The sequence below is a fragment of the Ascaphus truei genome, chromosome 4 (assembly GCF_040206685.1).
Source record: "Ascaphus truei isolate aAscTru1 chromosome 4, aAscTru1.hap1, whole genome shotgun sequence".
Lineage (NCBI taxonomy): Eukaryota > Metazoa > Chordata > Amphibia > Anura > Ascaphidae > Ascaphus > Ascaphus truei.
Window position 1 is genome coordinate 373,316,119 of NC_134486.1, and position 288,358 is coordinate 373,604,476.

A 288,358-nucleotide genomic window follows, 5' to 3' on the forward strand; every position below is an offset into this window, starting at 1 on the left:
AGGAAGCAAAGCAAAGCGATTGAGGCAAAATAGACCGACTGATTACAGTATGTCATGACATTTGCAAGGGGCAGCATTCTTAAAGTTTGTCCTGGGCCCCAAACATTGCCGTTGGCCTTGATCACACTGATGTTTCAGGACTTTACGGCTAACATTAGTCTTCCACTACTTTGCAGTAACGGTCAGTGACTTAATTGACTTTTTTTAACCAGTGAAGAATCCCTACTAACCAACTATCAACATGAACTTTGAGAGTTTTAGATCTGCCAGACTATGTGAGCTGGCACCAACATTTAAAAAATAAATAAATAAAAGTTTCCAACTAAAGCAATGCAAGTGCTAGGACTCAACCTTTAGCTTCAGAATGCTACAAGACTTTTTTGCATCATTAGTTTTATTAACAGTGTGACATTTTCAATAAAATACATCTGGAAGTCAATGCAAATCAAGAAAGCGACGCGCCGTCTGGAAAGAATGAAAAGAGTTGTTAGAAAGCATTATTACTGTACAAACAATGCAATCCTCCACCCAAGGGAGGCAAATCTTGGCAGATTATGCAGTCAGATCACAACTACTGGCATTTTGAATACAGGTTCAACCACCATCTTTACATATTACATATAGGCCTTTTACAAGATATTCCATGATTGTTCCCCTTCCCATGAAGGATTAAGAGATGGATATGGGAATTTACAATGAATTAGTAGGTTCATAAATTCCCATTTTGAAGAGCTTCCATGTCTTTAACATGCATAAACTGTCATGTTCTGCCTGGATTTGAATATTTAACCTATTGTCTATGCAAGACAGGATACATTGTACAAATTGTGCTTTGTCCATAGATATCCCATAACGGTTTTAGATCTAACTGCAAACACTCAATCTGAAGTTACAGTTCACTATATCCTCTGTTTGTAATTGGCAAAACAAAAAAAGAAAACCCACACCACACAAATGTGCTCGTATGCCTCTGTTCAGTTTGTGCGTCTCCATAGTCATTAAATCTTACATTGTTTGAGGTTTGTGCCAGCTTCAGATTCCAGTAGCAGAGCTCCAGAAGATACATATCCATGCATATTATGGTTCGTGTCCACACTCCGTCCTGATGTGCAGAATTAACAAGGTGAATTTTCAGCAGAAATGTATGGGGAACTCTAAATTTGCACAATACCCTATAGCAATTTTTATATTACCGCCCTTTAAATTGCCCTCACTTCTAGGAAGATAAAGCTGCCTGCAAATCAAAGTTAGCTGTTTTAGAGCCTTCAGCTTTGACCATCTTTGATCCTGGGATAAATGTTATAAGGCATAGTGGGTCCTGCTACATGAGGAATTACAGGAAAAATAAACACTTACCAAATCTCTGTCTGTCAGGTATACAAGCTCTTGTGCAAAGTGGATCAGAAGAGAGTTGGTCAGCATTGCAAATAACCACACTACAGTGAAAATAAATCTGTAAAAAAAAAAAAAAAAAAAAAAAAAAAAAAAAAGAAAGAGACAACTATATTGCATTATAACATCAAAACACATTTGTAGTCTCCACAGCATATGCCCAAGTGTGTATGTTTTACATTAGCACTTTGGAAATCTTTAAGCCAGTAGACACATGCATCATAGATTTGAAAGGGTTCTCAGCACAGTTTGTATTAGCCAAGTTTGGTAGACATTGTAAGTCCAATGTTTACATTTAGTAAGGAAATGGAGAATTAGAGGTTTCAAAAATCAGATCACCTCCTTTGAACCCAATACTGTACATACAACAGCTCCCTCACATATTCAAGTCTGCCATCTCCCCCACACCGTTCTGCAATAGCTGTATTAGAAGCAGTTTACTGTACTTGGACAGGAAGTTATGTTACTTTGTATTGCTGCCTAAAAATACTTTAGGAAGTTCTATTTTCTAAGCAGTCACCAAGTTGTATGGCATCTTAGGCCCACGCTAGTAAATGGTAAGTAGGGATGTCTTACAGATCAACAGCCTACAGGATAGGCCTTACTGTCCATATAGTGCCATGAAGTTACAGCACTGACTCCATCTAGTGTCCAGACTCTGCCCTCCTTAAGCTGATCTGCAATTGCCATTATAGAAGAAAAAAAAAAAAAAAAAAAAAAAAAAAAAAAAAAAACACACATCACAGGCCAGGCCTCTGATCACACTGCAAGGCAGGTAATCAAGGCATGGTGCCAAGTGAGTACAGGAAAACCACCAGGAGCCATAGAAGGCCCATGCAAGATTGAGGGTCTGCAGGCTATAACCAGAAAATGTAGAGTTTAGCAAGTCTGCATGCGGACTTATTTTACAGTACCATCTTTCCCTGAAAGTCTTGGTGGCCCATGAGCTTTTAGAGTCACCTAATACTGGTTAAGAGGAATACAATAATTCATAACTAAAATCAGATGCACTCAATTGTTAATTTCTACAGGGGGAGAGGGAAAAAAAAAACCCCACCACCAAAAGTCTTCTGCATTCAATTAATTATATGGGATACGAATGCCACGCTGTCAGTGTTAAGGTCAGCAGAAGTTCTATTAAAATAAAAATAAAAAAAACTCAGAATAGGGTTACTGCAGTGTATATGTAAAGTTATGATCCTCATGCCACCAAAAAAAAAAAAAAAAAAAAAAAACAGATTGAAGCCATTAGCAAAGGTTTTTGGAACCTGGCATAGTAAATAAACTCAAAATTGGTCTTTTGTCTCCAACCTGCTCACTGCTAGTGGGGCCAGCAACTCATTATGGGTGGTGATCTGCCAGTTTATGGGTTAATGTAGAACTGCAGTTAACATTTTACCAATTGCAGCATAAATGTAAAGGGATAGCATGCAAGGCATTTAATGAAACCATTTCAAACACTTACTGTACAAACATACTCACCTCTCCTAAGTAAGCCCTCTCTTCTTGCACAAATGTAAACATTTTCACTTCAAATCTTTTTAGGTGGCTAGGGAACTTTACTCTGGTGTCTGCATTTACTGGGTGAAATATGGTTTTGTAGTCCTCACTATATTCACAGCTGCGAAACAAGAGGTTGATGATAAACCAGACAATACAGTAGATTAAAGTTCTGCCCATTCCATTGCACAAAATAGTACTTCAGTACGTCAAAGTTCAGTTGAATTTAACGATCTAGTTCCAAGAGTAATGAAGTTACAATAAGGGCTAGTAAACAGTATATATAAAATATAGAAGTGCTGCATACAGTACCTGTTCACAACAACATCCCACTTTGGAAAGCTTCCCCTGTCAGAAGAGGCTGTAGCCCAGCAGGTTTCTAAGAAGAGCTCAAGCCGAGGATCTACACTGTACAGGAGTTCCACTTCAAAATACAAGGACTCCCTCAAGTATCTCACAACTGGATACTCTACAACCTCATAGAAGTCTGTGTATGGCATGTCTGAAAATAGATTGAAGCAAACATTGTAGGCCAACCATTAGTGATGTCCCATTGTTTACCAAGACAGCTGCATGGCTATAAAAATGGTACTACAACCTAACATTAAGAAACACAGGAAGCACCCAATAATCTGCCATATTGATTAAAGCCATCTTTGCAAATAGAGTCAAGTAGACCAACTCATTTTCTACATGAATTCGGTAAAATATTTGGGATTTTATATGAGAAGCAAGTACCAAGTTTAAGCCTTACCTTTGCTTAGTCTCATAACTAAAGCAAGAGATCCATATGCTGTCTGAGCACTAGGTGTTGGGTTGTCATCAAAACCATACTGAAGAAGCAGAGTCTCATTTATGGTGTATTCACATGCAACTTTAACCCTGTGAATGACACAGCGGTTAGACTGAGCCTCAGCCAACTCTCACACTCCAGAAACAAGCACTTACTTGTAAGCGGCATCTGACATTCCAGGACTGAAGTAGGATATTTCATTTTCATAGGTCATTGTGGTTTGCTTGAACTACAAAAGAGAACAGAAAATAAATAGGATATTGGACCGCCCAACCCACCCCATATTACAACTTACCCTTCTAGTAGTGCCACACTTGCTGGCAGCAAATATAAATGTTGCACTTCGTTCTGTTACTGAAGCAGGTTTGCATCTTTTATCTCTTAAAACCAGTTGTGATGGATCCATGTTTGGCACAGCAGTTATTTTTGTTACAGTAACGGCCATGGTCCCGTTTGGAAGACAATCTGTAAAAATGTGCTCCAATGAGAAATGTTCAAAAGCCATTCCAGCCGTTTAAAGATTAGAGGCAGTTGTGCAGAAACTTGTGTAATCTTTGAGGTTGTACTATTACTGGACAAATAATGGAACATAATTGATCATGTTAAGTGAGCATATCCATAGTTCTATTTATGGGCGAATTTCAGCATGTGGTAGAATCAAATCTGCCATGGCATTAAATAATTACTATAAGACCTGCAAGCAAATGGTCCCAGCAACCAGATGTAATGGACCTTCGGATTAACACAGAGGGGGTCCCTGTGTTTTAATGGGACTCGCGCTTTGTGAATCCTACTGGACTTCACCTGTCTGTAAGAGACACGCACCAGTCACTCTACCTGCACGCCTCCAACAGGCGATCGTGGGGCTTTTATTTTAACATAGTAGCTGGGGGTTTCAGGAGCGGAATTGCATTAATTTCAGCCTCAAGGACCCCCTGCTTCCCAAGTTACAGGCCCTGTTATGTACCTGGAGATTTAAATAAAGCAGGGGTATACCAGCACCTGTAACTTGGGAAACAGGGGGTTCCCGAGGCTAAAAATAATGTAATTCAGCTCCTGAACCCCCCTTTCCCCCCCACTACAATGGTAAAATAAAAGCCCTGCGATAGCCTGTTGGAGGCACGCAGGTAGAGTGACTGATTCAGTCTCACCCTTTGTGCACATCTTAGACAGGTGCAGCCTGGCAGGATTCACAAAGCACGAGTCCCATTCAAATGCAGACACCCCTGCTGTGTTAATCTGATGGGCCATTACAGCCCACTAGGGACTGTCCTGCAGTGTGGCCCTGATGTGCTCTAGAAATTCCCATGGAGGCTGGGCCATAAGGAAAGGTTCCAGTTGGACAAACCTCCATACTAAATGGGGCAATTATCAAATTAAATGTAAGCATTCGCAGATTTGATATGCCCTTTTGATCCCTTGCAGCAAGTATTTCCTAAAGGAGTGCTCTTGGCACTTAAGCTGCGTTTATAGTGCCTTGCGACGGTGCTCCAAAATAAAGCAGTTGACTCCGTCGCAAGCTCTTATAGTAAGCGTGACGGAGCAATTGACAATTTGGAAGCCGGGTAATTTTTTTTTTTTTTTTTTAGAGACAGTTGCCACGTGACTTTAAACCAATCAAATTGCACAGCTCGCCCCTTTAGTGACGTCACTGGCCTTGGTCGCCAGCGCTAAAAATCAAATTGCAACTTTCGCTAGTGGCGACGTCATCGGTCGCGTCACCAGCACTATAAGCGCATCTTAGCGTAAACAGTGTTAAGAATGACAGTAGAGCAAGATCACGGAGAGTTACCAATAGGTTGCTTGGGATCCATGCATGAAATAGAGAAGTCATGCATGGGAAGTCCAGTAGATCCATCTTTTAGTGTTAAAGGAAGAGTGCCCATCAGCATTTTGTTACTGACCTAAATTGGAGGAGGAAAGTAAAATTAGATTGTCTCCCTACGGGGTAAAACTGAAACCATTTTTATAAACCACACAATGTTTGAACTAGGTAAACCCCAGAGCTATTAGTAAACCATGTAATTTTAGTGGCAAGAAAGGGATATTACTATGAAGTGAATAAGCAGTTTATTCCTTACCTCATACAAGATAGAGGTTGAATATCGAGGAACTACAAGCATAAAGTGTGTTCTGTTTGCATTGAACACAAACCCTTGGCGCTGTGCGGTTTCTGGAGTCAAAGGTAGGTTTTTAACATAAGGAAGCCAGTTGGTATCCACATTCCCACGGATGACCACCAAGTTCAGGTTATTTTGATCACAATATCCCGAAGCAACAGGCAGCACTAATAATGTAAAGACCAACAATTATTTCCGTAGGAGACAAAGCTACAGTACATCAGTGCTTGTAAAAGGTTACTTACCAGCATCTGGGAGCGGGCAGGTTATTATAGTAGAGTATGTGAAGGTCTCATTACTTGGAAACACCTTGAACCCAAAGGTAACGTTTAGGATATAATCTCTGATGTCATCTGTGACATACTGAAATAGATTGGGGAAGGAGGTGAGCCATGCAAATGATTTTACACAAGCATTATACAAGTTAATTAGTATATACATACTGTACCTCTTTCTTTACATTTGGAGCACCAAAAGGGACTTTTAATACAAAAGTAACACTCCCATTTGGATGCGTTACCGAAAATATGGTGTAGCCCAACTTAACAGACTCTTGTACTGGTAGAGTTACAGGACCAATTGTCAAGTTCACCAGTTCAACATCAGGGAGGAACGTTCCGATTGTGACATTAAATATTTTGGTGAGGGGGATTGTATCTAAAAAAGGAAACAAAAAATTACCAAAGAGCATTTAAATTTTTTCACCTTTGCACATGTATTTCATACCATTTTTTATAATTGGTGGCCGACGTTCAAAGGGTGTTTTTATTTCCTTAATGATTGTGTGCTTTGTTAAGCCCCATCTGTTGTCTTCCCATACATTTTCAAGGAGCAAGTTGATACTGTAAGTGATGCCATGCTCTCCATTGACTACATGAGTCTGAAAACATAACATAAATGTAAAAAGTAAGGTGTAGTACACATTGGTACTGTTCTAATCATATTATTGAAGATACTTTAAGTTGACTGCTTCAAAATGTTAACTAATTTCTAGTCGGGCAATACATTGCAGTTTGCATCATTAGCAAATTGGTCAAAGGGGAGAAAAAAAAAAAAACTAACAAGTTGTAGCTATTGGTATCAATATCTAGCACATATGCCATCAAGGAAACTATACACAAGACATTAAGGCCAAGAGGCCAAAGACGATTTACTAACCCCTTCTGTGTTTGGACACATGGCAGAGAAAGTCTAATTTTTTTTAATCAATTTTAAAGCCAGCATTATGTACAGTGCATGAAATTATAATCTGTTCTGTACATTTAGCATTTTACATTAGTACAGAATGCATGTAGCATTAGTCATACCCATATTAATGTATTCTCAAAATAAGTACGGCTCCCATTGAAACCGCTCATGTTCGTTTATATAACTGAAATCAACCCAGTGTCACCAAAACAAGACATTTTTCTATACGTTCTGGGTTATAAAGTGGAAGACTGACCAAGTTGATGCTTGGCAGCAAGTTGTATACAGACTGATTCTTGAAAAGCTTTTTTTTTTAAATTGTATTTTTTTTAAAGTCGGGTATAAAGTATAATTAAACCCACTGAAGCCATTACCACAGCTAGTGATGTGGGTCACTTGTGTCATGTACAGTGTCACGCCACAAGTTTGTTTGTTCTTTGCAAAGCTTCATTGGTCTGCTGATGTCTTCCCCATGGTCATTTAACTATGCTACAATTGAAGAGAAAACATCGCCCTGCAGACTATTAAGAGTTTTAGCACTCACCTTGTAATAGCCACCATAAGCACCTAAAGGAACAGTGACTATAGTGGCCTGGTTGCTGTCTGCCACCACATACTTTCTATTACGAATTTCACTGTCAGTCAGTGGGGAAAGGTTGACACCAAACTTAACACGGCTATTCTTTATATTACTGGCACCAACGAGTAGTGGAGAAATATTTTTTGGAACACCCCATGTGATGACTCCTTCTGTATACTTTACGTCATCTAAAAATTAAAAAAAAAAAAAAAAAAAAAAAAAAGCCATTATGCCAAAATCTTTACCCAAACTTCTACTCTGAACTTCTGCTTTATAGGCACCTCCGGTAGGGGCTTCACTGTACAGGCAGTGTTTTGTATCAAGCATAGAAGTTTGCAGTGGTGTCATGGTTAAACTATGTGAAAGTAAACTCACATCTGTAATAGTCATGCCAATTTGTTAAGTTACAGGTAAAAATAAATAAATGTTAAATTCATAAAAAGTTGAGCAAGAAAGGTGTTCCAATTCACATTAGTCAAGCACAGACTTGAGTCAATGCATTACACCATATGAAATAGGGTCCCAAGATTGTTTGGCAAACTAGCCAGTTGCAAATGCCCAAGAAACATTTGTATGTCTAACTATACATGCTGCCCCTTCTGTTCCTAGAAAGAAGTCCGGACCAAGAACCAACATTGCATCTGGTCATCTTTATTGGAGACAATTTGTGCCGCTTATGCAGTAGTTACGACCTGGTTTATGAACCGACATGGTTACCATTAAGGCGTTTATCAATACATGTTCAGTAAATTGCCATTTGGAAATCTGGTGGTGGCTCGAGTATAAAGTAGTGAACACTGGCCATTTTGTGGCTTCTTTGTACTTCAAAATAATCTATTCGTGTTCAACGCGGTTTCTCTTAACTGAAAGATTAAGGCCTGCGAGGTCAACATGGAGCTCTTCCCAGAGCAGTCTGAAGGTTAAACATAGGCACTAGAGATACATTATGATTAACAAAACCATGACATGCTCAGCAGGCAAGATAGCAAACAAACTAAGTGTCTAGGCTTAGAAATTATTCTTGCTGCTTAATGGCCTAGTTTAGTGCAAGTGAAAATATAACCAGAGCAGTGTCCTTTACTGTTACTTGAAGAGGAATTTGGGGGAAATCTCCCAATATATTAGCTCAGCTTTTGAAAGAGGCTAATATTTGAATTTATAACACCCAACCTTCAAATTTGACCACTTACAGATGTAGCAGACATTTCACCTGTTAACAGGCATGTTAACATTAATGCCATTGAAAGACAGGGGATTAGGAGATAAAATAAGTTATGCAGTTGAGCATAAGCATCTGCTACATCTGTATACCAGGTTATGCAAAATGCTTGAGACCATTGGAGGTACTCACCAATAGGGCAAGCCACTGCAGTATCAACCAGAAGGATTACCCAGCGCTGTTTGTAGAATATTGTTGATCTTACAGTTGAGAACACTACTCCTTGGACCTACGGATCAATACACAAGCTACTGAGGTGGAAATGAAACAAAAACACATGATTTTAGATACCATGCATGTATATCTTAATTTATATAGCACCATTAATGCACATAGTGCTTCACAGCAGTAATATACGTGACAATCATAACAAATATAAACAAGGGGAGAAGTGCTTCAGACAAAACATTTAGGAAGAGTCCCTGCTCTGAAGAGCTTACACTAATTGTTAGCTAGAACGTACAGAGACAGTAGGAGTGCATTCTGGTAAGTGCATCTGCAAGGGGCCAAGGTTAATATGTGTTTATCATCCATGAAGTTACTCATGCTTCCTTAAGCAGGTGTTTTAAGATGGGTCTTAAGTGTGAGAGAGGGTGCTAGTCTGGCATTGAAGGGAAGGGCATTCCAGAGGTGTGGGGCAGTCAGTGATAAAGGTTTAAGGTGGGAGAGGGCTTTAGATACAAAAGGGGTAGAGAGAAGACATCCTCGAGCAGAACACAAGAGTCAGGATGGTGCATAGTGAGAAATTAGGGCTGAGCGTTTACAGGCATTAAAACCAGGATTATAGTCTCCAAGTGTGTACCCTGCCACCAACAGATATGACAGCATATTATCTGTGAAGCTGCTACTTACATTTTGACGTTGTGCTTCGCTGGCATTGTAAGGAGCTCTGAACAAGATTCTTGATTCTGTGGTGTTGATGCCATATCCAGCATTTTGAGCATCACTGACCAACATTGCTTTCCGGGTTGATGGAAGATGGAAAACCACTTGCCAGATTGACAAGAGCCCCGATACAGCCTTAAAAAAAAAAAAAAAAAAAAAACAAGCACCACATTTGGTTATTAAATATTTTTGTTGACAAGACAATCAACATGTGACTAGCAAACTCCTGCTACTTGGCAATACCAATTAAGAGTAAAAAATAAATAAAGTCTTCAGCATGTGGATCTCCTTTCACATACAGTACAGTAGCATCTTAAATCCATTTACTGCCAGGAAACAATCAGCAAAAGATTAGAGGCAAGCTACTGTAAGCAGTTTTAATTTTTATATACAGGTTTTAAGCAGGAGTCTCCAGAGCTGATGCCCATTAATTCCAGCTCATCGGACCTCTTTGCTTCCAGTAGCTACTCCAGGCATCACATTATGGCTGCTTTTGAAAGCACCCAAACCCTGCAGGTAACTAGAACGCCGGGACATCTGGTGCTAATCCTACTGGCCCATGTGATGAGGGAGCTTTAGACTGCAGAGATACCAGCACCCCGTTTGGGAGGCAAGAATCTCCAAACATGGGGTCCCCGTAACTGGAATTAATGGGGACACTATTTGCTTTTTTAATTTATAGAAAACAGAGCATATGCAGAAATGTTAATGCCATTTTTAATTCAACCGTGCACTTTACGTAGCCACGTACCTGTGGAAAGGCAGCAGACCAGTCCTCTGGTTCATCTTGCAATATTCCTTCAGGAATCAGCGGAATCTTCTTCCGGACCGATACCTTAAAAACAAAGATATATATTATATATTTGTAAAGGGTAGCAGGGTTGATAACTGTAAAGTGCAATCAAATCTGTTAATGTATAGTCCTGGTTAGAATATATATATATATATATATATATATATATATATATATATATATATATATATATATATATATATATATATATATATATATATATATATATATATATATAATGTGTCACACTCACTTTAAGTACACTCGCGAGTAAGTACATATCGCCCAATAGGCAAACTGCAGCTCACGCATGCGCCTGTCATCACGTCCTGAACAGCAATACCGGTTCCCTACCTGTACCAAAGCTGTGCGCAAGCAGGGAGACTATAGAGCCTGTTACAAATGCGTTATTTACATCAGTTATGCATGTATATGACGATTGCAGTACAGTACATGCATCGATAAGTGGGAAAAAAGGTAGTGCTTCACTTTAAGTACATTTTCGCTTTACATACATGCTCCGGTCCCATTGCGTACGTTAATGCGGGGTATGCCTGTATATAGTGTCAGAACTATTTAGATCATTACCTTACTGACCACCCCTCCTCACGGCAAGAACGGTTATCAACAGAAGCTCATTGGGCAACAAAGGATTAATCACTGATTATAAGAGGTATCAGGTTATTACACCATAAACTATAAATATACAATCCAATACTGGACACTTTAGAAGACCTGTAAAAAAGATTGCAGCCTTTCTTTCAATAGACACTAGATAGATAGAATAGATAAACAGATGAAAATGAAAAATTCTGACATTACGGTGTTGAACAGGGCAAAGTATTTTACCTCCATGTAGTTTGTTTCACACAGAATCTCACGGGGACTCCAGTCATAGGGGCAGGTGACCGCTTTCACATATCTCACCGATCCACTCATATCAGGGGTAGGAGCTATATCAATTTGCACTGTTACAGTGAAGTGACCATCATCCTAAAGAAGATTAAGTCAAATGTATCATTTGCATAGTTTGGTACTGAGGTCAGCCACTGTATGATCAAATTTGAGAAAACAGTACAACTTACCACAATCACTGTATAACAGCTAAGAAGAGAGGCCCTAAAATCAATGTTACCCCAAAAGTCATGAGAGATGGTATAACCACATTGTGTAGCCAGTGCATCATTGATCTCAAAGGCTCTTCCAAATTGGTCTGTAGGAGAGAAAATTACATTGCATGTATCGCATATATATGAATGGGGAAATCCTAGGCTCCTGTACCAAGTGGCATAAACCAAACATGCAGCGTAGACTTACAGATTTGGCATTGTATTATACTGAGCTATAAAGTGCTCTGCCCTGTGTGCCAGAAAATAACCAATTTAGTGGAGTTTTTATGCAATGTATCAATGACTTGTACCCCCTTCAGTACTGAAGGAGTTAAAAAGACGTTACAATTCTCTGTATAGAATAGCTTCAATTGGTTAGTTGACAGATATTATAATGTCAATTTCACTAAACTTCAGGGGGAAAAACAAAAAAGGGTATATGAGCACTTGTACAGTATTCACACAATCATGTGTCACTAATCTACTACCCTGCTTTGCAGGACATGATTGAGCTTTTTTAAAGTTGGCACAACACATCAAGGCATTACAGTAAAAGACAAGCACTTAATGGAAACCTTTACCATCTTAAATATTCATTTGTAGTTTTAGGGAGTTCAATTATGGTATCAAAGTTACTAAACTAATACTATTCAACCCATACAAATGCTCATTAAATTACTTCAACCTTCCCCCCCCCCCCCTCTCCAACTGTTGCCATTTTATAGCAATGTATCACTTAAACAGGTTGCATTGTGAACCTTACAGCAGCAATGTAGGTAGAAAACATTACTGGACAACATTCAATCATACAAGACATTTATACAAATACTGCATATGTACTGAGGGGGATGGTTTTGACTAGGTTAGTTAAATGTGATGACAAAGTCACACCACTTAGATGAGGAGATGCCAGAGGAGGCAAGAGGCCCCGCTATATTTTGAGCAGGCTACGACTCATGCTCCCTGCCTGGGTATGCTACAGTCCCACGGCTTCCTACATCTATAGGACAAAAGCCATTATGTAGAAGGCTAGCAGAAATCTAAACAATTAGTGGATTTGCCATCACACACTTAAAGCATGCCAAAGCACTGCACTGCTAAGGAAGCATCTGGCAGAGGTGTGTGGTAACCCCAAAACATTGCACAGTACATGAGTGCAGTGTTATTTGTTAGTCACCTGTACATGAATATACTCAACTACAAATTAAAGCCACTATAAGAGGAGCACAAGACAATTCACTGAATTATAAGATTCTACAGGCCATATAGCACCAAATTTGTCTTGGGAAGTTAATTTCCTACCATTGATTTGGCAGATTGAAAATTATGCATAGGGTGAAAAATTGGGACTGGCACTTTATAATGTGGAGCTAGGCAATAAATACTCTGCTTACACCTCAAATAGCTGCAACTACTGTATCATGTCAGTGTTACCAATTCTCACAGAAAAACAAAACAAAAAAAAAAAAAAAACTTATTTTTGATGGTACTTAAAATATGAGGTTTTACTTGTACAATGCAGTTGCACAAAACAGCTGATTGCATGCTTACCAATAGCAGAAAACATCACATGTTTATTGAGAACATTCTCAGCTGTCAAATAGATCTGTGACAGAGACCTTCTGCAGTTGAACACTATGAAGTCTGGAAAGAGAAAATGTGTCATTAATATCAGGTCAACCTGTGATTCTTGTCCTGCTTTCAGTTAGTAAATATTCACCTGCGGAAGGCCTTTGCTGTGTCCAGACCTCTGAGGCCAAAGCCCCTACAAGCAATGTTAATCTGGAACAGATTAACAGAATCAATTCTATGATACTTTATCTCCCAGCCACTTGACAGAAACAAGATAAATATATTTTTACACTAATAACATGAACTTTAAATTAAAAGTTGGAATAGCCTGGAACTTAAAATGCCATTCCAGCTCAAAGCATTACTAAGGTGTATTTGTTTAAGGCTGCATTAAACCCAGCCTCTCTTACCGAAGCAAAAGATGAATCGCCATAATCCAGTTATTTGGCAGCAGCAGCAGCTACTAGATAATACCAAAATGACAAAGCAAACAAACACACTACAGAGGACCTCCAATTATATTTAAAAACAGACCAGCATCAAACTCATTCTCAGCCACCCCTCCCTGCCTTCTACAGAGAACACATGCTGCTACCATAAACCTATTGATTAGACTATATATAGTCACAGCCACTTATCTGATTGGTCTGATTACAAAGTGCTGCTACACATTGTCATAGTGAATTGAACTTACTCTATATTGCCAGCACATGGTAGTGTTAACTTGTTCCCCTTTGCTTTAATAACAATAAGGACACTTTTTACTCTCAGTCTTGTATAAAATGATACATTTTGAAGTACTGTGTTAATACTTGGTTTACAATGCTGATGGACTGAGCAATAAAGGAGGTTTTTTTTTCATCTGACAGTAACATTTAAATGTATACCTTAATATGCTCATTAAATAGCAATTTATTTACTACTCATATATCTTAATTTCAATTGCAGCATTTAGTGAGTGTCTCAAAATCTGCAGCTACAAATGCAAACAAAATCCTTAATGTCTTCATTTTGCGCTTTGTTGAAGACCCTTATATATGACAACTAAAAACAGATACGTGCAATAATGTATTCGCTGTATATACTCATATATATTGCTTCAATGCAGAAAAATCTAGATTAATGTGCAAATTGTGTCCTGATTTTTTAACCCTTTGACTGCTAAAGCAGCCGCATACACCAATTGAAGTGAACTGTATTTATAGTGGTTTTCGTCTTGTATTCCTTGATGCTGTTGGTTTTTTAGAATGTTACCAGGAATTCCCTAAGAATAAATTGGTAATTGATATTTTATTCTTCAGGGCCCAATCGTTTTTGCCACTTTGTTTTAAATTGAATTAATAAAAAGGTTATAAAATGTTATACTGTAATGTGATAAATGATAACAAATATATAAAGCTGTTAGATTTTTTTTTAAATAATAGATGTCTTTCCACTGCATTCATATGATTATCTACAGGGGATAATTGGGCAAGGGTTCTGTTGAGTCACAATACATTTTTTAAGGGTTCCACAAAGTATCAATGCTTTTATTTAAAGGCTTCCATAGTTAGTAGATATCCAAAGGAACCGTCTGTCCACTCAAGGTTGACCCCCACAGCTAGTGGCCAAATAAGATATAAGTGCGGAGCAGTAAAAAAGACCTTTTGAAGATGCGGGGTAAGGGCCACTTGCAGACCCGCTTCCCATGTGGGGCCAGCGGCTGCAATTGCAGCAACCCACGGATGGAGCTCACACAGCTCACGAGAGTCCGTCCCCTGTGTGTCTCCTGGTCTTGTGATACCTGAAAGGGTAATGACGCACTTCCTGCGCGACCACGATCCGAAGTAACAAAGAAAAAATGATCGATATCAGCGCTGCTCCTTGGGATGACAGACTCATCAGGTAGGTAATAAAATCAATTTATTAAATTTACATAAAACAGATACTAGAACATAACAAAAAAGACCTCCTCCCACATGTTTCGGGCGAGTTCGTAAAAGTTACCATAGTTAGTAAAAGGTTGATAACCCCTGGTACTGTATCTGGGGACCAGAATGCATTGCTTCTGAAAAGTAGCCTCAAACTCCTGGTACATTGATTTTACAACACCTAAAAATGACAAACGACCTCCTTAACTGAGAAAACAAGTGCTGCTTTGTATATTTCAATAGCTAAAAGCCACAGCTATCTGGATCCTCAATAACATAATTCTCAGACAACATAGAGGTAACTCTCCCTTCCCAGCTTCTAGGGAGACTACATTGGGGTGTTATGTATGGCTACTCCACATGGGTTGCCTTGACTCAGGGTGTGGTTTCAGGCGGCTGGGCAATGTCGTATCAAGGTTGTAGAATAATGTGCGCCAGGAACTTTTATAGTGCAACTGACATTTATTCTTGTCCCCAAGCACAGGGACCGCTCATACATTTTGACAATGTTGCACTGTATTTTATATCAGACATAAATGAATATGGTTGTTCTATTAGTGCCCACTTAACACTCAAATGGAAGTACATTTACTTAAGTACCCTACGTAGATGTGAGAAAGGGCCACCCTCTTGTTTCTTCGGAATATCATCGGTATTAAGCCGATATTAAGGATTTAATGCTTCCTTTTGAAATGTATGAGTAAAAAGTAGTGTAACCCCCTGTGTGATGCAATCCACCCACTCGCACTGCCTCCTTGCGGGTTCCTCTCCAACGTACTATGGACATGTAACTGTTAATGGACATGATAGCAGCCAATGATAACGTCTGCAGAAGAGGTGGGACTAAGAGGGAGATCAGCTTTTTAAAAGGGAGACGGCTATGATGAGATCAGATCTGCGCGAACCTGAGTGCTATCAGGTTTGTCCGAACATTGTGGAGTGTGCACAAGTACACGTGGCAGTAGGATCAGCGGATTCCAGTAAGGACGTGACCAGTTGTTAACGTGCCATCCGAGGGGACCCTCAATAGCTACAAAGCGCAGCGGGAACCAAAGCACCCTTTTCAAAGTACAGGCCTGCTACAGTTATTATAAAGCGAGCTCCCATGGTGTGCCGGCACCAGCACAAAGCCAACATACCCAGGATTGGGTGGCTCAGTAAATACTGATACTGACATACACCAGCGCAACGTTACAATTTAATGTGATTGTATCATTACTGTACATGTAGGGGTCCTCTGCTGAGGACCACCGGTTGTTAAGGTTGACCCAGGGGATAGATAAAGCTGTTGGTACACTCATACTCTGTGCTTTCATTTGTCGCTGTCTGATTTTAGGCCCTGTGTGACACCTTAAGTATTCATAGGGACTCAGGACCCACCTCAGCAATAGTTGTAGGACTGAGTGCAGGAAAGAGGGGTTACATTGGAGGCACAGCTGAAATTTAGTTTTGTGGTTTCCACATTTTCCACATTTGTACGGTCAGATACAGGTGCGGTTACAGAAGTTGCTAGAACATTTGCCCTATAGTGCACCCTGCTGCAAGCCATAAGTACAGAAATTTTAAGTGAATGATGCACGGGACAGCCTGGATTGTAATAAAGCGTTAATCGTAATGGTGCCAGATACCACTGATGATTTGAGTATCCGTGCATACTCAGGGCAGGCCCGCCGTGGGGACAGGCCAGACTGCAGAGAAAAATGTTGGACTGCAATATTAAGGGCCTTATTCTGTAAGGTGTGATGAGCGCAGATGACTTGCTATTGCATGAAAGCCCCATTGACTTTAATGGGGCTTTTATTGCAATAGCACGCCATCAAAATGTATCACACCTTACAGAATAAGCCCCTAAGACTGCATACATACTGTATTTTCTATATGTGAGGAGTATATTGACTTTGCTAAATTACCTGATGAGGGTACTGTACACACCTAGCACTGGCCCTAGCAATATTGCTAAGCACACTATAATACATAAGGTCCGAGAATTCCCCGCTAGAGAGGGGCTACCTTGGAAGGATTCCGTAGTGAGACGTATTCTGAATTACCTACTTCCACTGCGGAACATGCTCCATTTTACCCAGAGGCTCTTATCATGGCTATGGGACAGTTAGTGGAGAAATCCATGCAATCTAGAGGAGGGAATAATTACTATAGGAGTTTATAAATCTTCTCAGGTGTAAGTCCAACTCCCAAAAGTGAGGACGATTTTAAAAGTTGAATAGAGCAGGCCACGCAGATGGTGCAGGAATGGGGCAGTCTATCTCTTACTGTGTATCTCTTACAGAAAGGTAGACCCAGGTAGGATTCACACAGACCACAGGCCGGAAGTTTTGCTTGGCGTCTTGCTGTGTCCCTGACACTATACAACTACAGGAACAATGTCCTTATCTGAGGGTCCAGTCCCTGAAGCAACCACAATCTTATGGTGTCTCAGGGCCTACCTAGGGTCTAAGGGGGCAAGCTTGGCCTAGTCCAGGGAAGCACAGCTCCCTGGACACTACCTGTTCTTGTGCAACTAACCTTCCGACTGAGCGCGAGGTGCCAGTGCGCCAAATGTATCTCTTCTGTCCAGGGGGATTGTTGCAGCCCTATTGGCTGTTACGCGCCATGTGGCTGCAGTCCCAGTGGCCGATGGGGCTTGTGGTTCCCCTTGTGGAGCCTATCTGTAATGCCGCCGCACTCGGCTGTACTGCGCATGCGCGAATGGTCCATTGCGCATGCGTGACAATAATAATGGCAACGCCCTGCTACTCGGGCTGCCGTGGAGCTCCAGCGATGCGCTCGCCACTCCGACCCCTATCGCAACACTCCCCATGCCCGACGGGTCTAACCGCAACCCCGGCAGCACCTACGCATCTCCACAGAGGTAAGAGGAACCCAGGAGAACCCAAAGGGAGACCTGCCCACATGTATATAGAGGAGGCTGTGTGTATGTACAATTTCATTTTAATAAACACGTGCAATAAAAGCAAAAGAATGTAGACAATCATGCTGATAAAAATCAATAATACTACTAAAGTGTCTATCTTTTTTATGAAAAATGTAAAAGAAAAAACAACCTACATTTAGCTTATAATAGTAATAATCCTACTAAATTATATAGTTACCACATATAGTGCAGGTGCAGAGTGTGACGTCACTAGAACTCACGGCTACTTGAACTGTGTGTATATAACACCTCACACCAGGATAACAACAGAGGTGTATATGGATATCGTTAGAGACTGTCAGAAGACCAGCTGAATATTATTAGCCCATATGAGTGTGAGATACTCTGAATTCTCAACCGTTTTATGAGACTCACAAAGTGTGAGTTTTTTACCTACTGTTATTGTATTATTCTTTTTATTAAAACTGTGTTACACTATTTGTATGTCTTTTACCTTCCTCTCTATATGTAACGCTACGTATGAGATAATACCTGGTTGTGGAATACATGCTGCTGGAAGCTCCAGATTATCTACACTGTTCCAGATCCCAGAGTGGATACAAGGCTCGAATTAATTCAAACGCTGTGAGTGCATATCGTACCATTTATGGGTTAAATTGTCAGAACATACTACCCTATGTTTTTCTTCCTTGTCTCCACTTGCGCCTAGGTCAATTTTTTGGAATATATATATGTGTGTGTGTGTGTGTGTGTGTGTGTGTGTATGTGTGTGTGTGTGTGTGTGTGTGTGTGTGTGTAACCCTCTGTAAAATGAACACTCTGCCCCCTGATAGGCTCCTCTCCAAGTGCGCTCAGCATGTAACTCCTGAGGCACATGGCAACGGCCAATGACAATGCACACTAGAGAAAGAGAGACTTAGGGAGAGTGGAGTCTTTAAGAGAGGCTGGCAGAACACAGGGGGGCAGGATTGCGAGAGTTTGAGGGATCTGAGGACTGACTGTTGGGGGCCTGGAGATATTATACTTATTTCCTGAGTTAGCAGATGCTGGCAGGAAGGAGTGAGTAATCCCGCAAGGGTGCCCGGTGGAACACCCATCTGGCAGGAGGAATGCGAACCGTCAGAAGCGATCGGCAATGGAAGCCAGATAAAGGGGTTTTGAAGTGTTTTGCAAAGTAACCGGCATGCTACACCACCATAGTAGATAAGAGCTCCAATAGTGTTCCAGCACCATTACACGGGCCTTGATACCCAGGATTGGGTGGCCACACTAACAGCCACTGACATCCTCCTGCACAGCACTTAGTTGTGAGTGTTATGGTATTATGTAATGTGACTGCATTTAATGATCCCTCTGTTGAGGATCATGAGCTACCTGTATATCCTTTCTAACTGCTTTATAAATATAGTGGTCTTATAAATATTCCTCTAGTCTGATTTATGGCCATGAGTGGGAAATGTATAGAGAAGGAGGCCTCAGGCCCCCGCCTCAGCAATAGGTGTTAGTCTGAGGTAAATTACAGGGCTTATATATATATATACAATGGCGAGAAAAAGTTTGTGAACCCTTTAGGATTTTCACATATTTCACATAATTCAAACCTAGTTCCACCGCTCAGTTCCGCCAGATCCCCAGTTGCCTCTGCTCCTACCTCAATACCATATATATGGTGGTATATATACCACCCATGATACATCAGAGAGCCACTCCTGAGGAAGCTGCCATCTGTGCAGTGAAACATGTAGAATGTGTCTAATACGTAGTCTCAAGAGAGGAGAGAGGATAATCTGTGGGCGGGCACCGACGGACGAACTGACGCGACCGAAAGTGACGTCACGCGGTGACGCGAGGAGCAGAGGCAACTGGGGATCTGGGGGAACTGAGCAGCGGTGAGATCGCAACTGATTGCAAGCTAGTTCAGCCTATTGTACCCTGTGTTTTTACTACTGAGAAAGTGTAAGCCAGAAGCCAGATAAAGGGGTTTTGAAGTGTTTTGCAAAGTAACCAGCATGCTACACCACCATAGTAGATAAGAGCTCCAATAGTGTTCCAGCACCATTACACGGGCCTTGATACCCAGGATTGGGTGGCCACACTAACAGCCACTGACATCCTCCTGCACAGCACTTAGTTGTGAGTGTTATGGTATTATGTAATGTGACTGCATTTAATGATCCCTCTGTTGAGGATCATGAGCTACCTGTATATCCTTTCTAACTGCTTTATAAATATAGTGGTCTTATAAATATTCCTCTAGTCTGATTTATGGCCATGAGTGGGAAATGTATAGAGAAGGAGGCCTCAGGCCCCCGCCTCAGCAATAGGTGTTAGTCTGAGGTAAATTACAGGGCTTATATATATATATACAATGGCGAGAAAAAGTTTGTGAACCCTTTAGGATTTTCACATATTTCACATAATTCAAACCTAGTTCCACCGCTCAGTTCCGCCAGATCCCCAGTTGCCTCTGCTCTACCTCAATACCATATATATGGTGGTATATATACCACCCATGATACATCAGAGAGCCACTCCTGAGGAAGCTGCCATCTATGCAGTGAAACATGTAGAATGTGTCTAATACGTGGTCTCAAGAGAGGAGAGAGGATCATCTGTGGGCGGGCACCGACGGACGAACTGACGCGACCGAAAGTGACGTCACGCGGTGACGCGAGGAGCAGAGGCAACTGGGGATCTGGGGGAACTGAGCAGCGGTGAGATCGCAACTGATTGCAAGCTAGTTCAGCCTATTGTACCCTGTGTTTTTACTACTGAGAAAGTGTAAGCCTTCATTTGTTATTTGTTCTGTTGCGAATATATTTTAAAGTTGACCTGCACCATGAATCTGCCTTTCTGTTTCTGAGATCATAGGACTGCATGCATCATACCATCCAGGGATCATTGTGCCACTGTTTGGATTCGTGCCTATAACTCCTGCTCCATTGTGAGTAGGAAATGTAGAGACCCCCTGATCACATATTTTTTATCACTGAATTAGCATTATTGCACTATGTGATTTTTTTCTTTTTTATATGGCTTTATCATTGCTCCTATGAGGTTTGGAGAGTATACGTTGGGCAGGATTCTGGAAACAGTCTTTTTCAAGGGTTGAGTGGAGATTTTTGCCCTTATTATCACTATACACCAATGCACTTTATTTTGGTGGTGGTATATATATCACGTTAAATATATTATATTAATTATATTTATTATCCCTGTATTATTTTGTGATACGTTTTATTCTATACACTATTTATTATTTACACATTATTGGTGAAGGGAGTGTTTGAGCGCCATCCAGTGTCTTTTCCAGTGTATGTTTAGGATCATTGCCTTGCTGCATGACCCATGTTCGCATCAGCTTCACCTCAAGGACGGATGGCCTGACATTCTCCTCTAGAATCTTCTGGTACAATGCAAAATAAATGGTTGTGTCAATGATGGCAAGCCATCCAGGTCCTCAGGCAGCAAAGCAGCCCCAAACCATCACACTCCCACATCCATTCTTGACAGTTGGGATGTGGTTCTTCTGTTCGAATGCAGTTTTTGGTTTTCGCCAAACATAATGTTTCTCATTGAGGCCAACAAGTTATATCTTTGACTCGTCTGTCCAGAGAACATTGTTCCAGAAGTCTTGTGGATCATCTAAGTGCTCTTTGGTGGACTTCAGACAGGCAGCAATGTTCTTTTTTTAGTGGGTTCTTCCTGGCTATCCTTCCATGAGCACCATCTTGTTCAGTCTTTTTCTGATAGTTGAGTCATGAACACTAACATTAGCATCAATAACTGCTTTCCTGAGGTCTTCAGAGATTTCTTTTGATCAAAGCATGACGTGTTTCCACACACACGTATGGTGAAGGTCAAACACAAAGTTTCTGATCTTTAAATAGGGTGGGGCCTCCCAAACTCACACCTGAAGATCTCCTAATTATTTAAACAACTAATTCTCTTTATCCACTTTAATTTAGCTAATAAAACCAGGGATCCACTTACTTTTTCATATACCCTGACAAAGGTTATCATGGAAAAACTATGGGATTTCCGTAATTATCGTTGGGGTCCACAAACTTTTTCTCACCACTGTGTACGTGTATACATATATGTGTGGACTTGAACATCTTGGAATATACTATTCTTCTTATCTGTCAATGGGAAGTTCAACATGATGATCATACTCTGAAGCAGCAGCATATCCTTAGACATTTGCCAATGCAACATGACGATTGTACATTGAAGCAGCAGATGGCGCTTTGATTTTTTCTAGGCCTAGGGAGGGAAGAACAACTTTAAACTCCAGGATTTTTAAATACTTGAATGGGAAATTCAGTATATTTTAGCAGCAGTTAATGTTATTCTTTTCTACTCCTGTTCATTAAAAAAAATATTTTTATTGATTTTCAGTAATTTTATAAACATTGAGAGATACAAGTTATTATACTGTATGACGAAGTCAAAATGCATTCAATTATGTTCAATATATAAGGTAAGTCGAATACAAATGGTAAAATACCTTTTGGAAGAAGAAGAGAAAGAAAAGGAAAAACAAAACAAAGAAAATATAACCATGTATCAAAGGAGAAGAACATTATAATGTTCCAGAGGGATTCAATTGTAATTAATGAATAATTATTGTGGTTTCTTATTGCTTATTAGCTAAGGAATTTGATTATTCTTATGAAAATCTATCCAGGGGGCCCAAATCAAGAGAACCTCTCTATTGAATATTTACTGAATGAGTAAGTTTTCCCATCAGCATCTGCTCCCATATACATTGGATGAGGCTATCTAAAGGAGGAGTGCTGTTTTTTCCCCCCAAAAATCCACAACCGTGCATCTGGCAGCAGTTAAGAAATGTGAAGTGAAAATTTAGTGTATAAAAAGCGCTAGTTAATTAGTGTTAAATGATATGTGAATACTTCAAATACAGTAAGTGTAATAAACAGTGCAATAAACAACACCATACAATGTAATAATAACAGAAAATCACACAAGTCCATGAGCAGCCTAAAAAGTCTAGCTGGTTTTCTTTGGAAACCAGAACATGTGATAGAAAGCAAAAAGACTTCTATGGCGCTAGGACAAAATAAGATCAAACATGAATGAGATCAAACCCTTTTCTTGTATCTCCAAAAGTTAATTTTGCTTGAGAGTCCGGTTCTGATCTGCTCCATTGTGGATGACTTTACAAACCTGCAAGTGTAGCTGGCAGGAAATATAAACGGAGACAAGAAAGGCCTCAATAGTGTATTACCTTTGATAAGTACCCTTAAAGAACCTAGGTGGATTAACCTCAGAGGCCAATGTTTATATCAAAGATTATTTTAATAATGGATGATACCATAAAACAATTTAAAAACAGTAATAAACAACATTAGGTGGATCCATGTAAATACTGTAGGACTCTGCCTTCTCCTCGACCGAACCAAGTGGGGATTATCCAAGCAAAGATTGCATTATACCAGGCACATGTCCTAGCAACATCTAGTAAGTAGGGTTTCAATTTTAGCCAAACAAGGAGAAGGCATAGTCCTATTTACATGGATGTTTAAATAAGCTTGTTTAAGAAGCTTAAATTATTGGAAGTTATCATCCCCTGAACAGGTCTGCAAAGCAAAAAGTGACAAAGGTCTAAGTGGACATCTGAAAAGAGTGTTTGGGCTTCAATCTAATATTTTGTAATAATAGGGCATGACCACCATATGTGCATTACGGTGCCAGAATGTTCACAATTCCCCCAAACAGGGACAGAAGCCATAGGACATATGTTTCTCCTTGGAGGGGGTTAAACACCATCTCATTAATATTTTTTATGTTGTCTCTTTAATATATTTGTACATGGAGCCTTTTTTGGCTTGTGTCCATATCTTCACTCCTAGATCCCTTTCCCAGTTAATACAGTAGCATAACCTGAATTAATAGCGTCTTCAATTGATAATAGGATTTAATAGATCAATGAGACCCCATTACCCATTTTGACATGATTCAGATAAAAGGTCTTAAATTGAGTTTTCCTCAATCTCACACTGTGTTTTTCAAAATTAATAAAGTCTATTTTGTGTTGCTTTAGAATCATTTGCTTGTCAGCTTAATAATGGAGGCATAGTATAATGTCCCTTGGTGGGTTATCATCACAAGGTCACGGGTGAAGGGCGCGATGTGCCCTGGCAATCATCAGCTCTTCAGAATGTGTATCAGTCTGGAGGTGTGCAAAGAGCCTCTGAAGGAAAGATTGCAGGCTTCCGTCTGAAATGTCCTCCAACACTCCCTTAAGCCTTATATTCTGCAGCCTCTGTTGTCGAGATCTTGAATTTGATCTTTCAAGTGTAAAAATGATCTTTTCTTGGTGTAGCCCCCTGTAAACAGCACAGGCTATACCTATCTTCCTTCTACTGTGGTAAGTCCTGTTAAGAGCAGGCGCCAGTAATCATTATGGGTTTTCCCCCGTCATAGCCCTAACCTGAATGGTAGATGCCGGCCTGGACTCTGCTGCAGGCGTGAGCAAGAGGGAGGTTCTGCTGACACCAGGAGGGGAGGGGCTAGCTCTATATTTAGCAGCCCACTTCGGCGAGTGAGAGTTGTTCTTCACGATTGCTGTGTGCCATGTTCGTTCTTATTGAGGGTCCGCTAAGGAAGAGTTCGAGCGAGCAGAGAGACCAAGGGTCTAAAGCTGCTGAGTATTAGGCCGTAAGCCACGAGTCCTGCGGAACGGTCCGAGGAGTATCGGGAGGCTACGGGCTCCCCGGCGCAGCATGCCGGTTGAGAGCGAGAGGAACCAAACCGATCAGCGTGTGTAAGTAGAGCTGATAGAACCATAGACTGGTGGACCAATGCCCTCACCGAGCTGCCAGGGGTGATGGGAATCGAAATCCCGACCCACCCCGAGAATAACCTCAGGGGTGGGCCACGGGGTATTGCCGCCCTAGCTCAGACCATCCTGTCGGCCGAGTGACTTGGAGGGAAGGAGAGGAGGAGGTCGTGGAGAGTTGAGCAGGTTGTACTGGGCTCTGGCGATTGTTTTGCGGCTGCTGGAAGCCTTATCGTTGGGATATCGTTGCCCTGTCAAATAAAAAGACTGTTCTGCACCCGTAAAGACTGTGTGTGATTTGGAGAGTATAACCCTGGGACCCGAGGGGTTCTTCTATACCGGTCCTATCCCATTACCCTGGGAGTATAGAAGATGGAGGCGCTGCACCACTGAGATAATATGGAGGCTACCACCCCAGAAGCCCGATCCTGGCTCCCCCACAACATCGCGGGAAGCTCAGGCCCTCCTGTTCCTCACAGGTACGCACCACTACACCTGTAACCAGCCCCCATGCATCCCTCACACTCCCGTAGAGATTGGGGGGGGGGAAACAGGGTTACATTGGTCTATCACCTTTTCTAATTGCCGCCGAGCCCGGCTGTCCCCCAACTGTGGGCCATCTTCACTGAATGTCACACGCCGAGCTTCTGATGCTGGCTTGCGTCGGACTTCTCTGACGTCGGCATGCGCTGGAAACATGCTGGGTTCGGCTTCCAGCTTGCACCAGCATGAGAGAGAGTCATGGCCTGTGCCGGTGTCAGAAGCTCGGCATGGAACAGTCAGTGAGTGAGGGCCCTCAGCTGGGGGAGAGCCGGGCCCGACAGCAATGAGAGGACTGGCAGCCAGACAAAGAAGTTGGGGGGTGATCCAGCGCAGCAGAGGCCTGAAACCATCCCCAAGGTATGTAAGTCTGTATTTATTTGGTGATTTTTTAAATATATGTATTTGGGGGTGCGTTTTCTTAAAATATGTATTTGGGGATGGGGTCATTTTTATACGGGGATGAGAGGATTTGGTGTGTATTTTGGGGGGTTTGGTGTGTGTTTGAGGGGGTTGGTTTGTATTTGTGGGGAGTTTGGTGTGTATTTGGGGGGGTTAGTGTGTATTTGGGGCGAATTTGTGAGTATTTGGGGTTTGGTGATTTTTTTTGTATGCATTTGGGGGGTGAGGGTAGTTTTGGGGTATTTGGGGGGTGGGGTTTTTTGGTATGTATTTTGTGTGACATTGTGTGTGTTGGGGGAGGGGGGGGAATGAGTGTGAGAGGGGGGATTGAGTGAGAGTGGGGTACTTGAAAGTGGGAAGGGGGAGTGAGAGGAGAAAGGGCGTGAGGGAGGGAGTGAGTGATGAAAGAGAGAGTAAGAGTGTGATGGAGGGGAGAGAAATACATGCGAGACTTGGGGTGAAGGGATTGAGTAAAAGTGGGGTAATTGATGGAGTGAGGACAAGGTTGGGGGCATGGACATCCCTGAATTTGATCCATGAATTCGACACAGGTCCATAACCTTTCCGATGGACCAAGTACTGTAGCCCGCCACGGGATCTACGGAAATCCAGTATCCGGCGTACATCAAATTCCTCCTGGCCATCTATCAAGAATGGTCTAGGAGGAGGAAGAATAGGAGAATAGAAAGTGTTCTGGATGAACAGTTTGAGGAGGGACACATAGAACACTGGAGGTATCCTTAAGATAGCCGGAAGTTCCAATTTGAAAGCCACCGGGTTGACCTGTTCCAGGATTTTGTAAGATCCAATGAACTTGGGCCCAAGTTTGGAGGAAGGCAGTTTCAGCCGAATATTTTTTTGTAGCCAGCCAAATCTGATCTCCCACTTGAAATAGGGGAGTTGGTCGTCGACGTTTATCCATCTGGGTCTTTTGCTGGAGGGCGGCTTTGGCCAGATTGGCCTGGATCTTCTTCCAGAGTAATTGGAGTTCTTGGATCTTATCATCCACGGTAGGAACTCCGGAGAGAGGACTGGAAGGAGGAAGGGCAGCAGGGTGGTACCGTAGGCACAGAAGGATGGAGATTCCAGTGTGGAATCATGTTTAATGGAATTGCGGGAAAACTCGGCCCATGGAAGCAGATCAACCACGTCATCTTGTAGTTCACATACAAAACATTGCAGGAATTGTTCTAAGGACTGATTGGCCCTTTCCGTGAGTCCATTGGACTGGGGATGGTACGAAGAAAAAAAATGAAGGGAAATGCCCATTCTTTGACAGAAGGACTTCCAAAATCTTGAGACAAATTGGGATCCGTGGCCTGAGACTTTATCCGTCGAGATTCCATGAAGGCGAATTATCCCCTTAATTAAAATCTCAGATAGTTCCGAAGCTGTGGGTAGCTTCCTGAGAGGAACAAAATGGTCTTGACGTGTAAAGCGGTCGACTACTACCAGTATGGTAGTCCTACCCCTGGAGGGATGCAGTTCCACAATAAAATCATGGATAAAGTGGGTCCACGGATGGGTGGGAATCGGTAAGGGCCGGGGAAATCCACAGGGTAACGTCCTCAGCACCTTAGTCTGGGCACATGTAACGCAAGCTGCCAAAATCTCATTTACGTCTTTGCGGATCTCTGGCTACCACAATATTCGTTCGAGGAAATCACATTTCTTCCTAACCCCCAGGTGACCAACTGTTTTGGAGTTATGATCCCATTGCAACACTTCACTTCAAAATTGAGGGGAACAAATAGTTTAGATGAACATGTGGACGTTCACCTAGGGTCCTCTGCCTGAGCCTACAAAATCTGTTGTAGAAGTGATGATGATACAGCAGAGATGATCTGTGAAGATGGAATGATGGGCCCCTTCTCTACCTCTTCGGAACTGTCGGGAGAGAATTGCCTGGATTGAGCATCTGCTTTGATGTTCTTGGATCCTGGATGATAAGAGATCACACAGTTGAACCGAGTGAAGGAGAGCCCACCTCGCCTGACACGTCCCAAGTCTCTTTGCTCCTTCAATTTATTCGAGGTTCTTGTGATCTGTAAGGATTGTGATCGGACAAGTTGTCCCTCCAAGCGAATGTCTCCATTCTTCTAGGGCTATTATCATGGCCAGAAATTCCTGATTTCCAACATCATAATTCCTTTCTGCGGCAGAATTATTTTTTAGAAAAGAAGGCACAGGGGTGGAGTTTCCTATGAAAATCCTTCCTTTGAAAAAGAACGACTCCTGCTGCCAGATCAGATGCGTCCACTTCAAGCACAAAGGGTTTTGTAGGATCTGATGGATCAGCACAGGTGCGGAAGAAAAGGCAGATTTGAGCTTCTCGAAAACCAGAAGATCCTCAGAAGGCCATATCTTAGGATTTGCCCTTTTCTTAATAAGAGCCGTAATGGGTGCAACCACCTTGGAGAAGTTTCTGATAAATAATCGGTAGTAGTTGGCAAACCCAAGGCTGTCTTCCACTCATCACCCTCTCTGATCCAAATTAAATTGTAAGATCCTCGAAGATCCAGTTTGGTGAAGATCGTAGCCTTGCGTAAGCCGTCAAAAAGTTCAGGAATGAGGGGTAGAGGATATCATTTTTTTAAGGTGATTTTATTTAGGCCTCTGTAATCGATACATAGCCTGAGGGAACCATCATTTTTGGAAACAAAGAAGAAACCCGCACAAGCGGGGGAACTTGATTTGTGAATAAACCCTCGCTGAAGGTTCTCTGAAATGTATTCCCGCATTGCCTTGATTTCTGGGTCCGAATGGGGGTAAGTGTGACCTCGAGGAGGGATGGCCCCTGGGAGCAGGTCGATGGCACAATGATAAGGTCAGTGTGGCCGTAACTCCTCTGCCTGTTTTTTGTCGAATACGTCGGCAAAGTCTTGGTTAAATACTGGAAGGCATGATGAGGAAGTCTCTAGGTAAAATTATTGGAGTTTTTGAGGAACGGTCTCGCTCGGTCTGTTATTCTCATATCCGGATACAGAGAGCACTCAAATCCTCCAGATCTTTAGGATGTCTCAGCAAGTCCATTCGTCTTTAAACACTCAGAAAGCCCCTGCTAAAATGCTGCAACCAGAGCTTCATTGTTCCAGCCTGTCTCCGCAGCAAGGGTTCGGAACTCAATGGCATTCTGGCCCACAGTACGGGTTCTTTGCTGGATTCGAAGGAGCGAAGCAGAAGTGAAGGACCCGTGACCGGGAGCGTCAAAAACATTTGAATGCCTGAAGAAATGCAACGGTGTTGTTAACCAGTGGGAATACCTTCACCCACAAAGGGGAAGCCCAGGCCAAAACCTCATCCGTTAGTAGGGAAATGACGTAGGCTACCCGGGAGCGATGGGTGCAGAACATGGAGGGCTGGAGTTCGAACTGATACAAACACTGGTTCAAAAACCCTCTACAAGTCATAGGGTCCTCTCCATAACATAGAGGCGTTGGGATCCATGGTTCCCTGGCATAGGGATGACGGGGCTGGCGCCGGAGATGATTCCAGTAATGGCGGTGCAGGGTTAGAACCCACCTGGAGTGTGTCCAGCAGGGTAATAATGTCATGAAATCAGCTTGATATGAGTGCCACCTGTTGGTTTTGCTGGGCGAGGCGTCTCTCATGATCTCCGAGCAGTTCCCCTTGGATAGATACGGCTCGTGCTACCTCAGTGGGGTCCATGTTTGGCCGAGCAAAATGTGATGGTGCTCATCTCGAATCAGGAAGCGAACCCACAGGGCTGAGGTAGGGATGCAGAATAAACAACAAGAGCCCAGGGACAGATGCCTGTTAGAGTAGCCATAGTCGGTAAGCAGGCAGAGGTCATGGCTAGCGGCAGTGGTGCAGAGTCTAGGTGACAGGCAAAAGGTCAGGGCAGGCAGAAAGCAGCGATGTCGGGGCACAGTCTGGGGTCAGCAACAAGGGAATCCAAACAGCAAAAGCGAAATGCGTGACAGCGACGACCAACAGGAGCTGCAAAACGTAGAACATTGCTCGGCGACTCCCACTAGGAACTGCAGCGTTCTATAGCACGCTGCCAGTGAACAAAATGGCCGAACTGAGCAATAAGGGCAGGCAACATGTAAAACCCGAACTGCAGCAAAACCCGGCACGGATCGGGCAGAATCCTTACAATTCCTAGCCCCCGGGAAATCTGTCTGCAGCCCTGCTTTAAGGTCAGCTTTGTAGGCAGCGAGAGTAAAGTATGTTTTTCCTCGTTAGTGAGCTTTCTGGAGCCATTGAGCCCTTCTCCCGCCTCAGATTCCACTCATGGGGGACATGAGGTCACACTTTGAGCTGGGGAGATACAGAGGTTAGATCACCCAGAGCTTTCAAAGTCCAAAGTTTTTTTTATTACGTAGAAGGCATTCTGGAAGTTTAGTTGACTTTGTCCACTACACTTCGCATGCTTCACAGGGAGGAAATATCACGTAATCTTGCAAATGAAAAGATCGTCCTGCGACGTCCAGCCACGTCCCCTCCTGTTAATTTTTTTAAATGAATTCGGTATCTTATAAATGAATCAGTCGTGTTGCAACTTGTTAATTTTTCTATTGATTAAAAAATCACAACACCATTTTTTTTCTCACTTAATTTTTTTATTTAGATCTTTGTAGATGTACAGAAAAAAGAAAAGGATAATTGTGTGTGGGGGGGGGGGGGGTGAGGGAAGGGTTGGAGAACGGTCACCATCAATCATCAGATAAAAGTCATTTCTTACAAATACTTGACATTTCATTTTTTTAAAATCAATAAACCTTTACTCACAAACATTTGTTATTCACAGTTGGACACACACACACACACACACACACACACACACACACACACATACACACACACACACACACACACACACACACACACACACACACACACACACACACACACTGCAGCCAGGGAGAGGAGCCTCGCATAGCCACCTAATGACCGGAGGAATCAGTGAGTTGCTCACAGCCCCTGCTCCCTCACCCTCCACCCCCCTTTCCTCTGCCACTGGACCAAAGTTTTGAATTCTAAATGGCTCTTTGGGCAATTGCTCCCCTGTCCCAAGGGCTATTCCCGCCTCCCTCTCCTGGGAAGAGCACCAAACCTGGCTCAACCGTCGGCTCCATCGCCAAAGATCATGGGGAGGTATCAGCTGTCTCCTGTCACTAAGAGGAAACTGCCCTGCTGCAGAAGTGCCACATATCTCTGGTCCCCTGAGCTGCCTGTTGTCCCCGCAGCACCAGGGAGGGAACACTCCACAAGTAAGGAACAGACAAAGCAAGCTATATTACACTAACAACTGGCAAACAGGTTAATAAGACATGAGGGGGAAGGGTTTCTGAACGAGAAGGGGTACAGGACATATGACACTCGGCACTCACAGGACTAACGGACAACGGATCAGACATCATGGCAGGGAGAGACATGGCTGGGATGGGAGACACGGGACAGGGATTATCCGTTTATTTTTATGGATTTAAATTCAGAGCGTTGTTCAGAGGATTCACGCAGGTCAGTTCCCTCTGGGGTGCACCTAGTTCCACTCTGCTTGAGACCTCTGGGGTTTAGGGGAAGATCCATTTGCCACAGTTGCAGACAGTAGGCCCCACACTGATAGCATGCATCTCCCCTCCTCTGTGTTCCGGATGGTGGTCTGAGCCCCATTCCTGGAGACCAGCAGGATAAAAGGGAATCCCCACCGGTAGATAACATGATGTTCTCTCAGGACTCCTGTTACAGCTCGCAGGCTTCTCCACTTTGCTAAGTAACTGGGGAGAGTTTAGGTTAGACCTGCAGGTGTTTGTACTCTTCTGGAAGATAATATACAAGTCTGAGAGTGTTTACAATTGTCTCCTTAGTTTTGTAATTGTGCATCCTAACCAGAGCATCTCTGGGTGAGTCCTTGATCAGGCCTCTGAATTGCTGCACACGATGTGCACGATCCATTAGGAATTCCTCTTGTGCTGTCAGTGTAACGGGTGCTCACCACAAACAGGACAGAACCGCGAGGCTGAGGTGGGGATTTAGAAAAAAACAACCTGCAGCCGCGAGACTGCGTCGGGTGTGAAAATACATCATGTGGCCGGGTAAGGGTACGAGAAGTAGGATAGTGTTGATACTCGCCGTGGTCTAGGGTAGGAGATGTAGAATAGTCGATGTGCGTAGCCAAGGTCGATGTGTAAAGAAGGTGGTAGTCCAGGTACAAGCCGATGTCGAGGATACTAGGCGACAAGACAAGGTTAGCAGAATTGCACAAGGCAAAGCAGGTCACGGCAAGCTGGGTGCTTGTGGGTAGCACTTTGTCGCAGGTTAAGGACTACTATGCTCAGCCGATTTGGAGCAGGGATCAGTGAGCATATAAAGGACTGTTAGCCAATCAGAAGAAAGGCACAAGGCTGAATGTACTGATTGCCTCTAGATTGCAGAACCAATCCTCGCTGAGTTGCATGGCTGTAAATGCTGATTGCCATCAGCTCATTCAATTGTCAGGGGGTGGAGTAAGCACCACAGGTGAAATAGATGAGGCAGTTATCCTGCTATCAGTGTTAACTCATGGTTGAGTCCTTCGCCTGACAGCAATTGTACGGCGCTTGTGGGAAATCTTCTCAGCGTGAGGCCCGGTACCAGGGACGTCACGAGACACTTCACGGAGGTGGGGCCTAAGACCGATCTTCACAGTCAGAGAGCAATGTCTGAAAACATTTCAAGAGAAACTTGGATATGTCTGCATGTTCTGCACCCTCTGGAATATTTTGAATATGGAGATTATTGTGCCTGGATCTGTTTGGATCTGTTTGCTTTTCTTGAATATTCTCCAGAGTTTCTTCAACTTTGTGCACTCTTTTTTTTCCAGCGCTGAGTGAGCATTTGTTACCTCCATTTTAGTTTCCAGGGTCTCTGTTCTAGCTCCCATTACATGAATATTATGTTGCAACTCCTGCACCACTTTCTGACTCTGTTTTGTAGCAAAGGGTAATTTGGAACTCACCAAAGAGTTTTTCGTATTTTCCTGCTTTTTATTGTATTGTATTGTATGTCTTTATTTATATAGCGCCATAAATGTACATAGCGCTTCACAGTAGTAATACATATCATAAAAATAACAAATAATATAAATAACAGATCATGGGAATTAGTGCTTCAGACATACTGTAAAAGTAACATTAAGGAAGGAGTCCCTGCTCCGAGGAGCTTACAATCTAATTGGTAGGTAGGTAGAACGTACAGAGACAGTAGGAGGGAATACTAGTAAGTGCGTCTGCAGGGGGCCAAGCTTTATGTGTCATGTGTCCATGATTATCCAGTGCTACTCATATGCTTCTTTAAGCAGATGTGTCTTAAGGTGAGTCTTAAAGGTGGATAGCGAGGGGGCTGGTCGAGGGTAGAGTTATTGGGGTAGAGTCCTCTGATTCAGTAGCTGATGAATGATGGCTCCTTTGTGATGTTAGTAAGCTCTACACCGATTCTGATTATTTTCTTTTGTCTTCATCCTGGTTAATTTACTGGTCAGTAGGTGTTGTCCGTTGAGTGTTTACAGCGCTGTTCAGTTTTTTGGCTTGGTTTGCCGTCCTGCTTGATCAGAGCTCTCACTCTAAGCAGCCAGCTCTTCTTTTAAAAGACCTTACTAAACATAAAAGAAAATGGTTTACATCAACATAACATAAATAACTAATGACCTCCATGCTGCCAAAGACAGAGGTCATTACACTCTGCTCATATTACTCGACCTCTCTGCAGCATTTGACACCGTGGACCACCCTCTTCTCCTCCACATTCTCCATACTCCTGGTATGCGTAACAAAGCTCTATCCTGGATCTCCTCTTACCTCTCCCATCGTACTTTCAGTGTCTCTTCTGTTAACACCTCCTCCTCCATAGATCTCTTTGTGGGGGTGCCGCAGGGTTCTGTCCTGGGACCTCTTCTCTTTTCTCTGTACATACTTTCTCTAGGTGACCTAATCACATCCCTTGGGTTTAAATATCACCTCTATGCTGACGACACACAAATTTACTTTTCAACCCCTGACCTTACACCTGCTGTACAGACCAAAGTTTCGGAATGTCTCTCTGCGATATCATCTTGGATGGCCCTCCGCCAACTTAAACTTAACATAACAAAAACAGAGCTCCTCATACTTCCACCCAAATCTAGCCCTACTACCTCCTTCCACATTACTGTTGGAAGTACCATCATTCACCCAGTAGCCCAAGCACGCTGCCTAGGGGTCACACTTGACTACTCTCTCACATTCTCCTCTCACATTCAAAATGTCTCTAAAACCTGTCGCTTTTTCCTCCGCAATATTACAAAGATTCGCCCTTTCCTCTGTTGCTCGATTGCTAAAACTCTGACTCAGGCCCTCATTCTCTCCTGTCTTGACTACTGTTGCCTCCTGCTGTCCAGCTTCCTGTCTCTCACCTGTCTCCCCTACAATCTATCCTCAACGCTGCTGCCAGAATCACTCTACTCTTTCCTAAATCTGTCTCAGCGTCTCCCCTGCTGAAATCGCTCTCCTGGCTTCCTATAAAATCCCGTATCACACATGCAATTCTCCTCCTCACTTTTAAAGCTTTACACTCTTCTGCCCCTCCTTACTTCTCATCCCTAATTTCTCGCTATGCACCCTCCCGATTCTTGCGTTCTGCTCTAGGATGTCTTCTCTCTAACCCCTTTATATCTAAAGCCCTCTCCCGCCTTAACCCTTTCTCACCGACTGCCTCACACCTCTGGATTGAACTTCCCCTCGATACCCGACTAGCACCCACTCTATCCACCTTTAAGACCAACCTTAAAACACACTTGCTTAAAGAAGCATAGGAGTAGCACTGTAGATATTACTAGACACATGATACATAAAACTTGACCCCCTCCAGAAGCACTTACCAAAATGCCCTCCTACTGTTTCTGTACGTTCCTCCTACATACCAATTAGATTGTAAGCTCCTCGGAGCAGGGACGCCTCTTCCTAAATGTTACGTTTGTCTGAAGCACTTATTCCCATGACCTGTTATTTATATTATTTGTTATTTATATGATTACCATGTGTATTAGTACTGTGAAGCGCTATGTACATTAATGGCGCTATACAAATAAAGATATACAATACAATACAACATTTTTCCAAAGCAATTCATTTCTGGACAATTAGCTACTAAAAAACAGAATGAAATCAGAAAAAAATAAAGTATCGAAGGCTACCAACTCCTTTTGTCTGCATTCCACGTAAAGGTATAGATTGTAAGCTCTTCGGGGCAGGGATTTCCTTTCCTATTGTCTGATTTTGCTGCACTTATTGTATAATTATAATTCCTGTACTGTATTCTTTGTGAAGCGCTGAGTACACTTTTGGCGCTATATAAATAAAGACATACAATACAACCAAAATTAATGCAGGTCCTACACTACACTGTGAACCCTTCCCTTTACCTCTGTATGAGGGGAAGCAACCATAGTAGATTCTGTACTTTGCAGCAAAGTGAAACCCAAGTTAAAAAGGTGAGGAGGAGTGAGCTCTGGGGGGAGGTGCCACCTTCCTCCATTACAACTCTTACCAGTCAGAAATTGATTAACACACATTCCCAGCTAGCTCAAACTCCCACACCCACCACATCATGAATATATATTTATGTAAAAAAAAAGTGCTACTGGGCGTGGCAAATGAATACAACAAAAGACAGGGATGCCCAATGCTACATCCAATTGACAAAACATATAAAGTAATAAGTATTAAGTTTAAATACTTCAATAATAATAATATTAATATTAATATTAGTAAGCCTAAAGAGTTCAAGGTGGATCTGTATATAGTCCAAATGGATAGAATACCAAGAGGTTGCAACTCCAATCTTGTGCAAGAGGTTGCAAATCCAATCTCACGCTTCCAAAGTCCACAGCAAGTAGTTAAGTGGCATATGAAAAGCAAACAGAGAAAATCATCATAGTGCAACAATGCTACTAAAATACATAGACAAAACAAACAAGACAAGACAAACAATAAACAGACAAAAGCAAGGCTAAAAAATTAATATAAAGAGTTAATTTAATACATAAAATTAAAATAACAATCAGGAACGCTGGTAGATGACGATTCCGGTTTGGAAAAACCGGAATCCTACTCACAAGATGTTCGTATAAAATGCGCAGTGTTAAGAAGGTACGGTGGTGACTCCCACGGCATCAGATTAGTATCGGCTGTCTCGGGGCTGCTCCACACGCTGTCTCTCACTCCTTGGCCGGAAATGCATCATTGGGGGGGGGGGGTTAAGAAAAAAACGCCTCTTCCTGCTGCTTGTACACGAACATACACTCGTGAGAGGTCTGCCTTCGTTCAAGAATAAACTCCAAATGACTGCCCAACGCGTTTCGTGCGCGTGCACACTTCTTCAGGGACTTTGGAAGCTTAAGATTGGATTTGCAACCTCCTGCACAAGATTGGAGTTGCAACCTCTTGGTATTCTTTCCATTTGGACTATATACAGATCCACCTTGAACTCTTTTGGCGCCGGTTTGTATTGTTTGTGTTCTGTTTTTCACTGACTGTGTTTTGGGTCAGTTTTTCCTGGCAGCCTTGCCTTATTATTTGTAAGGTATATTGCATATTGTTGCACAATTGTTTATTACTGTATATTTTGTTTCACCTAATTTTAGCTTTGAGCGCTAATCACACCTCACTTTTTTTTCTCTGGCAATATGGAATGCTCCTTAGTCACCCTCCATACTGTAGTGACTGCTTTCAGCATGTAAATAGCAATTGCAGTCAACTTCCTTGATGGAGAGTGAGTGGCTCAGTGAGTAAAGACACTGACTGGCAGTGCCTTGTTCAATTCCTGGTGTCGGCTTCTTGTGACCTCGGGCAAGTCACTTTATCTCACTGTGCCTCAGGCACCAAAAACATAGATTGTAAGCTCCACAGGGCAGGGACTGTGCCTGCAAAATGTCTCTCTAAAGCGCTACGTGAAAACTAACAGCGCTATACAAGAACATGCTATTATTATTATTATATATGTTTTTGTGGTTATCTCCAGGGTAGGTCTAATTTCAAGTTGTACATCCCAAAACTGTATTCTCATGTTGTCACAAACATGACTACATTTAATATTAAAGTCATTTGTATTGATATATGTTGTAAATCTATATAAAGTGGCATGGTCACCCTTCCAGATCAGGAGCACGTCATCTATGAAACGTTTACAAAAGGTGACGTGCTCTGTGAAAGGATTTGGGGTCCAGATATATTTTTGCTCCCAGCTACTCATGAAGGGCCCCTCACATCTTTATACTGCATCTTTATTAATACCAATACAACAGTGATCAGAAAGCTGGTACATTCCCGTTCCGGCGTTACAACTTACGCAGTAAAGCTGGTATGGAAATATACAGAATACCTCTACCTAGTTATTCCCAAACCAACATTTTGACGACCTTTTCAATTACATTTATATTAAATAAGGTCTGTCTCAGTCTAATGCATTAATATCGCATGCACCTTTAAAAAAATGTGGTCCAGTGGAGATTGGTGGTCTGTTCCAACCCTTTGAGTGCCCCATAACGTAACAACCACGTCATGTGGTCTGGCACTCCATGGGTCCCCTGATGTAGTGGCTCCGTCGTTTTCTAGGGAAGATCACGCTCTGTGGTCCTGTGACCAGACGAGGAAGGGAAGAGAGACTCCTCCTTTTCCTTTTGTGTCATCATTAACGGCGCGATCATGTGAGTTTAACGCATATTATGTTAGTATCTTGCCCCCTGAGCAAGTCCTGCTCTTAAAAATAAATCAATGTTTCTTTAGTGTTCAAAATCTGGATTTTATTTTTAATCTACAGCGTCTGTGGTGGCCATGGTAATTTTTAGATGGCAATGGGCTCTAGGGAGAGCTTCATTTTAACCTCCCTGACACATAATATTATAAACCTTAAGACACACTTGCTTAAAGAAGCATATGAATAGCACTGTGGCTATTCTGAACACATGGCACATAAAGCTTGGCCCCCTGCAGATGCACTTACCATCAACCCCTCCTACTGTCTCTGTACGTTCTCCCTACCTACCAATTAGACTGTAAGCTCCTCGGAGCAGGGACTCCTCTTCCTTAATGTCAAAAGCACTTATTCCCATGATCTGTTATTTATATTATCTGTTATTTATTGGATTACCACATGTATTACTGCTGTGAAGCGCTATGTACATTAATGGCGCTATATAAATAAAGACATACAATACAATACAACGCTATTTGAAACACGTATATCTCGTAAATGAAGAATCAGATTTTAAAAAAAAGCTTGGGAAAGGACAATCAGAGATCTAGCTAAAGAAAAATGGTGATGTGCGCAGACTGCTGCTTTAATAATAATATTTTTTTATTATATTTCACTTACAGGGTAAGATGTAATATTTATCTTCCACAGAGAGCTTACAATCTAATTTTGGAGCCTGAAGCATTAGAACATAAAGTTACTTGCCAGAGGTCATATGTTGCTCAGACCTCGACCTCTGCTCACAGCTCTTCTAACTTCTTGTACAGTGAAGATGCTAATGTACCTGGCTCTTGAGATCCCAGCTGCTGCCACTATATGGCAGCATGTGCCTTATTGCAAAAATGCAGTATTCATACTGCATAGAATTCTTTTAGGTTTCTGATTGCCCGGTATAAAGGTGTAATGCAATATTTGCATTCAAAGGAGCATTTCAACAATAATAGTTTAAAAAAATAGGTATGAACCAGGGAGTCCGCATAGCTGATGCATGTAAATTTCAGCCCCGGGGACACTCTGCGTCCTGTGATACATACTTCCCTAGGTTCTGCTGGTTCCTTATGCAGGTGTAAAGCTCACTGCTGTACTTGGGCCAATAGGAAGCTGAGGCAGACTACCCTGTGACTTCCTTTTGGCTAACGTGCTGCGGAAGATTGAAAGCTTTATATTCATCCCAGCTGGGGATGCTACCCGCTGCAATTACAGAGGTAGGCTGAGTCCATAGAGACTGCAGCCGTGCGGAGGTACGCGGAGGCTGAGCGAAAGCGGGTGCTTTCCCTGACCTAAGTGCGCGCGCCATCCGGGGGCATGTCTGGGGGTGGGCCAGTGTCTGGGGGTGGGCCGCCTCCTTGGCGAACCACTCACGTGACCGGCCCTCCGCTCCCCTCAGCGCCAAAACTTAAATTGATCTGTCTCCTCTGCCTCCGCACACCTGCAGAAGTGTGCAGAAGCGCCTCCTAAAGCCGCCCTCATAAAGGGTGCCGGGGGTAAGTCCACTGCCTCAGCGCGGCTCAGCGCCATCTGCCTGACCATGTCAAAAGCCGTATGCATCATGTAAGCAGATGGTCCATGAAACTGAAATTAATGTGGTTCTGTTCTGGAGACCTCTGCTTCATACCTAGATGAAAGGAACTGCTCTTCTAAAAGATCTATGAAGCTAACCTGCCCTCTTTCATTGTGGGCAGCAGCCAGATTGTGGGACCCTCATTGAGCTACACAGACAGCAAAAGCAAACTTTGAATGGACGTAGAGCTAAGAAATACTTTGTACAGCAGGGAGAACCTGTACAAGCAGTGTACACTTCAACTGCTTTTAAATCTGGAAGGGTTAACTTTTACATTAATGTATATATACGGTATATATATATATATATATATATATATATATATATATATATATATATATATATATATATAGCCGCGGCCGCTTTTATTTTAACACATCTTGGTTATTTTCCGGTGACTTTTTCAGAATGCCACGCGCTTGACCGTGTTCATGCCGTATTCATGCCGCATTCATGCCCGCCGTCACCTGCGCTCAGCCGCGCTTGATCTATTTAATGATAATGGTTCGATTTTATTGGTTGCAATTCTTTGCGTATCCGCCAGGTGGCAGATATTCATGAATTGTAATGAATTCTAACGTACAGTACATGCGCTTCAGTAATGTGTCGACTTGCAGGTGTTTAAAAAATACCACAGTGGTCCATTGTGAATTGACCTTGGTACTGAAGAAGTTACAACACTGTGGGCCTCATGCAGTAAGCGACGATTATGTGAAATCGGCAAGCTTATCGATTAGTCATGTTATTGGCATTTTTCCCTCTCCGTATGCAGTAAGTGCCGAATACATTCAAAATCAACCAGAAAACAAATCCGCCCACTCTCACGATGATGAGCCGATCACACACAGGTGTATCGGCGTGCGTGGCGGGGTGCTGTTAGGTTGCACAATCACAAATCTTGCTGAATCAGGCGAAACAAGCATGTTTTTGATTGCGCGCCATATTTAAAGGCAACGTGTACTGCTAATCATTCTCTGTGTTGTTGGGAGTGAGAGAGAGAGAGAGACGCACAGAGCTGGACGATTGAAGATTTGCATATTGACTGAGAGACTTGTTGTGTATTGGGTGAGCTTTGTCCTTTGTTGTTTTGTTTACATCTTTGTCTTGTTTTATATGTGGAAGTGGGTCGTGTGATTGCCTGTACATTTCTTGTCTGTTTTTTGTGAGTGCTGGAAGTATGCCCGCAAAGCGTGGGAAGAGTGATGCTGGTGGGAGTGGGAGTGCTACTCGTGCGAGTACGCGTCGGAGTGAACGTTCTGTTCAGGGGAGTGATGTTGCTGGTGCACCGAGTGGTGTTGCTGGGAGTGGGAGTGCTGTTGTTGGGAGTGGGAGTGCTGGTGCTGCGAGTGGTGTTGCTGGGAGTGGGAGTGCTGTTGTTGGGAGTGGGAGTGCTGTTGTTGGGAGTGGGAGTGCTGTTGCTGTGAGTGGGAGTGCTGGTGCTGGGAGTGGGAGTGCTGTTGCTGTGAGTGGGAGTGCTGGTGCTGGGAGTGCTGGTGCTAGGAGTGTGAGTGCTGGTGCTAGGAGTGTGAGTGCTGGTGCTAGGAGTGTGAGTGCTGGTGCTAGGAGTGGGAGTGCTGGTGCTGGGAGTGCTGCTGGTGGCGCAGTTGCTGATGGGGTGTCTGGTGGTGGCGTGCTTGCTGGTGGCCAGCTTTTGGAGGCTCTTCCATTGGAAGAAGGAGAGTCCAGTCAGCACCAGCCAAGCTCTGACCCTAAACCTGCTCGGAAAAAACGTGTGGAGAAGCCACGTAATCCTCGCTTCAATGACCAGGAAAATAGGGCTCTTGTCACTGGCATTCTGGAGCACTATGACAGTCTCTATGGACATTTAGTAGGTAAGTGTAACTTTACATTTATTATTCAAATACATGTGATCCTAGGTCATCTGAGTTTTGTTCATATGCAAATATGGGTACACAATATCTTTCTATGTTCATTAGTGTGGAAACACAGCTTTTTATCATGCCTTACAAGGACAAATAAACACAGGCGGTCAATTTGCCAGAACTGCATACAATATGAATGCAACCTTGCTTACATGTATAGGTTTAGTAGTGAATGCTCATGTGCTGCACATATTACACATAAAACAGCATGTTTGCTATCTCTTGGAACAGCTAGCAGTGTAGGAAACTGGTGCTTATATTATTATTAATTTACCTCATATCTTTTATATGTTTTTCAAGGGCGGACAAGTGCAGCAAGCAAAAAAGAAATGTGGGACACAATAGTCATTGGTGTCAATGCCTGTGGGAATAGTGTCAGGGACAAGTATCATTGTCGGAAAAGATTTGATGATATTAGGTCCAAATTGAAAAAGAAAATACAAGACCAACGCGTGCATGCTACTGGCACTGGAGGTGGGCCCACACCACAACGTCTCATATTGACTCCATTGGAGGAGCTGCTTCGGCCAAAATTACTTACCGTCGTCGTGGAAGGCTTGGCTGGTGACCGTGACATTGGAATTTATCCGTCACAATTTCCAGCAGGTGATAAATATTACTGTACTAGGCGTGTCGTTGCTTACAGTTATTTTGCATATTTACACTGCTTTTTATACTGTCTTCACAATATAAGCATACCTGCATCTATATATGTATATGTCTGATTCTGTATATATATATCTCAAAATAGACATATATGTAGTAGTCCTACTAAAAGCAGTAACTAATATAGCACGTGCCATTGCGTGCTCATTTACATGTGAATTCCCAAAATGCATAGCTGCAGTGGAAGCAATTGATGGTGGGCGAAGATGGGGAACAACAGGGTAGTACACATGTGTAACACATGTTCATGAGAAATTATTAGTAGCTACAGGTACAGAACAGAAATATGTATCATATTATTGTGTATTTTATTGATTTTACTCCGACAAACATGACATTACTGCCTATTTTAAGCATGCATCAAAGAAATTGCATGTAACGGCCTACAAACATCACTGGCACTAACACATCTATAGTTGCTTATGAAAAGGTCCATTTTTGCTTTATGTCATATACAGACAGCATAATGAGGCACACGTATCATATGTTATGTCATTGTTTTCATAACTTAAACACTGCAGATGACTACTTAGCTCATCTACCATTGTGTTAAAGCAGCTGCAATTAATATCTCATCACAGCATACACTTCAACAGAGGGGGTGGGGTTCAGCACACACACTAATTACAGCCTCATTTCACGGTCAACTTAGTTCACACCATTTGCACCTGTTTCAAGTCATTGAAAGGTGTGGCTGATTAGGCTTTTTGGGGAAGGGAATACCTTTCTTACAACCTGAATAGCACAACTGAAGTTAATCACACTCATTTGAAAGCTTAACTCTAGCTACTAAATGCCCCAACAACTCATTACTTATCAATGCGTACGTCACACATTAGTTCACTCATATCTATAGTTGAACTACTATGAAAGACACATTATCACACACTGCATGTGTTGTCTTGTTGAGTCACAGCCACATTCAGGTGTGCCACATCTTCGATTAATGTACCACACATATCCTCTACCAAAAACAACACTTTTTGCAATATGACCACCTTCATGATAACCATTGTGAATGGTCATCTCATGATAGTTATGTACATTATGATACTGATATCACTACACAACATATGATTTTTATGTACTCATTTAATCTATTTATCCTCACGCATTACTGCAGAAACATAGTATGTTGTATGTTAGGGAACTCAAAAATTCTAAGTACACAGGCATGTACAGTGTTATTACAACTATTTATGTTCACTTTCACACACATTTTCGGTTAAGGAACTGATGTTGTTAGTTAATCATAAATACAGAACATACAATAAGTGTTTGTTCAATATTTACACATGTAAATGTAAAACTTATGTTATTGTTATATATAGTTGCCCCTGGAGGACATGTGTCACCTGAGATGGAACAAGTGTCTTCACCTGGGTCAGCCAGCTCAACACTACTAGAAGGTGAGTGTATCATTTGCTGGCCATATAATATGTGCTCTTCTATATGTTATGTTGTCATGTGCATTATTTGTTTTGCACATCTTCTTTAAATAGGATTACTTAGTGTCAGTGAAAATTAAGTGTAAGGCAACATGTATTGTGTTAGTGATGTTAATTATCATGTAGGACTTCTGAGTTTAGAGCAACTTTTCATTCATTCATATTTCATACTGAGTCCAAACATTATTCGTAAGTCAAGGTAGTTTTTAATGAGGTTATAAAACGTATGCTAACATGTTAGGTGTTACTTAGGACACAGTACAATTACATAGTAACACAGCATACATTAACATGCCATTTAATAATGTGTACATTTCTTTTTAGAACATCATGGTGATGAGGATGATGAGTATGATGAGGATGACGCCACAGAAGAGACTGAAATACAATCATGTGACCATGAAGAGGTGCCAATAGAAACTGTTGTACCGCCAAATCGTCCATCAACTTCCACATACGATGCAATTGTAGCTTCAGAGGGAAAAATAGTGGACGCAGAAAATCGTCGCCATTCAGACATGATGACAGTGCTGGAAAGGATGATTGGACTGCAGGAAGAAACAGTATCACAATTGGCACATCTCCACAGAGTCTTCATTGAAGTGCCTAAACAGTTGCAAAAAATCAACACCTCATTCGAAGCATTAGTTGTTCAGCAAACACAAGCTAATTACTGGAGAATGACTAATGTACCACAATTCAACACCTCCCAGCCAGGATCTGTTCATGCAGGTCAGTTTTCACCACATTCATCTGATATTCATTCACCAGGCCCAAATGTTACCGGTCAAGTAGCAGACATTGCTGTGCAGGTTCCTGATGACATCCTACCGCTGCCATCTGTACAAATTCAGCAGCAGACACCTACAAAGGAGGCGACAAAAACAAAACAAGACACACATGAAACAGACCAACCATCACTTGTGCAGTGTCTACCAACATGCTCACATGTGTCACTGGGCACAAGCCCTGTCCGTGAACAGTCACTACCCAAAAGCCCTGTAGGTGAGTCGCTGCCCAAAAGCCCTGTAGGTGAATCGCTGCCCAAAAGCCCTGTAGGTGAGTCGCTGCCCAAAAGCCCTGTAGGTGAATCGCTGCCCAAAAGCCCTGTAGGTGAATCGCTGCCCAAAAGCCCTGTAGGTGAATCACTGCCCAAAAGCCCTGTAGGTGAGTCACTGGCCACAAGCCCTGTAGGTGAGTCACTGGCCACAAGCCCCGTAGGTGAACAGTCACTGGCCACAAGCCCTGCCCGTGAAGTGCCAGAGGCCACTCAAAGTGGCTCTGTTGTGCCTAAAGTTGGTGGCAAAAGAAAAAGGAAAATTCAAGAGACAACAAGCAGGCCTGTTACTCGCTCGCAAAAGGAACAAAAAAAATAAATGTTATAATTCAGAAAATATGTGTTTGGCCTTGTTTTGTTGACTTCAGATTATCTAATTACTATTGTATGTATGCTGAAGACTGTGTTGTTTCCAAACTTTCAACTATGTTCTTGTACACGTGAAGTTTTGGAAATGTTAACACTCATAATTAATTGTGTTATAAATATTTATGTTGTAATCGTCTGTTCAGTAATGGTCCACCAGGAGCCAGTTGCTAAGTTTAGAGAAGCTGCCATTGACTTTGCAGCAAAACATTGCATTTGGGTGTGTTAATTGATGTAAGAATTGCATATGCATATTAGTCACATGCAATTATTAAAACACCTAAGTAAGTGCAAACATCTTTCTTGTACGTGTACAGCAGGATTATGTGTAAATTATTACTTACCTTTGCCTTGCTTGGCCATTGTAATTTTGTCCTTTAATCAGTTGTGTGTTCGTTTCTATAACATCTCAGAATGTATAATAATATATATACACACACACACACACACACACACACACACACACTGAGTGAGTGTGAGTGTGAGTGTGTGAGTGTGAATATATATATGTATATGTGTATATATATATATATATATATATATATATATATATATATATATATATATATATATATAGTACTATATAAACTGGTATACACAAACTAATACACTTCATGCTTCCTTGTGAAAACACTATTTTAATAATACAGGCCTAATGTTTGAGAAATATCCTAAGTATGAGACTCTAACAGTATTGTGCTTAAACAAATGTTTATTACTTAATTCAATCATGTTTCTCACCATTTAAATAGGTTTCATACAAGGTATACTTAATGCCATCAATGTTGTGTGTACTCCTGCAATATAAAAAAAAATAAAATATAATATATAAATATATATATATTTTTATAAGAGATATATTTATATATATATATATATATATATATATACACACGTATTTAAACTCATGCAGACAGGGAGTTAACCAGACTTTCACATACACACAGAAATGTAAGCGGGGAAAAAACATTTCTTTTTGCAGGTGTGTTTTTACTGATATGCCTGGCTAAGAAATATTTTCACACACTGGTCTTTGTTAGTTTTCAAAAAAACACTATGTGAACGCATTCAAAGTCTAGGGATGTTTTTCACAAACGAGATAAAAGAAGGAGAAATGTTTCTCCCACAGTCCCATATCACGAACCACAACTGTTAACCAAATTAGACAAACAAATCCAATTGGCGTTTGAAATAAGGAGTCAAAGTAGTTAGTTTTGTTGACAAGGAAAAACAGGAGTTTGTTAGCCATTCAGCACATTCATTTTGATGAGCAAATAACACAGACCTGCACACAGCTTTTGTGCTACTCAGACATGGCTGATGAATTCGTTAACAATATTAATCCCCTTTTAGGGTATAAGTACATGATCTGTGAAGCCATCTTGAACAGTCGCGGACAGAAAGCAAGCACACGCCAAATCGATGATTTCATTCGAGCAAAATATCCTTATTACCAAGACCGTAAGCATGCACGGAATTTTAATTCCTCAATAAGATTCACTTTATCAAGTAATGACTTTTTTGAACGTGACCAGGATAAGCTACAACACACCTATGGTTTCTGGAAGATTGCCCCGGAAAAACAATTTCTCCTGAAAGACGGCACTTATATTGTCGTGAAAGGCATATTTATTCCTAATGGCAATAGCAATGTATCCGCTACTACTGATCCGTTTGAATCGATACGTGCTGCAATATCTGCAGCCTCCATTCCTGAAACCCACATTGTACAAGAACAAAAGTACTATGATTATGTACCAAGCCTTTCAGCTGAAAATGCATTGGAATGGGAACCGGAAGAAATGAACCTACCTCCCGACCAATTATTTGAAGAAAGCAGTGGCGATTCCTATGAGCGCATCCTGGAGGAGATATGTGCCATACTGGATTCAGCGGTTGGGTTAAGCGTGGATGAAAATGCCTTGCATTTCTGGAGCGACCAGTTGCAGCCAGGCGAAGAGTTAATTCTAGAAGAATGGTAAATATAACAATCGTTATGCGTTGACTCTGCGTTTAAATTTTTTTTTTTTTTGTAACCACCATTTTCACTTTCAATGCGTGGATACAGCGTAACATTGCAGACTGCATAACATGTAGCGATCACAAACAAATTGTTTCCTAATACAATATAGTAGGACCTGAAAGAGTAGTACACATTGCTGACGGAATAAATATACGTACTTTCCTATCCCTTTAAACATATTAGCAACATTTTACCATTACTCTAACACATACCTGTTTTGTTATCATGCAACATCTACAACATTGAAAACCGGGTCCACCACGTATGACGTGGGACCCTTGTCATGGGCCAAGGCGTCCTTAAAAAGGATTAGTGATGTAAGTCCCGCCCCCAAGCGACGTGCGCGCCTCAAAGCCTATTGGCTGTCATGTTTTGTTATAGTAACGGTAACTGCAGTGTGTGATGCGTGCGGCTCAGTGTTTGTAGGCGTACCCTGGGCGTTAGCCGAATGTTAATTGAGTGGGAGGAGTGTTAGCGTGCGTTTCACGCTGGCTTAACATGACGTCACACGTATTGCATTTGCGCATTGTGTTATCGGCCGTGCTTTCTGTTCAAACACGTCTGTTTAAAAAGAATACAGATGTACTCGTTTAGAACGAATGTAGTTTCGTCTTCATTGTATTTGAAATAAAGATGTTATGTTTACTGGTATTTTCAACATGTATTGAACGCACAACGTACGCTTTGTTTTGCGCATGCGCTAACAGTTAGTGGAGCCAAGCGTGAAGTGCGTGCGCACACAAAGATGTGCGCGCACATCTTTCAGTATACAGGCAACGTTCACTTCTTATACATAGTTATGCCTGCTACAAATTTAAAGAAACATTACATACTGATGAACAGTTTTACTTCTAACATATAAGTGAGTGACGTGTGTATCTACACAATCATATAGAGCTGCGTAACGCGTTGTCACGGATGCATATCTAGTAAGGTGCCATCTTTGACCATCATGTGTTTGCTGTATTTCAGAGATGTCGGGGAAGATACAATCGGATCAATGTATGATTTCAGAAGAGTCTACCTTTATATGAGATGATTGTGAGGAGGAGCCACCGACTACTATACTACATATGGAACTAATTTTATATTGCTTGCAGCGCTTATTAACAAACAATTAAAAATGTGATACCCTTATGCCTATATTGCATAAGCACTTAATTAACATAATGATGTTGCAAAAGAGTGCCTCATGAATTTTTATTGAGTGTTCTTTAATGACTACTAACATTTTATGACATGGTGTGTTTTATATATAACAACCATTCCCACTCTGCTAACACATTTGTGTATTCTAATATGTAATGGAACGTATGACTGTCGAAACTATGTAACAATAATAATAATAATATGAGCATGTTCATGTATAGGGCTGCTAGTTGTACGCAGCGATTTACAGACACATGTTTCAGCCTGAGGTCCCTGGCCCGTGGAACGTACAAATGTTTTTTTGCCGCATGAGGCACAGGGAGATAAAGTGACTTGGCCAAGGTCACAAGGAGCCCACACCGGGAATTGAACCAGACTCCCCTGCTTCAAACTATCAGTGCCAGTGTGTGTCTTTACTCAGTGAGCCACTCCTTCTCCCAATGTAAAGGACACTTACAACCAAGTAGCCATTTATTTTTTAAATCTCTTGTTACATGGGTATGTAGATAAAATGGTTTGGGACTGTAGCAAATAATGTTACTGGCCAGATGTTATGGTCCCCTCCAATGCATGATGTTCTGAATATGACATCACCATCATGTTATGAAGTACGTTTCTGTGTATATTTCATTAACCTAACTAACTATAGTTTACTGTGTTTATTAATCGTTTAGAAATACATAGTATAGTCAATATGATGATATAAGCTACCATAATAAAGCTGGTGTTATCATTTGTCGGTGTTATACATGGATCCTACACCAATTGATAGAGACACAAACAGTTGTCTTAAAAAGTGTGTCTATGCTAGTGATGAATGTGCTCCCGTAAGTAAACAAATAAGTACAGTTATCCCCTTTTCTCCAACCACCTCTATATTACATTAATGGAAATTATAAGGAAACATACATAAAATGTGATGAAATGTGAGTAATCATTTTGTAATACAATGCACATGAAAGCTCAAGAGTAGCTAAATGCATATACATGATACAGAAAGTACATATATGTAACATTTGTGTTTAAACCAATATGTTGGGTTTTTAGTTCCAATAATTATAGGAAGATTGAGGTAGCCACATCTTATGAGAGATGTCAGCAAATATACATACCATGATCAGTCATACTGGAGATATACCTATAATGCAAAGGAACAATATATAAATTGCAAACATTGACATGCCATCTTCAGTACCGTAAACAACACAGCAAAGTGTGTATTTGGTGTTAAATGTACAACACCATGTATATTTCATGACATTCAAAATGTAAATCAGCCTGGTGTACACATCATCTGGATGTACATGTTACACTGCACCAATAACATTGTATGTAAGCATACTAGAAGCATGAATGATTATGGGCATAATATGTGTTTTGTCTTAGCATAAGGAATAACACAATGCTAAAATATTATTGCTTTGTTACCCAAGTTGTATTCACATACACACAACTAAAGTACAATTGAAGAGGGATTATATAACCTGTGCAACAATAACATACCGGTGCCACATCCCTTTGTGCACACAGCAGAGAAAAGAAAGGTGTGCAACCCATATTCATCTGTGTCCTAACAGAAGGTTATATAAAGAAACATTATTGTTAATATAACATAATTAAACTATAAAAGTAGTACTAGGAACATATGAGTTTGTACTTACAAGAAAAAAATGAATTGATGAGATTCTGTCGTGTCTGGCCACCACTGGCTGTTTGTTCATTTTCAGCAGCTACATGGGTGGGATGCTCGTCTACCAAAGCCTCAGCTAGGTCTGACTGTACATTGTGCCTGAGTGCAACATTGTGCAAAATGCAACAGGCAAGGATAATATCAGACACTTTTTGAGGCTTGTATAGAAGAGCCCCACCAGTTCTGTCCAGACACCTAAACCTGGTCTTGAGTAGGCCAAATGTCCTCTCTATAACAGATCTTGTAGATATATGGGCTGCATTGTACCTGTCCTCTGCTTCAGTTTGAGGGTTTAGCACCGGAGTCAAGAGCCACGGCCTAATTCCGTATCCTGAGTCACCTATAATGAATGGAGCACACATAAGCTGACATTAGTGATCAAATTGTACAATGCCAACATTCCTAAATCAACATGTGTTTTGTGTTAGAACATGTAAATATGTACTCACCCAGCAGCCAACCAGGTTCAAAATGTCCCTCTTCGAACGCATGGAAGACTGAAGAGTTCCTCAGGATAGAGGAATCGTGACTGGAACCAGGGAACTTGGGTACCACATGCATTATCCTCATCGTGGCATCACATACCACCTGTACATTGAGTGAATGGTAGTGCTTCCGATTGCGGTACACATGCTCACTCTGACTAGGTGCAATCAAAGCAACATGTGTGCAATCGATTGCACCCAGCACACATGGTATCCCTGCTATATTATAAAAGCCAGTCCTGACTTCCAGCCACTCTGTCGCCTCTGTAGGAAAATGAATATAATTCCTAGCGCGTCTATTGAGTGCATAGAGAAACTGGGTCAAGGCCCGCGAGAATGTAGATTGCGAGACCCCGCCCACTATGCCCACAGTTGTCTGGTATGACGCGGAAGCAAGATAATGTAATGAGCACAGCATTTTAACAAGCCCAGGGACTGCACGACCTCTGGCTGTGAAAAAATCTAAATCCCCCCTTATCTCCTCATAAAGAGCTAAGATTGCTGCTGAACTCAAACGATAGCGACTTACAATCTCCTCCTCACTCATCCCATCTAACAGGGTTCTCTCCCTGTACAGACGCGGACGAGGCACAAGTTGTCTCCTCTGTCTTCTCCTCTGATCTCCTGTCCCTCTACCTGTCCCTCGGCCTGTCCCTCTCCCTGTCCCTGTCGTATCCGCGTCACTGTCACTGTCCCTCGGTGTGTCCCTCCCTTGCCCTATATGATTGTCTTCATCATCAAGCATGTCATAGAAAAGAATGTTCCTCCGTCTCCTAAACATTCGCAACATTTTGAAATGAGTAGCTGTGAATGAGCAGGTAATGTGCGTCCTTTAAATAGGTATGTGATGATGTCAGGTGACATAGTAAAATGCAAGGTGTTACATTAACATAATAAAGTACTTCTGTGGCAAGCTGTGTGCACTTGTTGTTCTAAGTATTTGTTGTGTGTATTCTGCAGGGAATGATGATATTTGGCAATGATGTGACGTGAAGCTTTGTACAAAGATTGCTTGCAAATAAATAGTTGCATGTGCAATGCATGTAACACTTGTGAACGCAAGAGTCAGTCATGTAATGAGACAAAAAGGCTGAGATTGACGTGGGAAAAGTTTTGTGTAACATGTGTAATTATCCATGTTATTGTGACATGTTGGCAACAATGAATAGTCGTGTGCATATGCATGCATTTGTGTAAGGAGGATAGTTGGTATAGAATGAGTTTACAAGGTGTCCCAATGATGAATTACTGTACATGTGTGTATAAGTTAGGTTGAAGTGCTTGTAATGCAACGGTTACAATGTAAACATGCAATGTGATTGAGCGTCCAATAAGTGACGTCATGAAAATAGGGAGGACCCAAAAGTATATGTAAACATGAGAAGACAGATGTACATGAACGTTTAAAGATGCGTGTCACATTACAAGCATTGTGTAATGTAAAGGAAGATGAATATACTGTGTATGAGTGACATGTGTGACATGTGTGACATCATGTAAATAATTGTCGCTGAGTTGAGTAAAATGTGTGATATGATGTGAGGTTCTCCTTTAAGAGTGTAGTATAGTATTTTCCCTTGCCACATCATCACATGATGAGTAATGTGACCCGCAAATGCTGCAAACATGTAAAAGTCGAATGTTATGCAAATAAGACACATCAGCTGTGACACAATGCAGGGAATGCCCCCACACTGTAATGCAAATCCCCCTTGTATTGTGAGCAATGAAACGTAAACAGTACTATACTGTTATACGTCCCCGCTCCATTGACTTCCATTGATGTACAGAAGATGTTTTTTTTCTAAGTGCCGTTCCGGCAGCCTTAGCGATCGTTCTCCCGTCCAAACTGCCAACTTTAGTTGGCGGGAGAAATCGGCCATAACATCTCAATTTCGTAGTGCCGATCAGCCCCGATAAGCTGTTTTTTTTTGTTGAATCCAGCCGATTTAAAAAAGTGGCGATCAGTGTCGAAAACAGGCTTATCGGCAGGCGACTGGCCATAACCAAATTATCGGCTCCGAAACCTGGCGATATGAAGCACTTATCGGCGCTTACTGAATCTCAAACCCAATTTTGGCTATAACATGGCCATATTTCCCTTATCAACGCTTACTGCATGAGGCCCTGTATCTTTTTAGGCGTTTCATATCAAAAACTTAATGTAAAGTGTTGGTGTTCTATTCTATTGTCCAGAGAGGTCCAGAGATGAGTACACCACTGCAGTCCGTGTTCAAAAAACCCGACATAACGTACGCTTATTTAATATGGTCAGCAATTAGTGCAGCAGATGATAAGATGGCCACAGTTGGTCAAATTTATCAATATTTTATCGAAAATTATGACTTTTACAAATTTTCTCCAGATGCTCATGTGTGGAAGCGTGCAATAAAGAAAAAGTTATGTATCGATCCGTGTTTTTTTCCTATTGATCCCGCACCTGGTGTTAGAGGAGGGTATTGGTGTGTTGCGCCTTAATTTTCCAGTATCTTTGATCATGGAGACTTCACAAGGTGAAAGGTCATGGTAAAACCAACTAACCCTTGCTGTCTGTCCCCGCCTGGATACCTGCAGCCTGAGCAGGATTTCACGTACAGATACCAACAAGCTTGCATGTACCAAAACGTTTTCCAGCCGCATCAGCTGTCAGCTACAGGTGTAGCAGGCCCGCTGTCACCTGTCAACTACATTTATAATCAAGAATACTGGACTGACAGTGGCTCGGCGCCATCCGAGGCAAAGTCTATGGTGAGTACAGCTGCTGTATTTTATTCTTTTTTTAACATATCAATATCAATGCACAGTCAAGCAATTCTCCTGTAATCAATCACTTTGCTTATGGTTATTTACAGTAGTTCTATTATTTTAGTCAATAATTTGCGAAAATGAAGTCCAGCAATATCATTGGCTGAGCAGCTTCTTCAATAGATACTGAACAATTGGTGGACAGCTAGGCGCATGCGCATTGGAATCTTGTTGAAACGCATATGTGTGTCATCACATCTAGGCGCATGCGTGTATGTGAACAAGAGACGTCCCCTGAGAAAATTATTGTTGGGACTGACCGAGTGTACTGTGGGGACTGACTAATTTGAGCCAACCATTACAGTAATACTTTTATTTTTCCTCAGAAAAGAAACTTTGTCATCAGGCGGAGAACGGCAAATGGAGGGATTTCGATGGATTGCTGAATCTGCACATTGCTGAATCCGGCGGCAACAATTTAGTGGCAGTGCCATTTTTATTGATTAGGATAGAATAACTGTGAGCTTTATAAAAAACCTGAAACAGTATGCTGTTTTTTTTTCATACAGTATACACTACTTTTTTACATACTGCTGCGGCAGCTTTTATTCTAAGAAATCACCGTTTTTTCCCTGGCTTGTTCCTGGAATGCGACGCTGTTCACCCGGAGCATGCCGCGTTCCTTTTGCGTTCCCAGCCACGGGTCATGCCCGGCTGACGCGCGGTTGATGCGTTTATTGATAATGGTTCAGGATTTAATAGGCTGCAATGCTTCGCGTGTCCGCCAGATGGCAGAAATTCATGAATTGTAATGCGCATGCGCTTCAGTAATGTGTCGACTTGCAGGTGTTTCGTTAAAAAATGAGGAAAATCAGGCCTTTTCCTGGCTCGGATTGATGCAGGGGGGCTCCAGAGCTGATACCCAGGAATATCAGCACCCGAGGCCCCCGGCATGCATCCGAGGCAGGAAAAATGCATGTACAGCCCACTTCATTACCTTAGCGGCTAACCGATAAGGCAATAAAGGGGTTAACCCACCGTGCCCGCTTTATTGTGGGTAGCGGGGGTGGGTGAAGGGGGTATTTGGCCCTTGGTGTGAGTTTAGGACTTGCGGGGGGGTTGCGGGTGCACTTAACCCCTTCACGTCATGAAGGGGTTAACCCCTCCCGCTACCCCCCGCAAGCCCTAAACAACCACTGTTGGAGCTAATACCCCCTTCACCCACCCCCGCTACCTACCCACAATAAAAAAAATTCACACACAGCAGCCCCACAATAAATAAATAAATCTAAATAAATAAATAAATATATCAATATATATATATATATATGGAACAAACAGAAGGGAAAAAAGCTGTGCCTCTAAGGAACAAATGAACTATGTATGTCTATGTTGGAATATCTAGTGTAAAACCTAAATTGTCTAAGCAATAATGTAAAGGTTATAAGGACCTATAAACATAAGATAGGCCCATAACAAATATACAGCAACAACACATGAAAAAAGCAACTGAAAGGATAAACCAGTCCTCAAATAGTTCCGATGATTAATATGGGTGCTGGTGTGCAGGGTCTCCGGCAGCTCTCAGTGTGGACCACCACGTCCACAAGATATCTAAAAAGGAAAAAAGAGGAGAGAGCGCACGCCCATAGCGTAATAGAGTAAATTTAATGAAGGGAAGGGGGAGGGGGGGGGTTAAAAACGCACTTACAAGAAGTACAATAAAAACAAGCAATTGTGATAATAATCACCACCATCCGGTCTAACTGCAAGCTCTTGGGGCAGTCCCAGGCTCCGTTGGTGAAGGAGCAGTGTCTCAGCAGGTTTCCAGGACTGATGTAAATATCCGGTCAAAGTGCAGACTTTTGGGGCATCTTTTGAATCAAACTCATGTTTGTTCTCCAATGAGGGGTACCACGTATGCCATCAGTAGCTCTATCACCTGTCTCAGCACTTATGTTGTGTATCTTATACAGTGCGGTTGTAGTCTGAAATATGTTGGACGAACCACTAGGACTCTGGGAACTCGCTTCCTAGAACATAGGAGAAATGTTACTAAGGGTCTCAATAACCACAGTGTCCCTCGACACTTTAAATTATTTCATCAACAGAATCCCAAGACCATGCAAAGTATGGGAATAGAGACCATTTCTCCTTGTGTTCTAGGAGGCGACCGGTTCAAGACGCTCTGCAGGCGGGAATCCTATTGGATTCACCAATTGGGCTCTCTCAATCCTGGGGGACTAAACGAATGTTTAGACGTTAGTACTCTAGTTTAGTGATTCCTTGGATGCCTCTTCCTGTTCTCCTCCTCTGCTTCTCAGTCCATCCCTTGTTTGGATCTCCTCCAGAGGTCCTCCCCCCCATTCCATTCCCTCCCCCCCCTCCCCCCATTCCTTTCCCTCCCCCCCTCTTGTCCCCACCCTCCTCCCTCCCGTCTGACAAATGGATGATCTATTCACTAATATTACATTTAATAGCACAATCATGTTGATTTATAAAATAGATATTCTTAACTTGGGTCACTGGGTTTAATAGACGGTACAAGGTATTTATCCTTATATACACTGTATAACACAATAAAAGTTTCCACATATATAAAAATTGATATTTACTTAATTAGAAATTCACTTAAGTATGGCCAAATAGGGCCTGGTAGTTACCATTATAGAATGGATATAAATAGCTATATAGTTTATAGTTTATAGTACACATATAATATTTCATACACTAAACGTATCTCACTTGATCACAGTATAGCACATAGATGCAGAAAAGCTTTCCGGGCCCCTGCCTTTTTTGTGGCATACAGACTCCAGTAATATATATTTTCCTTTTGAATTTATACTTTCATTTGTATTAATATTTATATTCGTATCTATATTTTTAATTTTATTTTTAATTTTACTTATTTTATATTTATTTCTATTTTTCTATCCTTATCCCTATTTAATTTTATTCTGTCCTTAGTCCAATCACAAGGGACCATAATAACTATTATTAATTTTATACACACATCAGGGTGTAATATTTACTATTTGATTATTTGTGGTTGCATATGTATATATTGCATTGCATTTTCACTACACTTTATATAATGTTATATGATCTCCTTCTATCATCAATATTTAAGTAATATACACTACCGACACACTTTATTGAAGTGTGGTTGGTACCGCAAGCCGGGAAATCTCCCGGCTTGCTAGTGGCCGCCCCTCGGCGTGCCGCGCGTCATAGACGCGCGGTCACGCGTCATCGGGAGCGTGCGCCCCCTGCACGCGTGTCCAGGGGCTCCCCGAGGGAGCCCTGGTGTCCCGCGATCGTGGGACAGCGGCAGGGGGTTCCGGGGGACCCGGCGGACCCGGCAGCGGTAGGGAGAGCGCCCCGATCGGAGGGCGCTCTTCCGCTGCTTCGGCGCGCGCCCGTCACACTCGGGCGCGCGCCAGGCTACTGCTGCGGCACAGAACGGGCAAATGCTCGAATAAACTGTGCCGCAGCAGTACTCATCACTGGCCTGTGTGTGAATCATCCCGCTTTATCTATAGGTGGGGTCTAGATATATATAATCATTGCATCATGTTGATGCATTGCAATGTATCCCATGATTACAACTGATGGGGTCTGATCCACATACAGGATTAGTATTTTCAATTTGGGTTTGAGCCCTAGAGAATTATATTGTTTTATAATTGTTCTTTGATAATTATTTTATATCCCATATATGTTTAATTTTGTGCCATCTGTTTATATATATTTAGTAATCTGATTAGCAATTGAATGTATATCTCAGTTCCACCTCCTTAAATCATCTCCTCCAATCCTTTCAGGGTTAAATATCTGTATTTTATGTAACTATGTTTTTAATATTGTGTAGTAGCACGGAAAACGACTGCAGCTGAGGAGGGGCGTTTTTTTCATTAATTACCATCATTGGGGTGTGTATATAATACCGGACCTCCCCCTCTCACGTTATTCCTTTGAAAAAGTTAGCCGAGACTGACGAAACGCGTCAGGGAGCGTCATGACGTCAGACGCACTGACATTGAAGTCTATACCCAGCGCTGGAGCGGACTGATCCAAGCGCTAGTGCTACAGGCACTACCAATACGGAACTTTTGTCTTGGACTATCTACAGCACACCAGCCCTGGGAAACTGTACGCTGCTCTTTTGCCAACGGAGCCTGGGAATGCCCCAAAAGTCTGCACTTTGACCGGATATTTACATCAGTCCTGGAAACCTGCTGAGACGCTGCTCCTTCACCAACGGAGCCTGGGACTGCCCCAAGAGCTTGCAGTTAGACCGGATGGTGGTGATTATTATCACAATTGCTTGTTTTTATTGTACTTCTTGTAAGTGCGTTTTTAACCCCCCCCTCCCCCCTTCCCTTCATTAAATTTACTCTATTACGCTATGGGCGTGCGCTCTCTCCTCTTTTTTCCTTTATATATATATATATATATATATATATATATATATATATATATATATAACAACAACCCCTATAACCCCTAACATACACATATACACTGGCGACACACTTTATTCGAGCTCGGCTAGTCCCACGAATTCGGGTATACCCGGGTGTATTGAGGTTTGTGACTGTTTTCTGCCCGAGTGCATTGAGTTATTTTCCGGCAGGGATTGAAGCATTTTATTCCCGCTGGCTGCAATACTGCACAGTACATATATATATATACTGCATTACAATTCATGAATTTATGCCATCTGGTAGACACGCGAAGCATTGCAGCCTATTAAATCCTAATCATTATCATTTAACAGATCAGCCGCCCGTCAGCCAGGCATGAACCCAGGCTGGGAAGGCAAATGCAACGGGGCTTGTCAGAGGTGAGGAGCGGCGCATTCCAGGTATCTGCCAGGTACATACTGGGTATTTGCTCGAATAAAGTGTGTCGGTGCAGTATGCACATAAATGATACTATAGGCCGGCGGGGGCCCTCGGGTGTTACCCGCAGGCCTGCAGTACCAATTATGTGCCCCCCCCCCCCAATTAATGAATAAACACATACATACTTTTAAAGAAATACCCCCCCCCCCCCTAACACATACAGTATAGTAATGGCCACAATTACTATTATCCACAAAGGGATAATAGTGAATGTGCCCATTTTAAATACATAAACAGCAATAAATACATTAAATACATATAACACTCACCCATGTCCGGCTGCCACGATGAAGGCCATCCTCCTCTTCATCCTGTTCATGCCCCCTTCGCTGCTGCAAAACAGACACAAAAATTAAAACATCCAAAATAATGTCCCCTAACCCCTTAATCACCATAGCGGTTATTAACTGCTACAGTCATTAAGGGGTTAACCCACCCTCACCCACCACTCGGGATGCCTACATTCCCTCCCACACTAACCCCCCACCCCGTGAGGCCTAACCATCCTCACCCACTATCCACAAGGGAGGCCTACCCACATACCGTTGCCCCCACCCCACACCCAGTACCCACAATAAAAACAATACAGTGACCCACAATAAACATCATTATATTTATTAAATACATTACCCTCCCCCTGTGCCCCCCATAAATACAAGATTTATCCTTTTACAAACAGGGTTCATAACGCAGCCACACGCGAGTCCCCGGTGGGCTGGCGGGGCACCTGACAGACCTACAGGGTACCAGCAGCCCTTTTCAAACAGGTTCGGGAGGCCTGCTGGTGGGTCCCGCCAAGCGCCATGACCCCCAGGTGGTCTCCTTGGGTCACCGTGGGCCACAATTGGGTCCCCACGGTAGGCCCAAGGATGTCTGGGAGCCCCGGGTCAGACCCACAGGTGTCTGCGGGGCCTCGCGTGGTTCCCACGGGGGTCTGGGGAGCTCACGAGTGCTCACTACGGGTCCGCGGTGCTCCCACAGAAGTGGGACCACAGCTTCATCCCCGCACCTATGGGTCGGCGGTGCCCCCACGGAAGTGGGGCCATCGCTTCATCCCCACAGACTACGTGTCTGCGGTGCCCCCACAGATGTGAGGCTACCGCTTCATCCCCGCATGTGTCACCCGTGGAACTACCAGCCTGATACCCGTGAGATACCCGAGCAGACCCGCAGGTGGTCTCCAGAGGTCCCACGCAGAACCACGGAACAAACCCTGAATGTAAAAAAAATAAACCTGGCCTATACAATCAATACATACACCCCCCCCCAACACCTACAGTACAATAATGTGCAAAATAACTATTATCCAGATATGGATAATAGATTAATTGCCATTATTAAAAACATTAACTAGCATATTCAAATAAATAAAGTACTACTGACCTCATCAATAAGAAGTCTCTGTCGCCAGCAACATCCTTGTCTTGCCCACAAAATACATAGCCAATACAAAGCCAATACATTGCAAGTACATTCAGATATCAATTAACCCCTTAAACACCTTATCGGATAATAACCGCAAAGGTAATTAAGGGGTTAAGCCACACTGGCCCGATACCCACCCTTCACCCATGAATTTGTACAGTGACTTCATCATGCAACTATATATATATATATATATATATATAAATATATATGTAGAGGTATCAGTAACGTGTTAGCCGAGCTTCAATAATCAAAAAATAAATAGATGATACCGTTCTGTGGCTAACGAAATGCTTTTATTTGTGCGAGCTTTCGAGATACACTGATCTCTTCTTCCGGCGATGTTACAATGAATGAAGCAAAAGGTATACTTAAAAACAGTGTCTCTTGGAATGTTATCTGTGCTGTTCCTTCCCCCGGTGTGGATGTGTTTTATGGCTAGAGGTGTCAATAGGTTACTGAAAGCAAGTGAAGAAAGAGTGTGTATGTGTATCAGTGTGAATAAAAATTAATGGAGAGCCCACAGTATATACAGTGCTTTACACAAGGTGTGTGTGGAGTGGATATAAATGGTGTGGGTGGGTGTGGAAATGTGAGAGTTTGTAGTACAACTAAAAGTGTGTGTGGATACTTAGTGGTCCCTATTGGTGTATAGGGATGGAAAAACAAGGAGTATTAGTATGTGTGAGAGACAGCTGTGTGTGCGTACATATAGCACAGTATGTACAGACATGGCCTTTAGCGCTCATTGGACGAGAGTTCTCTATTGTCAGTTGTCTTTCTTCACTTGCTTTTAGTAATCTTTTGACACCTCTAGCCATAAAACACATCCACACCGGGGGAAGGAACAGCACAGATAACATTCCAAGAGACACTGTTTTTAAGTATACCTTTTGCTTCATTCATTGTAACATCGCCGGAAGAAGAGATCAGTGTATCTCGAAAGCTCGCACAAATAAAAGCATTTCGTTAGCCACAGAACGGTATCATCTATTTATTTTTTATAAATATATATATATATATATATATATATATAGAGAGAGAGAGAGAGAGAGAGAGAGAGAGAGAGAGAGAGAGAGAGAGAGAGAGAGAGAGAGAGAGAGAGAGAGAGAGAGAGAGAGAGAGAGAGAGAGAGAGAGATACAAAGTTTTTTTTAACATGTATATTTATTTATTTGTGGTATATCAGTTCTTGCCACTGTATGTATGTATGTATATATGTCTAGAGAGATATATACATACAGGGTAAGAAATGTTGTTATTTTAAAAGCTTGATTTGATGTGTTTTAAATTAATTTGGCTATGCTGCTATGCTTCAATATGTGTATAATGTTTTTTACAATTAGATAGATGTAATCCTTGGTATTGTATTGTGTGCTTGTGGTCAGGGTTAGCCTTGGTTTTAAATTTTGTATTCTGGTTGGTACTTATATTTTTTCACATGCTAAATTGTTCTGCCCCAGGCTTGAATTAGTTAATTGTTTAATTGTTCGGGATGGACTGTCAATTGTTTAGGGATGTAAATAATGAATGCTAATTGATTTTTGTTTACTTGATTGGTTAAAATAGTTTATTGTTTGGAGGTATTTGTATTTTGCTTGCAATGATATTGTTAACATTCATTTGCAGAATGTATATGGTGCATAGATTTTATGCATCATACTGTATATACAATGTAAATGCAATGTATTGATTGGAATGTGAGTTTTTTCATTGGCATTTGATGATTTAGATTGTAAGATCAGTTAGGATTATTAAAGGAAATTCATTTTAATGTAGTGTGTCTGTATGGAGAAGTGTTATTTGTAGTACAGTATGGTTTTGATAACCCTTCTACATTTATTTGTATATTGGTTCATCATGTGTGTGTGTGTCTCTCTCTCTCTCTCTCTCTCTCTCTCTCTCCCTCTCTCTCTCTCTCCCTCTCTCTCTCTCTCTCTCTCTCTCTCTCTCTCTCTCTCTCTCTCTCTCTCTCTCTCTCTCTCTCTCTCTCTCTCTCTCTCTCTCTCTCTCTCTCTATATATATATATATATAGTTGCATGATGAAGCCACTGTACAAATTCATGGGTGAAGGGTGGGTATCGGGCCAGTGTGGCTTAACCCCTTAATTACCTTTGCGGTTATTATCCGATAAGGTGTTTAAGGGGTTAATTGATATCTGAATGTACTTGCAATGTATTGGCTATGTATTTTGTGGGCAAGACAAGGATGTGCCTGGCGACGGAGACTTCTTATTGATGAGGTCAGTAGTACTTTATTTATTTGAATATGCTAGTTAATGTTTTTAATAATGGGCAATTAATCTATTATCCATACCTGGATAATAGTTATTTTGCACATTATTGTACTGTAGGTGTTGGGGGGGGGGGGGGGGGGGGGGGTGTATGTATTGATTGTATAGGCCAGGTTTTTTTTTTTTTTACATTCAGGGTTTGTTCCGTGGTTCTGCGTGGTACCTCTGGAGACCACCTGCGGGTCTCCTCGTGTATCTCACGGGTATCAGGCTGGTGGTTCCACGGGTGACACATGTGGGGATGAAGCGGTGGCCTCACATCTGTGGGGAAACCGCGGACCCGTAGGTGCGAGGATGAAGCTGTGGTCCCACTATAAATATTTTTTTGAAATGATTTAGTGCGGTCCTCATAATCAGTCTATTATGACTGTTATTTAATGATGTTTAAGGTCACTAACTGGTTAATTTTTGTACCAAACTTTTTAATTGATTCATCAAATTATGCAAATTACCTTGGTATAAATACTATTGAGGGACATCCAATGGGTAACCCCTGATGAAGTCATCATAGATGACGAAACGCGTAGGGCGTGGCTAAGGCTGAGGTTGTCACTTCCCCACGAACTTTACCTTTGCGGGTTGCTAGACGGTGCAGGCTGTGTGAAGCTGTGAGGAAAGAAACGCTGGATCCTCTTCCCCTAATGTCTCACTGACCAGAAGCAAGAAACTGGAGGTGCTAGTTCCCGGAGGGATTTCCTGTGCGGTGCACCCGACCGGAGGGACGTCATTTCCGGTTACTCAGACCATGCGGAGAGCTGACAGGAGATGACTCCATTGCTGATACCAGACGGCAGTACTGGCTTATGAGAGCCTATCTCATACCTGCTTTTAAACCCTGTACTTTTGTGAGTGGGCATTTGACTGTTTTTATTGGTCTATAAACTATTTGTTATACTTTAATGCACTAGGTGTGCGCCTGTTTCTTTTATTTTCTTTTTCATAGGTATCAACAGGGAGTAGTGACCCCTTTGAAACGGGCTGCCATATATCTGGATGCTTTGTTCTGGAACAGGACTTTGTGCTTTCTGAGGTTTTTTAGGTTTTTCATTCAATTTTATATATTTTTTATTAAATTTTTTACTATATACTTTTTATATGTTATGGTTATTTAGTATTATTTTTAAATATTAAAGTATTAGGTCTTTGTTATTGAACATTTTAAATACGTTATAGAACATATTACCCTTGGATAATACTGGTTTGGATTTAATTCACCCACATATGCCACCCCATTGGATGCTTTCATAGTTGGTTTTCATTAATCACAGTTTTGTATAGGCTGTATTAGAGGCGCTACTTCGTTCTTTTTGTTTTGTTTGATATATATATATATATATATATATATATATATATATATATGTATATATATATATATATATATATATATATATATAAACAAATATTCAATCTCGTTCTGTGGCTAACTAAATGGTTTTATTTGTGCAAGCTTTCGAGATACACTGATCTCTTCTTCCAGCGGTGTTATAATGGATAAAGTAAGAAAATGTTACTTTAAAACAGCCTGGAATGTTATCTGTACAGTATATTAAACCAATCCCACCCCCCTGTGCAGTATGCGATTTATGTCTTTTGGTGTTAATGTTAAATGGTCCCTGAATGTTTGTGATGTAAGAGTGTGTGTGTGTATGTGTGTATGTGTGTAAATATAAATTTATAAAGCGCGCAAAGTGTATACAGTGCTTTACAAAAGGTGTGTGTCTAGGGGGAGTGTATACCAATGGTGTTGTTGGGTGTTGAAATGTAAGAGGGTGTTGCATTACAATAAATGTGTGTGGCTACTATGTAGTCTCTATTGGTATATACTGTAGGGATAGAAAAGCATAGTACATTTGTATGTGTAAGAGACAGGTGTGTGTGCATTCATATAGCGCAGTATTTATAGACATGGATTTAGCACTCATTGGAAGAGAGTTCTCTTGTGTAGTGGCTCATAAAACTGCGGTATTGGTTAAGGCCACCGGTCACTGTTTTCCGAACAGTTTTGATAAATTTGTAATCATGCAACCGTCTCTCTTTCGGTGTTCTAAGATTACCTTTGAGTATGGACACCTTCAGATTGTTCATCCTTTGGCCAGAGTCAGAGAAATGTTCACCGACAGGACTGTCTTTTGTTCCGCGTGTGATGCTGTGGCGATGCAGGTTCATTCTCTTGTTTAGCCCCTGTCCTGTCTCACCTATGAGGTAGAAGCCCCCTGGGAATTTCATGCACATGATAAGGTACATAACATTGCTGGAGGAACAGGTGAACCTTCCTTTGATTTTGTACTCCAGATTCCTGTGTGGTGTTTGTATTGTGCCCGCTGTGTGGAGTCATAAATCGCATACTGCACAGGGAGGAGGGAGAGGTTTCATCCACAGATAACATTCCAGGCTGTTTTAAAGTAAAACTTTTCTTGCTTTATACATTTTAACATCACCCGAAGAAGAGATAAGTGTATCTCGAAAGCTCTCACAGATAAAAGCATTTTGTTTGCCGCAGAACGGTATTGAGGATTTGTTTTTTGTTTTTGATTATTATATATGCACTATAAGGGATTCCAAATGTTGGGGGTAATTTGAGATGGGTAATGCAGCTTTTGTAAGGTGCTTCCCAACCTTTAAATAGTAGATTCAATTTCTAAAAGTTAAAAGAGCAAAGATACAAGCACCTCCAATATCTTAGTACAGCTAAACCCCGTTATAACGCGGTCCTCGGGGTCCACCCCGAGACCACCGCGTTACTAACGGGGTCGCGCTAATTAAAAAAAAAAAAAAATGGCCGCCGCATATTTACCCCGCGGTCCCGGCTTTCCCCTGTCACCGCGTGACAGGAGATGGGAGGGGGGATTCCCCTCCGGCTTCAGCTTCAGCTACCCCTGTCACCGCGTGACAGGAGATGGGAGGGGGGATTCCCCTCCGGCTTCAGCTTCCCCTGTCACCGCGGGACAGGAGATGGAGGGGGGATGCCCCTCCGGCTTCCGCTTCCCCTGTCACCGCGTGACAGGAGATGGGAGGGGGGATTCCCCTCCGGTCCGGCTCCCCCCCCGCCGCAGCACAATACCCTCGCGCCGCAATACAGGGTCGTCCTGCCCCCCCCCCCCATGCCCCCCGCACTGCACCGGGCCATCCCACCAGCCCCCGCAGCATCGGGGGCCCCGCAGCCATCATCCCCCTCCACCGCAGCACCACCCCCACCGGCACGCCCCCCCCCCCCTGCAGCCACATGCCTCACCAATCATCCCCAAGGTAAGGCTGATTTATGTATATGTGTAGTGTGTGTGTGTGTGTGTGTGTGTGTGTGTGTGTGTGTGTGTGTGTGTGTGTGTGTAGTGTGTGTCAGTGTGAGCAGTGTGTGCAGTGTGCAGTGTGTGCAGTGTGAGCAATGAGCAGTGTGTCAGTGTGTGCAGTGTGAGCAATGAGCAGTGTGTGTCAGTGTGAGCAGTGTGTGTGCAGTGTGAGCAATGAGCAGTGTGTCAGTGTGTGCAGTGTGAGCAATGAGCAGTGTGTCAGTGTGTGCAGTGTGAGCAATGAGCAGTGTGTGTGCAGTGGGCAGTGTGTGTCAGTGTGAGCAGGGTGTGTGCAGTGTGAGCAATGAGCAGTGTGTCAGTGTGTGCAGTGTGAGCAGTGTGTGTGCAGTGTGCAGTGTGCAGTGTGCAGTGTGCAGTGTGTGTCAGTGTGAGCAGTGTGTGTGCAGTGTGAGCAATGAGCAGTGTGTCAGTGTGTGCAGTGTGAGCAATGAGCAGTGTGTCAGTGTGTGCAGTGTGAGCAATGAGCAGTGTGTCAGTGTGTGCAGTGTGAGCAATGAGCAGTGTGTGTGCAGTGTGCAGTGTGTGTCAGTGTGAGCAGTGTGTGTGCAGTGTGAGCAATGAGCAGTGTGTCAGTGTGTGCAGTGTGAGCAATGAGCAGTGTGTGTGCAGTGTGCAGTGTGTGTCAGTGTGAGCAGTGTGTGTGCAGTGTGAGCAATGAGCAGTGTGTGTGCAGTGTGTCAGTGTGTGCAGTGTGAGCAATGAGCAGTGTGTGTGCAGTGTGCAGTGTGTGTGCAGTGTGTCAGTGTGTGCAATGTGCAGTGTGCAGTGTGTGTGCAGTGTGTGTGCAGTGTGTGTGCAGTGTGAGCAATGAGCAGTGTGTGTTTTTTTTTTAAAACGGGAGCCACGGGAAAACCGCGTTATAACCGAATCGCGGTATAGCGAGGCGCGTTATAACGGGGTTTAGCTGTATATTCATTAAATAATAAAGCAATGTGGTGATGTCACACCAAGAAGTTTGTTGGGATACCAGGAAACCCTAAGCATTTCACTGAGATTCGGTCAGCTTCCTCAGGGGTTACTGATGTGGTCAAAAATTGCATCACCTAATCACATTGAGACCTGGGTCTGGGACATCAGGGACCATCATAGAACTTTCAAATAAATGCTTTTACTTGTGATTTCATTTATTTTATTATTTATTTCATATTTCATCTTTTCATAATTATATAAATTTTTTGAAAGTGGTTGTCCACTTGCCTTGTTATCTTTTAGACACATAGTTTACTTTTAAACAATAAGAAACGGTTTGTGATGTCATTGCATGGAATAGCAGCTTTTGCAACTATTGCGTTTTTTGTGAGAAACGACAAAATGACAATATCATTCCATAAAATAAGCAATGAGGTTTGAAGTCCCATAAACTCTTGCTCTTCCCGACCTCCAGTGACCCCCATCCCCCCGGTTACCGAGATATTTGTTGTTTTTTTGGGGCCAATTTGGACACAACAAAACTACACACGTCTGGGGGTCGCAAATAGAAAGTCACAAAGTCACATATGCACGATGTTGCAACTTTCATTTGGTTGCAGGAGTGATCCTTGACCCCTAGGCCATGCTGAGGAGCAGTGGACAGGACAGTCCGTTGATCAGGAACCTGAAGTGCCCAGCAAGAGAGTGGACCACGTATCAGCTGCGGGATGACCTCCCCCCCTCCCCACCAGGTCAGTTCTCTTATGAAATGCAGGGGTCTATTAATTAAAGGTTCCCTGCTACAAAACTGTGGAAAAACTAGTGCAAACAGTGCCGGATTTTGCAAAGTATATGCTTCCATTGTTTCAAATGGGAATAATTTTTTATTGATAAAATAGGTGTAGCTTTTCTGCCTCAGTTTCGTGGCGGTAGGCTTTGATAAATGACCCCCGCAGCCTATCCTGATGTTATAATATTCATTGACACTAACAATAGATTAAAAAGGATTTAACCCATGCACATTCCCTATGCCAGCAAATTCAAAATTGCGTAACCTTTTTGTTTCCTGAGGAGCCAGCAATGCACATGTACAGTGTTTTTGAGCCAGTTTTGCAGCCAGCAGACTTTGATGATTAAACCCAATAAGGGTTTCAGTTTCACCCTCTTTTATTTGAATACTGTGTAACGGTTTTTCTGGACCCACCCAATCTCACATTGGCCCCTGTGGTCTACCCAGTCCCCATTACATGGATGTGTCTGGTGGTGCACCTGTTGGCTACAGGACTCCTGAGTCTCCCGCATGATGTTAGTGGGGATATCAATCAAGACAGGCAGATGAGGTAGTGTGCTTAGAGTCCTACTCACATCTGATGCAGCGCCTCCACCTTATCAGGATCTCTGCGGCCGCAGGGGGATGTATCTGATGAGGACCTCCTCTGTGGTGCCTCCTTCTGTGCAATGACTCCACACTTACACAGCAAGGATTTGGTGAAACTGGGCATCTTTATTGCACGTTCAGGCAGACTGCCCCTCATAGCGGTCAACACTTAGCCGCTCATCTTTGGATTGACCATCTTCTGGAAGGTTCCTTCTGCTCCTTACTAAATTGGTGGTCCACCTCTCCCATTAAGGGAGACCACAACTGTGCCAGGTCCCTGGACACAGTGTGTAAGCAGCTTGTCTCTCTGCCACTTCAGCTGCACAGCCTCTTGCTCTTGCATCAGACACTGCACTGTCTGGCTCTGGTCTGAGACACTGCAACAGTGTTGCAGACACTCCACATGGCTCTGACTGACTGACTAACTTTAGGAAGTGCTGTGCAATATATCAGCTTCCAGAAACCACCCACCTCTGTGTCAATAGTAGTGGACACAGAGCATGCTGTCACTTCCTTGGCTACTATCTTACACATCACAGGGGTTGAGGGCAAACCTCCATGATGGCTACTGGCAACCCTGCCCTTTTAACAGGAGTTACTGCACAGCATGAGGGAGATATGTACACCAATTTTACACATGGCTACAACTGTTATTAGTCTCATGTTTGCAGTTCTTTCTCACCGTGTCTGGGGTTTCCATCAACTGAACTTCTCTCTCTATTCAAATTCCAACAGTCACTTTTTGCTGCCAACTGCCATAGAACCCCACACAGGCGGCTCCTCTGCAGGTTCCACACGCAGCAGCTCAGCTCTTGCAAAGTCTTTTTAACTTTAAATTCTTGCATATTGGAAGGGTGTCAGTTTGACCCCCTTAAACATTCTCTTACCAAATCTCCCCTAAGTACAAAATCATGTTGGCTCGTATGTTAAGAAGTCTATCTTACTCTGTACACTATGTAATCTAGTGTGAACCTTTTCTGTTGGTCTCCTAAAGGCTAACAGAACCTGAAATTAATTGACTTGCTCAGAACCTAGGTATTTGTAATACTTCTTCAGAGGGTTTTACACATTAACAACATAAATGAACAACATTGTTGCAGCGTGTCCTACAATGCATCTCTTCACAGTCCCCTCTCTTTTCAGCCTCCTCATGCTCTGCATGGACCTCATACAGATGTTAAGGGGAATTTGCTAAAATAATGGTGCAAAAAAATATGCACCAGATTTATCAAAACAAAAAAAATCCTATTATTTCAATGGCGGTTGTTTTCCTTATTGATTCTTGTTTATTTACTTTAGCCTCAATTTTGTAGATTTGGTAAATAAACTCAATAATATAAACAAACAAAGAAGCTATTGCAATCTCATTGAGTACATCTTTATTTACCGGAAGAAAACTAGAAAGAATAATTGGAAATAGTGATCCTAGAAGAGTGTGAGAATACAGATTATTTCTATGTAGTTCCCAATGAATTGGTGCAACACAGGTTTCTTGCTGTTCCAAATTATTTATTCTTCTAGAGGCAGTAATAATAAGCTTCAGACAGTACAGGAAGTGCAGGTTACAAGTAGAGCACAACGCCTTGGGATAGATGTTTCTGTTCTACCCGATCTACAGTATTCCCAAACAGTCATGATATAGCTTTTTTCCTAGCTACAAATTAACCTCTACGTGGCTTGTTAGTATGAAGAGAAAGCTGCGAGAACAAATAACAAAACATATCGTCGTTGTAAAGGTAAAACTCATTAAATGCACTTTTTTTGACCTTTTTTTCATGAAAATAGGCTTAGTATAGAAAGCCTGAAAGATACCTAATCTTCAGAATTTTACATATCAAAATACCTTCCTTTTAAAGTACATAATTTTTGCTGTCAAAAAGATCATTTAATCGCCTTTTCCTCAGTACGCAAAAAATGTGGTTAATTACTTTTACCTCTACAACGATGATATAATCATTCTTGAAGGTCGTTTTTCTTGCACCGGACACAGGCTTACGTCACTCTGGTGTTAGTCCCACTTGTACCACAGCAAATTTGTTTCTTTTGCATTCCATAAAACTTTGTCTCTGCAATATTACAGAACTTGCAAATGAATTTACAGTAAACTGGATTTAGAACCACATAAATATATCCACAAGTGTATGTATACATATACAGATATACCATCATTTACCTTTGCGTGGGTCTCGCGGAGTGCATCTGATCTCCCGATGTTTTGTCAGCTGTTCACAGCTAACTCGCGAGTGTGCGGCGACTGGGAAAAATTGAGTTTTAGCGTTGGTTGCAATACTCTGCAGTAATAAAAGGTGGCGCTAGTGTGCTAGTGTCTTTAAATCTAAATGCAATGTAACCCATCCCTTATTCCCGTTCATTTCGTATATGATATGATTTCCCATATATTTAAATGTAACCCACCACTTATTCCCCTAAAAACTTCAGATGACTACAAAGTTTTTTTTAAATATATTTTTTATTAGATTCGAGTAAATTACAGTTTAGAGATAATGCACAAAGACTTGTTCGAGTCGATCATGTAGTTGGGATGTAGGTTCATCTAGTTTTCGGAGTTGGTTGGTCCAGACTGGTAATAGTATTGTGGCACATACTCAGGTTGGAGAAGGTATTCTGGTGGAGTCAGGTACATTGGTTGGAGCAGATACTCGGTGGAGCAGGTACTTGGTGGGGACAGATTGGCGTGATTGGTTCGGGAAGCTCTATTATTCAATCTCTTTCTCCTTTGAAAGTTGCAATCATCGAACATACCAATTGTGGCAGGGCCTTAAACCCTGTCTAAATAGGGCTCCCAATAGGAAGCCTGTATCTGACTTATGAGTCCAGCAGGGAGATGGTTAATTGGAGCTGCAGATAATTAGCCAGGCTAGACCTGGCTAATCAGTCAGGTAGAAAAGCCTCTGCTTAAACTGCAAGAGATCTCTCTAACACTAAGGAGGTGGGTGCTGATTAGAGAGAGATCCCAAGGAACTAGACCCTCTATTCCAGGACCCACCAGAGGGTGCTCACCACGGACACCAACCCAGACCCGGAATGAGGGCAAGAGCCCCTGATTAACAGGTACCGCTTTGGACTTTGGCTCAGAGGCTGGTAAGAGGCCTATACTCCCAGCCCTGGAGAGAGGGACTGGGAAGTGTGACCAATGTCTACCCCATGACATGTGACAATCCCCCAAAATAACATGGGGTTTTAAAATGGCCGCTTAAAAAAAGAAACCATCTACATTGACGCCTGTGAGAGGTACAAACTCTGCAAGTGAAGTCTGCTCACCTGTAGGACTACCAGCTGGGGTTCTAGCATATATGCAGAAAATCTCTGCAATAGCGCCTCCCAAGGTCAGGGGGAAGAATACACCTGATACCGCCAAAATGAAGGGCAAAATATGGTGTTCCTGTAATGAACTCAGCCACATGGAAGATTGTTCCTTCCGGTCATACAAGGATACTGATGATGAGGAGGATATCTCCACCTGGCTCATCAGTCAGGTAGAAAAGCCTCCTGCTTAATCTGCAGGGGATCTCTCTAGCACTAAGGAGTTGAGTGCTGATCAAAGAGAGATCCTAAGGAACAAGACCCTCTATTCCAGAACAGTCCCTGGAACCCACCGGAGGGTGCATCCCACGGACACCAACCCAGACCCGGACTGAAGGAAAGAGTCCCTGATGACAGATACCTCTTTGGACTTTGGGTCAGAGGCTGGTAAGAGGCCTATGCTCCCAGCTCTGCAGAGAGGGACTGGGAAATGTGAGTAAGCCCTTACAAAAGGATAGGGTGTTTTGTTTATTTGTTTGCTGACAGGAAGCTGTACTGTTTTAAAGCTATTGGCTAAATAAATGCCAATGTTTATTTCCCCAATCTATGTCTCTCTAGTTGTACCTCTGCACTCGTCTCCTACATCGATCCATGATGAGTGCAGTGCACAGCACCAGCCCCTGTTGCCGGGGCACAGTGTTCTAATTAAGCAAACATTAATGCTTAAAATGTCGAATATAATTCCACCAGCCTGTTTGGTTTGGTGTTTTTGCGTAGAATGAGTACTTGTTAACGAATGATATTCTCAGATAGAGATGCACCCTTATCTGTCCCAACTTGAATTGTACAATATATCATATAGGCATAACTGCAACCCGGTCTTGTGTAGCATAGAGAAAGAGTCATATCCCATGCAGTGTTGACAGGGGTTGCTAATCCTGCCGGCTACGCCAAAAGTGCTGACTGGAAATACTTATTCAAACTGCACTGATAGAAATTCTTGTTCGGATCGTCGATATCCCCCATGAGTACACATATGGAAACGCCCACACCAAATTTTAGTAAAATATCGTTTATTGAAATACTTAGTTGCGGACAGCATTAGCAGTAGGATACCACACGCATGGTTTCACCAGGGGAACTCTGCACAGGTACCAAGCAATAAGAGTTATGTTCTCTGCGATCACGTATTCCAAGAGACACAGCACGGCTTGACCGTTAGCCTTGTTCACGGGGGCGAGATTCTGCCTCCTCTCCTCTCAAGAAAAAGTTTAAATACCCTCATCTCAAAGATAGGGGGGACGGGGGAGTCAGCAACACACTCACTTAAATCATTAACCTCTGAGTGCCAGCCCCAAGACTTAGACAGTTACATAAAAGGAGGAAGTATCTTCTGAGCTGAAACAGAAAAAGGATCTAAGCTGTTTGACATACAAAACAAGCTATTTACCATAATAGCACAGTAAGCATTTTTTACTCAGAGTCAAAAATTAACCCATTACATGCCTAGGGCTAACCCCTTACATGCTTAGGCAATCAGAAACAAGACAAACATTCATTCTCCTTACATTCCACCTGTTGTTTCTGGGGCCTAGGATATTACTGAAGCAGTTATTGAACAAAAAACGTTGACTAAATATTTGCAAGCATGAACCATCAGATCAGAAACAGACTTCATTTCTTACACATGCCATGTACAGTACAATAGAAACGTTATGAGACAGATTAGGTTAATGTGTTTTAATACGGTGTGAAATTGCAACATTAGAAATGTACACAGTCATTAGAAAAAGAAATGTGCATGTGTATGTATGTATGTACTGTATGTCTTTATTTATATAGCAAGGAATGAAGATGGGGCACACGGATTTCCAAAATAAAGAGATTTATTAAAGCATACACAATGTTTGGATTCTAAGGTCTTTGTCAAGTGCAAAAAGTGGCTTCAAGCCACTTTTGTCACTTGACAAAGACTTTAGGGTCGAAACGTTGTGAATGCTTTAATAAATCTCTTTATTTTGGAAATCTGTGTGCCCCATCTTCATTCCTTTTTGTATGCCGTGGATTGGATGCAGCAGATCTTACATTGATGGGAGCACCGGTAATTGTATCACTCTTTATCATATTGTGGTGTGCAGCATTTACTCTTTGTTATATCACTTTATTTATATAGCACCATTAATGTACATAGCGCTTCACAGTAGTAATACACGTGACAATCATATAAATAACAAATAATACAAATAACAGATCATGGCAATAAGTGCTTCAGACATAAATGTAACATTTTGGAAGAGTAGTCCCTGCTCCAAAGAACTTACAATCTAATTGGTAGGTAGAAAGAACGTACAGAGATAGGAGGGCATTCTGGTAAGTGCGTCTGCAGGGGGCCAAGCTTTATGTATCATGTGTATAGTATTAGCCATGGTGCTACTCATGCTTCTTTAAGCAAGTGTATCTTAAAGTGGGTCTTAAAGGTGGATAGAGAGGGTGCTAGTCGGGTATTGAGGGGAAGGGCATTCAAGAGGTGTGGGGCAGTCTGTGAGACTGTATTCAGACACCTGCGAGCTTACTACTGAACTGTAGAATCAGAGTATCATAGGCGAAGATAATCAGTGCGCCACCTGCCGGCCATGCAGTGAACTGCATAAATAACGGAACAAAGAATTTCAGCTGACCGCGGAGGAGATGCGTGCGGCTCAGCCACGGACGAGGTGTGGACAACAAAATGTTCATGCTACACCTCACGGTGCCCCTCGCACAAAGTAAATGACACAACATCTGTACACATATACTTACTGTATATACAGTGTATATATATATATATATAAATATATATATATATATATATATATATATATATATATATATATTCCTACAAATCCCGTTTCAGTGCATCAGAGTTTCAATAGAAGATCTTTCTGAGATTCGTGGGCCTCATCGATGAGACTTCTAGTAGTTCCGATTAACAACTTCAACTTACAATAGAAATTTAATTGAATAGCAAACATAACTGTTGCTTCTACTAATAAAGCTATGATTGGATGTATCATAAAATTTAACACACTAGTGACTGTTGGACTACTGTATATCCAACTAGCTGATATACCCGGCGTTGCCCGGGCGTGGAAGGGCAGGGGGCATGGAGTGGAAGGGGGGGGGCAAAGGGCAGGGAGGGGGGGGCAATGGGCAGGGGGGGGGCAAAGGGCAGGGAGGGGGGGCAAAGGGCAGGGGGGGCAAAGGGCAGGGAGGGGGGGCAAAGGGCAGGGAGGGGGGGCAAAGGGCATGGAGGGGGGGGCAAAGGGCAGGGAGGGGGGGGGCAAAGGGCAGGGAGGGAGGGGACTCAATCCCCCCCCCACACACACAATCCCCCCCCACACACACACACAATCCCCCCACACACACACAATCCCCCCTCCCCCCCCCACACACACAATCCCCCCCCACACACAATCCCCCCACACACACAATCCCCCCCACACACAATCCCCCCACACACACAATCCCCCCACACACACACACTTCACACACACACACACACACACACACACACACACACACACACACACACACACACACACACACACACACACACACACACACACACACACACACACACACACACACACACACACACACACACACACACACACACACACACACACTCAATCCCCCCCACCTCCCCCCACACACACTCAATCCCCCCCACACACACTCAATCACTCCCCCCCCCCACCACCCCCACCACCAACACCACCAACACCACCAACACCACCAACACACACACACACTTAATCAGTCCACAATTTCACCTGGGGGGGCGACATGCTCCGATCCCCCAACGCCCCATGCTGCTGAAAACGGGAAGCAGACAGGAAGAGAAGGAGGGCTTGTCTGTGTGCAGAGAGAAGCACCGCCCCCTCTGCAAGACACAGACATAGAAGCAGCAGCACGGATCTTCTGGCCCCGCCCCCTCTGCAAGACACAGACACAGAAGCAGCAGCACGGATCTTCTGGCCCCGCCCCCTCTGCAAGACACAGACATAGAAGCAGCAGCTCTGCCCGCCCCCAGGTTTCTCTGCAAGCTGCTCGCGCCTCCCCTACATAATCGTACGCCCCCCCCCCAAGGTAACGCGCCCCAAGCTAATGTATGTAACACCCCCCCTACCTAGTGTGTGTGTGTGTGTGTGTGGCCCGTCACTCCGCCTCAGGCCAATGAGAGGTGTGCGGGGGCGGGCGGCCCAAGGGACCAATGAGATTTCCCTTAGGGACACCGGACATCCAGACAGGCATACAGTGCTTTCACTAATATAGTATAAGATAAGGCTTTCGAACCAACAACAATGTGCATCCTTATGTAATTCCGAGATCATATCAATTATTTTCTCATGGAAATCAAGCCATTGACAACTCCTGAAGAAGCCAGCCATGGACAACTCCTGAGGAAGCAAGCATTACTTTGATTTTGGTGATATTGGTGATATTGGTTAGAATTGATAGATCAAGATCCAGAATGAGCCGAGACCATGGTGTAACCCCTGTGTCTGCCTAGTAACAACAGAACACTGCCCCCAAGCAGGTTCAACGCCAGGGACATGTGACTATGTTAAGCCAGTACCAGGGCTGGTGAAGAAGGAGGGACTATGAGAGGGAGTAAACCTTAAGGACCGGGGGCAGCCATTACAGGGCAGAACTGCATGGAGCTGAGAAAGTGAGGCTGTGTCCAGAGCTGTCTGCACAGAGAAGTAGAGCAGGACAGCTGATCAGTGGGTGAGCCCAGCTACAGAGAAGCAGAGCAGGAGAGCTGATCAGTGAGTGAGCCCAGCTCCAGAGAAGCAGAGCAGGACACAGGCAGCTGAAGGAAGGGATCCCCCTGCAGTCCGAGGAAAGTGGTACCACATTTCATATATCTTTGTTAACTACAGGCCTGCAACTGATATTTCAATCTATGACCTCCAACGAGATACTGGTATAACACAGAAGGCCCGATCACTCAGGATTGGGAGGCCGTATACACTGACTCTAACACACACACAGCGCTTGCTTATGCTAGGACGTTAGTGGTTGCATTGTGTGTTACAGTATATGCAGTGATCCTAATCATAAGGATCATGTGGTTACTGATAACCTGTATATTCTGAAAGAAAGGGGCTGAGAGAAGCTCTACTACCAAACATGAATAACAAAAATCAAACCCTCCTAAAAATAAATATTAAAGGCGGTGCCCCCTGGAGCAAAGCATGATTAGATACAAAAAGAAAGAACAGGTTCCAAAAGACAGAACCTGCAGAAAATCCAAAGCGGGGCACTCAAGGTTGGTGAGAAATATTATAAAATGTATTATAAGTACCATTGGTCAAATATAGACAAAATAATGCTAAAATAGTTTAAAAAAACATATAAACACTATTCCAGATCATATAAATATAGTCATGAGTAGCTGCAGAATGCTGGGAGGCTGTTAATTTGTCACACAGCAGAAAACAGAGGTCAAAGATTCTGTTACTAAATATGTCAGTAAATGAAAAATCACAGCAATCACAGAAATCCAGGAGGGGTTAAAAAACCTCCCCCAAATTAAGGGATGTCTATGCAGCTGGAAAGTAATCCGACAGATAATATTAAGATTTCAACCCCTGGTGGAACAAGAGCAGTGAAGTCATGAATAAACCGAACAATACTACTTGAAAAAGCTGACAATGTGGCAAATTGTGAACATGCCTCATAACAAAATATCCAATGAAGACTATAGCATGTAGCAAAAAAGCTATTTATTTATAAAAATGTTTTACCAGGAAGTAATACATTGAGAGTTACCTCTCGTTTTCAAGTATGTCCTGGGCACAGTTATAAAAAATACATGGTTACATTAAAAGAACAGGGTTATACAGTCAATTCACAGACATTTCATGCACAGATAGAGTTGGAAAATTGGGTATAAGGGATAAAGGGCTTATGAGTTTCAAATTGAAATAGAGCAGCTTTAACATCACCGAACATCAGCGAATGGCAGCAAACGGCTCACACCCTTTGGCTGCGCCAAAGGCTGTTCGCATTTGGTGCAACGCAGATGTACACTGGGGTGGTTGGGGTTGACGTTCCACAAAGTACAAGCACATGTTAACCCTTAGCATGCTGGCCCTGTGCAGAGGGGAGCAGTTCTTGGGAGCCCCATCATGTTGTCCGCCTTTGGGGCAATGCAGATGTACACTATGCCATGACTGTAAAAAAAAAGCCCTGTGTATGTGCAACCAGATACAATGAAAATCAGGCATAATGTCCATATATCCCGATCTGTTTGAGCCCTGTTATAAAGACCCCATATGAGTAAGGTATAAACAGGTTGATTATTAAAAATAGATGTAGTCCAGCTAATATTATAGCGATAACTCTGACGAATATAATCAAAGCATACCCCGCAGCAACATATTGCTGCACCTGCAATGGCATCTGTATATCAGGGGTTAAAGGGGAGTTCCCCAGGTACATTTTATGACTTAGAATGTAACTCGAAAAAATTGGCAGATACAGTAGTATATTCAAATAACTGGCTCCATGTTGCCGGCACAGATTTTTAGGCTCCTTTCCACACACAGGCATCTGTTGATAGCGGAATGTTATAGAGACTGCATACATACTGTAGGAGCATCGGATCTCAAATGACACACTGTGAAAATAGCAGGCTGCTGACTGATGATCTGGATAGCAGAGATAGGAGGTGCCCAACGCGGCGTTTCGCCAACAGGCTTCGTCAGGGGCGTGTCCATATGACGACCAGTGGACAACTATATACTCTAATTGTATGACATCAAACCATGAACAGCTGCTGGGTATTAAATCAGGCATGAAAGAAAAAATGGAAAAACAAAGGAAACAGGAAATTAGTAACATGTTAGATATATATATATATATATATATATATATATATATATATATATATATATATATATATATATATATATATATATATATATATTTCAATAGACCCATTACAAAATCATTGGCAAATTAATAAAGTTATAGAAGTGATGAAAAACTAAGGTCCTAATTTAGACCGTTTGGAGCTACACTATCTAAATTGAAAATCCACCTACTCTCGTGACGCAGGAGATCAGCCTCCAAACTGCCACCCCTACTATCAAGAGAAACTTTTTTAATCCCCCATGCAAGTAAACCTTTAGATGAGCTAGCATGCTTTAGATTGAAGTGCCTTGCAAAGCTAGTTAATTTTTTAGCTCTCACCAAATCTTTACGGCATTCCTAATATTACAGGCATGCCCCAAAACACGCACCTTAAGTTCCCTTGATGTCATCCCTACATATAGTAGATTACATGGGCAGGATAGTACATACTGTATATCTGCCCTTTTGTGTGGCAATTAAAAAAATCTCTCACTGTAAATGTTCTAGTTCCACTGCTATTCATAAAAGCTTTCCTTTTAGAAATGAAACCACAACACGGTCATTTTCCACATGGAAAGGTCCCCTTAGATATACATGTTTTACAGGCACTGTTTTGTCAAAATGGCTATGCACAAGTTGATCTCTTATGTTCTTAGCCCTTCTGGCTGTCAACTGTACTTGCGTACCAATAGAGTTTTCCAGACTCTTTTCACTTTGCAGGATACTCCAGTGACGCTGTAATACTGCCCTGCTATCTTCCCAAAGTTGAAATAAACCTTACAGGCGAAAATGAAGTAATACTAAGGTCTTTGATTTTTGGGACTAATAGTGTGTCAATTTGATTGACCCTATAGAGGGCTCTTTTGAAGCATCTATTACTATAACCTCTTTCGTTAAATAGAACTTCTTGTTCCTTAACCGTGTAATTGTAGGCTAGAGTAATAGAACAGTTTCTTTTAAGGTGATAAAGCTGGCCAACCGAGATACCCCTTTTTAAAGAGATAGGACAACAGCTATTAAAATGCAGGAGACTATTTGTGGCTGTACTTTTGCTAAATACATCTGTTGCTATCCTAAGACTACTAGTGATCATAATTTGTAAATCCAGGAAGGAAACTGATGTATCTGATATTTCATGTGCCAGACGTATGTTAAGATGGTTACAATTAAGTATATTAATGAACTCAATACACTCACTGACGTCTCTCTCCCACAGAAAGAAGACGTCATCGATGTATCTTATCCATAAAAGAATGTGGTTAGTATATTTTGTGAGTTCATCAATAAAAACATGCTTACTCTCTCACCATCCAAGAAAGAGGATAGCGTATGCTGGGGCGCATTTTGCTCCCATCGCAGTACCTGTAATTTGGACATAATTTTTTTTGTCAAAAACAAAATAATTGTGTGATAAAATAAAGGTGAGAATACAGATGATTAAATCACATTAATTTTTGGTATCTTGATGTTGCATACTCAAAAAATACTTCACAGGATTTAATCCGTCATTGTGGTCTGTATATTCTGTTTATTCTTTTCTGTTCATAAACCTGATGTATATACTATACCCTGCTGTGGTGTCTCCTTCTTACTGGCCCCATGCATGTGTGAGGTTTACTAATATTGTACGGACTCCGGCCCCCACCTCATTGACTGAGGTATGGTAAACAAATATGAGGGGTTACAATGGCATATCAAAAGATACATTGTGAATCAACGGCATTGTAAAATGAATTGAAACCAGAGATACACTAATTACAGAGTGATTTGCACACCACGTTCCCTAAATACAAAGAAACCACATATGTCCTTACTGAATCTGTGTATGCCAAATTCTGTTCCTTTTTTAGATGGAAACACATTCTGCCTTGGCTTAAATAGAATATTTGACTCTCTGTTCATAGGGTGAAATTAGAATGCATCCAACAAGCCTTAAGATTAACCATTTGGTAAGGCTTACATAAAACCACATGTCCCTGGATGTAGCATAAATCTAGTTTCACCGGCTGCCATATCAATTGGTTGTAAAACACATGGGAATATGCTACATCTGAGAGATGTCTTCCAATTAGGGTTCCAATGTTCTCCAATTAGGGTTTTCATGTTGACAACCTGGAAAAACATGGTAATTACACCTTCCCAAGGAGTCACCACGTGGATCTCGCATTTACCCATATTGATTTCCCATGATGCAACATAATCCATAGCAAAAGGAGTCACCTTAGAAGTTGATTCCGCCATAAGTACTCTTACTGTAAGACATAACTGGAACCAAAATTACAGCATGATCTCCCTAAGACTTGAGGATAATTCTGTTTGTACCTGGGTGCATTGCAAAGTCCAAGAAATATTCTTTCCCAAAAGACAGGGGAGCCCAATGCTACATCCAATTGACAAAACATATATGGTAATATGTATAAAGTTTAAATACTTCAATAATAATATTTTCTTGGTTATTTAGTTAAACCCTTTGGCCAAAGCGTCATAAGACTGCATACCAACGTCAAGTTATAACCACATTTGCAGGTCCTAACACTAAACTGTGAACCTTTCCTTTTACCTCTGTATGAGGGGAAACAATCATAGTACAGTAGGTCCTGTTCATACAGCACAATGAAAAAACCTCCAAGTTAAAAAGGTGGGGAGGGGTGAGCTCTGGGAGGAGGGGCCACCTCCCTCCAAACAACTGTTGCCAGTCAGAAATTGATTAAACGGTGACATGTGTAGTATATCTAATTTGCTAAAAAAAAACGATAATTGGTGTAACAAATGCACTCACATACAGAAATTAAAGTTGTCACTATGCATAAAAGAATATATGGGAGGCAGGTCAGAGCAGAGTTAGGGAACCCAAACCAGAATTTGAAGATCTTATGGGGTGGTCCAAGGCTGCGGCCAGGTAAGGAGTGGGCGTGCTGGTGCTCGTGCGCTGCGCCCTGCTCGGCTGGGCGAACCGCTCACGTGATGCGCTTGCGAGTGGCAAAATCAAATTTGCTTGCTCTGCAAGCATCTAAGCGCCGAGCATGTGCGGGCAATTGCTCACGCTGGCCACACACATTGGCCGTGGTTGGTGTGTTCAGTACCAAGATCTGTCTCTCACCCTCTATCTCAACTCAATGCATTTTTCAACTCCTGAGGAAGCAATCCATGGACAACTCCTGAGTAAGACAGCCATGGACAAGTCCTGAGGAAGACAGACATGAACAACTACTGAGGAAGCCAGTCATGGACATCTACTGAAGAAGCAAACCATGAACATCGCCTGAGTAAGCCAGCCATGGACAACTCCTGAGTAAGCCAGCAATGGACAACCCCTGAGTAAGCCAGCCATGGACAAGTCCTGAGGAAGCCAGACATGAACAACTACTGAGGAAGCCAGTCATGGACAACTCCTGAAGAAGCAAACCATGAACATCGCCTGAGGAAGCAAGCCATGAAAGACGTATTGAGTTGAGACAGAGAGGGAGTGCCACAGCACTTTATTAATTAGCAAAGAAATGACAGAGACACACATTTAAGTCCTTAATCAGCACTCTTCATAAAACCTTTTTACAAAAACTATCCCCATAGAGTTACCTGTGAATAATCCCATGGTACTGTAGGTGTTCTTTATACCTGACCTTTCCTCCCCTAGGGTCCAAAATCAATCATGGGTAATAGCATTCAAAGAGAACAATATATTTTTATGCACCGCGCCTAAAGATATGGTAATATGCACAAGCCAAATAAAGTAAACTATGTAAAATAAAAAAGGGAGGGGGAGTTTAAAAAAGGGGGGTCAAAGACCAATAATAGTCCCTCAGCAGTTCCTCCTTCGTATAGGATCCCTGGTAAATCACTTAAAACATAATTTTAGTAGTCTCCTGGTAAAGCAGTCCAAAGTATAATGCAGGGAATAGTAGAGAAAATGTCCTAATTTAAGTCCATGTGCTGATCCCTGCAACAAATAAGAGAAAAAAATAGAGCAAGTGCCTACAAAGTCCTAAAGGGTCACCAAGAGTTCAAGTAGTACTCAGGGAAGCTTGAGCTATTATCTTAAAAGGTGAGTATGTGAAGGCTTATAGTGCCGGCGACGGCGACTTCAGGCTGCTGTTGCTGGAAAAATCAAATTGAGAGGACTTTCAGTGATCGCAACAAATCCGTCGCTCCGTCGTGTCGCGCTTACAATAAGCGCACGTGACGGCAGCAATGCATTTGTTTTTATGCAACGTTGCGTCACTGTCGCCGGCACTATAAGCGCAGCCTTAGGCTGCAATGCCAGTCATCACTGTGACACGCGCGCCCGGCAGGGGGCGGGGGGCCCGTGCACAGCGCTAACCGCGATCTGCGGTCTCAGGAGAGAGGGAGAGGTTGCGACAGGAGGGGGCGTGTTCGGGTTTTTGTGTGGGCGTGGCCATGACCTCACGCAGCTGGTTCGCCCTCATTGGCTGAACCGCCGGCGGGGGCGTGGCCACGACTCCAACGCAAGTTCCACACACAATTTTTTTGAGTGTGTGGAATCTTGCAGTACAGCGCGGCTGCTGAATGTGCGCCGACGCATGTACTCTGCCCTGAGTGACTGGGGGGCGGTGTTTGTGCGCACAGTGCACGCCGAGGCGTGCGCTGTGGCAGTCACTGGGACCGCAGCCTTAGAGTCCATATGGCGACGTTTCACACCGTCCTGGTCCTTCTTACCCCCCACTCTAGTGTTTTTTGTGGGTTTTTTTTTTACATCGTTTGCTTTATTTGCCTTGTGCATATTTCCATATCTTAAGGTGTGGTGCCAAAGAATAAATACCTCTTTCTTCTTTTTTTTAAATTAATATATACATTAAATCTACTGTATTCTCATTTTGCAGGGAGACTGCAATGCTACTGAATTTTGCACAGTAATCATTCAGATCCTGACTGAAGAGCTGTCTCAATTGCAAACTCATCTAAAGAGCCTATCTATTTAAATGATGTGCACATCCGTATTGCACATTATACCTTGTGCGCACACACAGTATATGCAGTGTTGCACATTGCTAGGGATCCCTGTAGCTACATCCCATCTGGAGAGGGACTCCCCGGCTGACATATGGCACAGGCTGCTGCTACTTACGAGACTCCTAGGTGAGCAGAATAAGGAAGTGCTGTATTCCCTTGTCAGGGCTGGAGGGGGCCGGACCATGAGTGGGGAGGTCCAATGATGGTCCTGCTCTGCTTGCCTGTGTTCCCTCCCCATGCAGCCTGTCTGCTCGGGAGGGACCCGTTGCGGCTGCAGAGCCTGGGACTCTGCACTGAGGCAGCGCAGGACCTCACAGAGCTCACTACACCAGGTATGTGCACATTGCTTCATACACTGTACAAGTGAACTAGACTCTTGAGCGTGGCAGGGACTGTTTGTGACTACTTATTACAGAAAGCACTGCTGAGCTAGAGCAGTATGAGTGTAAAGAACTATTTATCTACAGATTGATTGGATTTAGCACAGTAATCATTCAGAACCTGGGAAAGTGCTGGCTCAATTTCAAACTCATCTAAAGAGCCTATCTGTTTAATTGTGTATATCTGTATTGCATAATATATACACTGTATATATTTACATCTCTCTGTGTACATACATCTTTATATACACTCTTTATATACACATAAAGACAGACTTTGCACATGTGAGATAAATATTCTATCTACCTATCTGTCTGTCTGTCTGTGTGATATCTATATATACAGATACAGACGTGAGATTATATATATATATACACACACACACACACACACACACAGTATATGTGTACAAATAAAAAATAATCTATTCTGGTAGAAGCACTTGTTCAGCCTAATTTGACCGGCAGCATGCTAAATAAAAGACTCGTTCATCCTAAACTGTACCCAAACACAAATATGCCACCCTAATATGCCAACCTAACCTGAATATGCCAGCCTAGCCCTAACATGCCACCCTAACCCACATTGTCTAAATCCTGATTATCTGAAAGAAAATAGTGCCGGCTAAATGAGAGAGAGGGAGGAGGTTATAGAGCCGGCTGCCGGGTAAATAGACACTTTGCTATATGTTACATGTGCAAAGTCTGTGTGTGTATGTATATGTATGTATATACATATATATATATATATATACACAGCTCAACCCCCTTATAATGCTGTGCTTGGGGTCCAAAGAATCACATCGAGTTAAAAGTGGATCGCGTTAGAAATAATATACTATTGTATGTATTGTACAATAAAGTATTTAAGATACCAATACAGGCATACCCCGCTTTAAGGACACTCACTTTAAGTACACTCGCAAGTAAGGACATATCGCCCAATCGGCAAACGGCAGCTCGCGCATGCGCCTGTCAGCACATCCTGAACAGCAATACTGGCTCCCTACCTGTACCGAAGCTGTGCGCAAGCGGGGAGACTATAGAGCCTGTTACAAATGCATTATTTACATCAGTTATGCACGTATATGACGATTGCAGTACAGCACATGCATCGATAAGTGGAAAAAGGTAGCGCTTCACTTTAAGTACATTTTCGCTTTACATACTGTACATGCTCTGGATCCATTGCGTACGTTAATGCGGGGTATGCCTGTATTCGTGTTGTAAAGTATTCATAAATCCGAAAATTGGGAGCCACTCTTGCATCACGTGATAAGCGGATTTGCATGTAACGGATCGCGTTATAACGGGGTTGAGCTGTATATATATATATATATATATACACACATGTTAATATTACTATCTAGTTATATATCTTTGACCCCAAATTGTTCCGACCCAATATTGGATGGGAACTGTTTTGGGTCAAAGATGAGACACATTTCAACCACTGCTGTTAGACACATTTGTCTGCAAACCAGGGTTGAAAATGCAATCTTGTTTGCAGTTTAAAATATTCTTATTGTGCATAGTAACCACAGCACATTTTGGCATTTTTGCAGCCTCCTAAATTATGACAGCTTATTTTCATCCTCATTTTGCATTCATGTTGTTTGGCACTGTGATTACAAAGCCTTTTTTTTTTTTTTTTTACACCTGAAGATGAACCTGTGATAAGCTCTCAGGATGTTATCACATGGTTGCCACAAATTAAGCCATTTTAACCTCTTCACTGCCAGAGCGTGCTTCCAACATATTGCATTGAAGCTCTCCCCCCCATAGCAATGAAGGGGTAAGAATGGGAACTGAATTTATTTTAGTGAAGGATAAAGGAGAATGTTTGTTCATTTAGGGTTTGTAACCATAACTCTTTGTCTGCTAACACCTGCAGAGAAATACATGCTTATTTTGCACACCCCGGTCCCGAAGTAATTAAAGACAAAGTTACAGTTAACTGGAACACTTATTATTATTGCTGTTATTTCTGTACAGATTGCCTTCACTTTGACATTATTCACCCAGCTCACATTATGACATCACCCAATAGTTCTATTCGCATTGTTCAGCAGACAGCGGTACTGCGTGTAACTATTCTACGTATGTTCTTTCAGCAATCAAGCCGGCTTTTATTTAGAGAATGGAGAATTTTGCCAAACCTTACAGCTGACCCCTACTGCCACTTTCCCCCTAATCCCCTGAAAAGCAGCAATTAAAAAAACTCTACTGCTATGAAAGATGTGTTCTGTCTGGCTAGGTACAATAGTTAATCAGTCTTTGAGGAATTACAGGGGTTGTGTATCAAGGCGAATGTGGTGAGATGTACGGCATCAAAGGGAAAAGGCCTTTTCTCTTTGATACATATGTACGGTGCAGACCTTTTTTTTTTTTACCATAGAATTGCACCACTGTTGCCTTGATACATAAATGTTTTGGTGATGGCTTTGCATCCAGGAGGGGCCAGTGGTGCAATGTATTGCTGCTTCTCTGGCAAGAACTGGGTTAGAGATGAGCAAAGTTGCTTATGCTTTGCTTTAGCTTTCAAAAAAGTTTGCAAATTTGCTACAACGTTTGATAGAATTTTTAGTTACAAATGTTAGGAAGAAAAGGAGAAGTCAAATAAAATGTTGAATGTAATTGTCACATTTCCCCAGAGAAGAATAAGCCCCACTCTTTCCTCTCCCCCCACCCCTCTTTTCTCTCCTGCTCCCCATGTTCTCTCCCGCCTCCCCTCCCCCTCCTTTTCTCTCCTGTCTCCTCTTTCCACCTCACGGTCTTTTTGACCTTGGAAACTGTTTTTTTGTGACCCTTTGGTCTTTCCCGGGATACCATTCCTATTTTATTTTAATACCCAGGGAACACTTGTGCAGGTGTGTTATACTTTCAGTGTTTCTCTATGTCAATCCGAAATATGAGTTAGGGGTTGAAAGGTCCTCTAAATGGCATTCACATTCACATTTGGAAGTTGCCTCCTCCCTGAAGTCTGCCAGAGCTTTAATTCCCAGGATTTAAGGGATTACTTACAGATATAATCAATTATGCTTTTGAAAACCATAAACGTTCACAAAGATGGAAAGGTCAAAGCATCTTTGTAGTATTAATCCTTACTCTAACATTCATCCCTTGATTACTTCCTCTTCTCCGCTAATACTTTGGCACAGGGCCAGCAATGTTTGGGCCCGTTCCCTCAATGAAAAAAGAGGGTAGTGGTGGTCACTCGAATGCTAAAAAAACCATATGTATTCTGGTAGCCTACTAAAAACAGGTAAAATGAGTACTCCGTGAACCCAAACAATTGCATACAATAAACTGTAGCACTAAAAAAATCTAAAGGTATGCTCCCAAATAATTATTTATATGATACAGAGGGATGTATACAAAGACAAACGCATAACTTCGGAATTAACCTTCGTCAGGTATAGAAAACAAGGTGGAAAGGTCATAGCCTCTTTGTAGTTTTAATTCTTACAGTAGCATTCATGCCTTGATTACTTCCTCTTCTCAGCTAATGCTTTGGCACAGGGCCAGTAATTTGGGGGCGTGTTTTCCTTTGTCTATGATGGGCCCTTCTTCTTGTTGTTCGGCACCCCCTCCAAGCTCACTACGTCTCTCACATGCACACACTCTACATAAAGATAAATATGGAGACTGATTATCGTTTTACATGGTCCGTCCCAGGTAAAATCAAACTGACTTAAGGACAGGGGCATGTCTGGTATGTGAAAGTGTCCCTCTGATGTAGAGCTAAAGTGACCAATTACAATGGTCCACCATGTGTTATGTGGGTGCAAAAAAACCCCCAGAAAGACCTAGCAGGTTTGTCTAATAATTGTGACAACTAATTGCCACTTTATTATGCTTTACTGTATATTTTTTATGTTAAGGCTGAAAACATGACTCCTTTCCATGCCACTGAACATTACTTTAGCCTTGGTATCACATCAAAAACCTGTTGAAGAATGTGTATCCCCTCTTCTGGGGACTACTAATTAATGTGTGGGTTGCCTCCTGTGTGAGCCTGGGAGACAAATCCACTCAGTTACAATTATTGTATATGTACACAGTTATTTTTTATGTATTTTGAATAGCATCAGCTTATACGTTTGTTTGACTACTAATTAATGTAAGGGGTTAATTTTGGGGTGGCCTTAGGGTTCTTGGGGCCCTGGACAAGGGAGTCATTGAGGCACCCTAAGAGCAGTGTTTTTCAATAGGGGTTCCTAGGATCCCTTAGGTTCCCCGGGCATCCGTAAAGAGTTCCCTGCAAATTTAAAGTCATTCGAAAATAGTACCAATTACAGAAGAATTTACAATGCATCTGATCTCAGACACACTCTTAGAGAGTTTTGGGGTTCCTCGCATTGCATTTGATCTCAGACACGCTCTTTAGAGAGGGTTGAGATTCCTTACAATGTATCTGATCTCAGATATGCTATTTAGAGAGGGTTGGGTTCCACAGAATTTCAGATTGGGTTCCTTAACCAGATAAATGTTGGAAACCTGCCTTAGAGGTTTGAATTTGATGACCTATAGTATAAGCAACTTAGCAAATCTGGCATTGATGACCTATAGTATAAGCAACTCAGCAAATCTGGCGTTTCGGATTTAAATTTCACTGTACCCTGTCGATGAAGCGACAATGAAAGTATCATAATACATTCAGTATATTACAATTTAAATAATACATGTAACATTATATCAACACTGCACTCTAAAAGTTAAATAGTTATAAAAGATTTTGTTAGGTGTTAGTTAAAACCCATATTAACTTCTTCACCCAATAACACATCTGCAAAATGTGGTGGCCCGAACAGTGTGGGGCCCGGGGCAATTGCCCGGTTTGCCCTTACCTAAGGCGACTACCGGTTGAGATCACTCCGGTTTCTTCCTGCCCCATCATGTGATTTAAGATGACTTTGCAGAAGGGATTGCCACTCCCTTGTATGTCTTGTGACCAGTGATGTCATCATAGAGAGATAGAAGGGTACAGTATATATAACTCCACCCAATGTTCTAGAAAAAGTTTTCTCTAAGTTCTGGCAGAGGACCTCACTGTGAGTCCTGTAAATGTGCTAAGTGTATAGTTATGTATATTAAGCGTGTCCTGACCCTGTTTATTGTTTTCAGTTAAGGAATGTGTCCTACATAGTAAATACATATAGTAATGGCCCATGATTGTTCTCATGCTAGAAGAAGAGTTACAGCTGGAAGAGCATTTTCTTAGCAGGAATTCTCTGCGTAGTAACTCCGGGGGATAATCTGATCGGCCCCCCAGTATGGTCCTTTAAGAACTCCCAATCCTGATTTGCATGCACAAGGTTTGCAGTACACAGTAATGGGATACTGATCCCAGAGAGCAGAGTGTACTCCTAACAGGGCCCAATTGAGAAGGGGCATTATTGACGCTATGAAGGAGATTGCCAATCTAACCAATACTAAGGGAATGAGTACTATGGGTAGGGAAGGGAAAAGGGAAGGGGGGGAATGGGTTAGGAAAGGAAGACTCCCGCTTCAGCCTAATATGTGATATGTATTCACTGGGGTGCAATAGATATATTAGGCATAAATAATACAAAAAGAAAAAAAAACAGAAATCCTTTTTGAACGCACTCGCAGTGTAATATGATAGTTAAGTTGTATTCTTAAAACCCTTTAATGGTAATATTAAAATGTATTATTATAAGACTGGTAATAGTGAATCTGTGCCCAGTCTAAGTAAGCAACTCACTAATCATAAACATACAAAAAGATAAAGAGTGGCAGTGTAGATAGTTGCTGACCCTTGGTGTACTATATATATATATATTTATATATATATATATATATATGTACTTCTTCAATGAAAAATAGGATTAATCCTTTGAATTATAAGGTATATAGAGCTAGTGATATACACCTTGCTAGATCCATACACAATCATTGATAGAGTTAAGTACATTTTTCTCAAAAACTCTGGGGTGAACAATGCAACCCAGAGCACTAAATCACCACTAAGCGATAAACCAATGTGGGAACAGGCAAAAACTATTAAAAGAACTGCATAAAACACATACAGAGCGCAGCAACAGCCTAAATATTTTGCAGCTGTGGAGTCATGTAATGACCAGTTATTCAGCCATAGATTTATGCTGCTTGCCGGCAAATCGCTGCATCATTCTGCAATTGAGAGTCCAAAAAATGCAAGTGGAATATTTAGATGGCAAACTAGTTTGCAGTGAGCTGTATATAACTGATCTAATCCGGACATTTAGGGTCAATCAACACTAGCAACGTGCATTTGCACACAGGCACACGTAATGTGTGTTTAAGCCTAGAGGTGCGGTTCTGCGTCCGCATCAAGTTATAGCCTCGTTGGAGTGAGGGAAACTGCTGCTGTGTCTCTTTTGTCCAGAATGATCATAAGATTACCAGTTATTCAGCCTTAGATATAAAATGCAAAAACATTTTCTCAATGCAGAGTTATCTCAGTAGTCATTAACAGGTTAAATACTGTGAAAGATAAATCAGAGTGGGGATGCATACCCCCGTGATGGCTTGCTACAAGGATAATATGGTATACATACAGGGCATATCAATTGTCTACTCAGGTAAGTATAAATGGTAAATGCTTAAACCATAGTCAGAGACTAATAAGATAGATATATATTTTACAGTTACAAGCACAATTGTATCTTATGCAGTGCTCACTGTCCTTAAAACAAGTATCCAATTTCCCCCACATCACAGATTATGCTACTTGCCAACCAAACCACAATGGCATTCTATGACTGTGTAGCCAAATAGTGTAGTGGAAACACTTAACTGGCACATTCATTTGTGGTGAATTATATGTAAGTGATCTAATTCAAATAGTTTGAGTCAATCAGCGCAAAAATGCACAGTTGTAAACAGGCACACTCAATGTGTGTTTAAACCTGGAGGCGTGGTTCAAAGCCTGCATCAAGTTAGAGCCTCATTGAATTGAACAGAGCTACTAATGTATCTCTTCTGTCCGGTATGCTACAAATCAGCCCTTCCGCATCATGACGTCATGACGTCCTTACCACCTGACGTACGTTTCGCGTTTCTACGCTTTTTCGAGTGTTCACAATCTAAAGTTCGACATCTAAATATTCCACTTGCATTTTTTGGACTCTCAATTGCAGAATGATGCAGCGATTTGCCGGCAAGCAGCATAAATCTATGGCTGAATAACTGGTCATTACATGACTCCACAGCTGCAAAATATTTGTCTGTGGCTACGCTCTGTATGTGTTTTATGCAGTTCTTTTAATAGTTTTTGTCTGTTCCCTCATTGGTTTATCGCCTAGTGGTGATTTAGTGTTCTGGGTTGCATTGTTCACCCCAGAGTTTTTGAGAAAAATGCACTAAACTCTATCAATGATTGTGTATGGATCTAGCAAGGTGTATATCACTAGCTCTATATACCTTATAATTCAAAGGATTATTCCAATTTTCCATTAAAGTACATATATATATATAGTACACCAAGGGTCAGCAACTATCTACACTGCCACTCTTTATCTTATTGTATGTGTTTATGATTAGTGAGTTGCTTACTAAGACTGGTCACGGATTCACTATTACCAGCCTTATAATAATACATTTTAATTTTACCATTAAAGGGTTTTAAGAATACAACTTATCATACTACACTGCGAGTGCGTTCAAAGGGGATTTCTTTTTTTCCTTCATTTCTTTTTGTATTATCAATACTAAAGGAAACAAGCATAAGTACCTCCCCAGTGTAGGAGTGAGAGCTACCAAGGGAAGAAGCACAGAGAAACGTGATGATTTGCCACCAGGTAAAGAGGCAATCCAAGTGGGCGATTTTTTATTTTTTGTAATTTTTTATAATTTTGTTATATAGGATTGAAGCAGGGGGTCTCCAGAGTAGATGTTGAATAAAGCTCTCTTTGTACTATAAAAGTTCCTGGTGCCTATCTTTATTCTAGTTATTGCATATCCACACCCAGCCTGCACTGATCCAGCACCCTGACAAGGTATGAGAGACTGAGCGCTGCCAAGTATATAGTCAATTCGATGTAAACCCCTTTAGAGCCAGGAGTGTTACAAATGTCATTTTCCATTTCAGAGTAAATTAATAAGGGCTATTTGCCCTTTTGCCACTAGAAGAAGATTTGTGCGCTCTCGTCTGGTAGATAACAGGTTAAAGAAAACAACACAGCCATTGGGATAAACCGCTTTCACTTGCAACTGAGGCCCAACGTGTTGTACAGTGAAGAGCTGCGGCAGCACTTTGTGTATAAACGACTTTTCCTCATTCCCCCTCCATACATTCCTTGCTGTAAATATGGGGCAGATGCTAAATTCCGGAGGATATTAGGCTTGGTGAGGGAGAACACGTGTATTCTCTTGTATACGTTGGTGTAGGATAGGTGATAAGGACTGTTGATTACATTTTGGGTGTGTATCATTTTTTTCTTGACCCATTTATTTGTCTTCTTTGCCAGTCTTTCTTTAAGTATTTTAAGCTATTTTGCTTTTTTGTCTGTCCCTGGGTTTGATTTTAGTGACTAAGAGCCCGTCCTTTCCACGGTGGTGTCAGTGTGTCCTGCAATCCATTCTGTCCTGTGTTCTGCTGTCTGCAAATATTTGTGTTTCCTTAACCTGATGTATAGTTTGCTGAAGGTGCAGCTTTGTTATTGATCATTCTCTAGTTCTCTTTAGCACTGCAGAAAGCAGTCTTACTGTATGTCTCACAAGCTCACAACCTGGTCCTACCAAATGATCTTGGAATGTTTCCTGGCAGGAGCATATTCTGAACCAAATAAACTAGCTACAAAAATGTGCGCCTGAGGAAGGGTTAATTCTGTACCCCAAAACATTGTGCCACTACGTGTCTCTTTTGAGTACAAATAAATTAGTCTGAGGATTCTATGAACACTATGGGGCTTATTCTAGTAGATTCAACTTTGTCATTGTCTAATCGCACATTTTCGCACGTTCAGGACCCACGGTATGAAATGTGTGAAATAACAGTATTCTCTATTGCAAATCGCATTTTCTAAACGGCATGTAAAAAAAGTGACAAACCGCCCGATTTTGTACCAAAGGTGTGATTTCCCTCCATAGCGAAGAGGAGGACATCTGACACTGGTACCCTTTCATGACAAGGGTCTTTAAACTGATTGCTCTCAAGGATAAACTTTAAGATGTGAGACTCATTTAAATATACTTCGTGTAGACATTAGCATATGTCCCATGGTACCTCAGTTATGTTCATCTTTCAGCACAGGCATCTCTCCCTAACTTATTTGGAGGGAGGTTAGGAAGTTCTCCTAGATAATATTCAATCCCCTAAATAAAGTCTCCTGGCAAGAAAAGGCATCACAATAATATAGGTTTTCTTTCTACGATAACTTTGGTTCCAGTTTGCCCCGGTTTTCCAGCAAGGACACAAATCCATAACCCCATTAAAACGAGGCAAATAGTTTTCATATAGTGTAGCTAATAGAGCAGGACGCATTTTTCGTCAAAGATCAAACTCGCTGTGAAATTTGCGTTTTCGCGCATGGATAAAAGTTTGTGATTTCGGTAAAAAAAAAAGTTCAGTTTGCCTATCTTTAAAAAAAAAAATTGAGAGACCCAGAGAGACACTTCTTCACTAGGGAGAGAAAAGATTTACTGCTACTGGTTCAGCACATAGGCTTGCTCTATAGTAGATGCGGGTGCGCATGTGCGTGCGCACCTGTGAGAATGCACGTGCACGTGACGCACACTTTTTGTGTGTGTAACGGTATTTCTGGCCCGGCCTGACCCACCCAATCTCACATTGGCCCCTGTGGTCTAACCGGACCCCATTACAGTGTGGATATGTCATATGGTGCACCTGCTGGCTACAGGACTCCTGAGTCTCCCTCATGATGGTATGTGGGGAGAACCCGTCAGACAGGCAGCTGAGGTAGTGTGCTGAGTCTCACCTAGTTCCAGTGCAGCGCCTCCACCTCACCAGGGTCCCTGCGTCCGCAAGGGGATGATCCTGGCGAGGAACTCCTCCGTGGTGCTCCTCTCTGTACACTCATTCTTGATAGATACACGAGAGGGTTTCTGGCTGAACTCATCTTTATTGACACGGTGGGGCAACTGCCCTCCACAAGGAGTATCTTCAGCCGCTCATCTCGCCAGTGCTCCCTTTAGTTAGGTATGTCACCCAGATCAGGGATTCACTATTCCCGCAGGAATCACTGTCCTGTGCCAGGTCCCTGGACACAGCCTCCCATGGAGTTACTATAACATAACTGACACTCTAATAGAACTTGAACTCCTTCCTCAGCTCTGACAAGAGCTGGAACTCCTTCCTCTGCAGAACAACTACTAAGACAGCAACTAACTTTGCAACACAGTGCTGTGCCTTATGTAAGCTTCTGAGGCTGACACATCTCTGACATCACTAACCATGGAGTCAGAGCATGTGACCAGTCCCAGCCATACACAGAGCACCCCACCAGGGTGTGAGGGGAAACCTCCATAATTACTGCTGGCATGCCCACACTTACCAGGCCTTACTGCCAACAGGAGAGATGACTGTAGGCATTTTACATGACCGCTACATTCTCCCCCTGGTGAATCCCATCGTCCTCGCTGGGACCTAAATTTGTATACCTCTTTCCAGGAAGCACTGTAACGGAAAACATAATTAACATCACACAAATTTCCTCATAATACAGTACATATGAATACAGTCATCCGCCAAGCCCGCCCCGACCAGCAGCCACGAACCCGCGTAATGTCTCAGTACCCCCTTAATAATAGTGATCTGGGTCAGGTTTCCTCACTTCCCGGTTACCCATATCCAGGACCGTAACATAATAATGCCTAGGTGATCCTCTCTCTGGCACATAGGTCACCCTATGTTTGTGAACATTTCTCCCTATGCTCCACACTCGCATCAGGGTGTCTATTCTTTCTTCCGCCTTTTTACCTACAATGTCGCTCCCCCTATTGGCTAAATACAGCTCTATAGTTTCTTGGAGCCACGTTTCCCTATTGTCCTCAATTTCATCCATCAGGGGCTCCGGAACATAGGGATACTCCAACCCATGGGATTTTTTATATTTGACTATTATAGCCCTCTCCGCCCTACTGACCCTGGTCAGATCAGCATTACCTGCCCTCCCAGGTAACACCCATGATAGGGGCTCATCAGGATCTACTGGGTCTGATAGTGTGTCGGGACCCATGGGCGCTATGTCTCTACGCTCCAGCTGGAACCACCTCTCCTGTAATTCCCTGTCCCTCTGCTCGGGTGTAAACTCTCCCTCTCTCCACCAGAAATCTACCACGTCCTCCCGCCGGATGAGGAACCGAGTACGGTCCATCCATGCGGAGTACCCCTCAAATAGTGGGGCCCACCACCTGGTCTCCTTAAAGGGATTAGGCCCTGGTTCCCGGTCGTCATCAAACGAAAATACCCCTGACGACCTTGTGGATCGCGAGTTAAACCACCTCGAGGACCCCGGAGCCTTTACTGCCGGTTGGGGTGCTGTATCCGCCACCCTCAATTCTCCTCCTCCCCTTGAATCACCTTCCGTAGCTCCACTGAGCTGCCTCTCCCCAGTCCGTTTTTCCTCCCCCCCCAAAGGTATGTCCACAAGTTCCAAGCTGGGCGGTGAACCCGGTGACCGTGTGATAGGGGTAGGGGCATTAGCTAGGGCATGGGGTTGGGTATAGGGGCATGGGGCGGGACCCCACGGGGTTACGACCCGCTCCTGGCTGTCCGTAGACTGGTCCAAGGATGATGTCTCACCCTCCTCAGTCCTGACACCGTCTCTCCATTTTCTGGGCAATACGAGCGGTCGGGGGCCTTCCCCCAATCGCCGAAGCGTCGCTGCTTCCCCTTCCTGGGTTCCGCCGTCGCCACCGGAAGTGACGTCCTCCCCGGAACCGGAAGCGTCGCCATCTCGCGTTGGACCCCCATGTGGGATCTCTTCTTCCACGACGACATCCGGTTGCTCCGCCGTCGCCACCGGAAGTGATGCCGTTCCTCCACGTGCGCGTTGGGCCTGGCGCGGCCCTTCCAGCGCTTCGCCGTCTGTTGTGACCAGGTAAGAGATAGGGCTTTTTGGCTTACCCATCCGCAGGGGTGTAGGCGTCTCTCTCCCATCTCCGCCAGGTCCTGGGATGGCGGGACTCCGTCGGTCGGATCGCCGATCTGCGGGGGACGTCCGGTCACTCACCCCACGGGGCGTCGTTCTCCCCGTCTGTCTTTTCCGCTCCGTTCTTGCTACCGCCAGCTCACGGAGGTCCTCATCAGAGTAGTCCCCTCGCCCCGACCTAGGGGTCTCGGGGCGGGGTGAAAGTCTCTTTGCCCCTGTCGCGGGGTTTAATCCAGCCGCCTCAATGGCCAGTGACCCAGCCGACTTGACCGGCTCCAGTCCCCTGTCTCCGGGACTCGCGCGGTTGATCCACAGCGCACCCGGGGACTCAGCAGAGCGCCGTGTCACATCCACCGGGGGGTCAGCAGGCTGTATTGGAACGAATGTGAGCATAGGCCACAGATACAAAGTCCCGCAATGAGGGCAACGTGCCATCGTATTCACTGTACCTCCGGGCAGCCCGCATTGTAGGCAGAGCCCGACTACCGTCTCTGTATTGGCCACCCTCACCACCAGCACCCCGCCGGGCACTGAGTAGGGCTGGGTGGAGACCATAGTGCCCACAGTGGAGGAACAGGCCATTCTTGGTACAGGAGTCACTTCCTGTACAGGTCTCTCCTTCTCTGTGGTTCCTCGCAGCTGACTGGTGGAAGTTGCTGGATCCGCCACTCCCTGCTTCGGCTCCTCCCTTCTCTGACAGAGTTGGAACCCGCCCCCAGGGGTTGCAATAATGGGCGGGTCCCACAGGGGAATATCATGCCCCTTAATTAAGGCCGCACCTCTCTCAGTCCTGGTGGGCGCGGTCTGCGTTTTCGCGCCAATTTCCTCCCCAGAGCTGGAGTCCTTTCCCGCGGCTAGTTCCCGCCTTCTCCTTGCAGCAGCTTTTTGCACAAGGTACCTTTGCTTGCCAATCACCTCCACGGCCGGAACTACTTTTTGTAGTGGCGCCGTCTGGATATCAGTCCCTGGGCCCAGTGGGTGCATTCCCACAGGCCATAATTGAAAGTCACTCCCCCTGGTAGAAATCAGGGGAGGGTCCCATAAACTCAACGGTTGACTCAGCACAGGGGCTGAATTAGTCACTGTCCATTCCGGCGCAGCCATAGCTTTCGCGCCATGCCCCCCTTCAGGGCGGGGCTCTGCTGTTCGCGCCATTCCCGGCCAGCTCTGTGCAAGTCCAGCAGCCGCCATTTTTTCTGTAACTGTCCCATGCGGTTTCCCTAGCAAGCGGGAACCGCCATTTTGGTTGACTTTTGAGCCCAAAAAGTCCATTCGTTCGCTCTCCTCACGGGGTTCTCCCCCAATTATAACAATTTCTTCACACTCTTCAAGGGTGGCCCCTCGCTGTCCCATACAGGATAAAAACGGGGCAGCCATAGCCTTCGCTCCGCTCCAGAGCAGCCTGGTCAATGACAACTCGGCGACAGTCTGCTCTTCAGTGGGTTGCACGCCACGGGTGCCCTCCCCATCAGCCTCTGTCCGCCATTTTACGTTCTCCGCGCCACGCGGATCCTCCACTCTCTCATAACAGTTGTCGTACATGAGGCTCCACTCTGCGGGGCAGCCACCACACCGGTACAATAAAGATTAGCTCAGATGCACCACCACATGTGTACCTTATCTAGGTGTGACTCAGTGTTGCACTACCTCAGGCTAGGCTCACTCTCTCAGTGTCTGCTGTGACTCCTTCCTCCCAGTCTGTGCTCCCTACGGTGAGTGTCTGGAATGGCTAGGTACTCTGGCTGGCTCTGCCATGCAGTACTTGGGGCGTCTACCTGTCTTGGTCAGCCTAGCGCAGACCCTCTCCAGGACTCCTGACCAAGTTAACAGGCTGTCCCTTCTGGCATCCTACCAACTAGCACTGCCTCAAGGTGACTCGGTCAGCTATAGCCCGCTCCAGACCCCTCACTCCCTTCAGGCCCCTAGGTTGTCCCTGCGAACTGACAATATCCCGTCAGCCCCCTGACCACCCCTAGGTCCGTCCCTACGCAGCACAAAGTGGCAGCAGACACTTCTCCCTGTTTCCAAGTGACCTAGCTAAAAGCCTGTCCTGATGACAGATCTGATCTCAGCAGCTCGCCTCCAAATGTAACGGTATTTCTGGCCCGGCCTGACCCACCCAATCTCACATTGGCCCCTGTGGTCTAACCGGACCCCATTACAGTGTGGATATGTCATATGGTGCACCTGCTGGCTACAGGACTCCTGAGTCTCCCTCATGATGGTATGTGGGGAGAACCCGTCAGACAGGCAGCTGAGGTAGTGTGCTGAGTCTCACCTAGTTCCAGTGCAGCGCCTCCACCTCACCAGGGTCCCTGCGTCCGCAAGGGGATGATCCTGGCGAAGAACTCCTCCGTGGTGCTCCTCTCTGTACACTCATTCTTGATAGATACACGAGAGGGTTTCTGGCTGAACTCATCTTTATTGACACGGTGGGGCAACTGCCCTCCACAAGGAGTATCTTCAGCCGCTCATCTCGCCAGTGCTCCCTTTAGTTAGGTATGTCACCCAGATCAGGGATTCACTATTCCCGCAGGAATCACTGTCCTGTGCCAGGTCCCTGGACACAGCCTCCCATGGAGTTACTATAACATAACTGACACTCTAATAGAACTTGAACTCCTTCCTCAGCTCTGACAAGAGCTGGAACTCCTTCCTCTGCAGAACAACTACTAAGACAGCAACTAACTTTGCAACACAGTGCTGTGCCTTATGTAAGCTTCTGAGGCTGACACATCTCTGACATCACTAACCATGGAGTCAGAGCATGTGACCAGTCCCAGCCATACACAGAGCACCCCACCAGGGTGTGAGGGGAAACCTCCATAATTACTGCTGGCATGCCCACACTTACCAGGCCTTACTGCCAACAGGAGAGATGACTGTAGGCATTTTACATGACCGCTACATGTGTATGGTGGTCCGTGCTGCCGGGAGCGACAGGTTTGCAGTGGTCTGTGTGTTTGTATATGTGTATATGTGTGTGTGTGTGTGTGTGTGTGTGTGTGTGTGTGTGTGTGTGTATATATATATGTGTGTGGATGTGGATGTGGATGTGTAATTTATTATATATTTTTAAAATTAAAAAAAAAAGACACGTTGGTAATAAGAATAAAATATTTATTAACATTGTGCATACACACACACATACATACATATACATACATACTATACATTACAGTGGCAGTAGTGGCGCGAATACTTACTTTTTGAGTCTTCCCCGCTATCGCCCGGCTCCACGCTCACGGCGCAGCAAGCGCACCCACTATATTACGGGCCTTAGTCTGATAATCTTGATAGTATATTTTTCTGTGTGGTGCTTGGTATTTCCCTTTGGTGGGAAGGGTGTTCGCTTTATGACTATATGTTTTTAGAATTTTATTAAGTATGTCCCTGTTTTTTTTTGCTGATATATCAATACCTTGTATTTTTCATATTTTTTGCACTTGACCTTGAGTGCCCCCATTTTGGGGAGTTCCTGGGATTCCTGTCTTTGGGAGCTTATTTCTACCTTGTTTGAGTCATCACTTCTTCCCTAGAATCCCAAGTGCTATATATACTGTATATACCACCCCAAACACACCTTTATACAACACATGTAAAGACACCTAGTCACAAAAAGCACACGTACCGTACCTGAGATAATGCTAATTTAGGAATGCAAATGATTTAAATTAGCATATGTCCCAGGTATCTCAGGTATGCTTTTTGTTGAGCACCGATGTCTCTCCACGTGTTGTATAAAGGTGTTTTTTTTTCGGGTGGTATATGTAGCACTTACGACTCTAGTAAAGAAGAGCCTAAAACGTCTGGGTGAAATTGACAAATCAAAATGTAATTTCAAACAAAATTGTCATATTTCCTCGAAGCATAATATGCTCTCTCTCTGCCTCTGTCACCTCCCCTCCCTCCAATACCTCAGCCCCATGGAGAACCTTATAAAGTTTGGTGGATTTCTGGAAACAAAATAGAAAAGTTTGCCCCTCTCTAGCAGCTAATAACCTTATTTGACTATTTATAGGGTTACTATTTAAATGTGTCCCACCTGCAAAACTAGGGGAAAAGGGGTGCATAAGGAACACCAGATTTATCAAGGAAAAAAGCCCCACTGATATAGGGTGACCAGATGTCCTGGTTTAGCCGGGACAGTCCCACTTTTTCAAGGGTTGTCCCGGTTGCCCGACATTTTTTAAAATGCCCCGTTTTTTTTTATTGTCCCGGTTTTGAACATCAGATAAGGGGGGCAGCAGAGAACGGAGGATGCTGGCAGGGAGGAGAGCAGAAAGTGAACGAAGGCCGGGTCTGACTGCAGCTGCTGAGGAGAGTGGGGGCGGGGTTAGCTTCAGCAGAGTCCCGAGCAGTAAGACCCGGAAGTGAGTTAGTGAGAACTTCCAGTGTCTTCTGCCAGGGTCCAAGATGTCTTCCCCTCACCCCATACTCCACAATGACAGATAGGGACCAGAATGGGGAGAGAGAGACACACACAGAATAGGGAGACAGACACAGAAGGTGTATGAGAGAAAGAGAGAGAGAGAGAGAGAGAGAGAGAGAGAGAGAGAGAGAGAGAGAGAGAGAGAGAGAGAGAGAGAGAATTTGTGTGAGAGAGATAGACAGAGCATGGAGAGAGAGACAGAATGGGAAGGGGGGGCAGAGAATGGGGGGATGGGGGCTTGAGAGAATGGAGGGATGGGGGGTTGAGAGAATGGAGGGATGGGGGGTGGTTGAGAGAATGGAGGGATGGGGGTTTGAGAGAATGGCAGATTGGGGAGGGTTGAGAGAATGGAGCGATGAGGGGGAGAGAAAGAATGGAGTGATGGGGGTAGAGAGAGGGAGAATGGAGCAATGGGGGAGAGAGAGAATGGAGCGATGGGGGGGAGAGAGAGAATGGAGCGATGGGGGAAAGAGAGAATGGAGCGATGGGGGAAAGAGAGAATGGAGGGATAGGGGGGATAGAGAGAATGGAGCAAAGGGGGGGGGGAAGAGAGAATGGAGCGATGTGGGTAGAGAGAGAGAGAATGGAGCAATGGGGGAGAGAGAGCAAATGGAGCGATGGGGTGAGAGAATGGAGGGATGGGGGGGAGAAAGAGAATGAAGCGATGGGGGGGGGGGTGGAGAGATAATAGACTAACAGGGGAGAGAGAGAATGGAGGGATGGGGAGAGAGAGAGAATGGAGGGATGGGGGAGAGAGAATGGAGGGATGGGGGGAGAGAGAGAATGGAGGGATGGGGGAGAGAGAATGGAGGGATGGGGGGAGAGAGAGAATGGAGGGATGGGGGAGAGAGAATGGGATGTTTGTGTGGGAGAGGGGGTACAGAGAGGGGCGGAGAGACAGAAAGGGGGAGGGGTGCCGTTGATAATGTCATTTGTTTTATAAAACTTTTTTTTTAATGTGTCCCGGTTTTTACTTTTGTAAATCTGGTCCCCCTACACTGATAGCAATGCAGATTGTTTTCTTTAGTGAATTGCGGTCTATTTCTTTTCCCCAGTTTTGCAGAAAGAATAGGATACATAACATAACCCCCTATATCAGTGGTGCGCAAACTGGGGGGCGCGACCCCCAGGGGGGACGCGAGACTGCCGACGGGGGTGCGCGGGGTTTACAGAGGCCCCGCGCGCTTCCCGAAGGCACTTAAATTAAGTGCCGGGGGAGCTGCAGGGCCTCTGTAAACCTAACTGACTGTGGCTCCGGCGGCTTCCTCCCTGCGTCGCCATGGCAACGCGGCGTCAAAATGACGCTGCGAGGTCATTACGCCAGTACGCGGGTAAGCTGGGGCTGGGGGGGGGGGCGCAGGAGTGAGGGGACAGCCGGCGGGGGGGCGCAGGGAACAAAGTTTGCACCCCCCTGCCCTATATGATCAAGTGTCCTTTTCTCGCTGATACATGTTCAATCCTATTTAGTAGCAATGATATCATAATGTGAAAGCATGCAGTCATGTTATACTTAATTTCCTATTCTTTATATCTGGGGGCTCCTCTCCATTCCTCAAGGCCCCCCAACAGGTCAGGGTTTCAGGATATCCCAGCTTCAGCACAGGTGGCTCAGTCAATGACTGAACCTCTGATTGAGCCACCTGTGCTGAAGCTGTGATATCCTGAAAACCTGACCTGTTGGTGGGGGTGGTGGGGGGGAAAGTTGGGGAGATTGGGGACTGGAGTTGAGCACCCCTGAATTATATGATCTGGATTGAAAGGAGACATTTAGTTTTTTAAAAGAAACATATGATCCAACTGCCCCCTTTAAATGGGGAATCACACCATATATGCAATCACACCATATAGCAATCGCACCATTTATGCAATCACACCATATATGCAATCACACCATATATGCAATCGCACCATATATGCAATCGCACCATATATACAATCACACCATATAGCAATCGCACCATTTATGCAATCGCACCATATATGCAATCGCACCATATATGCAACCACACCATGCTATTTTTGTTTGTTAATAGGATTGGAACTGGCGTTGGGGGGAGTGTCTCCTGGAGCAGTTACGTTCAGCTCCGTGGACCCTCAGTTTTACAGATAGAGCTGAAGTTCCTGACTATTTCCTGGGATTGTAGATGGCTGTCCATTAGGAAGTCACACTAGAGGACGTTGCGGCTTCCTGTTGCCCCGCAAGATTTTAACTGTCGTTTTGTTTCCCCCTGGTGGGGTACAGACACTTGTAAGTACCTTGGACGTCCTGACAAAAAAATACAGTTTAGGAAAAAAATGAAGTCCCTCCGGGTACGAAGATTTTCAGTCTTTTTGTGCTGAATGTAGATAACCGCACGTTTTAAAAGTGCAATTCCTCCAAAAAGTCTTTAGAAAAAAACGAAGAAAAAACTAAGGGAAATTAAATTGCTCTGAAATCGAAAACAATGTTGAACATTTAAAAAAAGACAATATACTGTAATTAAATATAAATATTCCACTGATAGATATAATCGGCGTAGAATCCCCCTCCCTCCCCCGTCCCCCCCTAAGTTTACTTAGTTAGAAAGAACGCCTTATAGTGCGCTATGTACCGGAACATAAGAAATATGGTGTTCCATGTGCTGTCATCGGTCTGATCCTGTAGTACATCTAATTGTATGGATGAGTTCAATAGTAGCAGCGTGCACTCTTGAAATGGAAGAAAAACGTTTCTTTATTGAATATACATATTCCTCCTAAGCGTTTCGGTCCCAGCTGGGACCTAAGTTTACTTAGTAACATGGATAGATGTTAAGATGCAGTTACAGCAAGGCCCCACTTTTCGGCGCCCCGCTTTTCGGCAATCCACCAATGCGGCGGTACCAAGAAGGGGGCCGCCTTGTCTGCAGAACCGGCCGCATGCGCAGAATGGACCGGTCCGGTGGTCGCGCATGCGCAGAATTAGGTATTTTGCTGATGATGCGCATGCGTAGAGAGGCGCATTGCCGGTCTCCGCATGCGCACATAACGGAAATCGCCGGTTCTGTATTCCGGCGATTTTCGCTTTGCGGCGGGTCCTTAGAACGGAACCCGCCGCATGACTGGGGCCCTGCTCTACTGTAGGCTTAGCACCATGTAAACACTTTACACAAAACCTTATCCAAAGCTCTAATACCCACGCTGCCTCAACATCTCTTAAAGGTCTTAAAATCTCAGGTGCAACAACAGCGTTAACATACAGTAATGGTCTAATGAAAGTTGTCACAACTTGTAGTATACTGTATCTTTATGTATTTGTATTCCATATTAAACTAAATGCAATAACCTGTGTTGACTTTCACATTGCAAAAACCTATGAAACTCAATACTCGTAACCATGATTCTGCACAGTAAAAATGAACAGTACAAAAAGGAAGAAAACGCCTGCAGTCAGAAACTAGGAGGAATGAAATATATCATATGAGCCGTACAATCAGTGTGGATGGAAACCTTTCCTCTTACATGTAATTATTTGGCATGGGGAAAATACACAGGTTACATATAATACAGGAGAATGACAAATAAATAACATTGTAAAACATTAACTTGCTATAGGTAACTTTAATATGATCAATTAAAATTGTGACTGAAAATTGGTTAGGTGGTAAAGAATTGTTGCAGAAGAGGACGCAACCGTATATATGTAGGGGGGAAATGAAAGGATAAAATGCAGTAATCCAGTTCAAGGACAAGGACATGTCCCCTGATTCTATATGCACTCACATGCATCAGATGAATTCAGCTTTTCAAAGTATCAGGCTCTCATTCATTCCTTTTATACAAGAAATAATTCATCCCCCTTTTTAAGAACCTCATTCCAATATGTTGCACTTGTCTACAATTTTTTTTTTTGAAGAACTGACTGGACAGTATTTTAGACAAGCAACACTATTAAAGGAGTTGTATTTATCTAAAAAAAATAATATATATACTGTATATATTATTTAATATCTATTTGGATTTGACTTTTACACCAGTTTTATTGATATTTTAAGTTGATCGTTGGTTAGCGCCCTATTTTTGGTATTCTTTCTAGGTGGTGAAGAATTCCACAATTTGGAAGCCAGTGCTTTGAAATACCGGGAAAATGATACAAATATTCAACGTCTTCTGGCAATTGTATGATTTTCACAGAAGAAGCTCACAGAATTGTAATTTCTGCATTGATTTGTTTGGCAAAGTGGTATTCTCAAGGGCATACAAAGCATAAGTGGCTAAAATCTCTTGTTCACAGAACCATTACACTACTCAAGCATTTCTTTCCTGTTTCATGATAACAGCAGTTCATATTCATGAGTCCGATTGTAAACTGTATCGGAGCAAAACCCTGTACTGGCTATATCTACACTGCCAGCCACATAAAGCTACTTCTGCTTAGAGGGAAAAAAATATATAAAACAAAAATTAATTGGGCTCTTACCAGAAATTATTCATGTCGAAACACACTTTTTCTCTAATTAATTAGTGACATAAAATAGTACCAGATTTATAAAATAAAAAAATCCAATGGAAAATAATGGTATATTGTTATTTGATACTGTATATATGTGATCTGGTACTGTTTTTATAGCTTTGAACTTTTATTAAAAAAAGTTTCTATACTGTTCTAGGAGAATCCCACAAATCTCCAGTGGGGTTAACAATGATAATCAATTGAAGTAGGATATCATGAATAAATGTATATACATTTACAAGAAAGGACACCTACCCGGGACCTATTCAGAAAGTCATTACAATACAGCTCAACCCCGTTATAACGCCATCCGTTACAACGCGAATCCGCTTATAACGTGATGCAAGCGTGGCTCCCAATTTTCGTATTTTTGAATACTTTACAATACGATTATTGGTATCTTAAATACTTTATTGTACAATGTATACAATTGTACATTATTTCTAACGCGATCCGCTTATATCGCGATGTGATTCTTTGGACCCCAAGCACAGCGTTATAATGTGGTTGAGCCGTACCTCCTCTCAAGAACCCGGGTAATCCGTGTTAATCCATCTGGCACTCGCACACATCCGCCATTAATTTCAGCCTGCCGGTGTGGTCCGCATTTGTGAATATCCAAAATGAGCAAGACAAGAAAAATAATCGCCGGGCTCCACTATTGCATTTGAACTACGGGACAACCAGACTAGAAAACATTAAGAATATTTATTAGATGGTATTACAAACGAGCTTTCCTTATCACCATGTAGTGCTTTCTGAAACAATTAAATAACCTTTCCTTCTTTCCATGAAACAAGCATTCAACCTGGTATATAAGGTATTACATGTGTGGTTTAATTTGTCTGGCAGCTCAACCTGAAATCCAGATTTATCTTAAGATCCTTGTCCTGGAGTTTCACATGTTTAACATTGCAGCTACATTTGTGGAAATACTCCAAAATGCTTGGACTAGTAATGGGATTCAATGGCAAACTGAAGCCATTGGTATTCTTTGCGGTTAATGGTAAAGTTCAACATAGCGGGCACTAGTAAAAGAAAAATATCATTTTAAAAATGTACCTGTGTAAAAGGCTTCTTTAAAAATATTTCAATAACATTGATAGTGAATGGATTATTTGTGTCCAGCGAAATGCTAACAAAACTCTAAAAATAAATCTGCCTATTTATTCAGGAAGAGTGAAAAACACTAGTGTGTAGAATGACAGCATTGGTTGCAAAGCTGCAACCATTGCTCTGCTTTTGGGAGTCACACCCTGTAGTGACTTGCGTAGCACTATACAAGGCATGGTGGGGTACGACTTTGGGACGTAGAGCAGTGATTGACAGCTAAGCCAACAAAACAGTTGTTTTTCCCACTGTCTTTCCCGTGCTGGGCTCCCTTGGCAGATTATTGACATTTTTACTGGACTGGTTATAGGGATAATGAGCTACAGGATGTGGGGTAACTTATGTCAGCCCTACAAAGCCTTTTTTGAACATTCAGTTTATGCATATTGTTAAGGGAAATAATGAGGTTATTAGATGCTAGGGTTGGGCGATATACCGGTAATTAGTAATATTGAGATAACATAATCTTCCATATCGCAGTGCCGATATGGGAGATTACCTGTTATCGCAATATTACAGGATGCTGGTGATTAGAGGTGCAGCTTTGAAGTTGCTACTGTGCTTTCTCTCTTTCTCTCTCTCCCCACTTCATAGTGCTGACTCAGTTGGAGGGGGAGGAGCTTCAGCAGCATGGGGAGAGAGCATGTGAGAGCAGTGGGCTGCAGAAGGGAAAGGTAGGAACTCCTCTCCTCCTTTACCTTTAGTTAATCCCTCCATCCCGCACACTTAACCCCTCCCCCACCATCTCCCTGGGGCACTTTACCTCTTCCCCACCCTCCCCCTGGGACATGTAACCTCTTCCTCTCACACCCCTGGGGCACTTGCCCATCCTTTCTCTTCCTGGGTCACTTAACCCCTTCCTCTCTCTGAAACTGGGAACCTTAACCCCCCTGCCATGCCTGCACATCACCGTTTCTCATCTACACTGCTCCCGTCACCCTAAGATCCCCCTCTTCCCATAACTCTCGTCCTTTATGAAATTGTAAAAAATTAATTGAAACAGATTTTTTGACAATTCTTAATTGTCGACAAATCTGTTTAATATATGTTTAACATTTTATAAACTAAATGTCTTTTTAAATGGAGGATGTATCTTGGGGTAAAAGTGATGACATGAGTGGGACCTATATAAGTATGAGAAAATAACAATGGAAGTATTTCTAATTCCCCCTCAAAAGATCAGTCCCCTTCAGTCTTAGAATTCCATCACAAGTGACACTGCACAGGAAAACTTAATCATGCGTTCATACAGTGTGAGAGCAGAAATGAACCTTGTTGTGCATGTAAAGTCCTTTCTGTAACCACAAGTCAACATATGCCTGGTAGCTGAGGACAAAAAAGGGAAAATTAAATTGAGTGCTGTTATTCTCCAAAGCTTTGAAAAATAAATGCCGGACAGAAAGAGCTATATTTTATAGCATAAAGCACTCCCAAAGCAAACATGTTTGTAATGCCTTTTTAAGTGTGTGATTTAGATTGAAACTCATATCTTACAAAATTCAAATGTATCCTATATGGGCACTTAAATACAAAACAAAGAGGGGGAACAGTAATAAATTATACAACAGTAGAACACATTTTACCCACAACACCAATGTAATATTTCCTGCTCTCTGCTATGAATCTGTCTGTATTCACTTTTTTCCAATCCATTAGTCAAATAGCATTTTGTATAGAAGGTTTGTTGAATTGTATTAGTCTGTTTCAGAAGAAAGAGAAAATTGTTGTCATTCTTCTCATGGCAGTATGCATTGCTGCTTATACATAGGTCTGCCGGAGAAGACCTGTGCTCTTGCCACCCAAGTAGTTGCCACCACTTATGTGGAGTGTGTGTAAATCCCACCGTTAAATGGGTCCTTGGGCTATGTATGCCTTCTTGATTTCCAGAGATGGTCCATCTTGCTATTGAGGATGCTTGGCTTTTTCTAAAGCCTGAGGTTAACATGAAACCTGGCCTCCTGAAAGACTCTGTTTTCTCCAGGTACGTTTTGACGGATCTGACTCTCTAGATCTCTACAATCTGTCTAGATTATAAAAGTTCTCTTCTTTGTGGTTTATTGGGTTTGGACAAAACCACAGCAGAGTAATTTCTTGATTAACCTGAAAGCTTGATACCATCTTGGAAGAATTGTAAAACTGGTCTGAGGACTACTTTTGTCCTGAGGAAAACTAAGACATTGTTGGATCTGAGACCCCTGGACTTTACCGTAAGAGAATTCTGCGTAAGAAGAGAGACTGTTTTGTTTGATGACTTGGCCAGTGTCAACCAGTAAAAGATGGGTTAATCTTCCAAGTATAAGGATGGGGGAGCAATTTCCTAAAACAGCTGCACACATCATCTGTGCAAACGACTTTGCTCGAGCTGAAATTCATCCCATACGTCCCACACACACATGCATACTGTATTTGGCCCAAGAACATTGTTTGATAAACAGATATAACAGTTGCAAAATATAACATTATGTATGATAAATTAAAGAAGAAACAGTTACAGAATTGTTAGAGAAGATAAGAGAAGTGTTGGCGCATGCGCAGAGAATGCTAGAGCTTGAGAATGTGGAAGAGTGACATACTGTAACTGCTTTTTTGAAAAAAAGTAGAAGTTGCAGGCATCTTTTTTGTGCATACCATTAATAAAGCTCTCTATCTTTGATTGACACTACAATGGGGCTTTGCTGCTAATTTGAAAATATAGAAAGACTGCAGCCAGTGGCATAGCTAAACATGCGCTGGGCCCCGGGCAAAAATTGTTTCCATTATAAGTGAACGTATTCCGTAGATTCAGAAAAGAGAAATATTTGCCTTGATTTAAATTGGAGGATACCTCTCATTATTTCTCCTCATCATCTCTCCTCAGCTCTCGCCCCCTCCTCCTCCACATCTCTCCTCATCATCTCTCCACAGTTCTCTCCCCCTCCTCCTCATCATCCCTCTTCATCTCTCCTCAGTTCTATCCCTCTCAGCTCTCTCCCCTCCTCCAGATCTCTCCCCCTCCTCCAGCTCTTCCCCCCTCCTTCAGCTCTTTCCCCCTCCTCCTCCTACCTGTGGAACAGGGTGGTAATAGAGGCAGGTGGGGGGAGATGATGATACGTGGTGGCGGCAAATTTCCAGAGTGAAGCAGAGGAGCAGCCTGCAAGAGAAGTTAGGAGTTGCACGGAGGCAGAGCACGTTGGCCGGGGAGGAACAAGCTGTAGCAGCATAGACACCAGAAGTAAGAAAGAATTGGACCGCTTGGGCGTGCTCCTCCCCGGCTGTCCTGCTCTGCCTCTGTACAACTCCTAACTCCTCTGCCAGTTGTTCTTCTGCTTCACTCTAGTGGTCCTCCACTGTGTATCATCATCTCCCTCCACCTGCCTCTATCTGGGGGAGAAGATAGAGAGATGGTCAGCAGGGTTGCAAGGCCCCCAAGAGTGTGTGCCCCCAGGCTTTGTCCGGGCTGCCCGGGCTATAGCTGCACCCCTGACTGCAGTTCTCCTTAATTCTGGCAATACAGTGTATCTGCTAACTGTGTATGTTACGGGGTATTGCAGCTTACCCCCATACTGCTACCGAACTATGGTTATAGTAGCACAACTTATTTTGTTAATATAGATAGATTGTAGCCTTTCCTGTTAATTCTAGCAACTAACCTGATAAGCTTGCAGGTCATTTAATGTAGAAGTCTGCTCCCCTGCTTCTACTTTATTACAGCGATGGCAGCAGAATTAATCTGGCTACATAGTCCCTGAATTGGCAGTACACCTATCTTTATGGAATAATAGTACTAGGGAACCTTTTAATGATATAACTAGGGGATATGTGACCCAGGATACACCCTCCTCCTCTCCCTGCCTCTTCGCCCTCATTTTTATTGTTTAGTCACTGCATTATTATCAATCTTTATAAACATTATTGTAGTTATGATTAAATAAAAGGTAAGTTCTAATATGTCACACTTTATATGTCTGGTATTTGGGAGTCACGTGCAATGCATGGGGATTTCTTTTCTTTCTAGTGTTTATGACAAATGCTTATATTTCTTTTGTGCACCTCCCTAAACTTACATTTAGACAAAGCTGAGCAATGGTGCTTTTTGTGTATAGGTATAAGTATAACACCCTGAATACGATTCCTTTTGTCTTGACCAGGGAAGATCACTCTTGATTGTTTTGTTCTGTACACACAGGATAAAGCTGGCTATTTTACCCGTACTTATGCCACTCTCATACTGTAATAAATGATTCTGCTCTGTGGACACACCGCTGTGTCAGCCTCACCTTTTCTACAGACAGGCTCTTTGAATGACAAGGCATGCAATTGAATAACCCTCCTGGCTGAGGTTACTGCAATTAAAAAGTCATTTTTCAAGGTTAGATGGAAAGAAGACTTCTTGCAGTGGTTCCAATGCCTTATTGGTCATGGCTTTGAGGATAAGATGCAGATCGCCATGTGGGTGTAACGCGTAGCTCACCACAAACGAAGCGCGACCGCAGTGCTGAGGTAGGGAATTGAGAAACGCCAACCCACAGCCACGCGGGCGCACCTAGGATGTAGATTGGTCGTGCAAGCCAGGTCAGGATTATAGATGTAAGAGTAGTTGAGGGTACTTGCCAAATCAGAAGTGGAGATTTGTGGATCGTCGGGGTACGTAGCCAAGTTCAGGACTGGAGACAGGAGAATGGTCGTTCATAGCCGGATTAGGAGAGGAGAGGTGCGGAGTCCAAGGAGAGTAGCAGGGTCAAGCAACAACAGGAAATCAGGCAAGGCAAGGTATCAGGAACAGAATGCAGCAAGGCACGGCATCACACTAGACTATGCTCAGCAATGAGAGTCAGGAACAAGAGGGTATATAAAGGGAGATCCTCCAATGAAAAGGCAGGGCGGAACCAGGAAACCGAATCCCATAGGCTGCTGGGGAACACAGGTGTGCCCTATGATGCAGCCTGATCAGGAAGGGAGGAGGGACTGAGCGCGTGCCGACCCGCGCACGTCACGGAGGTCAGGGGGTGCAGTCTGGTGCGCAAGACATTTCCACGCCGGTACTGTCCGTCAGCATGGTGGGGGCGGAGACCGGGGCGTGTTTCAGAGGGGAGGCTGGATGAGCGCAACCGCAGAGCGTCAGAACCCGTGGCCGGACAGACAGACCACGCAAGATCCGCGTGCACAATAGCAGGACCGTGAGACTGCGCTTCCTGAGTGTCAGACACAGCAGCAGGTTTGAGGTGAGGAGACGGTCTCCAGCCGCCAGGATGGCGAATCCTCACTGTGGGAAAGGGATTCCTGAATTGCAGTCTTAACTTTTTTAGTGTACTGTATGAAAGAAGCATGACAATAATGGGAGAGAAGCAAGATTCCTACTTAGTAGAGCTGACAGACACGATAGAACAAAGACTTAAAACTAAATCAAGCCCAGTTTGAAGGAAATCCAGACATTGAACCTGTGACGGATTCTGGAACTTTTTTTTAAACTTTTTCCTCGCTGCCAGTAAGGTGAAGATGACTTTCTCCAAAACACAGTGTTCTTTCAGAGTTTCCCACTCAATTCCATGCCGAAAGGGCTAATATATCTGGGTTTGGGAAATGTAATGCTGAAAGAGTCAGATTTTCCTCTGCCCAAAGCAGAATAGATCTTGTCACGGTAGACCAGGCCCTTTAACACATTTATATTTCATGTTCATTCAATAGACAAAACAAGGCAGTGAAATAAAATGGGGTTTATTTGGATAAAGCCTTGGAAATACAACACACAAAATACAGAAATATACACACTTACTGGGGTCTGGGGTATGAGATCTAGCCTTTCCTAGGTGCAGAGCGCCTGCTTGCAAGGACTTACCCTGATCGGAACCTTGTTCCAGATGTTCTGGACCGAGATTCAGCAGAAACTCCTGATAGTCCCGATAGTCCTGGAACTGTTTTCGGCAGGAACGCCTGACCGCGACCGCTATGTTCTCAGATGAGAACTTGGTCCTCACGTCTGACTTAGTCTCTGCAGGGCAGACTATCCTAGCTTCAAAACGAAGCCGGTTGCTCTGCTATTTGGGACAGAGCAACTTTGAAAAGCCCGCCCTCGCTTCATCGACTCAAGCCACAAAATCGTCTTTTTCTTTGACTTGGCCGTCTCCTTACATACACTCCGCTAAGCTATCCTTTGCATGGAGGAAGGAGGAGCGACCAATCAGAGCGTGGAAATTCCTCCTCGCTAGCCAATAGAAACGGGCTCATCTCTATGCTGATGTCAGAGGAGGAGGTGTGCCAAGCCGGCACGAAAAGCCGGGTGAGCGGGAAATATGATTTAGCCAATGGGAGAAGCGCCTACGAGCTATATCTCCTCCAGCTAAATCATTGCCACCCACTGGGCAGACTCCTCCAAGTCTGGCAGACACAAAAGGTGTCCCCACAAGGTGCCCTTTGCTCTCCAGAACTTGGCAATTCACCCTTTGTTGCCCACCAAACGGTCTTCTCACCTCCGGACATCCTCTCCTCTTTGAACAACGGACTCTATATAGACATGCCGGCGTCTTTGCTGATGCCCTGGTTGACTGTATGGAGCCTTATAGTAAATGTCTAAAACATTATATAGTACACTTTAATCAAGTATACACATTGGGGAACCTTATACTTATACAGGAAATGGATTTGGGATATTTGGCCTTGAAATCCAGGAGTCTGGGGGACACTGAGTTGCCCCGGTGTAATTCACCCCGCGTACCAGCAAATCATGCCTGCTCGCCAGGGAGAATTAAAGGACTACCGTAACTTCGGCCCCCGAACTCCTGCAAACAAAATAATTGCATTTCTACCCAAATATCCCCCCCTAAAACTGACACACAAGAAATCTCACAGTTCTAGGGCCAAGGGAACATGGAAACCGTAAAAAGCAGGGGTCACTTTATTTTCCACATGTATTATCCCTGGTCTCTGGCTTATGGTGCTTATTTAGCTACCAGAGACCCCACTTTTTCAGGGGTAACCAGAGGGCTTAACCTTTATTAGATAGCCTGGTTACCCCCTCCAATCACAGGTCTTACCTCTCACCACTTTGTCATGATTTTCTGTCGTATGAGTCATAGATTTTAAAATTGAATATATGTGTGTGAATGGCTAATGTTAGATTTTTGAACATTTTCCACCTCCTGCATATCCAGGACTTCCTTAATTGCCTTTGAGAGGGGGAACTAATTCCACGTCAAACCCGGATTCATGTTCTCAGTCTTCCTCTTCTGAAGAGCAAATGTATTCTCCTTCAGATTCCTAGAAGTGATGTGAGTCTCCAGATGTCAAATACGTCTTCTTATGTAGGCTTGTCGGGATCTAGATCTTTTTGATTACTTTTTTATAACTTCAGCATTAGCTTCCTGAACACTTTGCAAAACTGTGGATTTAATTAAATTGAAGAATTCTGTAATTTGATTAAACGGTTCTGAAGCTACTGCTTTAAGGCATTCTATGCATCGTTTTTTGGAATCTAGTGCAGGCTTGTCACATATTTTGGACATTTTAATCACTTTCTTCTTAGGTGTAGAATTCTCCATAGTAATCTTAGAAGTACCCTCTTGTGCAGAAGGGCTGGCAGAGCTTAAGGGAACATTCTAGACAGCAGGCATAAATATCCATTGCTCTATGTTTTAATAAAGAATAGTAAACTAAGAGGACTTGTCAAGCTAGCTTGGAGAGTTACCCTTTGACAGTGTCCCTGGTAGTAACTACGGGACTGCAGGCCGATATTGCTGCCTAACCATTTCCTTTTAAATGCTTCTTTCTGGTGATATCACTGCGTGCTACTTCCTGTATCTGACTTTACTTCCTATATTTACCAGTCCTCTGCTGCTATGGGAAAAGTGGTCTGCATTAGGACAGGGAAGCAGCTTGTGCAAACATAGCGCACGGGTGCTTGGCGGAGCATGGCTGCAAGTACCAGTGATTTTGCTGATAAATTAGAGGTTCAGGAAAAGAAGCAGTATGTTGGCGAGTGAAGCTCACTCAAAGCCATCCCTAATAAAGGGAAACTGGGCACAGCCCTGGTCGCTTAGAGGTACCTCTTGATTGGAAATCCATGAGGGATCTGACACATGGGTTTCAGGGGGGGGGGGGCGGGGAAGAGGGGCAGAGAGAACACCCCCTCAATCGACTGCACAAACAATCTGGCAAGTCTTCCTAATAAAATTAATAATCTACCCTCGGCAAGTAGGACAAAAAGACCTGTACCTAGGAAGTGAGTTGAAACTTTGGAAGGATGTTCTACCTTCAGCTAGAGGGATAGGATGAACCCGAAATATGTTATTAGGAATGTCCTGATACCTTTTTTATTGGAAGAAAAACCGTATTAGCAGGCATCTTAATAATATGCGGCTATACTGTTGTTGCTTTAAAGTAGAAGATTTAAAGCCAGTTTGGCAGACTTCATGTATACTGTATGGCAAATCTGTATTCATGATTTTGTACCTTTGCCCTTCAACAATGCTATCAAAGTACTTTGTTCCAGTCTGACTAACTGATCATGTTTACTGACTAGATGGGGTTACTCTATTTACATATCACAATAACATAATGGCCTCTCTCTATTCTTCAGTCACCAAACGTAGGGGAAGATTCACTAACCTCTGCTATGTTTTAACCCACTGCGGTGCCATGTTGACAGCCATTCAAGTCAGTGGCAGCTGACATGGGATCACCGTGCTTAGTTTTGACATATTTTTAGGACAGGAGCTTGTTCTTGCAAATGTAATGGACAGCAGTGTATACATTTGGGTATCATTATACTGTATAATATGTATGTATAGGACAAAAAGAAGAAGAAAGTGCAAAGAACGCCCATTGCGTAAAAGTTAAAAAATAATAATAATGAGTTAAAACAAGTGGTTTTCAACTCACAAGATGTCAGAATTATGTATGTGTATAAATATGTATATTATATATAGAATATATAGTTAGTTGGAGACTAACAACAGTGTTAGTTAGTGCTCTAAGAGGAGCTAGGCATTTTCTTTGGTTGCTCTTTTGTTATACAGTATAAAACAAGAAACAAAGAAGTCCAGAGCAACATCCAATGTGACAAAAATACACAGTGAAATACCTATATATCTCTTGAAAAATGGTCATTTAGTTAACCCTTTGGCCAAAGCGTATAAGCCTGCGAGCCACTTTCAAGGCATGACCATAATATCGCAGGTCCTAACACTAACTGATTAAAATCCTTATTTACCTCTATAATTAGAGGAAGGATGGTCCTGGCATTGAACCTGTCGCAACCAGCTGCATGAAAAGAAAACCTGCTTACTTGGACAGTGGGGAGGGGTGAGCTTTGAACCCTGGGTGGGAGTAGCCACTAACCTCCAAAACAGCTGAGACCAGCTGGACAAAGTTAACAAACACACAGATACCCAGCAAGCTCTCAGAAACCCCCAAAATGACCACAATATATATATATATATATGTATACACGTGTCAAAAGGAGTGCTACTGGGCGTGGCTAAAATTAGCCAAGCCCAGTAACACTCCTTTTGACACATATATATACGTGTTAAAAATGGTTTTTGAGGCAAAAAGTGACACTGTGCTCATTTGCATGTCATTTCCCAGAATCCCTTGCTGCAGTAGAAGTGCTGTATGCTGGGTGATAATGGGGAAAGGCGGGGTTGCAGACCTGCCTAAGACATGCAGATGAGCATACAGTTGTATTTGTATATATATATATATATATATATATATATATATATATATATATATATATATATATATATATATATTGTGGTAATTTGGGGGGGTTTCTGAGAGCTTGCTGGGTATCTGTGTGTTTGTTAACTTTGTCCAGCTGGTCTCAGCTGTTTTGGAGCTAAGTGGCTGTTATCTGTGTGTTTGTTTTGTTATATCCCCTGTAAATAAAACCCTGTTCAACAAACTATAGAGTTGCCTGCCTTGAATATGGGCCAAAAGACCCCGCAATGTGGCGGTGGGGTCACAGTATATAATTATACAAACAAAATCAGTGCGTCAAAGTGAAAAGAGGGACAAACACAGTGAATGAATGCAGATATCATACATAAAAAACAATTGTATTCACTTAAAGTATTGTAAAGTATCCAATACAATATAGTGCACAATATCCAAGTGTCCAAAAAAACTTTTTGTTGAGAAATGTGGGGGGTGCTTCAAAAAATGAAATGGAGGCTAAGGCAGCTTCATATAAAGTTGCATTTACGCGGCGAAACGCGTAATGCGAACTTGTGACGTCACCTACAGAATATCGGAGAAAGTGGAGACACGCAGAGAAAGCAGTTAACGCTTTGAATTCTGGCATCTGCTGTTGTTACATGTTGGAGCACTAGTCCTTTTTGTTTGCAGTAGTCGCTTGCATTGGCAGGCTGGTGATTGATACCGCTCATTGTACGCTGGGTACAATTCCGGTACCCAGCTTTACCTGCCACCTTAAAACAGGAAAAAAGTGATGCTTCCAAATTGGTCAAAGTTCCTCAATAATATATGTAAATGATACTGGATAGCAATGGAAAGTCCATGAATGATATGGCAATTATCAGGTGCGGGCTAGGAGTCTAGTGGGGTCCACATGACCACCACAGTTGAAACACCATAACAGCCCCCCCTAGTAACCAATATAAAATGAACAGAGGCACTGGTAAACATATGCATATATGTAGGGGCACTCTGGCCCTATTACCTTAGTGCTTGCAGGACTTCCAGATATCCAGGGCGTGCAGTTCATCCAGGTAGATAGCCAGCAGGAAAATAGGTGAAGATGTGTTGCACTGCCTCAATTTCCAACTCCCAATGAGACCGGAAAAAATACAAAGTGAGCACTCAGCTGAACAACAGGTCAGGTTTATTGCAGGGTGGTGCAGCAAGGGGACAGCAAAGCCACACGAACGCACCTACGCGCTTGATAAAGTGCCCCGTGCACGAAACGCATAGGTGCGTTCGTGTGGCTTTGCTGTCCCCTTGCTGCACCACCCTGCAATAAACCTGACCTGTTGTTCAGCTGAGTGCTCACTTTGTATTTTTTCCGGTCTCATTGGGAGTTGGAAATTGAGGCAGTGCAACACATCTTCACCTATCTTCCTGTTACCTGCCACCTTTCATCTTTACACCCAGCGTTCCGATCCCAGATGTCAGAGGTGACTCCTCCTCTGTGGTGACCATGAGTATTGCTCTCTCAATGCTTTTAACTTCCCTTCCCTTGTGAGTGCATTTCGTGCCACTTCTTTATACCAATATATTAAATCATTTTTATACCGCTAAGCACCATGGAGCATGCGCTTCTTTTCTTTGTTATAGATATGTATATATCAATATCTACTATATATCTATATACACAAAGAAAAAGAAAGACAGTGCTAAGGCACTAACAGTGACTCTAAATGAGTCAACAATGAACAGTAGATAATATAACCAATAGCAAAAAATTTAATCTAATCTAAACGTAAACTAATGCACCATGCAGATAAATTCAATAGGAAATATACCAACAATAAAAAATTGAAAAACGTATAAAAATCAAATGTCCATGTATAAAATAAAATTAAAATTCAAAGTGAAGGGTATAACAACAAAATCGTATCTCTTGGAGTCTTTAGGCAGCTTCCTTGGTGGGGTCAACCACTCGCAGCGATGAAAATCTAAGAAAAGGAAAAAGAAAGAGAAGCGCAAGCTCCCAGTGTGATACCTTAAAAACTATTTAATAACAAGCAAACAGTGAGTCTGCAATGTTAAACTCACAAACGCAGACAGGTCTCAAGCGTGTATGAGTCAAATGCTCAAACTCCGTCTCTACTGCCCAGGTGATGTAATGGATTCGAACTTGCAGCCGTGAAGTCAGACGTCCTCATCGCTTCCAAAACGGAAATGGCATGCGCACCACGAGGGTTTGTCCTCCGGTAACCAGCAGCCCTGGAGTCTGGTTCCCCCTGGAAAGGTGGTCTCAATCGATATCCGGGTTAGGATTCCTAACGCGTTTCGTCGTTAACACGAGTTCATCAGAGGCTGTGCTGAAAGATGTGTAATGCAGCGAGCTTCAGCTTATAAGAGTTCTATGTAAAAATGGATTTGAGGCAAAAGGTCACTGTGTGCTCATTTGCATGTCATTTCCCAGAATCCCTTGCTGCTGTGGAAGCACTGTATTCTAGGTAATACTGGCAAGAAGCAGGGTTGCAGACCTGTCTAAGGCATGTAATATAGTCCACATGTATGCGCTATCGTGTGTGCGCGTCAATTATAATTGCAGGGTATGAGTCTGCAGTCGCCCCCTAACCGCGCACATCACCGCTTGCACCCTAGCAACTAAACGCGCTCCTGCACACACAGCAGCGAGGACTATATTACACGCTTAAGACATGTGAATGTGCTCTCAAGTGATCTTTTTATTTGCTATAGATATAGATATGTGTATATATACACAAGTACCCTTTTAGTGTGATCTCACATGTGTAGCTATTCAGAAGGCTCCAATAACGGTAATATCGCACTGAAGCGGCTTTTTATAGTACTATAAGAAACTGGCTAGAACAAGTAGTGCAATAAGCCAAGAAATGCCTCAAATCACATTTTTTGCCAGAAACTGCTACTCACTAAACTGCGATATGCATATAGTACTATAAAAACTTGCAATCTTTTCTCGCCAGCTGAAGGTGGTCAGAGGGGTGTGTAATAGTGTTGTTGTATTTAAATGTTTATTGGGGGCAGAGTTGGTGGGTGAATGGGGGTACTTGGCCCAGGGTGGATGGTTAGGCCTACCGGGTGAGTAGCAAGAGCGGCTAACCCCTTGGTAATTAAGGGGTTAGCTCCTTCAGCAACCCTCCTGGTAGGCCAAACCATCCACCCTGGGCCAAGTACCCCCATTAACCACCCCCTCTGCCCCCAATAAAGCAGGTACTCGGGATTAACCCCTTAATTGCCTTTGCGGCTAGCTGCTAAGGTAATGAAGCTGTTTTAATGTAAATTTGAATAACCAAGCAGTGGGTCTCCTGAACCGCATTAATTTCAGCCTCGGGTATCTCTTGCTTCCCGAGTTACAGGCCCCGGTATGGGATGCCGGTATCTCCCTGCACTGTTTAAATCTCTCGCGTCACGTGGGCCGTAACACGGAGAATTTAAAACATGGTGGGGATACCGGCATCCCATATATATTGTCAATTTTTTTTATTAAGTACAGTACAGTATGTCTGTAAGCATTTTCTTAATTTAGCTGTTCTTAAAATAAAACGTATATATTTACATTTCTAGTTTAAAGTGAGAATGATTGCAGTTAAGCAGAAGTATATTAAGGGGGCATAATGATAAGAAACCTTGTCATAAAGCATTCTTGGCAGAAATAGAATCTTGGACTTAGAGATGACTCCCCGTCTTAGCTGGATAACTTTACATTTGCTGGCCCAACCTCCAGGTTATCAATAGATGTTGAGCCAAGGAAAGTTGATGTAATGTCAAAACATAACCATTATGACTCTGGCAATGGGACAATCACTTACTATTAGCAACGGCTATCATTTGTCTTATGAAGTCATGGAAAAAATATCAGGAAGGATGATATGCTTGTTTTTTTTTTTCTGTTACAAAGATCTAACACTAATATACTTTTTTCAGATTTTTCAAATTGTTATAACACAATTATTGCCCTTTTTTGTTTTTTACACCATTCTCACCAGGTAACTTTTTGACATGCACTTATGTTCTAAGATGGAGCTAAGTTGCATCCTTCAACACTTTGAATGCTCCATAATGTTTGGGCAAAGTTCCATACTGTAAAAGGGTATCCTTGCGGACTCATTAACATAGCTCCTATGGGAGGTCGTGACCTAAATACCTGGGAAATATACTGTTCAGATATGCAAATTACTCCTATTCGCGTATTTCCCAAGTATCTCAGGTGTGCCCAGGGGCGTATTGCAGAGAAATATTGACCGTGGCAATCTGTCTCATACTGGCCCTTCTCCTACAATGCGGCGTCATGTCATGGCGACGCATTGTCTTGTGACGTTGCATTGTCATTGCAACGTGTCACCATGACAATGGGATGCTGTAGAAGGAGATGCCACTCCAGAGTAGATAAGAGACACTTACAGAGGCCCTGTGCTCTCCCACGACAATCAGTTTAATTATTGTGGGGAATAGTGCGGGGTCTCTGTAATCAAGCCCCCCCCCATACTCCCCCCTCTCTCTCTTCCCCCTTACACTCCCCCATCTCTCCCCCTCCTTTCCCTCCTTATACTCCCCCTTCTCTCTGTTACCCTCTTACACTCCCCCGCTCTCTCACTTCCCTCTCACTCATTACAACACACACATAACAATAACTTTACCTTGGGGTGAGTAGGTCTCCTCAATGCTGCTCTGGTCGTGCGCCGTTCCGGGGACTCCACCACAGCAACCTCCTCTGGTCGGGCGGAAGTTGGACCCATATGGAGAGTATTGCAGTGACCACTAGGCTGCTGCATGAGGAGCCGGGGAGCCTCAGCACCAGCCCACCAGAGCAAGGTCGATCGCCCAATAGGACAATCCGACCCTGGGTGTGCCCATTTTTGGTGCACAGATCCCTCTGTCTCTCTTTCATATTAACCTAAAATTAGGTTAAATAGGCTAACGGAGCTTAGTGCATCTGGGCCATAGAGTTCTTCTGAAGTACTGTATACATGTGCAATAAAAGCAATAGTTCTGTTGGATTTATGATATAGTAATTGCCTGTAGTAATCGAATGGGCTGCCCCACTCTAGGGAAAAAGGGCCAATCTGATGTTTTGTTTAAGGGGGTAGTTTCTTAGCATGCAGTCTGTGGAATGGTTGACAAAATCAAATCACCTCTTGGGACATTAGTTTAATAGTTCTGAAGAAGTATTCTGGATTGCATGCAAGTGTAGAAAGTGGTGCATTTTATTAGGAGGACACAATGTTGCTTATTAACATTTTAGACCCGTGTCTCTTATTCATTAGATGCTTGTGAACATGGGGAATTTATATTTTCTGGATAAATTAGAAACACTGACTATCCAAGTCAAATGTGTGATATAAGCGTTATACCAGAAGCCATAAAAGGGGAAGAAACAGTAGAATCAAAGTATACAATAAAAGAAACACCTATGGGATGGGTTGCTCATCTTAAATTAAACTGTTGTAACCCAAGTGTAACCATATTGGTCCTACAGGATTTCCAATATAATAATATATATCATTTGGTGGTCTTACCATGGGCAATCCTGGTGTTCTGTCAATAATGGAGCTTGTTAAACTGCGCTGAGGGACTTGCATATGACTCTTTCTATTAGTATTCTCAGCTGATTTCCTCTCATTTATACTCATTGGCTTTGTTGTGAAACAGCCAAATCAAGTATCCTTTTAGTGTCGCCAGTCAATTTGGTATAATTCGAGTAATCTAGATTATGTGCAGGAAGTGATACATTTTATCTTGGTAACATAAGGGGCACATGTTGTTGCTTGTTGCTATTTTAGAACATGTCTCTTCTTCGTGAGCGTTTAACGTGAAGTTTTATTATACTGTATATGATTATCAGTGTGATGGAGGACAAGTTTTGCCACCAAGTGTATTTAACCCCTTCACTCCCCTTAGTATGTTTATAAACACTCTAGGACTGTCTCCTGTAGAAAGCTTATAACCATCTTCCTGCTTCTCTTCCCTGCTGCGGCTTATGGAGACTGAGGGTCCAAACTGAGTCAGAGGGAAAGTGTGTGGGGAATAAGGCAAGCAGAAATAAAACGACAACATTTTTACTTTTCTGTTCCCTGTACCCCCAAGACCTTCACCTAAAGTCCCACATAGCTAAAGGGGTTCGCCAAGACTCAGAGTGTATTAAAATATACTTTAATGTATTGTAATATGTTTTTACATTCGGAACCGATGTCCAAACATACGGCCCGTGCAAACCCATAGGCGCCGGTAAGTCTGCTGGACATCGGAGTTCAAAGCAGCCACAGGATGCACAGAGGTGCGAACAGCATTTGGTTAGCGGGGAAAGGTGGAGTACTAGGTCCAGAGATCACTGGCAGTCCTCCGGGATGCTACTTGTTCTGCCCGACCTAGGGGCACCATCCCATCAGGTGGCATTGGGATAGCTGTGGGGAGATATAGCAGGCTTGCTATTTCAAATTTCCCGCTGACCCGGCTTTTCTATCCGGCTTAGCTCTGATAGGCTTCTTGAGAAAGTTCCCACGCATTGATTGGTTGTCTGGTCTGCTTCTATTTTGTGAATGAAGCAGAGAATACTATAAGAAGCTGTGAGCCAATCCGATTGGGTGTTCCCCTTGAGTCTGAGCTGAGAGAGCGCGGGCGGGCTTTTCAAAGGTGCTTTGTTTGTAACAACAAAGTAACTGGCTTCGATTTCAAGCCTGAAAAGCCTGCCCGCCAGAGACTAAGTCCCGACTTTTGCGCCCAAGTTCTCAGAAACGAACGTAGCGGACGCGGCTGGGATTTTATGACGATTTGAGTTCCAGGAGATTTGGGCTGACTCGCGGCCAGGGGGGACCAAGTTCTCAGAAGAGAACGTAGCGGTGGCGTATGGAACTTTATGCTGATTTAGGTTCCAGGAGTTTCCGGGCTATGTCCCGGTCAGGGTAAAACTCTCCCAAAGAGTTCCCTGCACCTAGGAAAGTCTAGTTTTCAACCCCAGCCCCAAAGTAAGTGTGTCTTTTTGTCTGTATTTTGTGTTTCATTGTGTGTATGTGAATTTATGCCGAATAAATTACAATTTATTTCTCTACCTTGTTTTGCTCAATGAATGATCCCGGTAAAAAGGTGTAAATAACCTGGTCTACCGTGACAGTGTACTAGAGCCTGCTATAGCAACAAAAGAAAAGGATGATCAGTACATTACAATTCATTAAAAATGGCATTATGAGTTTTAATAAAATGCAGTAAGTATTATCTAATGCTACAGAACAGATTTTTTTTATGGTGTGTAAAATGGCCCATTCAGACAAAATGTTGATAACCATAATACATACAGTAGTGCTTTTCAGGGCAGTCTACTGTTTTCCCATGACCCAGAAATTAACTTTTGACCTGGGCCTCAGGGGTGGGGGGCCCCTAACGTTGGTGAGGGAGGTAAAAACAGGGTTCTAATATTGGTGATGGGGACAGGGCCCTAAAGTTGGTGACAGGAGGGTTGGTATTGAATGGGCAGTATAGGAAGACATTCTACGTACATACCACAGTACATGTAGGACATATATAAGGATATACTACAGTACATGTATTGTTTTTATTTATATGGACTTGGTAAAAAAAGATTGTTGAAAATATGTCTCTAAATAATGGGAACATTTAGGTTATCTGTGAAAATGACAAAGATCAACCGTTTATAAAACTCATAAAAACGAATGAGAAAAGACTAGCTACAGTATATGTAAGACACATTAAATAGAATAGTCATTAACCGATTAATTTTGTGTTTCAGACATTTTAAGATTGTACCAATAACATAATGTCTTAGTACAAAATATCGATTAAATTAATTACAGTTTGAGAGCTTTGCAGATGTTCCATCCTGTGTACTTGTCTTGTAATATTTCTATATTTGCAATGACATTGACATTAATATTCGTCCCTCCTGTTTTTAGTACGCTGCGAGGAAGGATCTGTTTTATTGCCACTTTTCTGTAATATACAATATCTTTATTTGAAACCTGGGTTTATGTCAAGCATCCTGAGTAGAGGTCACCCGTAGTGGTCATGTCACTTTTTTAGCTCATACATCAGTGACCAATTACTGTATTATACAATCGCAATGCATGTAAAACAGGAAACGAGAGAGAAGAGGACACCTGAGAATACCGTGGACTATGGGATAGACATTTGATTGTTTGACTTTCTCTTCTGTTCACTACATTTTCCATGGTTATTTTCAGTTTGAAATTCTGTATCCTCTAGTAAACTGTAGGGAGGAGGTGTTATGATTGTTTTTATAGTCAACAAAATAATATTCAAAGTTCAATATTGAGGGTGGAGGCATAGCAATTATTTTGGGCTGGTGCTCATCGTAGGCAATGTGGGGGAATCCTCACTCGCAATGAGGTAGATACTGTAGAAAGGAGACTCTGTGACACTCAAATCACAACATCATTCGTTAACTGCACCTGTTTAACGGGTTAAAGCAGCAAAACCTGGAAAATCCTATATTTTTTTTATTTTTTTTAGTAAATCAGTTCTGTAGTATTAGATAATGCTGTCTGCATTTTTTTAACTCCTAATGCAATTTTGAATGTTTTGTTTAATGTACTGATCATCCTTTAGTTGCTGCAGCTACCATTTAGAAAGCCATATCCACTTCCGCTTTTCAAACAGGCTCTGACACACCTTTTTTAGCCCTGCCCTTTGGCAACAAAGTATCACAAACGGATCTTTTGCTGTGTTCCTAAAAGCTGACTGTCTATTAATCTTAAAGCTGTAATAATAATAATGTGTTACACTTAGTAATATAATGTTACATACTAGCTGCAGCATTTCACAGACTGCAGCATAAAGTTATAAAGCGGCCATTTAGTTAAGCACAAAATCAAGATTTTGACAGATTTTTTTGACAGGCACGTGAGCGTTTCAGCCAATGAGGGTAAACTTCTCACGGTCACGCCTCCGCCATGCCCCCCCCCCCACGCACCCCGGTCGCCCTCTCTTGTCTCCTCCATTATAAGCAGAAATTGCTTTTACAGTACAACGGCGACGGATGACGTCACGTGGTCTTATCACAGTAGCCGGGACTATAAGTGCGGCGTAACAAATCCTGTGTCGCACCTGTTCCACCCCCCTCCCAACCCCCCCTACGGGAGATGTGGCAGCTACATGGGTGTTCTCAAGGTGCTGTTAGCTCAGCTGCAGTCTTACAGGCGGTCTGTGGGCTCCAATGGTGGTGTATGGGAGCAGCAGCAGGACAGGCTTTTCCTCCTTAGGGTGCAGAACCTCCATCCCATTAAGATCCTGGCAGAGGCAGGATGGTCCCCACAGCCAACTCTCTTCTCCAAAAACACACAGTATTGTTGGTATAACTGGATCTTTATTCAGCCGACAAATGGTCATCCTCCACAATTCCTGGAGCAGACCCAAGGGGCTTGGGGTTTGAGGCCCCAAGAATTCCTCCTCAACTCCTTCACCCCCTGACTGGGAAAAGGGAATCATTCCCACTCCACTGACGGAGGGAAGACACACCAACAACCACACACAATTTGGTGGAGTGTCAGGTTTTATACCCGGGGGAGGGGCTTGTAACCCTGCCCCATAACAGGACAGGTCCAAGTACTAACAGGCATCACACCATATATATGTGACCCAGTCTGTACCCTCCCCAGGTATGACACTCCAAGCTTGCCGGTAGGCCTGCCCCTGGATATGGCAACATTGTAGCTAATCAGGCTGTAAATGCAGGCTAGGCCCTGTGCAGGAGTTTAACCCCAACACTGCCTGTTCCTATCAGGACTTGTAGTGTTGAGGCCAGTGGAAAGGCTATAGCCAGTGGCACTAGGCTACACCTGTAACAATCCTGCATTTGTTCTTGATAAATATTGTTTTGTCACCAGTATTACACAATCACATTGCTTCTAGTGAATCTCTAATATGTTCATGTATTATTCTATTAGCTATTTTTGACTATGTTTACTATTTTCTATTAGGGCATTTTACTAAACAACCTACATTAATGTGTACAATCTATAATGAAGGGAACTGTATACCTAACACTTTAGACCTTTTTCATGTATATGGCCACGGCAAATAGTTTTCTACTAATATTGCGAAAACATAATCCATTTCTAAGAGTCATTAAATAGAAGAGAACCATGAAAATACTGAGCATTTCAAGACGTGATCTTCTGGTTCAGACTGTGTTGGTATATAATATGATATTAACCCGTGGGTATTGCAACTATTCCTCCTGCGCCCGTCTTGTAATGATTCTATATTTGCATTGACATTAAGCGTTAGTACTGTTTTTAGTACACTGCAGCAGGAAGGATTAAGTTTTATGGCAAATTTCCATTAAGGCATCTTTGCTTTGAAATCATTCGGTTACATTGGCAAACATGGCATCCTGGGAGGTCGTAGTATGTCATTACTGTATATCTAATTTTGGGCTAGTTCTTTTATGTACCTGTACATTATGTACCAAAGATTCGAGTGGAAAACCCTTCAGATAATCTTTGAAAGCATCAGAAAAGTGTTCCTCAGAACCAGCACACCAACAGCGTCATATTAATGCATTGATGTACTAATATGTTTTGTGTATTTTTATGCTCACATAAAGTACGTCATTTTCTTACAATACCCCAATCTTTAAACCCTTGGCAGAAATGAATGTTGTTTTTGGTAACCGCTCCTGCTGGTCTTTACTTTCCAATAGAAAAACTCTTCTTCACATAATGCATTTCTATAGTATTATTTATTCTGAGTAAATGAAAGGGAGCACTCACATTTACAACCAAGTTAAAATAATGGCAGTGATATGTTTATTAGACTAAAGTTAGAAGTGCCAGTTTTCCTGGCAATGTTTGTAAACCGATGTTTCCGGCATGATCTTATCCCCTTGTCCTGTCCCATGATTTCCTGTTGGTTATTTGCAATGTAGGTAGTGTGGATAAAGTTGATTACCATACTGTAGCATTTAGTTGGAAACAAGAAGATTCAAAATCGCCTCCACTCAGAATCCCTGCATCCTTGAACACAATGCAAAAAGGTCTAGCGGTATATATATGCTTGGTTAACGCCATTAATAATCTTGGTCTCTCCCTTTCATTAGTTGGATATACTTCTCCACGGGACTGCACCTTTTAAAGTGATTTGTTGGTTTTGGTGCTGGTAAGCAGCTGCACTTATTGGCAAGACATATCTTTTTTTCAGTCTCTATAAGCAGAAGTTCCAATCTTGTTCCCATGCTTAAAATAGCTTTATACTACAATATATTTATTGCTTCATGGACGTTGGACATACCAGACACATTGAATGTGAACTGAAATAACACTGATTCTTTTCCAGGGGATTTTCTCTTGTGCCTCTCCTTAACAAATAGGGATCAAATGTAAATAAATGGGTATAGCCACATTTAAGTCACATAGATTGTCAGCCATTTTCCCTCATCTTTCAAATTATAGGGTGGGGGGTAGAAATATTAGGTCGTTTTTACTGAAATACTTGAGGATAAGAGTGATATCCCAATCAAAAGGTTTCGGTCTATTGGAGGGACAAATGACAGGCCCTTGCAGATGAAACAAATACACAATTCCTGCGCTCTCCTTCCAAATGAGTGTAACCCACCCTAAGGGAGATTTCCTGCAGTTACCTGGTGATGGTGCTACCATGGTTCACAGGAGGCTCTGAGCATCCGCCGGGGTTTGGGGATAATCAGGACAGGCTTTTAGGGATCTTTACAGCTTCTTGCTCTGTGTTGCAGCGTGTCCATTCCCACAGGGCCTATAGGGATAGGTGCAGTCCCCTGTGGAAAACACTCACAGTCCCTGAAGAAACTGCAGCATCAGGCAGGAGTATAAAAACAGGAATGGTTCTTTATTGCAGCAAGTACAGCAGTACACAGCATACATATCAGCATACTCTTTCCTTTGGTCCCTGGACTCAACTCCCAGGGCTTGAGGCCCCAAAGGTCTATCCCTGACTCCCACACTCCCTGGTGGACTATGGGGTAGTTGATCCCACTCCCCTAAGGGAGGGGAATGAAGGTGAACCAGAGCCCTGGCTCTACACTTCCAACTCTGCACACACAGACTAAATTTAAGCTCTGCAGCTCCTTTTGTACCCAGGGGAGGGTCCTAGGTCTGAGCCCCTGATAGGGCATTACCCAGACCTTAGGCTGCTCTCTGTGGGCCTCAGCTTCCCGCATTAAAGGTTCAGGGACATATGGATAGTCAAACCCATGGGACTGAAGGTACCGTTGGACTATTATTCTTTCAGACCGGCTGATTTTAGTTAATTTCCGGTCACTGGCCTGGCCAGGTAGTTCCCAAAATAATGGCTCATGAGAGATCTTTCCTGGTACATTGACTTTAGACCTGTGGGTGATTGTAGCCCTTATCTAAAGACCCTATCCCTTTCTATAAGAGCCTTTGCCGTCTCTTCCGCAGAGAAGTCCCCTTCCTCCCACCAATGATCCACAGTATCCATAGTGAACAGTAGGAATCGGGTTCATACCTTTGAAACATAGGCTCCCACCACTGTAATACCTTCCCCACAATTGCTACAGACATGTCTGACATGGAAACTGCCTTCATGGGTGTTCCCGATATTTCTGACCGAATTGACCCCTCTCTGGAGAAAGCCATCCCTCCCCCTGAAGGATCATCATCAAACCCAGCCCAGCTTCTTCAGTCCTGGGAAGATTTAATTACACCTTTTGAGGCTTTTGTATGGTCTATGTAGGCCTTAGGCTCCGCAATGTCTCTGGGTGTATCAGTCCCGTTAGGCCTACCGCGGCCTGTTTTCTGCCAGCATTTTATGCTTGTCAGGGTCTGTAGGGACCTTACGTCCTCGGCCCTTGGCTCTGTCGTGGTGCTGTTGTAAAAATAAGCCAGCTGGGGCCTTACTCACCAGAGCGGGTGAAGCAATGTCCTCCTACGCCCCGGCGGTCGCCTCCGTGATGACGACATCTGGCTGCACTGGAAGGGTGATGACGTCTGTGGTGCAGAAAGAAGTACCGACCGGTACCTCTACGATGGATCCCTCCGCTGGAACCTGGAAAGGAACCGCATCCTCACCGCTCTGCTGGTCCTTGGTATCTGTGCGGTTCTCCTGGACGGGAGCAGGCACGTCCGATGCTGCCTCACGAAGATCCTCCAAGGCCTTGGGGATCCTCTGCGCAGGTAACGCCATCGCCTTTGATGATGTCGTGAATCCTGGACACCTCTCCCGCTCGTTCCGGCTGACAGGAACTACCTCTCTGGCAATAGGGCAACGATACTCCGGCCGGAGCATCGTGATGGGGCCTTCCGTCTCGCCTGGTTCCATGGCAGCGTAATACACACCCCCTGGGGAATTTGTTTGGGGATAATCAGGACAGGCTTTTAGAGATTTTATAGCTTCTTGCTCTGTGTTGCCTATAGGAATAGGTGCAGTCCCCTGTGGAAACCACTCCTTCAGTCCCTCCCTGAAGAAACTGCAGCCTCAGGCAGGAGTATAAAAACAGGAACGGTTCTTTATTGCAGCAAGTACAGCAGTACACAGCATACATATCAACATACGCTTTCCTTTGGTCCCTGGACTCAACCCCCAGGGCTTGAGGCCCAAAGGTCTATCCCTGACTCCCATACTCCTGGTGGAATATGAGGTAGCTGATCCCACTCCCATGAGGGAGGGGAAGGAAGGTGAACCAGAGCCCTGGCTCCACACTTCCAAATCTGCACAGACAGACTACATTTAGGCTCTGCAGCTCCTTTTGTACCCAGGGGAGGTCCTAGGTCTGAGCCCGATTGGCAGTACCCATGCCTTAGCCCCACCCCCCTGCCACTCAAGAAGCAGGTGTCAGGAGCCTGGGGGTGAGGCCAAGGAGAGGAAGAAACAGCATGGAGAGGAGAGAGGCGAAAAGAGTTGTGTGTGTGTGAGTGTCGAGCGCATCATACCTTTCACCATTGTGCCTAGTATTTTTGGAGAAGCCATCCCACCTGGCAACTCTACATACAGAAATTGTACAGAGATGCAGTCCCCCCCCCCTCCAAAAAAAATGACACAGTTGGAAAATTAGCTCAATATACAGTAATGCCCTTTCAAATAGATTGCCAACTTTCATTTGTATTCCTTTAACTAGTTTGTTATTTAATTAAAATGTGTATTTTAAAAGGTCAGAGTGTTCACATGACAACCTCTGCTGTACATTCTCACTTGTTTCACCTGAACCAAGCAGCACAAAGCTTTTTTCCTTGCAGACTTCCGAGACGACTAATCATAAAAGCTGTCTTACCTGGAGCATCTCAGATAAGGCCAAGGATGTCACAAAAGGGAAGGGCCTTAGCAGCCATATTAATTTTGACATTGGCTTTAAACCCATTCAGTGTGGACTGAATGAGCTGGGATGTAGCTTCTACATCAGACAAGGGCAAACCCTTGTGTCTAAGGCTGTGTCCATAGACACTGCAGCCGTGCGGAGGCGCGCGGAGGCTGAGGGAAAGTCCGGGGGGGGGGGGGGTGTCTATGGGCGGGCCAGTGACATCACAGAACTGGTTCGTCCTCATTGGGCGAACCACTCACGTGACCGCCCTATTGCGCGAGAAATCAGTTTTAACTGATTTCACGCACATCGCGCACCCCCTCCTGCTTCTGTGAGCACACGCCCGCACGCTGTATAGATGCTATCACTGCCTATTGGCAGTCTGACTGCGTAGTTTGCCCTTGTATGGACTCAGCCTTAGGGGGCTCAGAGGCGAATGAATGAATGAAAAGGCAGCAGACGCCAGTGAGGTAGCTGACACAGCAGGTCTGCAGCTGCACCATTTACAAACGAGGACACCAGTGGATACAGGATTATACTAATGCATTTTTTAAAGCATTGTCTGTGAGAACCCAACTTCAGCTATACTCGGTCTAGGACATTTGGTCGTGGCCGTTTAGCCACGACCAAATCTTCACTTGCGTTTAGTTACCACTTACCTCGCCACCTTCACATCTCTCCGCCAGCCATTTTGATTTAAGGGTGGGTGACACCCCCCTCTAAATCCCATGAAGTCCATGAGGTGTTGCGGGATTCAACTTCTGCTGCAGGAGGCAGGTAAAGGGTAATGGAGGAAGGAGATAAAAAATGTGACACCACAACGTCATGATGCTTGGTTGTCTATGGAGGAGATGCCACTCAGGACAAGTTAGGAGGCCCCGCAAAAACCTCTACACTGAGCCCCGCAAAGTCCCAGCCGGCCCTGGCAGGGGGTGAGTGACACCTACACTGGCGACACACTTTATTCGAGCTCGGCTAGTCCCACGAATTCGGGTATACCCGGGTGTATTGAGGTTTGTGACTGTTTTCTGCCCGAGTGCATTGGGTTATTTTCCAGGCAGGGATTGAAGCATTTTATTCCCGCTGGCTGCAATACTGCACAGTATATATATATATACTGCATTACAATTCATGAATTTATGCCATCTGGTAGACACGCGAAGCATTGCAGCCTATTAAATCCTAATCATTATCATTTAACAGATCAGCCGCCCGTCAGCCAGGCATGAACCCAGGCTGGGAAGGCAAACGCAACGGGGCTTGTCAGAGGTGAGGAGCGGCGCATTCCAGGTATCTGCCAGGTACATACTGGGTATTTGCTCGAATAAAGTGTGTCGGTGCAGTATGTGGTGTAGTAACAGTGATTAGAGACATGAGCTTTCCTGATGTCAAACTCCAGTAAGCCTCTTTTCTACAATAAAGTGTCTAAATATGGTATACATGTAATTGACAAAAAACATAATATAACGGCGCCTAGATTAAACTATTATCACCTGAGTGATTAACAACTGATATTCCAGCCCTCACAGTCCAAGTAAAATCCAAGGTTGATTTGCTTGATGTCTCATGACATGTGGGGATAAGAGAGACAAATCATAGTGCAACACTGGAAAACAAACTGGTGAACAAACCGACAAATACTGACAACATAAAACACATGAAAACAAAATAGCTGCAATAAAAACTGATACATTTAATGAAAAAATGATTAAAGTGATAACAATCAACTATAAGAATTACACTGATAGGAGATCACTTCCGGAAGGTCTAAAACTGAAATCCTTCTCACGAAATATAAAAGGTAAATCAACAGGTAACAGCAACAGCTGCAAATGGAATCCAAGTTGGAATCAATGGAGGAACATCACAGAGCGTTTGCAGACCTCCCTCGCTACCTCCGCATGTCCTGCTGGCGCGAACTCAGACCTGCTGGTGCCATCGCAGCCGGATGACGCGGTGCGCATGCGTCGTGACCCAGATGTCCTGGTAGACACTGCGCATATAGTGCCAAAGTAGAATGTACCTCCAAAGTCCTTGGAAACTCATAAAATAGCAAAATAAAGTCAGTAGAGCCAACTTATACCATGACCAAATCCACACAAGTGATCAGCTCAATGTGAAGAACCACCCGTCCCTACGCGTTTCATGACACTAGGTCACTTCATCAGGGACATGTAATTGAGATATCTATTGTAGGAAAACATAAAAACATGTCATGTTTTTTTATATGACAATACCATATATAACAGGGGGATAAACTTAAAAAAAAAAAAAAAATCAATGTTTGCATTGTTTGCAACTCTTATGTACCGGTAAAAAATTGTCAATGTAAATATTGTTTTAAGATGCAGCATGATGAAAATATTGATATATAATGTATGTAGTTAATAAATAAATTGAGAGAAACAGAAGATAATATTTATTTGAGTTTATTTAATTTGGCATAAATGGCATTTTTTACATTTGGAGAAAAATTTGACCAGAAAACAATAAAAAGGGGTAGTAATACAGAGATGTCCAAAAAAATTAAACCTTCCTGTAGGAGACTAGTGGAGAAGTATAACCCCAGCGAGACATAGATTTGAGGGAAATAAACATTGACTTTTAATTAGATCATATATTCTAAAAACAACACAGCTTTAAGGCAGCATAAACATGTAGCCCAGGGTAGTTTTGGGGCTATAGTTCTATCCTCCTCCTGTAAATAATATCTGGTAAGGGATGGTTGCTAGGAGCAATCATGGGGTTTCCCCACATATGCTGTGCAGTAAGTCAGTGAAGGTAGTGTCATCAGCCTCTGTGTCCAATTAGAGACACAGGAGTGGTGCTTACTGGAGCTACTTACTGCATAGCACTTCCTGAATTTAGTCAGTGTCTCTACTCTTGAGAGAGACTGGTCTACCCTATCTGGACTGTTCAGGGCTCTGCCAGTCTGAGGCCCTCCCTTCGGGTGAGAGGAGGGAGATCATACACCTGTTCTATCAGAGGATACGGGAAGAGCAGGCCCTGCTTTCAGTGCACGTTGGCTGGGAGTGTATGTCCAGGGCCATCCTACGGGCGGAGACCTGATGTGCTGCTACGCACTTGCTGTAAGATGGGCAGTCTGCCATGCACTGGTCTAATAAAGAATTCCTGTGATTCAAACGACTTCTTGCCTTAGACTGGACTCTATCAGGGAGAAGCTGAGAGAGATTCTCCTCCAGAGGGTCTTCCCACAGCCCTATGGATCTGTTGGAGATGGAGGCACTGTTATCGTGAGTACCACTCAGTTTTACCTCTGAAGCCTGTCCTGATATCCCCATGCCATCGTGGGAGGCTCAGGGCTACTGTTTACCAGCAGGTATGCACCACACTCAAAGTAGTAACCAGAGTAGCTTTCCCCGTAATAGACCCTATCTGCCATTGGGGGGGGGGGGGGAGGGGGAGGGGGGAACAGGGTTACACAAAATAAACAAAACAAGCTTATCCCTTTGTAAGGGCTAACTCATACTTCCCAGTCCCTATCTGCAGGGCTGGGAGAATAGGCCTCTTATCAGCTTCTGACCCAAAGTCCAAAGAGGTATCTGTTATCAGGGACTCTTTACTTCAGTTCGGGTCTAATAAAGTATTCCTGTGATTCAAACGACTTCTTGCCTTAGACTGGACTCTATCAGGGAGAAGCTGAGAGAGATTCTCCTCCAGAGGGTCTTCCCACAGCCCTAGGGATCTGTTGGAGATGGAGGCGCTGTTATCGTGAGTACCACTCAGTTTTACCTCTGAAGCCTGTCCTGATATCCCCATGCCATCGTGGGAGGCTCAGGGCTACTGTTTACCAGCAGGTATGCACCACACTCAAAGTAGTAACCAGAGTAGCTTTCCCCGTAATAGACCCTATCTGCCATTGGGGGGGGGGGGGGGAGGGGGAGGGGGGAACAGGGTTACACAAAATAAACAAAACAAGCTTATCCCTTTGTAAGGGCTAACTCATACTTCCCAGTCCCTATCTGCAGGGCTCGGAGAATAGGCCTCTTATCAGCTTCTGACCCAAAGTCCAAAGAGGTATCTGTTATCAGGGACTCTTTACTTCAGTTCGGGTCTGGATTGGTGTCCATGGAGTGCACCCTCTGGCGGGTTCCAGGGACCGCTGTGTCCTGGAATAGAGGGTCTGGTTCCTTGGGATCTCTCTCTGATCAGCACACTCCTCCCCTGTGCTAGAGTGATCCCCTGCATTTTAAGTAGGAAGCTTTTCTACAGCATCTGACTGATGAGCCAAGTGGAGACTGGCTAATTGTCTGTTGCTGAAATTAACAAGTTACCTGCTGGACTCATCAGCCAGATACAGGGTTTGTATTTGGAGCCCTTTAACACAAGGGTTAAGGCCCTGTCACACTCCCCAAAATGTCTTCAGCATTGGAGGTTATCAACGGCACTGAAAGGGTTAAAATCATAACCATCTAGAGCACTGCTCTTCAACCAATTTCCCAAAGGGCCGGATTCCAGAGGAACTAAAATTGTGTACACGTGGGAAGGGCAGAAGTGAACCGTAATGCAATTTTATCTATCTCTTAAAAGACTTGGAACAGGCCATAGTTCAAAATGTTTTATTATAATATATATTTATCACCCTAGCTTTATAGTGAATTTTAGTATGAAAAACTGCACTTGGCTGTTGGAGCAACTGCAATGAAATTAGCAGGGGCAGAGAGTCCAAGCGCCAATTCCAAGGTCCTTCGGGGGCTGGCTTTGTCCCAAGGACTCCAAGATTCTGAACACTGATCTAGAGTGAAAATATCAGACTGCTGTAAAGTGTGATGAAGAAATCCTTAAAAATAAGAATGAAGCGTCAGTGGGACTGTACCTTTTTAATGATTACAAAGTATTAATAATGAATACCCCCTACCTACAGTACATTTGTAAATTACCAACAAGAGAATGGGGCCTATCTAGTAGGTTTGATAACCAACTAAAAGTTTTTTGTCACTGCCCGTACGATTTGGCAGATTTGCTATTCACAAATCTTTGATAACCTGCCAAACTCGTACGGGGAGTGCATTTTCCTGAGAGTTCTTGCTCCTGTTCAAACATCGAGCGGGAGGTTCAAAAAGCAATATAGCTACATTTTGATAAAATCACACTATTCTAGTGGCACCGAAAATCTAATCGGGGCTCTGAAATAGCGAGTTTATCAAAGATCTCATTTCGCCACCCCGACGGTGGCATTATCGGATCTGAAAGCAGGACTTAAAAAGAAAAATGCATTTTTCCTGCATCGTATTGAAGCCGGGAGTCTCCGGAGCTGATGCACATTAATACCAGCTCCGAAGACCCCCGGCTCTTGCACACTAGTATTAAAATTTAAATACAAACTCTGCGATCGCCTGTGAGAGCTGTGCAGGGAGAAGCGGCTCTCTCTGTGTAGCTCTCTATGCATCGGCTGCCAGAACGTACGAGGAGAACTTTGAGAGAGGCTGAGATCTGATCGCTGCTGTCCCGAGCGGTATTGGCATTTTCCTGCCTCACGGTTTGAGATGGTTTCAGATTCTTTCTGAATACCGTGATAACACAAATGGCAAATCGTTCGGCGGCAACATGCCACATCGTTCGAGATGGCAGCAAAGTTATCAAAGCTACTAGAATAGGCTCTAATGACTCTGAGGGCTACAAATTCAGTACACAAAAGTAATAGTGAAGCTATTCAGATACAGTAAGTTTACGAAAAAGTATCTTTAGTTATTGCTGTTTTAATAGGCTGGACAGAAGATTAAGAGCTTGCTAAAGGCTTTGAGAAAAAAAATGATTTGCTAGCTTCCTCAAGCATTTATCCAGACTAGAACCCAGTGGGGATATTCAAAGTGCTGGTGATCATCTGTTTTTTATTTTTAAGTAAGTAACTTTCGCTTCATCAGGTCATTTGAGAATAAGTTGCATAGACCGACAAATCTCATATTGATTCAGTACTGCTGGATGTTTTCGTTTTAATTTCCAAAGTAGGGTTTAGTGAGGCTATTCAATGCAGCCCTCACAGTAACAATTGAACGTTCAGTCTTAAAACTCACAGCAATATTCATTTTTTCTGAGTATTGAAAGCAGCGATCTTACTTTTAGGGATACTTTTCCTTCGGGATGTAATTTGTCACATAAGCTACACAAAAATAAATAAGAAGTTGGCAAGGGATGATGTCTTTTTCTCACTTACTGTATTATAAGATGCAGGAAATAATGTCCATGTTACTAGTGAAATCTTTTGGCCAAGGGTGCTGTGATTAGGTTTATATTTCAATATATTTTTGTAACCCTCCGTGCCTGGCTCCTAAGGAGTTGACATCAAATGTCTCTTTACTGGGCTTAGTCAGTGGTGGTTACTTTGTCAGGGTACAGGATCTGTGCAGGCTGGGCTTTGGTATTACAATGATGGGTGCCAGGAACTTTATTCATACAGTACAAACAGCAGGTTTATTAATCACCAAGTCTCATTCAGAATATATACATTCCTTCTTGTATAGTCTCGTTACTGTTCACCACTTGTGCTGTCTGTATACTCTTCCCTAGCTGCCCCCAATCTTGGCCTGTTAGGGAGGTGCTAAAGCTTTACTACTTATGTAGCCCCCATTGGGATTACTATGGCCTTAAGGGGATAAATGTGTGAGCCCACACAGAGCAACGCCCCTCCCCATCACATGGTCCTGGGTGACTAGGAAGAATCATAGCCGCGCCCTCTTCTGCCCGTGAAAGTGATGTAATTGCAGGATATACAGTTAGGTCCAGAAATAATTGGACAGTGACACAATTTTCATAATTTTGGCTCTGTACGCCACCACAATGGATTTGAAATGAAACAACCGAGATGCAATAGAAGTGCAGACTTTCAGCTTTAATTCAAGGGGTTGAACAAAAATATTGTATGAAACATTTAGGAATTGCAACTATTTTCATACACAATCCCCTTATATCAGGGGCTCTAATGTAATTCTACAAATTAACACAATCATAAATAAAATGTTCATTTTTAATACTTTGTCGAGAATCCTTTGCAGACAATGACTGCTTGAAGTCTGGAATGCATGGACATCGCCATGCGCTCGGTTTCCTCCTTTGTGATGCTTTGCCAGGCCTTTACTGCAGCTGTCTTCAGTTGTTGTTTGCTCATGGGTCTTTCTGCCTTAGGTTTTGTCTTCAGCAAGTGAAATGCATGCTCGATCGGGTTGAGATCAGGTGATTAACTTGGCCATTGCAGAATATTCCACTTCTTTGCCTTAAAATCTCCTGGGTTGCTTTAGCAGTATGTTTTGGGTCATTGTCCATCTGTAAAGTGAAGTGCCGTCCAATCAACTCAGCTGAATTTGCCTGAATCTGAGCAGACAATATATCCCTATACACTTCAGAATTCATCCGGCTGCTTCTGTCTTCTGTCACATCATTAATAAACACTAGTGACCCAGTGCCATTGTAAACCATACATGCCCATGCCATCACACTGCCTCCACCGTGTTTTACAGATGATGTGGTATGCTTCGGATCATGAGCCGTTCCAAGCCTTATCCATACTTTTTTCTACCCATCATTCTGATACAGGTTGATCTTAGTTTCATCTGTGCAAAGAATGCTGTTCCAGAACTGGGCTTGCTTTTTTAGATATTGTTGGGCAAAGTCTAATCTGGCCTTTCTATTCTTGAGGCTTATGAATGGTTTGCACCTTGTAGTGAACCCTCTGTATTTGCTCTCGTGAAGTCTTCTCTTTATGGTAGACTTGGATAATGATATGCCTACCTCCTGGATAGTGTTCTTCACTTGGCTAGATGTTGTAAAGGGGTTTTTCTTTACCATGGAAAGGATCCTATGATCATCCACCACTGTTGTCTTCCGTGGACGTCCAGGCCTTTTTGTGTTGCAGAGCTCACCAGTGCGGTCTTTTTTTCTCATAATGTACCAAACTGTTGATTTGGCCACTCTTAATGTTCCTGCTATATCTCTTTGATGAATTTTCTTTTTGTTTTGCTGCCTAAGGTTGCCCTGTTTCACTTGCATTGAGAGCTCCTTTGACCGCATGTTGTGGGTTCACAGCAACAGCTTCCAAATGTGAATGCCACATCTGGAATCAACTCCAGGCCTTTTACCTGCTTAATTGATGATGAAATAACAAATGAATAGCCCAAACCTGTCCATGAAACAGCTTTTGAGTCAATTGTCCAATTACTTTTGGTCCCTTGAAAAAGAGGGGGCTAAATATTAAAGAAATGTAATTCCTAAACCCTTCCTCCAATTTGGATGTGAATACCCTCAAATTAAAGCTGTTGGACAAAAGGCCCGACTCAAGCGCCGGCCGGCCCCCCCCGCAGCTGCCGCCAAGACAGTCATAGAGAGAGGCCCGCAGCTGGGGAGCGGTGACCCAGGACAGTGCAGGAGAGCCGCCAGTAGGTGCGGAAAAATTCGCATACAGCTCGGGAGCCGCAGGTTGTTGACCCGTCCTAGACTCATCTTATATAACCTATATACACTATGCACAGTGAATTCCCTCGTGTGCAACTCCTGGGACTTAACCTTCTAGAGGGAGGGGTGGGGGAATCAGTGGACAGATACTGTATGGTCAAAACAATTTATTGTAGACTGCAGACAGTAATACAGCAGGTACGTTCTTTTGTCTTAGGTCCCAGACCTTCTGGATGGTATCTAGGCCCGTTTTCAGACTTGAGACTTGGTGTTTCTCTTCTGCCCACTGAGGGGCTGAGGTCATGTCTCTATCCCAAGGGGGAGAGACTCAGACACTATAATTTAGAACTGCCTCTTCCTTAGGGCAGAAGGGGAGGGCACAAGGTTTGCACCCATATTGGGCAACACACAGACCCTGTTACACCTCCACTCCTGGCACTCAAGGAAGCTGCCGAGGGGGGGGGGGCGGGTAAGCCCAAGATAGGGGGGCCTGACACAGCCTGCATCTATCAGGACTTACGTGACAGGGAGGACAGACTGGTAGCCTCCAGGCATGGTACACAGGTATTGATGTAGCTACAGTATGTGCAAGACAACACATGTCCAGAAATCTGCTATGTGGCCATTGTCTGTGCTTTTGGAGAAGGCTGAAGAAGTTGGTTGCTTATCAGAGGAAGCAACTGATGGATCTTGGGAAGAGGTTTCCTGTCTAAAAGAAACTGATGCAGCTGCATCTTGTGGTGTTTCTCCATTTTAATTCCAGTCCCCGCAGCACACAGAGGAAAAAGCGCCACTGGTGCTACAAGTGCAAATACATTTTAGCAAATAAAAATATCACTTGTGAGCACATTTATATCTCAGACAGGTCTGCAACCCTGCTGTTCACCATTAATCTCTGAGCATGCAGTGGAACAGAGACTGGAATTTTCCCAGGGATTCTGGGAAATTACATGCAAATAAGCACACAGTACTTTTTTGAATGTACATGCACACATTTTTATCTACATACAACAGGCTGCACATACCATCTCCCCTGCAATATTTTGTCTCCCCAAATCATTATGCATAAAGCATTATATATTTTGGTGTTTAATACATGTTATGTTTTCCTTTTTTAACTTAATGGTTCAGCTGCATTTCTCCTTGTACCTATTCTATAAAATATGTATCCTTAATATGACCGGCATCCCTAATGAGGGGCTTGCATTTCTGCAAAGTTAATGCATCCTTGGATCAAAGTGAACTAATTCCAGTGACATGTTTAAATGGTTTCATCTGGGTAATTTATATCTTTTTTTTTTTTTTTTACCTCTGACACCTGGAAGTATTTTTAAATAATTGTTAAAGTTATACTTGGAGGGGTTAGCTTTTCTCTTGCCTCTCCCTTTAGTGTAAGGTCACTGTCCACCCTCACCTTATCTTTATTGGTTCTCTGGGCAGGGTGGGAGAAGGGTCAATAAAACACTTTGTTGATAAACTCTTCCCCTTCAGAGGCACTGAAGAAATCCAAACCCAAAAATGGAAGCAGACATTGGAACATGCTGGATTTGGAGGGTTTTGTGTTTTACCTATTTTGTTAAGTGAATGTCTTTTTGTGGGGGTTTCAGTTGTCCGAGTTGGGGTCCCCATAGAAAATATGAGAGATGGGGGGGTGGGCGTATACCCAATTTTTTTTTTTTACATTTTCTATACTTACCAATGAATTTACGGGTATTAAAAAACAAAAACAAAGCAGAGGTAAACAAATGAGTACAGGGGGTTGCTGCTTCAGTTATTATTTTTTTTGTACTTGCTTAACACTACTATTTGTTTATATGAATTCATAGTATAAATAATAACTGGTGAAATAATAAACTATTAACTACTCTAAAAGCTACACTTATTTTATTGATTTAGTTATTTATAAAATGTTTTACCAGGAAGTAGTACAGTACATTGAGAGTTACCTCTCGTTTTCAAGTATGTCCTGATCTGCCCTTCGGTCTGGCATTATTTGATCAGTGGGCCAAAATGTATCTTCAAATTTAAGTTCAGTATTGAGCAGTCTTTTTTTTTTGGCATTGATCTTTTCTAAAGGCAGCATCCCCAGCGTCTCCATTTCCAATAAATGTTGTACTTTATAGAGCCCATAACATATAAACATGTACTATCTATAAACTCCCAAAGGAATCGGTAGCCATGCTGGCTAGTGGGAACAATGATTGAGAAGTGTAGAAATACAACAAGCTCTTAGAAATTTGAGTCCAGGCTTTAAACCTTTGTGCCAAGATCAGTTTATTGTACCTGCCTTCTCAGCATCCAACCCAACAATTACTTCCTCACACGGTATGTCAGCAAGGCTGATGCAATGATGACAAGATTGGATTCATCAGCTTGTTGTCAGTTATCGAAAATAGATTTGCCAGTAGTTAGCAGCCCTGGTCATTATTTTGCAATATAGTCCTCTTCGGTGCTGTTAGCGTCCTTAACAACTACAAGCTCATACACACTGGAATCCGACCTATGTAACTAGAGCAGCGGTGCGCTAACGGGGGGATTATCTGCGGGGGGGGGGGGGGGGGAACGCGGGGTTTACAGAGGCCCCGCGCGCTTCCCGAAGGCACTTAAATGAAGTGCCGGGGAAGCTGCTAAGGCCTCTGCAAACCACACTTACCTTGGCTCAGACGGCTTCTGGTGACGCGTTGTCAAATGATGCCGCGAGGTCATGGGAAGTCAACGTGATGTCATAATGCCCAGACGCCAGAGCCGAGGTAAGAGGGAGTGGGGCGCAGAGAGGGGAACAGCCGGCAGGGGGGCGCAGGGAAAAAAGATTGCGCTGCCCTGAACTAGACCATATTTATAAAAACGTATATGATGTTTACGAACACCTTTGCGTAATATGATCTTTGCAGAGTTTACAATAGTAGATGTACAGCACATACAAATACCACTTGTGAGCACATTCACAGGTCTCACACAGGTCTGCAACCCTGCCTTTCCCCATTATCTCATTCCACTGCAGCCAGGGATTCTGGGTAATGACATGTAAATGAGCACCCAGTAGATGGAAATCTCATGGAGGCACTCTGTAAAGAGCTATGCTGTATCAGTGTTCACTTTTCATGGGTCTTCTAATTTGTCCTTCACTGTCCTACAGAAAGACTTGCCTTCTGCAAGAATAGAAGCATCGTGTGAAATGGTTTTGAAGTTTCTTCAAATGTTTTTTGTTGTTGTAAGAATCCAAATATAACACCAGCTTTAAATGTTGCTGATGATTGTCACTAAGCCAATGTAAACTACATAATGTTTATATGTGCAAATGCAAAGGCAGTTACAGAAGAGTCAGCAGCATGAACAGCAGCAGTGTTTCTCATTTAAGAAGATGAATTATCTATGAGCAATGTTTTTTTATATGTCAGTCACTGCACAGAGAGGGAATGGAAGTTTGCCTACAGTCATGGATCAAAACTGGTTTTGTTATTGAATAATTTCCAAACATGGACAATGGGGTTCTCACTCGTGGATCTAGAAATATTTAGTTCCAGCTGAACAGGTTAGACAATGGGAGATGTTAGGCTGTATAAATCTTGTAGATGTAGGATAATAATGCAAAAGAAAACAGGACTGGCCGCCTATGTATAATGGAACTGTGAGTGAAAACACAATAGGCTGAATCAGAGCTATCCTAGACAAGCTGCTATGCAGCGGGATTCACAACTATCTCTTTAAACCCAATGCATCTTATCCACTACTGTACCTAGAGGGTCCTCTATGTAGGACCACTTTTCCCGCACACTTCCAGTGTGATATGCTCTGCTTACTCACACTTATGTGAGTACAATAGTTGCGGATTACTATTTATTGAACCAGTAATTTTTAATACTGTGTTGCACTATTTGCCATCTTCTCTTTTCTTACATATGTGGTATCCCGCTCCCTCACTACAGTACATCCACCCAGATGTAGGATAATGTATCAGTCGTGATCTTTTGTGTACTGTTAATTACAGGTATTTTTTATTTATTTTAATATTGTATTTTTTATTTTGTTGCCTCTTTTTTTTGTTTGCTTACAGTCATACTGTACCTGTCATTCTGCTTCATGGCAGATGTGGTGTGATAACTGCCAAAGTGATTAATAGTCCAGATAGGAAACACCATGTTATTCACATTCTTATTATTTTCTCCACATTCATGATTTTCCTGTCGGGTTGATTCCGGTGCAGCTAGGTGTGATGTTTCATGAGCCTGGACAATTGTGTAACCCAATGCTCTTTAAGTAATTGCGCAAAGGGCCAGATTAAAAAAAAAAATGAGAAGTAGGAGGGCCGAGGACGTGGCAGTTGTCATTCTTCACGTTTTGTAAGCATTTATAACATTGGTATCATATTTTTTATCACCTTAGGGGAGTTTGTGTGCAAAATAAAATCACTTTGCTGCTTCAGCAACATCAATAAAATTAGCAGGAAGCAGGACAGTCCAAGGGCTGCTTTCAAGGTCCTTCGGGGGACGTATTTGGCCTACGGATGGCAAGTTCAAGAGTTCTGGTTTAACCCTCAGAGTGCCAGGGCATGAGAACATAATAGTTATCATCTGTCATTACCTAGTTAATGAATTACTGTCAGTGGAAGTGATAAGATACAATGCAATAACACCCCCTCACCCCCCAATACGTGGCATTTCCGAGATCTGATTAATGCCCGCATGGACTGAAAGATGATGCCAAAACTTTGATGGCCTAGCCAGGCACTGTTCTTTTGAGAGTTTCTATAATGACATGCAAAATGAATTGCATAATAATAGAAATATATAGTATACAAGTTGTTGCAGTGATTGCTGTGGCACAATTCAGTGTTGTACCCTCTCCCGATTTTCTTTTACTCTTGTAGTTGTAAATAGTGGGGTTGTGAATAGTAGAGTCGCTTTAATGGACCTTTAAAATGTGATGAGGCGTAGAACAATTGATGAAATAGTGGCTATTTTCCTGTTTAATATGCAACATTTCAATAAAGTATGTCAAGCCAGTGCCATGCAGCTGCAGAAATGTGCTACTGTACAGAGGTAGCAAGATTTATGATGTTTGGTACGGGGAAAGTCACGAAACCCCGCCCTGTGGGGTGCCAGAGGATTATCGCTGCAGGTCTGTCCAATCAGGAAGCATGGAACCCCTGCAGTGAGACCGTGGCAGAACTCTCTGGAGCCACAGGTATAGGATCCTAAGTCTGGCTACATCTGTATGTAACCTATTTCAAGAGGGAAAACAAATCAAAGTTAAGCAAACAATACTTCACTATGCCAAAACTGCATAGAGATTTACATACTACAGTAGTTAAGCAGTTACTTTATACTGTAGCTTGCTAATTAACCTGAAGGAGCCCGTAAAAAAAAAATCTTGTTTTTTGTGCTGCAAAAAAAACCAAAACACTGTAACCGAGGCAATTGTAGATTTTTTTTCAGCATATGTTTAGACTAATAAAATGTACAGATAGAAGAGAGAAATGGCAGAGCACAACCGGAATCATCCAAACAAGAGAATTTAGGAAGAAAGTGCGTTATCCATAAAAAAATGTAAAAGTCATGGAAGGAAAAATGTATGCCTTGATAAAGTGCTCTGTGTAGCACGAAACATGTTGGTAGGGTAATGCCTTGCCTTTTTTCCTTCCATGACTATTACATTTTTTATGGATAACGCACTTTCTTCCTAAATTCTCTTGTTTGGATGATTCCGGTTGTGCAATGCCATTTCTCTCTTCTATCTGCATCCATCTTCAAGGATGGACGTACACCCAGAGGTCTGATGGATCAAGATGGACGCTGCAGCGGATTCGTGAGTTTTCCTGCTTGCTACATGGTCACATCATTATTCCACAAAGGGATTAGGGTACTGTTTATTGGGGTGATCATTAGCCTTTGGGTTCCTGGACAATTTGAGTGCCATCTATGGTGGTTTACCAACTTGGATACCACACCCAGTACGCCCCTACAATCAAGAATATATCCCAGACCTCATATAGGATTCATTATCTTCATAATATTATCATTATCGCTGTATACGGTTCTTAGCACCACGCATTATACTGCTCTAATAAAATGTACAGTAAGACCATTTAAAAAAAAAAAAAATGCCTGCTAAAGTTAATGGCATTTAGTGGAATGCAAAGGTCTCAGTTACTATCAGTAGATACGGTAAGATATCACTGTCCTCTAATGCAGTAGCTCTTCCCTAAGAATGATCTCAGCATGGAAGCCGATTAAAAGCCTGGGTATTGTAATCATCTGAAATTGGCCAAGATAACAGACGGGCTTTAAATCCAATTGCAGTTTGTTTCAGACTGTCAAGAGAGATTAGCAGTGGTTTGTGATGACACTTTGATTTTAGCGGACTATTGAACCTTGCTGTTTGTTGCTCATACATTTCATCTGGTCAGAATACTAATGCATCGAAGACCTCAAACAATAGGAATCGTTGAGATTGCAGACACCTGCACAATGTGTGCAGGAGCAGCATTGTGCTTGATGGGTACAGTAGCATGAACATGCGACTGGTTGATTTCGCTGAAGAATAAAGTGTGTAAATTTCACCCTAAAAGAGCAACCCCTCTTAGGATGAACGTGACAGTGGCATGTTTAATATGTTAAGCATACCTAAGTGAGACTTTAAAAAAAAAAATAAGGTGTTTTAAAATATATTTTTCACGCAAATTCTTTGGAGGATTATTGCAATCTTTATGTAATATATTTTGGAAATAAGACTGATTGCCGTTGCTGATTGCTACAGGTAAATTGTTCTTTCTACTCTTTGTTTGCAGAGTAATTGTGATATCATTATTCACCAACAGAAGACTGGCAGCCCCCCACTACTACATCCAATATGACAAATGATATACTGTCGGTAAATACTTACCTGTCGCTCTTCTCATAAGTAAGAGTCATTCAGTCAAATTCTTTGGCCAAAGTATATTTAAGGCTGTAACCACGCCAAGCTATCCTCTTTTCTACAGGTCCTAACACTCTCATAACCTCAATACACTGGCCATTCACAGCACTCCTTTTGACACAAATATATATGGTGTGGTGGGTTTGGGTTCTGAGTTTGCAGGGGTTGTGTGTGATCATGATTAATCAAACAGATGAACATGTAGTCACCGTTAAGGGTGATTGAATCCCTTCTAAATAAGCCCGTTACACTGATACTGATCACTTTTTTGACCTGCCACTTCTGATTCTCCTTTCACACCTTCTGGGTGTTGTAAAAAATATCATCTTTCAATATATGAATAATGTGGCAAAAAAAAGGTAGGCTAAAATGATATTCGCATTAGGAGCTAAGTACCACAAATGTATTTAGTCTATCCTCCATCCTTTAAATGTACTGCGTCTGCTTATTTTTGGACACACAGCACTAAAAACATCCCCTTGTGATATTATTATTGCTTACAATGTTATGCCAAAGGAAAACAAATCTCCTGACTGACATTTGGAATCCAGGCTCCACTGGGGCTGCTGCCCTTCTGCTTTTAGATGGAGAGAGATACCCTTCTGGATTCACAGGCACATCAAATTAGCATTCTCTGTCAATTTGGCAACTTGTGAGCTATAGATACATTTGAAAGGCCAGTCAGATTGAACCGTTAATTTAACATTTTCCTCTGATCTCGCTCAGCCAAGGTGAAGTGGGGCAGATTTATTCAGCATCCGGACTGGCCTGAGGCTCTACGGGGCCCAAAGCGGCACGCTGGCAGTGCGCCCCAAACCCTGTAAAAAAAAAAAAAGAGGGGGACTTACCTTGAGGAGCAGCCCTCATACGGCAGCAGCACAGTGTTGTGGCGCACGGCGTCATCTAACATCACGTTGCCATGGCAACATGCCATCATATGACGCTGTGACATCGCGTTGCCAGGAGGCGACCCGCTCCGGAAAAGGTGATGAGTAAATAGACACACAGACACAGACAGACACACACACATACGCTCACCCCTGGCCCCGCACTCCCTCCTCTTCCTCCTTATGTTGGCGCTAGGATCCTTCCAACCCAAGAGGGGAGCTGGCGGAGTGGGAAGCTGAAGCAGGGGGGCCCCTGCGCTCCCTCCTCGAGCTCCCACCTCCGGCTGGATGAAAGTTAGATCCTGGCATCGATAGGATGGAGAGGAGGGAGCACGGGGCATCCGGAGGTCTGGGGCCCAAGGCAACTGCCTTGCTAGCCTTGCCCTTGGTCCGGTCATGCCGGTACGGGTTATCGCACAATGGGAGTTCAAGCTGGATCGAGCTATCTTGTACTGGCGCTTGATGAATCTGCCCCATAGGCACTAACCCTTGTTGTAGTAATTATTCCCTTTTGTTATTTCGACAGTATATAGGTTGTGCGTAGTCTGTCTGTTACATAACAGGGGAGGTTGAAAAAAGACCATCCATCGAGTTCAACCTGCAGTATGTGAAATTTAGACAGATACTAATCATATGTATTTACAGTATATTGATCTAGAGCAGGCCTGCACAACACGCGGCCTGCTGTGCGGCCCGCGGCGGCAGCTGCTGCTGCTTTACCCCCCTCCTCCTCCCGAGTCCGCTCTCCCTCCCCCGAGTACGCTCTCCCTCCCCCGAGCCCGCTCTCCCTCCCCCCGTGAGCCGAGCCCCCTCTCCCTCCCTCCACGAGCCGAGCCCGCTCTTCCCCTCCTCCCCCCGGCCCGCTCTAAAGACTGCACGCTCTTGCAGTGCGGCACTTCCGGTGCCCGCTGCTTGCGAGGGGAGGTGTAGGGGAGGTGCAGGGGCTGATGTGAGGTGAGGAAGTGAGGAGGTGCAGGGGATAATGTGAGGTGCAGGGGGATATGTGCAGGGGGGTGATGTGATGTGCAAGGGGGGGTGATGTGCAGGGGGGTGATGTGAGGTGCAGGGGAGTGAGGTGCAGGGGGTGATGTGAGGTGCAGGGGGGTGATGTGAGGTGCAGCGGAGTGATGTGAGGTGTAGGGGGTGATGTGAGGTGAAGGGGGGGGTGATGTGAGGTGCAGGGGGTGATGTGAGGTGCAGGGGGGTGATGTGAGTTGCAGGGGGGTGATGTGAGGTGCAGGGGGGTGATGTGAGGTGCAGGGGGTGAGGTGCTGGGGGGGTGATGTGAAGGGGGGGTGATGTGAAGGTTGGTGATGTGAAGGGGGGGTGATGTGAAGGGGGGTGATTTGCGGGGGGGGTGATGTGCGGGGGGGGGTGATGTGCGGGGGGTGATGTGCAGGGGGGGGGGTGATGTGCGGGGGGTGATGTGCGGGGGGGGGTGATGTGAAGGGGGGTGATGTGAAGGGGGGTGATGTGAAGGGGGGGGGGTGATGTGCAGGGGAGGTGATGTGCAGGGGGTGATGTGAAGGGGGGGTGATGTGAAGGGGGGGTGATGTGAAGGGGTGTTGATGTGCAGGGGAGGTGATGTCCAGGGGAGGTGATGTCCAGGAGGGGTGATGTGAGGTGCAGGGGGGGGATGTGAGGTGCAGGGGGTGAGGTGCAGGGGGGTGATGTGAGGTGCAGGGGGGTGATGTGAGGTGCAGGGGGTGAGGTGCAGGGGGGTGATTGGAGGTGCAGGGGGTGATTGGAGGTGCAGGGGAGGGTCATTGGAGGTGCAGGGGGGTCATTGGAGGTGCATGGGGGTCATTGGAGGTGTAGGGGGGGTCATTGGAGGTGCAGGGGGGTGATTGGAGGTGCAGGGGGGTGATTTGAGGTGCAGGGGGGTGATTGGAGGTGCAGGGGGGGTGATTTGAGGTGCAGGGGGGTGATTGGAGGTGCAAGGGGGAGAGTGATGTGAGGTGCAGGGGGGAGAGTGATGTGAGGTGCAGGGGGGGAGAGTGATGTGAGGTGCAGGGGGGGAGAGTGATGTGAGGTGCAGGGGGGGAGAGTGATGTGAGGTGCAGGGGGGGAGAATGATGTGAGGTGCAGGGGGAGAATGATGTGAGGTGCAGGGGGGAGAATGATGTGAGGTGCATGGGGGGAGAAGGATGTGAGGTGCACGGGGGGAGAAGGATGTGAGGTGCAAGGGGGGTGGGATTGTGTGTTTGATATGGAGGGGGAGTATTATGTGTGTGGGTGAGGGGGAGAGATGGGGGTATGAGAGATAGATGGGGAGTATCGCAGAGGTTGATAGTGAGGGGTCCTGGGGGAGATATGAGGTTGATGATGAGGGGTGCTGGGGGAGATATATGAAGATGATGATGAGAGGTGCTGGAGGAGAGATGATGATGATGATGATGATGATTTTACCCGTGCGGCCCAATTTTTTTTTCCTTGGAGCAGTTCGGCCTTCTCGCTTTACGAGTTGTGCAGGCCTGATCTAGAGGAAGGCAAACCATATTGCCATTTCACACATTCATGCGGCACCTTTCTGCCCCTCACACATCCTTACTACAGTACCTCCTCATACATACCTGGTGTGCCCTACTGCAATTCACACTTTCTCAGTGCACCTACTGCTCTCTCACATCTTTGGGATACTGCATAGATGACTAAGCAGGCATTGAGGAAGACTCCGTGTGGTACCATAAGGCCCTTTGCATCCAATTAACAATGTTTTTTCTTCAGATCTCAGAGCAGACTGACAACCTCTTGTTGCTGGTGCTTTATCTTTCCCCATGGATCTTAAAGCTGCAGTTCAGTCAATATCCTGCATGTGTGTTTTTTTTAATAAATCAGTTCTGTAGTAAGAAAAAATACTTTTAGCATTTTCTGTTTTAAAAACAACAACTTTTAAAGACCAATTTTCTTGTATTCTATTTTAACAGCCATTTACTAAGGCACTGCCCCTTCATGTCCTGTCACAAGCCCTGGCACACCCCTTTGTCAGCCCTGCCCTCCCTCTAGCAGATGTCAATGCAGGAATGCTCATGAATATTCATGAGCTTCCACTGACAGACAAGCAGAATATAAACAGATCCCTTCACTTATTATGTCACCAAATTTTGACCTATCAATACATGGAGAACGAATTGACCTGCAGCTATACAGTTCTTTAGGTAATTAGAGATTGCACACATGAAACTATTGAAGTAAAAAAAAAAAAATAAAAAAAAAAAAAGACTGAACTGCAGCTTTAAGTACTGTATACCATTGTATAGACAGAAGGACAATACATGGCCTCTTCAAACAAGTAATTGTAGGTGGTCACCGTTTTCATCTACCAAAAATGTTCCTCTGATGTGGAACTTTCACGTTAGGAGGGGATAATCAGAGAGAAGGAAGGGAGAGTTACGAAAGCTAGAGGCTGAGCAGGAGCCAGAGAAAGTCAGGTCATGTTTAAATTTAAACAATTAGTCAATATGGTGATACTTCTTAAACGCACGGCTGGTAATTTTTTATAGTAGCGGTACATACAAGCATTCAGCCTTTGGTATAACAATGTGTACTACAAAATCCCCACAATGCCTGTCAGCTTTTATGTCACTACATACTGTTGTGTGTGCAAATAGCCTGCAAAAAATACGTACCTAATCTTATGACACACTTTTAAGATGTCACCATTGTTTCAGGTCATCAAGATGACCATTCGTTATAAAGCACTTGTCTTTTCCCTGGAAGGCTTTTTATGATCCCGGTCTGTTATTAATGGGAGTCATTGAGATGCAGAAATGCTTTTATTTCCAGTAGCTTTAGCTAAAAGGAATAACCTCATCCCCGTGACACATCACTTATTTCAATTGTATTTTTGTATTATATTTTTATTTATTTACTGCTTTAGATAGATAATATCCAAAATATAATACATTGATAGGGTTGCTATGTTTTTATATAAGTTTTTATAATACAGCTCACAACACACACACACACAATACACCCACCAGAATACACGCACAATCCACCCCTTCCAAAATACACACACGATCCCCCCACCACAACACATACACACACTTTTACTGTACCTTGGGAGGGAGGGGAGGCTGGTGCCACGGGCAGATGAAATAGTTGGACCTGACTTGGGACAATTATGTATCCTGACAGACCTTTCAGGGACAATGGGACAATTCAATGGAAAAAGAGACAATCCTGTAAATATGGAACATCTGGCAATCCTATAATAGAAGATTACAAGTATTTACTTTATACCTAAAAATAAATACTGGGGAACAGGAGTCGCTACCCTGCAGAGCTTACAATGTAACTGGTGTGTTGGGAGACATACAGACCCAGAAGAATTACTGTAGATGTAGTCGATCATGAGGTCACATTACAGTGCTTAAGACTCATTTGATTAAATGGAAAACAAAATTATTAGTAAAAGTCAGCATGGATTTATGAAGGATAGGTCATGGCAAACTAACCTTATTAGTTTCTTTGAGGAGGTACTGTAAGTAGGAATTTAGACTAGGGTAATGCAGTTATTGTGGTCTACTTAGATTTTGCAATGGCTTTTGATACGGTTCCACACAAGATGTTAGTGTACAAAATAAAGGAAATTGGAATATTTGCACCTGGATTGAAAACTGTTTGAAGGATAGACGTCATAAATGTAACTTTTTTAGGTTTGGCTAAAGTTGTGAGTGGAGTACCTCAGTGATCAGTACAGGGACCCCTGCTTTTTTAACTTGTTTATAAATGACCCTGAGGTTGACATAGAGAGCAAAGTCTCCATCTTTGCTGATGATACTAAATTGTGTAAGGTAGTAGAATCAGAGCAGGATGTAATTTATCTCCAGAAGGACTTGGAGAGACTGGAGCATTCAGTCACTGGAGATCACAGGTAAAGTGGTGGAGAATAATGTAGTGTGAATGTGTGATGGGTGAAAACATACGTCGGCATGTGACATCATCACGTCAAAGGGGCGGTCTTAGTGCTCGAGATCGGAGCGCGACCACTTCTACTAGCTCTCCGTTTGTAGCTATGTTAATGCACTAACGTGTTTCATTGATTTTAACCTTAGCAGTACTCACTGGTTTAAGTTACAGACTGTATAAGCACCCTGTATTTGCTAGGTGGTGCACCGCTATTAAGCGCAACTACCAGGGCTTCTGAACACGGTCGGATACACATTTTTTACTGTCTGTATCTCTGGACACCACGTTTAAACAGGCACTACTTGTGCACTGTTATATCAGCTTTGTTCCTACCTACCTGTGCCTACTAGTCCTATGTGATTCAGGGCTAACCGTGTCTAGGCTAGCACTAATTATCTAATTAATGTACTGTATGCACAAGCTATGCTGGCCGGCAGACCCACTAGCCTACCTCTGTCACAGTGGGTTTGTTTGTTGTAGCACTAACACCAAATGTGCTAAACGAATGTACACTGGCATCCCGCCACTGGTCAGACCGAGATTTCGGATCAGTCATACTAAGACCGTACCTTAATCCAGACCATATACGTGCATACCTATAGACAGTGATAATCATACTCGGTGTTCTATTACACTGACTAGCCCAATATATCACAGGTCAGCCATCTCATTCTGGGAGGGAGCCATTATTAGTATCAGTCCAGATCTCACCACTCAGTGGCCATCCCATACTGACCTCAGGTTGAGGCAGGATACATATAGCTGTCATTACCAATATAATATTGTACTGGCTAAATTATCCCTCCTTTGAGGGCAGTATATTGGTAATATATATTGCTGTATCCGACTGGATTTTAATATTTCGCTGTCATTCTGGCTTCATCAGAGTCCTATACATTTTGACTCTTTAGCATTCTATTTTATATGAGTTAATACTCTGTAACCCATATCCCCCCCCCCCCCCAGACACAGATGCCATATCTAGGGTGTAGTGAGGGCTGGCTACATGTGCTTTGGTGGTGCGTACCTGCCGGTAACAAGAGGGCCTGAGCTTCCCGCGGTGATGTTGGGGACACAGGACCAGGCTTCTGGGGTAGTTGCCTCCATTTCCTTAGTGATGCAGCGCCTCCATCCTCTATAACTTCCCAGGGATGGGCACCACTGAATAAAAAAGACATTATGGCACTATAGAAAGGACAGAGAAGAGCCACCATATTAATAAAGGCGATGGATAATCTAATTTATGGGGAGAGGCTAGCTAAATCAGAGATTGCCACATTGGCAAGCAATGGCCACCCAACAACCACCTCCTCCTCTACACCTAACTCCCCCTTGTGGGCATAGGTTTCCACAGTGACAATCAATGGGTTTATTGCTTACTCTGTAATGTATTGTATTGTAATATCAATTTTATTTTATTGTGTATTTAATTTTTTTCAAACAAATGGGCAAAAGTGCTATTAGCCATATTTGGCTACTTGTGCTTTTACCCATTTGTATGTGTGGTGATTGGGGTAGAGGGTGTGGGGAATGGGGTTATTTTCCCCGGGAGGGTGGATAGGCCTCCTGGGTTGGTAGCAGGGATGGGGGTTAACCCCTTAATTACTATAGCGGTTACTAACCGCTAAGGTTATTAAGTGGTTACTGGCCATTAGTTAGTTTTTTTTTTTTTTACAATTGCTGCCCACCGAAGATGCAGAGGACGAGGAGGAAACGGAGGCTGAAGATGAAGACTGCCTTCATCCTTGCAGGGGTAAGTACAACTTTTATTTACTGTATGCTGACTGTTTTATTTTCAATGGGCAAATACGCTATTATCCAGATCCTCATTACAGTGTGAGTTGGGGGGGATGGGGCAAAGTTGGGAGTAGAGGAGTAGGGGGTTGTTGGGTGGCCATTACTTGCCAATCTATGACCCATTGAGGGCATAGATTACCACAGTGACAATCAACAGATTAAAAGGATTGTTTTATAGTAATGTACAGTATTTGAGTGTATTGCACTCTACTGATTATCTGAATGGGCAAAAGCGCTATTAGCTATCTTTGGCTAATAGCACTTTTGCCCATTCCTGTGTGGTGTTTGTGGTAGAGGGGGTGTGTGAAGGTGGTAGTTGCCTTGGGAGGGGAGGCGTTAACCCCTTCATTGCCTTAATGGTTGTAACCACTAAGGTAAGGGAGGGGTTAATCCCTCCCAGTAGGCCTAAACACCCACTCTGGGGCAACTATGAACATGGTATTTGGCCTGTGGTTGGTGTTTAGGCCTACTGAGCGGGGAAAGGGAGGGGTTAACCTCTTCAATACCTTAGCCGTAGTAACTGCGGAGGTAATGAAGCAGTTAACTCCTCCCACAACCCACCCGGTAGGTCTAACCATCCACCCTGGGGAAACTCCTAGCTTCACCCACCACCTCTACCACCAAGAAACTGGGTACTGTTATTTAACCCCTTCATTACCTTAGCGGTTAGCCACTCATGTAATGAAGCGAGGCTGCAAATGTATTTTTATTACATAGGATTGAAGTAGGGGGTCTCCGGAGCTGGTATTAATGTTGTTCAGCTCAGAGACCCCGGCTTCAATCCAATGTAGTAACAATACATCTTACTCCTTCATATGTACATCGAGGATCCAAGGGTGCGAGATGGGAATCTGCAAATTGCAGCCGCGATGTGCATCTGAATAGCGCGATTTTTAAAAAAATTCGAGTTTTAGCATTTTTTGAGCTACCGCTCAGTTTGACATTAACAGAGTGCTACCAGTCGGGAAGAAGCCGTTTTCAAGCAAGTTTGGCATGTTATTGTAGCTCTGAATAACTACACATTCATTATCACACGCAAAGTGCTCAAAACTATTAATAAGTCACTTATTGGAGTTTACTGAATAGGCTCCAATATGTCTAAAACCAAAATCCTCATGTTTGCCCCTAAATCTGGCCTTATATCCCCCATTTCCATCACAACCAAAGCATGTTGCCTAGAAGTGACATTTGACGCCTCCCTTTCCTTCTCCATTCACATTCACGACATAGCTAAAATGCGTCGTTTCTTCCTCCGTAATATTGACAAGATCCGCCCTTTCCTCTCACAAGCTACTGCTAAAATGCATATCCTTATCCGCTCCTGTCTGGATTATTGTAACATACTAACAGGCCTCACAACTTTCTCAATTGCAATCTATCCAAAACTCTGCTGCAAGTATAATTTCACTTTCTCCCAAAACAGTCTCTGCTCATCTCTGCTCATCTCCGCCTTAAATCCCTCTCCTGGCTTCCCATTAAGTTTCAGATCACCTATAAAGTTCTTCTCCTTACCTTCAAGGCTCTCCACTCATCTGCTCTTCCCTACATATCAGTTTTGATCTCTCGTTATGCCTCTGCACTTTACCCATAACTGTCTCTTTTCCATCCCTTTCACCTCTACTGCTCTCTCTCTCGCCTTAAACCTTCTCCCCTACTGCCACTTACCTGTGGAATTCCCTTACACACAGTATATGCCAAGCCTTTAAGACAAACCTTAAATAAAACGTTTCAATAGCCTAGACTCGTGGCTAATTCCCCATACCCACAGTCGCTCCCACTGTACTAAACATTGTGGCCAAACACTGCCATCTACTGCACTTATTCCATTGTCTGCTGTTTTTGCAAGTCTCCACTTAGATTGTAAGCTCTCCAGGGCAGGCGTTTCCATTCCTGTTGTCTGATCTTATTTGTTGCACGTATTGTATTACAATTCCCTGTACTGTGTTGTCTCTCTTGTAAGGCACTAAATACAGCCTTGGGCGCTATGTAAATAAAGATATACATTGATATGTTGACGTAAATGTTGCCCTTTTTATTGTGGAGCATGCAAAGCAAAACACGACATATCAATCCTCTAATTACTTAACTAACCTGAAGAAAAACCCGTAGAGACTTGAAATGTTGTGTTTTGCGTTGCATGCTCCTCAATAAAGGACAACACGTTCTTCAACAATGATCAAACAGTGAGTTATGAGATTGCTACCTTCCCTTATTTTTGTCTAGTAATTTGTGGTGTGGTCACACCATAGAGGTTCAGCACCTCCAGCAATGTTTCTTTTTTTCCTGCTCAAACTACTGTATATCTATTACGTGTTGGTATATTCTCAAGTCTCCATGTTTGCCAATCCGTGCGATCTGACACGGAAAGCACAATTGATGCCAGTCAAATCACAAGGGTCTTGTGGCAAAAAAGGGACTTTTATGGCGCTTGGACAGTTAATGAATAGAAGAAATGGTCCGTGAAATCCTACCCGTCCAGGTGAGTCTCTGTGAAAATCGTCTCTGCTGTTGCGACTTCTTTGAAAACAAGTAGCAACAGCAGAGCCGATTCTCCCGGAGACACACGAGGATGGGTGTGATTTCACGGACCATTTCTTCTATTCATTAACTGTCCAAGCGCCATAAAAGTCCCTTTTTGCACAAGCTCTCTACATTCTGGTTTCCTAAGAAAACCAGCCAGACTTTTTTAAGCAGCTTTTGGACTTTAAGTTCCATTGGACAAATTAATTGTTGATCTTTGTTGTACCAATTTTGTCTATATATGTGCACACTCTAATTACTGACACCATAGTATAACCAGCGCTTTTACACTAATACCCACCCATATCACACGGATCAGCAAGCTCGGAGCATTGAGAATATACCCCAATGTTTCAGGTGGAGGGGAGAAATACCATCTCTGTATCAGATGTACTCTATACTAAAATGACCACAAAGTCTTGCTCTATAACGATGAATGCCCTCTGGTAAAAGGTCTGGAATCCGGAGGTTGATTTGTCTCATTATAATATTCTTTTGTATATATGAGAGTAGTCCTGTAACGGAAGCCAAAAGCACACCTGAGATAAATATTAGGATAAAGACAATTGAGAGAAGACACATATCACTGATGTATGTTCCTTTGTACAATGACCATGTACAAAAGGACACAGAGATTAAAAAGAGCATTATACCGCAAAAGTTAAAGGACCATAATCTTAAGGAAAACAGGTGGAGCTCAATAATAAAATAGCACATTGCAAGTATTACTGTATGTCTCTGAAAACCACCACCGCAGAAATTATGTAAAGCAACTGCCCTACAGACAGATCTTACTCCAGTTTAATATTGATAATGTTCCCACAAATTATTCAATTATTTACAAACGATAGCCATTTCATAGGTACACCCTTGCAGATTGAGTACCAGTTCTGGGGAAGGGAAGAGATTGATTAATGTAAAAGGCATTTATAATCCACTCGTTCTTTAATCCTTTGGGATGGAGGGTCTCTAGGGTGTCAGTCCGAACTTTTAACTTTTTATGACTATGACTTGTGAGCGCATTCACATGTCTCAGACAGGTCTGCATCCCTGCTTTTCACCATTATCTCCTAGCACAGGGGTGCACAAACTGGGGGGCGCGCCCCCAGGGGGGGCTGAGATTTGTCTGGGGGGGGGCGCAGGCGTTTGCAGAGGTCCCACACTCTTCCCCCAAGCATTTAAATGAAATGCCGGGGGATCGCGGGAGGCATCTGCCACAATAAAACTTACCGGGATTCAGAAGCTGTGACACGTCTCCATGGCAATGCGGCGTCAACTGATGCCGCGGGGTCATGTGACGTGACGTCACAGGCGTCAAATGAAGCCGCAGGTCATGTGAGCTGACGTCACATGACCGTGGAGCGTCATTTGACGCAGCTGGCAGGTAGGGGGTAGGGGGGCGGGCGCGAGCGAGCTCTGGAGCAGGCAGACAGGGGGCACAGCAGGAAAAGTTTGCGCTCCTCTGTCCTAGCATACAGTGCTTCCACTAGAGCCAGGGATTCTGGGAAATGAGTTGCAAATTAGCACTCACTAGCACCTTTAACTTCTTATCCATTTTAACATGGAGCCCTATAAGCTTATGCCTGCCACATTACCCAGCTTTTAAGAGTAAGATAAGATCACCTCCTTTAGTAAACTATCCTTTTCCAAAACTGGCCATGGAAGTTGGGAAACATTGTGTTTGTGTGACTAAAAATGTTACCAACTGGTGTGTCTATTTTGTTTATTACTATGTGGGTCATCGGGAATTATGACCCACAGTGGAAAAAATAAATAAATATATATTTGATTGATATCTCAGAGCTGTTAATATGCAGGATGCCTTGTGTGAGAACCAGCACCCGGGACAACAAAGGGGAAGCCATGCAGAATTTTACTGAATACACTTGTGTGTCAGTGTCACCGTTCTCTTGTGTGGTCAAGCCAAGAAGTTAGAAGCTGATCTTTTTCAAATCGGTAATTTAGGAAGTGATTTTATGCCAAGGATGCATTATAGGAACAAAAAAAAGCAAATCAGAAACGGGAATATTTTAGAAGTTGCTTTAAAGCCTGTAATTGATGTAGATCAATTCCCATTTGTTACTTGTCAGCATTTTAAGCTGTTAGATTCCTAATGCTGTCTATACCAGATACCATCTTATGGTGCCATGCAGCATTACCGGCATATTGCTTCTGTGATTTAAGGGCAGAACTTCCTATATGCAAATGTTTGTTTACACAATGTCAGTAAAAGGTCTTATTTTTGGAGCTCTCATAAAACTAGGATTTATTTATAGGAGCAAATTAAACTTTTCCTGTCTGATGCTCTATAGCAAGTTTCTTGCTACGATCACTACAGTATTATTTTTATTCGCTTTTAGTGCTATATACCCGATGCAAAGGAGAGGAAGTGTACTGTACACAATAGAGATGTGCATCCCCTGGAACACCTTAGCCAAAAAATCTAGAAGTAAATCTTGAAAGGGGAGTTGAACAATCACCATGTTGGTTTACTGTTCAGCAGCAAAACACGTTGACAGACCAGATATTGGATGGATAAGCTGCCGTAGTTTTCTGTATAGGTACTGGACAGTAAGGAAAAAATTCAGGGCCGGCTTTAGGGCAAGGCGGCCGCTTTGGGCCCCGTGCCTCCCTCTGCTCCTCTTCCTCCTGTCAGAGTTGGGATCCAACTTTCACCCGACCGGAGAAGGGATTTTCAAGGGATGACCCCATGTCATGTGTACTGTTCTTGGCATAAAAAGCTTATTTGAGAGTTCCTAGTAATGACCTTGAATATATATTGTACATAGTTATCATATTCCCTCTTAGGTGCCTGTTTTCTAATGTAGGATAGCCTTTTCTCCCCTAACTCAGATTTTCAATCCCATTTAATAATTTAGTGGCTCTTCTCTGCACTTTCTAGTTCTATAATGTATTTTTTATGGAGCAGTGCCCAAAACTGTACTCCATATTCAAGGTGTGGTGTGACTAAGGATTTACACAGTGGAAGAATTATGCTGTCTTTTCTTACATCCATACTCCTTTTTGTGAATGATTATAACCAAATAGCCTTTGCAGCTACTGCCTGACATTGGGCACTATTGCTAATCCTGCTGTCTACAAGCATTCCTAAATCATTCTCCAGCAAGAATTTATCTATGCATTGCCTCACCACTACTGTATATAACCTTACATGTATCTACATTAAGCCTCATCTGCCATTTAACTGCTAAAAGCTCATCTATCCAAGTCCTTCTGTAGAGAAACTACATCCTGCTCTGATTTTACTACCTTACATAGTTTAGTGGGGCTTTTCTCTCTTTGTTAACCTCAAGGTCATTAATAAATAAATTAAAAAGCCATGACCCCAGTAGTACGCACTTAACACTTGAGCCCAGTTTGAAAAGGTTCACTTTATGACCACTCTTTGGTGCTTATCCTTCAACCAGGTGCAAATATTTCCCCCCAGACCAATCTATTTTAATGATCTCGTGTGTGGCAGTCAGGGCTGCTGGAACTATTTCGTCACTGGGGGTGCTGTGCTCCGTGGCTATACAAACATGTACAGATGTAGCAAGACTTACTGTTTTCGGTACCTTGAGACGGTGCGAGATTCATCCTGCGGTAACACTCTGTGTACTTCGTGCTACTCACTGGAAGCCAAATTAAATGAAATCCGGTTTTGCAATTTGTAATTACAATTCAGTTTGTGTCCAGCAGATGGCAGAGTGAATATCTTTGTCTATGGCAGCGGTGAGACTATTGAACGGCCTAAGTACTTAAAGTAGTCTCCAAATAATGTTTTTACACACTATTTGTTGTCATGTTATTTGTCTGTTATAGGATTAACTGTTACATCATGCGATTTAAAAAAAAAGGAAATTAAAATTGTGTTACAATGTAGCAACAGTTGTACAATAAATAAAATTCACTTTGATTATGCTAGTGTACTAGTGGTGTTCCCCTGAACCTCCCTTTTCTTGTACCTAGCTGCGAGTGCTGTAGGGACAAGCGGCAGGTCAGCTGGCCCTTCAGGAGGGTGGGGGTCGAGCAGGCAGCGTTCGGGAGTTACAGAGGCTCCGCGGCAGACCGACAAGCACAGGGCGCCGCCATGCTGGATCGTTGCGCATGCGCAGTATAGATGTGCTGCGGGGAGCTCTTGGAAGGTCGCGCATTGCAGGGTAAGCACCCGAACGGCTGGCCAATAGGTAGGAGGCTCTTAGCCGGAACTACAACTCCCATGAGCCTCAATAAGGTCAGAGGGGGCTCAGGAGCCAATAGGAAGTCAATGATTGCTGAGAGGCAGGAAAGGGAAGCGAGCTGCGGAGACCACACTAGCCAGTGCGCCCCGGGGAAGCAAGGGGAGAGGAGGTGTGTTTTGCAGGGGGTCAGTGACCCACTGCATAGGCCAGAGATTCCCCTTTGGCCCAGTGCAGGCCCTGAGTCACCACTAGCTTGTGGTACTGCAGGGAATGGCCACAGATAGGGACAACATACCCTTTATTGAGATCAGCAGACAGGGACACAGAGTCTTCGTGTGCTGCTGTGAGAGTGGTGGTTTGGGATCAAGCTGCTGGACTCAAGTAAAGACTCGTGGGAGACTACGCTGGATCGGTGGATCCTTTGTGAAATACAGTTACGGCTGCTGGAGCAGTCGGAAGGTATGAGTCTAAGTGCACCAACACCGGTACCTGCAGGCGCTGATCCCGCCTTGGGGGAGGGTTCTTTGGGGACACTGAGGGTTGAGTGACCAAGGGACTGGTCCAGTACATTGGACACGGTGTGGGGTACACGCGGTGGTGGGAAGAGACGTTACTTCAAGGTGGAGGTGGCAAAGCCACAGGTGTTATATTATTGTACTGCCATATCTGCTTGCATGGTGGTTATATATATATATATATATAGGTGTGTATGTTCATGTTTTGCATTCACCGTTATACTATATGGGATATCATTGTTATTCTTGTCCAGGGAAATCTTACTAATTGGGGATCCTGGGCAAGTGGAGGCGCTGCCAAGTACATATTGTTGCCCCAGGCTCCCAGCTAGCGGAGGCCCAGATCTCATAGAGCCAACAGGTATACCTAGCATTAGTAGTCTTTCTATGTCAGTAGGAAAGAGGGCTATACTAGATTAGATACTGTAGGAGATTCTTTACCTGCGAGGTAAATATCGTACAAGAGTAGTGGTACATGTGCATGGGAACATTACCGGGTTGAACACTGTAGGGTTAATACTGTTTAATGCTGTAATGTAATCCTCCCCTCCGCCCCGTTTTAATAACTACTTGCATAACACCACCCCACCTCACCCCCTTAGAACACTTATATACCTTACATGGTAATAAACACAAAGGAAACAAGTGTTTACAAATAAAGATTTTATTTGTATTAACAAAATATATAAAAAAACACCCTACGCACTCACCCCTCACTGCCATCCACTGCCGATAAGGCACCAATGGGTGGCATACACACATGGCACCAACAGCAGCAGCCGCCATTCTACATGCATTAGCCACGTGTGAAAAGGGGCTAACGCACCATTGCATCCACGAACGCGCTGATGAGCGCAAAATGCCCATCTCTACATCTCTACCAATAATGTTTTCTATGTAACTCATATTTTGCTTTTTTTTTTAATGAATGTTAAGATGGTATTAAATATTACAGCACGTGAGGGGGGATATAGAGGGAGAAGGCGCCCAGCGGGAGAGAATACAGCGGGAATACAGAAAACACAAAATTGTGCTATCAACGGAAAAGTAAAATAAAATAATTCATATGAATATCCAAGCCTCCCACACACAAAAACCTAACCAGGCCAAACATTATTTCATTGTGAAATGATGCAAACATTTTCTGGTTTTGAATAGCCCCCAAATACAGAAATAATATAATGTGTATATGTGTACACATACTGTATATAGGACAAGGAGGACTTCTCACTCAAAAGAGACTATCCTCACTAAATGAGCCGGTGATCTCCATGAAGCAAAATCCCAATGGCATTTTCCCTACTTATCCTACTAGATCTCTCTGCTACTTCGTTACTCTTGAATACTATCTTCTCCTTTATAATCTACACTCCCTTGGTATCGTAACCAAGCTGTATTCTGGTTCTTAGCATACCTCTCTCATTGCACATTTTCTGTCTCTGTTGCTAACATGTCTTCGTCTTCTGTCTGTTTGTATGCCTCAGGGCTCTGTTTTGGGACCACGCCTTTTCTTCACACAATCACTTAATGACCAAATGAACTCCTTTAGTTTTAGGTATCATCTCTAGGCAAACGATACGCAATTATAGTATATCTATCCGACCCCAACCTCACACCTGCAATCCATTCTCAGTTTCTGATTGCCTCCTGAATATATGCTTATGGATGCATTATCCTCTCCCATCTAGATTATTGTAAAATTATGGTAACAGGCCTCCCTGCCTCACAACATCTATCTATCTATCTATCTATCTATCTATCTATCTATCTATCTATCTATCTATATCTATCTATCCAAAATTCTGCTGCTAGAATAATTTTACTTTCTCCCAGAACAGTTCCTGCCCATCTCTTCCTTAAATCCCTCTCCTGGCTTCCCATCAAGTTTCTGATCTCCTACAAAGTTCTTCTCCTTACTTTTAAGGCTCTCCACTCATCTGCTACTCCCTACATATCCGCTTTCCACCCCATAACCTCTACTCTTTTGACCGCATGTTGTGGGTTCACAGCAACAGCTTCCAAATGCGAATGCCACACCTGGAATCAACTCCAGATCTTTTACCTGCTTAATTGATGATGAAATAACGAAGGAATAGCCCACAACTCTCCATGAAACAGCTTCTGAGTCAATTGTCCAATTACTTTTGGTCCCTTGAAAAAGAGGGGGCTGCATATTAAAGAGATGTAATTCCTAAACCCTTCCTCCAATTTGGATGTGAATACCCTCAAATTAAAGCTGATAGACTGCACTTTAAGCCCGTATTCATTATTTAACTGTAACTTGAATTTATTTTGGTACACTCATGAAATAAAAAAAACTTGTATCAGTGTCCAATTATTTCCGGACCTAACTATATATATATATATATAGCTGCGGCCACCTTTATCATAATGCGGCCGTATCGGCGCAACTCTGATAACCGCGGGCAGATGCATTTTGTTTTGTTTTTCAGCAATATGTTCCGGTATTTTAGCCCTCGCAATATTAGCATTTTATTAGCACTGTCTGCAATACTGCAATACGTCTAAAAACTCAGGGGGGCGTTCGCGAGCTGTTGTCTTCAAAGTCTAATACTTTAGCAGTTCAACTTACGTCAGTACACAGTCTGCGTGTGCGCGTGCAGTAATTGTAAATTTGCATATTTATACATGCATGTGCAGTGCTGTATGTCTCATTTGAACATTGTTGAAACGCATAGGCGTGTACTGTAACAGTATCACATTTCGGCATATACAGCGCTCTCTCCTCGCTCGCCCCCGCACACACACAGGCTAATTTACTGCACTGCAGTATTTCAACTTCTTATCTTATCTACAGTACAGTACACCTCTCCCAAACCATTCCTTTGAATGTGTGTCTTTCTGGTTTCAATCACATTCCTGCTTGCAAGCTGATGATTACTGCGCATATGTCTATAACTTCACCACTGCTTGCTTGCAAAGTTCAAGAGTGAGTGACCAAAAAAAATTTTTTTTTAAATTTCTCATCATTTTTTATTTTAATTTTCTCCACAAGCCTGCCTAAACCATCTTGATATTACGATATTCAATCTGTGCTGTAGCTTTTGACTGCGACACTGTGCGTTTGACTGCACATGGTTGATTTGTGTGGTTTTTATGTATTTGGGGGTGTGGGATCAAATTATTATGATGACCTGCCTGTTGAAAATATGTCATGTCTTTGAACTACAATACAGCTAATCCTTCATGCAGCTTTAGCCCCCTCCCCCCAGCAGAAACACACAGGGCTCGCTCAAGGATTACAACCTCTTATCGACACCTCTCCAGAACCATTCCGTTTCTAAAGCTTGTCATTGTGCTTTTCAACCTCTCTCACACCATTCGTTAATTTTCCTATTGTTGGCTTTCCCTTATGTTAATCTGATTATGTAACAAATGTAACAAATTATTAAAAAGGTAACCAATTATTAAAACTGTATGTCTTCTTGAAGAATCTCCCCCACACACATTCACAGTGAATTTAAAGTTCAAAGAAATAAAATCTTAATGTAATTAAATATGTATTTTATTTTATCAGGAAAGAAAAATACAAATAATCATTGAGAGAGGGGGGGATGAAAATTGAGGGCCGGTGAATAATTATGAATAATGCACATTGATAATAATAAAAACAGTAATACAAATTTTCCGTCTTTATCTTCTTCCTCATTCTGTGTTGTTCATTGAGAGAGGGGAGGTTTTGTGTAAATCATGACTGCAGTTTAGATACTTAACTGTACACACAGTTCACAAACTTTACACATGATACACCCCCCCCCCTCTCCCCCTGTCCATCCTTTTTTTCTGAAAAGACAAGAAAAGAAAAAAATTGTGCAATTATGTGCATACTGTATTATGGCATTGTGTACTGTATAGCTACTCCATATTGGACTACAGTATGCAGATAGTGCTGTCAAACTAGTCTAAACTGGAACTACTGTATACTGTAACTACTGTTAAATACTTTGTAGCCAGGTGGCTAGTGCTGCTCTCTCAGGAAAGAAAAAATCTGTACCATACTTACCTGTATCATATTGTACTTACAGTACCATACTACATTACAGGACTATACCATACTACCTTCCTGATGCTTGTCCATTACGCGCGATCACAATGGGCAACACAGTCGCAATATGGCCAATATATTTATTGCATCGTTCCACGGTGAGTACATCGTTCCAAAAACTCATTATGCCTTGCGCCAACTCATCCTTTTTGGAGGGTTTCACGACTTTTCGGATATGGTCCTTCAGCTGATGCCAGACCATTTCGATAGGATTGAAGTCTGGCGATCTGTCATTGGAGGGGAAAAAAAAGGACAATTAGATAAAGAGATACAGTACACAGTAAAAACAGTGGGGAAAAATGAGACACGGTTACCACACTTACTCCGCTGGCGTCTTCACCCAGTTGATACCGCGCTCAAGAATATGCGCTGTTGACGCGGTGTGCTTCGGATCGTTGTCCTGGTAGAAACGGTGACCATCTGGGAACTCACGTGTGATGTATTCCACAATCTCAGGCACAATTTGCCCTTGGAAAAAAGCTTTATTCATGATTCCTATAACAAGAAAAGAAAAGCGCTCAAAAAACTGCACACTAGTACAGTACAGTGCATAAAGCAAAAGCGTGTGACTTATTTTACCTTCAAAGATGACAATGCATCCTGGTCCACACCTAGAGATGGCACCCCACACATGCATCTTCACTGGGTGTTTTGGATGCGGCTTCATAGATATGCGACCTTTTTTGTGGAATGCAAAGGTGGCAAATCTCTCCAGCGATACAGTAGACTCGTCAGTGAAGATGCAATCCTGGAAAGTTTCTCCACTGTCAATCCATGCCTGGGTCTGGACCACTCTCTTGATCTTGTTAACGTCCCTTATCATAGGGTACGCTCTGTACAAGGAATAATTTTATAGGTACAGTACAGTTTCTTAAACAACACTTTAACCTCCTGTACTGTCCAGTACTAACCTCACACGTCCATATTTCCATCCAATTCTGCGTCTCATCTTCTTTATGCTGGTCTCGGATACAGTGAGATTGTAATTTTGCAGCAGAGTGTATTTGACCCTTAAGGCACTCTTCTCATCATTCTCTTCACTTATTTTGTCGACCAGAAGAGTTGTCTCCCTACAGTGTACAGAAAAACAACAATCCGGTAAGTTACAGTGCAGTAGGCCACAAGTACAGCACATCATTTACAGTAAACAATTATAGATGCAGCAATATAAACAATAATAGATAGATATACTATATTATATAGTTATAGAAACAAACAGAAATAACCATAATGTTAGTTAGATCTATACTATATAGTTCTATTAATATGCAGCAATATAAACAATAATAGATATACTGTAGTTATATAAATATACCGAAATAACTATAAAATTAGATAGATCTATACTATATAGTTCTATTAATATGCAGCAATATAAACAATAATAGATATACTGTATTATATAGTTTTATAAATATACTTACTACCGTTACTCGTGCGTTGTTTTGTTTTTCCGTGTGCATGATAGCACACGGTGGTTGATGGCACAACGAGGCCAGAAGCAGCTAACCAGCGTTGGATATCTGCAATTCGGTGTCCGCTCATGTACATCTCCTTAATTCTCATGCTGAGATCCTTTGAAATATTTTTAACAGGCATTGCTGCGAGTAGAAAGAAATACAAACATAAGAATGTATATTAGATGTTTAGTCGATGTGTATTCAATGTGCAGTGAATCCACAAAATGGATGGTGTATTTATACGTTAATGACTCACATTTGAGTACGCCCACTTTCAACACCTGTACCTCATCGCCATGCATAAAAGGTTACACACTTTGCATAGCCCACCACTCGATGATCTTTATCTGAACTTGCCCTTGTCCAGATACTGCATTGTGCCATCTGCTTCCATGGATCAACCCCGATTCTACGGACGCAGGAAGCCACTCGCCTCTGCCGTGCCTATCACACAGAAAAAGCGAAAGGTGGCAGCCGTTTCCAAGCCAAGGCCAAAGTGACAGGCTAAGGCTAATAAAGAAAACCTTCTGCTGACCCCAAAGGCTAAGGGTTTTAATACACGTAAGCCTTATTATGTCAAGAAGAAATTCGGTGATGTACACTCAAGGCAAAACAAATGGCAGCCAACTCATCAAACCCGCAGGCCACTTCCTCGATTACACTTCGACGTCTCTGCTGCTGCTCTCCCGGAAATCTACAGCCCATCTTCTCCACTACTTGTCCACGACGCTGCCGCTGCTCTCCCGGTGTCACGGCTGTGCTCGCCACAAACCTGGGTCGGACCGCGTGGCTGAGGTGGGGTTGTAAAAGCACCGACCTTAGACCGCACAGGCTGATCCGGATTGAGCAGTTCGTAGTCGTACGTAGCAGGATCAGGATAGGAGAATACAGCATCGTCGGTGGACACACCAGGGTCAGGACTGGAGACATCAGGGTAAACGTTGTTCAAGCAGGAGTTCGGTAACAGGTAGTCAGGAGAGCCCCGCTTCAGCTTAGGAGCGCGGGAGTGGCCTCTGCGCGTGCGTCGACCATGGCCCATGGTACTGGTCTCAGGAGATGGTAGACAGACCAGAGTAGCACACCGCCTAGCTGCACTGGTAAACCAGTGCTTCAGCGCAAGAGTCCTGAGCGGGCTGGGAAATCCTCCATTTCAGCGCAGGAACCAGGACACGGCCTCTGCAATAGGGAAAGAGCAGCAGGCCCCAGGAACCAGGAAGCTGAAGAAACACAGGGGAAACCTCCACTTCAGCACAGGCGTCAGGAACAGACCGCTGCGTGAATATAGCAGCCGGTCACAGGAAACAAGGAGCTGAAGTAACAAGGAGTGTACTCAGCTTCAGCACAGGAAACAGGAACTGACCGCTGCATGAGACTAGCAGCCGGTCACAGGAACCAGGGAGCTGAAGACAACAAGCAGAGTACTCCGCTTTAGCACAGGAACAGACCGCTGCGTGACACTAGCAGCCGGTCTCAGGAACCAAGGAGACAGACAAGACAAGGCTTATGGCAGAAGACAGAGACATCCAGGAAGGACTATGCTCGGCAGGGAGCATTGTGGGAAAGCAGTACTTAAAGGTCAGTGAACCAATGGCAGAAGAGGCGTGTGGCAGTATTGCTTTGGTGAGTGAATCCAGGCTGCAGTAAATATCAGGGGAAGTGTTCCAGGACTGCACAAGCTACAAGGTAAGGCAAACAGTAAACCGAGGAGCGGATTCCTTACACCCGAAAACCCACAGCCCATCTTCTCCACTACTCTTCGACGGCGCTGCCGCTGGTCTCCCAGAAATCCACGGGTCACTTTCTCCATTACGCTTAGACGGGCTTCTCGCCCGGAAATCCACAGGTCACTTTCTCCATCCCTCTTCGACGACGCTGCCGCTTCTCTCCCGGAAATCCACATTTCAACTCCCCTATCCTTCGACGACGCTGCCGCTTCTCTCCAGGGGAACCCCCATCTCATTCTCCATTGCACCCATCCACCCAGATGTCCACCGCACCCCATGCACAAAAACCAGCTCGTTAGACCGCATGCTGAATGGGTTAAGTGTCGATATCCCCGGGAACTCTACTATGCTGGTAAAGTTAGATCTTCTTTTAGAGACCCTGGATCAACAGATGGAGAAGATGGATCAACGGATGGAGAAGATGGATCAATGGATAGAGAAGATGGATCAACGGATGGAGAAGATAGAGACTGACATAGCGGGGATACATAATTTGCTCGGTGTTCATGCACCTGTATCCCAACGCCGGAGCAGGAGGGTGGCATGGATGTGATGAATGGGACCTTTGACCACCTTCCAACACCAAGCGCACCCCCTCCACCAGAAGAATTTGTGTACATGTATGCCGTTGACGAGGAGGATAACATGACAACCCCGTCAAGACCACGCCAGGAGACAACACGGCGACCAAGACAGGAGGAAAGCTTCCTCCCAGACAACCTACCCTCGCCCGCCGCCACAGGCACACCTGCTCCCAGAAGCACACCCGCTCCCAGAATCCAACCTACATACACTTGCATCGATACGGTGCCCGACATCATCCTGCGCGAGCTGCCAACGGCACTCAGGAAGAAGTATAGGGTGATGAGTGCTGGTTTACCCCAGAAGTATGACATGTTAATTTTTAAGCACCACGTGTCCAACTTGGTGTACGGCGGGTGGGCCAAAAATGTAAACTACGAAGGAAATCGTGAAAAAAGGGCGCTTCCTGAAAATTTTAGAAGGACTATTGTGGAGGAATTGAGGCGCTATTTTTCAATTTCAGATCCTTTAATGAAAATCGTTCGAGACTCCATTAATGGCATTTTGCGTCATACAAGGCATTGGCCCTGGAAGGACAATCTGGTGGGGATCGAATTTGCGTGACTGTTCAACTGGTGTTTATTTTTTGACTTGTTGCTTGTTTTAACTTGTATTAATAAAGAAATGTTTTTACTTACACAAGACCTGCACAACTCTAGTCCTCGAGGGCCGCAAACAGGCCCGGTTTTCAGGATAAAACCGGGCCTGTTTGCGGCCCTCGAGGACTAGAGTTGTGCAGGCCTGACTTACTGAACCATCCTACTGTAAATATTTTGACTTTCTGTACTTTAATAAAGGAGATGTTGCGTGTTTTAAATGTTATTAATAAAGAATTTTTTTTACTAACACCATAGTGTTGTGCTGTAAATGTTTTGACTATCTGTACTTTAATAATGGAGATGTTGCGTGTTTTAACTTGTATTAATAAAGAAATGTTTTTACTTACACAAGACCTGCACAATTCCAGTCCTCGTGGGCCGCAAACAGGCCCGGTTTTCAAGGTTATCCTGAAAACCAGGCCTGTTTGCAGCCCTCGAGGACTGGAGTTGTACAGGCCTGACTGACTGTTCTGTACACCATCCTACTGAAAATGTTTTGACTTTCTGTACATAAATGTTTTCACTAGCAGTAAACCATACACCTGTTAATGTTTTGAATTGCTGTACACTTTAAATGTTTTTAAATTGTATTTGTAAATAAATGTTTTTGTACTTACTCCACCAATAAAATAAAATATTGATTTGTTTTAAATTGTTCCATTGTCTCCTTTTATACTGTAACAAAATACAGTGTTTCTAGAACATACAGTACTGTCCAGGCATAGTGTACAGTACTGTACTGTATACTGCAGGCATGCTCAGTACTGTACATCACAAGAGTATTAAAACAATACATGCTGTACGGGTATAGAATACACATATGTACTGGAATACATGTAGAATAAATGCATACTTTTTATTTTTCGGGTTTATTATACAGTATATATATATATATATATAAAAAAAGTATTGTATACGGTCTGAAAACAACAGCATACTGTTTCAGGTTTTCTGTGAAGTTCTCAGTTACAGTATTCTATCCTAATCAATAACAACGGCCACTAAATTGTAGACTCCGGTACGTGGTTTTTAAAATCCGATTCAGCAATGTGCAGGCATTGTTACACAAAGCGATATTATCCATCGAAATCCCTCCATTTGCCGTTTTCCGCTTGAGATGACAAAGTTTTCTTTTCTGAGGAAAAACAAAAGTACAAGTTTTACTGTAATGGTCAGTCAATCCCCTAAAGAAGTTCCCACAGTCAGTCCCACCAATAATTTTCTCGGGGGGGTCTCCTGTTCACATGCGCATGCGCCTACTGTAGATGTGATGACACGCATATGCGTTTCAAAAAGGTTCCAATGCGCATGCGCCTAGCTTTCCACCAATTGTGCAGTATCTACTGTAGAAGCTGCTCAGCCAATGATATTGCTTACAGGAGAATAGCTTGACTGTGCATTCAAAAACAGAATAAAATACGGCAACATTACTCACCATAGACTTTGCCAATCAGCTGGCGCCGAGCCACTGCCAGTCCCGTATTCTTGATTATACATGTAGTTGACAGATGCCAGCGGATGAGGCTGGAAATAGCTTTGGTACATGCAAGCTTGCTGGAATCTGTACGCGAATCCGGCTCAGGCTACAGGTATCCGGGCGGGGACAGACAGCAAGGGTTGCCGGTCACCAGGTTTTCACTGATGGTCAAACCGTTATTGGATGCTGGCGCTGGCGCTGGCGCATTTCTTGCCAGCGACTGACATTTCTTAGTTGGTTTTAACATGACCTTTCTCCTTTTGAAGTCTCCATGATAAAAGATACGGGAAAAATCTGGTGATACACACCAATACCCTCTAATAACACCAGGATCAATACGAAAAAAACACGGATCGATACATAACTTTTTCCTTATTGCACGCTTCCACACATGAGCATCTGGTTAAAATTTGTAAAAGTCATAGTTTTCGATAAAATACTGATAAATTTGACCAACTGTTGCCATCTTATCATCTGTTGCATTAATCACGGCCCATATTAAATAAGCGTATGTTCTGTCGGGTTTTTGGAACACGGACTGCAGTGGTGCACTCATGTCGGGACTCTCAGGACAATAAAACAACAGACACTGTGCATGTATTTTTTAATATGAAAAGCCTAAATTGATACATTATTGTAACTTCTTCAGTCCCAGGGCCAATTTACAATGGACCACTGTGGTATTCTTTTAAACACCTGCAAGTCGACACATTACTGAAGCGCATGCGCATTACAATTCAAGAATATCTGCCACCTGGCGGATACGTGAAGAATTGCAACCAATTAAATCCGAACCATTATCAATAAACACATCAACCGCGGGTGACGCCGGCATGAATGCAACATGAATGCGGTATGAATGCGGCATGAACGTGGTGAAGTGCGGTGAAGTGCGTGGCATTCGGAAAAAATCCCTGAAAAAATTCGGAGATGTTGGAGAATAAAAGGGGCTGCGGCTATATATATATATATATATATAATGTGTGTGCTGTGCCTCTTTAAAAGTCTCCTATCTCTCCCTGCACTGATGACATCTTCAGCCTGATCAGAGCAGAGATGGAGAGAGAGGAATTGGAGCCTGCAACCAGGCAGGGGGAGCCACGACCTCGGGGGGAAAAGGCATGGGGGGGGGGGGTGGATGAAGCACCGCTCGCACCCAAACGTTCAGCGTGCCTGGTGGTACTGTATCAAAAGCCTTTTTAAAATCCAAGTTGACCACGTCAACTGCATTGCCTTGGTCTAAAGTACTACTTACCCACTCCAAAATGTTTATAATATTGACATGATCTTATCACTCATAACCCAGACCCATCTTTCCTATACCAATTTGGTAGCCAGGTATTGGCCTAAGCTCAACTGCTTTCCCGGGTAACGCATGGCACTGGCATTCTAAAAAATAAAAATAACCTTGGAGATTTTTGCCTGGAGCTTGTACTGTAGTCTAAGGCTAAGGCCCCGTTGCACGCGTCCGCACGGCTATCTTGCTTGCCAGCGGCGCGTGCAACTCACTGCACCGCGATCTGCGGTCTGCAGGAAACTTTTTTCGGAGAGGGGGGGCGTGACCTAACGGGTCGGGTGGGCGGGGCCATGATGAGGGGGGGCGCGGCCATGACGTGTGTCCGTGTGCTGGAGTGACATATCTCCAGTTTAATCGGGTGCTGTAAAGTCCCGTCCCGTCCACCGCCCCACCTTTCCCCCCTCAGTTTGCCCTGAAGCGGGGCCCCGTCCCTGTAAATGAGTGTGAGGACAGTGTAAATACATGTGTCCCGCTCCCCGCAGCCTCCCTGCTCCCCGAAGCCTCCTCTCCTCCTCTCCTCATTGCCAGGGGTTCCCCCGTGCATCTGCTTACACTGCAGAGAGAGTCAAAAAGCCGGCAAAAAAAATAAAACAGGCCGCAACAGGCCTCCCTACGAGCTCCTTCCCTGCTCACCTCCTCATTGGCTCATACACGCACCACGTGACGCGTCAACGCTCCAGAACACCTTCTGGTAGCGCTGGCCGGCTGACGCGTCACAGCACGTAGTGAGCCACGGAGGGAGGAGGCAGCGGGGACCTGAGGGGGCTGGTGGCGCACACGCACGCGGCCGCCCGCACCACCGGACGCAGCGGGACCGAGCCCTTAATCATTGAGGACTGGAGTTGGCCACTCCTGGCTTAATCTATGACATCTACATGCAATACATACTCATTTGCATCATTAAAGTTTGTTTGTTTATTGGTATGGCATTGCTTTGTTTCAAAACGTGTATTTGACATTTTTATTGTTACAGCATGCAGACAGTATCTTCTAACTTCTACTTTTGGCGAAATAGGGAGGTGTGCGTCATCATTTCCACGTACAGTGTGTTGAGCTGCCGCAATTTGTTCCCTTGCACGGTTCATTAGTATATTCACAATCAAGGCTAGGAGGCAGGAACTCAGTATTTATTGTGTTTTGACTATGGAAATAAATGATAAATAATCTAATGTGAGCATTCTTCGTAATGCTATTTTTAATTATGAGATGTCATCTGGCTGAAGACATTCATATATTTTGGTTCATTCTCAGTTAAAGGTTTTTGTGGGGTAGGACTGCATGATCATCCTTCCTTTTGTGTGTCTGTCCTTCTCCTCTGGCAAGGTACATTAATAAAGTCCACTTGTGAACAAAATTAGTGTTATCTTGAATTGCCCGATGTTCACTGCAACCACTATCTAGTATTTTGTATTAGCTCTGCTCCTGTTTGTGTTACAGGATCATGCACAAGACAAATGTTTCCTGACATCAGTTTATAAAACCAAAAAGCAACATGAGATGAAAAATATTGTTTCCTTTGCATATGAATGTGAGAATTTAACTGAATGCAGAATATGAGCTGTGAAAAAAACATAATACTTACATTTACAATTATTTATAGAGGTGTTGTCTTATCAGAGGAATGAACCTTCATATTTTCTCAAATTAATATCCCTGGGTTATAATATATTACAGGAGGGTAAAACCCGCATTCTAATCAACACAAGAGGTCGCCGTCCGCTTTAGTGTTCCGTGTTTGGCAAGAGCTCAAACCTTACCTTGATAACCCTCTGAAAAATGGTTGGAAACATGGACAACTTGTTAATATCTTCATTGGTTCAATGTCACATTTCTGTGACTGTAGGGACTGTAATTCCCTAAACAATTTATCATTTGATATTTTGCAATATCATATTTAATATGCTGCACTGAGTTGTGATATCACTCTTGATAGGCACAACTCTCTTTTTAATGGAAATCTGAACGTTCAAAACATTATTTTGCAACTTTACAGGCAGTCCTCGGTTATCCGACACAAGGCGTTACTCAAAATGGCGTTGGATAGCGAAACGTTGTAAAGCGAAACACGTTTTCCCATAGGAACACTATTTAAATGAAAGGTTCCGTTCCTGAAGGCATTTTTAACACTAAAATACACCAAATATTTTACGCAGGCAATAAGATATGCAGCACACACATACATTATATAGTGTATATACTGTATTATATATATATAATATAACATAATAAATAATATATTATATAGTATAATATAATATTATATAGTATAATATTATATAGTATAATATAATATATATGCTCTTACGACGCTTTGCAACATTGTTTATGTGTATGTGTGTACAGTATATATATACACACACACAACGTTGCAAAGCGTCGTAAGGGCGTTGGATAAGCCGTTTTGGCGTTGTAAAAATGAACATAGGTATGCATTGCATAGCGTTGGATAAGCGCTTCGTTGTAAACGAAGCGTTGTAAAACGAGGACTGCCTCTATATATAATTTCTGGTATAACTTTCATAGTTCCTCTACAAAATGTCTGACCATGCAATTATTACATCTTTGTGCAATTAGTGCTGTTCACTTATAAGGCCCCAACGTAGTCTGAAGCACATGAAATGAAGTCAGCGACATAAATAATAATGTAATATTGAAAAAATACATTATGTACATTATACTGATACAGTAGATAAAAAGGTTCTTATAATTAGAGTAGCTGGATGGGAATTTGTGGCTTTGTGTTGTAACCTTACCTGTTCATCTTCTGCATCGAATGAAATTGTCTTAGGGAATGATTTTGCTGCCAGAAAGGATGATATGAGCTTGTCTAAAATCCCAGTGACTGATGTCTGGTTAACTTGTCTTTATTCTGTAATCTGTTTGTATTCTGTTTCAACCTCTTGTTGTGACTCTGGGTTCTGTGCTGGTCGCACAATCAACACAGAGGGGCATATTGTAGTAGCTGAAGATTGTGTTTGTCAAATTGCACAATGGGACCAGGCAATAAGTAAGGCTACGGCCCCAGTGTCTGCGCTGCACGCGCCTGCGAGGCTGGCGGCGCGTGTAGCTGAATTCCCTGGTCTGCAGAGAGCTGCAGGGGGAAAGAGAGGGGGGGGCGTGACGGAGGAGTGACGGGGGTGTGATGGGGGCGTGGCCGTGACGTCACCCGGCATTGGCTGAACCTCCGGGGGCGTGGCCATGCGCTCCGTCGCTAGTTCCCCTCACAATTTTCTTGCAGGCTGGAAAAACGCATTGCAGCATCGGGCGGCTCTTGTCCCTGCAGCATCCGCCACAGCGGGCGCTGCAGTAGCCAGCGGGGACCTGGCCTAATGGGGGAAAAATTGGGAACTCGCCCTATTTTATAAGATTACCTGCTTCTAAAAAATTGCATCTATTAAAACTTCTCTGTGAATAAACATACAGTGTAAACAGCTTGGAGTTAACTTAGTTTTTACCCCCTACAGATTTAACATACCATGCATGGGGAGATCACTCATCACAGCCACACTATATAATCCGACCACTACAGTGACTGAAGGCCTTTAATGGCACAGCCAGGGCCGGCACCAACATTAGTTTGGAAGCTGTACACAGCACTGACTTTATTTGTATTTTCTAGATACCTTCCATGTACAGCACCGAGTATATTGTTAGCACTATATAAGAAAAAATTAAATTTGTATTCTATTGTGTGGTAATATTTGTTAACAAATACACTACTATAGGCAAATAATAGGGGTCGTCACAGGCAGTCAGGGAGATGGGGGAGAGATGGCTGAGCACATGGGGGCACCGCAATCAGATGGACAGATTATTAATGTTAGAAAAAAACATACAAACAGACAGTGTACATTTAACCCATTATAGTAAAATACACACAGAAAATGGCATTGCTGGCCACTGAAAGCTGGTTTAAAAGCCCTCGGCTTCACATTGACGCTTCAATTCCTCCAGCCAGGGCATTGTTGCCTAGAAATATTTGCAGCAATGTACAGAATTAGTTAGACCGCACAGAGAAACGCTGAACAATTGCATGACACACGTAAATAAACAAGTGCAATTAGGAAGTTCCTGCTCAACAGAGCTACAGTAAAACAGCCAACCTCACAGCCACTGAGGCAATTTGTGGGATCATTTTTAAGTGTATGTCCAACCATTGTTTGCATTTCAGACTTTATGGAGGTACTAGAATACCATCCAATTGCCAGAATCAGCGAGTCTGACATATTTTTGGCATACAGTACTGCACTTATTTGCAGAGCTGGTTTGGACTTGCGAAAAGGACTTTTAGAATATGGTGACATTCAAATCCTTGTAAAAAGGATACTTCTCACATGGAAATGCATTCTCGCAGCTACTAGAATAGGCCCCAGAGAATATAAACAGCGTTAAATGCCAAGGATTTAAAATCACTACCTTGGTTCGGCACAATGAAACAGAAATAGGAATCATGATTTACTGTACATACAGGTGTACACTCTTAACTACAATTTAGGGCTATGGCGTACAAAACTATTCATTTTTGCATCAGTGAGGAGGTTGAGTGTGTCAACGTGAAAACATAAATAAGACTTATAGACAAAAACAATACACTTAGGGCTCAACAGTGATTTTTTTCGTACATAACGCATAAGGCTAAGGCCCCGCTCCCTCCGTCAGCGCGCCAGCACTGCAGACAGGCGGGGCGCTGACAGACACAGACCGCGATATGCGGTCTGTAGGGAGCGGGAGCTGGGGCTGGAGTGGGAGGGGGCGTGGTTTAAGCGGGGGGCGTGGTTTAAGCGGAGGGACCCGCTACTCCGCCCCCCCCTCCACGGGCTCGGGCTCGGGCTGCAGCAGGGAGCTGCTGCGGGCTGCCCTAGGTGTGTGATCGGCTGGGCTTGTACAGACAGCACTGGGAGAGGGACACTGTATCCGGCTGCAGCAGGAGACTAACTCACACGCTGACACTCATGCACTCACACACACATACACAAACACAGACAGGCACACACATACACACATGCACACAAACAGGCACACACAGGCACAGACAGACACTCACGCTGCTTTCCCTCCACACTCTCCTCCACGCTCCCCGAAGCCTCCCCTCCTCCCGAAGCCTCCCCTCCTCATTGGCTCACAGCCACACCACATGACGCGTCGACGCTAGGAATTACAATTCTCTTGAATCCCCTAGCGGCTGACGCGTCACAGCGTGTAGTGAGCTGTGCAGCCAGGGGGGACCGGGACCGGCTCGGGAGGATTCCCCTGCTGGTGGGGAAAGCTCGTGCAGCCGCCCGCACCGCCGGGCGCAGCGGGTCCCAGGCCTAAGGGAAGAGGGGGACAATCATCAAGGAAGTCCTGATAAAGGTGGATCAAAAGTGGCTCAAAATGTTGGTTTAATATTAAAATAATAATGTGTTTTTTTACTGTCTCAAAAATGGAATGCTGTGGAAGTTTATTTGACTGTGCAATTGTCACGGTTGTGCTCGCCACAAACCAGGACCGGACCGCGGGGCTGAGGTGGGGTTGTATAATCACCGACCATAGACCGCGCAGGCTGATCCGGATTGCGCAGTTTGTAGTCGTTCATAGCAGGGTCAGGACTGGAGAGAGCAGCATTGTCAGTGGACGAGCCAGGGTCAGGATTGGAGACATCAGGGAGAACGCTATCCAGGCAGAGTTTCGGCAACAGGTAGTCAAGTCGGTTCCGCTTCAGCGTAGAAGCGGCAGGGGGGGAGCGGGTACTGCGGAAACAGACAAGGAAGCTAGGTATAGACACTGCACACACAGGAGCTACAGGAGAGCTATGCAGAACAATGACTGAGAGGACAGAGTGGGGTTATATGGGAAGAAGGGCCAATAGGGATGAAGGGAGGAGCATAGGTTTGAGTGGGTACTTGCAGGGATAGGTCATTGAGAGCAGTGGAGGAAACCGGGAGGTAATCAAGAGTTATAGCTTGCAACCGATGGGGGGCTTAGCCAGAGCGTGGGGGCGGCAAGCAAGTAGAGCAGGTGCGCGCGCCCTCTGTAACCCTGCTATGCGCACGCACCGCGCGTGCACCCGAGCATGGGGGAAGACCAGCGGAGGAGGCGTACGGGACAGGAGACAGAGGGGAAGGAGGAACGGAGGAACCAGGTAGGGAATGGCCAGGGATGACAGAGACACGCCGAGGAGCGCGTGACCCACGATAGGGAACCCGCGCGTGTGCGCAGAGTGTGAGCCAGGGCATGCGGACCGTGCCATGGAGGAACGGCTCAGGGAGGGAGGTAGAGATTGGGAACGTAGGGGAGCGGAGGAACTAGGCACTGTGGAACCTGGGGTGACGGGGACACACTGGTAACCGCGAGTCCCCCGATCCATTACACACCCAAAGCATTTAAATTTGATGTCAGGGGCCGTGCGTGAGGCCTCTGTAACTCATGTACCTGGTCTCCCGCAGCTTCTGACGACGTGTCACCATGGCAGCGTGACGTCAAATGACTTTGCTGGGTCACATAACGTCGCCTTGTCATATGACGTCGTGACATCATAAAAAGCCGGAGATCAGGTAAGGAGGGGGCCGCGAACAGAGGGGGAGTGAAGGCAGGTGGCGCAGACTAAAAAGTTTGTGCAATTAGACAATAGTGACTGTATTTTTTTTGTTTTGTTTTTATTCAACTTTTAATTCCATTTTTTATGAGTTTTAGAGCTTCCTTTGATTTCTATAGCAGATTTAACCCACCTCCCAAGCAGTGCAAGATCTTTGCAACACTTTCCTGTTTGTTATAATTTGTTGCAAATGTTCCCAGCAGTTTGAACTGTAAACTGTAACAATATATAATGTTACCGTAGTAATATAAGGATACATTGTAGCTGCTAAGTTACAGATGCAGCCACGGGTATTAGAACACTTACCTGGGAAATTGTGGGAGATTCTGGGGCAGTCTCACAGTAAATGCCTCAACATTGCCCCAACATTTCTGTGAGATTCTTAATGGCCCATAGGATTATCACAGCGGGGGGTCCCTGCAGTCCCATTCAAACTGTGTTAATCCGATGAACAATTGAGAATCTTGCAGAAATGCTGAGGCAATGTTGTAGCAATGTTGCGCATTTACTGCCCCAGAATTTCCAAGGCAAGAGTTCTAATACTCGTGGTTACGTCTGTACACTGACTGATGCAGCCATTATGTTAGGCACACAATCAGGATTTTGATTGATTTATATCAGGATCACCAAACGATCGCCAGCTTCAGTAATAAAGAGAATTATACATTGCCGTGTGGTTTACATATTTACAAAAAAAGTTGAAATGTAATATAATGAAAGCAGCAATCTTGGCAAAATTGATTTAATTCTTTTTTTTTAACATCATTTGAACCTGGGAGTCCTGCTGTATGAGCTCTGGAGATCCGAGTGTTCTGAGATACTTACTCGTTTAGTTAGATCCTGGGCATTTAGTGGCTTATTCTATATCACCCGAAGTGGCCGATTGGGTCGTTTTTTGGTCAAAATTTCCAAGTGAATTCAATGAGGCATTTCGTCAGGAAACGTCCCTTCCAGCCACTTCGGATGATATAGCATCTCAATGATATGTGCCCCTTATACTGTTGCCCATCAAGACTCACAAAATTTGGTAAATATTATTATTACTCTGAAGGCAAGGAGGACACTGACAATTGAACTAGTATCTTGCGAACCAGGGGGGGACCCAAGTGCTGCTTTAATGTAGCACTAGTGGTATATGCTGCACTTTATAGTATTAGCACAGTACTGTATACAGCAAGTATATAGATACATTGCAGGTACTAAAATGTAGAAAGTGAATCCCTGCGCTTCTCCTATTGGGCTAACAATAAATGGGGAAACAAATATACATAGTGAAACCTAAATCTGTATGACAAAGATGACTTTTGGTTACATCCTTTGATTAAATAATGTCAAGCCTGCTAACCAACATCATAAGTAAGTCTCAGTAGCAGGTCCCTATGCTAAATGCATACAAATGTTCTGTGAAATATACCCTGAAGGGGTTAATAAACTCAGCATACGCTTATGTAACTTAGTGCAGTTAAAAACTGGTATATACCAGTTAAGATACTTACATGTATGCAAGAAAAGTGAAAAGTGAATTTACAAGGACCTTACTGGGAGATTATATACACCTTGAAAAGGAGGGACTACCCTCCCACAAGCTGCACAATAAGAAGTTACAGATGGATTAGCTAAATACATTAATCACACCCTAATAGTGGTGCCCACTGGAAGTGTGCTGCTAGGGATTTGATTCGGCCCAACAGATAATGTAAAACAAATATACATTCACCACGCTTCTCCGTTTAAGGTACTAAAATTAAAATATGCAAAACTATTACACAATATAAGAAAAAGTACACACAGTTGTACTGTGTAAAGGATAAAAAGGTATGTGTGTTGGAATTTTTACTTGAAATGTAACCAGGTATTAAAAAAGTTACGGTGGGTAAAAAAGTGACAAAAACCCTCCAATGTACAATGTACAACACATTTAAATACCACGTACTGCTGCGGCCAGCTTCAATCTTACAAATGCACGTAATATTCCAGGGCTTTTATTGGCTGGCGCCGAACTTGGCCGCGCTCAGCCGCATCTTCCCCTCCCCTTGCGACCCCCTGGCTGCTTGGCTGCTCCGCCTCTGCTTCGGCAGCTTCGTGCGTCTTCCCCTCCCCTCGCGACCCCCTGGCTGCCTCTGCTCCGCCTCTTCAGGGCATCTCCCCTCCATTCCCCTGTCCCCTTACCCGGGGATGCCGGCGGAACGTGTGACCGGCGCCACAGTGACGCGCGGCATGCGTCACCAGCCGCGTGTCACCAGCCGCGTCTGCCCGGAGTCTGCCCGCACGTACTGTAGGTACTTTCACATGTTTTAGACATGCAAATGTACCCACACGTGGTATTTTTGTTTGCTGTACGGTGGAGAGGCTTTGTCACTTTTTTATTTACCCACCATAACTTTTTTAATGTCTGGTTATACCCACGTACCAGCTTCACATTGCACGGCCAGTAACCAACCTCACACTGAGTAGGTTACGGGCTATGCACTTCTTTACCCCAGGCTGTGCTGAAAAGCTGTGTAATACGGAAAGCATAAGCTTATAGGGACCCATGTTAAAATGGATAAGAAGTAAAGAGCGACTCACCTTGAGTGCTCATTTGCACATCTTACCCAGAATCCCTGGCAGTAATGGAAGCACTGTCTGGAGACCTGTCTGAGACCTGCAAATGCACCTCAAGTGCTATTTTTATTTGCTGTAGTTGAAACGTGAAACATTTTGCAATTTTTTGTTTATTTCTCCAGTTTGGTGTCTATGACTTCATATTATCTTTTCCATTAATTGTAAAACATCCGCACCAGGCTGTTAAGAATGTGCAGGCAGTGCTCTCTGGGTGTATTTATTGAACTTGTTGCTATTGTTGGCAGTTTGTATCAGAGAGCAATAAGCCTGGCATTACCAATCGGCTAAGTGCAGCCTCACGTCTCATAATGTGGTGTTTTAAGATCATTTTTTAGGATGCTCAATGACGCCATCGTTACAAAGGTCTTAAGAATAATCATACAGTGCAGGATGTGTTCAAGCTTTTGTAATGCTGAAACCCCTTTTGAACCTTTGTCACTTGGCTTCAGTGCATCACGTTTACCCATATGTATTCACACTTGCCTTACAGTTTAGAGAGCTACAGAACAGTAGTTTCTGAAGAGGTGAAAAAAAAAAACACAAAACACACACAGCGCACCGGGGATTAGATACCAAACATAACAAATAATAAACACAAATTTTGAAATGAGCCTCTAATAATATTAAAAAAGTACTTTTAATAGATCAATATAAAACAGTCTAGTAGACCACACATAAACACATGTTACTACACAAAAGACAAAAGATAAAAATATATACTGCTGCCCTATACTAGGAGCAAGCACTCACACAAATACCATATGAAAAGATACCCTGAGGTAACACACTGACCCTTAATGCAATAGTGAGCTGCAGAATATATACAGAATCAGACGCTGGGCCAAAAAACTGAAATGGGGGAGGCAGGCACTCACCAGGATAGGGCGAACTGAACCACAAGCAGGAGCAAAGGCGTCCGGCCAGACCCAGCCGTGGAGATGATACAAACAGCCCGCACTTCCTGGTGTGCAGCTACCGCCTCAGCCAATCAATGCAACACGTGATAGTGACCTCTCGTGACCTCTACGCGTTTCGCACCCACGTGCTTCGTCAGGAGAAGGGGAGGTTTTAGGAGAAGTTGCTATACACACATAGATAGATTCAGGTTCTGAATTTAGGAATTCTGTTTTTCTCCTTTTCTGCATAAACAACGTTTAGCATAAATAGTTGGCTAACAGAGCTACAGTACAGTATGTCATTTATAAAAATTTAAAAAAAACTTTATGAAAAATGTATTAGAAAACAAATAACGTGGTGCATAAATAATAATAATAATAATAATAATAATAATAATAATAATGTAATAAATAGCAAATTGTATTTTGTACAATAATGACCCTCAAATATAAGCAAGAGATAGGTTTCTGAATAATAAATAGGAAATCACAACTGAACATTATCCTATTAAATGTAATAGAATATTCCAGATTACCGCTTTTTCTTCTTCAAGATCCAAGAGTCAAAAATGATAAGTATTTTATTATTTAATGTAAAAAAATGTAGATCCAAAGTATATGGCTAAAAAGAAGACTGGCGAGTCCCTTCTATGGGTGAATATGAAGACGTTACCTACAGTATGTGGTTTCAAAAACTCTGTACTTGCTATCAAATCTAACAAAAGACTAAAAGCCTCAGTGCTACATCCAACATGCCAAATTATACAGTTAAATACTCATCTGTTTTTCTTCATAAGCGGGGCTCATTTAGTTACAGTAAATTCTTTGGCCAAAGCATTTTCTGCTTGCAAACCATGTCAATGTATCCTTTCCTTTGCTGGTCCTAACACTACAGTACCTGTAAAAAAATCTCTCCTAACCTCTCTAACGGAGGGATAACTGTCTTAATAGGATGGTCATTCACAGCTACGTAACAAGAACTGCAAATGAAAAGGTGAGATGAGTGAGCTTGGAACCAGGAGGGGTCACAAACCTCCAAATTGTTTACTGTACCAATAGAAATATACAAACACAAACAGCCCCTGTAAGCTCAGAACCCTGGCCCCCCACACACTCATATATATAATATATATAATATGGCACCAGTAAAATAAAAGTTAAGCCCGGTCCCTGGCCATCTGGCCACCGGACCACAGAGCTACCCAGTTTTTTTTTTTTTTTTTTTTTTTTTTTTTTATTTATTTATTTCAATTTATTTTTTATTGTTTTAGAGAGACATAACAAATATATTGTCCATACAACAAAGAGCATTAACAGTTTGTCATCTGAAATAAAATAATTGATATAACACGCGTCTCTCATGAGCTTAACAAAGGATAGAGAAGAACGTAGAAAAGAAGAAAAAGAAGGGTGGGAGGGGTGGAAGGGGGGGGGGGGGGTAGGACGAGCCCATTTGTCTGGTATTTCTGTATTTATTTATATAAATGATATATATTTATATATATTTCCCATATTTCCTGGCCACAGAGCTACCCAGTTTTAATGTACAATGTAGCCCCTTGCATAACCTGTACTGTGACTCTTTTATTCCTGCTGTTTAAATATAATAAAGCATAAAAATGTGTTTGTGAAACAATAAAGCAGAGCCAGTGTCTGGACATGCAGGGCTGAGAAACCCCTTGTGCAGCCCGCATGTCCAGAAAAAATGGCTGCTGCTGGGACTGGAGCGGGATCAGAGGGGCACTATACAAAAGGAAATGGTGTCATGGGCCGGAGATCAGGGCAGAGGGAGCATCTTCCCAAAGACAGAAGCCATTTTCTGCCTTCCCAGCCAGATCGGCACCAGCCCAGTGGGATATATCCTGTTTCCCAGGAGAAGCCATTCCTGAGTCCCTCTAGTAGACGCTGCTCCCATTGGCTAGTTTGAATTTCCCTTCACAGGCCTTCAGCTCTCAAAACCTGCCCCCAGCCCTTATTATTCCATAGAGGTGAGCCCTCGCTTCCTGATTGGTCCGTGAACTGAATCCATGCTGTGATTGGTCGCCAGCCCTTCTACCATGCTTTCCTATGGCAGAGGGGAGGATAGAAAAAGGGGACCCGATCAGCACTCCAGAGCTCATTCGGATTCTGACGTGGAGGTGTGATCCAAAGCTTTGCCGGAGACACCTGAAAACAAGGCTGAGTGCCTATCCGAGCAGGATATTTGAAAGTACTTTTGCACTATGGGACTGTGTGTTACTGGAGACGCGGAGAGTAGGACTTTTAAGCAGCAGATTTGAAAGTGCTATGCCGCGAATTGCACCAGAGAGAGGTCTGTACAGTCACTACCCTTACGGAGTGTGGAAGCAACTCCCGGGTATGGCCGTGCCTATAGTGCCGTCGTTGGTGACGGTGACACGGCGGGTGACGTCACCCGTCGCCATCACCACCGGCGAAAGTTATGTTTCGCCGGGCGGCGGGGTCACGGGAATCCGGCAATTTGATTTGTTCAAGGGCCGTCACGTGACGGCCCCTGAAAAATCAAATTTTGCAGGCTTCAGATTTTCGCGACAGCGGCGTCGCTCCGTCGCGTCCACTATAAGCACACGTGGCAGCGGCAATGTATTTGTTTTCAGCCTACGTCGCGTCGCCGGCATTATAAGCGCGGCCTTAGCCAGCTAGGATTCCACCCATATGCCCCTGTTTTAGTGACTATAGCTTTGATTTGTGCTTTGTGTTGTGCTTGCTGGCTCCGGCTGGAATCTGCTTTGTCCTGTCTGGTACCTTGATCCCTGGGTTAAGTTCTGGTCTTCCTTGACAGACTTTTTCTGGTGGCACAGCGGTGAAATTGCCAGGCTCAGGGTCAGAATTGAAACGTATACAATTATACAATTTAATAACATGAATATGACATTAATATGGCTTCTTATACAATCGTATTAGTTAAAAAAAGAAATCTGCATCCTACGTTTGTCAAAATTGTGCGAATTACAGTATATGTATTGTAAAGGCTAAGAACGGACGACAGTCATCTGTGGTCTTCTGTTACAAATTAAAATAAAATAAATCAATATGCACTTGTTCTTTTAGGATACAATGAAATACAAATCCAACTCGTACAGGCACAAATCAAATAAACATTTAGGATGAAAGAGCTTCCCACTTCACATGCTACCAGTGTTAAGAAAAGACGGTCATAAAATCAATATAATTTAATGAATGAAAGTACTGCCATCGAAGTTACAAAATGTTAAATTAAATTGCTTGGGGAAGAGTGATTTAACTAGGGAAATCTCCTTCACTGAAGCCAAATCGGGAAGAGCATGTAGTGTCTCCCCCTAGGACATGTCCAACACTGCGCTACTGAAATGAAATGTTAGAATACTTGTGTCTTATATTCTTGAAGAGGGGAGTTCAACTCCAGTCCTCAAGTCCGCTCCACAACAGGTCAGGTTTAAGGGTATCCCAGCTTCAGCACAGGTGGCTCAATCAGTGGTTCAGTCGAAGCTAATGCAAGGATATCCTGAAAACCTGCCCTATTTTGGGAGTTGAGCACCACTGTTCTACAACAGAAGGATGGTTGGCACGCTAGCGGTCTTGTGAAAACGATGCAAGATATATTGAAGCAAGATCTTCTAACATTTGCTAAACTAAACTTTTGCTAAACTTTTGTTGTCCTCTTTTTTTTTAATAAAAGGAAATGTTTATGTGCTGTAGACTGTACGGTGGAGGGGTTTTTGTTACTTCTTTTTTTACTCGCTATAACTTTTTTTGTGTCTGGTTGTAGCCGCTTCCAACTTCACATTGCAAGGCCAGTAACCACCCTCACACTGATGAGACCCAAAAGGTCAAAAAATGTTTGTAAAGGAGGCCCTGCATGAAATATCATGAAAAAGTTAAGTGAGGCAACATTGTTATTATCAAAGGCCCTCACACAGCTGTCTGTGAGTAGGTTTACCGGCTATGCACTTATTTAACCCAGGCTGTGCTAAAGAAGCTGTGTAATGTGGCAGACATAAGCTATAGTGGTCCATGTTACAATGGACAAGAAACAGAAGGTGACACACTGTGTGCTCATTTGCATGTCATTACCCAGAATACCTGGCTGCAGTGGACTCTATTGTATGCTTAGAGATAATGGCTCAAGGCAGGGTTGCAGACCTGTCTTAGACATGTGAAAGTGGTATTTTTATTTGCTATAAAAGAAAATGGAATCTATGTTAAAATACCTTTACACTTTTTGTGTAGCATGCAGAAACATAGGGGCATATTCTAGTGCAGTTGCTCCAAAGTTGTCATTGCCAAACAGCACAGTTTTGGTATTTTCAGAAGTAATGAAATGAAATGTGGGGGAAAAAACACTATTCTCTATTAAAAACCGCTTCTTCTAAACCGCTTCTTCTAAACCGCTTCTGAAAAAAGTGACACTGCATGAATTAACAGCCAAAACGCATGAATTGTACTTGCTTTAGAAGCGGAATGACCAGAGGTGGTGCCAACTCCATCCCCAGTCTGACTTATGGGTTTTGCCCTCTCAGCCAAACCCATATACAGTATCTGGCTCTGGATGTAACTCGCAATACCAATCTCGCCAGCCTGGAGGTGGCATGAAAAATATGTGAGGTTTTAGAAGCGGTTTGAATAATTTACAAACCGATCGGATTGGCAGCCCAGAGTGAAACCGCTTTTAAAAATGCCTTCTAGACACAGATTGGACATGCAAGAAGGGCTTACTGAATAACATAGCATGCCAATCCACTGCTAAAGGGCACTTTAGAAGTGATTTGTCACACTTCAGAGCAGTGAGAATAGGCCCCATATAGCCAGATGCTCAAAGCTCTGTTAAATTAGGCCTTCTACCGTGACGTTTCCTGAAACAAAAGCGGATGTTATGGTCCCTGAGTTAACATAATCTCCTCAAAACTAATTAGAGGAAAAGAAAGTTCAGAACTGCGGTACATCTCATTTGAAAAAGTTTAGCGTCACATTATTGTAGCAAACTTTGTGTTATCTTGCAATAACGTGGCCTTATGCTAGTCTTGGCGTTACTCCTATCCAGACTCTGAAATACCGTAGGGCTTTTCCTGAGCTGGAGAGAAATAGGACCACGTAGAAATACTGTACCACCACAAGGAAACACTATGTCAATTATGCCAAACGGTGGTGTTAATGATAAGATAGTAATAGTTACAGCTGTGCCCTTTACGAGAGAAAGCATGGATTAACTGTATGTTACTATTAACATGCTAAAATGGGCTAAATAGGGCTAAAGTGAGCTTTGAGCCAAAGTGAGCTTTGCGCCTTTGGGCCACAGACATGTAAATTAGCACTATCCAGTGATCCAGTCATTAGGGGAAGAGAGTCATTTCTGTTTTTCTTCTTTCATTTTAGACTTTATTGTCCTGTTTTCCTGTTGCAATGAGCGTAGCTACATGACATTTCCGGGTCTTGGCCAATCCATCACCGATTCAATTTTGGCGGGATCCGTGGCTATCCCCTCGGCGGATACTATATGCCCCACCTGGGTCAGTGAGGTACGGCAGAATCGACATTTATCCAAGGATAACTTCAGACCTTCTTGCCCCAGTCGATCCAACATCTTCATTAGCCGTGCCTCATGTTCTTCCAAAGTCTTGCCAAAGACAATGATATCATCCAGATAAACGAGACATTCCCGGGGGTTCATGTCTCCGAATGTCTTTTCCATCAACCGCTGGAAAGTTGCTGGAGCTCCACAAATGCCTTGGGGCAGGCAAGTGAATTGGTAGAAGCCAAGGGGACATACGAAAGCCATCTTCTCCTGGTCTTCTGCACTCATAGGCACCTGGTAGTATCCAGACCTCAAGTCCAATACACTGAACCACTGACTTCCCGACAGCGCATTGGGAATTTCTTCAATTCGTGGCAGGGTATACTGATCAGGTATGGTACAGTTGTTCAGGGTCCGGTAATCGACACACAATCGCACTGACCCGTTCTTCTTCCGCACCACCACAATCAGCAATGCGTAGGGGCTACGGGATTCGGTCACAATGCCCGCCGCTTCCATCTCTCGTAACACGTCTCTCACATCCTTCACATCTTGAGGGGCGATACGACGGGATCGTTCCCGAAACGGGGTGGTGTCACTTAGCTGGATAGTGTGTTGGGCGTTTCGGCTACAGCCCACATCCATTTCACTAGTGGAGAATACGTCCTTTCGTTCTTCCAACTTGGCAGTCAAACGAGCCCTCCATGCAGCGAACAACGCGGATTCCCCAAAGTCAAAGGCCATCTCCGTGGGCTGCTCTGGCGGTGCTGCATTGTCTACTTGGATGGACATCATATCAACAGAGGTAACAGAGTATATCGGACCCAATCGTTGTCCCTAGTCATAAGTCCCCGTATTCTAATTCATCCATGTTCAGACAGTCTTCTTCCGTCATACTGGGTTGGATGGGTAGAGCCGATAGGGGTAGTTCACAGGCCTCTTTCAGGTATGCTCGGAATACTGCACGTACCACGTCGGTATTTGTTCCCAGGATGATCGGAGTGCTGGGATGTTCTTGAGGCTCGGGGCATATCAACACCTCCACATCCATTGGGTGGGACTTGCTAGCATTCAACTGTAGTATGGCCAGCCGAAGCTTCACCACGCCGTCGATGGGGTAGTCCTCATGACTGAGTACCCACAGTCTCATGGTGTCCGCAGTTTGCAATCGCAGGTGACTCAGATGTTGATCATTGAACGAGCGATACGCAATGGTCACTAGAGTCCCAGTGTCTAATAGCGCGGTTGCGTATATGCCTTCTACGAGGATGCGTATGATGGAAGCTGGCCCCACACGAACGTAAGCGTCCGTGGTTACGGCTTCTCCAGTGCTTGGCGGAGTGGAGCCATCGGAAGCAGAAGAGGGGATTTCTTCAGTCTGCGCCAAGCAGGTCATGGCTTTGGGTGGGTCGGATCGGACCTTTCTTGTCCCTGTGCAAGCATTAACGAAGTGCCCCTTTTGGCCGCACCTGAAGCAGACTTGACCCCCCGGAGGGGTCTCAGCCCTGGAGGCCGCCGACTCCCTCTTGGGGAAGTGGGGTGTAGCAGTAGGATTTTTGTGAGCAGAGGACTCCTCGTCGCCTTCGATTTCCTTGGCTTTTGTGATCGCTGCTCTTTTCAGTTCATCTTGAGGATATCCCTTGGCAGAAATAGCGGTCTTCTCTCGTTTCGTAGAGTCACTCGGGGGTTTGGACCGGTGCAACCGTAGATTACTTTTGTGAGCTACTACTTTGTCCATTAAATCTTCGAAATCTAGAGGCTGGTCTGGAGAGAGAGTACAACTGACTCATATCGCCACCGGGTGCATAGACAAGGTGCCCTGCAGAAGTTGCTGGACTCGCATGCCATCAGCTTGAGCTTCAGGAATAACCTCCTTCTTTAACAGAGGCCATAGGGCCAACTGGATCCGACGAAGAAACTCTGACACTTCTTCTCCTTCGACTTGCGTGAGAGAGTAGAATTTGACCAGTAATGACACAGCGTCCTTAGGAACACTGTATGTCCGGGTTAGGGCCTGGATCAGGGCTGTCGCATTGGCGTTAGGGTGTTTATTGTCGTAAAACTGCACCATATGCATAAGCACTCAATAATTCGTTACCGTTTTACTGCGTCAGAGCAAGTCCACTCCGGGAGCATTTGTTCCGTGTGGTTTTTCTACTCTTGAAATTCGGCCTCACCCGCCGGCGTGGGTCTAGTCCCTGAGAATATCTTGAGTTTACGGTATTGATGGGAATGGGAGGCCTGGCTCAGGGCTTCTTCTAACTGAGGTAGGATTCCTCCCGCCGCTGGGTCCACCTGGGGCAAGGATTTAGGGGCCCTGGATTGTATACTGGCTTGGAGTCTTGTACTGGTCTGTCGTTCAGTGGATGGTACACGGATGGTGGGGGCCCAGTCTGGAGGGGGTTCTCCACTGGGGACCTGGGACCCGGGACTGAAAATCACTCTGGGTATCAGGGGCTCTGAATATAGTAATGAATTTCCTGAGAGTAAAGCATCATATTTTCCGGAAGTGCGGGAAGGTCCTGGCGTGGCTTCGGAGTGGGGTAATTGGGCCGGTAGTGACCTGGGCAGTTCAGAAAAAATGACCGGACACCCCGGAGGCAAGGCTCCTGGAAAGTGTAGTGCGGCAGGGGTGATATTCTCCCTTACTTCATAACGGGTTGCTATAAGGAGTATGTACCAGCGATATGTGGGGTTCTATTTCCGCCCGATTTGGTGGGCTTGAGCAAACCCGGGGAGGGATCTGACCCGATTAATGACTTCCTGAGAGGAAATGCCTGTGGGCACATCCCCCGCCGCGAGTACATGGTGGGGGGACTCATCTAGTTCCAGCGCCCAGTCGTGCACTTGTTGCTTAGACGGGGAGAACATGTTGGCGAATGCAACAGCTACATTTGGACTTTAATAGAGCACCCCAGGTCTGAGATCTCAGCAGCGCCTCCAAATGTAACACAGTTTGCCCCCCCAATCGCAGATGGGGACCATATGTGGAAATACACTTGTGTTACCGTGTGTGGTGCATTACCTGATAGGCTCACAGAAGGCCTGAACCTCTGCCGCTGGGAGCCTGGGGTTACCTGATTATTCGGATACAGTGCCACCACCTGTAAGGGTTCCCAAAAGGGTGGGATGGTCCTCTTACAGGATCAATAATAATAATAATGCACGCACACAGTATATGCTAGCAACCGTTTTACTATAACTAATAACCTTGGTACTCTGTACCACACCGTAATATGCATATAACCATACGTATAGAAGTTCACCACCCCACACATCAACATAGGTGTCCCCCAAAGTACCTGGGTGCTGGGCACCAATTCCCTGATGTCCCTTATGTCCAAGCCCACCAAATGTGTTGGAGATAGCGCTATCCCGTGGAGTGTTAGTGCACTACTATAGGTACCTGCCCGGGGCTCCGGCACCTGGGTACAGCAAGATAACAGAATTGGATCTGCCTGATCCGACGTGCCGTCCGCCTACACGTGGGGTGAATTCCGGCGTGGATAATATCACCATACTCCGTTATGTCTATACCTTGGGCTCTATCTAGAGAGGGTCTGAACCCAGACCCAGTGATCAGGCTGCGTGCCGATGAGTGGTTCCTATACTCCTATCTAATTGCAGCCGCCCTATTGGCTAAGCTGCAGCATGTGACAATCCCCTGAGGGATATCGGGGCTACACAGCTCTTATTATTTATTGTGTTTTTTCTACTTGTTGCAACATTTCAGCAAACAAGTAATCAACCTTCTTTCAGTTTTTATCTGTCCTCTAATAGGACATTTACATGTAAAAGCGACATGTGAATCATCACCAGAAAGGAAAACCTATTACTATTGACACACTAACCGTTCTGTGATTATTCAACAGAAAATAAACCTGTGTCTGTAACACAGACTTTGCTGTCTGAGGCCTACAAACCACTGCACTGCTGAGGTAAATCAACATTAAGGGTCACAGCCACCAAGCTCTGTTAAGTAACGTGACTAGACGGTTTAGCCGGGACAATCCCGTTTCTTTGGACTATGTCCTGGGTTTTTTGTAAGATGCCCCGGGTTTTTTTTGGCACTTGCCAGCCGCACATGCATGATCGGCGCTTGCCAGCCACTCGTGCGCATGTGTGACCAGCAACGCGTGAGTGGCTGGCATGCTTTGATTGCGCGGAGTGGCTGGCATGCTTTGATTGCGCATGCGCGGCCGGCAAGCCCCATTGCTGATGTTACAGCTGCTCTGTTATAATTCCAAAAAACAGCAACCTTCACCCTGTACCCTATATTTCCACTTACCCTTCCTTGTAGATTGTAAGCTCCTTGGGGCAGAGCCCTCCTTCCCTACTGTAACAATATAGTTTTATGTTTCTTATTTTATTGTCTTTCCTCTTCCAACCCTATTGTAGTGCGCTACAGAATATGTCAGTGTGTTATAAATAAATGCTAATATTAATACCTAGGAAACATGAAAATGTTACAAAAATGTTATATCTCAGGTGTGCTCACAGGTACCTGACCACGTTTTGTATATAGGACTGTTATTGTTAGTTTTCTCTCTCTCTCACTAAACGTTATTGCAGGCTACAGTAACATGACTTATGATTAGCTTAAAGTATCCGGGTTAACCTCAGGGAAAATAACGTTTGGTGCTGATTTACTGCAGGTATGTTGATGTTCTGATCCCGGCTTTAACTGAGCATTGTGATCTGGAACTATGAGTAAAAATGCTGCGACATACACTGGTACTGGTTATCATTACTATTATCTTTGATATTAATGTTGGTATTTATGAGATATTCAAGCTATTTTTAACGGTGTGCTTATGACTTCCAGGCAGTATCATATGGCTCATAGAAAGATTTGGGTAGAGAGGAATGGATTGTCTTTGTTTACTTTTTCATACCACATTTTTAATATTTAATATGAGAAATCCCTGTGGTAACATAAAATATCACTACTCTGAAAAGCTGTAGTATCTTCTAACCTAGTATTGAGTGTCTGTACCAACTGACCACAATGAATGAGAAGTATTATTGAATATTTTGGATTGCTATTTGTAATGCAATGCACAGGTGTATAGCTTGACCACACACTTGCAATTTGCCTTACAAACGGATAAGTTTAAAACTAAAATATATGACATAACTTGCTCTAAAGGAAACAACACTAACTCTGCGATCTTGTTCAAAATAACACAGATTCATTTTCTATTGTGGCATAACGTACACATACAGGCATACCGCATTAACGTACGCAATGGGACCGGAGCATGTATGTAAAGCGAAAATGTACTTAAAGTGAAGCACTCCCTTTTTCCCACTGATCGATGCATGTACTGTACTGAAATCGTCATATACGTGCATAACTTTTGTAAATAACGCATGTGTAATACGCTCTATTGTCTCCCCGCTTGCGCACAGCTTCGGTACAGGTAGGGAGCCGGTATTGCTGTTCAGGACATGCTGACAGGCACATGCGTGTGCTGCTGTTTGTCTATTGAGCGAGATGTACTTACTCGCGAGTGTACTTAAAGTGAGTGTACTTAAACCGGGGTATGCCTGTATCAAACCAGATCAGAACACATTTATTCTTTACTTTGTATTTATAGCGTTTACTCTGCTTTAGTTAATGTAAAATTAAAGCTGCAGTTCAAGCTGCCATTTTTTTTTTAAATATATATATTTTCCCATTCAATATGTGCATCAATACAATCTGCACACTGACAAGTGATTAGCTAAGCTGCAGATCGATCCGTTCTCCTGTAATCGATCGCTTGCTCCGGGCTATTTAATTCAGTTCTTGCACAGCATTCTGGGCAATGTAGTTCTGGAATATGATTGACTGGGCAGTTACTAGATATAATTGGTTCACTGCTAGAGAGAGGGCGGGGCTCAAGAGCCAGAGCCTATCAGAAGGGGAAGGGGGCTGCCACTTTGGAAATGCTTCCTACATTAGAAACATTAAAGATGTCGTTTAAACATTTTTTTTAATGCTACAAGTATTTTCTCATAGTACAGAACTGATTTATTTAAAAAAAACACAGAATACTGCTTGAACTAATGCTTTAAAGTGTCCTGGCGCTGGACATACAGATGTAGCCAAGGTTATTGCATCCACTCACGACGTAGAATATTGCATTACAATGCAGAATATCACACTTTCCATAAAATCCAATCTCCATGATAATTGATTCTCACAGAATATCCCCCTATAACGTGGTGCAATAACCTTAGCTCCATCTTTATAATCTGAGCGAGTATTGTTTTATTTGGAACCAGTTATGTTGAGTATTTATAGTGATCTTAAATTGTGAATGGCATAGCAAGTGGGCTATACATGCATAAAAAGTAAGATACTTCCTCGTGCCCGGCATGTACATTTTACTGCCGGTACCATTGAAGAAAAAATGTATTAAACAAAATAATTTCACACTGCTATTTTCAAATGATGATCATGGCAATTATTGAATAATGTGGCATGGCACATTTCAGATGCAGCTCAGTAAAGTGAGCACTTTGCGATTCTACGTGTCATTTTTCATTTCTGCATAATTATAACTCCCATCATTGTGACCAGTTTGAAATTAGGAAACGTAATTTTGGAATCTATGTGGAATGTGCATTTTATTCCATACTTTTCATATGTTTCCATAATACCTGAGCGACTTACTTATCCTAGCAGTATGAGAAGCACAGAGAAAGTGACAAGGTCACAACAGTCCCCTGTACGTTGCACTCAAGGGAAAACAGAGTAGGTATATACATAAGGATATAATACCCACTAAGAGAACCGATAAGTCCCAATTACAGAATAATTTATAAGATAAAAGCCTCCTATACAACCGTGCTCCTGTAGTATAGTAAGACTGTGGAGTTCGGTGGTGAATGTGGTAGCAGTCTTACTATACTACAGGAGCACGGTTGTATACGAGGCTTTATCCCTTTGTGGTTTATACCTGGACAGCCTATTGTGTTGCCATTTCCTTCTGATACTTCTGGTACTCCACGGGATACAATAGTCTCCACTTATGGTTACTTATGGTTTAACTATTTAGTTACTTACCAGTTACTTTATACCACTTAGAGATATATGGTAATATCCCATATTGTGTATTATTGCCTACTGTATCAATGCTATATTCTACTTTAAAATCAAGACCTTACCCTTATTACACGCTGACTGGTGGTTACAATTAGGGAAGCACAATTATACACTGCAATTACTCTTTTTGCATATATTTTCCTGTATTTGCACCAAGTGCACCCCACCAGTATCTATTCTCGCACCTGCTCCCCTATTGGGTGTTTATTTTATTTCATTTTTAGACACATATGTTGCATTATCTTTCACTTGTCTTTTGGCGTTACTATTTGATACTATTAAAAGTTTATTGTTGTTGATTTTAGCAGTAGACACCTCTGCCATTTTTGGTTATAAGTGTCAGCTCGAGCAGGACTATTTAGGCCTTCCTTTGGACAATATATTATTCTGTAATTGGGACTTATCGGTTCGCTTAGTAGATATTATATCCTTATGTATATACCTACTCTGTTTTCCCTTGCGTGCAATGTAAAGGGGACTATTGTGACCTTGTCACTTTCTCTGTGCTTCTCATATGTATATATTGCCCATGCACCAGGTTTAAATACACTTTGATTTTAGGTTTGAGCGATATCCTGCCATTATCTATTTCTCATTCAAGCAGTAACCCGCATTTACTACCTACAGTGGCGGCCGCCTTTATCCTCACGCGGCCGACACCGCGGGTTTTTTAAAAACGCGGCGGTGTGCGGCTTTTTTTCTTCAGTTTTCCCGCGCCGCGGGCGCTTTCAATGATAAGCGCCATTAGCGCTTATCTGATGATGCGGCCGCCGCGCGGGAAACTCCGAAAGAAACTGAGAAAATCCCCGCATTTATCCGGGTAAGTAGGAGAATAAAGGCGGCCGCAACAGTAAGATGTTTTTTTTGTCACCCAGTACATATTAGAAAATTAGATTGTACATCCTAATGCATATATCCTGTTAAAATGTTTTTAAATACATAAACTAGTCTTAGCAATGTTCTTGCCAATCAGTGAGGGGGACATCAATGCAATATACATGTGCTGCAATGACATCACCATTGTGCAGCCATGTTGGATTTTATTTATTTATTTATCAAATGTTTCACCAGGAAGTAATACATTGAGAGTTACCTCTTGTTTTCAAGTATGTTATTATAACTCTGTGCCCAGGATAATCCATTGTTACAGTAAATGAACAGAGGTTATATAGTCAATTCACAGACATTTCATGGACAATTAGAGTTGGAAAATTAGGTACAGGTGATAAAAGGGCTGGTGCGTTTCAGATTGAAATAGAGAAGCTGTAACATCACCAAACATCAGCGAATGGCAGCAAACGGTTCACACCCTTTGGCTACCCTTCGGCTGTGCCAAAGGTTGTCCACCTTTGGGGCAACGCAGATGTAGACTGAATGGGTTCAGATTGAATGCAGCTGTGGTTTCAAAGTCCTTTGTCCTCCTGGGTTATTAACATTCCAGAGGGTTGGGCTGGTGAAACACATAGCCGTAAGCAAACACAGATATTAACCCTTAGGACGCTGGTTCTGTGCAGAATGGGAGGCTTCAGAATTTTGGGAAACTTAAATGAAATTAAAACACAAACTAACACACCTTTTGGGGGCTTACTGCTTTAATCATCTTGTGAGCATGGAAAAGGTGAATTAGACCTCATACCTCATAGCATAATAACACAGGTGCTTGAATACAGCTGCTAGGTAGACAATTAAGCTGATTCCAATAATCTTTTTGTACATGCAGTACTGAGATCAGCTCTAAACAGAAAATGCTTGGAACTTGAACAAGAAATACGAGCTTGTCTAATAAATCCCTTCCCTAGGGAAAACTCTAAATTCCATTCCTGTGGTGGCTGATCAAGTAATTACATTACAAATTCAGTTTGCTTATGGAGTGATCAATTTATAATTATCAAAAGAGATTGAATCTGAAGGCAAAGGTTTACGCAGCATTAAGACACTTTGGAGGTCATTCAAAGTTTTCTTTGCTGCCAGCACTAAGCAGTTCTCTTCTGTAAAACAAGGCATACAATGTATTTATTGTAAAAAGTATTTTCCAGGAAAGGTGGAGGTGTGTGATATATGCACTGCAGGGAGTCTAAAGAACAGTTTGTTGCTACCCAATGTCTTCTACTGTACAGTACATACATTTTTTTACACAAGATCTACTTAGCACCTTTTTAAAATTAGTTTTCATAGAAATAAAATGGTCCACTATTATTTTCTCTCAACTGTAATGTAATGTATGTGATCCTGTAAGAGGCTGGTATTGTAAAGGAATGTAGCATTACACCATATAATTTCATTTACACCTGACGATGAATCGTAGCTACTACTACCTGTACCTATAACCAGTGTCTATATCCATAATTATATGGGGGTCATACATACCCAGTAATGTAGCCTTGATCAGTACAAATATGAGTACAAATTTGAGAATAGCCCTGAAAAGTCAGTCCCTTCTCAAACCAAAGAGTACCAATAATGGTGATGTATTTAAACCCTTCAATGCCTGAATGGTTGCTGTGCCATTGTAGCATGGACATGTCAGCACCAAGGCCATGTGATAGTTACACATCACACTGGAAAGGGGGAAATATGTCAAACCATGTCAGAGAGCTTGACCAACAGTATTAGCAAGTCAGGAATAACAAGGAGATGGCCTGACATGGCGGGTGGAGGCTTATCCCGGAGAGAGGGCCCACCAACCTCATCATTAGAGCCTGTCATGGGGTGGTGGTCATGGCTAAGGAGGAAATTGTGTGTATGCAGGAGAGGAAAGGAGCAGAGAGGGTCAACCAATGCCTGTAAACCCTTTGACAGATGACTGTAACGGGTGCTCGCCACAAACCAGGACCGCAGAGCTGAGGTGGGGATATCAAAACTCCGACCTGGAGCTGCGAAGCGGGTTTCATAGTCGTGGGTAGCCAGGTCAGGGTAGGAGAGAGCAGCGTAGTCGTGATCCAGGCAGGGGTCGGCACAAAGAAAGTCCTCAGCAAACAGGGAAGGCAGGGTAGGCCTCAGGAACAGAGAAAGCTTCAGCACAGGGGCTTCAGTACAGGGAAGGCCTCAGGAACAGCGAAGGCTACTCAAGCCAGATGTACTTGTGACAAGTACAGGTTACAATGAATATGCTCAGCCCCATCCTGGTAGAAGAGCCTTACCCTAAATAGCAAGGAGAGCCAATAGGTGCAAAGCTGCACAGCAGGCAGCAACAAGACAAAGTGCAATTTAAGTCAGAGGTACAGCTGTAGCCAATTGCTCAGTTCAGGGAGAGGTTTGCCAGGAATCAAGAAGGCTACTATAGCAATGTAAGGGCAAGTTCCAGCCAAACCCTAGACTGGAACCTTACATTATCCCCCCTTCAAGAGAGACCTCTGGGCCATCAAAACCTGGCTCGCTCAGTGATCTTGGTGACTTCGAATTATTTCGGAAACGTCTCGGACAGGTAGTAAACTTGAAGCAAACCTGTTTAGTGATTACCATCTCTGGGGTAGAAAGCAGTTGTACTGATAGTCTTGTTACGCAGAATACATCATAGGAAGAATCAGGCACAGGCTGTACCAGCAAGACAGGTGCAAATTTCTCAGTAATAGTTCCAGAGTACGGACTAAAAAGCACAGATACAATCCTCACGTCAAGGTCCAGTCCAGTCACACATAGCAACTTATCTGTGACAGTTGAGGTGACAAAGTTGTTCTCCTCTGTTAGATTGGCCGACAGCAGTGGGCTAGTACCCCAGGGCATGTGAGCATCAGAAAGCATGAATTCAGATGCCAAGGAATCCACGAGCAGCAAACCGGTCTTGGACGTGGGAGTCTTGGAATCTACAGTACCGTAGATACATCAGGCTCTGGAAGAGAATCAGTGTGGAGGAAACTTGTCTCTCCAGCAGGAGACACTGAAGGCAATCCGAAAGAAGCACACCCTTTCCCTCAGCTGGAGCACAGGAAACAGGTACAGGTACATCAGGCGCTGCAGGGAAATCCAAGAGGGGTGCCATGAAATCAGGAAAGGGCACATTAGACACTGCACAGGAATCAGTGAGCAGTAAATCAGTCTTGAACACGGGAGCCTTTGAATCAGTAAGGATATCAGTACTGCAGGAAAATCTGTGAGAGGTAAACCTGACTTTGAAGCAAGAGTTTGAGTCAGTATTGGGTACCTCACTGTGGAAGAATCAGCGAGACACAAACTTGTCTTTGGAGTGGGAATCCCAGACTCAAAGTTTACATGAGGTACTGTAGGGAAAATAGTGAAAGGAAAACTAGTCTTTGATGTGGGAATCTTAGAGTCAGTAATAAGTAAGGCTTCAGCACAGGGGAGGCCTCAGGAACAGAGAAGGCTAGGTAAGGCAGACGTGCTTGTGACAAGCACAGGTTACAATGAAAACTGTATACTTAGCCCCTTCCTGGTGGAGGAGGCTGACCCTAAATAGCAAGGAGAGTCAATAGGTGCAAAGCTGCACAGCAGGCAGCAACAAGGCAAAGTGCAATTTAAGTCCAGGAACAGCTGTAGCCAATTGCTCAGCTCAGGGAGAAGTTTGCTAGGAACCAAGATTGTTACTACAGCCCTGTAAGGGCAAATTCCAGCCAAACCCAAGACTGGAACCATTACAACAACCAGTCGTGGGTAAGAAAAATGTTGGAGGAGAGCACAAAGAAAGTGGGAGAGGGACTGAAAGGAAGTAGAAAGAAGGAGAGACCGTGAAACCAAGAGAAGTGGAATAACCGAAGACATACAGCACCACAACCCGCAGAGTGACTGTTATAAACACACTTGCCAGAATGTGGAAAGTTGCATATTGCACTGAATTATGGAGCCCACTTTTTTTTAATCCCAATTCTGTCTCAATGCTTACTGTAGGCTTTGCGTTCAGTACTCCTACTCAAAGCCAAACCCTTTGCACCAGTCTCTGTTCCCGAGACACATGACTAAACTTACAACACTGTAATTGTAAATAATGCCACTGACATTAAAAACAATCTATTCTCTTCTGCACTCACACTGCTCTGCAGTGAACGTTAATAGATCTAAATGTATCCTGAAGTGTTTATTATATCTTAAATTGATGCCATACAGAGCACGTAAATAAATACACACATCGTGGACAATTTCATTTTTAGTTGCATTGTAAAATAAAATTGAACTCCAATGCAGCTCCTAAATTCAAAGGTTTTAGCACAGTTTAATATACTCACATTAGGTTATGCAATCTTTTTGATGTCCGTGTGGCTTTTCTTGTCAGGAGCCACTCCTATATACTGTACACACAAAGAAATCTTCTATAATTCCTGTGACTTGATACAATTCCACCTTTTACTATGCCTGTTTCTGTTCCCCCTGCCACACTTTATGTGCCAGGATGGCCTGATAACTCCATCATATATGAGACCTGCTCAGCCATGACTGGTATTGTGGTCCACAGTCTGTATTTTTTCAGATATGTTTTTTGTGTAGATTATCTAAAACACAACTGCTTGATCTTATTGGCACAGTTCATTCTTTTTTTTTGTTTAGTTCCTGCATTTTTACTCAATGTGTCAAAAACTGTGCATCCAACGAAGAATATAATCTGTATGAGGTATATAACCAAATTAGGAGACATATCTTGTTTTGCACATTTTTTTTATGTCATTCCAGATAAATGTTACATTAACTTAAAAAATAATAATGAATGAAAGATCAGTTTTAACAAATGAAATGGTTAAATACTAAACTAGCTATATACCTAAGGAAAGGGAAAACACACTGGAGTCCGTGAAAAGAAGATTAGATGGGTTAGAGTTAGATAAAAAGGGAGGTTAATAAGAGAAAGCCTCCATCACAAGGGAAACACCATAACATCATTTTGTAGGGATGGCGCTTGAAGGTGAGATAAAGGTTAATGTTTCTGAAACTACCTTATAGCAGCATAATATTTAAGGTGTTAGAAAACATGACAACAGTGTAAGAAAAGGTCTAAGCTCTCTGTCTGTACCCTTTAAAAATAATGAAAGCATGAAAGAGACAAAATGTACTTTAACAGAGGTCTATGAAAAGTGCAAGTAAATGTCAATCAAGGAAAAATTGGTGAAGCATGAAAGATTATTTTTTATAGTGATTACAAAGGGAGTTAGAGGTTTTTCCAGTATTTCATGCCTACTGTTCAGTAACCAAGAAACCGTAACTTTAGTATAACGAGTAAGCAAGCAAAAATACCTAGTAATGCCATCCCAAATTACAGTATTTATCTGTGTTGTGAGAGGTGTTAAACTGCATTTAATTGACATACTGATGTAGCACGAGTATCCGAACACTTGCCTGGAAAAATCTGGGGCAATCTCCCAGTAACGCTGCAACATTTCTGTGACATTTCTGCAGACAGACTAATGGCCCATCGGATTAACACAGCGGGGGTCCCTGGCAGTCCCATTCAAACTGAATGAGACTAGCATGGACCCCTGCTGTGTTAATCCGATGGGCCATTAGTCTGTTTGCAGAAATGTCACAGAAATGTTGCAGCATTACTGGGAGATTGCCGCAGATTTTCAAAGGCAAGTGTTTGGATACTCGTTGCTGCATCTGTATACTCCGTAGGGCATAGATTGGATGCATATTTTGTATGTATGGCACTGGTACTTAATCCCAGTATCAAAGTGCATGTATACTTCTTGTGCAAAGCTCTACACTTCAGGTTGTAAATATTAATAATAAATGTGGCACTCAAAAACATAACCTCAGAAAAGTAGTTGTGCTAAAGTCTTTCTCACCTATACCTGACTATTATTTAATTGCTCTTTAATTGGCTACTAATATACAATACCAGGCTTGGAAAGGGTATGCCTTTATAGGAAAGTACCCACATGTTTGCAGCAACCATTTTTTTTTTGATAATTACCAATGGTACAGCTACATACTCGACAACTTAATTTAAATTAGGCAAGTAAGAAGTAATGGTGTTTTAAGGACAATATTTCAGGGAAGAAACTACACAGAAATTGCAGAGCTTTTGATTGACATATGTTCAAATTGTCTCCTGTTGATCACAGAAGGTTGATTTCATGGCCACTGCAGCTTGTGTGTGTAGAATCGGTTCCATCACATTTGTACATTTTCAGACCTGTAGAGTCGCCTCAGTCACCTACTTCACCACACTGCTTAGAATGGTATAAAATTGGACACACCTGTTTCTTCTTTTCCCCATTTCTTGTCTATATGCATCGTTTTGTTGCAACATGAAAACATGTTTGGGGATCATTAAAAGCCCAAATGTGTCTTGATAGATGTTAACTGTAAATGGTTAAATATAATAATTGATTTCTTAAAATAAAATGCATTTATTTCAAACCTAGTGTCCCCTTCTGATGTGTGTATCATCAGTTAAATACAGTAGGTAATGAGGGATATATATTCAAAACATATATACTGGTAAAAATGTTTAATTGTGTTACTGTACCCAAAGGCCAAACAATTGATTTATTAGGCTAACCCTGGTTTTGTACTATTATTTATTATTCAAGGTAATTTATTTATAACACACCAACATATTCAGAAGTGCAGTACAAAAGGGTTGGTGAGCAACAACAATAAAATATATTTAAAAAAAGGGTGTGGGTGTCGTGCACACTCATTGTAAGTGAAACTTATTTGTCTTTTGTCACAGAAATTGTATTTGTGATGGTGACGTTTTTAATTCAAAATCAAAACACAATTTCAGTGACAAAACACAAAGAAGTTTGACATAGAATGCACATGCTCGGCACCCACCCCCCCTGTTTTAGCTATTTGCACGTCTATATTTATACTAACTGTGAATTCCTCGTGTGTGTGACAGTGTGACTGTGTGTGTGTGTGTGACTGTGTGTGAGTGGCTGTGTGTGACGGTGTGTGTGACTGTGTTTAACGGTGTGTGACTGTGTGTGACTGTGTGTGCATGTTTGACTGTGTGTGTGTGTGTGTGACTGTGTATGTGACTTTGTGTGTAACTGTGACTGTGTGTGAATTTGTGTTTGTGTTTGTGTGTATAGCATTGGGAAGGGTTGTGCAGGTAACCATTCTGTTGAGAAGGGAGGGGGCCCATCTGTGCCGCAGAGAGTTTGGTGTGGGCCAGGCATAGGAAGGCTGATTATGGAAGTTGCTGCCGAGTTCTGGATGTCCTGTGCCAGGCAGTCGTGCGCACGCATGCAGCTGGTCATGCGCACACGTGCGGCGCCAGCTGGAGCTGGGCAGGCGCACATGCGCAGCCGTTCATGTGTATGCACGTGGTGCTGGCTGGTCATGTGCGCGTGTTGGTCGCACCGTTACTGCGCATGCAGAGGGGAAGAAGAATAGGGGCTTCTGCGCATGTGCCTACAACCTCCGTGCGCACGACCATCATTAGTGTGATGTGAAAATTTTTATATCTACTGTATGGCGCTCTGCACTTAGATAATGAATAAAGGATATATACAACCAGAGTAGATGATACTGGCGAATCCGCTGAGTGCTCCACGTGAAGAGGATCAGACATGAAATGAAAATAAATAAAAATACATAGTATAGTACTGTATGATAACCTAAAATGGTACACTCACAACACAAACAACAAATGCTGAGAACAAACAGGTGACTGATAGTTATACCAAACACATTTAATAAACACAATTTAAAACACAATTGAATAATTAAAAAGTTAAAATGAATAGGTACCACTGATGTACTCCTGCTGTGGCAGAAGTACCTGCTTACCAGAAATAAGACGGTAACCGGCAGTGGATATTTAGAGAGTATCTCCTCTCATCTGTGGCCAGTTTGCTATATGTGTTCCTCTCCGGTGTCTGCAGCTTGCTGGCGTCGGCTTCCGGACAGAGCCCTCCCCTGCTCTCACAGGGACCGACCTCTGTGATACTGTAGCTACAACCGCCGTTTCTCAGACAGCCTGTGGGAGTGTAATTACAACTGTAGATTCAGATCTGCACATTCACCAGGGGCTTGCCCAACTGTAGCATGCAGATGGTGGTGGCAGATTCACGCGAATTCAGATTGAATACGACCCAAATTGGTGATCAGCAGGAATATCAGCAGATAGTCAGCAATGAATGCGTGGGACCACCCTACGCGTTTCGGAAGACCCAGCATCCTTCCACAGGGGTGTAATAGTCTGTCTGCTTCATTATATTGACCCAAACTTTCAAGCATCTTAGGCCTCGGACATGGTCAAAAAGAGCCGTGCTGAGGGGAAACATTATCCCTATCAGCGCGGCTTTAGACGGCGCTTCCGCATGCTTCCGCAGGAGACAAGCAAATTAAAATTTTGCCACTGAGGTTAGGGCAGGGCTGGTCACGTGACTGCCAGAAGCCAATGGCAGTCCGTGATGTCGGCGCCATGACGTGGCGCTCTAGCCCCGCCTCCAGGTCCGCCTCCCGCCCGGCTCCCACCCGGCACACAAGCGCGCTCGCTGACGCTCATGCAGGGACACGAAAAATCTCCTGCTTGAGCAGGAGAGCATGAGCGTCAGCGCTGCCCAGCGCCGCTCCCTGCACCATGTCCCAGGCCTTATACTATTGCTCCAAGCCCCTAACTGCTCCAAAACCCCAAATCGCTAACTGATGCAAGTGAAACCCAACTGATGCAAACTGATGCACAACTTGAAACATTGATGTACGTGTGATGCAGATTCAAAATGCTACAATTTGAAATGTTGTATTAAAGTTAACTGTATTATAAACGTACCACTTTAGTCAGATTTCCTGATAGTTATTAGTTTCATCAAACCTAGCATGGGGATGAATTTGATGCCATCAGTTACTGTATGACACGGAGACTCTGATTTGAATCTTTCACTTCTTAGGTGGGTTGAAAACTAGAAATGTGTCAAGGTAAAATAATAAAGACCTTTGACACAATGTATTCACAGGTGACCTAGGATAACTCAAAAACACATGTATATTAAAGGAAGGAATCACTGTCGCCATTGGCTTGGGTGTCAGTAATGGGCACACAATTGCATATACTGTACTATGTAGTGAGTGCAAGTGCAAATGTACATTTTACAGTATGTCTGTTTATTTTAGTATATATTTATTTGGGGGAAATGCTGTATGGAAAAGATAATGGGATTCTCTAAAAATACAATGTCTCTCGATTAGGCTACATAATGTCTTACTGCTTAGCACCACTTAGTAAATGTTGCCTTTCACACCAGAAACCCATTACATTTACTTGTTCATTAATGAGGTTCAAGCATCGGGTGTCATATTGTCATTGTTACTATTTGGAAGAAATGACTAAAATAAAATGGGACTGTACATTTTTTTTTTGCGTGTAAAAAAAAAAAGTCCAATATTTTCGATATCTTACTCTAACTTCCATATAAATAAATCGAGTGAATGCTAAGTTGTTCTAACTTTTCCGAAGGTAATTTTCCATTTTCCATTTTCTCTTGTCTAGGTGAAATGTAATCATTTTGGTTTGGTGCTTTGCAAGTAGCAAGCCAAAAGCATCCAAGATGGTATATGGCGAAATCTTCCATAGAATTAGGAAGGATGATGATCTAATCAAATTGAATGTGGGAGGTTTTAAGCAATCGGTGGATCAAAGAACCCTCTTAAAATTTCCTCATACCAGACTTGGAAAACTACTCGGCTGTAGTTCAGAAGAAGCTATACTTGAACTGTGTGATGATTACAATGTTGCAGATAAGGAATATTACTTTGACAGAAACCCTTCTCTATTTAGATACATTTTGAATTTCTACTACACTGGTAAACTACATGTAATGGAGGAGCTGTGTGTGTATTCTTTCTGCCAAGAAATAGAATACTGGGGTATCAACGAGCTCTTTATTGATTCCTGCTGTAGTAACAAGTACCAAGAAAAGAAGGACATTATCTCCGAGAAGGACTGGGAGCAGAAAAGTGATGCAATAAGTATGGACTCTTCTTCCGACCAATCATCGATGTTTGAAAAAGAACTGGAGCTGTTTGACACATTAAAATTTGGGGATATTCGAAGGAAAATATGGGTCAGACTAGAGAACCCTGCGTTCTCTTTGTCAGCCAAACTTTTTGCCATTTCATCTTTGAGCGTGGTCTTAACTTCAATAGTAGCCATGTGCATCCACAGTATGCCAGAGTTCAATAAAGTAGATGTCAATGACAGGGAAATTGAAGACCCAGTACTAACTGTTGTGGAAATCGTGTGCATTGTCTTCTTTACCACAGAACTAGTGGTCCGACTTGCAGTAGCCCCTTCTCAGAAGAAATTCTGGAAAAACCCCATGAACATAATCGATTTTGTCTCCATCATCCCATTCTATGCCACGCTGGTTGTAGACATGAAAGACGACGAAAACGAAGGCATAGAAAACATGGGGAAAGTTGTCCAGATCCTGCGTTTAATGCGAATATTTCGAATCTTGAAGCTTGCAAGACATTCAGTTGGATTAAGGTCTCTAGGAGCCACTTTGCGACACAGTTATCACGAAGTTGGGCTTTTGCTTTTATTTTTGTCTGTAGGGATTTCAATTTTTTCAGCCCTTGTTTATTATGTAGAAAAAGATGAAGAGCAGTCAGAGCTGCATAGCATCCCGATGTGTTGGTGGTGGGCAACTATTAGCATGACCACTGTTGGTTACGGAGACACTCACCCAGTCACTTTATTCGGAAAGCTCGTTGGCAGCGTTTGCATAATCTGTGGCATATTAGTTGTTGCGCTTCCAATAACTATCATTTTTAACAAATTTTCTAAGTACTATCAGAAACAAAAGGCTATAGATGTGAATGAGTGCAATGAAGAAGAGCAAAACGATACATTTAGGGACCTACCTTATTTCAACATAAGAGATATATATGCAAGAAGGATGAACTCTTTTATTTCAAGTATTTCGTCCGTAGGAATTATTGCCAGTGGAAATGATTCAACAGATGCTTCCAGTATCCAAGAAATGGAGAATGTTTATAATGCAACTTTGAAATGACTATAATAGGAATTCCGTCTGTCATCCTCATTCTCTTTTCTCACTTCTTACTTATCGCTACCTCTCTCTCCGGATCTCCTCTTTGGGTTAAATAGCTTTCCAAAGCATTTTTATTTCTTATAGCACTTAATTCTCAGGGTATGACTTTTAGCCATATTTCAGAAACCTGTATTGTTATGGTAATAATAATGCAGCACATGCTTTATTGTTTTGAAGAATTTAATAATTTGCCTCGATGTTTTATTTTTTTACATAAACCTTTTTTTACAGAAAAAATGATGAATATATTATTGAATGCAAATCAAATATCTCGAAATACTGTGTTATTGCTAATTTAATCCCTTGCTATCAGGGTTTGCAATTGAACCACAGGGGCTATGTTTTTGTAATTTACTACAGTCCAATTGGGTGTATATTGCTAACATACTGTATAGGAGAAAATGGTTCAAAATAGGGTCACAGATATCTTCATGGCATGTACTGTATGCATTATTGAAGAATAACATTTGTGAATGCAAGAATGCATGTAAAGCCTGATGAAAATGACATGAAAATAAGGTATTTAATAAACTTGCTTATTCAGGACTGTTCTGTATGTTATTGTTTAATTAAGACATACTGTTTCTATTTGTAGTTTTAACAAATTTCAGATATCCCTCTATCTACGGTGTCTCAATGTCTTGTGTATCACATACACAGAGTGAACCCTGCTCCTAGCGCTGTACTCGGCTCTCCACAAGTCAAGACTACGCGTTTCACCATCAAAGGCTTCCTCAGATTGACTCCTGAGGAAGCCTTTGACGGCGAAACAAGTAGTCTGGACTTGCGAATAGCTGTTTGCCTGTGGAGACAAAGGTGTCGGAGTTCAGCTCTAGGTGTGCACACCGGATTTGACATCAACAAGACGTGACATCAGATGCTGGGGGAGATGGGTGATTGGAGCCGCGAGGTCTGAACCGCATCATCAGTACCATCTGCTACTACTACTCATGTTGTGCACTTGCACTACATGCCCACTTTTCCTGCAGAAAATGTGAGTGACATTGCCACACAATATCATGTTTTAATATACTAAACTCTTCATACTACACTGTCCTGCCTTTTCTTTGTTTGAGTGTGCCACGTGAGAGCCACTTAAGAGAAGACAACATATAACAGATGCAAGTCCATTTCTGATCCTTTCTTTGGTAAAATCTCCAGTTATGTTAATTATAATTTATAATTTATAAATTATTATTTGATTTATTTTATAATTTATAAATTATTATATAAAAATAATCATTTATAAATTATACCAAAGCATGCAGGAATTGAACCCATGATCTTTCATATGCTAGTGTAATTCTCTAACTGCTACACCACAGGGTTGGTGTGATGAATCTGACAATAAACAAACTTAACATCTACTGCACAGTGCAGTCCATCATGATGTTAAGTTTGTTTATAGAGTCTAATTCATCACACTAACCCTGTGGTGTAGCAGTTAGAGAATTGCACCAGCATATGAAAGATCATGTCTTCAATTGCCGCATGGTGTAGGGGGGGTGTATGTATGGATCTCCGCGTGTGTACATTAGCAATAAAACATTGAATGTTATAAAAATAAACCCTTGGAGATGTTTTTAAATCGGGTGCCACGATCAAACCACGTTATAAGTGGATCCGCGTTGAAAATATTAGCAAAATAAGTGTAACATTGTTACTTTAGTCCAGGAGACGGACCCGCAGGACAGAGGTAGGGATTATAAAGTAGTAACCGATCCTTGACTTGGGATCTGTTGCCTAGACAAGCCAGGATGTCAGGCCCAGGATCGTTGGCAGGGTGTGACAGCATAGTCTGGGTCATGGTTCCAAAGGTCAGGGCAAGCTACAGGAAAATTGAGTCCAAAACAGGCAGAGATTCAGCAAAGGCATGCGTGACAGGATAACAGACATGGTCCAAGAGTGCAAGGGATGAGATACCTTGCTCAGACAAAGGCTGGGAGTAATTGGCTGCTATTTAAGGCTCTGAGGTAGGTACAGAAAATTAATTGCTCCAGGAGGAGGGTAACTTTTCACGATTAAACTACATTTGCCATCCTCATAAGAAAACTTTACTCTAAGCCATTATGGAGCTTAATATTACAAATGTACATCTCTACTTCTGAAAAGGGGGATACTGCTAACTCTATCCAAATCCACTTCTTCACTAGGGAAACCCACATGTCCTGAAGCTAGTTCTCCAAACTCCTTTCATTATAATGAAACTAGCCTTTATCCAGTAATGACTCCTGCTCCATTCCTGTAACAATCTCTGCATGATTTCTGGCCAAATGAATGTAGATACTTTGAGGCAGCGAGGAGGAGGTGACTGAACATAGGATGCGGTGGCACATACACAAAGAGAAATCCTCTCTGTCCAGCAAAGGATTCTGAGATGCAACATGGAACAATGAAACGTCCAGAGAGTACAGATACACTGTCATTGCAGGGAGAATGTGACAGCAGTGTCCAATTCTAATAAGAAGGGGAGACGTCGATCATGGAATCCCCTGAAGTATCCCTGGTCAGAAACGTAGAAGACCTTAGGTAACCCCATTCAGTAACATACATTTCTGAGGCAATAACAAAGAGTTTTTGATAGAAGCATGTCATACTGTTAGGCTTTTGTTATGGAAGATTGTTAGGTCTCTGTGGTACAAAAAGATATAATTTTACAAAAAGTTTTTATGTCTGTGTACAGTAGTTTGTCAGTTTGGAATTAATTGACGCATATAAATAATACATATTGCACTTGTGTGTCTATGTACTAACCTTTTGATCCCTATTTTGTGCCTCAAGAGTATATTAGAGTAAACTAATGGGATGAGCATGACGCATATATGTAAATGGTTTGTAGATAAAAGCTATTGTATTTGTTCACAAAAACAAAGTTTAGCCTGTGTCAAAATTGTTCGCCAAGCTGAACCTGGCATAACACCTAAACAATCTGTTTGTATTGTATCAATCAGGTATTGAATATGACGCAATGCGTCAAACCTTATTTCAAACTACGAATCATGAGATATATGGTAAACAGCCTAGTTATCCCACACTGTTTAATACGGTTTGTATTACATTTTTAAATCTTTGTTCAGTACATAGACCACAAAGTGTTTTTTGTATATTGTTTCCAAATGATCATATACTAAGGGAATTTATATTTACTTTAACTTTTATACTTTATTTATTTGATACATGTACACGTAGTATATATCCACTATAGAGTCAATAATCCATCGAATATATCTCACGATTAGACATGCCAGTATCCCTGATATAAATCTATCATAGAAATGGACGTATATATACCAAGCAGTCTATTAATTTATCAATATAAGGCATTAGGTAGGAGTCAAACTTTGACATGGCATTAAGCTGGTGAAAATCGACTCAAAATTGTGTTGCCCTTCTAGATTAGTATTAGTATTGTGCTATACCACTTGCTGCTACATTCCTCCACCACTCCCAGCATCTTTTCTAATTCTTGCTGTATAGTGAGTTTTTGGTGTTCAAGACCTTTACACTAGTGTCTTTTACACAGTTTCTCAGTTTAGCAGCAACTGCTCAAGGGGAACTACTGTACTCTATAGTCAAGTTGGTTCTGAATACCTTATAGCATAATTAACCACAACCAGAATGTGTGTATACCTGTGAGGATTCGCTCTGCAGCCAAGATGGCCAATGGACCAGGACGCTCTTGCCCCAACCAAAATGGCCACCAAATGAGGAAGTTAGCCTCTTTCTGACTCTGATTGTCAGCACCTGCTCCAGGGCTTTAAATAACAGCCAGATGCTCTCACCAGTGCCCGTGCAAAGCATTATTATACTGGTTGTACTTCCTTGTCCTGTATTTTCCTTATCAGTTTATTTCTCTAATTTGTAAATATATTCATTTACCAGCACATAGGTTGCACCCATTGTCATTCAGAGTGGACAAGACATACAAAAATTAGTATTTATATTATTGTGAGCATTGTATAAATCTGTTGTGCTCACTTATATATCAATTGCTTTTTATTTTCTAATTTTCTCTACAGAAGTGCGACTAATTGTAAAGATACTGGGTAGTGAGTTACCAGGTGTTGTCATTTTGTGTGCTTTTCTTGGATTCAATTTTCCAGTATAGAATCAGCACCCTTTAGAGATACATTACACATTTTTATATAATTATTGCCAGTAATTTAATGTATTAAGTGTGGAGCTTATATAGATAGCATGTGTGGAGAGTTGCTAGTCAAGTTGTATTTTTGTTCCCTACAGAATGCCTAGTGTGCTTGTATAAATAAAGTCTTGGTATCAGCTTTCAAAGTAGTCCATTCCTGTTTCTGCTCACCATAGGTAAGTTTCAAAGTATATTTAACACACGCACACACAATAACTGCAGTATACTTAAAGGAAAAAAGAACACAGAAGCGCCAGTAGAGATGTGTCCACTCCAGAAGCGCAGATACAGTGTGCATCTGGATAGCACATGTTGCTGCCCCTTGTACCCACGTATAAAGTGGCATCCAAACACAGATGAGTACAAAAAATGGCATATAAGTAAATATATTTGAGATATTTAAGGGTGCTAGGCTGCAAAGGTAGGCTACCCCAAATAAACCCAAAGAAAAAAAGACCACCCGCAGGTTTGCGAGGGACTCTACTCACCATTCAAGAGAACTCACGGTCTGTAGGTTCCTTGAAACAGGATAAAAGAAGAGTAAATTCTTAATACAAATCACCACTTTTACTTCTCAAGAACATGCAAAAAATACGCTTCAGGCTTCACACAGCCTTTCTTACCTTATCGTACAAAAATAACTAAACAAATTGACCAGACTCGCCACCGACAATAGAAAAATCTCTGCTACATCGGTGCTTGTGCATATTAGTATGTGTTCCTGTGCAGGGTTTTGTGTTTGTTGAAGGTGGTTTGTAGGCAAGGGCGAGCGTAAATTCTGCTCATTTTGGTTGTGCACAAAATATAGATTTCACATAAGAGACAGCAGAATACATAGCTGCACTACATCTGAATGTTAATATCATTACTGCATTAAGATTGTGCAGACTGAGGGCCAGTTTGATGTTCCTGTGTTTTATTTAGTAGAAATCACAGTATCCATTGCAAAGTGTACTGCATACTGTATATTGCAGCAAATACAAATACACATTATATTTCAATACATGACTGGCATACATGATCTATTTCTTTAATTGTAGTCAACATTAGAATACTGTAGCTAATAAAATATTTCCCATATGAGGTTATATGTAAGAACGTGAATGAGTGAAGTCATACTTATCCATACACGTATTGAAGCACTAAACTGCTCGTCTCTCACAATGTTATTTTGTCTCCTGTTTATTTGTTTTTATGTTTTTGTAAGTCCTCTCTATACTGTTTAAACTATAAAATACATCATATAAAATGAACATTCTCAGTACTCGATTCTGTAGCTGTTGTTATTTATTTTATTAGTTAAATGTTTATCTTGCTTAGCAAATAGCTGATGGGATCCAAGCTAAAGAGCAAGCAATGTACAAAGCAGAAATACAGTACTGCATAATACAGTACAGTAACATCACAAATGATCTCCTGATACATGCCTCTCCCCCTAGCTGAGTTGTGGATGAATAAAGCATCCTAAGCAGCTGTTTTTGCCATTGAGTGCTGTGAGATTTGTTTAGTGTTCCATGACAGCACCTGACTCAATCACAGTATTCGTTGAGTCCCATATGTGAAATATTTCTTGTGGCGCAATATTAGGTTATGTGAATTTTTAAATGAGAATCAAGGTCACATACTGTAACAAGGTCATGTTCACATGCATGTAATGGGTTTAACAACAAACCGGCCTACGAACATTATATTAAGCATGCACACCCCAAAAATATTTACACAACATCCCCATTATGCTGTTACATCAAGGATAAATGTAAGATCTTACATTTACAGAGGTTTTTAGCCACCCTTGCTTCCAGAAAAATGTCCAAATTTAGCCAAATCATAATTTAGAAAAACAGGGGGGAAAACGTGTAAAAAAAAGACGCAATGCATTAAAAGGTAACAGGTTCAATTAGAGCTCAAAATACAGTGTTTATTACATTTCAATTTAATAAAAAGAAAAGTTAGTGTTTATTTAAAAGGATTATAAGATCACCTACAGTAAAAATAAGAAGAGACCACGGAAAACCTATACATTACCACAAAGTCTTGTAGTAGGTCCCCTATGGGACCATAAGCAGAAAATGTGAAATCCACACACCACCAGTACCAGTGTATGCCTGGGATGAGTCTAAAATGTGCATTTACTACCAGAAATGTTATACTTCAAAACTCCTAGGCTCAGATTCACAGAGGTCCGTTATTGACTTACAGTAATGAAGTGCTACCCTAAGTTAATGACTCGTTAAGTGCTAACGTATTTTCAAAGCTAATTTGCGCAGTGTTGAAGAAGCATTTGCAGTGTATTCCCCCCCCCCCCCGAGGTTGAAAGCAGGGGGTCTCTGGAGCTGAACTACGTTAATTTCAGAGGCATTTGTTTGAGATACTGTAACATGACCAGAGTGAGAGATACTTATATACCTCCCCACCTTTATACAACACGTGGAGAGACATCTGGGAATTATGCTAATAAGGAAATGCAAAGCATATTTAAATGAAATAAATGAGCATATTTCCCAGGTATCTCATATGTTCATTTTTGTACACTGGTGTCTGTCCATGTGTTATATAAAGGTGTGTTTGGGAGGAATATAAGCATATTCTAATAAGGACTACCATAACCTTACATATTATAGGAGAAGGAAGAGGATTTTAACCCCTAGCGATGCTAGCCAGGAAATGTCCATGTAATAGATATGCAAATTTAAAGCATTTAAATCTTCATAATCCTTCCAAACAAAACAGCCTTAATAAACTCAAAACGTCAACATCCACAATTGCTGTGATATACCACTATTGAAGTCCATTGAATGCCACTGTCTATAGACTCCCAATAGCCTATGATAGGTACGTCTTATATGGGTGTCATGTGGCTATAGGAACTAAATGGTATAGAGGTCACAAACATGAGCAACATATAATAATGAAATTACTCACTGATTACCATGTGGAGATCTGGAGGCTGTCGGCATGCTCCTACCAAAGGGTTCTCTTTGATAAAGGGTGTCTGACCACGCGAAACGCGTGAGAGTGTTCTCTTACTGTTTTTAATGTGCCTTAATAAATTTTCGTGCCTAGACTTTTGCAGTACTGGTCATAATTTTCTCCAAGGCAGCTGCACCGCCGCTCACGATCACTCCTTACATATTATAGGAGTATAATAATCTACATCATGGACTAAAAATCTTGTATCATACAGTAGTCATGTCCCAACGCATGCAAATGTCTTTAGAGGGATCACTCTTATGACATATTCTAGTAGCTGCGAGTTTGTCTTTGCCAAACCGCACAGTTTAACACAGTAAGAAGTAGTGAAATTCAATTTGCCAATGAGCCATATTCTATATTATGTAGCTAGGACTGGTTTCTGGCTACCAGTCAGCCCTTCTCCTGGCAGTAAGCCCTGGTAAGACCATTTGGGCTTCTGAAAACATGATTCAGGTGTTTAGATAGAACTGGGGGGGCACTTCAATATAAGCCTGCTAAAATGTCAGATATTATAATTGCATGTTGCATTTTGCACAATCTGGAACTCCACAATAATTTAGAAACCAACACACGTCAGGGCTTGGAGGAGGAGCATCCCGTAAATTTACCAGCTGACACTGAGCAAACAGCCTGTGGTGTGGAGACACGTCGGAATGTCATAAACACATATTTTTCATGTAAGCAAATACATATATGTTCATAGTACTACATAGATGTATTAATTCATTGTAATGATAAATACATGTGTCCAAATACCATTCACTTAGGAAACAGATGAGTATGGTTCTCACACCTTTCTCTTCTCTGCTGTGTGGACAATTGCATGTGTCACCGGTATGTCATTCATCAACAGGTTGTATTATACTTCTTACCACTAAAAGGTGTTGTGTGTACGTGAGGAAATAATGTGTACTAAATCTATATTTTCTGTACATGCTCTTTTTGGTTATGCATACACAATAAACCTACTATGTCGATAGCCAATACTAGTGCAGTATGGTTACATACAATGTTTCTTTTGGAGTGTGTCACAATGATGTGTAGACTATTGTGTATTTAAGATCATATTTGACGTATTCTAGATTTTGTTTCATATCACATACAAAATTGTCACTTCTGTGTGTTGTTTACCCTAATGATCATGTCATGACAATGATTTATATCCATTCATGTTTTCTTTTTCAAGGTATATCACTCCAAGGACTGCTAATGGTATGTATTTGAATTCACATCTGTAATAAGATGTGCAAACCTCGATACAGGTATAGTTACAGGATGTATAAAGAGAACGTAATGAAAAGATGTGACAATTGAAATATGTCGTTTCTGTATTGTGTCCGTGCGTTTATCTACACTTGGTGGTTATTGTGCAGTGTGTTTTCTTATCATTACGTACATACATAAAATGTAATTTTGGCAACGTAACAACATCCATTCATGCACATGAGCGATGTTAACACTCAATGCATGTTTGTATGAAAAAACCCAAATGTGGTAGACATCATTAACATTGCAATGTATGTGATTTTTTATTCTCTCACTTCATCTTCATGTTGATTACTACATTGTCACATGTGTATGTATAAGTGAAAGATGTGTGTTGATTTTACGTACATCTAACATTTGTCAAAATGTTAACACCATTCCAAAGTATAGTTCTTTGTATTCTCAACTTTTCCTAAATCATTCAAGACAATGACAATGTAGTTAATAAAATTTTTATTTCTTTCACGTTAGTTATTCATAATGATCATGATCCTTTATAACTACTGTCAACATATGAACATAAATGAAGTAGACATTTGCATACGCACACATTTCAGCAACATAGTGTGTGTGTTTTAGTTTTTGTGTGATGCATGTATTTCTACCAGAAATAATATAAACCAACATAATAATGTTGCTTTTATCATCAGCGTCACTTAGCTATGTATGTGTTGAACGTTTACTAATAACACTAAACTATAGTTACTCATGTGAATTAAATGTACACACAAATGTTCATGGTTTAATGATCTGTACCTAACATTCATTAGGTCATGCATGTTAGGTTACCACTACAACGTAGGTGATAATATAACATTCACACGACTAAAAAGTTTCTATCACCTCCCTATTGTTATTGTGTACGTTCAAATACAATGTCTACGAGTTGTTATGTAGCATTTACATTCTTTGACAAGTCACACGTGAGATTATAATATATAGTAGATTAATGTGTTTGCTGAGTGATAATGTTGGTTGCATATATCACATGGCAATACATCTAATGTTAGTAGAAAATAAAAAAATATCAATATAAGTTCTAACTTCAGTGCTTAGCAACATCATTATGATAATTAAGTGCATAGTAAATATTTGCACAATAGGATAACATTACGTAGTGATTGTTAATCTGCGTACCAATCATTGAAAGCATTGTTACATATTTATTATAATAGTTGTTCGCTAGTCGTCACAATCATGTAATATAACGATTGGCCCATCTGAAATCATACATTGGTCCCATGTATTCATCCTCGACATCTGTGAAATACAGCAAACACATGATGTTCAAAGATGCCACATTTATCTATGTTTCAGCATGACAACGCTTAATACATCTCTATATGATTGTTGATATTCACGCGTAAGTTACGTATATGTTTAAACTGCAAGGATAAAACTACAGATACAGAACTATCTCATTTTTCATATGGCGTTGCTGGCATTACTACTGATATGTTTGTTCCGGTGCCTGTATACATAATAATGTGCACGCCTCCAGCGCTGTGCACGCACAGCCCCACCGACACACGCGCATGACACACTGCACTGACCGTAACAATAAGCTACAAGCCCAGCCAATACTGTTTCATGCGCGCATGTCGGTTGGGGGTGGGGCTTGCATCGGTAACCTTTTTAAGGACGCTTTGGGAGATGACCACGTTCCCACGTCATATGTGGGCGACACTTTGTTTTTATATGTTGAATGCTAAACAATGAGGTGTGTGTGTGTTACAGTTAGTGTAACATGTTGAAATTATACTTTAAAAGCGATAATAATCTATGATTTAGGACTCTGTCACCACTGTGTAGTAATGGTTCGTCATGTAGTATATTGTTATAGGAAATAATGTCTTTGTGCACGCTACATGTAAGGCTGTCTGCAATGTTAAGCTGTATCCACTCATTTGGCTAACAAATTGTGTCTATTATTAATGTACACATATACAGTATAATTTGAGTAAAGGCATAACGAAATTTGTATTTACCATTCTTGTAGAAGTCAAAACTGATTTGGCTGCAACAACTCACTCCAGGAAGGCACAACAGTATCATCCATGGTTGAGGCAACCGTTGAATCCTGAATCAGACACATCTCCGTGAGGCCATCATATGGATCTGCAGTGGCTTCTTCAAACAAGACGTCCGGAGGTACGTACAGTTGTTGGTTGTTTTCACATCCACATTGGAATTGGCCATATAAGTTTTGATACATATCATAGTAGTTATATCCATCTTGCATCTGGTCTTGATGAATGGAGGGTGCAGGTATATCAGCAGACGCGACAGTCTGTGCGGCTTCAATGTAACTGTTATTAGGCAAAAATATGCTATTTAACAGAAGATATGTTCCATGTTCCATGTTCCATGGTAAGTTTAAATGATGGCGCAACATGCCAGCATCCATATCCTTGATCTTGCTGTTCATGGACACGCTCAAAACATTAATTTGCGGATAAAGTGAATCGTACAGACGTTTTTAAATTTTGTTGTTTGGCTGGTTCTTGGTAGTATGGATATTTTTTTTGGATCGAGTCATAGATTTCCCCCACGGTTGCCTTTTTCTGTGGCATTGACTCGATTGCTTCATAAATCAAAAATTTGTATGATTTACGTGGATGGCTGTGCAATGTGGAAGCTACTGCCATTTGTTCTCTCTTCAAGTGTACAGTGTCTAAGTTGAACGCATACGGATGTCTGCTGAATGTGTGAATAGTTACATGTTATCTTCGCGGTTTGTTCCAAGGTTATAATACAACCTAACAGGTTTACGCCTAGGTTTTCTCCCACAAGAAATTTGTTACAATAATTGGCTGAAATTCTTTGTCCTCTTTTCACAGGAACGAAACTTTACTTTCGGCTTAGGCAATCAAAATGTGCAAAACAAGTTTACACTTTAATTACAAGAACAATGTGTGTGAAATCATCTAAAGTGCTATGATGAACAGATTTCTGCTTACACTAAAATTAACCATACTCACACATCTCTCTCTTTGTCTCTTTTTCTGTTTTTCTCTCTCTCTGTTTCTCTCTCTGTTTCTCTCTCTCTCTCTGTTTCTCTCTCTTTTTCTCTCTCTCTCTCTCTTTCTCTCTCTGTTTCTCTCTGTTTCTCTTGCTCTCTCTTTGACTCTCTCTGTTTGTCTCTCTTGATATATACATATATATATATATATATATATATATATATATATATATATATAAAAATAAATATATATATAATTATATATATATATTTATATATATTTTTATATATATCTCTATATATTTAACTATATATTGTGTGTGTATATATATAGTATGTATATATATATATGTGTGTGTGTGTATACATAAGACATGCAAATGAACATACAGTAATATTTATAGTTGTTATATATATAGATATATATATAGATATATATAGATGTTGCTACATTGAAGGCCTTGTTGCGTGCAAACAGGCCTTGTTGTAACTATCTTAACAGTTCATTACAGTTTATAACATTACTGGGTGAGTATGTTTGAGGGCCTAATTGAGTCAGCTGTGTAGAAGTTGTATTTAACAGCAAACAAGGCCTCTTTGCAGCCATGAAGGCCTGTACTGTTCATTCTGATTATACTGCTGCGGCCAAGTTTATTCGAGCATTTGCCCGTTCTTGGCCGCAGCAGTAGCCTGGCGCGCGCCCGAGAGTGACGGGCGCGCGCCGAAGCAGCGGAAGAGCGCCCTCCGATCGGGGCGCTCTCCCTACCGCTGCCGGGTCTGCCGGGTCCCCCGGAACCCCCTGCCGCTGTCCCGCAATCGCGGGACACCAGGGCTCCCTCGGGGAGCCCCTGGACGCGCGTGCAGGGGGCGCACGCTCCCGAAGACGCGTGACCGCGCGTCTATGACGCGCGGCACGCCGAGGGGCGGCCACTAGCAAGCCGGGAAATCTCCCGGCTTGCGGATCTGGCCGCAGAGTGATAAAGCGTGTCGGTAGTGTATATATATTATATATAGAGTGCTAAACTGAAGGCATTGATGTGTGTAAGCAGGCCTTGTTGTAATCATATTCAAAGTTAAATACAGCTGAGTGAATTAGGGGCTCACTCATACTGATACCACAATTGTAGCAAGTGTCCTAACATTTATATCTCATTAACACAAGGCCTGTTTGCTGACAACAGTGACATATCAGTTAATATATATATATATATACACACACACACACACACACAAACACACATAATGTGTGTGTGTGTGTATACATATATAGATAGAGATGCAGAGAGACTACAGATATATTCATACAGGCTTACAGATCTGTTATTGTAACCAAAAATCATACATGATCACATGCCAACATTATGAACTATGAAAGAAGATTAAGGTAAGTAATGTCTTACAGAGTTAAGACACCAGAAAACATAACATTAAAATGTATGCTGTTATATGGGTACTTACTTAAAGTTGTATGTCAATAATATTAGCATGAAATGACTATCTGCATTACCAAAATAACCCAGATACATCTCATCTTGAACAAGAGCTAAGTGAATGTAATCTTCCATTAACATGCCAAGTGTGTAATAATGTTGTACCATGAATCAACTGATGATTAATAGATATTCATATGTTATAAAATATGCCTTCATTCAGTCAGTGAGCATTTATAAACATTCATGTGTACAAGGACATACTTGAATGTTATCAAGCATCTGTACATGATCATACATACACTATGCATTAAATAGTCTGCAGTAAACAACACCAGTACACCAAAAAAAAATAGTGAATGTGATTATTTATTTTTGTTTATCCTTTTGAGAGCGAGTCACAGGCCGGCTTGTTGGCTGTTGTGTTTGCCTTTTCCCTCTGCCAGGTACTCTGGCCTTAACTGTACCACTTGTACTGGCCTGTGGCAGTTCTGTGGCACTGGGTGTGGGCTGTGGCACTTCATTGGCACTAAGTGTGGGCTGTTGCACTTCAGGGGCACTAAGTGTGGGCTGTGGCAGTTCAGGGGCACTGAGTGTGGGCTGTGGCAGTTGTGAAACACTTGATAAACATTGCAAGAGTGATGGTGGAGCACTTTCTTGTTTTTGTGTTTTAATCTTCTTCCAAAAGCTGGTTATTAGTAATTGTTGCCCTAACTTTCTTTTGCGTATCTCATTTGTAGGTGTCGGTTCCATATTTTGAACAGATGGAAGCGGTTGGATGTTGACAGGGACCTGCACAGAACTTGCACCTACTGTACCGATATCATCCAGAACTGGGGAATGAAGAACTGATGACTCAGGAGAAAAAGTAGCAGCATGTAAAGATCCATCCTCTGATGGGGTAAAGTGGAATTGTTGTTCTCTTTCTGTACTCCGAAACTGATTTGCTTGGCTTACATTCAGAACTAGTGCTTGTAATGTCCTGTTTACATTTTGGATTTCTTTAGGAACTTGGATGATGACATGTTTAATTTGTGACATTTCTGATATTGACCTTTCATGCATCCTTTCATGCAGTGACATCATCCTTTCAAGCACTGACATAATTTCTGAATGGCGACGATTTTCTTCACCCAAGATTCGTTCTTCAGAAGCTGCAATAGCTGAGTAGGTGTCACGAGCAGGAGGACTTGAATGCTGGGTTAATCCAGGATTGTCAACATATTCATGGTCACTTGAGTGAATTTGTCCTTGAGCGGCAGCATCTGGTTCTTCAAATAAAGAAAGACATTATGAACTGCCATGGAACTTTCACTTTGTTTTCACTATAATGATAGTTGTTCTCATAGTGTAACACATAACATGTTTCCATAATTTTTTATTTGTGTCCAATTAAAAGATGATGCTTGAAGTAACAATGATGTTTCGACTCAGTGTGAAAGAAGATTGAATTAAAGGTTGTTGTAACATCACAACTCCTAGCTGATACTTGAAAACACACACAATACATGTTGGCAGGAAACACTACATCTTCTGTGACAATAACTGATGTGAAGTTCATTACATGTGAAAGGCATTTATTTTGCATGGCAAATGAAATTCTTCAAATGTACACATTATATGGGCTGCACCTCATACACTCACCTTCCATTCTTGATGATGACCTTGATGAGACAGGTGAGTAGACGTGTTCAATGTCACGTGACACATGTGACACAGGAGCTGCAGGATCAACTATATAGAAGAAGAACATCAGAATTTAATTGTCATGTGTGCATAATTAACATGAAGTATCTGTAGTGGGAGTAGTTATGGCTAAATATCAGCATCACATAACGAAATGACAATGATATGGTTCGGTCAATCTGTATATTATCCATCTTAACATAAATGTAAATGTGAACCTAATCGGCACATTTATTTTAAACACCATACAACATACAATGTTCATGCAGGAATGCGTTCTAAAATTAAGTGTTCTGTTGTACATACACTGCATATGTTGTGTAGTCATCTAACTATAATAATGTACATCACTACCATGAAAGCAAAGTTGACTCTGCTTAGAATTCAGCACCTAATTGTGGACATGTGTATGAATGTGTTTAGAGATCTGTCCGAAAATTTAAGAAAAGCAGGTGTAGCGCTCAATGTGGCTGACACTAAGCAACACATGCAGTGTGTCGCTCACAGATGGTACTGGTATGATAAGGTGGCGTATCTATAACGTTGAAAGAATATATGAGTGAACAAATGACTAACGTACGTTTTAATATATAGTGGACTGGTGGGTGAAAGTATTCAGATAATTACCATTTGAAATGAATGTGATGAACTGTAATCCCTCCCCCAAGACGTGACACCACCCTGACCTTTTATTTGCTTCTACCACCTGTAAGCCGTCCCACAAGACTTGACCCTACCATGAGCCTGTGATCTGGCTCTGTGCCCGACACCACCCCCTCTGTTCACCTCTATGCTGTGATTAGATATTAATTGCAGCTGGTTTCACACACCGGTACATGAGCGAAATAAAAATATGAAGTGAGCTACATATGAACACAATTAAATACCATATGGTACGTGTTCCTATTTATGCTCACATTATACTACATGAAGCGAAACAAGAGCTTTAATAAAACATAAAGAAATTTGTTTGTGCAAATTATTTATGTTCGCCTTTGAATGCACAATATTCCATGCAAGACTGATTAGGCAGTATTGGCCTGTTTATAGGTGTAACATAGATTATCACTAATATATATATATATATATATATATATAAACAAAACAAACATCACAGCTTGCACTCAATGTACTGGTTCATATAGACAGGTGCTAGTCTCAAATAATAGAAAAGCAACATTACCATTCTCTCGTCCGGTAAAGAAAGACTGCACTCGGTTCAGTAATCATGAAAAACTGTATTGGGCATCTGAATAAAAAAGATAAGTCACCCAATCCGACGTTTCGGTCCTGGAATAGGACCTTTCTCAAGGGGGTGCCTTGAGGGGGTGCACCCCCTTGAGAAAGGTCCTATTCCAGGACCGAAACGTCGGATTGGGTGACTTATCTTTTTTATTCAGATGCCCAATACAGTTTTTCATGATTACTGAACCGAGTGCAGTCTTTCTTTACCGGACGAGAGAATGGTAATGTTGTTTTTTTATATATATATATATATATATATATATATATATATATATATATATATATATATATATATATGCATATATATATATTATATATATATGTATCGACCCATACATGAAATAGTGAATTATGCATTTGTGTGCACAGACACAGTATAACGAAGTTATACATTACTGTGACAAAGAATGAGTGCGGGTGTGCTTTGTGGTTATGCATGTTAACCCATTGTTTGTAAAAAGATTCCAACATACATTCAGCTTTCAACTATAGGACAAAGATGTTGAATGCTTTGTAAAGTAGAAGGTTGCAGTGTGTGTTATTTGGCAGATCATTACACATAATCCCTTCATGCAGGTCAAGTTGTGTATGTTTACACATAATGATGTCACCCACGATAGCTGAGCCAATACATGTTTCCAAACACATATATATATATATATATATATATATATATATAATATATTTTTGTTTTTTTAGGACAACTATGTATAAATATATATATATATATAATACTGAGTTAAGTTATGGTGAGTAAAAAAAGTGACAAAAACCCTCCACAGGAAAGCAAATATGCAAATATAACTGTATGCTCATCATGCAGATGAGCATACAGTTATATTTGCATATATATATATATATATATATATAGATAGAGAGAGAGAGAGACATATATACAGATATATATGTAGGTATGCTTATATTGGGAAGAAACTATAAGTTTCAGTGGAAATATAGATAAGAACTGTAACATACGACACGCGTAGTACAGTAACATTTGTCACCTGGTGGAAATTGATCCGAAATATTCCGATATTTCTGTCCCGTGGCAAACCCTCCACGACGACAGGAAGAAATTTTTCCCGCATCTGCTCCTCCAATGGAGTTAACATTAGAGCTTGTGCTGGCGGCCCACCTCCAGTGGCAGAAGCATGCATCCGTTGTGCTTGGTTTTTTTTCTTTAAGTTTGCCCTGATATCATCAATACTCTTCTGACAATTCGCCCGGTCCCTGACATGATTCTCACACGCCAACCCAGCCAATGTTATTTGATCCCACATTTCTTTTCTGGAGGCTGAACTTGTCCGACCTTGAAATACATACAAAATATATGACGGTAAATATTATTAGAAAAACGAGCAGTTTTCGAAAGTGCTACCTGTTCCAAGAGACACCAAACATGCTGGTTTAGGTTGAATATGTGTACCACATGAGCATTTATGTTTAAACATAAGGAAGCTTGCATGAATATTGTATGAACTTTGGCAAACTTTTTAGACTGATTGTTATGGTCGTTATAAAGCATGAAGGATTATGTGTGTAACAATTAACTTTAATTGATAGATATTAGAGAATAATAGTTTGATATTAAGACATCTCACATGAGATAGGATAACATGTCTTTGAACAATCAATGCAAAGATAGACTTACCTAGTAAATGCCCATACAGAAAGTCATAGTGCTCCAAAATCCCTGTGACAAGAACTCTGTTTTCCTCTTCATTGAAACGAGGATTACGTGGCCGCTCCACACGTTTCCTCTGACCACGTGCAGCCACAGAGCTTGGCTGCTACTGACTGGACTCTCCTTCTTCCAATGGAAGAGACTCCAAAAGCGGCCCACCACCAACCACCCCACCACCAGACACCCCAGCAGCACCACCAGCAGACATCCCAACAGCACCAGCAACAGAGCCACCAGCAGCACTTGCACTCAGAGCAACACCACTCACACTCCCAGCAACACCAGTCGCACTCGCAGCAACAGCACTTCCCTGAATCCTACGTTCACTCAGACACGTACTCACACGACTACCAGTACCACTCACACCAGCATCACTCCTCCCACGCCTTTCGGCCATACCTATAGCACTCACAAAGAACAGAAAAGAAATTTAAAGACAATCGCACTGAACACTTACAAAGTGAAAACAAGACAAAGATGTTAACAAAACAACACAGGACAAACCTCTCACAATACACAACAACTCTCTCAGTCAATATGAAATATGTAAATCGCCCAGCTCGGTGTGTGTGTCTCTCTCTCTCTCCCAACAACACGGAGAATGAATAAAAATACACGCTGCCTTTAAATGGGCCGCTCAATCCAAAACATGCTTGCTTCGGCAGATTCAGCAAGAAGTTTCATTGGCGAAACTAACACCACCTCGCCATGCACGCCGATACACCTGTGTGTGATCGGCAAATCATCGGCAGAGTGGGAAATGTTTTCGGCTTGATTCGGAAGGGATTCGGCACATATTGCATACGGCGAGGGAAAATCGGCAGAATCATGCCGATAAGGAACACTTGGCGAGAGGACTTTTTCGTCGCTTACTGCATAGAGCCCATAGACTTAGTGCCCTTTCTGATGGTGAATTGAGAGCTCTCTTACGTTTTTAAATAGATTTTCTAATGGGACTTTTTAAAATAAAGGATTCATTAGAAATTATTTTGTTTAAATAGTAATGATGTATGAACTTTTAATTGCACTATTTTGGAGTATAAAACATTTTGTATCTTTTTTTTATTTTAGTTTTTACAACAAAATTCATATAATTGAGGGATACAATATTAGTATTTTACATTAATATTCATATTGATTTATAAATATATGGATTTTTTTGTTTGTTATAAAATTAGTTGCCAGGCTCCTTATGTTTAGTATAGGAGTGATTATATTTTTATAGAATGGGGGGTTTTTTTACGGCAGGGATACAGTTTTTGCTTTCTTTAGTCATTGCCATTTTTACGATCAATTTAGCCTTTTTTTATATTTTGGTGGTATAGCATTGGTTATTGAATATGTACTGTATATATTGATTCACTTTGTCTATATGGGATATAAAATATATTTGTAATTGTGGATCAGGACTAGGGTTTAAAACATTGGGATTGTTTTTTTAAATTAAAGTATTGCTTAATTGTATGTATGATTTATTAATTGATTATAATTTGTTATATATTGAGGGATATAATGTTGTATATTTACGTGGATTTTGTAACGTATAAATAGATGTGCAATAACTGTATATTGAGCAGCTCTAAATAGTGCTGTAAAAGATTTCTTGGTCGAATCTGGTATTAATTAGCTAAGATTAAGTAGGGGTATATTAAGCTTTAGCACCCTCTATGGAGATATTCCCTGGTGAAGTGACTGACGTCATGAAATAATGGGAATTTGTAATAAGCCTGTTTCACATGACCTGTCAGAGTCACTGACTCCATGGAACACATGTGTCACTAGCTGTGGGGAGTTCAGCAGTCGCATGCTAATAAGGTTGGGGAATCCGGCAGAGCTCAAGTCAAGACTGGGGTCTAAGGCTAGACATATGCTCCTTCTATTGTCATGCTGTAAAAGATATTTGGAGATAAGAAGTGCTTTACTTACTGAATATAAAAAAACAGAATTAAATTATGGGCGTGTTGCACTTTTTTCCTCTTCTCCTTTTTCCTATAGATGCTATTGTACTGGATGTAGTAGTGCTACACAATACATCTTCAAGATGAAATGCCATCATGTCCAGAAGAGAATGCATTCAAAATGCCAAGTTACGGTTTTAGGACAGTGTTCCTCCCATAAGTAAAAACAAGATCATGTACAGTTATTGCTTACAGACATGAGAAGCCTTAATTCTCATTATAGTGCTCATGGGAACACTACGTTTATTGAATGAGAAGCTTTACCTACACATCTATTGAACTTATAACTTTCAAGTCTCAAACTCACATTACTAACAATGTCAGGTTGTAATATATGAATCTTTGCATACCTGAATGAATGATGGCCCTATATTTAGTAACAATATGTTGTTGGACCATGCAATGGACACCTAAGTAGTTGGTTAATGTTACAGGTAATTCTATGTTCACATGATCCCATTTAAGTAGCAATATTCAGATTTTAAATCTTACCTATACATTGGACCAACAGTGGATATTCCAGAGCCCAGCTTGGAGGCCATGGCTGTGGCCAAGTTGGTGGAGTCACCCTGTGCAACTCCATTGTATTTCTCCCTGTCCATGCCAGCTGGGGCACCCTGTGCTGCCTTATAAGTGGCGCTTCTCCCAAGACAAGAGACAGTGAGTCAGCATGGCACCGGCATCACTCTGACTGACTTCGACAAAGCCATCCTACAGGACCTCGCTGTCATCATCGGGAGCTTATGGCCTTGGGGCTTAGTTCAGTTACCGACCTTACAAGCTATACCAACCAGCTGGTTTCTGTGATGCAGTACGCCTTCAAGGTGATGAGTATTCTTCTCCAAAGTAGGGGAGCATGGGATATCGGAAAGAGATAAGACAAAAAGACCAATGGCTCAATATCGTAGTAGTGAGTGTGGTCTGGACTTGAAAAATCCTTTTAAATGTCTTCTCACATTTAGTTACATTTAAAGGAAAAAATCCCAAACAGTGGCCACTATATATATATACAGTTAGGTCCGGAAATAATTGGACACTGACACTATTTTCATCATTTTGGCTCTGTACGCCACCACAATGGATTTGAAATTAAACAACCGAGATGCAATAGAAGTGCAGACTTTCAGCTTTAATTCAATGAGTTGATCAAAAATATCGTATGAAACGTTTAGGAATTGCAACTATTTTCATACACAGTCCCCTTATTTCAGGGGCTCAAATGTAATTGGACAAATTAACACAATCATAAATAAAATGTTCATTTTTAATACTTTGTTGAGAATTCTATGCAGGCAATGACTGCTTGAAGTCTGGAACGCATGGACATCACCGAACGCTGAGTTTCCTCTTTTGTGATGCTTTGCCAGGCCTTTACTGCAGCTGTCTTCAGTTGTTGTTTGTTCGTGGGTCTTTCTGCCTTAAGTTATGTCTTCAGCAAGTGAAATGCATGCTCGATCGAGTTGAGATCAGGTGATTGACTTGGCCATAGCAGAATATTCCACTTCTTTGCCTTCAAAAACTCCTGGGTTGCTTTTGCAGTATGTTTTGGGTCATTGTCCATCTGTAAAGTGAAGCGCCGTCCAATAAACTTCGCTGAATTTGTCTGAATCTGAGCAGACAATATATCCCTATACACTTCAGAATTAATCCGGCTGCTTCTGTCTTCTGTCACATCATCAATAAACATTAGTGACCCAGTACCTTTGTAAGCCATGCATGCCCATGCCATCACACTGCCTCCACCATGCTTTACAGATGATGTGGTATGCTTCTGATCATGAGCCGTTCCAAGCCTTCTGTATTTGCTCTCGTGAAGTCTTCTCTTTATGGTAGACTTGGATAATGAAATGTCTACCTCCTGGAGAGTGTTCTTCACTTGGCTGGATGTTGTGAAGGGGTTTTTGTTTACCATGGAAAGGATCCTATGATCATCCACCACTGTTGTCTTCCGTGGACGTCCATGCCTTTTTGTGTTGCAGAGCTCACCAGTGCGTTCTTTTTTTCTAAGAATGTACCAAACTGTTCATTTGGCCACTCCTAATGTTCCTGCTATCTCCCTGATGGATTTTTTTTTTTGCAGCCTAAGGATGCCCTGTTTCACTTGCATTGAGAGCTCCCGCATGTTGTGGGTTCACAGCAACAGCTTCCAAATGCAAATGCCACACCTGGAATCAACTGCAGACCTTTTACCTGCTTAATTGATGATGAAATAACGAAGGAATAGCCCACACCTGTCCATGAAACAGCGTTTGAGTCAATTGTCCAATTACTTTTGGTCCCCTGAAAAAGAGGGGGCTACATATTAAAGAGATGTAATTCCTAAACCCTTCCTCCAATTTGGATGTGAATACCCTCAAATTAAAGCTGATAGGCTGCACTTTAAGCCCATATTCATTATTTAAGTAGCTTGAATTTATTTTGGTATGCAGCCGAAATAACAAAACTTGTATCAGTGTCCAATTATTTCCGGTCCTAACTGTACCTACGTAAACAAGCAAATGTCACACTTACTTCGTGGTAGAGATGGTGGATGCAGAGATGGAGAGAGTGTTTAGAGACTTGATGATGAGAAGGAGAGCCCTGGCTTTGGAGGAGAGAGGGGAGGGAGAGGAGGGAGAGGAGAGGAGGGAGAGGAGGGGAGAGGTGGGTGAGGAGAGGACAGAGGAGAGAGGTGGTGCCCCGCCAGCTTTTATACCATATACGAACACATTTGGAGGGGCTGACTGAGGATGAAATAATAATCCGATATCGCTTGAGTTCATCAGCAATCTTGGCTCTTTATGAAGAGTTAAGAGAAGATTTAGAGTCCTTAACAGGCAGAGGTCAGTGGTCCCTGGCCTTGTTAAAATGCTGAGCTCATTAAATTTTCTTGCTTCTGCGTCTTTTCAGACAACTGTGGGCATAGTAGGCAGGGTCTCGCAGTCAGCATTCTCACTAGTTTCTATGTGCACTGACTAGATGCGCTAGGAATTCACTATATTTTTCTTGTTTAGCTATTGAATGTTCGAGGTCAATAAAAATAAATATTTCTGTACATAACTACATTGTAAAATGTGAATAAATATTTTCGCTCGCTGTATTATAGGTGGTTCAGGATATGGGATCTGACCATGGCTCCTAACCCCACTGGCTAACCCTCAAACCCCTGCAGAGGAGCGTTATAATCTGGCACACATATCCACTCGATCGGTTATTGAGCAGACGTTTGGACAGTTGAAAAGTCGGTTCAGATGTCTGGATAGATCTGATTGTGCCCTACAGAACTCGCCTGAAAAGGTTTCTGACATAGTGCTGTGTTGCTGCATTCTGCACAATATTGCACTGCGTCACAATCTTCCAAGCAGCATACGGGAGGGTCTTGAGAAAGACCTTCCTGTCCATGCTGCAGGCGATTTGGAGCAAGCAGCCAGTTGTGTGGAGACATGGCGGAATGTCATCACCACTTATTTCTCAGGTAAGCTGCAATTAATATTTTCATATAAATGTATACAGTCCTTCATGTTCCTTTGACTTCAATGTAATAATCTTTTCTCATCATAGGATATTGCTGCCTGTTCACATCTTGGGTATACAACCTCTGCTGTATGTATGTGGCCATCTGCCTATGGTATGTCAAGCTCAAACACCTTTGTTATAACCATGCCAATTAATATGAATTGTGTGTATGAGGGGTCAATGCTGTGCATGTACAAATGGACATTCATGTAGTTTTGTTGTGCATGCGTGAAATGTATGTGATATTGATGACAGCTGCATAATATTTCACACTTCATATGTGAAGTCAGCTTACACAAGTTAGGTAAATTTAACTATTGTACCGTATACTGTGTGTATTATTATGACCATTTTGACTCTCACTGTCTTTCCATTTACATATTTTTTTTACATGTACTTCGATTTAATATACAGTATAAATTACTGTAAATGAATAATATTTTATTTCCTTGGCAATAACAAATGCAAGTCTTCTTGTTGGCCGCCAAGGACATGCCACTCAGAATTTCTGATATGCTTATGAACACGGGCACAGACAGTCACAGGTATTGTTGGACCACTATAACTATCAGAACTTGAATACTTTTACTACAGTGGCGTTGCCACAGGCCGGTATTCTCAGGGGTTCGTGGTCTTGGGGGGAGGGCGCTGTCTTGCATAGGTGTCTCTGACAGTGCCGAGGCTATATATATACATTGAGGCTATATATTATGCTCTATGTACTGTTTATAAAATAATTAAAATAAGTAACAATTACATGTCACATGTATGAAATAGAAAATATTACAGTTTGTGGATATTTGTATGCAGTTTGAGCTTATCCGTCAGCGCATTGCTCTCATTGAGAATGTATATTGGACTATCATTTATTTTTAGTACTTAATGTTTACACATTAAAAACATCGAATTCATATGTACTATGATTTCATTGACGTTATAAGTATTTTAGTGATTAATTTAAAAAAGTAATATTTAGTAATGATTACATTTCTTCGTGCTTACACACGACAGAAACAGTGTTTACACTATTTAGAACAGTTGTAGAAGATTGTGTTTTTTAATTGCATGAAGTACAAATGTTGGTAAAACATGGGGTTTTGGAGAGAGACTCCTATTTTCACCAAGAATTAAGGGAGGACAGAGAATGTGCGAACTGACCATGAGCACTCCAAACGTTTCCATATCTCATTATACTGTACACATTCATATACGGTAACTGTGGGAGGGTGTAAGGGTTACTGTTATGCATTAATGTAGTATACTGTAGAAAGAAAATTAAAAAAATTCTGCCCATCCTTAAAGGTTTACCTACAATGTTTTTGTCATGAGAATTGTTTATATAATTTATAATATTTTACAATGAATGCAATCTATATAGCTATTAGAGATGTTTGTTTGTCAGATTTGTACATACTTGTCATACACAAAAAAACATTTTTTAATCACTGTTCTGAATATAGTATGAAAATCACCCATCTCCAGTTTGAACACAGACGAATGTATTGTGAAATAACTAAAATAGACTTGCTATATGCAATGTTTATAAAAAAAAATATTTCGAAAAATGGTAAAGAGCAAAAACAAAGTGTGTAACTATTAGCTTGATATAGATAGTAAGTGATTGTAAAAATATATATATATATATATATGTTAAAAAATCCCTAATCTACATATTTAGCTGGATATTTATTCATTTAGCAGTGCCTATAACTATGGCAAAAAAATAGATGAAGTTCACGAATATAATGTAATATAGTTAAAATATAGTTCTGATTATAGAAACTCTGTATAAAACGGTATCAATCATCTATAGAGTAAATGGCGCCACTATTACAAACTAATAAAAAGCGGATGTTTTAGACACTTCCATTCACATGTTAGAGCTGTCCATGTAAAATGTTAAGTTCTGAAAGGAATTTTTTTTACATAAATGATTTCACAATAATAAATGTGCTGCTTGAAGCAGGCGTGCGCAATAACTTTTTCGCCCAAATATTTAATCGGCTCACGCAGAAGGTAAACAGATGCTTACAGAGACCAGCACTATTAAAGAACATTAGCATTATAATTGCTGCTGTACGCTGTGGTTTCATCTGCATCTGCCTCTGAGTGTCTCTCAGTGTCAGCATTATAGTGTCCGCGAGAAAACTATCGCGCGTGCGTCCGAGAGCAGGACGGCTTCCTTTATCATCTCATAGTGATGAGTCTGCGGCGTCAAATGATCACATACCCACTTCACATGACACCGTGACATCAATATTATGAGATGCTGAATAGTACGTTAAACATATTCCGTTTGAATCCTTATCTATGGAAAGCTTCAGCGGGTCTGTGTAGTTTACAATATGTATGAAAAGACATAGTTTGCAGACTCAACTTAGAAGGGCAAGAATTATTTTCTTTTTCCAAGGAAGCATGTTTGATGTGTATATATTACCCAATAAGAACCACTAAATAAAATGGTAACATCAAAATGTTATTCATTTTCATGCTGCGGGCTTTGTGATCGAGTGAATGGTCTGGCACATCGGGGCCATGTGTGACCTCTACCATGAACATTGGCAACTTGTGGCCTCACAATAGCTATTTCTGGGGCATTGGCCAGTGGCATGATGCTGTGCCAATGGTACAGGAAGCAGTGGCATAATGCTTGAAGGTGGCCGTGCCAAAGGTTCAGGAGACAGTGGCATGATGCCTGTAGGTGGCTGTGCCAAGGGTGCAGGAAGCAGTGGCTTACTGCCTGAAGGTGGCAGTGCCAACTGTGCAGGAAACAGTGGTATGATGCCTGTAGGTGGTTGTGCCAAGGCTGCAGGAAGCAGTGGCATAATGCCTGAAGGTGGCTGTGCCAAGGGTGCAGGAAGCAGTGGCATGATGCCTGTAGGTTGCTTTGCCAAGGCTGTTGGAAGCAGTGACATGATGCTTGTAGGTGGCTGTGCCAAGGGTACAGGAAGCAGTGGCATAATGCTTGAAGGTGGCCGTGCCAAGGTGCAGGAGACAGTGGCATGATGCCTGTAGGTGGCTGTGCCAAGGGTGCAGGAAGCAGTGGCTTAATGCCTGAAGGTGGCAGTGCCAACTGTGCAGGAAACAGTGGCATGATGCCTGTAGGTGGTTGTGCCAAGGCTGCAGTAAGCAGTGGCATAATGCCTGAAGGTGGCTGTGCCAAGGGTGCAGGAAGCAGTGGCATGATGCCTGTAGGTGGCTGTGCAGGGGCTGCAGTGGATAAGGTTCCACTTTCTGCCTTTGCAGGGTGCCGTTGAATCCTCTTTTGTTAGGTAGAGGAAACAGGGCACCAGTATTTTCGACCTACTCTTCGCTTATGTGTTCTCCATATTTTGCTTTGTGCAGGAGACAGTAAATGCAATAGATTCTGCAGGCAAAAATACTCCAAAATCACATGAAGCAATAGATGAGGCAGGAGACCGTACTGCAGATGCGAGTACTGAGGCATGCATATCATTCTGTTTTATTAGGTTTACAGCTACCGATAGCAATGATTACTTATGGATTTGAAATGCAGAACTATTGATTTGCAATATTTATTTTATATTGCGTAGCTCCGCAAACATTTGTAGATTTACACCCAACAATTCTTGGTGACGGGATAATTGAAGTACCAAAAAACGCTGTTTCGATTGTGCTATAGATGCCAAATGCTGCGGGTGCCCACGAGCAGGTTGGGTATGTCTAAATTCTGGACTCTCTGGATCCTTAAGTAAGAATAAACTTGGTGAAGCAGACAAGGCAGAGTGTAATTCAGGACATGGGAAATCTGTTGCAAACAAATGAGGACAACATTAATTAATTGACACAGAAAAAGTACCGGTCACATAATTCATTGTTAGTGAGAATGAAATCATCAGACATTGTAACACCTTCAATGATGACCTTAGACTCCACATTAATTAAATGGGTGCTGGACAATTGGGCATGACTAATTTAAGGCCATTGAAACGGTAATGTGTGAGGGTGGGTGGTAAAAAAAAAAACCAGGAACTTGTGCTAGAAAGGTCACTGCTAATGAACTGGGATACTACACCAGAAGTGTAGAATGAACTGCACAGCTGGCTCAAACTGTAGCTACTGGGTATACTCTGGGGCCACATGACATGAATCATATGCATGATGTATAAAGAGTATATACAGTGACGGCCGCCTTTAGCCTCCTGCGGCCATTTCAGCGCGAAATTTAAAACCGCGGGCAGATGCAGTGTTTGATGGCATGTTCTGGCATTTAAAGCCGCGGCCGCGTGCATTGACAGTATTAGCGCTGTGCTTATTTAATTATTTTCAACTGTTTTCAACATTACAGTCTCGCAGTTATGTGAGGTCTGTATTACAGGTACACAAGCAAGCTACTTGTAACATTATGGGCGGTGTGCGTGCAACATTATGGGCGGCGTGCTGTATATAAACTTTCACTGATAACTACAGTACTATTGGCGCTGTCTCGGCATGAATGCGGCATGAACGCGGTGAAGTGTGTGGCATTCGAAAAAAAATACCCAAACAAACCGGAGATGTTGGAGAATAAAAGGGGCCGTGACAGTACCTAAACCCAAGCAAGCTAGGTGACAAAACAGTCCTATGATAATACAATGTACCAGGGTGTGTGTGATGCATGTGGTATAATGTTCCAAATCTGTATAGGGGATAATAACACCCCCCCTCTCTGGGGGGCAAGCGTTAATACTCTTAAAAAAAAAAAAAAAAAAAAGTTCTTAGTTCCAGTCCAAAAGGAAAAAACTTCCAGCTGTGTGCTGCCCCAACACCACGGATCACTGTTCCTGGATATAGACAATGAACAAAACACAAACAACTGGAGCGCTGTAGTAAATGAAGGTGTTGTATTAGACTGAACAAAAAATAAACATAAAAGCATAAATGACAAGATGCTGTGTAAAAAAATAGAATAACTAGAAATTATTGCCTGTATATGTGGTGGTTTCTTCTGCCCATTCTGGAAGTAACCGTGGGCTGTGAGGGCGAGTTTAGCAATATCCCTCTTGTTCACCGCTACTGGAGACTCAGGAGCCGATGGTACTGCCGTTCCTCTGTCTGCCACGCTAGTCCCTCGGGTACTTGCACTCGGGTGTTGGTCAGCCTCTTGGAGTTCCGCTTGTGCAGCCGCTGGCATCCTGACCATCTGCTGCTATCTCCTAGCTAACGCACTCCAGTGTACTTCCTGTTTTCCGATCTGACAGGAAATGCTTTGCCCTCCTCTCTCTCAGGCTAAACCACTACCACTCAGGCTATAGTCTAATCCCTGCGGAAGGTGCAGCAGCGCTGAAACGAGTAGGATTATACATTAATAGATTGACTCATACCAGTTTGCAGGCGCTCACGGAGAGTCTAGCCAAGAACAAAGTTTTCAATAGACTATAGCCTTAGTGGTACAGGACAGTCTTTTGGATACCATTCTCCCCCCCAATGCAGAGGTAAATGAGATTTTTCAAAGGTAGTGTTAGGACCTGTATACTGGTCATGCCGTGATGTGGCTGCAGGCTTATAATGCTTTGGCAGTAGAAGGTAAGTTTGTAGGCGGGCACTGCAAAATCAGGATCTCAGCCACAAAATGTAGATAAAATCAGCTTTATTTGGACATGTTGCTGGACATCACAGAGACTCCTGTTTCTCTGACGCGTTTCGTTCCTAGTAGGAGCGAAACGCATCAGAGAAACAGGAGTCTCTGTGATGTCCAGCAACATGTCCAAATAAAGCTGATTTTATCTACATTTTGTGGCTGAGATCCTGATTTTGCAGTTCCCGCCTACAAACTTACCTTCTACTGCTGTTTCACCACTCGGCTGGAGCACGCCAACGATCCCCTGCTTGCAGTTTTCTGGCCACAAAGCTACTTCCCTCCGCACTTGCGAGGGTTCGCCGCTATCCGTGACGTATCCAGGAGGTCCCGGAGCAAGCAAGCCGGCGCCAGCGGTGACGTCATTCCAGAGCGCAGCCGCTGCAGAGCACAGACCGGGACGCCAACGAAGGAGCAACACAGACGCCAGGCGGGTAAGGGCAGCAGGTTTAGGTTACATTATGAGTACATGACGGGAGTCTTACACGGCTTTACGTCTTGTCTCTGTTTTCCTTCCTGCAAAACGGGCCCCCCTCCTTGGCTGCGTTAGTCTGGTTATATGCTTCCTCGGCATTACTTTCAAAGCTTATTATATTTTATCAACAGTGGGATCGTTGTGTCATCTTGTCCATATACCTCTGAGGTTACAAAAGTACTTGTTCTACCCAACGTTATACCTTGTTGAGCACCGGACTTCACGGGGTTCACTCCCCATACTAACTATAGACTTATAATGCTTTGGCCAATAAATGTAACTAAATGACCTTTACTCATGAGAATACAAACATTGAAGTATTTAACTACAGTATGTATTTTGTCACATTGGATGTAGCATTGTTTTTTTTTTTTTTTTTTGCACTGTAATCTATTTGAAACATGTCGTATTTAAGGAGAAGTTACAGTACACATCACATCATGATTGTAACCTTTTGCTAAACAGGACAAGATGCCTAGATTCCACTTCTTAGTCAATAGTGTGTCCATTTACAGAAGGCTACATGCTTGGGATTCTGTATGAAACCCCAAATTGACATGTTTAGTGTCTCATTATCTGAAAACACCACACTTAGAGAATTTATACTGTTAACACAAGTAACCAGTAATACTTTCACACAGATTAAGAATGACTACACAAACATAGTTCAAAGAACCAAGATGTGTTTGAAATATGAGGCTGGTTAATAAGTCCGGTGTCTGTCCGAAGCTGCCACTAAAGCATTGCAAATGTTCACCATTTCAAATTCAAGATACAATTACTGGCATATAAATAAACTCTTCATGTCTACTTTCATACATGTTAGGCTGCGTCCAGGGTTGCAGCAGCCGTACGGAGGCGCGCTGAGGCTGAGGGAAAGTGGGTGCTTTCACTGGCCTTGGTCCGTGCGCCGTCCGGAGGCATGTCGGGGGGGGGGGGGGGGAAGGGCTGTGACGTCACGGAGCTGGTTCGCCCTCATTGGGCACTTGAATTTAAAATTTTGCTAAGACTTTAAGACTTACGCTTCCGCACGCTTGCGGAAGCGTAGGTGAGCCCCTGCTAAAGCCGCTCTCATTGCGGCTGCAGGGGCTCACTGGTAAGCACCAGCGTGCTTCAGCATGGGTCAGCGCCTAAGCGCTGACCATGCCCGAGGCCTTATACTTATCTTGGAGAATAATAAATCAGGAGGCTGCAAAAGGCCCAGAAGGCAAGCCACACTCACAAATTGCACACCAACATCAAATGAGAACTTATCATTAATATTCTCCAACACACAAATAAGAACCTCTGATTTTCTCTCTCCCTCTTTGCCCTCCATCTTCCTCTGTCTCTATCTCTCTGCACCCTCACTCCCCCTTCTTTCTCACGCTCTTTCTCCTCTGCACCACCTCTCCCTCCTCTCTCTCTCTCTCCCTCTGTTTCTCTCCCTCTCTCCCATCTCCACCCTCTCTCTGCAAGCTTTCTTTTGAGTGATTTTCATATTAGTTTATTTATTGCAGCTATATATGTCAACATGGTTTATTGTTATTACCTCACGGATGTTATTGGTCTTTGTGTTGATTGATCTTGCCCTAAATGGAAGCTAGAGTAGTACATGCTTTATCATTCAAATGAGCTTCACTAACATTATAAGTGTAGCACCCTGCTAGAATTTCCCTTTACCTTGCATGTCAGTCCTGGTAGCTGCAGGCAGTACCGGGGATAAGTCCTCACAAGGCTCTGACATGTGAGTTAGTCACAATTATGTTAATATAATGTTGCACTTTTGTGATGGCTCACTAATAAAGGTCAAGCCCATTTGGTTACCCCTGATCCATGAGCTGACACTCTAGGACCTGACTGTCATACTGCTGCGCCAGCCTTTATTCTAACAAATCACTTGTTTTTCCCTGGCTTGTACCTGGAATGCGACGCTCTTCACCTGGCGCATGCCGCGTTCGTTTTGCGTTCCCAGCCACGGGTCATGCCCGGTTGACGCGCGGTTGATGGGTTTATTGATAATGGTTCGGATTTAATAGGCTGCAATGCTTTCGCGTGTCCGCCAGATGGCAGATATTCATGAATTGTAATGCGCATGCGCTTCAGTAATGTGTCGGCTTGCAGGTGTTCCGTTTAAAAAAGATACTGTACCACAGTGTGCTATTGTAACTTGGCCTTGAGACTGAAGGAAGAGGTTGCAAAAATGTATCAATTTAGGCTTTTCATATTAAAGAAAGAGAAAGACCAGTTTCGCTTACAGTATTCTCCAGAGACCCGCCCGCCATGAGTGTTCAAGTGCAGCCCGCTTTCCAAAACCCCGACAGAAGTTACGCGTATTTGATATGGGCCGCGTTTAATGCAACAGAGGATAAAATGGCAACAGTTGTTCAAATTGTTATCAGTATTTTATCGAAAACTATGACTTTTACAAATTTTCGCCAACTCCTCATACGTGGAAGTGTCAGGGTCTCCTAGACCTCCTGCCTAGCCATAGCCTCTTTGTCCACCGGGTGTGCTGCTGCCTTCTGTTTGCTCTGGGTTCCTCTGTCTGCCTGTCTGTCTTCTTGTTGCTCCTGTCTCTGTCCTTTATAGCTTCTGCTTCCTGGTTGTTCAATTGCCTTTGCTTGAAGTCAGACTCCTTTGCACATGCCTCTGATCCTGTTCTGTTCCTGTACCTGTACCTGTACTGAAGTCTGTTCACAGTAAAAGCCATTGCTGGTAATCTGGCTTGTCCCTGTTTGTTTAAAACCAGAGACAGAACATAAAACACAGACAAAGCTCAGTTTTAGCACATCCAGTGAAACTCATACACGGTACAGTGCCTAAATATATATGTATAAATATCTATTAAGTAAAATGGTCTTTTAGTTTGACATTTTTGGCCAAAATTGTTGTAAGCCCCTGCGCCAACTTCACGGCAGACCACAATTCAGGAGTCCCTAACGCTAATATAAATTCTTAGTAACCTGTATAATAACAGGAAGAATGATTTATAGTAAATCTGTCAATATTAGTTGCAAAGTTCTAAGTCTGATTGAAGCCTTTATTAACCTGTACATTACCAGGTGAAGCACTCTGTATTAGAGTTGTCACAACCATCCTGCAAGCAAACAAGTTCCCCTGTGTGGAAGATGCTATGGAGTGAGCCCTTAACCATTTAAATGTGGGAGGGGGTGAGCTTCAATTAAGTAGGAGGTTGCCACCCTCCAAACAGCCAAGACTAGCTGAAACACAATTGTAAAATATACTGGACACCTAACAAGCTCCTATTGAACCCCCAAAATAACCACAACATATATATAAGCATATGAGTGTCACAGAGGAGTGCTACTGAGCATGGCAATATATATTTAAAACCAGAGACAGAACATAAAACACAGACAAAGCTCAGTTTTAGCACATCCAGTGAAACTCATACACGGTACAGTGCCTAAATATATATGTATAAATATCTATTAAGTAAAATGGTCTTTTAGTTTAACATTTTTGGCCAAAATTGTTGTAAGCCCCTGAGCCAACTTCACGGCAGACCACAATTCAGGGGTCCCTAACGCTAATATATAATATATAACGCTAATATATAATATAATATATATTTTTGGGGGTTCAATAGGAGCTTGTTAGGTGTCCAGTATATTGTCCTTGTTTGTTCCTGTTCTCAGTCCCTACCCCCAGACCTGTCCCTGCTCCCCTGTCCTGTTCCAGTCTCCTTGTTGCCGACCTCTGCTTGTTACCTGACTTCGCTATCTGCCGCCTGCCTCTGATCTCTGCTTGTGACCCCTACTACGCTCGTGCTGTTCCGGCCACCGAGATCCTACCCGCCACAGGAGTCTCCCGTGACAGGAAGCGTGCAATAAGGAAAAGGTTATGTAGCGATGCCTGTTTTCATCGTATTGAGCCACAATTTGTTGGAGGGTATTGGTGTGTATCACCGGCTTTTTGCGGTATCTATGATCATGAAGGCGGCAAAAGGCGAAGGGTCATGCTAAAACCAACTAAGAAACGACAGTCGCTGCCAAGCAATGCACAGCACCAGCACCGGCTTCCAATGACGGTCCCGCCGTCAGTGACAACCCTGAGCCTGAGGCTTAGCCGGATTTCGCGTGCAGTTTTGATGAAGCTTGCATGTACTGACTTCCAGGACCTCCTCGTGTGCTCGCGCTATACTGTGACGTCATCAGCACACCACGCGACCAGCGGGTCTGTGTGCGCGGCGGTGCTGTCTGTCACAGCAGCGTGGAGTTCCGGATCATCCGTGTGGCACCCCCCGTAGACCTTGCGGGCCTATGAGTGCGGCAGCGGTGGTAGTTCTGGTAGCGTGGAGCTCTGGAGGACACTCAATTTCATTTTCTGCAGAGGTTTCCTGGTCTGGGGAGGAAGGACAGCTACTCTATGGGTCTTATTTATTCAGCTTTGCTGTAGGAAGGATTTAAATTTTACTCCTACTGGATAGTACTGCCTCATCAGTGTCTTTAGCCCAACGGACATTTGTTTGTTGTTTTATATTTAGTAATTGCATTTTATTAAAATTGTAATAATCTTTTAGTTATTCTTTTTCAGTGTTTGTTTTTTTGAGTTACACTATGATTTTTTCCTTTGTCTTTTTTGTTGTTTATGTGTGTTTGTCATCCTCATGAGACTTCATTGAAGATTCCCCTCAGGATTGCTTGCCATCCCTGATTGGACTCTCTATTTGGTCAGAATTCACATACTTTATATTCTTGGAGACGCCGGTTTTCTGTTTTTTACTGTTTGGTTTTTGTTGATTTGTGTTAATCCCATTTTGCCTAGGCAGCCTCACCTTTTAAGTCAAAGTTTTCATAGTAATCACTGTAATTTATATTGTTACTTTATTCTATTTTAGCATTAGCGCTGTCCACACTTTTTCTTTTTTAGTTTCCACATATTGTTATGCTATATCTTTTATACGTGCATCAGTTAAAGCTGCAGTTCAAGGTGATGTTTTGTAATTTTTTTAATGTATTTTTTTAACTTCAATAGTTTGATGTGTGCAATCTCTAATTGCCTAAACAACTGCATAGCTGGCGGTCAATTCGTTCTCCTTGAATTGATGTGCGAAGTTTGGTGACATCTTTCAATATGGGGAATGTAAATGGTTGCTACAGGAACAAGAGGAACAAGCATGCTTGTTCAAATACAATACAAGAAAATTGGTATTTAAAAGTTGTTTTCTTTAAAACTGAACATGCTACAAGTATTTTTTGTTACTACACAAGTGATTTAAGAAAAAATACACACATGCAGGACATTGGTTGAACTGCAGCTTTACATAACAAGCATGCTTTTCATAAACTGAACAGTGACATGTGTAATGTTGCCATTTCCTGATCACATCATCTAAACAGATGATTGTAGTTTTATGTATGTATAAATGCTTGCATTTCTCACTATTTCTGAATGAAATATTGATGTAATAGCATACGACTCACCTGGTGTCCAATGTGAGAGAGATGGCCCAATATCTCGGTTCCCTCCAATACCAAATATAAGGCGGAGAGTCATAATTGAAGACATCTTTTCCTCGTAGGAGTGTAAATGCAGTGATGCTGGAGGTCCGCCTCCTGTCCCACATGTGATGCGTCCGGCCTGTGCCAGCTTATTCTTGAGTCTATGTTTGATGTCCCTAAATCTTTTTTTACACGTCTCTGGGGTCCTTCGAAAGACGCCTGCTGATGAGACAGCTCGGCCTATCTCTGCCCACATTTTTGTCTTCTGACTGGTCTTGGTTGTACCTGTGTATATGTAACAGTGTTCATATCAATTTCAGTAGTGATTTCATAATGTATGGTAATATATTAAACAGTTTTACAACATGTACATATAATTACAGACACCTATTAGGCTATGTCATGCGCGCATTCGTGACAAATTACATGTGCCCAATCAGCTGCACACCTCCGTTATAGCATACATGTTTACCAGCTCAATGTTACATAAGCATGTCTTGCATAAACATTTATGGCATTTTGTAAGCATTTCTTTTAACACTGGGAGGAAATTACTGTGAGGGAGTCGGTAAGTACCATAGTCCCACTTTGTGGTGACTATTACATATAATGGGCCTGTAAAAGGGGTAAGTGACCACGAAACTTCACGTTTTCCCTGTGTCTCATCGCAACCACTTCCTACCCTGTTAGGGATTTCTTTATCATATCCCTCACTTGTTAGTAATGTTACTTTTCCCCCTTCCCTCACCATCCCTTATCCTAATGTTAATTGTATGTGATGAAAGTTTTTAGGCACATTGACAATTAATGTTCTTCACTTTGACTCATTCATATATATCAGCATTTAAAGTATCATTGATTGTGTAAGGGGGTCACTCCCGGTTTCCCTGATGTCCCTTTGCCCCCTGTCTTACCCCTGTGGCAGTGGGGGAAGGGGATGGCGACTTCTCCCGGTGGGCGCCGCCATCTTGATTGTGGCGCAAGGTTCGCGCAATGCGCAGAGGTTGGCAAGGGTAGCGGTGGCCATTACAAGTGTGCAGGAGCTCTGGGAAGTTGCGCAGGCGCAGTTAAGCGTAGCGGCGGCCATTACAGCTTCGCACAGGCGCAGGAGAGATCGCGCACACGGTTCCCATAGGAAAGAGGTCCCGAGGGGACTACATCTCCCAGCAGCCTCTGGGGAATGCCCTATGATCCCTGTCACATGCAGTCAGACAGCCACTAAGGCTGACAGATTCTCATGCTGCAAAGAAGATACAATGTTGTGTGCAGACAGGGATTGTTCAGTCAGGCTGAGGACACAGAGGGGGATAGAAGGGGGGCAGAGAGCTGCGAGCTTCTGCTCTAGGCCAGAAATCCCCAGGCTAGAGTTGAGGCCCTGACTCCCCACTAGTGAGGATGGGTGTTCATAACGACAGACCCTTAGGTAAGGACCCTGTGCCCCTTCAGCTGTGTGCTAGGCAGGGACCTAGTGAAAGTACCTGTGCAGTTCCTTAGTGCAGGGAGAGAGAGAGGTCCTGCTGCAGTTCCTTAGTGCAGGGACCCAGTGATAGTGTTTGCTGCATGTTCCTGTATGCGGTGTTGCTGATCCAGAGACTGTCCTTACGGTGGGACGTCCGGCTGGACCCCATCCCACGTGGAGGTACAGATCAGCGCTGGACCAAGCGACGCCGGTAGACCCTTTGCGAAGACACCCAGGTGTAGAGACACCTGGGCAGGTATTTACAACCTTCCACACGTGCACCAACTTTAACTTGCTCCTCACATGTGACAGGCCTGTTCACACACTTGGGTGGGCTTGGACTCTTTGGACACGGGGTTGGGAAGGAGGTTATAGCCCAGTTAGGGGCAAGGTTATAGTTGCCAGCTAGTGGCATACTGTATATCTTGTTGTGTATTGCTGATGTATGTGTTAAGTTACATTCTGCATATAGTAAAGACTGTTGCTATTTTACATCCAGTGTATGTGTTCATTTGTATGTGTCCTGGAGGAACAACTCCCGCTCTGCTGGGAGCCATCGCAGGTGGAGGCGCTGCACCATATAGTAGTAGTAAGAGTAATTCACCCCAGGTTCCCCGTGGCGGAAGCTCAGTTCTCCTGGTTGCCAAACAGGTACCGCACCACACTGATAAGTAGTCAGATACACCTACCCACCCCAATCTCACTTAGGGTGGGGGAAAGAGGGCTACAATTGTTTAGTATTCATTATGAGTGCGGGGAACACTTTTTATGTTCTATATGTACTTAAGAGAGATTAGAGGTCTCTTCATTGTTCCTCAGCACCCACAACTTACCCATGTCAAATATAGTTAATACATTACATAGTGCGGCCTATACAACATACTTTCTAGATTGTAATAGAATAATTGTTAAAACATTCTTACATGCTAATGATCCATAGAGTTGTTCATAGGAATCAATAACACTATCAACAAGAATGTCATTTTCTTAGGCCCTCCGTCTGCGCCTGGCTTGTTGATGGCCCCTCATCACTTCCACTCCTCTGCATCACTGTTCGTATGGTGGACAGTGTCCCTCGCTCCCTGTCCAATACTCCCGCTACCCTCACCCACCTGCACTCCCCCACCTGGAGTATCATCACGGGACGTACCTGCCCTGCCAGGACGGACCATATCTGTATGTTTCACTCCTCTCCCATGCTCCCCCACTCCCCCACTCCCACCAGCCACCGCACCTCCTCCACTCCCACGCTCCATCACTCCACCAGCCACTGAACCTCCTCCACTCCCACGCTCCACCACTTCACCAGCCACCACACCTCCTCCACTCCCACGCTCCACCACTCCACCAGCCACCGCACCACTCACGCGTCCACTCCCACGTCCACTCATCCTCTCTATTTCAGTCACTCACAAAAAACAAATATAAACCAAAATGACACACTAACAAAGTTCAATCACACTAACAATACAAAAATGTAGAGAAACAAAATATAATAACACAAGACAACTCACTCAATAATCGCCAACAAATCACCAACTTTCTCCTACTACTACTACTACTACTACCGACTCCACTCTATCTCTCCTCTCCTCACAACAACACCCACACTGGCTGAACAAAATGTCCGCTTTATATAGGGTATCCCTCAAAAATAGTGGCGCGAAAGTGTGTTTACTATTGTTTTCATGTGATTGCCTAAATTGATCACGTCAGCATTTCAGCATTTAACCACTACACTACCATAGCCCAACAAAAATATATATGACACACACACAGTAATTGACAACAATATTATATTTAATGGATTCACTCCTTCCATGGTCTCTCCCACAGATACCCCAGGAAACTAAGGGGACATACAGGAACCTCAGGGGACCCTAATTGCCTTAGCATGGAGATGAGCAAATTATAAAAAAAAAAAATGGTTACGTTTGCTTTTATAATACTGTCAATGAGCATGGGGTCTTCGAAGCTGAACCGTATTGGTTTCAGCCTCGGGGACCCCCTACTTCAGAAGATACAGGCCCCGTAATGGGATTCCAGAATCCCCTGCAGAATGTAAATTTCCCGGTCACGTGACGTGGATGCTTTAAAATTACAGTGGATACCGGCAGCCCATAACGGGGCCTGTACCTCCTGAAGTAGGGGGCCCCCGGACCTGAAACCAATGCGGTTCATGTCTGGAGACCCCTGCTCATGTACATTATTATTAAAATGTATTTATTTAGTGTACGATCGCCTGTAACAGCTTTGCATGGAGATGCCAAATCTCCATGCAAATGTTACATGCGGCTTATTTTTTCTATCAGCTAGCGAACGTGAAGTTTAAGAACGCTAGCAGGGGGAAAAAAGCAACACGTACGCTGTGGCTGTTTTGAGCATGTATGTAAAAAATGGGCTCAAGGCCTTAGTGGATCGCGTCTCCGGCCTCACTTTTTAACGGACGTGCTTTTTTCTTTCATCCGGACGCAATAGCATTGAGGTAAGTACATAGCCATCAAAGTCCTCAAAGGATATGACCAATCTGAGTTCTTATGATGAAATAAGGAGTGTCTTTTCTTCCTGTTGAGTTTCTAGTCCCCACTGTGGTGTGAAACTTCCCTTATTGCAAATGGTGGTCCTGATTGAAGAGACAAAAGCAGGGACAGGACATTGCGCAGTAACGTAGAGCAAAAGGATTCCCTTCCCAATGAATGTCCCAAAAGATGCCTACTTACTGGAAATAGGAATAAATCGCACGGTGGATCTGTAAGAATCTGTAAGATGAACCGTCTGAGTCCTGTCTTTTCCAGAGCTGCACGAACCCCATGTGACGTCCCTGGTTCAGCTGGATCTCCAAACGGTCTTTATCCACAGGTATATAAATCCAATGTTCCTGTCAATTAAAAGAAATGAATAAGAAGTGCCGCTATGGCTAGGGACCCCTACACGGTTTCTCCCGGCTTCTCACAGTCCTCCGGATGTCCAGTACACTCGGTACACACGGTATGCGTCCCACGTGACTCTGTGACTGCGGCCCGCAATGATGACGTCATTGTCACTGTATCTATGACAGACTGATCACCTGACCGGCACTTCAATTTTGGCTCCTCCCTACACGTTTCGTGACAGGGATTCGTCACTTCCTCAGTGGATTGTGGAGCCATAACAATCCCGATGTCTTAAATACCTTGAGATTAACACTTGAATGGCCATAAAAAATTGAATATCTATCTAGGTGAATAAACTGGTGGCGCCAGAATGATGTCATCAGTGGTGTTATATACACACTAAAAATATATGGACGGGTAAATACAATATGTGGTAATATCAACATGAACCCATAAAAATCATAAGATACATAAAATATTATATAAAATAAAATGGATAACAGAATACAAAGAACATTCAGAGAACAGATGCCAAATCAAAGTCAATGTTTATCCCCTTGGTGAGAGTGTTTTTAAGGTGTAAATCCAGAAACTCTCTTTTTGAGAGATCATCTGTATTCTATCACCTCCTCTCACATTGACTTTGGGGCAATCAATACCAATACAAACAAGCCCATCAGGTTTCATATCATGATGTATTTTGATATTGGATACACTGTGTGTCTCTAGACCCCTCTTAATATTATATACATGTTCCGCAAATCTTCTTTTGAGGTGTTTCCCTGTCCTGCCTACGTATTGTAATCCACAAGGACACTCCAGTAAATAGACACAAAAACTGGATTTGCAATTAATAAAGGTTTTGATGTCATAAATCTTACCTGTGACATTAGATTTAAACTCTTTACATTTTCGCCCATAATTGCACCCAATACATTTTTTACAGATGTGATATCCCTTAAAATCTCCAAGCCACATGCAAGGACCCGATCCTGTATTTTTTACTGGGGCAACTAGGTGCTAATTGGGATTTAAGATTTTGCGCCCTCCTACATACAATTTGGGGTTTACTGGATATTATGGCATTCAGAATGGGATCTCTCTAGAATTCCCCAATGTTTGTTAAAAATTCTAGAGATATCTTGAGACATGCCATTGAATTGGGTAATGAATTGAAGGAATTCCTTAACAGGCATGGTAGGAATCTTTTTTTTTGGATGGATCAATGAGATCCTATCTGTCTTACTCGCCAAATCAATGGCATTCTGGACCACTTTCTTATTGTATTTCCTTTCTATAAACTTTACACCTAGGTCTTTAATTTGGTCTTCAAAGACCTATGGTTGGGAGCAGTTCCTTTTGACCCTTAATGCTTGTCCCTTAGGAATATTTTTAATCCATTGCGGATAATGATGGCTGGATGCCAAAACATATGTATTTGCATTAATTTCCTTGTAATATGTTTTAGTTTGTATGGTGTTATTAACTATATACAACGATAAATCCAGAAAATTAATGGATTGAGGGCTACTATTAAACGTGAACTTGATATTATAATCAAAAACAAAGGATTGTAGTGCCAAAAACAGTACTGTGATAAGTTGTGAAATAAGTAAACTATAGTACCATCAATTAAATGGATTGTGTAAAGTGCATGTATATAATATAGAATAAATATATATATAAAAACTATAATATCTAATAAACTATTAAAACACAACCAATATCAATAAACTTTAAACTGCAAAAACGTGCTGAAAAAAAGAAACAGAAAAAATATATAAAAAAGTCCAACCAGTCCTTCAATAGTTAGTCCATAGTGGTAGGTAATTGATGTAGATAAGGGGGTCTTTTGCTGCTCTCACACGGGTTAAACCACCTCCACAGATATCTAAAAACAGAAAAAGAGAGAGAGCGCACGCCCCATAGCATAATACTGTATGTAATTTATTAAAAAAGGGGGAAGGAGGGTGGGGGGTAGGGGGATTGGAATCGTTCACGTTAAAGTGAATTTTAAAGACTTCTAATTCTTCCATGGTGCCCCTCCAGCACGTCATCGATGTAGCGTTTCCTAAGTACCAGGTTTGCACCAAATGGGTTGTGGTTCCAGATGTGATTATTTTCCCACATACCCATAAATATGTTTGTATAACTTGGTGCAAACCTGCTACCCATCGCAGTGCCGCACGTCTGGAGGTAGAACCTACCCTCATAACAAAATTAGTTATGGGTAATAATGTACTTGATGGCCTCCAGAAGAAAATTTTTCACTGAGGGTTCTATATTGATGTTTAACTCTAGTGCCCACTCAATAGCCTTCAAACCCATGGAATGGTCAATTATCGTGTACAGTGACACTACGTCACATGTGACCCAAATCAAACCTTCATCCCAAACGAGGTTTTGGATGGTTTGTAACACATGTGAGGTGTCTTTGAGGTGGGATGGTATTTGTACCTCATATTTCTGCAATAAATTGTCAACAAATTGGGACAGATTTGATGACAATGAACCAATCCCCGAGATGATGGGTCTTCCGGGGGTCTAAGGAGATCTTTATGTATCTTGGGGATGTTAAAGCACATTGCTCCGGTCATACTCTAATCCTGGGAACGTTATTGCGGCTCACCACCAGGGCTGCTGCTTCAGCACAGATAGATCCGGTAAAAGGAACATGAGGTGTTAATGTATCCCTGCAACCTACACAGGGTCTCTAGTATAAGGGGGGTTGCCCAGGTAGATGCCATGCTAAGTTATAAAGCTATAAGGGCTAATATTGTGTAATACTTGTGGCCAGGTATAAGGTTACTAGGATGAGGGAGTATATTCATCTTAGTCTATCCCTGACACCAGAGAGAGAAACTTATACAGTTTTACACAAAACATCAGGCAGAGGGAAAAGTATATTTTATTAAAGGTTTACATTAATACGTATATATGCTGTGACCTGAGAATGAAATGTGGGGTAAATATGAAAGTCCCCAAGGTTTATATTTTTATTAAAGTAATGTTTAAGGAGGAAGAAACTTCAATAAGCCATCCTGGCACGTTGTCACCTGCCCCAGACTTTGCGGCACTGAGCCGGCAGGAGTCCTTGCATGACAAGTGGGTGAAGGTGGCATTTGTCACACATGCCCAGTTGCTATGCTGAAGCTCCCAGTGCCAGGCTACACAGTACTGGCAAGCATGTGAGTGGCTCAGCCTGGTTGCTAGGGAGATCGCTCAGGCGTTTTGATTGGGCTGCAATCAGATTGGGGATTGGGGATATAGTCCGTTGCTGTTTGGGATCGTGGATTGGTTTGAGAGCCTATTTATACATGGTTTTGTTCTGGTGTTTTAACTGTTTATACTGGTCTTTATTTTTGATTTGATGAATTGATTGGTGGCCATTTTGTTCTGTTTACTTTTTTATTTATTTTTATTTTGAGATTGTTTTGAATGCATTGGATCTTGTTTGTGATTGTTTTGTTTAGGTTGACCATTGATATATGGTCATGATGTACTGTACCCACTGTGCCATTCAATTGTTTTATTGGCATTAGTAATGTGTTGATTTTGCAATGTAATGTGTTTTTATTTGGGCCTATTTTTTTATTCTTTCCCCATTTCTTGCTGTAGTGGTAAATAATGCTGCTATTATATGAGCATGATGTACCCACTGTACAAATGAATGGGTGAAGGGTGGAGGTAGCTGCCTGGAGAGGGTGGTTAGGCCAACTGGGTGAGTAGTGGGAGAGGGTAAGTTAACCCCTTAATTACTATAGCGGTTACTAACCACTAAGGTGATTAAGGGCTTACAGGACATTAGATTGTATTTTTGATTGTACTGTATTGTTTGTGGCAACAGAGGACATAGACGGTGATGAGGATGAGGACGGCCTTCATTGTGGCTGCCTGGCAGGCTAATGTTTTATTTTAAATGGGCAAATGCACTATTATCTTTATCTGGATAATAGTAATTTTGCCCATTACTGTACAGTATATGTTATGGGGGAGGAGGGTGTATTTTTTTCCTGTTTTTTTTTATTTTTTAAAGCACATGATTGGTACCGCAGGCCAGCGGGAACCCCTGGACACCTGCGGGAACCACCCGAGGGCCCCCACCGGCCTATTGTAACATTCCTATGCTTTAATTTTTTTAATGTATGTTAGGGGGGTATGGGGGTTGTTGGCGGCACAGGGGGAGGGTGGGTAGCACATAGTGCAAGGTTTATTGGGGGTAATTGCCACCAATAAAACTGCTATTGGACCTTAATCCCTTCATTGCCTTAGTGGATAGCCGCTAAGGTGCAGTAATGAAGCTGCCTTAATGTCTTTTTTTTAAGTTTGCGGGAGCAGGGGTCTCCTGAGCTGAACTGCTTTGATTTCTGGCTCAGGGACCCCTGCTTCCTGAGTTACAGGCCCTGGTATGGGGCATCGGATACCAGTATAGCCGCCATTTTTAAAGCGCCTGCGGCTTATGACGCAGGACATTTAAATAATGGAGGAGATACCGGCACCCCATATCTGGGCCTGTAATTTGGGAATCAGGGGGTCCCTGAGGCTGAAATTAAGGCGATTATCTCAGGAGACCCCCTGCTCCTGCACACTATTAATAAAAATTACATTAATGCAGCTTCATTACCATAGTGGCTAGCCGCTATGATAATGAATTATTTTTTGTTGTTATGTCTGTTTTTATACTAGTGTACATGAGCAGAGGGTCTCTTTAGCTTAACCACATTGTTTTCAGCCTCGGGGACCCCTTAGTTCATGAGATACAGGTCCCGTTATGGGGTGCCGGTATCCCACTGCAGGATTTAAATCCCCCGGTAACGAGATGCAGGAGATTTAAAAGCACAGGTTATACCGGAACCCCATACCGGGGCCTGTATCTCATGAAGTAGGGGGTCCCCAAGGCTGAAACCAATGTGGTTCAGCTCAGGAGACCCCCTGCACATGTAAACTAGTATTAAAATGTATATTATAATGTATGATCACCTATAAGAGCCGTGCAGGGAGATGCAGCGTCTCCATGCAGCTCTTACAGGCTGCTTATTTTTCAATCAGTTATCGCGCTATATAATTTTTAGCACGATAGGGGGGGGGGGGGGGGTGAACAGCTTGCACGATTGGGCATGTTTTTGCTCGCTCCTATGCAAATGTGCTTCACTTCTTAGTGAATGCTACGTCTGGCTTAATTTTTTATCGTGGGATTACAAATTTCCCAATCAGGTGCAAAAGCTCACTGCTTAGTGAATCGGCCCCTTAGTATTTCTTTACAATGCAGCACTTTCAATACAACCAACTGCTTTAAATAATACTTGCTTCTACTATGCTTTAAGCATCAAGAACATCTGTGTGGTCTATTCTATCAATCCCTTTGACTGTTCTGAACACTTACCCTATCACTCCTCAAACACCTTCGCTCCCGGCTAAACATTCACAGAACAGTATAGTATATCACCGCTTCTCATTGCTTGTTACCTGACAATTCATTTATCATTTTTGTGTCCCGTTCTCTGCAGAAGGAGACTGTGATTGTATACATTGCTCCAAGTCTGACTTGAAAAGGGATCTTTACAGAGCAGCAATTACTGTATCTTGTTTGACTGACTAGCTGCACATCTAATAATATACACCAGCATTTTGTTATAACTTTGACAGCATAGATATTGTCTGTTATCAGTTTGGAATAAAGTTTTCTAATTCTTTGCTGTAAAGCATGGTGTCTTTAAGATTTTCAATACCAGAGGAAACAGCCATGTATCATACACTATATATGTTAATTCAGTTTGTTATACAATATTTTATTCGTTTTTATTTCAATACATTTTCAATTTTAACCTTGTCCAGATAAAATAAGCACTTATATTATAAACTAATATTTATATTATTTTCCACACATTAAATACAAAGTTCAGATATCTTTTTTTAGATACCAAACAAATATATAGGAAATCTTTTGTACATGTAACCCACTTTCCCTATGCCTTTGGGAAACCGCAGGCGATTACGCGTGCTGCTGTTAGCTGTGAGGCTCGCTGGAGGCCAAAGCCTCCGCTTCTGGGGAGCCTGGGGTACTACTACATATCTCTCTCACTCGGTGCAGCGCCTCCACCTATGAGGAAGAATCCCAGCATAGACGGGATTTGCTCCTCATAGGAAACAACAATATATTCATCAATCACAACCAATATATACTGTATATAACTCGTCTTTACAGTGGTCCCACAATATAACTCAGACAATAATAAACACAGGTCACACAATACAGTAATATAATAATAGACCCTTGGGGTAGCTAGCCCCAAATACCCTGAAGGTGCTTGGGTACCTATACCCGGGTGTCCAACAAAGATACCCTTCCCAAATGTATGTCCTAGGGCAGTGCCACCCTCCCTTGGTCTGATGGTGCACGTTGGGTACCTACCTGGGTACTCCAGTACCCAGTACCTCCAGTACCCAGGTGCAGCTTGTGGAATTATGCTGAAGCAGGTCCCACACAGCGGGGCCTCCGACAGCAATCCCCTCTCATCTAAGGGTCCAGATCCTCCATGTGGTGCAAGCTCCAGCCAGAGTGTCTCACACAAAATCCTGAGTTCCACTGTGGTCACGCTACAGGGTAATCCCTATGGCTATGGGCAGTCTATATCACTCTTTGTAAGGGTCAGGGCCTAACTGGGGCCTAGGGGAAATGCATTGGCCTTGTCCAGGAGCTTACTTGCTCCTGTGACAGTGCCTCTCCCTCCAGAGGCTACGTACCCTGTTCCCCCGAGGATTCTGGGACTTGTAGTCCCGCTTCATTACATGCAAAGCCATTCCAAGATGGCCACCGCAACTTTCTCCCGAGGCTTCCGGAGGAGCGGAGCAGTTCCCCCTCACACTGGAGGTAAGGATGGGGGATTCCGCTCCTCCTCCCCCTGGTGGAGACTTCAACGTCCCCACTTGAGAAACTTTATGCTACATATACTTTATATAATGGAAAATGCGTACAATATATAACTAAACACAGTAACAGTATCAAAGCAATATTAAATATTTCGGTCAGCATCATCGTTATAGACGTAGAGCGGTCTGCTCCGAGACCACTGCTGAGACTCATAATAGGGTGTCCTTAGCGAATCACATGCCACTCTCGTTGGAGGGCATCTCACTCTTTGACTCCGGTGAGTTTCTTCTTCAGCAACTTCTTGGCTGGAGAGGCTACCATCGGCTTGAGGCAATTGCCCCCTCATAAGATGTGACTCAGTCTCTGAACAATCTCTATTCAGTATAAAGTTCGGACTCCTTGGTTCCAGAGGTTGGCTTGTTCTAGCCGCTGGAGATGGCACATGAATGACAGACCATTACCCACTTCTTCCTTTGGTACTGCCCACCAGTCTCCATTTGTATTGGAATAAGTTCCTTCAAGTTTTGAGCTTCAAAAATTATGGACAACTGCTGAGTCTGAGAGAGTTATTGTGTCCCTGAGAGGTATCCGCACTTCCGAAAGAACAGCAGTTGGAGGTGCTGGAGTTCCCGGGTGGCCACTACCGGAGGAGATACCAGCCGGCACTACACCGCTATCCAGAGCAGCGTCACGGCAGCGGTGAGATTGCCGCTTGGCAGTGAGATCTGTTTTATACATTTGTCAAAAGGCCTTCTTTAGTAGCCCTATTGTAAGTTTCCACTTGGGAGGCTAGGGAAATATTTTAATATAAAGATTAACAATTATATTTGTGTCATGGTTTTCGCTGTTCTTTCTTCGAGCTAACCCACACACATAAAGGTATCCGGTGGAATTGCCACAGATTGTGAATTGCCTTATTATTCTCACAGAATGTGAGTATAACTATTGGAGTTGTATCAGTAATTTTCTTAACATCAGAACTTGCATGCTACCTTGTTGGTGTTTATTTTTACACTTTTGTACATAACGCATTGGACGTCCCCCTCTCCCTCATCAAACCAGGAACGGTTATCCAAATGCCACAACAATTGGCAGCTATCCATTCTCATTTACTTCATCAATTCCACAGACTGCACCTCAATCAAATCATTACCCTCAACATAACGTAACACAAACGCCCTTGGCACCCCTATTAACCCTTTCTTAGACAATAACAGTGGGACAAGCTAAGATCACTGCAAACCTCTATTACTCCGCCATGAAACATTCATCCGATCCCGGTATAAACTCAACTGACTCAACTGATTCCTGTAAGCTCTTTTTGTTGCTTTTTTTGCTGCCTAATGGATGTATGAATAGCCACATATGCAAGCCTCAATAACCTGAATACGTGCTTGACAAACAAAAGAATAAACATACAGTACAACCTTTCCCCTACATCGAGGACGGCCCCACATAGCTCTTGTACTGCATTAAATCCCACCTGAGCACTCTCCTCATAACCTCCTTACTGAAACCTAACTGTGCTGCCTAAGATGCGGTCCCAATGCTAAATGAGTGAGGGCTGATCCAAATTTAGACCATCCGCACACTGATCCACTGCTAGATTGGACCCCTTACAGTTCCCCCCTTACCTCTCTGGTCTTTTTTAGGCCTTCTCATAAGGAAGTGAACTTTACCTAATCCCAGCACGATATCCTCCTTTTTTTCTTGGCCTCCAGTGGCTCACTTATCCTCATGGCCCCAAAGAACATGCCAAACTAAATAAAAGGCATTTTAAAAAAATAAATAAAACTGTCCTTCCAACCAAGCTCTCTAACGTAGCTGGAGTAATGGTATCCCGGCCATCCCAGTTACCTATCTACCTACCTATCTTCCATGCCATCGAAATCTTGCAAGCCCTAAACTCCTTTGTCACACCCCTAAACCCATTTAAATTAAAGAAAAGGACATACCCACTAAAAAGCTCTCCATACTGGCACCCAACATACTGTACCCTCTCCTCTTTTGACCAACAAACTTGATCAAACTTTCTTTTGAAGAACAGCTACTTACCTCCACCTCCCCCTATCGCAAAACCTGTTCTAATCCCCCTGTACCTTGTAATAACTTTTCCCCGTACCCAGAGCCACTGAATCCTGCACTAAATCTATCACTACAAAACCTGTAGGACAAGGTTCTCCAAGCAGTCTTGCCTCTGGAGGCAGCCTCCTTAATTCTGAGAGTGAGACGAAGCATCGGCCACACTGTTCTCTACCCCTGGAATATGCCTAGCCTGTAACCAGATATTCCTCACCAAGAACTACAGCACAAAGACCCTTAGAAATCTCACCACTTGCGTGGAAGACACCGATATACCATTGACTACTGCAACACCCCCATGTTATCTGACCGAAATATTCCTTCCCTATTTGCCCCCTTCAATTTCAACTTACCGGAATGCTATTTCCTCTAGTCTGGATGAGAGGGAGAGAGAGAAAGAAGAGAAAATCTGTCACGTCCACTAAAATCCATCTGTAGATTGGATATAAAATAATCTAGTCGGATTCATTCAAATCCATCATTGAATACAATCCAGAGGGAGAGATTTCTAAACAAATAAGTGTCTTCAAGTGCATATGTCTCCTTAAACATCCCTCCAAATAAATTAGGGAGACATGCCCGTGCTGAAAAAGGAGCACACCTGAGGTATCTGTCTGGGAAATATACTAATGTCTAACTATTTTTAAATGAGTCCCATCCCACACTTACGTAAGGATTTTCATACCAACTATAGAATTTATAAGCTTACTGTACCAACATAATGACTGGAATGGTGTCAGACCCACAACCACTGCTTTTCTATGCCACAGCTCTAGCAGTGTGAGCTAAACCAGATGATAACACAGACACATTCTACTTTTGAGCTGCTCGCTGCTCACATATGTAGCTAATTTAGCTATTAGCATATCTCACAGGTATGCTCCACAAGGAACATTAAACTGTCAACCAGGAAGTGTAAGTGGCCTTCTTTTAAATGAAGCCAGGGGGAGGGAGCTACTATAGGTATATGCACTCATTTTGGAGCCACATTATGGCTATTCACAAAGGTACCTACAGTATAACTGAACAGGGACAACCATATTTACTGTGCTATCTGCCAGACACATACTTAATTGAAATACTTTATTTTAAAATAAATTAAAATATACAAACTGTAGGAAGTGATTTCACTTGTGTCCCACAGCACACATTGGGGGTGATGCATTAAGCAGTGAGCCATTAGATTGTATTTTTCTATGTATTTTTTCTGGCAATGGAGGATATGGCCCTGCAATATGCTGACGAGGACGCCCTTCTTATTGCCATGGGTAAGTAGCACGGTTTTTATTTACTTTATTTATGCTTCATGGCTAATGTTGTGTTTAATAATGGGCAAATAATCTATCATCCATATCTGGATAATAGATATTTTGCTCATTACTGTACTGTATTTGTTTTGGTGGTGGAGGGTAGGTGTATTTATTGAAATGTAGGCCATGTTTAATTTTTTTAAAATACAGGAATTGTACCGTAGGCCAGTGGGGACTCAAAGGGACCACGCAAGGACCCCGGGACACCCACAGGAACCACCAGAGGACCCACGGACACCTTTGGGGACCAATGGAGGACTCCCGGACACATGTGGGGAAGAACCGCTGGCCCCACAGCTGTGAGGGACCCGGGGACCTGTGGGGACCACCCAAGGGCCCCCAGAAACCCATGGGAACCACCTGAGGGCCCCCAAACACCGTGGGAACCACCCGAGAGCCCCCTGACACCCGTGGGGTGACCTGGGGACCCCTAGACACCCCCTATTGGGGGCCACAGACACAGACAGGGACCACCTGGTGGCCCACAGAGCCTAGTGGAGATTACCCGAGGGCCCCCAGACACCAGTGGGAAACCCCCAGGGTGCACTGTGGGGCTTGCGGACACCTGTGGGGACCACCCGGGGACCTCCGTTGGCCTGTGGTATTATTCGTGTGTGTAAAAAAAAAAAGTATTCATTTTATATCGGGGTACAGGGGGTGGGTTGTGTTTTGTTTTTTTTTAAATATTTTAATTTAAAGTTTTATACTAGTGCACGTGATCAGGGGGATTCCGGAGCAGAACCTTGTTGATTTGAGGTCCGGGGAATTCCTGCTTCCTGAGATACAGACCCCGCTATGGGGTGCCGGTATCTCCTATGCATGTAAATGTCCCACGTCACGTGACTGGACATTTCAATGGATAGAAGATACCGGCACCCCATAACGGGGCCTGTATCTCGGGAAACAGGGGTTCCCCGGACCTAAAATCAACAATGTTCTACTTCTGGGACCCTCTGCTCATCTACACTAGTAATAACATTTTAATTTAAAAAGATTTTTCTCTGCAGAGATTTGCGCAGGGAGAGGGGTGGCTCTCTCTCTGCAGCAGATAGAACTCGCCGGGTGAGCCCTTTCCAGTGGGTAGATCATCTCACCGCCGGCAACTAGCCATGTTTGGAAATGTTGCTATCACTGGTATTCGGGGCTTTCTGCATACCATGCATAAGGCCCCAATGTTTAATAGCACAGTAGAACAAAATATAACTATTATACATATATTTCTGCTCCGCATAACATTATTAGACACAACAGAATAAAGGCAAGTTACCAAACTGTTATCAGCCTTTTATATTACAGTACCACTAAGGGATGTCTTAAAGGGTTAATTGCATTGATTTTTTTAAAGTAATAATTCTGGATTTATCTTCTACGCTTTTACTCTCTTTTTTAGTAAGCACTTAATAAACGGTTTACGAAGGTTTTAGTAAAGTTTGAAAACAAGGGAGAAGGAAGTAAAATGTCTGGTCATTAAGGTAATCATTGATGATGGATATTGGGGCAGTATGTTGAAAAAATGATCAGCAAAGAATCTGGATAACTAGATACTTCAAGAGAGAGTTAGATTTATTCAGGGCCATAAAGTCTCAGGGACAGGATTGTACACGGCCTTAACCCCTGTTTAAATAGGGCTCCCAATAGAAAGCCTGTACAGTATCTGGTTGATGAGTCCAGCAGGGAGCTGGTTAATTGCAGCTACAGATAAATAGCCAGTCTCCACCTGGCTCGTCAACAAGGTAGAAAAGCCTCCTGCTTAATCTGCAGGGGATCGATCTAGCACATGAGAGGTGCATGCTCACAGAGGGATCCCAGGTAACCAGCTCATCTATTCCAGGACACAGTGGTCACTAGAACCTGCCAGATGGTGCACCCCACGGACACCAACCCAGACACGGACTGAGGGTCAGGAGCTGGTAAGAGGTCTAGCCACCCAGCCCTTCAGATAGGGGCTGGGAGAGTGAGTTTTCCGCAACAGGGGGATAGACTGTTTTGTTTGTTTTGTGTGTTGCCTTAAAACTGTATTGTTTTAAGCTACGGGCCAAGGTTTATTTTCCCCAATATATGCCTCTCTGGTCATACCTCTGCACTCGTCTCCTGCAAAGATAAATTCAATAAAGCTACATTTATTTGTGGAAATAGATAGATTGTCAGTTTAACGTAATACAATATAAATGTTTTGACTTTAACTTTCTAATATATTAAAACCCACTCAATCGAAACTAGATAAGTATTGTTTTCCTCAATGTGTTTCCTGAGTAATATGTAGGTTGTACTTAAACACTGAGAAGTACAGATAGGGAGGCGGAGCTACGAGCTAAGGAATGGAGGCTTGAATATACAGCTCTGCTTATACCCGGCATAGCAGTACAAATAATTAGCTGAAAAACCCACAGAATTGGAGGAAAAAGTGCAGCCGTGGAGAGGGGAACACTCAGAGATGACAACAACCCGAGTATAAACTAAGAAGAAGTGATCTATTGACCTGAGATCTTACTTTTGGAGCTTGGAGCAGGCGAGGGGGAGAGAGGATCCAGAAATGTCCCCAGGCAGCACCTCAGATGCAGACTCAGCACACGGACAAGGGGAGATGGAAGACGCAGAGATGCAGCCAGTAATATGGAAAGATCTAACAACATACTTTTCAGATCTTAAAGACTTCTTCCGTAAAGAGATGGATGGGCTCAGAAAGGACATACAACATATTGGGGAGCGCACTAATGAGCTGGAAAAATGTATGGACACAGCAGTGGACTGCCACAAGCACACAGAGAAAGAAATCTCTCAGATAAAAAAACGGCTGACTGACTTGGAGGATAAGCAGGAGGATGGGGAGAATCGGGACAGAAGAAATAATGTAAGAATCTGAGGAATCCCAGAGGACATACTGGATGTGGAGGAGATGCTGGGGAGATGGATGGTGTCCCTGCTCCCGGATAAGTCAGAGGCAGAACTCTGATGGATTGCTGCCATCGGGCTCTGCGATCCAAGCCCCTGCCTAATAATCCCCAGAGGGATGTTATTCTGAGATTACATCATTACAGAACGAAAGAGGTACTCTGTAAAATCACACGAACATCCCCCACCATCAAGTTTGAGGGCATCCAGATGTCCATTTATCAGGACATTTCCCCCACTACATTAAATAAACATAGATCCCTCCAGCCACTAACGAAGATACTGAGGGACAAAGGGATTAGATATCAGTGGGTCTTCCCTTTTGGACTGTTGGTAGTAAAGGTGGGAACAGCCCACACACTAAGGCACATTAGTGAAGGGACCGAATTTGTGTTGAAATTCGGAATAAAGGAAAAGGTGGCTTACCAGGCTGAGGAGCAACATCCATCCATGGAGACAGTCTGGAAAAGAGTGTCCAGCGCTGCTGCAAGAAGAAAGGAGAAAGGCAAAGATTGAAAGAAGAAGAACCTGTCAGTCATCATGACTCAATTAAGTCCAAAGGCAACATTTTTCGAAACAAATGTGGCTCTTAAAGGGGCACTGCCGAAGATGTATAAGACTGGCAAAGTTGCTGTTCAAATAAAGTTTATGATGTTCACAAAGTTTGCAAGGACATAAGGGTTTAAATAGGAAGGTTAAGAAGTTATTAGTTCAACCAGAAATGTTATAAAATGCCCCAGCTGGACTTACCTTGGTGATGGAGGTGAAGGGGAAAGATGGCGGCCATGGAAGAGATCGGGAGTGGGAACCTGCGGGTGAGGAAGAAGAGGGAGAAAAGCACGCGTCAAGATGGAGGAGGTAGAAAGGGCGCGAAAGCCCTGCGGAGGAGTCTGGAGGCCGAGGTGGGCGGGAGGAGTGACGGAGCTGCAACTGAGGAGGCGGGGCGAGGCAGGGAGCCAGAGCCAATCAGAGTGAAGAAGTGGAGCCAATCAGAGTGAAGAAGCAGAGTGACGTCATAGAAGAGGGACGCGACGGAAGAAGAGAGGAAGCCGGGGACATGAAGGGGGGGTAATAGTGAGTAGTGGACGGGGCTCTCGGCGGGGGTACGCGAACTCCGCAAGCGGGCAGAGTTTATAATGGCGAGAAATGGGAGGATAAGTGGGTAGAGAACTTAATAAAAAGTACGTTATACCAGACATTGGGGTAATATGTAGGAATGCGCCGGGGGGTGGGAGAAGCTCCTCCATCCAGGCCGTGGACTTACGCCGACAACCTATTGGGACTGAGACTGCTAAACCCATAGGTGAAGACCCAGGGAAAGGGAGGCTCCAGGAGGGTGGGAGCAGTGGCCCCCCCAAATGGAAGAGGGAGGAGGGAGGCATGTTGCCCCTGGGCAGTTGAGCTTAGGTCCGAAAGGATCAATTACAGCTCATTTCAGTTGTTGTTTATAGTGTTTGATTTGTTGGGTGTTGTTTGGTTTTCCTTGTCTATCCCTGTGTGTTTCCCCCCCCCCTCCTGTCCCCCAAGTTGTTGGTCATGGTTGGAAGTGGGCGCAAGGCACGAAGATCACTGGAGGTGGCGGATCTCTGGAAGGGACCCGAAAGTGCATACGCAGAGGGTAAGCCGATTCACTAAAGCAGTAACATGGCAGTAACATGGGTGTCACATAATGTTAAAGGTTTTAACAGCCCTCAGAAATGACGCATTGCCTTTAAGGAGTATAGAAATAGAAAAGCAGATGTGATATTTCTACAAGAGACTCACTTCAGCACTAGAAATAACCCGAGGTTCTTAGACGGGCACTTCCGCCAGTTCTATCTGGCTTCAGCGGCAGAGAAAAAAAAAGGGGTGGCGATACTGTTCCACAATAATTTGCCGTTTAAAGTGGGAAAAATCAAACGAGACATAGAAGGTAGATATCTTATCCTAACAGGGACGGTGCATGGGAGCAGTCTGACACTAGCATCGGTATATGCCCCATGTGAAGATGATCCTCAATTTTTTAGGACATTCTTTGCACAGCTGTGGCAGAGGGGAGCATAGTATTAGCAAGAGATTTTAATAAACATTTAGACCCGACATTGGACGTGCACAAACAAAGAAGTAGAATCGAAAGGGGAGGTGTAGAGGCTCTACGTCAGGGTACTAGGGACAGACAACTTGTAGATATCTGGAGGGAACAGCAGCCAGGAGAAAGGGGATTTACTTTTTACTTGCACCCACATGACAGCTACAGCAGGATCGATTACTTCTTTGTGTCTAATAGACTGGTCCCGCAGATCTCGTATTCAGGAATCCATGGTATTTCATGGTCAGATCATGCACCAATAGAGCTGCGGTGCTCTCAAATTAGGCTAGCTAGCCCAGGGGCACATTGGAAACTCAATAAATCATTAATTAAGATTCCAGAGATCGCACAAGCCATACGAGAAGAGATCTCACAATTCTTTAAGACGAACAAGGGCAGTGTGGAATCTCATATAACATTGTGGGAGGCTCCTAAGGCCACTCTGAGAGGAATTTTGATAAACATAGCGGCGGGGAGGGAAAAAAAGATAGAAGCCAAAATTAATCAGCTGAGAGAAAAGCTCCATGAACTCTCTATACTACATAACAGGACGGGTAGAGAGGAGACACTGAAGGAGTTGAAGGATGTAAGAATAGAACTTAATCTACTCCTTACCTCCCAGGCTGAAAAGACATTGAGTTGGACAAAGAGGAAATTTTTTGAAAAGGCGAACAAGCCAGATACCATGCTAGCAAATACAATCCGCAACAGACAATCCAATTATACAATTCACGCAATTAAGACTAAGGAAGGAAAGTTAACCTCAAATCCCAAACACATAGTTGAGGAGTTTAGAACATATTATGAAGGGTTGTATGATGGGAACAAGGTGAAACATAACGCTAACACGAGTAAGGCACTAGAGAATTTTCTAGCAGACTCGGATTTGCCCAGGTTGACGGGGTTGGAGCGGGAGTTCCTAGAGAAGGAGTTTACAGCGGAAGAACTACTAGAGGTAGTTACTAATCTGAAACCTGCAAAAGCTCCGGGCCCAGACGGATTCTCAAATTTATATTACAAAAAATATATTTGGATTCTGACCCCTTATTTGTTAAAGATGTACAATAATATCCTGGAGGGGGGGTCTTTCTCGGACCAGATGCTGCAGGCGTCCATCGGTGATTCATAAGCAGGGTAAGGACCCCACAAATTTCCCAAGCTATAGGCCGATCTCGCTGATTAATTCGGATGTAAAAATCTACTCAAAATTGCTGGCCAATAGATTGAGTACTATTTCTACCCAGGCTGATTCACCCGGATCAAGTTGGTTTCATTAAAGGTAGACAAGCGGCCGATAATACCAGAAGGGTTATTGATATTATAGATTACATAAATACCATCAAGATCCCAGGAATTATTTTAAGCTTAGATGCAGAGAAAGCCTTCGATAGAATAGACTGGCCGTACCTGGATGTCACGCTTGCGGCGTTTGGATTTGGGGATAGAGTCTTGAGAGCAATTAAAGCACTATATATGAATCCTATGGCACGGGTAGTTCACCAGGGATTCCCGTCAGGATATCTCAAAATCAAGAGTGGCACAAGACAGGGCTGCCCGTTATCGCCCTTGTTGTTCGTCTTATGCATGGAGCCAATAGAAGTCCGGATTAGAGGTAACATGGACATTACCGGGTTCCAAATTAATTCCCAGGAACATAAGACAGCATTGTATGCAGATAATGTCATCCTGACACTGTCCAGGCCCCTGGTCTCTCTACCCAACCTCTTTGACCTTTTGGAAAAATTTAACAGGATATCAGGATTCAAAATAAATCAGGCGAAATCTGAAGCCATGAGTCTAAATCTCCAAAAAGATACAGAAAAACTAATAGAGATTAATTTTAATTTTAATTGGCAACCCAAAGCAATTAAGTACCTAGGGGTCAATTTGACCAAGGAAGTAAATCTGTTATATAAGGCAAATTATCCTAAACTTTTGCAGTCCCTGAAAAGAGAATTAAAAGAATGGGCATCGTATGGTATCTCATGGATTGGAAGAATTTATAGTGTTAAGATGAACCTTCTTCATAGATTATTGTACCTCTTTCATACACTTCCCATACCCATAGATAATGCAGATATTAGGGACATACAGACAAAGGTTCTCAATTTTATTTGGAAAAACAAAAAAAGGATGAATAAAGGCTAGAATAATGATGAGGCCCAAAGACACAGGCGGACTGGCGGTACCTTGCTTGTTCTCATATTATAGAGCGGCCCAATTAAGTCAAATTATCCAATGGCATCTAGATCTGAAAATACGCAGATGGGTGGACATAGAGAGCAAACTATGCGCCCCACTAGAAATTAGTAACTTCATTTGGTACCCAAAATCTAGGCTCAAAGAGAAAAAGAAACCGCTAACCTCAATGAACAACTCAATTGCAATCTGGGAGGCCACTAAATTTAGATGTGCTCTGACTACGAGGCACTCGTTGATGGCCCCATTGTGGGGGAACCCGGATTTTGCCCCAGGGATGGAAGAAGGGGGATTTACATGTTGGAGGCAGGGAGGGTATAGGAGATTGAAGAATCTGGAGGGCAGGGACACAATCAAAACATTTAGACAAATTCAGTCAGATAAGGACATTCCCAACACTGAATTTTTTAGATACCTCCAGATCAGAGCATTTTATACCAAACACATAAATCGTCCTAAGGTGACAAATTTCGAGACGCTCTGTGCACGAGGGCACGACACCGGGGGACTCACATCTAGACTGTATAGGGAAGTGATCGATCCTGGAAACAGCCACGGACTGAGACTAGGTTACATGACGCAGTGGGAGGCAGAATTAGGGAGGACGTTAGAGGACGAGGAATGGACAAAGATACTAGAGGCAGCAGCAAAGAGTTCGATCTGCACGACGTTAAAGGAGAACTCATATAAGGTATTAATGAGGTGGTATCTCACCCAAGTCAGATTATCTAAACTTGTACCAGGTTACTCCCCCTTGTGTCCTAAACAATGTGGAGAGCCAGGAGACTTGTTGCACATGCTGTGGTCCTGCCCTCGTTTGGTCCCAATATGGGAACAGATTCGGGATTGGTTACAGAGGATCTTGGGCCTCGAAATTCCCCGGGATCCCTGGCTGTTTCTGATAAATAAGCCATTGGAAGGTCTGTCAAGGGCAGGTAACAAATTGATTGTTCACTTTGCGATGGCAATGAGGTGTGAGACTGCAGCATTGTGGAAACAGAATACGATTCCAACAATTGAAAAGATTCGGAACAGAATTTGGTTTGCCTGCCAGATGGAGAAGCTGACGAGTTTGGTCAACGACACTGGCTCACATTTTCAAAAGGGAAGGGGGCGAACAATGCCTCCATTTGGCTATGATAGAAATAAGTGAGTTCTCCTGTGACAGACAGCACTCAGGGGGGGAGGGTGTATAGAGACGGGCCTAGATAAGGGACAATTGGGTCAGGAAGTTAAGGGAAAATTTCTATACATAAAAGCCTGCAAAGGCATAAGAGGCTGCAGAGGTCTCCCGCACCAGAAACAAAAGAAGGATGGAGAAGTGTAGAGATGTGCCTAGCATGGCATTGGATTGAAGATCCTCAGTGACCCCCCCCCCCCACCCCCATACCTCTCTTCTCCCTAGTGTGTCTTTCCCCCCCGTACATGTTGGATGTGTGATTGGTGTTTGCGTCTTGTCATTTCAGACAGATATAGACAAGCTACAGAGCATATGGAGTGTTTTATAATTTGTGCAAAAATGCCTGTATCTTTTGAAAATTCAATAAAATATAAATTTGAAAAAAAAAAAAAAACACTGAGAAGTACAACTTGGCTTTCTGTCCAGCCACGGATGAAGCGACCCCTCTTCGGAGAATGCCTGCTCGCAGATCCCAAAATGCACCGTCATATTCTTGCAACCTCTGGGACCTGCAGCAGGCAGGGAAGGGAAGAGCATGGGTGGTTGAGAACCCACCAGGATGCTGACTAGACTGCATTGAAGGTATGAAAATGGGGGTATAAGCATGCAGTCTTCAGGGCAAAGAAAGCCTACAGTACATCGTCCTGAGGATCGGCTCCATGAGGATTCATCCTGAGGCACTCTTGAGGATGGTGAACAGCCTAGCCAATATAATCCAAAATTATGAACTGCATATTTTGTTCAACTGAGGAGTGATTTGGTGAATTGAATTGATTCTTTGATGATAAAATCACATGCATTTGTGCCGCTATTCATCCTCCGATGGACCTGGTGGTCTGCCTCACCCCACAGGCAAAGCTTGTCTTGGAAGGGTTCAGCATAATCTCAATTTCCTCTCAATCATGGCTAGGATCAACTGACCACATGAGACATGGATCCATGTACATCATGACTCCTGGAAGAGACCATTTATATAGTGGCTCCATGGTTGTGGGAGATCATCAATAGATCACTTGCTGTTGGGGAGGTGAAGGGAGTCTTGATAAAGGCACTGGTCCATCCCCTATTGAAGAAAGTGGGTCTAGATGATGATGTTCTTGCCAACTACCGTCCAATATCCAACCTTTCCATGGTAGTGAAGGTATTAGAGAGGGTAGTTTTCACCCAGTTGGAAGATTGTCTTGAAAGAGCTGGCTTCTTCAACACCACACAGTCTGGCTTTAGAGATGCTCATGTGACTAGTCTGCTCTGGTCTGTGTGGTGGATGACTTATTGATTGCCATGGACATGGGCTGTATTTCTGACATGTTGGACCTCTCAGCAGGCTTCAACACAATTGATCATGGGGTGCTGCTGCACCGCCTGAGGGACCTAACTGGTGTCGATGGGACTGCATTACAATGGGGTGCCTCATTCCTGCAGGGCCAGACCTAGCAGCTGGCTATCAGGTCACATGTGTTACCAATGGTACCTGTCCCCTTTGGGGTCCCTCAAGAATCGGTGCTGTCACCACTGCTGGGCAATATAATCCAAAAGTATGGGATGGGGGGTTAGCGAGCTGCTTGAAAACGAGAGGTAACTCTCAATGTATTACTTCCTGGTAAAACATTTTATAAATAAATAAATTAAATAAATATATGGTGTACAGCCACTGTCCGTGTCCAAGATTCGTAAACCTCAGCATTCTCTTTACCAGAGTCTCCATATGCGAGGCCAAGTGGCCTCAGTTGTTGTCTGTTTTTTTATTAATCTGAGGCTGATTCGGAGCTTGTGTCCACTCCTGTCATCTATGAATCTTGAGTTACTGGTCCATACCTTTTGTGTCTACGTGGTTGGATTACAGGAATGCCATATATTGAAGACTACCTATTTGCCTGATGCGGAGGCCCCAGCTTGTGTTTCTCGCTTTGAGCATATCACTCCAATCTGGTTTCCAGTGATCTTCCGGGCTCGGTTAATTGGCTGTAATGGCTCTAAATCCTTGTAAGGTCAAGTATTTGCTTATCTGCAGTCTCTTTTAGAGCCGTGAAGGGATACTGGCTAGATCTTAGATCCTCAGGGGGCACCCGCCTCTCCATGTCAAGAGTTCTGTACCATACCCTGGGTGGGCGGGTCTTCTCGTGTGCAGCTTCAGACGTCTGGAACTCACAACCACAAGAGCTCAGGTGTATATCTACTTTACCACTGTTTCGGGCTCGGTGTAAGACTTAGCTCTTCCTTCTGGCTTTTCTAGTCTAGCAAAACCACTGTATAATTTTAATTTGTTTAACTATAAATTATTGCGATGCCCCCTTAATTGAAGCCGTGTTTTTACTCAAAAAATAAATGATGATGATGATGATGATGATGATGATGATGATGATGATGATGATGATGATGATGATGATGATGATGATGATGATGATGATGATGATGATGATGATGATGATGATGATGATGATGATGATGATGATGATGATGATGATGATGATGATGATAAGCAGACAGGAAAATATCATTATGAATATGCCAGACTGAGCAGTTTGTTTGAAAAGGATACAGAAGAAAAGAAAAACAATCACAGGAAAGATAGGCTTGTCCTCGAAGGTGCATACAACTACATAGCATAGATTCCATTTTGTGATGAATAGGATGAGTTTTATAGAGTTTTGTAAAACAATAAATGGTATCCTGGATATGTGTTCTCTCCGAAGTATAGAATAACACATTTTGAGTTATGAGGCCCATTAATCATGTTTCCAAGAATTTAGCTTCCACTAATGTGTGGTAATTGGTATAATTGCCTTATAGTATATATGTGGCAATTACAGCAGGTAAATCACATTTATCATGCAAACAGCACCCAATAATTACTAGCTCCTTAGCGTGTAGGAATTTTCCTTGACTAATGTGCTCCTTTACTGTTTTTGTTCTAAAAAGTTAATGTTTATTTCTAAATAAATGATGATCAATCAACAAATCACATATTTAGGTGAGAAAATATGCTTTTTCCACAACATGGAAAAATCATGTTTGTGTAGCAATATATTAAAAATGTGGTCTAAAAAACATAATAATTGACATCAGATTAGGAAGACTTTCAGCATACAAACTGCTTTTAATAGTATTCACTGTTAGGAAGGCTGTTTAACAAAAGTATTCACGGTTAGGAAGGCTGTTTAACAAAAGTATTCACTGTTAGGAAGGCTGTTTAACAAAAGTTTTTTAAACTATTGCCTATTCCACCCATTTCTTCTCACATTGATGTTGGGAGTGGGATCTGACTCATCTTCCAGGTGCTACCTGACATAACTAATCATTCATTACCAGGGTTTCCTTATGAGAAATGTGACCTACTGTACATATAATCAATGTCATATGCTGCCTCATTTTAATCCTTTCTATACACTTAAGAAGTTTTTGGTGCAGACAGCTGGCAAAGTAAAATTGGATTTAGTAATCTTATGGGAAATATTAGCACTGCATCCTGTCGGTATTTTCTCAATTTTTGCTGTTAAAACCAGAAAGGGTTAATGACGTGGAGACTCATTTGTATGCAGTATTGTGGGTTTAAATAATGAGTGGTGGGATTGTGTTTGCTAATGAAGTCATATTTCAGTAGAGTTTATGTGTACCTATAATTTACTATACTGCCAAGGCAAATGTGGTGCATCTCTGGGTAAAAAATTGCTGCATAGGTATCAGTGAACAAATCTGTCAATGTTCCAAACTGACAAACGGGGTTCATTTGATATAAATAGTTTATTGCAAAATATGATCATACTCATTCAAAAGTCTATAAGACTCTCTGCCAGGGAGTGTTCAAGCAGACTCTTTTATACATTTTCGGTTCCTTTGTCTAAAATGTGTTACTAGGCAGATTATACTAACTACTCCTTAATTCTTACACAATCATCTTATAGCTCATTAAACCTGGTTAGAACTGGCCTCAAAACAGCTATGAATAGGTACCTGGTATACACTATCACTAGAATGTGGGCGTTACTTTAGTCACAGTCGTCAATCTACTTAGAAGCGAAACTCTCTCATTCACACCACACACACATTCCTTCACACAAAATGGATACTAAAGACATAACTGACTTTACAAAATGGAATCTGAACATCGCTTTCAATCCTTCTCCAGAGACCCCCAGTCCATTTCAGTAATATATCAACAGTATCTTCATTTCAGAAATATTATTTCGTCAAATCCCACGGTGCCAATTTTTTCAGCCAAGAATTGCATCACTCTTGCATTGATACATTTGGATCTGTGCTTCAAGTGGTGCATAGCTAATATTTGTCATTGAATTGATGCAGATATTTATCAGCTGGAACTGTGTGTATGTACAGTAAAAAAACAATTTTTTTATGTACAGTACTATATCATTTGTGATTGAGACTGCGCAAAATATGTTAGTGACATTTGTACATGTCACACATGAGTAAATGATATGCATCAAAGATTTTGTTGTTCTTGTGTCAGAAAATCTCACGTGTGTCAATTTAATCTCCCAATGTTTTTGTAGTGTATAAACAGAAAAGTATATTTTCTAGAGACACATACTGTAGTACAAAGTGTGTGTGGTTATATGTATTGAGCAATATAAAAATGTATATTAATGGCGCTATATAAATAAAGACATACATAAATATAAGTAGAGAGAACTAATCAATAAGAATATGATGGAAACATTTGTAAATCTGTTTTCATGCAGTTCTTAAGTAAAGTTGTATACTCACATTTTATGTGACATTTTTAAAATTGGGCAATATATATAATAATATATATAGCATAGCCTCCCGGCTGCTACTTCTCTGCCTGGACCGTTCCAGTGTAAGTCCTGTTTGGTGCAGGCATTGAAGGGGTTAATTCCTTCTTTAGGCTCTGTGTGTGTATTGCAAACTTGGATACATTTCAGGTATTCAAGGACAGGCCTAGCAACTACCAGAGAGTGTCAGCCTGAGAGGATACTTATTGGTTCATCTAAAAGTGAGTGATCACCAATCAGTATTCAACCTGTTCTGTTATGGGGCAGGGTTTCAACCCCCAATCTCAGGCTATAAATTCTGGCACTCTCCTAAATTCAGGGCTTCCTGGTTCTTCCTCTTGTTCCTGGTTGAGTCTTTCTCCTTCACCTGTGGAGTGAGGGCATCATCCTCCATCTCACCAGGAGATGGGAGGAAAGTTCACAAGGCCTGACCGAGGCCATATACCTGAGTCAGGGCTTTGACAGTTATGGGAAGACAAGAGAGAAAAGGGATACCTCTGTGCTTACTGTGTTATTACCATCTGCATACAATAAAGCCAGTTGTATCAGAACCAGTGCGATTACTGCCTACTGCTGTGAAAGAAGAACAAGGTGTCAGTATGGGCCATCCCCTGCCCCTGCAGAGAATCCATACTGTCTGGAGGCACTGCACCAAGGAAGATGAAGGTAACCTGTACCACTGTCCTGTTATCCCCACACCATTGCAGAGCGCTCAGCCCTCCTGTTACCAACAGGTCACAGCACAACACCCTGAAGTCAGAAGAGGTAAACATAGGGTAAACCAACAAGGTGCTCAAGAAGCGTGGATCAGTTGTTAACACTGGCCAAATTGAATAAATGAGTTGCAGGTCTAGGCAAGGCTAACACTGGTGATTACAGTCTCTCCCAGCAATTGGCTCCCCTGGAGCACTGATATAATTGAGTTAGAGGGACTCACCCAAGTGTAGCCGATGACGCCGTGCCTGTGAAGATTCTTCCTTTAAAGTTGCACCGTCAACCCTCGAACGACTCATCCGTCGTGATGGGTGGTCTGTGACCGGCGGTGAGGATGTGTGCAGCCTGAGAAGCAACCCGGCGTGCAACCGGAAATGATGTAGATCAAACAGGAACACCTCAGGGAGGAGGAGAACGCGATGTACCGTCGTAAGGAAAGAGTGAAGGCTGGTCACGTGACTAAAAAACTAATCTCACTTTGGGGGGGGGGCGGTATAAGGGCTACATTTGGAGGCGCTGCTGAGATCGTGGCTCCCTAGGAGACAGGACAAGCTTTTGCAGCAGCAGCAGCAGCATTGGGACTTTATTGTGTGTGCACAGAGACTTTTCATGCTTCTCTCACCAAAAAAATATGTTGGGGCGACCCCCTGGTCATCGTGCCAGGGAGTGTGGACACCCTCATATCAACAGCTGCTAATCTGTGGGGCAATTCCTTGAGGTACCACCAAGGAGAGTGGACAGCCACATACAATTTCTAAAATAGAGCTTGGGGCGACTACCTGAGGCTTCACCATGGAGGAGTGGGTATCCTGCCTTTCAGTTACTATGAAGAAAATAGGGAGGAGGTTCCTGAGGCGACACCGGGGAGCCTGCAGCCCATTACCTGGCACTGCAGTTGGGGGGACTACCTGAGGCTACACCAGGGAGGAGTGGGTACCCTTGAGTAACCCACCACGGAGAAAAGCAGCAAGGGGACAGTGCCTCTGAGGCGTCACCAGAGACCCATGTGCACAAGCAATAATGGACTATTGCAGTAATTCGTGAGGCGTTCCCTGAGGCTCTACCAGGGTGCGTGGTACTCAAAGAGAAGAAAAAGAAAACAGCTGCTGTTGTTGGGGGGGAAATGAGATGAAGATGAGGGTGGTGAGGAGATGATGATAATGATGATGATGATGATGGGGGAAATTAGATGATGATCATGAGGGGTGTCAAATGAGATGACATGATGATGAGGGGGGGAAATGAGATGATGATGATGATGATGAGGGGGAGGGAAATGAGAGATGACGATGACGATGACGATGATGATGAAGAAGAAGATGAGGGTGGGGAAATAAGATGAGGATGATGAGGGTGGGGGAAATTAGATGATATGATGATAATGATGAGGGTGTGAGGAGATGATGACGAATGTGCAACATAACACCTCCATTTTTACATGGTGTGGCTATTTTCACTTCTAATTTGCCATACCTATGGCTACATTGCCCACTCCTGGTGTAGAAAATATGCATGAGGGTGAGATTTCCTCCAGAGACAGATGAGCATGTGGGTGTGTGCACAAAGAGTGAGAATCAAAGCAGCGAATTAGAGGGATGAAATGATTTTGCCAAGAAGGGTCATATAAATCTAGTGAGGAGGAAATGATAGCATTGCAAGATTTGACAATGTTGTCAGGTTCAGAAGAGGGAGGTTATATTTTTGGGTAGGTGCCAGAGAAGAGAGGTCAGTGAAGCGAAGGTCTCAATAGTAGTGAGGAGGACAGGATAGGAAAGTAGTGTGACATTAAAGAAGTGGTGAATGGTATATGGACAGATAGAGAAATTAAAAAGGGAACAATTGTTTGTTAATACAATGTCTAAATACTGGTAAAATATTTTCACTGAAGAAAGTCAATAAACTTTGAATATCAGTTTAGCCCTTGTATCCCCTCCCCCTAAGTGAGGTTGGAGTACACTCCGTAACTACTGGTACCGCTTCTTTATCTGTTGGTAACCAGGAGGCCTGAACCTCCGCAACTGGGAGCATGGGGTGTGTAGATGATGCAACAGCGCCTCCACCCAGAAGGGATTCGCACAGTTCGTGGGATAGTCCCTCCCGAGATTACACAATAACTAAACACGCACACCAAGTATATGCAACTGTATGTATTTACTAAGGGTAATATTTAGTGTCTATAACAGTCTTCCATAGAATGGGCAGATCGCCCAATACAGCAAAGTAACATAATACAGAGTAATAACAGCTCTATACATAACATAACATATATTGGGTGCAAGGGGCACCAATATCCCCTTGTACAGGCCCTTGGCCTTTCCGGCCCCAATGGTAACCTAACCTCACAGTGCCCACGATAATTGGGTGCTCGGCACCAGTGTCCCAGTGTCCTGGCCCATTCCCACCCCAAATGTGTGGCAGCGCTGCCCACGTGTGTATGGTTGGTGCACTTATAGATACCTGCCCGGGCACATGTCCGTGCCTTGGTGTAAAGATCTTCAAAAAGGAATCCGCCTCCGCGGTGTCCCACCTCCGTATGAGGTGTCTCCCTCGTGGAACGTCTCACTTTCAGAATGTCTCTTACTGTAGAGCCTGTCTGAGCCCAGACGCAGGCCACAATCACCGCGTGTAACTGGCACCGGTGATATCACATAACACTGTGTGTACTATAGAAAGCACCAGCCTTGCACTAAAGGGCCTCTCCTGAAGCAGCCAAAGCTCAACTAAGGTGGCAGCATCCCTATCTTGGGTCTGTCCCTAGCTGCAGCAACTCACTGGTGACTCAGGGCTATCAGGGGCCTGGGGAGGGTACTCTGGCCTAGTGCATTAGTCCCTGACCCCTGCACACCTACCTCCTCACCTGCGTTGTACACACTCGGCACCCGCACCTGCGCAACTGCACCATAGATGGCAGCGCCCAGCGAGGGAAACTGCCGGCTATGCCTTCTCTGCCCGATCGCCTCTCTCAGAACGCGCGCCCGCAACCAGGAACTCATGCATGCGCACACGTGACCGGCGCAACCCCCCGACGCTCCGGAGGCAAGGGGGGTGGCCGGGGAGCCGGAGAGGACCTAGCTACATCAGTATGTTCATAAACAGGTCCCACAAGCAATTTTGGTCAATGGGACACTCATTTCTTTTCCATTTAGCACAGGGTAATGCCAAAGTTATATTTGTTTTGCAGGTGAAGAAATCCCATTAAGACAGGAGTATACTGTACAGTATATAAAAACAACATATTTATTTCATTTTCTTAAAAAACATGAATATTATCCAACCGAATTCAGCGCCGGTGTGCCTTCATCTGGGAATATCCTTAGCAGCACGCTCCTAGAGGGCAACACTACTAAGGTGTAATTTAATATATTTAGCCAATCACCTGCAACTGCTTATTGAGCAGTTTGTGGCAGGCCAGCCCCTCCTCTTCTAGGTATATAATCTCCCAGCAAGGTCCCATTATTTCACTTCACTTGCAGACATATGAGTATCTGTACTGGTATATACCAGTTTTTAACTGCTCTAGGTTATATAAGCATATTCTTTGATATCGTAACCCCTTCTGGGCTTATTTCACATAACACTAGTATGCATTTAGCGTAGGGACCTGCTATAGAGACTTACCTTGACATGGTTAGCAGGCTTGGCATTATTTGATCAAAGGATGTATACCAAAAGTCTCCTTTTTTCTTATAGGTATTTACACCATACATATATATATATATTCCCCATTGATTGCTATCCCAAAGGGAGAAGCGCAGGGATTCACTTTTTGTTTTGTTCATCTGGGAATAACCACACTATTTCTCAAACTTTGTAAACCATTTCTAATGAAACCAACTGAGAAAAACACCCATGAATCATTTGTTTTCTTTTCCTTAATAGACGACTGCTTCTAATTACCTCCATGTTCAATCCAAAAGGGCCTTTTGCCCATAGCTCATCATCCCTTTGCAGAATCTGTGGATGCTAATCACCTCCTCTTTTATTTTTGTACAACTTTTCCTATTCCAATATAAGTTCGCTGACAAGAAGTAGTGTGTCCTAATTCCATACAGTGTTTTTCCATAGCATTTCTTACATCTTTATTTTTAATAGCAATAATATGTTCACTAATCCTATTTTTAATTGTCTACTAATTCAACCAACTGAACTTAGAGTATTGACAGCTCAATAAATATATCACCTCTACTGTGAAGCAATGTTATACATTGTTTTATTTTTGCAGATTGCCCTGTCTAAGGGTGTGCAAATGTTTTCGTATTAAGTGTCGGAGCACACCTAATGTATATTAAAATAATAAAACAGCTACAAAAAATATATATATTGGTAATTTGCATAAAAGGTTATAGCATTTAAATCATCTTTTTATATAGGTAATTTCTTGACATCTAAACAAAACTATAGGTCGTGGTGTAGCAGAGCCTAAGCAGATCTGGTTAGATAACAAGGCATATGCATTGTTCTATAATTGCTTTAGCTAAATTAGGTTCATAAAAGTAATTAAGCATGCACATCTATGCTTTAGCAAAACTAAATGAGTTTATTTTAATGACATTAGTTATTGAATCAGTTCCAAGCTTAACCCAGCTGCAGTAATAAATTAGACAACCTATTACCTCTATTTAACATCTAACAACTAACCCGTTGCTTCACTGACAGCGAACGGGCTGAGGAAACTTCATAATTACACTATGATATTCATATACACACAAAACAGCCATATAAATCAAATTTCAAACAGCACATTTGGATGGGTATTCACTAATACACAGAGGTCAAGTGCTACTACACAACCAATTTGTTTTATTTGTAAACTGCTTTTCAAACTTTCTTAAAAGCAACATGGAATACGTGAAAGTAACCACAATCACCATATTAAATAAATAAACAGTAAATGGCAGGTGCTTCTAGAGGACATGATTATAGTGGTATCAGTGTAGATCAAAGAGATTGATCTGAAAGATTTCCACGAAAGCCAGTCCTGATGATATCCCACATACCACCGCGGGAGACTCAGGAGTCCTGTAAGCCAGCAGGTGCACCACACTATACCATATGTAACCAGGGTCAGTTTCCCCATGACAGGGCCAACATGAGAGTGGGGGGGGGGGGGGGGGGGGGGAGGGAGGGGGAGGGGCAGGGACACCGTTACATATAATGCATTTGTGGCATTTTTTGTTGGTAGTCAAGATAAGTGTTTAGAATACATTTTACAGAACTAGGTTGTTTACAAAGCACCATAGTATTGCCATGTTGCTTTTAATGGTATCAGTGTAGATCAAAGAGATTGATCTGAAAGATTTCCACTTTTAGGGCCTCATGCAGAGAGCATAGAATTTTCAAATTGGCGAATTTCATAAAAAGTAGCTTTTTTGGAGAGTTTTATTCTCCATATGCAGAAAAGTGCGAATTCTGCTATGTTTAACATGGATGCGTGTGGCGAGTTTGAATGGGAAAGATGCGCGCTTCAGAAATGTGTAAAAAAAAAATCGCGGCTTTTTTTTCCCCTTTGCTATAGGCGGCGAGCACCATTTTATTGCCAACTTTTCCTGGCGCGGCAAAAATGAGAAAATCGCGCCATTTCCCTGGCGCGAACAGCCGCTACATGCCGTTCGTACCTCTCTGCATTCGGAGAGTTTTAAAAATGGCGAGATGGAGGTTCTCGCCAGCCGCGAGGCGAGTTTTAGCAATAGAAAAAACAAAATGGCGCGTTTTTTGTAACTCGCCATTTTCTGCCGGTTTCTGCGCGAAATTGTACAAAAAATGGCGAATTTTGAAATAACGATGCTCTCTGCATGAGGCCCCTAGTCAGCACTCAATGTCATAATTAGATATGTTAGTGGACATAATAGCCCTGCAACAAATTGCTGCAAACCAGGTCTGTATATACAGACAATAACTACGGAGTTATATATATATATATATTCTCACTCCTTCAAGCCACATTTGTATGGGGATTTTTAATAATGCATCTGTGTTTTTAATTGTCTATATAGAAGTAATAAAATGTTATTGTTTTTGATTTTCCTTGGTGATTCAAGGTCACAGACCTGGTTTGCAGCAATTTGTTGCAGGGCTATTGTGTCCACTAACATATCTAATTATGACATTGAGTGCTGACTAAAAGTGGAAATCTTTCAGATCAATCTCTTTGATCTACACTGATACCATTAAAAGCAACATGGCAATACTATAGTGCTTTGTAAACCACCTATTTCTGTAAAATGTATTCTAAACACTTATCTTGACTACCAACAAAAAATGCCACAAATGTATTATATGTAACGGTGTCCCTGCCCCTCCCCCTCCCCCCCCCCCACTCTCATGTTGGCCCTGTCATGGGGAAACGGACCCTGGTTACATATGGTATAGTGTGGTGCACCTGCTGGCTTACAGGACTCCTGAGTCTCCCGCGGTGGTATGTGGGATATCATCAGGACTGGCTTTCGTAGTGTGGCTGAGTCGTAATACTCACTATTGGTACAGCGCCTCCATCTCTCCCAGATCTCCAGTGTTGTAGGGAGGAGTCTCTGAAAGAGAACCTCTTTGTGCAGCTTCTCCCTGAATGACTCCAGGCTCAGGCGAGAAGAATTCTTTAGCAAAGATATACTTTATTCTTTCCAATACTGGCAGACTGCCCATCATGCAGCCGGTCTCTCAGCTGCTCATCACAGGTTGCCACCCGAAGGAAGTCCCTAGTCCCTGGACACCACTCCTAGTCAGGGCTCTAGGAGCTGTCCCTGCTCTTCTCTTACTCCCTGGTGGAGTAAATGGTAAAGTCTTCCCTCACCGCTCCCAGACGGAGGGTCACAAAGCGTGCCAGAGCCCTGGCAGCTTGCTGGGACAGACTCTCCTCTCTCTAGGGGGAGAGGAACTGCTAAATTCAGGAAATGCTGTGCAATAAGTAGCTCCAATAGGCACCACCACTGTGTCACTGTAATTGGACACAGAGCCTGATGACACTATCTTCACTGAATTACTGCACAGCACATGTGTGTGGGGGGAAACCCAATGATTACCCTGGCGACCAGCCCTTACCAGGGATTATTGCACAGGAGGAGAAAGAACGATAGCCCCAAAACTACACAGGGCTACATATAAATTACTCTTAATTGCATACTCCAATACACCAATTCAGTCATTTGTATAGAATGAAAAAGCTTCTAGCTTAAAACAAAATTAATTATAAATCCTATAGCACATGTTAACTCATATATTAGTATAACTTGAAGTTACAAACGCTTACCTATATGTAACCCCCTTGAAAGGATACCTAGTTAATGATGGACAGACTCTAAAGCCAATGACTGTGAACCTAAGGAAGGGTTCATGTGATTGGGTATCACAAGGGGAGGAACAAGGAGGAGAGAGGTTAAAAGTTCCAAGTGGAACAGGTGGGGGAGTAAGCTACAAAGACTGGGTGGATCGCAGTCCCTGTCCCAAGCAGCCGAGAAGATAAAGATCAGCATGGGGGCAGTCACCACTGATTAACAGGGTCAGAGCGCAACAGAGAGAGCAGAAAATTCTCCCCAAAAACCTGCATTCCACAGTGATCCAGGATCTGTGTATATTCCACTAGGGGATACAGCCAGGGATGACCCCTACAATCCTACAGTATCCTTATCAGTACCTACAAGTTAACCCAAGACTTTCTGAAGATACAGGATTGCAACTGTACACACATCATAACACACAGAACCCCAGCAATCTCTTTTTGGGAATTCCTGAGCCCCCACAAAATATGTATATAAGTGTCAAAAAGGAGAGCTATTGAGCGTGGCAAATGTATATAACAAGCAACAGAGAAGCCCAATACTACATCCAATATGACAAAAATACACAGTAAATTTTTTATATATTCTCTTGAAAAAGGGTCATTTAGTTTAACGCTTTGGCCAAAGCATTGTAAGCCTGTGAGCCACGACAAGGCAGACCCAGTTCACAGGTCCTAACACTACCAGATAAAATACTAATATACCTCTACTAGGATTAAAATTCTCATTTACCTCTATTAGGAGGGAGAAAGACCAACATTGGATCTATATCCAGTAAAATGAAAAGGACCTGCTGACTTGGGAAGTGGGGAGGGTTGGGCTTAAAGCCTGGGAGGGAGGGGCCACTAACCTCCAGCAGCTGAGATAGCTGAAAATAAGATTCATTACAGTACCCCCCATTTGAGGAGTGGCCTCTGGACGACTCCAATATGGTTTAAGAGGGTACTTTGCGCAAAACCTCTTAATGAGGTTGGAAGCATGCATTTGGTGATGAGGTATCCAAGATCTTTCTTCTGGACCAAATCCCGTCCAATGTACCAAATACTGTACCACTCCTCTCGAAATTCTTGAATCAATAATAGATTGTACTTCATATTCTTCTTGTCCTTGTACGATAACAGGAGCAGGAGTAGAAGAGATATCTGGACAAAGTGAACTTTGGAACACAGGCTTCAACAGAGAGATATGGAAGACGGATGGTATCATCTTAGAAGAGGGAAGTTGAAGGCGGTATGCAACCGGATTAATCTTCTCCAGGACGGTGTATGGACCCAAAAACCTTGGGGCCAATTTGAGAGTAGGTGTCTTAAGCCTGATATTCCTCGAGGAAAGCCACACCCTGTCTCCTGGTTTGAACTCCGGTACCTTGTGCCGATGATGATCTGCCTGAGATTTTTGCCTGCGAGTGGCCTCTCCAAGAGTCTTTTGTTTTCTCCTCCAAGATTCTTGTAGAGAATTGATTCTATTGTCGGTTGCTGGGACCCCGGAAGAAGAGGAAGAGATAGGAAAGTGTGCAGGATGAAATCCGTAATTAACGAAAAATGGAGATTCCCGAGTTGACTCATTCCTAAGGGAGTTGTGGGCGAATTCAGCCCATGGAAGAAGATCCACCCAGTCATATTGGGCGTCGGAAATAAAGCATCTCAAGTATTGCTCCAGAGTTTGATTTGTCCTCTCAGTCTGACCGTTCGTCTGAGGGTGGTATCCGGATGAAAAATCTAGCGATGTCCATCCTCTGGGAAAATGATCGCCAACATTTTGAAACAAATTGTTCGCCTCGATCAGAGACTATGTTCGAGGGCACTCCATGAATGCAAAAGATTTCCTTGGTGAAGATATCGTCCAGAGTGACCGAGTTGGGAAGACCTTTTAAAGGGTTGAAATGAGATTGTTTAGAGAAACGGTCGACAACAACGAGGATAGTAGTCATCCCTTTGCAGGGAGGTAATTCAACAATAAAGTCCATGGACAAGTGACTCCAAGGACGGTCCGGTATGGGGAGAGGGTGTAAGAGTCCAGGTGGTCTATTGAGAGAGCTCTTGTTATGGGCACACGTGAAACAAGACTTGACAAACAGTTCGGTGTCCTTCTGCATGGTGGGACACCAAAAAGTACGTTTGATTACTTGAAAGGGGTGAAAAAGAATAGAAGAAGAGATTTTTGAATGAGGAAAAACCTGTCTGTGTGTGACCAACACAGTAGGTAAACAAACAATCAATCAATAGGAAAGAGGATTCCTTCAAAAAAGTACAAAGAATAGCTCTACTTCCAAAAGAATTTTGCAGTCATTTCCATTTATTTAGGAACAGTATAAAGCACTTAAAGACTTTGAAGGTAGCTGCCTCCCGATTGGAGGCCCAGAAGTATTTAAATGTTCTAAAGTTAAGATGGAGTTTGTGTTGGCTTTAATGAAATATCTTAAGACCTTATATCCAGAATATATATTTAAATATCAAAAAAGATAGTTCTATTGTTTGGATGAAATCTATGTACATTGTTCTTCCTGTTTCAAAGTCTTGATGTGATACCACAAAAAACAATAAAAACATTTTTTAAAAAAAAAGTACGTTTGATGAGATCGGTAGCCCTTCGGGTGCAGGAGTGGCCTGCAGATTTAGAGGAATGGCTCCATTCCAAAATGTTCTTGCGAAAACGTGGCGCTGCATGCAGACATCCATCCGGAACCTCTAGAACTTCCAGAATATGTGATTGGTTTGCCAATATGTCTTCCAGGATGTCAAATCTTGGATTGACACTCCATTTTGTCGTCGGCTATGTACAGGCGAGATAAGGCATCCACTTTAAGATTTTTTGACCCCGGAATAAAAGAAATTATATAATTAAACCGATAAAAAAAAGTGACCAACTGGCCTGACGGGCTCCAAGACGACGGGTGCTCTCAATGTACAGCACGTTTTTGTAGTCTGTAAGAATCGATTACCGACGTCATACATCTGTAGCTTGGCCTGGTGTGTCTGTCTCTGATAATATGGCGCCGGCCCCGATATCGGAAGCATCCACTTCCAGAGTGAAGGAAAGTTTGGGGTCAGGATGGACTAAGATGGGAGCAGAGACGAAAGTCTTTTTGAGAAGATCAAACGCCTGGAGCACAGTGGGTGGCCAAGAAGCAACGTCTGCCCCATTGTTGGTTAGGGCCGTGATTGGGGCTACTGTGGTGGAGAAATTTCTAATGAATCTATGATAGTAGATTGCAAATCCTAAAAAACCCTGGATTGTTTGAGAGAGGTAGGTTGTGGTCAGTCCAGAACTGCCTTCAGCTTGACAGGATCCAAGGCAAAACCAGAGTCTGAAATAATGTATCCTAGAAATGTGGTAGAAGTCTGATGAAACTGGCATTTCTCCAATTTGGCATAAAAGTGATTTTTACGAAGACGAGATAAAACCATTTTAGTGTGTTTGATATGTTCAGAGAGAGATTTAGAAAAGATAAGAATAACAAATAGACGATAACAAAAAGGTTCAGCAGGTCCCAAAAAATCTCGTTAACAAATTCTTGAAAAACGGCCTGGGCATTACACCGCCCAAAGGGCATGACTAAATACTCATAATGACCGTCTTTGGTATTAAAGGCCGTCTTCCACTCATCGCCCTGTCTTATCCGTACAAGATTATAAGTACCACGCAAATCTAATTTCGAAAAGATGGTAGCTTCTTGGAAGTGATCGAAAAGCTCAGAGATGAGGGGAAGCAGGTAGCGGTTCTTCAAGGTGATCTTGTTTAACCCCCTATAGTCTATGCAAGGGCGAAGAGAACCATCCTTTTCTTAACGAAGAAAAACCCTGCTCCGCCTGGGGATGAGGAATTGCGAATGAAACCTTTCTTTAAATTCTCTTGCATATACTCCAACATGGCTTTGGTTTCAGATAGAGACAGGGGATAAGATTTACCTCTTGGTAAGACGGAACCTGGCAAGAGATCAATAGGACAGTCGAAAGGGCGATGAGGGGGAAGAACTTCGGATCGTACCTTATCGAACACATCCTTGAATTCAGCATAGACTTCGGGTAGAACACTTTTATCCGCTTTGGGAGTAATTAGGCTGCAGATCTGTTGAGTAGAGTTTAAACAAGTCTTGATGCAATGTGGACTCCATTGGATAGGTTCTTTATCAGTCCAATAAGTTGCGGATTATGTTGCTGTAACCATGGCAGTCCTAGAATTACCTTAACAGATGGAGTATGGATCACATCCAGGGAAATCTCCTCCTGATAGCCATCTGTAGTAAGAAGAGTAAATTTGCCGGTTTCCAGAAAGATGAAGGATTGGAGAGATGTGGAAGGTCAGAGGTAAGCCAGGTCGGTAAGCCAGAAGTGCGGAGTCCAAAGTAATAGCCGGGTCGGTACACAGGAGGTCAATCTGAACAAGGAGCAATGAGACAATGCAAGGCAGGACAAGGAACCAGGAAGTGGGAACACAGCGCTAACTGGATCTATGCTCAGCCAAAGTGCAAGTGGCACAGCTGACATATATGGGAGAGCAAGACCAATGAGAGATGGGAGCGGAGTGGAGGCGCGGCCTCTGCGGAGGCATGGATAGGAGGAGAGTCACAGGAGACAGGTGGGCAAAATGAAGAAAGTTGATACGGAGCTTGGGAGAGGTGCACACGCGTCTCTCTCTCTCTCATTTCTCTCTCCTCTTTCCTCTCCTCCTTAGCCAAACCCATATTTCCGGCTGGGGAGGACTTTGCAAACTTTTTAAAAAGTTTGATTTTTTTGAATGAAAAAAATAAATGAAACCTGCCATTCTCCCAAGGTTTGGAAATTTGGGGAAAACATGTACATTTATACATCTCTATTAGCAAATAATGTGAACTTTTGTGAAAAATGTGTGCAATAATTTATGAGAAAATCGTGAAAGCAGAATTTAATACATTCACACAACTCTATGTCACTTAATATGTTTTGAGAGTTTTATTACTGGCATTGCAAGGCTAAGCTCTGGTTTTCACTGCTGTTAAAGCGCTTATAAATTGTCCATGATGTTCCTAGTGCTATGTGTAAATCTGTAAACACTATTCCATTTCGAAAAGTACAGTCTAAGATAAGCTTGCTGTTAGCAAGTATACTAGTGTTATTAAAAACTAGGAACTTTAACATTCTAAAGTACTCAGCTTATTAACTGCCAATCATAGCATAATAATCAATGTGCAAAATAACATTTGGATTACATTTCATTTCAACTACATTTACATTTTTCAGATATGCATTTTTATTGCCAAATATTGCAAGTTAAATTGCCCACACTGTGTAACAAACTATATCATCATTTTAATTGATGACTGAGAAATTCGGTTCTGTTGGTAACAAGATAGACATTAAAAACTTAGGTTGGAACACTCTAAACCAGCAATTTATTTATGACAGGATACTTACATTAACTCTTTCTTCCATTAGAAGGGAACATTCAATGTGTGCTTTACAGAACTAGAGGACGTGTTTAATAGAAAATGATAACAGCAGTGCCGTACAATCATACATGATTCACTATTCAAGGAGAGCAAATATTTAGCTACTGCAGCTATTTAATTTTTTAAAGTATGAAAATTGGATCTATATTTATGAAAACTTAAAAGAAGAACTTTATGATATTTGTGATTTTAGTAAGAGAAGCTGAGAATGTGTACCATACTCTATGTACAAAATACTTATTATAGTTGCTCAGACCTTTAACTCACAAATTAGAGGACTGCATTTTTCTCTCCTGAGAGGTTAAACACTGGTGAAGAAGGGAAGATTTTAATAGGTTTTAATTTTTCTCTTACAGAACCTTCCATATTTTCTGTAAGTACTTTGAACCTACAGTAGTAGTATATGAAATGGCAAGACTAGAACTTGGATTTAAGGAAAGGCTGAGGAGTACAGTATAGAGCAGGGGTGCGTCATTTGACGCCGCGTTCTCATTGCGACGCATCGTCGAAGAGGCAGCTGAGACCAGATAAGAGAGACTTACAGAGGCCTCACGCCTACCCCAGAATGTAATTGAAATGCATTGAGGAAGAGAGCTGAGCCTCTGTAAGCACCTTGCCTCTACCAGAAAATCCTGTGCTCCCCCTGGGGGGGAACGCCCCTCAGATTGCGCACCCCTGGTATAGAGCCTTCAATAGAACAACAATGACACGGAAAAGTGGAGCACTGCAAAATAAAAAGCTGTAGGTATATCCAAAATAAATTAATTTATTGACACATCAAAAAGGTCGCGGCGGGGACAAAACCTCTAACGCGTTTTGCGCCTGCGAATGGTGCTTTGTCAAAGATAATTTGTTGTCAGCCTTCAATAAGAGAAGAATATATACTGTCAGTAAGATTAATATAGTCACATACAAAATGTTATACCCAATTTACTGTATCTATATTATTACAGGGCTTCAAATGAGTTAACCTTAAATGGTGGACCACTATTCTACCTAGCCTGCCACTCTGCTAGCAAAAAGGAATTCCATGATGAAACAACCCCAACCTCACTGCAAACACGCCCCATCACTATATACACTGTGCATGTTGCCATTCCATCTTTACATACTGCATTTCAATGCATTCTTCATGGTCGTAGATTTAATAAACTCTTCAGATTATCAAACTTTTGATTGTCATACACTTTTGAGGGGCATTTGTTACAAACCTACAGTATTCTATGGTTCTTTTTAAAAAATGTATGTCGTTTTATAGAAAGATTCATAACATTTTGTATGTTTTTACTTATTGCATCTTCTGCACGTCCACTGTTAACTAACAGAATTACAAAAAACTCTGTGATCTACTTTTGAGTTTTGTGGAGTTTTTGTTTATGAAATCCTCACAGTACACTGAAAATATGCCTCCGTAGACTTTTACCATCATACTTATATTTACAGAGATGTGTGAATATTGGCAAAGAAGCCATTTTTTTTCACAAATGTTATGGAAATGTTGCTATTTGCACTAAGGCTCCACTTCGCCATGGACAGATTGTGGTGAAATTTTGCACAAAATGGTTGAATTTTGCCCACATTTTACAAATATCTGTCGAAATGGCGAATTATTGCCAGATTTTCATGTTAATTTAGTATATATGGTAAATCATGTGATCTTACGTAGTTTATCACCTACAGTAACCTAGGAGATATTTTTGGTAAACCTTGCCTTTTTATGAAAACAAAACCTGCACATTTTGCCGGATTCGTGAACTTGTACAAACTTTTCACACATCCCTAATTCTTTATTTATTTACTTATTTGTTTATTCATTTTTTGCAGAGTTGCCGCTAATCTAGTGCCCAGACTGAATAAATCAGAAATAAACATCAAGCATACAACACAGACAGAAAGGATTATTTTATCAATTCTATAGTCTTACACTTAACATGAGCTTTGAAGTCATAGAGTATGTTTCATATTCAAACCATGTGTACCAGTGATTAATTGGCTAACATAACCCTGGGTAAGTGTAGCATGACCGGAGAATCAAAAACTGTTTGCGATTTTAAATTGGATTTATGATACTGTATCCAGGGCAAAATAATGATTATTCCAGCATACAAGATCTAATGCAAACTATTTCTCTTATCTATTGCTGCAATTAAATGTCAATTCAATTCCAATTTCCAATTGTTCATTATTTTTTTAGATTTCATTGAATAAGAGCCAGAAAGCAGTATAAAATATTCACTTGGTGCTTGCTACAAAGATATTCCCAGCACTGTCCTATAATCCAGGGCTCTTGAACTGGCAACCTGCAGGACACACGCGGTCTGCGAAGGCCTTGATGTGGACCTTGGACTCTCTGCTCCTGTTAATTTCATGCTAGTTGCGCAAGCAGCTGCAGTAGGTGCAATTTTTCACACTGATACTCACTTCTGAGTTGAGGTAATGAGAACATGTACTGAATGGTACAAATGTTATAAATGCTAGCAAAAATGATGAAATGTAATATTTTTTTTACGTCTTTAAATATATATAAAATTACATTACAATAAAGCTTGTGACCTGTCTACTCCAAAATGTTTCCTGCTCTGGCACCTTTGGAGAACCAGTCATAGAGCCCTGCTATAGATTATGAAGTATATTATTAATGTGCCCCAGCACATTCCTCAACACTTTTCCTAAGTCATTATAAGGAAGTAGAACAAGCAATTAGAGACACTGAACAACAATGTTGTAAAGTTGTGGTATATAGTGAAACACTGAAACTGTAATAAGGGATGTAGCGAAAGAGTAGACCACATTAAGGCATGTAATGTAACCAATTAACCAATCGTAAACAGATGCCAAAACATTTAACTCCCTGAAAGACTTATGTAGCAGAGTCCCCCTTCTCTGTCTCCAGTGTGTGGGAGCTGGCAAGTAGTTGGCCAGAGCTCCACGCGATAGGGAGTGTGGGAGCCACCCCTTTTGAGTCATCATGCATGCGCAGTGCAGTGAGGTGCGCATGCACAGTGTAAGAGTGCGGCAGCCATCTTAGGATGGCTCCGCAGACCCAGCCGCGGGCCTACGAGTCCAAGAATTCTCAGGGGAGGGAAATCAGGTGGGCTGTCCCAGCCAATGGGCTGTGAGCAACCTGAAGAAACAGGATACCCTCCGTGCGCGTAAAACCCGTGAGTCAGTTCTGACGGAGGCACCGAGGAGACAGGTAGTGTCCAGGGAGCAGTACACTGGCGACACACTTTATTCGAGCACGGCTAGTCCCGCGAATTCGGGTATACTCGGGTGTATTCAGGTTTCTGATATTTTTCAGCCAGAGTGCATTGCGTTATTTTCCGGCAGGAATTTAAGCTTTTTATTCCGGCTGGTTACAATACTGCAATGCCGTCAAAATACACATGGTGGCGCTTGCGAGCTATTCTCTGTGAAGCCGTCCCCTATAATGAATTGTAATGCAGTATATATATATATATATATATATATATATATATATACTGTATAACAACAACCCCTGTAAGCCCTAACATACAGTACTGTACTGTACTGTATATGCACATACATAAATGATACTACAGTACTGTATGGGCGGCGGGGGCGAGATGTGTTTGCAGCAGAGAGAGATCCGCTGCTCTCTCTCTGCGCAAACATCCACACATTAAAAATTATTTGAAATACATTTTTATTGATAGTGTAGATGTGCAGGGGGTCTCCGGAGCTGAACCGCGGTGGTTTTAGGTCTGGGGACCCCGTGCCCCCCGAGATACAGGCCCCTTTAGGGGGTGCCGGTATCCAGCTCTGCGTTAAAAGCCCCGATCACGTGACCGCGGCCTGTAAACCAAGCAGAGCAGAGGGATACCGGCACCCCCTAAAGGGGCCTGTATCTCGGGGGGCACGGGGTCCCCAGACCTGAAACCTGTGCGCTTCTGCTCTGGAGACCCCCTGCACATGTACACTATCAATAAAACACATACAATATACAGTATAAATAAACACTCGTTCTTTACCTTAGCGTCTATGCGCTATGGTAAAGAAGCATCATTTCTGTATTTTAATAATATTGTACAGTGAGCAGGGGGTTCCCTGAGCCAGAAATTAATGCTCAGGGAACCCCCCTGCTCCTGATCAATATTATTAAAAATACGGAAAATGCTGCGTCATTACCATAGCGGATAGCCGCTAAGGCAATGAAGGGGTTAACCCACCGTGCCCGCTTTATTGTGTGTAGTGGGGATGGGTGAGGGGGGTATTTGGCCCTTGGTGTGAGTTTAGGACTTGCGGGAGGGGGGGGGGGGTTGCGGGTGCACTTAACCCCTTCACGATCGTAGCAGTTAATACCGCTACGGTCATGAAGGGGTTAAGCCCTCCCGCTACCCCACCCCCCCCCCCCCCCCCGCAAGCCCTCCCCAACCATCGTTGGGGCGAATACCCCATTCACCCACCCTCCCGCTACCCACAATAAAAAAATACACACACACAGCAGCCGCCAAAAAATAAATAAATAAATGACAATAAATACATTGGAAATACATTTTTATTGATAGTGTAGATGTGCAGGGGGTCTCCGGAGCTGAACCGCGGTGGTTTTAGGTCTGGGGACCCCGTGCCCCCCGAGATACAGGCCCCTTTAGGGGGTGCCGGTAGCCCTCTGCTTGGTTTAAAGGTCCCGATCACGTGATCGCGGCCTGTAAACCAAGCAGAGCAGAGGGATACCGGCACCCCCTAAAGGGGCCTGTATCTCGGGGGGCACGGGGTCCCCAGACCTAAAACCACCGCGGTTCAGCTCCGGAGACCCCCTGCACATGTACACTATCAATAAAAATGTATTTCAAATGTATTTATTGTCATTTATTTATTTATTTATTTATATTTATTTATTAATTGTGCTGCTGCTGCTGCAAGTCGTAAACTCACACCAAGGGCCAAACACCCCCCTCAACCCCAATAAAAAAAATTCACGCACAGCAGCCCCACAATTAATAAATAAATCTAAATAAATAAATAAATAAAATCTATGTAAAACCCCCTCCCCCTATTCTCGCTTTTAAAACGCCCTGCCTTCTCTCTAATCTATGTAAAAAAAACCTCCCCCTATCCCCCTATCCCCCTATTGTGTGTGTGCGTTAAGCTTCCCTGCAAGCTATGTAAAAAAAACCTCCCCCTATTGTGTGTGTGTTTAAATCTGTCTGGCCTGTGTTTCTGAGTGCTGAGTGCTCTGCGTTTAACCAAGCAGAGCAGAGGGATACCGGCACCCCCTAAAGGGGCCTGTATCTCGGGGGGCACGGGGTCCCCAGACCTGAAACCTGTGCGCTTCAGCTCCGGAGACCCCCTGCACATGTACACTATCAATAAAAATGTATTTCAAATGTATTTATTGTCATTTATTTATTTATTTATTTATATTTATTTATTAATTGTGCTGCTGCTGCTGCAAGTCGTAAACTCACACCAAGGGCCAAACACCCCCCTCACCCCCAATAAAAAAAATTCACGCACAGCAGCCCCACAATTAATAAATAAATCTAAATAAATAAATAAATAAAATCTATGTAAAACCCCCTCCCCCTATTCTCGCTTTTAAAACGCCCTGCCTTCTCTCTGATCTATGTAAAAAAAACCTCCCCCTATCCCCCTATCCCCCTATTGTGTGTGTGCGTTAAGCTTCCCTGCAAGCTATGTAAAAAAAACCTCCCCCTATTGTGTGTGTGTTTAAATCTGGCTGGCCTGTGTTTCTGAGTGCTGAGTGCTCTGCGTTTAACCAAGCAGAGCAGAGGGATACCGGCACCCCCTAAAGGGGCCTGTATCTCGGGGGGCACGGGGTCCCCAGACCTGAAACCTGTGCGCTTCAGCTCCGGAGACCCCCTGCACATGTACACTATCAATAAAAATGTATTTCAAATGTATTTATTGTCATTTATTTATTTATTTATTTATATTTATTTATTAATTGTGCTGCTGCTGCTGCAAGTCGTAAACTCACACCAAGGGCCAAACACCCCCCTCACCCCCAATAAAAAAAATTCACGCACAGCAGCCCCACAATTAATAAATAAATCTAAATAAATAAATAAATAAAGACATGAAGAGAAATAAATATATACTGTACAGTATATACACTGTATATATATATATATATATATATATATATATATATATATATATATATATATATATATATATATATATATATATATACAGTATACATATATACACTGTGTATATATACTGTATATATATATATATATATATATATATATATATATATATATATATATATATACATACTGTATGTGAGTGAAAAGAGAAAAAAGTAACCCGTATGGGAGCACTCAGGTATGCAATTGATATATTTGTTTATTTATTTGACACAGTGCAAAAAGGGATGAATAAACAGTACATGATTTAAAAACACTTAAAAAAGAGGCATGGACCCTTAAACACTAATGAACAGCACTAGGGAACGACACACACTGTCAACCCTAAACATGAAAAGGATAGTGACTCAAAAAACACTAGGGAGAATCAAAGTGAATCACAATACAGTAGGTTACTGGGTTTAAAGGCACCTACAGTATACAACGCTAAGGATAATGCACACTACAATACCAAAAAGTATTTTAACCAAGCAAGTAAACCAAAATCAATATATACTGTAAGTAACAACCAGAAAAGACAATTTAAAACCAAACTAACCCTTACAATACCAAGGATTACATCTATCTAATTGTAAAAAACCTTATACAGTACATTATACACAGCATTGTTTAAAAACCCCTTCCCCCCTAATGTTTGTGTTAAGCAGATTACACTGAAGGGAGAGAGATATAAAGGCCTAAAGCCCCTTCCCCCCCTAATGTTTCTGTTAAGTAGATTACACTGAAGGGAGAGAGATATAAAGGCCTAAAGCCCCTTCCCCCCTAATGTTTGTGTTAAGCAGATTACACTGAAGGGAGAGAGATATAAAGGCCTAAAGCCCCTTCCCCCCCTAATGTTTCTGTTAAGTAGATTACACTGAAGGGAGAGAGATATAAAGGCCTAAAGCCTTACCTGCATTGGTAAACCCTCCCTGCATTGGTAAACCCTCCCTGCATTGATGTCGTGTAGTGTACAGTACAGTATGTAAATGTGGGGAGGAGGGGGGCCCAATGTGCATAATGTACTGTGAGGTCTAACCACCCTCACCCCCTACCCACATACTGTACCGTTACCCCCCCCCCCCCCCCCATCCTGGCCATGGCCCCTCACGCACAGCAGCTCCACAATTAATAAATAAATCTAAATAAATACAGTACATGAAGAGAAATAAATATATACTTTATATATAAATGTGAGTTTATAACTAAAATAAAGAATATTATTTCTAGGGGCCCTAGAACAGAAGTTCCCACGCCAATTTCGCGCTCATTGCTCTTTTTTTTGCTCTTTTTTTACAATGTTGCTGGTCTTGCGGCTTTGCAGTATGCAAGCAAAAAGCGCAGTGTATGAAGTCTGGGTGAGCGCTTTCCACATTTGATGCCTACGGCACCTTCCCATTTCTACACACTTCAATACCTGCACAGTTGGTAGCGCTTTCCATCCCAGCTACCATTCTGGATTTTCACCTCTCACAGGCCATTCTTGCCCGAGTCTGTCCTATCAGACAGGGGCATTAACCTGTATCCACACCACCTGGACAATTTCTCTCTGTCAGAGACTTGTGCTATTTATTTTATATATTTTTGTGTAATTATTCATGCAAATTTATGCTCATTTCATATGTGGTTTTCAACATAAAGTGGCTGCTGGGCCTGATCCTAACTCATACAGTATACAGTAGCGCTTCCCTGTTTGTTAGTTTATTGCAAGCAAAAAGCAGTTTGTAGTACTGAGTGTGAGATAAATTACTGTATTTATCAGTGTTGTTCAAAGAGAGTTGATCAGAAGGATTCCCCTTATATACAGTACGTAGAATTAATAAAATTGTATTATTTTCCGATATCCGCAGTGATTCTGGTCAACCTGACAGATTTTTAGTAATACAGTATACTGTACTGCAAGACCATGTGTTGTCTACCTTTTACTACAGTATACTGTACTGTATGAATGACAATAGAGTGCTGTATACTTTATAAGGGGAATCCTTCTGATCAATTCTCTTTGATCAATACTGATAAATACAGTATCATATTTATACCCCTTTAGCACCTGTCGTTCCATCCTATGCACCCATTTACTGTACAATGGTGATTGCGGTCGTATTCACGTACTTTATGTGAGATAAATTAACCAGTTCTTTTATTGCTGAAGTCGCCACAAAATACTTTTATTTACAAATACAGTACAATACAATGGTGAAACATTTCAAGTTAACAGCAATTCAAAACATCAACACACAATAATACATACTTTACAGTACTGTATACTGTACTAGTATATTTGGGCCTTGTCTTTGGGGGTTTATTAATGCAATTATTAGGGTGACCTGGCGTTGGAAATACTGACACAGTACAATCCTACAGTACAGCTACACCACCCACCCCCTCCCTTAGAGTTTTTAATCCCTCCCTGGCCAAGCATCAATCGTCTGGCTAATCCAATCCAAGCCATTGTTTTGTTAAACTGGCCCTGGGCTGTTCAGAACAGCCACTGCTTCTAAATTACTGAAAATATACAGGATAAATATACAGTGATG

The 288,358-nt window shown here is 42.7% G+C and overlaps 3 protein-coding genes across 7 annotated transcripts; 2 read left to right on the top strand and 1 right to left on the bottom strand.

Moving 5' to 3' along the window:
• Positions 1–381: 381 nt before the first annotated feature.
• On the bottom strand, positions 382–67,436 carry LOC142492168 (uncharacterized). 3 transcript variants are annotated; one of them, XM_075594843.1, is made up of 23 exons: positions 66,718–67,436; positions 57,687–57,749; positions 13,300–13,361; positions 13,131–13,223; positions 11,556–11,683; positions 11,320–11,463; positions 10,429–10,512; positions 9,645–9,812; positions 8,925–9,021; positions 7,538–7,761; positions 6,532–6,685; positions 6,254–6,462; positions 6,051–6,168; positions 5,767–5,972; positions 5,478–5,589; positions 3,981–4,150; positions 3,841–3,914; positions 3,647–3,774; positions 3,205–3,394; positions 2,875–3,013; positions 1,357–1,453; positions 1,010–1,102; positions 382–465 (listed from the first exon to the last, which is right to left on the bottom strand). In XM_075594843.1, the coding sequence occupies exons 1-23, from the start codon at positions 66,885–66,887 to the stop codon at positions 446–448; spliced, it is 2,943 nt and encodes a 980-aa protein (XP_075450958.1). In that variant the 5' UTR covers positions 66,888–67,436; the 3' UTR covers positions 382–445. The 3 variants fall into 3 exon arrangements, with proteins under 3 accessions (XP_075450958.1, XP_075450959.1, XP_075450960.1); XM_075594844.1 differs by lacking the exon at positions 57,687–57,749; XM_075594845.1 differs by lacking the exons at positions 57,687–57,749; positions 66,718–67,436 and adding an exon at positions 13,562–13,700.
• LOC142491868 (uncharacterized) lies at positions 41,307–44,368 on the top strand. Its single transcript, XM_075594688.1, has 3 exons — positions 41,307–41,484; positions 42,876–42,953; positions 43,317–44,368. Exons 2-3 carry the CDS (start codon positions 42,905–42,907, stop codon positions 44,366–44,368), a joined length of 1,101 nt encoding a protein of 366 aa, XP_075450803.1. The 5' UTR covers positions 41,307–41,484; positions 42,876–42,904.
• Positions 67,437–82,007: 14,571 nt separating the features above from the next.
• On the top strand, positions 82,008–205,433 carry KCNS3 (potassium voltage-gated channel modifier subfamily S member 3). Of its 3 annotated transcripts, none has more exons than XR_012801212.1 (3): positions 82,008–82,197; positions 100,830–101,044; positions 102,851–103,270. XR_012801212.1 is itself a non-coding variant. In XM_075598417.1 (3 exons), exon 3 carries the CDS (start codon positions 202,750–202,752, stop codon positions 204,217–204,219), a length of 1,470 nt encoding a protein of 489 aa, XP_075454532.1. In that variant the 5' UTR covers positions 82,102–82,197; positions 104,972–105,051; positions 202,692–202,749; the 3' UTR covers positions 204,220–205,433. The 3 variants fall into 3 exon arrangements, 2 of the variants coding, with proteins under 2 accessions (XP_075454531.1, XP_075454532.1); XM_075598417.1 differs by lacking the exons at positions 100,830–101,044; positions 102,851–103,270 and adding exons at positions 104,972–105,051; positions 202,692–205,433 and having other exon boundaries at positions 82,102–82,197; XM_075598416.1 differs by lacking the exons at positions 100,830–101,044; positions 102,851–103,270 and adding an exon at positions 202,692–205,433 and having other exon boundaries at positions 82,069–82,197.
• Positions 205,434–288,358: the final 82,925 nt, after the last annotated feature.

What these genes read in the sequence shown, in the direction of transcription:
- LOC142492168 (XM_075594843.1), bottom strand. Translation starts at nt 66,887, where the DNA reads ATGAGGGGCAGTCTGCCTGAACGTGCAATAAAGATGCCCAGTTTCACC. An exon ending in TGTGATGTTTTCTGCTATTG is followed by an intron (nt 11,684 to 13,130) that starts GTAAGCATGCAA and finishes TCTCTCCTACAG; the next exon opens with ACCAATTTGGAAGAGCCTTT. An exon ending in AGTGTGGCACTACTAGAAGG is followed by an intron (nt 3,915 to 3,980) that starts GTAAGTTGTAAT and finishes TCTCTTTTGTAG; the next exon opens with TTCAAGCAAACCACAATGAC.
- LOC142491868 (XM_075594688.1), top strand. Translation starts at nt 42,905, where the DNA reads ATGGAACAAGTGTCTTCACCTGGGTCAGCCAGCTCAACACTACTAGAA. An exon ending in CAGCTCAACACTACTAGAAG is followed by an intron (nt 42,954 to 43,316) that starts GTGAGTGTATCA and finishes ATTTCTTTTTAG; the next exon opens with AACATCATGGTGATGAGGAT.
- KCNS3 (XM_075598416.1), top strand. Translation starts at nt 202,750, where the DNA reads ATGGTATATGGCGAAATCTTCCATAGAATTAGGAAGGATGATGATCTA.